The following is a 239,763-nucleotide window of genomic DNA, read 5'->3' as shown; positions in this document are numbered from 1 at the left end:
GGATCAAACTCATGCCCCTTGCAGTGAAAGCATGGTATCTTAACCACTGGCCCACTAGCAAATCCCAACATCAACTTTTTTTTTTCAAGATTTTTTTTTTTTTTAATGTGGACCATTTTTGAAGTCTTCATTGAATTTGTTTTACAACATTATTTCTGTTTTATGTTTGGTGTTTTGGCCTAGAGGCATGTGGGATCTTGGCTCCCCTATCAGGGGTTGAACCTGGCTCCTGTGCATTGGAAGGTGAAGTCTTAACCCCTGGACTACAAGGGAAGTTCCTCAACATCAGCTTTTAAAAAGTAGCAGCAGGTAGAAACAATCCAAATGCCCATTCATAGATAAACAGATAAATAAACGGGATGTATATGCACAGCGGACTCTTAGCCACGCATAAGAAGGAACAAAGCACTGCTACGTGCTCCAACAACATGAATGAACCTTAAGAACATTATGTTAAATAAGCCAGACACAAAAGACCACCTACTGTATGGTTCCGTTTATCTGAAATATCCAGAACAGGAACATCTATACAGACAGAAAGCAGATTAGGGTTTACCAGCATCTGGGGCATGACCACTCTATGGGTGTGGGGTTTTATTTGGGCGCAGTCGTATGGTCAGGCCACCCAAGATGGTGGTTCTCTTGCTCTCTGTACCTGCCCGGCCCGACCAGGGCCTGCTTCACGTTTAGCTCCGCACACACAACTCGCCTTCCTACACGCTTTCCCCAGGCCCCAGCTAGTGATTATTCTTCTCAAAGGGGCCGTGAGGAGCCTCCTGTTCCGCTACTGCTTTCCCTGGTAGCTAAGGAGCCCACCTGACGCCAGTTTTCCCCGGAACTGGTGACCTCGCCCTGTCCCCGGAAACAAAGCCTGCCGCCATGCTTTGCCCTCCTCCACGCTCTGCACACGGTGGGTGTTGCTCCAGGACCTTACTTCAGACAGGTAATCTCCCCCATCCACTAAACTTTTCATGTCTCTGTGGCTGACTCCGGGCCCTTTCGTCCTGTTTTAAAACTGGGCAAGTGCAGGGTTTTTGTTTGTTTGAAGTGCAGTTCTTACAGGTCTTATGGGCCTGCGGGGTGTAGGGCCTTGTAGAACCTTTTAGGCCTGTGGGGTGCAGCCCAACGATGAGGAAAAATTTTAGGAACTAGATAAGTGGCGGTGATGGCACAACATGGTGAATGTTCGAAATGCCACGTTAAAGCGACCTCTTGAATTTGAATTTTGTGCCAGTTTTTAAAAAGCAGCATCAAAACAGAACTTTTTAAATGAAAAGCTGGCTGCTGCTCGTCTCTGCTCTGTCCGGTCTGGGGAGGATGAGGCGTGCCGTTGCCAAAATCTTGGCTCCCTGTCCACCAACATCAAATAAAAATACAGAGGCAGAGTTTGGAGGAAATAGAAAGATGGCTTTAGTCAGTCCTCTGCTGGGCGAGGGGAGAACACCGCATAACAGCGCCTCAAGGACTGTGCCCCCTCCCTAGGAGAGCCGAGAGACTTCATGTAGCCTGGGTCTCAGGCTTAGAGTAAATGATAAGGCTCCAAGTAATGAGGGTCTTGCATTTTTCTTCTTCCCACGTTACTTCAAAATAGTAACAGCTGGCATCAGGCAGCTTTGTCCATTTGTCTCTGTGTTATTAGCCTGCAACCTTCTTTCTGAAATGCAAACAATTCTAAGGGGTGATTTGCTACAAGAGAATGTAGGGTGTAATTTACATAATATCAGGGGGTGATAGGTTTCCTTTGTGAAGGACAATTCTAGTTACAGACACTGTAGATTAGTAACAGTTAAACTAGGAGTGATTAACTCTGATTAACTCCTGTCTCTTCTCTAGCCTGTTCACTGTTCCTTTTACTTTCCTTGTTCTCAAGAGAGGGAAAACTTCTTTTCTATTTTTGCTGCATCAGTGCCAGTGCCACCATGACATTGCCTGTTAGAGCCATACTTGTCCATCCTTATGAAGCCTGTTGGTGAATGGTTGTGTCCCCGCCTCAAAAAACTCTCTACTGCCATCTGCTGGAAATTGTAGTAGTAAACATACAAGTTTGTATAATATACATACTCCTCAAGTGGTGCTCTTGTGCAATGCACAACCTGCACAGCTGTACATGGCGGGATAGGTGACTTGGCTCTGTTTTTCAGTGTACTCTATCCAGATTTGAATGGGCCCTTGAGCACCTCAAGGCTGACCTCCCCTCTGTTCCACACTAATGCCCAATAAGTCTAGCCTAGGCTAGCCTCTTCCAGGGAGATGTCATGGAGATGAGATCCACATAGTCCCTAGTTCATTCATCAGTATATTGAAATCTGCCTTTCAGACCCACCTCCGGAAATGAAACCTTCCCCAGGGCACTTTTGGTCATCACAGAAACAGGAGTAGAGGATGGGCTAGAAGGTCTTGTGGACTTAAAAGTATTCACAACCTCAAAGTTGAGAGTTCTGTTTTATTCGGTGGGAATTTTGAGGACTTCAAGCCAAGGAGACAGCATCTCCAGTAACCCTGAGAGAACTGCTCCAAGGAGGTGAGGGGAAGAGGCAGGTTATATGGATGTTTTGTAACAAAGGGCAGGTAATCAGAACATCAAAAGAAAAAAAAACACACACAGATATTCCAAGTTAAGGAATTTAGTACTTTTCTGTGTATGGAAAGATGCAAAACTCGGGGCTCACTGAAGTCATTCCTTTGATATGTGCATGCTAAGTCACTTCAGTCTCCTATTTCTACTTCTCTAGTTGCTCAATCATGTCTGACTCTTTGTAACCTCATGGACTGTAGCCCGCCAAGCTCTTCTGTCCATGGGATTCTCCAGGCAAGAATACTGGAGTGGGTTGCCACGCCCTTCTGCAGGGGATCTTCCTGACCCAGGGACTGAACCTGTGTCTCCTGTATCACCTGCATTGCAGCCAGGTTCTTTACTGCTGAGCCACTGGGGAAGCCCTTCCTTTGATAGGCACCTCACCTATCTGGGGCCAGCATCCTGCCTTGTCACAACATCTTGAGTTTCCTCAGGGCTCACTGTAGGGAGTGGCTGCAGTCTTTTAGATCTCAGGTATTCTTTTCCTTCCCAAGTTCCCTCAGGCTTACCTGCTAATGTTGGGGTTGCAGTCACTGACAGGACACATTCCATTTCTCAGACTCCGCCAAGCTCCTAGCCACAGGCATCTTGGCTGTTTTTTCTCTGTTGTAACGGTGGGGACAAGGAGCTGAACATGCCTAAAACACTGGGGTGTGTCCCGTCTCTGACTTGCCAGGATTTGCCAGGGAGGGGAACGGGCTGTGGGATCCTGTGGGAAGGAGGTTCAGCCAAGAGGGCTCTGTGCTGGGCACACCTTACCCCTCACTTTGATGCCAGAAATTCAGCCTCTATGAAGCCAGTGCCAAATCTGATTTCAGAGACAGAGTTTTGGGTGAAGTAGAAAAGAATAGCTTTATTGCTTTGCCAGGCAAAGGGGGCCACAGCAGGTCTGTGCCCTGAAAAACTGTGTCCAACCTGGGAGGATTTGGTGGGGAGTTTTATTGCAGTGGTTCAAGGGCTGGGTTGCTGATAAGGACCAGGGTCTCAGGTGACCAATCTCCTGATGGGCTTTTCTGGTTCCCTTGATCTGGCCTCAGGTGACTTCTTGATGAGCTTCTCCAGGCCATCAAACTGAGATTCTCTGGAATAAAGAATGCTCGCATCCATCTTCCATTTGTTGGGGGTTTCAGTTCTGTAAAGATTTAGCTCAATAATGTTATGTATATCCCTAGACCTAGGGCTTCCCAAGTGGCTCAGTGGTAAAGAACCCACCTGCTAATGCAAGAGATGCAGGTCTGACCCCTGAGTTGGGAAGATCCCCTGGAGGAGGGGATGGCAACCAGCTCCAGTATTCTTGCCTGGAGAATCCCATGAACAGAAGAGCCTGGTGGACTACAGTTCATGGGGTCACAAAGAGTTGGATATGACTGAGTGAGCGCGCGTGCGCGCACACACACACACACACACACACACACACACACACACACACCCCTTGACCTACAAACAAGAAACAGGGGACACAGAAAGACCTCTTTGCCCAGGAGTCTCACAAGGTCCATCCGTCCTGCTGGGTCCTAACAGCAGCTCTTGTCTGGGGCTTTCCCACAACTCACCCCCACTGGCTGCAGGGGATTTGCTGGGGTGGGAGGTGGGTTTTTTGTGGACATCAGCAATGCATCTTAAGCCCCTCACTGCCCCAAAGTTCTAGTGGTGTCCACCACAACTATGAGATGAGGGGCTGTCTTCCCTGGTGGGTGTTTCTTCAAGACTACGGCTGTCCTAGAGAAATAGACTGCAAACCACACGTGTGGAGTGGTCTCATAGCCACATTTTAAAAAGTTAAAGGAAAACAGGCCACATTCCTTTTAATAGCATATTTTTTTTTATCCTGACACACTCAATGAAATCAATCAATGCTCAGTCACTCAATCATGTCCAACTTTTTGCGACCCCCATGGACAGTAAGCCCACCAGGCTCCTCTGTCCTTGGAATTTTCCAGGCAAGAATACTGCAGTGTGTTGCCATTTCCTTCTCCGGGGGATCTCAAACATTATCATTTCAACATGCAATCAATATGAAAATTATTAATGAGATATTTTACATTCTTTTTTTTTTTTTTCCAATATACAAAGTCTTCAAAACCTGGTGTGTAATTTGCCCTTCTAGGGCATCTCAGTCGGGACCAGTCATGTTCAAGTGCCCTGCAGCAGCCATAAGCAGCCAGTGGCTCCTGTGTGGACAGCATGTTGCCAGAATTTCCATAAACCAGGAGTGGGGCAGTGGCACCTTGGTGGGAAGTGGGGAGAGCAGCAGGGAGATGGGACTTGAGCCAGCACTTACACACCCAGAAGTGGTTTTTACTGAGGTGGTATGAATTGAGAGGCGGTTACAGAACACAAGTCTGTGTGCCCAATGTGCAGTGAGGACAAACTAGCAGAGAAATGTTTACTGCAGGGCCAAGCAATGCAGTAAATGGGTGGCTTGCACTCAGAAACCCTACATTCCCTGATGGTTTTGAGGTCGGGTGGGAGGAGAAATTTTTATAGACAAAATGTGAGATGAGAGCTATAGGGTATGTGACTTTCTTTGACAGCTGAGGTTACCATCCTCCACCTGGGTGGGGACCCTAGTTTCTGCAGAAGAACTCAAAGGTATTGTTACATACATTTCTTGAGGAGGAACCAGGACCCTGCCCCAAGGCTGGACTATTGTTTCTTGATGGCTCCTCCCTTGTTTCTGCGTCCCCTCCCTTCCCCGATTAGCAACTGTTTGGATCTGCCCTCGAACTCAGGTTAGGTCAAGGGAGCTGAATGAAGCCTATTTCCTACACACAAGGAAGGAGTGGGGAGGACCCCACAGGGTCCGACTCAATTCCAAGGCCCCTCAGGAAAGGCGCAGGTTGGACCCCCTGTGGGAATCCTCCTACAGAACTGCTGTCCAGAGCTGCCAGGTTCGTGGGTGTGATCTTAAGTCCCCCTGGAAAGCAAGCATCTATTTCAATTGATTTTTTAAAAAAGAAACATATATTCATTTATAAGAAAAAAACATATAGATGATAACTTCCAGGAAGGGGGACCCCATTCCAGGGCCTGAGAGTGGGGTCTTGTCTAACTCTCAGAAATGAATTGTCCGAGGAGACACACATGCTGACAAAGCAAGAAACTTTACTGGGAAGAGGTGCCCATGGAGAGAGCAGCAGGGAAAGAGAGCCCAGGAGAACTGCCCTGCCTTGTGGCTTGTAATCTCGAGGTTTATGGTAATGGGGTCAGTTCGGGTTGTCTTCGGCCAGTCATTGTGACTCAGGGTCCTTCCTGGTGGTGCACGCAGCCAAGGTGGATTCCAGCGAGGATTCTGGGAGATTAGTAGGACATAGGACTGGTGTCTCCTCTCCCCTTTTGACCTTTCCTGAATTCTTCCAGATGGTGGTAGCTTGTTAGTTCCGCATTCCTTACCAGGACCTCCTGTTGTAAAATAACTCATACAAGTGGTGACTATCCTGTCTGGCCAGGGCGGGCAGTTTTGGTCAGCGGTTCCCTTAACATAACCATGCATTTTTCTGGCATGAATGAATGAATGAGTGAAAAACAAATCTGAAGACCAGAAAGCACCTGGGCCAATCAACTGAGGGGCAGTGGGCATCAGACATACATCTGACATCAGGGGCTGGGCAGCGAGACTGGAATCTCCACGTTAGACGAGAGCATGTGTATGTGGGCAGCCAGGCTGCAGGTGCATTCAGAGTCTGTCCCTTCTTAGCTGTGGATCCCATGACAGACCCAGGTCCTTCCTCCCACTGCCCATCAGTCCACCCAGAAGAGCACTTTATCTTTGCTTCCCATGGCCTTGCATTCATTCAATCACCCATTCATTCCTTGAGCAAAAATATATATACACTGGACCCTGGAAGCACTGCCCAGTGAAATAAGCCAAAGTCCATGTGCTGCAGAGTCCAGCCGTTGTGAGTGTCCAGTGCAGGGGAATCTAGGGAGGCAGAAAGTTGACTGATGGCTGCTTAGGACTAAGGGGTAGGGGGTAGGGAGGACGGAGATGGGGGACAGGAACGTGAGAGCTGAAGGGAAGAGGTTTCTTTAAAAAAAAACAAAAATTATTATTTATTTATTTGGCTGTACGAGGTCTTAGTGTGGCATGTGGGATCGCGTTCCCTGATCAGGGATTGAACCCGGGCCCCCTGCATTGGAGAAGTGGGGTCTGAGCCACCGGACCACCAGGGAAGTCTTGAGAGGTTTGTTTTTTTTTTTTTTTTTTTGGTGACGAACATGTTCTAAAATTGACTCTGGTTAAGTCTGCGCAGCTGTGTAAATATGCTAAAAACCATGGAATTGTACAAATTACTTGGATGGATTGTATTGTATGTGAATTCTATCTCAATAGCCTACTTAAAAATATATATATATAGAGAGAGAGAGAGTACCTACTGTGTGTCAGGTAAACTAGGGACTCAGGAGTGGATAAAAGTGAACACAGTCCTCCACCACATACAGTCTGATGGAGGAGGCAGCCACTAGACAAATCATCCCACACATCTTTTTCACAAGGGCAGTGTATAGAGCTAAACGGATGTGCAGGCTGGAGGGAGCACTTCCCAGGACCAGGCAGCACAGAGCTGACCCGGAGGAGCTGGAAATGACCAGCCTTGCGGGGAGACAGGGAGGTGGGAACAGCCTTCCAGACAAAGGGAAGGGCGAGGGCCGAGGCCCCAAGGCCCCGAGGCTGCGCCTGGCACTTGGAAGGAATGGCCGAGGAGGAGGAAGTATGGGGCCAGGAGAGACAGGCCAGGCCCCTGAGGTCTTTGTCCTCCTGCGTGGGAAGCGCTGGGGGCTGCGGCTGGGCAGTGGGGGGAAGGGAGGTACGTGATCCTTTCGGAGGACGGAATCCCTGGGTTTTATTGTGCAACGAACGAACCGAGTGCGACAGATGCGGTGGAGGCGCAAGGGGCAGGCATCTCACCTCCCGCATCGTATTAAGATGTGCTTTCTCCCAGGGAGGGGGGGCTTCCTGTTCGTGAAACAGGAAGTAAGGTCTGTTTAGCTAGCAGCCGGCTGGGAGCAGACTGAGGACAGAGGGACCCGAGGCAGCCGGGATCGGGCAGGCAGCCGGAGTGAGGCCTGGCCGGCCCGGTTCACACCCGCGTGCCTCTGGTGGCCAGGATGCGCGAGGGCAGGGCGGCCGCTCCGACGCCCCTGGGCTCCCGGCTGCTGCAAAACCAGGCGCTGGGGGCGGGAGGCAGCGTTCCTGGACTCCAGGCCCCTGACGTCAGTGTTGCCATGGAGACCCCTGCTTCCATCAGCACGTGTTGCAGCTGCGGGAGACCCCCGGGCAGGGAAGGCTCAGCAGGGTGGAAGAAAGTAGAAAAGAGCAGCCTCGGACCCCGCAGGCCTGCGGCCTGCCCCTGAGCAGGGTCCCTGAGAGGGCAGGGGTGCCAGTACTGGAGGGGACCCTCCAGCTCTCCATCTGGCCGGCAGCCAGGCCCCCCGACATGCTCCTTTCCTGCAGTCCCTCTACTGACCACCCTCCTCCCCCCAACTCCCAGCTCCATTGCTGTGTTTCAGACGCCTCTTCATTCAACCATTTCCCGAGCCCTCCGTGTGTCAGATGCTCCGTGAGCTCCTCTGATCCCAGCCAGGGACGCTGGCCTGCAGCTCACTGGCAGAGCGCACCTATGAAATGGTGTTTCCTTTGTCTCTAAACCTTGTTCTCTGAAATCTTTCTTTGCAGTTTCTACACCTTCAGTGGCAAAATGCCCAGGCTAGCTAAGAACTTCAGCCTCCCATTCAACTTCGGTTCATTTCACACTTCTTCTGGTTTCTGATTCCTGCCTCCTCCCCGGGGTGGGGTGAAGGTGAAGAGGGACCATTGTCCCTGTCTGGTCATTGCTGTTTCTCTGAGTGGCCTCGGGGCTGTCGAGTGGAAAAAAAAACACCACCTAAAAGCTGAGAATTATGTTTGATTTGAGGACATTACTGAGAACTAGTGTCCACGCAGGCAGCCTCTCAGATTGCTCTGAGGGACTGTTCCAGAGAAATGAGGGAGGAGCCAGGACTTAGAGGAGTTTTTGCTGGGAAAAGTAGAAGACTGCAGAAGGTTATTGCTAACCACAAAAGCAAACATCTCAAGTTAATGATTTTAGTGTCTTTCTATGTATGGGAAAGTGCGAGTGTCTAGGCTCATTGGAATAATTTCTTTGATAGTCATCTTAGTTGTCTTAGGGCCTCCCAGATGGCATTAGTAGTAAAGTGCCCACCTGCCAATGCAGGAGACGTGAGAGACGTGGGTTCGCTCCCTGGCTTGGGAAGATCCGCTGGAGGAGGGCGTGGCAACCCACTCCAGTGTTCTTGCCTGGAGACTCCCCATGGACAGAGGAGCCTGGCGGACTACAGTCCATAGGGTCGCAAAGAGTCAAACACCACTGAATCAACTTCGCAGGCCAGTATCCTGTGTTTTCCCATCTTGAATCCCCTCAGGATGTACCATTGGTTGGCTGCAATGGCTCATGGCCTGATGACTGGTAACATCCCCTATTTCTCAGAATGGCAGGCACATTCTTTGTTTACTGAAATGGCAGGTACCCTGTTTCTGTCACCGGGGTAGCCCAGATATGTGCTTTTGGGGGACCTGTGTGGCTGTGGGCAGAGGTGAGGGTTCCCATGGCGTGCTCCCCTGCGGCCCATCTCCCACCTTCCACTCCCTCCTGGGGCTGGGGGCAGAGGTCTCCTCACCCTGGGGCCAAGCCTTTGGGGTGGAATGACACTGGGAAAGTGCCTCGGGCCCTCCTGGCTTCCTGGTGCCCGTGGGACTCCCAGATGCTCACACGTCCCTGACCTGTTGTGGTCACCTCCTACATCCTGGCACCTCTCGCCAGCTCTCTTCTCCTGTGGGGAGGGAGGGGGTGGTTCTCAGCAGGAGGAAATGAGGCTGGCTGGCTCAGCTGGGCAGGACCCTCCCCACGAGGTGGCCAGCTGTCTCTGGGAGCCAGTGTATGTTCCTGGGCGGTGCAGGCTTGTCCGGCAGGACCAGGTACTAGCCACGTTTGATATGAGAGTCATGTTTCTCGGTAAGTCCTCTGGCCTGTCTCAGGCCTTAACACAGAGGACATGTTTAGAAATCATTTATTCATTCACTTGACGTGAGTCTCCTATGTGCCAGGCCCTGTGTTCTAGGATGGTGGATGGATGGGTGGGTGTGTACGTGAATAAATGAATGAATAGGTAGGTAGATTAACGGATAGACAGATGGAAAAATGAATGGACAGGTGGGGGAGTAGTGGATGGGTTGGTAAATGGAAGCTGTGCACGGGATAAGGGGTTGGTTCAGTGACTCCTGAATGGATGTGTTTACTATCTGTTGTGCAATGAATTACCCCAAAGTTTATTGGCTTAAAACAGACACTGTCTTACCACTTTTGTGGGATTGGAATTCAGAAATAACTGGGTAGTTCTGACTCAGGATCGCTCCTGTGGTTGCAACCAGAGTGTCAGATGGGACTTGACTGGGACTGCAGCATCCGCTCATTTATTTTCTTTTGTCTTTTTTTGGCCCTGCTGGGTCTTCGTTGCGGAGCGTAGGTTTCTCTTGTTGTGGTGAACAAGTTCTGGAGCACCCAGGCTCAGGACTTGTGGTACATGGACTCTCTAGCTGCAGCACAGGGCTTAGTTCCCCCACGGCATGTGAGATCTTAGTTCCCTGACTGGGTATCAAACCCGCTTGCCCTGCATTGGTAGGTGGATTCTCAACCTCTGGACCGCCAGGGAAGTCCCAGTTTCCGCTTCTGTGATGATTCCCTCTTGGGGGTGTTGGTGGATGGCCTATTTCTCCATCACCATCACTCCTCTTATTTATTTTTTCTCTTTGTTAGAAGCAAGTCACTAAGTCCTTCACACTCAGGGGAAGGGGAATTAGGCTCCATCCTTTGAAGGAGGGGCATCAGAGAATTTGGGGACAGATTTTAAAACCATCACAACAGATAGAGGGATTGGCATGCCCACTCTTCTTCCTGGATGCTGGAGTCTTCGAATAATCTTAGACCAAGGACACCCCCCCGCATCATGACTATATGTTAAATTCATCTAGGACACTTAGAACATATCAGTGTCCAGGGCTCAACCCCCAGAGCATCTTATTCGTCTGATGAGACCTGTGGATGTTTGTGTTTTGTTTTGTAACCTTATGCTGGGAAAGATTGAGCGCAGGAGGAAAATGGGATGACAGAGGAAGAGATGGTTGGATGGCATCATTGACTCGATGGACATGAGTTTGAGCAAACTCCAGGAGATAGTGAAGGACAGGAAAGCATGGTGTGCTGCAGTCCATGGGGTCTCAAAGAGTTGGACACGACTGAGTGAGTGAACAACAACAACAAACTTTAATCATGAAACCCAGCATTTATTTTCCCACTACATGTGTTTTTTTAATTGTGGTAGGGTTTTTAATTGTGGTAAAATATACACAACACAAAATTTACCATATAAACCATTTTTAAATTTAATTTTTATTTTATATTATAGTTGATTTACAATGCTGTGTTAGTTTCCAGTGTACAGCAAAGTGATTCAGTTACACATACACATATACTAGCTCTCTTTCGGATTCTTTTCCCATATATGTTATTACTGAGGATTGAGTAGGGTTCCTTGTGCTATGCAGTAGGTCCTTGTTGATTATCTATTTTATATATAGTAGAGTGTGTATGTTAATCCCCAACTCCTAATTTTTACCTCCCCTGACCTTTCCCCTTTGGTAGCCATAAGTTTGTTTTCAAAGTCTATGAGTCTGTTTCTGTCTTGTAATGAGTTCATTTGTATCATTTTTTTTAGGTTTCACATATAAGTGATATCATATGATATTTGTCTTTCTCTGTTCTACTTCATGGCTTCCTCTGTGGCTCAGCGGTATAAAGAATCTGCCTGCAATGCCCGAGACACAAGTTTGATCCCTGGGTCAGGAAGATCCCCTGGAGAAGGGCATGGCAACCCACTCCAGTATTCTTGCCTGGAGAATCCCATGGACAGAGGAGCCTGGTGGGCTACAGTCCACGGGGTCGTGGAATGCGAAGTCAAGTAGGCCTTAAGAAGCATCACTACGAACAAAGCTAGTGGAGGTGATGGAATTCCAGTTGAGCTATTTCAAATCCTAAAAGATGAGGCTGTGAAAGTGCTGCACTCAATATGCCAGCAAATTTGGAAAACTCAGCAGTGGCCACAGGACTGAAAAAGGTCAGTTTTCATTCCAATCCCAAAGAAAGTGAAAGTGAAGTCGCTCAGTCGTGCCCGACTCTTTGCGACCCTATGGACGGTAGCCTACCAGGCTCCGCCGACCATGGGATTTTCCAGGCAAGAATACTGGAGTGGGCTGCCATTTCCTTCTCCAGGGGATCTTCCCAACCCAGGGATTGAACCTGGGTCTCCTGCATTGCAGACAGACGCTTTACCGTCTGAGCCACCAGGGAAGCCCTAATCCAAGGCAATGCCAAAGAATGCTCAAATTACCGCACAATTGCACTCATCTCACATGCTAGTAAAGTAATGCTCAAAATTCTCCAAGCCAGGCTTCAGCAATACATGGACCGTGAACTTCCAGATGTTCAAGCTAGTTTTAGGAAAGGCAGAGGAACCAGACATCAAATTGCCAACATTCGCTGGATCATCAAAAAAGCAAGAGAGTTCCAAAAGAATATCTATTTCTGCTTTATTGACTATGCCAAAGCCCTTGACTGTGTGGATCACAATAAACTGTGGGAAATTCTGAAAGAGGTGGAAATACCAGACAACCTGACCTGCCTCTTGAGAAATCTGTATGCAGGTCGGGAAGCAACAGTTAGAACTAGACATGGAACCACAGACTGGTTCCAAATCGGGAAAGGAGTACATCAAGGCTGTATATTGTCACCCTGCTTATTTAACTTATATGCAGAGTACATCATGAGAAACGCTGGGCTGGATGAAGCACAGCTGGAATCAGGATTGCCAGGAGAATCCTCTGCCGCCTTCTTCTCCTTTTGCCTTCAATCTTTCCCAGTGTCAGTCTTTTCCAATGACTCGGCACACACACACACACACACACACACACACACACACGCACACACACACACACACACACGCACACATATACACACACACGCACGCACACGCACACGCACACATATACACACACAGTGGTGGAGGATAACCACCACCACTCCCTCTGACACACACCCCACATACTCTTTATCCATTCCTCTGCTGATGGACATTTAGGTTGCTTCCATGTCTTGACTGTTGTAAACAGTGCTGCAGTAAACATTGCGGGGTGCATTTTAACCAGTCCCTGATAATCTCTGTTCTACTTTCTGTCTCTGTGAATTTGACTGCTCTAGGAACCTTATATAAATGGGTTCATACAGTATCTGTCCTTTTGTGTCCGGCTATTAATTCAGGAAGCACAGTGTGTTCTAGCTCCAAGCAGGTTCAGTTCAGTTCAGTCGCTCAGTCATGTCCGACTCTTTGTGACCCCCTGAACCACAGCACGCCAGGCCTCCCTGTCGATCACCAACTCCCAGAGTCCACCCAAACCCATGTTCATCGAGTCGATGATGCCATCCAGCCATCTCATCCTCTGTCATCCCCTTCTCCTCCTACCCTCAATCTTTCCCAGCATCAGGGTCTTTTCCAATGAGTCAGCTCTTTGCATCAGGTGGCCAAAGTATTGGAGTTTCAGCTTCAACATCAGTCCTTCCAATGAACTTCCAATGAGCAGGACTGATCTCCCTTCGGATGGACTGGTTGAATCTCCTTGCAGTCAAACAGACTCTCAAGAGTCTTCCCCAACACCACAGTTCAAAAGCATCAATTCTTCGGTGCTCAGCTTTCTTCACAGTCCAACTCTCACATCCATACATGACCACTGGAAAAACCATAGCCTTGACTAGATGGACCTTTGTTGGCAAAGTAGTGTCTCTGCTTTTTAATATGCTGTCTAGGTTGGTCATAACTTTCCTTCCAAGGAGTAAGCATCTTTTAATTTCATGGCTGCAATCACCATCTGCAGTGATTTTGGAGCCCCCCAAAATAAAGTCAGCCACTGTTTCCACTGTTTCCCCATCTATTTCGCATGAAGTGATGGGACTGGATGCCATGATCTTAGTTTTATGAATGTTGAGCTTTAAGCCAACTTTTTCACTCTCCTCTTTCACTTTCATCAAGAGGCTCCTTAGTTCTTCTTCAGTTTCTGCCATAAGGGTGGTGTCATCTGCATATCTGAGGTTATTGATATTTCTCCCGGCAATCTTGATTCCAGTTTGTGTTTATTCCAGCCCAGCGTTTCTCATGATGTACTCTGCATAGAAGTTAAATAAACAGGGTGACAATATACAGCCTTGACATACTCCTTTTCCTATTTGGAACCAGTCTGTTGTTCCATGTCCAGTTCTAACTGTTGCTTCCTGACCTGCATACAGGTTTCTCAAGAGGCAGGTCAGGTGGTCTGGTATTTCCATCTCTTTCAGAATTTTCCACAGTTTATTGTGATCAGGTCAGATTTCACTCTTCATATGGAATAGTTATATCTGCTGTATATGCCACATTTTGTTTATTCCTTCCTCTGTCAATGGACATCTGGGTCGTTTCCGTATTGGTATTGATATGTTTTGAAAGCTCCGACGTGATTCTGATGTGAAAGCAGGCATGAAAACCGAGGCCTTCATTCTCAATCCTGGCTGCACGTTAGAATTACCTGGGAGCTGTAAAACACAGACAGACAAACTCCCACAAACCCAGTGCTGGGCCCGTGCAGACAGACCTGCCCCAGCGGAGTCCAGGTGAACACCCAGTTCCCTCCGGTAATAGAAGGCGTAGATGTGTGGAATCATTTCCAAGTCTCTGTTGCCCCCTGGTGGCACAACTGACAGCATTCCTGGGAGTCTCGCTCTCTAGGACAGGTTTGCCCACTCACTGGGAGCCCACAGTGCCAGCCCTGCCTGGGGGTCTGGGGACCCTGCAGCGCTCGACCTTTCCCCCGACCCCCACTGCACTTCCTGGCTGGCCTTGTGTGGCTCCATGTCTAGAAGGACAGAGGAGGCTGTTAGAGAGGAGAGGACACGGACAGGCAGAAAACTCCACTTTGTGCGACCTTGAACAAGCCATTTAAACTGTGCCTCGGTTTCCCAGGCTTTCAGGTGAGGATAACCACCACCACTCCCTCTGATGAGTCCCTGAGATCACCGGAGGGTATGTGTGTCCGCCTCCGGATGGACCCAGGGCCCGTGTGTCCACCTCGGGCATTTGGGGCAGGGTTGTTCCCTGTACTGGAGCTGTCCTGGGCATGGTAGGGTGTTGAGCAGCTGCTGGGCTCCCGCCCACTAGCTGCCAATAGAAGCCCTCCATTGTGATCCTCAAAAATGTCTCCAAATGTGGACAGATGTCCCCCTAGTACAAGGTTGCCAGATAAAATACAGATTTCCCAGTTAAATTCGCATCGCAGATAAAAAGCTCATAACTTTTTAGTGGAATCATTTTGCAAAGACTGCATTTTTATTCATTAAGTCAGGAAACTCTACCTGGGGACAGAATCACCCATTCGAGAGCCCCTGTCCTGGCGAGCTGTTGATAACTGTTTAGGAGGCTCAGATGCCAGATGGGGAGATTGCATCTGGGTGGAACTGGGTTGAGAACACCCTGGGTACCATCTGGGGGCGTACCCAGCAACGGTCCGCCCAGGACTAGGGGCCACCGTTGGGGCAGAAACTGGGTTCAGGGTTGGGCCTTCTCGGTGATGCACTGAGGGCCGGGCTGGGGGGCCCACCCTGCTCTCCCACACTTGGGGCTGTTGGGGACAGGGCAGCTTGTGGCCGACCACAGATCAGAGCAGCACACCCCCCAGCTCTTCCCCAGGGGGAGCCCAGGCCCTCAGTGACAGAGGTTCAGGACCAGCTTACTCACTTGCAAGAGGAAGAATCCGGGCCAGAGAGAGGCAATGACTGGCCCCAAGTCACACAGCCAGCTCGTGGCAGTGCAAAGCTAGGGTCTAGGCCTTCAGGCTAGGACTCTTGCCCCTGGGTGGAGCCTGGGAGTGTCCTCAGTTTCTGGTAAGTTCTCTAGGAGCTCCTGGCATTTTCAGACACAGCGAGAAGCACCCAACACAGGCTTCATGCCCCCTGCAGTCCTCAGCTGCCCCCTCATTCTACTCCAGGGGAGCCCTGGGCCTCCTTCTGGGGCTGTCCCTGTGATGACCAGCTCTTGTTTCTATCTGATGGGGAGAAGTGACTTGGGGAAGTGGAGACGCACATGGGTTCAGAGCCAGATGGTCTGGGGCTGGAGACTGGCTCTGTCTCTCCCTGACTGTGATGAGGCACCCAGGGCCTCAGTTTCTTCATCTATAATATGGGAGTGATAAAAATGGTACCCACTTTGTATGGCTGTTTTAAGGATTCAATGGCTTAACAATTATGAGTGCTTAAGACAGTATGTGACAGGTAGGAAGGTTTACTATTTATCTAACTTTCATCCCTTCTTGTAATATCAAGCCTAGGTCCCTCAGGGAGCTGGTTCAGTGGGGCTGTCAGTCACAACCCTCCTCTAAGGGGTATATGACTCAGGCAAGACCAATCGCTGTACCTTATTGCCCCAGGAAGTCACTGGGTTAGTGAGTGAGACCAGCCTGATGAAGGTCTAGTTCAGTCCCTGGATCCAGCCTAACCTGAAACCCGTGTCCCCCCTGGGATTCCCAACATGTAAGACCATAATGCTCTTATTTTGTTTAAACAAGTTTGAATAGAGTTCTGATCCATATCCCTTCTTTGCTCCGTAGGATGTGAAGGGTTTCCCCAGGACAATCCCCTTCTCCCATGGACTAGGGTCCTCAGCCTTGGTTTTGATCCAGCCCCACACTTGATCACTACTGCTCACTCAGAGAGGCAGATATTTTGTGTCTGAGCTGTGATCAGGCCTCACAACAAAAGGACTTGTGTAGAGTACCTACTGTGCCCCAGATATTGTGCTGGGGCCTTCGTTGTATTTACAGCTGAGGCAGCTGTGACTCAGAGAGGTGCAGTGACTTGCCCATGGCCACACAATAAGGAAAAAGAATCCCTTCCATTTGAACCCAGGCAGTCTGGCTCCAAAGCAGGGGTACTTCTCACAGCACCCAGCGGCTTACTATTGGGGCATTTTTTTCCCATTAAAAAATGTATAATATAAAAATCACCATCTAAGAGAGGGGACTTTGAAAGGCAGATATAGTCAAAAGATGATGTAGAGAATTCACTACTCCCAGTGGAGAATGGAGGCCTGTGCTCATTCATTCATGCAACACGTGTTACAGGGCCCTTACTAGGTATCTGGTGGGGTCCAAGGCAGGGCTCAGCATTCACGATGAGGCCATGAGAGGCCTCAGGTGAAGAGTTTAAGGTGACGCTCCTTCTCAGGGTTGACCCTGTACCTGCACAGCCCCCCGCCCCCCCCCAAGGTGACCCCACCCCAAATCCTGCGCCAGCACCCTAGCTTGGTCACTCTAGCCCCAGCCCAGGTTCGATATCAGACTTTGCACTTCTGCTGCAGGGGCCATGGGTGTTCGATACCTGGTCAGGGAACTAAAGTCCCACAAGCACCCCACCCCACCCCACCCCACCCCCCAAAAAAGATCAAGGAGAGTTTAGATAACCTGGTAGACACCCAGTCCAGCCAGGAAAGGCACTTCTGACACACTGTCCCTGAGGAATGACTGTCAGCAAGGTTTCCGGGGCGGCCACTTGGCACAACATGGTCGAGTCCCTGGGGGGTCTGCAGGGGAGACTGAGGGCAGGTGCACCCCTGTATGCGAGCACGCCAGGTTACCGCCTGGGACAGCATCCTCAAGGGCAGGGACACCGCCACTGTCGGGCCCCTCTCCAGGGTGCTGCTGTTCAAACTGCGGCTCCCAAGCTGGCCGGCCCCTCTTCAGAGGCCTGGGGCCCAGCTCCGAGACCCCCTCTAAGCTTCCACGTTGTCATCATCACCTGCTTCCTGTGTTTCTCCAGCCCCAGGGGTGGCGGCCGCCCTGGGTCACCATTCGCCCACGATACCTCATTGTCCCCGTGTTGCCTTTTGCGTTTGCAACCCCTGGCCGGCAGTCCCATCACACCGTCTGTCATCAAAGAACCAGGGTGCTTTCTGTGTCCTGGAGGGAGTCTCGGTGACACGGGAGAAAAGGGCATCAGCCTGGCAAGGAGCTGCAGGCAGTATAGGCAGAGGCGCCCGCGGGGCTGGAAGCTGTGAGGCTGGAGGGAGCTGGGCATGTTCCAAAGCCGAGGGCGCTGGAGGAGTGATGGGGTGACAGGACAAGGTGAGGTGGACGGCTCAGCCCTTGTGGGCCGTGGAACGGAGCCTCGATGAGATCCCAAGGGCACCGGGGAGCCACGGAAGTGTCAAGTGACTGAGTGATGTGATCTGATTTATCTCCCAAAGGATTGCCTTGGAACAGTGAGCTTCCCTTATTAGAGGAGCCTACCTCACTGGAGGGGGCAGGAGTGGGTGTGGGTCCATTCGAGGATGAGGTCACTCTGATGGTGAGGAGCAGTCTGCCTCTGGGAACCCCAGGCTTGTGTTCCTGTACCCCCCATCTTGGGCCCTCGCTCCTAACTGCCAACATCCCTGGGGATATGCTGGCGGCCCGGATGTCCCCAGGGCTTACCTGCTTTGGGCAAAACCTTGCGAGTCCATCAGTGGTTCTTTCCATGAGATGTCATAACAAGGAAGAGAACAGTTACTCCCCAGGCTTCTTCTAGGCCCACACCTGTGTCCTTCAAATAATTAAAAAAATTTTTTTTAATTTATTTGTGCATTTATTTTTGGCTGCACTGGGTCTTCATTGCTGGGTGTGGACTTCTCTGGTTGTGGCAAGTGGGGTCTACTCTCTAGTTGCATGGGCTTCTCTTCATTGTAGTGACTTCTCTGTTAGCAGTGCACAGGCTTTAGGCATGAGGGCTCAGCAGTTATGACGCATGGGCTTAGCTTCCCTGTAGCATGTTGGATCTTCCTGGACCAGGAATTGAACCCATGTCCCCTGCATTGGCAGGCAGAGTCTTAACCACTGTACCATCAGGGAAGCTCTTCAAATAGTATTTTTAAGAGTATAAAATAAAGTCCAAGGAGTCTTGAAGATGCCAGTTCTATTGAATACAGTTAAGATAGAAAGCATCCAAATTTGTGATATAATAATTCCTGTGCTTGTTAAATTCTCCAAGCCAGGTTTTAGCAATACATGAACTGTGAACTTCCAGATGTTCAAGCTGGTTTTAGAAAAGGAGAGGAACCAGAGATCAAATTGCCAACATTCGCTGGATGATCGAAAAAGCAAGAGAGTTCCAGAAAAACATCTATTTATGCCTTATTGACTATGCCAAAGCCTTTGACCATGTTTCCACAATAAACTGTGGAAACTCTGAAAGAGATGGGAATACCAGACCACCTGACCTGTCTCTTGAGAAACCTGTATGCAGGTCAGGATGCAACAGTTAGAACTGGACATGGAACCACAGACTGGTTCCACATAGGAAAAGGAGTACGTCAAGGCTGTATAGTGTCACCCTGTTTATTTAACTTACATGCAGAGTTCATCATGAGAAACACTGGGCTGGAAGAAACACAAGCTGGAATCAAGATTGCCGGGAGAAATATCAATAACCTCAGATATGCAGATGACACCACCCTTATGGCAGAAAGTGAAGAACTAAAGAACCTCTTGATGAAAGTGAAAGAGGAGAGTGAAAAAGTTGGCTTAAAGCTCAACATTCAGGAAACTAACATCATGGCATCTGGTCCCATCACTTCATGGCAAATAGATGGGGAAACAGTGGAAACAGTGGGTGACTTTATTTTGGGGGCTCCAAAATCACTGCAGATGGTGACTGAAGCCATGAAATTAAGAGATGCTTACTCCTTGGAAGGAAAGTTATGACCAGCTTAGACAGCGTATTAAAAGGCAGAGACATTACTTTGCCAACAAAGGTCCATCTAGTCAAGGCTATGGTTTTTCCAGTAGTCATGTATGGATGTGAGAGTTGGACTGTGAAGAAAGCTGAGAGCAGAAGAATTGATGCTTTTGAACTGTGGTGTTGGGGAAGACTCTTGAGAGTCTGTTGGACTGCAAGGAGATCCAACCAGTCCATCCTATAGGAGATCAGTCCTGAGTGTTCATTGGAAGGACTGATGTTGAAGCTGAAACTCCAATACTTTGGCCACCTGATGCAAAGAGCTGACTCATCTGAAAAGACCCTGATGCTGGGAAGGATTGGGGGCAGAAGGAGAAGGGGACAACAGAGGATGAGATGGCTGGATGGCATCACTGACTCGATGGGCATGGGTTTGGGTAAACTCCAGGAGTTGGTGATGGACAGGGAGGCCTGGCGTTCTGTGGTTCATGGGGTCGCAAAGAGTTGGACACTACTGAGCGACTGAACTGAACTGTGCTTGTTAGTAACATATTTAATATCCAGCTCTAGCAAGCAGTCTAATGATGTTAGACTTTCCAAGAAGTGATGAGCATCAATGATATTTTCAGCTGTCGGCAACTATAACGTGATGTGAAGACATCTGCAGTTTTTGAGAGTGAGGAAGTCACAGGCCTTGCTGATACTCCTGTGTCCTTTGCCTACAGTCGTCATGGAAGGAAATGTGAAATTTCAGTTAAAGGTCAGTGTACATGAAGGTGTCATTTTTTCCCCACATCTGTATTAGTCAGCCCTGGCTGCCATAATAAGATACCATAGACTGAGTGGCTTCAGTCAATATTAATAACCTCAGATATGCAGATGACACCACCCTTATGTCAGAAAGCAAAGAGGAACCAAAGAGCCTCTGGATGAAAGTGAAAGAGGAGAGTGAAAAAGCTGGCTTAAAACTCAGCATTCAAAAAACAAAGATCGTGGCATCGGGTCCCATCACTTCAAGGCAAATACACGGGGAGACAATGGAAACAGTGACAGACTATTTTCTTGGGCTCCAAAATCACTGCAGATGGTGACTGCAGCCATGAAATTAAAAGACATTTGCTTCTTGGAAGAAAATCTATGACCAACAACCTAGACAGCATATTAAAAAGCAGAGACATTACTTTGCCAACAAAGTTCCGTCTAGTCAAAGCTATGGTTTTTCCAGTGGTCATGTATGGATGTGAGAGTTGGAGTGTAAAGAAAGCTGAGCACCGAAGAATTGATGCTTTTGAAGTGTGGTGTTGGAGAAGACTCTTGAGAGTCCCTTGGACTGCAAGGAGATCCAACCAGTCCATCCTAAAGGAGATCAGTCCTAAATATTCATTGGAAGGACTGATACTGAAGCTGAAACTCCAATACTTTGGCCACCTGATGCGAAGAGCTGACTCATCTGAAAAGACCCTGATGCTGGGAAAGACTGAAGGCAGGAGGAGAAGGGGACCGCAGAGGACGAGATGGTTGAATGGCATCACTGACTTGATGGATATGAGTCTGAGCAAGCTCTGGGAGTTGGTGATGGACAGGGTAGCCTGGCGTGCTCCACTCCATGGGGTTACAAAGAGTCAGACATGACTGAGTGACTGAACTAACTGAACTGAGTGGCTTCAATGCCAGATACTTATTTCTCACAGAGCTGGAGGCTAGAAGCCTGAGATCAAGATGATGGCCAATTTAGTTCCTGGTGAGAACCCACTTCCTGGCTGTCAAACAGCTGCTGTATCACTATGTGCCAACATGGCACTAATCCCATGATAGAGGGTCCCACCCTCTTGACCTTTAACTCTAATCATCTCCCAAAGCCCCCCCCCCCCCCCTTAAAGTATCATCATGTGGAGAATATCAGGGGCACACAGACTTTCATCAGAAATAGCATCCAAATTCTTGGACCCCTTTAACCACAGTCCTCAAAATAAACTGTTCTAGTGGAAAGGGCCATGTATGTTTATTTGAAATACTTTCTTGAGCTGCTTATGGTGGACCCCTGAAGTTATGTTCAAGTGGCAGGGACCACTAAACTGCCTGCTCGGGGATGGTGTCCTGTTGACTGGAAGACCCTTCCCTTTGCTGAGCAACCAAATGCACCTGGCTCTGGAGTTAGGACTGCCTGGGTGTAAACCTCATTGTCTCCCTACTGGTCTCAGTCTACTCATCAGTTCGATGGGGTAATAGACCCTCTGGTGAGTGTTTTTGTTTGTTTGCTTGTTGGTTGTGCCAGCTGTGTGTTGAGATCATCATTGCAGCATATGGTGTCTTTTAGATGTGGCATGTGGAATCTAATCCCCTGACAGGGGATTGAACCTCGGCCCTCTGCATTGGGAGCACAAAATTTTAGCCACTGGACCACCAGGGAGATAGTGTTTCTGGGGTGATTAACTGGCTCATCTGTGTGAAGTGTCACCCAGTGTGCATCCTAGCAGACAGGCACGGTCTAACCCAACATCCACCTTCCTGTCTTTACGGTCAGTCTCCCGCCTGCCTTGAGGGAACAAGTTCGCACACACTCCAGGTCCGTGGGTTGATGGCACTGACTGTCCCTGACCTGACGATCACAGGTGTGATCATCCAATCCCACCTAAGCTAGTCCCTGTGTTCTATCTTCATTCAGAAGGGGGCTCAGGCAGGGGCACTTCGTCCATGTTGGGAGCTGATGAGAACTTGGGCTCAGGGCTTTCACTTGAGCGGAGCGCTCCTTCCTTGCAGAAGGGAAGCTGGGAGAAGGGAAACTTGGAACTCCCGAGGCTACTGTAGGAGACAACCTGCCTGAGAGCCAAGTCCGCATCAAGGGAAATGACTGAGTGAGATGGAGAGAGACTGTGTGTTATGACATCGTCTGACCTCCTGGGTCCAGCTGTGACCACAGGCCTGGGCTCTTGGTTACATGAGCTGCTCACCTCCCTTCTTGTTCAAGCCAGTTTAGTTGACTTTTGTCTCACATGCAAGCAGAAGATTCCAGTTGCACAGCAGTAGTCTACGCAAGTGCTGCAGTCAACCTTCGAACAACACGGGTTTGACTTTGGTTGTATTCCTGGATGCAGAACCTGGGATTGTTGGGTGGGGTGCGATGACTGTAAGGTTATAGGTGGATTTTTGACTTTGAGGGAGTCAGCACCATAACCCTCGCATTGTTCAATGGTCACCTGTAGTAGTGATGGGGTTGATGAGGCAGGTGTGGAAAAGGAGCTGCGAAAGACCTGAATTGCTCTGAATGATGATGGGAAAAGGAATTTTAAATTTTGAGAGAAACGTGGAGAGCTGGAAAGAGAAGGAAGGGGAGATACAAAAAAGTGCTGCTTTTTCTAGAACAAAAAGGTCTAATCTTAACCCCAACATTATTGTGGATTTTAAAAAGAATGTTGTGCAGTGGAACTTCCATCCTCCCATAAACATTTGGTGAAGAATATATGAATCGTTAAATGCTTGTTGTAAATGAATGCCGAGAAGGGGCTGTGTTCAGTTACACCTGGTGTCATAGTTCCCTGTCTTCTGTTGTGACCCCACGCCAGGGTGCCCAGCTGCAGAGATTGAATCTTGGCTGGTCTAAGCCAAAATGACATTCCTCGTCCTTTTCCCACTGATTGGACATGTGCTGTTAGTTACATGAGCTGATCACCTCCCTGGTGCTGACCTACGAGAAGTAGGTAGGGTTTCCAGAAGCCTTCCATGATGACCTGTGGCCGCATAGATCTTTGTTTTCTGAGTTCCAGTATTCTCTTAGTGTTGCCACCAAATATCTCTGCCTCTGACTATTCTCTGTCTCTCCCAGCTTGAATTTTCTTGAATTCCACCTACACCCCCTGAAGTGTGCTTGTGCGCGCGCGTGCACACATGCGCGCACACACACACACACACACACACACACACACACACACACACCCTTCCAAAACAATGACTGTAACTTTTAGGAACTGTATTCAAAATATTCAACATCCAGGAAGACTCGAGTACTGAACAATGAATGGCCACTGGCCACAGACAGCTGGCCATCTGGTAAATGCCAGCTGCATATCAACCCCAAGGACAGTATGGGCTGGGTCCTGGGGATGCAGTGATAAATCATGTACATTTATTGCTCTCAAGTCGGGCAGTCTGGTAGCTTCTTTAAGAAAATGTAGGTAAATCTAGAATATAAGCATCTAGTATTTTTTCCCTGTAAACCTGAGGCTTTGATCTTGGCTGCAGCTTACGTGAGGAGCTTTCTCCAAACGGATTCAGCTTTGTCCAGACTGATTCAGCGGATCTCGGTTGGCATGGGCATGTGGGTTTTAACAAAGAGGAGGTTGAGAACTCTACTTTCAGCTATTGATTCAGAAGCAGACTTCAGTCGCCAGACTTTATTCTTGAACTTCCTGCCTGTAATACAACTATTTGACTATCTGAAGGAACCAGATAACTTTTAAAAGGTGCTTCCTTTTTTTCTTTTTTCTTTACTGCTTAGAAGGTGCGGGCGTCTCAAGGAGGAAGAAACAGTGTGCGCTTCTGAGGAAATATGATGCCATAGGAACCAAAGGACTGAACCTCAGGGCCTTTAGAAGACTCAGCAGTGAAGTGAATACCATGATCCTCCTAAATGGACCTCTGCTGACCCTGAAGTCCGTCAGAGGTAGTCGCAACCGATAGATTCCCAGGGTGGTGTGGTCACAGAGCCAGTCTGCTGGAAGTGGAAACTGATTTCAGGCCTGCTCAGTGCCTCCGGTTTATAACGATAGTATCTATTCCCACCCCAAGTCTTTGTGCCACGTGGGCTTACCACCAGGACTCTTTCCAGCTTCTTCAACCCCAGCACCGTTTGAGACCACAACTCCCAGAGAACACCTAGGCCGGAAGCGGAAGCGCGCCAACGGATGGCTGCACTGTATTCTGGGAAGTGTAGTCCACACAGGTCGAAAGAACCCTGAGAGTGATGCGTTCTGGGGAAGGTAGTTTTCAGGTAGCTTGAGAAGGGGAAGGTGAAAACCAAGACGACGTCATCTGAGCAGAAAGCTTCGGCCAGAGATCGGCAGTTTTTGGATTTGGAGTTACTTTGTAGGATTTTTTTTTTTTTTTTTTTTGGTATCTGTCCACCTCTCCCAACATCCAAGGAGGCTATTCTCACTTCTGTGATGGCAAACTGGTCTGGATTGGTTATTCCTAGCTCAAACTGTAGTCTTAATAGATGCAGGTTCTCTTTCTGGGTCAGGAAGATTCCCCTGGTGGAGGGCATGGCAGCCCACTCCAGTATTCTTGCCTGGAGAACCCCATGGACAGAGGGGCCTGGCAGGCCACAGTTCATAGGGTCACAAAGAGTCAGACACAGCTGGGCGACTGAGCACACAAACTGTAGTGACCAGGCTGCTTGACCTCCTGAGCCTGTTTGCATATCTGTAAACTGAGCGTGTTAAGAAGGCACACTTCGCAGGCATACATCAGGTGTTGCTTAACAAACCCCTCTTTTTGAATCGTAGCAGGTTACTTAACAAACAGTTGTGTTTTGTAACAAAGATCAAGAATTCTGCTCCAGGAGAATTCTTTGGGCTTTGTCTTTGGAAGATGGGATTTTCTTTGGATTCTAGCCCAAACTCACAGGGGAAAATGTAAGGAAATCTTGTCAGACAGTGGCTCAGCAAGGCTGCGTGGCCCTACTATCCAGGACACAGGGAGGTGAAAGTTTGAAAGTATGACAAGCTTCAGGGGCAAGCATCCTCACCGTGTTAGTGGAAGCATTAATAAATATACCCTCTGTAAAGGACCATTTAGCAAGAGCGTTCAAGATTACAAATGCATATATATATATAAGCACAATGATTCCTCTTCTAGGTGTATATCCTATAGACCTACTCGATACTCAGAAACTTTCAAAATGACAGTTTTAAAAATGTTCATTGTGTCACTTTGTATAAAACAAATTATTGGAAATCATCTAGATATCTTTGGATAGAGGACTAGCTATACAATTTGTATGCACTGGGTACTCTGTTGTCATAAAAAATAATGAGGTGTAATGTCAGCTGTGTACTATTTCTGCAAAAAAAAAAAAATATCTTGAAGGATTTGGGTACTATCCCCCAAATTGAGGGATAGTTTGCAAAACTGGCCTGAATACTTGAAAATGTCAATGTTCTGAAAGACTGGAGAAGCTGGGACTGTTCTAGATTTAGAGATGTGACCATAAATGCAATGAGAAATCCTTCATTGGAACCTGAGTATTTTAAAAGGTTTTTTAAATTAGATACCTGGGGCAGTTTGATTATAGGCAGTATAGTACATGATAACATTGTACTGATTCTGAGTTTCCTGAATGTGATCACCATAATGTGGTTATGGAGGAGAATATCTTTCTTCTAAGAGATACCTGATGAAATATTTGGGATTGAAATACTAACTCTTGGATAGCTTAGGAAAAAAAAGAAAGATAAAACAAACATGGCATGTATTAATAATTGTTGCTGTTGTTCAGTCATTAAGTCGTGTCCAACTCTGCAGCCCCAGAAACTGCAGCACGCCAGGCTTCTCTGTCTTTCACTATCTCCTGGAGTTTGCTGAAACTCATGTCCATTGAATCAGAGATACCATCCAACCATCTTGTCCTCTGTCACTCCCTTCTCTTGCCCTCAATCTTTCCCAGCATCAGGATCTTTTCCAGTGAGTCGGATCTTTGCATCAGGTGGTCAAAGTACTGGAGCTTCAGCTTCAGCATCAGTCCTTCCAGTTAATATTCAGGGTTGATTTCCTTTAGGATTGACTGGTTTGATCTTGCTGTCCCAGGGACTCTCTCAAGAAGTTAAAAATATGGTTGTTTATTTTCCTATTCTTGCAACTTTTTTTTTATAGCATTAAAATATTTCAAAGTAGAAAGTAGGGAGGAAAAAGAAAGAGGAAGCGCCATATGCACTGATAGGGGAAAAGCTTCAACAAATGTTGGTGAACTTTTTAAAAAGCAAGGTGCAGAGTAATAGATGTAGAATGCTGCAGTTTTGTGAAAGAGCACAAAAACTGACCCCAGAGGAAAACAGAAGAAAGAGGTGGCAAAGGCTGCCTCTGGGAAGGGGGAGTGGGGGGTGAGGGGGCAGGAGCGGGGAAAAGGATGTGTCTCACATTTAGCCTTCTAGACCTTTTGAATTTTGTATTGCATGTATAATCTATTCAGATTAAAAAAAAAAAAAACAACCTAACAACTTCAGAGAAGATTGTTTCTGGGAAAGCACTTGTGGTCAGAAAACCCCAGACTGGGCTCCCCGATTCCCCAGCTGTAGACCTGACAGCAAACCCAAAACAGAAGGAAGGAAAACCAGTTACTTTCACATCCTTTCCCACATCTGATCCTCATCACAAGTGAGCCAGGCAGGTTTTATTGGGCCCATTTTACAGACTAGGAAAACTGAGGCTCGGAGAGTCTTAGCAACTGGTGCAAAGTCAGCTGGTAGGCCACTGCCAGAGCTGGGATTGAAACTTTTCTAGTGACCCAGCCTGGCTCCTTCCTCCCTCAGGGTACATGTCTGATCCCTGAGGGCTGGGGGTGGCAGGAGAGGGCCCAGAGTGTAGCCTGCATGTCAGCCCAGCTGCCTTCCCATTGCTGCTTTTACACGGGGCTCTCCAGGCAGGAAACAGACGTTGATGCTGGGCGTCCAAAGCATTTACATGTTCATGCATTACTGGTTTGGGGGTTTATTTGGGGGACCTGAGGTAACTCAGCCAAAGAACCTCAAACCTGAGCCCATCTGGGCTGGTTTTTACTATCTCTGTAATCTGAAATCTTAAAGTGGTCTTTTTATTAAAAAAATTGAAGTATTAGATGGATATTGTTACCAATTCAACAGTAAAGTATTTGGAGGACAACTTGTTGTGTCTGTCAAAATTTAAAATGTACACACACACACACACATATATGTTATATATTATATGGTATGTATTATATATATGTCATATATGTGTGTTATATATATAATATATGTTTTGCCACATGAGCCAGCGTTTACAATGGCTATTGGTTTTTTCTATGATTGTGCTCACTCAGATATTCAAATATACATGTGCAAAGATGCATTGCTTATAAAAGAAAGACCCAAAACTGTAAATAGCCCATCAGTAGGCAATTGCTAAACACAGTGGGTCTCCATCCGCACAAGGGATGACAAGTGACATGATGATTCAACACAAAACTAAATAAAATAACGCATCATGAAGTTGGCTGCGTTTGCTGGCCCAGAAAGATGTCTTCAATATAGTGAGTTAAAAAATGACCTCATATTGGGGAAAAAAAAAAGCTAGCTAAAAGCATATATACACAAATCTGTATGTGACTGAATAAACATAAAAAACAACTTATAAGATTAGATAGCAAATTATTTGACTGGCATGTAAAAATGGCATTTCATTTTCATTTCTTTGATTAGTGAGGTTGACCTCACTAATCTTTATTTCTTTTCTGAGTTGGCCAATTGTGTTTCCTCTTGTGTGAATTGCTGAAATGTTACTGTCCCTTGCTGTTCGGTCACATACAAATAGTGTGAAATTCTTCCCCATGTCTTATAAGAGTTTCTATTTAGATGTCCAGTGCTTCCTTCATGAGGGTATTTTGGAAAAGAGGTTTCTGAACTTGAAGTAGAGGGCACTCTCTGTCTTAATGTGATGAATTAGCCTGTGAAATGAAGGGCTCTGGAAAAATAAGGAAGCTTTCTGCCCAAAGCATTGCTCCTCTTTCTTCCTTTTAATTTTAGGGAGTTCTTGGTGCGTTGTTTGACAGTGGGGGTGGTTGGACTGTTTGAAAGAGGGAGGCATGAGGGGAACTAGAGATCGATGACCAAGGTCAAGACGAGGGTGGGGTGAGTAAAGCGTTCTCGGGTCCACCCTGAGAGTGAGCGTTTCAGGGGGAGAATTTCAGGACACAAAGTGTGAGGAGGTTCTCACTCTCGGGGGCCCGTCCTGGGTACTTCACGAACAATCTATCTCCAGCTGTCACACTCAGGGCTGTGGTGGTGCTGACCATTTCCACTCAACTAGATTCACCGTGCGGGTGGGGCAGACACAACTAATTCTGCCTGCAGGTCAAGGCTACAGAGTTTGGGCTCAGCTCCCGAGACGGGGTCCCAGACCCCTCGTGCTCTGCCGTTCGGCGCGTTGGGTGGTACGAGCATGTTGTCTGGAGGTGTGCAGGGTTAGACTGTGCTTCAGAGGGGATTCAGAGTAGGTCTCTGGGGAGATGGAGACCATCTATTTTTGTCCCTCAGATTTTTCTGATTCTCTCTCCCTTCATGGTAGCTGCCTGGCTACCTCTCTCTGGACCCACCCTGTACACAGTCTCTGCCTGCTGCCAGCCCTCGGCCCTGCCTCCCAGAGAGGAGAGATGACCTGCGGGCCTCAGAGATTCCCCTGACGTGGCAGTGGCTAACACAGGACTTCTCTGGTGGCTCAGCGGTTAAGACTCCATGCCTGGGTTTGATCCCTGGTCAGGGAACTAGATTCCACGTGCCACAACTAAAGATCCCGCGTGCTGCTATGAAGACCTGGTGCAGCCAAAAAACCCCAAACAAGAGCTGACACTGGTCAAACCTTCACTGCCTACCACGCATGGCATTTAGCACTTGGTATTTCAAGCCTCACTGAATTCTCACCACAAGCTGGGGGTCTTGTTGTTTCTAGGTTGCTGATGAGGAAACAGCCTGTCTGACCACAGAGCTAACAGGGGCAAGCAGGATTTGAACCCAGAACCCCACGATGCCCATCCTCCCTTCTTGTGGCTGTGAGCCTGCTGGGTGCTGGACACTGGCCTGGGGACTCCCATGGTCCTCTGTCCCTGGACCTGGGGGCTCCCCAGGGTCAGAGGGTTCTAGAGTGTCTTCAGGACATCAGAGTGGGGTTAAAGCAGGTTTCCTCTTGGCCAGCCGGAGGTTCCAAGAAGCGCTGGGACAGCTTGTCCCCTTTTCTTCTGAGGGGAGGGAGTGGGGTGGGGTGGGACACGTCCTCTTTTAGGGCTCTCTCTCCCTCCTCTCTCGCTGCTTCTGACCACTTCCTCTTTGCCCTGGGGCGGAGGCAGCTGTGACCGCACTCATGGCAGCTGTCCAGAGAGTGGCCTCGGAGGCTCTCCTGGAAGGGCCCTCCCGCTGGCTGGGGGTCTCCTCTGCCTTCACTTCCGGGGTCCCGCCTTGAGCCCCAGAGCAGTGGAGGGTGGGTGGACTTCCTGGGCTTCCCAAGCGCTCCCTCACAGACCAAAAATACTGACCCAGTGTTGCCCACCTTCCCTTCAGGCTCTGCCTGGGCTGAAGCCACTCCAAGCAGCTTCCGCGGAGGATGTGGTCCAAGTCCAGGACCCCTGCCTGGCGGCCAGACATCCCCGCCGCCTGAGGGATACCCACAGAGGTGAAGATGCAGCACCAGGCTCTCCGGCAGCGAATGCCGCCCTCCTCAAGGCAGAGGAGATGCAGCCTGGGAAGACAGTGGGCGCCCAGAGACACAGGCCTGGCTTGGCCATTTGTTAGCTGGGGACCTGGGGCAGGCTGCTTTTCTTCGTGGAGTCTCAGTTTCTGCATCTGTGCAATGGACATAAATAACACCTCCAAGGGTTGTAGTAGGAAATAAATGAGGCACTACATGTACAGTGCTAAGTACAGAGCCTGGTACACAGCAGGCTCTTAATAATGGTGTCAGCTATTAACAGGCAGAGAAAGGTCGACCTCCTCGACTGTAGCCCACCAGCCTCCTATGTCCATGGAAATTTCCAGGCAAGAATACCTGAGTGGGTTGCCATTTCCTACTCCAGGGGATTTTCCTGACCCGGGGGATCTTCCTGACCCAGGGGTCGAACCCAGGTCTCCTGCACTGCAGGCAGATTCTTTACCATCTGAGCCACCGGGGAAGCCCCATTATTAGGGAGAGCCTGCAGCTGGCCTGATCCTCTCAAAATGTCCCCCACCCCACTAGGCACAGCCACGGGCCCTGTTCGTGGCCTCCACCCTGTCTCCACTCCCACTGTCCAGCTGCCCTGGCTTCCTTCCCAGAGCAGGTACGGCCTCAAGCTCAGGTCTGCAAAGAGCACACCTTTCTCTGGTTGGCAGCATCTCAGCCCCATCTAGCCAGTTTGGAAAAAGATTAATGTCAGTTATTGTTGGGGTGCCTAGCCCAGTATTGTGCCACAGCCTTGGGTCTGTCTTAATTCTCTTTTTTTTTAAGTTTGTTTATTTATGACTGCGCTGGGTCTTTGTTGTTGCGTGTGGGCTTTCTCTAGTTGTGGCGAGTAGGAGCTGCTCTCCATTGCAGCGTGTGGGCTTCTCACTGCGGAGGCTTCTCTTGTTGCAGAGCATGGGCTCTAGAGCTCGAACTCAGAAGTTGTGATGCCTGGGCTTAGTTGCTCCATGGTATGTGGGCTGTTCCCGGACCAGGAACCAGCCTGTGTCCTCTGCATTAGCAGTCAGATTCTTAACCCCTGGACCACCAGGGAAGACCTGTGTTAATTCTTGTGGTCAGGTTTACATAACATAAAGTCCTCATCTTAACCATTGTTAAGTACAGATCTGTGGCATTGCGTGTGTTCACATGGCTCTATGGTCATCATTAGTGCCCGTCTCTGGGACTTTTTATTTTTTTTTAATCTTCCCTGGTTTAGACTCCATCCGCATGAAGCGCTAACCCCCCAGTCCCCTCTCCCAGCTCCTGGCTCCCACCCTTCTATGCTCTGTCTCTACGAATCTAACTGCTCTACGTGCCTCATATAGGTGGAATCACACAGTATTTTGTCTTTTGCAACTGGCTTATTTCAGTTGTCATAATGTCCTCAAGGTTCATCCATGGTGTGGCAGGTATCAGAATTTCTCTCCTTTTTGTGGTTGGATAACATGTCTAAAGTATATTTTTAAAAAGATTTGTTTGTTTTGTTTTTGGCTGTGCTCGGGTCTTGGTCGTTACGTGCAGGCTTGCTCTATCTGTGGTGAGCAGGGGCTCCTCTTCATTGCGGTTGTCAAGCACGTGGGCTTTAGTAGTTGCAGTGTGTGGGCTCAGTAGTTGTGGTACACAGGCTTAGTTACTCTGCCTCATGTGGGGTCCTCCCAGGCCAGAGATAGAACCCATGTCCCTTGCATTGCAAGGCGGATTCTTAACCACTGGACCCCCAGGGGAGCCCTGGATGATATTCCTGTTATGTCTAGACCACGTTTTGGTTATCCCCTCATTCATCAGCGGCCACTTGGGTTGCTTCTGCATCTTGCTAATTGTGAATAATACTGCTAATGCTGCTGTGCAAATATCTGTTCTCAATCCCTTTTTGATATTTTTGAGTATATACCTAGAAGTGAAATGACCGGGACATATGGTATTGATTTTTTCTCTCTTTTGAGGAGTTGCCCAAAGTCTTGAGGTTTTCATTCAGACCCAGTCACTGGGGAGGCCCCCCTGGCTGTCCTGAGGACAGAGGTTGGACTCAGGAGGAGTCTGATGAGGTGGATGCCAGCCCTGACTCGGCCACTGACCAGGGCTGTGACCGTGGGCAGGTCCCTTGGGCTCTGGGCACTTCAGTTTTCTCCGCTGTAACGTGGGATGTGCGGCACTGCCTCGTGGGCTGTGATGGTGGCTAGAGGATTTCCTTGAAACGGTGCGTGGCACCCAGGAAGTGCTAGTAACTGTTCGCTCTGGTTACTGGTGCATCTGTGTGCTTGCTGAGATCCAGTCCTGCAGGCTCACTGCTTCCGCAGCGCCGCACCAGCCTGGCTCCTCCGTGTCGCGTCCCTGGGTGCTAGCCCTGTCTTTCCCCAGGACTCAGGTTTCTTTCCCCCCATTTCCAGGTTCCTGGGAATCTCTCTTCATCTGAAGGGAGTCCCTGTCTCCTTGGCCGTGGCTTAAGCCTTTGAAGACAAAAGCCAGAAAGCAGTGCCTTGGACCACATGTGGGAGAGCCTGAGCCAGGACCGGAGGGGACACGGAGGGGACACTGCGCTGACCGGCGCAGGCCCTGGCGCAGCTGAGGAGGAGCCCTCTTCTCTTCCCTTTAACCTGGACCGTATCCTCCATGCCTGGGTCCAGTCGGAGCCCTGAGTCTGGGAGGGGATGAGGGAGCTGGGAGGATGAATGAAGGCAGGCCACAGCCAGGATGACAGGGTTGGGAAGAGGCGCTCGGGACATGAAAGGAGCTCTGGTTTGGGGCTTCATCCTGAGGAGGTTAGCTGCAGGGCGCAGGTGGTGGGCAGCAGCTGTGCAGGGAGAGGAGGTGGTCAGGGCCGGGACAGTCCCACCTGTGCTGGAGGCTAAGCTGGCGTGAGGACGCTGCCTGGCCTGCACTGGGTCCCCCTCACGGCCCCCCTGACCAGGGGGATTCCAGGAAGAAGGAATGGCCAGACCTGGCAGGCCGAGGACTTTGGTCCTTGGAGACCTTGCCTGGGAGTTGACTCGGAAGCCAGGTCCTGGGGACCCACCTGTAGGTTTGCCGCATTCACCTGTAATAGAAGGGAACAGAAAGGCCTCTGGAATACCCCTCTTGCCCCTTCCCCCCATTACCTTCCTCCAGCATCCTTTCTCCTTTCCGTTTGTCTTTGCCTTTCACCTCCTCCCAGGTGGTCGGTACTTTGGAAATTCCCAAAGCAGTGCACTCCACAGTTTATCTGCATCAAGGACCAGTCATCAAGTTTAAGAAGTCAGCACTCAGGACCTGCTTTGGTGAGTGACTTTTTGCACGGCCCTCTGGCAGAACTCACTAATGGGGACCCCGCTCCCTCCCCACACTTCTCCCTAGCTTTGTCAAAACCAGGCCCGTCTTAAATGTTTGCAGAAATCCCCAAAGGGGCACTAATACCTGCTCTGGGGTAGTAAATAGAAGTGCTAAAGTAAGTAGAAGTAAATCTGCCATGAAGATTAAGCAGAATAACATGTAGAAACTTCCTGGTTACTGCACTGTAGTTTTTTTTTTAATTAGTTATTAAAAAAATAATTATGTGAAAAAGGGGGATTTTTTTTTTAATAAATTTATTTATTTTAGTTGGGGGCTAATTACTTTACAATATTGTAATAGTTTTTGCCATACATTGACATGAATCAGCCATGAGTTTACATGTGATTTTTTTAAAAAAATATTTATTGAACACCTACTCTATCACAGGTATACTGCAGCATGTGCACTCTGCCCTGAGACTCGAGCCAACTTTCCAGCCTGGCTCAGCAGTGGTGACGCCTGTCAAGGTCATTACCCCAGCAACAGCACAAAGGGAGGACTTGGAGGAGGAAGAAAGAGTCAGCTGTGCGTCCTCAGGCAGAGTGCCTGGCCTCTCTGAGCCCCTGTTTCCTGATCTGTAAAAGCAAGGCTGGAAAAGCCCTCTCCAGCTTCTCATGGGTTGGGGGTCAGTCTTGGCAAAAGCTGGAAGGTACTGTCCCACCAAGCAGGGAGGTGGGCATCCAGGGGAGACCAGCCTCGCCTGAGCCTGTCACTGGAGCCCCTGCTCTCAAGCTTCTGAAGCCATGCCTGCAAGCTCAGAGCACACCCCTCAAGGACACTAAGATGGGGCTCTCCTCCGGAGCTCCAGCCTGTCTGGAAAAGAATGTTCCTCCGAGTCCATGGAAAGACAGTCATTCCCCTGGTGCCCTGGGCGAGGGCATGGTGATGCCCCCAGTCATCCCAATGCTATCCTGACTCCTGAGTGGTCCATGGAGTCTGTTTCCATGGAGACCAAGGAAGGAGACAGCAATTCTGGGAGGAAAGGTGAGCTTTTTGTTTAAGGTTTTAGAGGTTGAGGAGGGTGGTGCTCAGCTGAGTGGTGGAGCCGCCGTTGTTCCATCAGGGTGAAGTGTCGGGTGGCCAAGCCCAGGACAGTCGGGGAGGCCGGGTGGATGGCAGCTTTGTCCTTGGAGGGTCTGGCAGAAAACTCTTTACCGCCTGTCCTGCCTTTCAGACAGAGCTTGGTGGGGTGGTTGTGATGTGCTGTGTTCTTGTCATCTGTATTATTACTGCCAGTGTTCAGCATGCTATGTGTAAGTCATCAACCTTAGTGATTATAAGATTATCGCCTTTAATGCTCACAACAAAATTATGAGGCTGTTGCTATTGCCATCCCCATTTTACCCATGATGAAACTGAGGCACAGAGGGGCTTTGTATTGAGCCCAAGTTTACACAGCGGGGGAGCAGAGCCTAGAGTCCAGCCCAGGTCATCTGAAGCCGGAGCTGCTGACCATGCATACACTGTCACGGGCCAGAGTGGGGAGAAGCAGAGAGCTGAGGCAGGGAAAGAAGAAGGTGAGTCCTAGCGCCCAGGTCCCACCCGAAGCTCTTGTTAATATTGGTGTTGAAGAGTCACCGGCTTCATGAAGGGGAGTCATGGCTCTCATCGATGAGGCACTGGGAGCGCAGGGAGGCTCAGTGAGTCGCCCAAGCAAGGGAGCTGCGATCTGAACCAGATGTGTGGCTTGTTCAGTGACCCCCCTGCCCCCTATCCCGCCACTTTGTCTTGCTTCGTTGGTCATCTGTACCAAGTCTGATCCTTCTTGGAAACCCTGGACCTGCAGCAGACACATCAGGAATCTCCACATGTTTTCTGAGATCACGTACAAGATCCCAGGCACTTCCACTCGCTGCTTCTTTGGGCGAGGAAGAGGAAGGGTGGTAGGAAGTATAGTGACCTCGTATCTTTGGTGCCTGGATGTTTCCCTGAGCCTGAACTCTGCTGAAATGGAGAGTTTTGAAATGAGAATCATGTTGGAGTATTGCGTCTTTACTTGTGAGTGAGTCAAAGAAAAAGGAAATCTCTAGGAGGGACCTGAATTGAAAATTCTGTCCACTCACCCATCCGTCCTTCCTTCCAGTTTCCAACTATCCATCACTCGTCCACCCACTCACCCATCCACTCACTCACCCATCCTTCCATCTATCCTCCCACCCACCCACCTATCCTTTCTTCCATCTATACATCCATTCACCCACCCATCCACCCACTCAGTCACCCACTCACCCATCCTTCTATCCATCCATCCATCCATCCACCCACCCTCCATCCATCCTTCCTTCCATCCATACATTCATCCAACCATTCACCCATCCTTCCATCCATACATCCATGTACCCACCCATCCACCCATCCTTCCTTCAGTCCTCCTCCCGTCCATCTACCCACTCACCCATCCACCCATCCTTCCGTCGGTCCTCCTCCCGTCCATCCACCCACTCACCCATCCATCCTTTCTTCCATCCACACATCCACCCACCCCTCCACCCACTCATCCATCCTTCCATCTGTCCCCCACCCATCATCCATCTATCTACCCCTTTACAAATCTTTATTAGTAATCCATTCTTCTTGACTCCAAAACTTTGTGGTGTAAACAACAACAGTAATTTATTGTCTCGTGGTTTCCGAGAGTCAGGAATTCAGGAGCGGCTGTCTAGTTGGTGCTTGCTGTTGCTGAGAAGCCTCAGTCCCTCTCCACAGGAACCTCTCCAGGGGCTCCTTGAGTGTCTTTACAATGTAGTGGCTGGGCCTGAGAGAGTGGCCCAAGGGAGCAAACCAAAAGCCACCATCCCTTCATAACCTAGCCTCACACATCACACACTGTCCCTTCCACGGGATTCTGCTAAGGCAGAGTCAGCCCTAGTTCAGTGTTGGGGGAGGCATCATAAGGTCCAGAAGATGGAGATCAGGAGAAGCCATCCTGGAGGTTGGCCTCCACCACCCCATCCATCCATTCATCCATCCTTTTGTCAGCCATCCATCAGTTCATTCAGTAAACATTTTCTGGACTCCAGTTTTGTGCCAGACCCTGGAAGCCACACACACACACACACACACACACACACACACACACACACAAAATCTGAAAACAAACAAACAAAAGACATTGTTTGACATTTTCCTCCAGGTTTTTTTTTTTACATTTTTAATCAGTTTTATTGAGATGTAATTCACATACCATACCATTCACCCATTTGAAGTGTATATTCAGTGGCTTTTAGTGTATTCATGGGGTTGTAAAACCATCACCACAATCAATTTTGGAACGTTTTTAATCACCCCAAACAGAAACCCCACACCCATTGCAGTCACTCCTCATTTCCCCTTTCCCCAACCACCTTCAATCACAAATTCACCTTCTGTGTCTGTAGATTTGCTTATTCTAGCCATTTCATGTAAATAGAATCACGTACTAGGTGGTCTTTTATGACTGATTTTCACTTCACATGATATTTTCAAGGTTCTTTCATGTTGTAGTATGTATCAGTGCTTAATTTCTTTTTATTGCTGAAAATATTCCATCGTGTGGATATTCCACAATTTGTTTACCCATTCATTCGTTGATGGACATCTGAGTCGTTTCTACCTTTCGTCTATTATGAATAATGCTGATATTGATGTCATGTACAAGTTTTTGTGTGAACATACATTTTCAGTTCTCTTGGGTATCCACCTGGGCGTGGAATTGCTGAGTCATATAGTAACTCTATTTTTAACCTTTTGAGGAACTGCCAGACTGTTTTCCAAAGCAGCTACCCAATTTTACATTCCCACCAGCTGTGTATGAGGGTTCTAATTGTTCCCTCATCCTTGCCAACACTTGTTATTGTCTTTTTTACATCTGCGGTCCTAGTGGGTGTGAAGTGGTATCTCATGTGATTTTACTTTAATTTCCCAAACGGCTAATGATGAAGAGCATCTTTTCATGGTCTTATCAGCCATTTGTATATCTCACTGGGTGAAGTGTGTATTTGAATTTTTTTTGCTTGTTTTTAAATTGGGTTCAGTTCAGTCCAGTCGCTCAGTCACATCTGACTCTTCTCGACCCTATGGACCGCAGCACACCAGGCCTCCATGTCCATCACCAACTCCCGGAGTTTACTCAAACTCATCTCCATCGAGTCAGTGTTGCGATCCAACCATCACATCCTCTGTCGTCCCCTTCTCCTCCTGCCTTCAATCTTTTCCAGCATCAGGGTCTTTTCAAATGAGTCAGCTCTTCGCATCAGGTGGCCAAAGTATTGGAGTTTCAGCTTCAACATCAGTCCTTCCAATGAACACTCAGGACTGATCTCCTTTAGGATGGACTGGTTGGATCTTCTTGCAGTCCAAGGGACTCTCAAGAGTCTTCTCCAACACCACAGTTCAAAAACATCAATTCTTCGCCACTCAGCTTTCTTTATTGTCCAACTCTCACATTCATACATGACTTGGAAAAATCATAGCCTTTACTAGGCGGACCTTTGTTGGCAAAGTAATGTGTCTGCTTTTTAATATGCTGTCTAGGTTGGTCATAAGTTTCCTTCCAAGGAGTAAGTGATGGCTGCAATCACCATCTGCAGTGATTTTGGAGCCCCCCCCAAATAAAGTCAGCCACTATTTCCACTGTTTCCCCATCTATCTGCAACGAAGTGATGGGACCAGATGCCATGATCTTAGTTTTCTGAATGTTGAGCTTGAAGCCAACTTTTTCACTCTCCTCTTTCACTTTCATCAAGAGGTTCTTTAGTTCTTCTTCACTTTCTGCCATAAGGGTGGTGTCATCTTCATACCTGAGGTTATTGATGTTTCTCCTGGCAATCTTGATTCCAGCTTGTGCTTCCTCCAGCCCAGCATTTCTCATGATGTACTCTGCATATAAATTAAATAAGCAGGGTGACAATATACAGCCTTGATGTACTCCTTTCCCGATTTGGAACCAGTCTGTGGTTCCATGTCCAGTTCTAACTGTTGCTTCCTGACCTGCATACAGATTTCTCAAGAGGCAGGTCAGGTGGTCTGGTATTTCCATCTCTTTCAGAATTTTCCACAGTTTATTGTGATCCACACAGTCAAAGGCTTTGGCATAGTCAATAAAGCAGAAGTAGATGTTTTTCTGGAACTCTCTTGCTTTTTTGATGATCCACTGGATGTTGGCAATTTGATGTCTGGTTCCTCTGTCTTTTCTAAAACCAGCTTGAACATCTGGAAGTTCACGGTCCACGTATTGCTGAAGCCTGGCTTGGAGAATTTTGAGCATTACTTTACTAGCATGTGAGATGAGTGCAATTGTGCGGTAGTTTGAGCATTCTTTGGCATTGCCTTTCTTTGGGATTGGAATGAAAACTGACCTTTTCCAGTCCTGTGGCCACTGCTGAGTTTTCTAAATTTGCAGGCATGTTGAGTGCAGCACTTTCACAGCCTCATTTTTTAGGATTTGAAATAGCTCAACTGGAATTCCATCACCTCCACTAGCTTTGTTCGTAGTAATGCTTTCTAAGGCCCACTTGACTTCACATTCCAGGATGTCTGGCTCTAGGTGAGTGATCACACCTTTGTGATTATCTGGGTCGTGAAGATCTTTTTTGTACGGTTCTTCTGTGTATTCTTGCCACTTCTTCTTAATATCTCCTGCTTCTATTAGGCCCATATCATTTCTGTCCTTTATCGAGCCAATCTTTGCATGAAATGTTCCCTTGGTATCTCTAATTTTCTTGAAGACATCTCTAGTCTTTCCTATTTTATTATTTTCCTCTATTTCTTTGTACTGATCACTGAGGAAGGCTTTCTTATCTCTCCTGGCTATTCTTTGGAACTCTGCATTCAAATGGGTATCTCTTTCCTTTTCTCCTTTGCTTTTCACTTCTCTTCTTTTCACAGCTATCGTAAGGCCTCCTCAGACAGCTATTTTGCTTTTTTGCATTTCTTTTACTTGGGGATGGTCTTAATCCCTGTCTGCTGTACAAAGTCATGAACCTCTATCCATAGTTCATCAGGCACTCTGTCTATCAGATCTAGTCCCTTAAATCTATTTGTCACTTCCACTGTATAATGGTAAGGGATTTGATTTAGGTCATACCTGAATGGTCTAGTGGTTTTCCCTACTTTCTTCAATTGAAGTCTGAATTTGGCAATAAGGAGTCATGATCTGAGCCACAGTTAGCTCCCAGTATTGTTTTTGCTGACTGTATAGAGCTTCTCCATCTTTGGCTGCAAAGAATATATCAGTCTGATTTCAGTGTTGGCCATCTGATGATGTCCATGTGTTGAGTCTTCTCTTGTGTTGTTGGAAGAGGGTGTTTACTGTGACCAGTGCGTTCTTTTGGCAAAACTATTAGCCTTTGCCCTGCTTCATTCTGTACTCTAAGGCCAAATTTGCCTGTTACTCCAGGTGTTTCTTGACTTCCTACTTTTGCATTCCAGTCCTCTATAATGAAAAGGACATCTTTTTTTAGGTGTTAGTTCCAAAGGGTCTTGTAGGCCTTCATAGAACCGTTCAACTTCAGCTTCTTCAGCATTACTGGTTGGGACATAGACTTAGATTACTGTGATATTGAATGGTTTGCCTTGGAAATGAACAGAGATCATTCTGTTGCTTTTGAGATTACATTGGGTTATTGGTCTTATTATTATTGATTTGTATATTCTAGATACAAGATATAGATATATGATTTTCAGAGATCTTCCATTCTGTGGACTTCAGTTCTTTTTCATTATATCTTGTTTTCTGATTATTGAAGTATACATTCTCATGCTAAAATATTCAAAAGATGGAGAAATGTATAAAGAGGTGAAGAAATAACCACCCCAAGACCACCATGATTAGTATTTAATGATGCTTCCTTTTTTCTTTATCCTTTTAATCAATTCAATTATGTGTTTATTTTCTGAGAAGTAATATTTGCACAAGTAAAAATTGCACAAGTGAATTCTAAAGGTTTAAAATAAGTCTCCTGCCCTGAGCCCCAGCTACCCAAACTCCTTCTAGGAACATTCACTATTACCATGTTCTCGGTGATTTTTTTGGAGCTAGTTTATACATATAGACATATACATGTCAATTTACCCTTAAACTGCATAGCATATCATGTTTACACCCAGCACTTGTCCAGTCTTTTATCTCCTTTCCAGCTCTACATAGTTTTCCTTATATAGTTAGGAGTCATCCTGATGATACAGTGTATCCATTAGTTATAGGAGGTGGAGGACAAACCCATTCCAGTGTTACCAACACCAAGGTGTTTATGGAAGGATAATAGGTGACTTGCAGACTCTCTGGAAGGGCAGAGATCCAGGTCTGGAATCTACATGACAGGAAGCAAAGCAAAACCAGGTACGGGCTGCCCCTGCCAGGGTCAGGCACAGACTGCACAGCTGATGCCCCTGGGCTCAGAGGCTCTAGCCTCTGGACCTGCTGCTGTTGAGCGCTGGGTGTCTCCACTGCTGCCTTTGTCAGGCACATGCCCTCTGACACCTGCTTCTCCCATCACCAGCTTCTGAACGCAAGCCTGGTGTTCAGAAGCCCTGCCTTGCTTCCACGGTCGTGGACAATTCTGCTCTGTCCCAGACTTCCAAGCCCCATTCAGCGAAGCAGACCCCTTGTACCAGTTATACGTTGCTGCGTAACAAAGTCCCTCTGGCTTGGAATCACAATGCTCATTGATCATCTGTCACGGTCACTGTGGGTCAGGGATTTGGGAGACGGAGGGCACTTCTGGCTAGGGTGGGGAGTCTCTCGTGCAACAGCAAGCGGGTGCTGATTTATTTGGGGACCATCTCAAAGGCTGCTTCACTCTCATATCTGGGGAGACTGAGGCTGCGAGAGTGGGGCTGGGGCATCTCGGTGCAGTCTCTGCAGACTCTCCAGCAAGGTGAGTTCAGGGGCGCTGGTCTTCTTAAGTCAGCTTGGGACTCCTAAGGTGTGTGTCCTGGGCTGGGCAGAAGCTTTGCACACTGTCTCTTCTGTGCCCTTCTATTGGGGTGCAGTTACAAAGATTGGCCAGGTTTAAAGGAAGGGGAGCTGGACGCCACCTCTCAGAGGGGAAAAATCAGTGTCACCTTGTGTAAGAGCAGGTGGGATGGAAAACACAGTTGCCCACAGGTGGCTTCTGGGTAGCCTCCATCCCACAGGAAGGCAGTGTAGCCACCAGGGCTTACCCTGCAGTGGGGTCTCACCCTCAACCCCTGTGGTTGTCCTCTCAGCCATGAGCTGAGCTGTCTGATCATTCCAGCTCCCTGAGAAGCTGGTGGCAAGCCCTGTTCTCTCCATCCAGCTTGTGACCTCGTGTGCTAGGTTGAGTAGGGTCCATCCCAAATTCACATCCACCGGGAACCTCAGAAGGTCACCGCATTCGGAAACAGGGTCTTTGCCAGTGTAATCAAGTTCAGATGAGATCATATTGGGTTGGGGTGAGCCCTAAATCGGATGGCTGGTGTCCTTACAGAAAGGAGAGAAGAGGGACCTCCCTGGTGATCCAGCCGTTAAGACTCCGCGCTCCCAGTGCAGGATGCCCATGTTCAAAACCTGGTCAGAACTAGATCCCATATGCCGCCACTAAAGATCCTTCATGCTGCAACTAAGGCCCGGCGCAGCAAAAATAAATAAATATTTAAAAAAATGAGAGAGGACACAGAGGAAAGATAGTGTACTGACCCAGACTCACAGGGAGAAGCCACGTGACAACAGAGGCTCAGGCTGCAGTGATGCGTCCAGCTGCCAAGGACACCAAGGGCTGTTGGCAGCTGCCTGGACTGGGAGAGGCTCAGCCCAGATCCACCCCCAGTGCCTCCAGGAGGAACCACCTGCGGACACCTTAATTCCAGGCTCCTGGCTCCTGAAGGATTAGAGAATGTATCTCTGTTGTTTTAAGCTCCCCGGTTAGAGGTTTGTTATGGCAGACCCAGGAGATCTATGCACTTGACAGTGACATTTTGGTCCCTGACAAATTGAGGGTCTGGCCGGCTGGTTGGCGGCTTAATTCTGACCTGATGCAAAGGCTCAGAACGCCCAGGAATGAGGCCTGGGGACACTGTGCTGTGTGGCCGAAGGAGGTCACAGTCCAGGAGACACAAGGCGGTGCCCGCTCTGTGGACGGATGGGACTCGGGTGACACATGAGTCATTGGTCCCTGGTGTGTGTTTGCTTGCTCCGGTCTCTTATGTTCTAACTGTGAAAATCCAGACTGGCCTTCCCAGGTGCGTCCTGTGTCTCCCACTTCTGGAGCTGCCCGGCTTCTGTCAACACAGGTGCTGTTTACAGTGGCAGCGGCTGTGACCTTCAGGGCCGGGAGGACGACTGCCCCGGTGGAGTCCGGCTGTGCTTGCACGCTCACACTTGGGGCCTCGTTATTCTCCAGAGTACCGAGGAACAGAGACCCACCCCAGGGCTTGAAGGAGGGCTCCCACGTCCTGCACTCCCGGTGTGACCCTTGGAAGTGATGGGGCATCTTCCTCTTGGAGCCGCTCCTCCTTTGCAGGTTGGCTCAGACGTCACCTCCCCTGAGAGGCCTCTGTGTGCCTCATCTGAATACCGCCCTCACCTCCCCCATTTTATTTGTCTGCTCTCACCCCAAGGTCATCTGCAGTGACCCTTGTTACTGTATTTCAGTGTTTTTATTTATTTCTTTATATTTTTTGCCTGCCCCCTGGGGCATGTGGGAATCTTAGTTCCACGACCAGGACTTGAACCTGCGCCCCTGCGTTGAAAGTGGCCCTCATGCCTCTTCCAGAATCTCCTATCAATGGGACCCTGGCTCCATGGGGGACTGATTGACTACAAACAGCACAGTGGAATATGCAAGGTTGGGGGAAGTGGGGTCGTTTTATTGTCGATTGTGGTGGATTTACAGGACTTAATGAAGTTGCCGAAACTCATAGAACTGTTACCTAAAAGGATGAGTTTTACTGAGTGTAAATCGTATTTTACTCAAAAAAAAAAAAAAAAAGATGTTTACAAGTGATAAGGCCAAGGGTGAGGGAGAAAGAATAATTATGCAGGTTTGGGGAAGAAATGGAAAGAGAGGATCCAGAAGTCTTCCTGGAGGTGGTGGTCCTTGCACTGAGACTAGGGAAAGGACGAGTGTTTGATGGACTTGAACCGGGAGGAGAGGAGAGAGGGTGGGATTTCAGACATACAGCAGGAGTGACACACTCAGTTCTGCAGAAGTTGAAGGCTGGGTGTGCCCGAAGGGGAAGGCAGGCCTGGCTCCACTCCTGCAGGGCCGGCTCAGTCTCGCTCAGGCATCTGGAGTGACCTGGGTGGTTTCTGGTTTGGAAAACTCACTGTGGAGCAGGAGGGTGGGATGAGGGAGCCGGGCTAAAGGCAGGAGTGCTGGTCCAGATGTTCTTTGCCTACCATTGTGCGTCCTTGACTGAGGCATTTTGTCATTTTGTTGCTCCCAGGCATTAACCAAGCACGTGCCACTTCACCAGTAGAACGCAAGAGACACAGGGCAGTTCAACCCATTCTTGTCTCCCCAGCTTCTGTTAACAGTGCCTGGTAAGTGGCAAGTGCTTGGCTAATATCTGTTGAGTGACAGAGTGGTCTTTCACTTAGCAGAGTGTATTGGAGATTCATCCTTGGTCTCGTGTCTAGCAGTGTTTTCTTCTGTTTGATCCATGGGTACTATTTCCATGTATGAATGTTTGTTTATCCCTTCACTAGCTGAAAGACATTAGTGCTGTTTCTGGTTATCATTGATTATAGAGTGTTAGTCGCTCGGTCGTGTCTGGCTCTTTGTGACCCCATGGACTGTAGCCCACCAGGTTCCTCTGTCCATGGGATTCTCCAGGCAAGAATACTGGAGTGGCTTGCCATTTCCTTCTCCATAGAATCTTCCCAACTCAAGGATCGAACCTGGGTCTCCTGCATTATAAGGCAGATTTTTTACCGTCTGACTCACCAGGGAAGCCCAAGCTGCTATAAACATTAGGGTACAGATCTTTGCATGATTGCATGTTTTCATTTCTCTTGGGTAAATACCTAGATGTGGGATTGCTGTGTCATATAGTAAGTGTGTATTTAACTTGTTAGAAAAAACTGCCTAGCTGTCTTCGAAAGGGGCTGCACCGTTTTGCACTCCCACCATTGGCTCCACGATGTGTTTCTTCCTTGTTTCAGCAGAAGGCACTGACGTACACACTAGAGGGTACAGAAGAATCATGGGCCGGGGTGCCCACGGGCTGGGGAGATCCGCAGGTCCTACCCTCAAGATTCTGAGTCCATAGGCCCAGCACCCCTGGATGTGTCTTAGACCTCCCTGAGAGCCCCCAGGAGAAGCAGGAGTCCTCCGTGGGGGTGGAAATAACCCCAGATCTGATGCAGGCACTCGGCCTCAGTGTCCAGCTCTGTCGCTAACTTCCGGGTCACCTCTGTGAACCATCTAACGCCTCCGAGCCTCAGTTTCCTCATTGGTAAAATAGATGTGAAAATCATTGAGCTTCCTAGTTTGCTGTGAGGACTTAATGCATTCACTGCATGAAGGGTCCTGGTTCTAGGTAGCTATTCAATAAATGTTACCGATTTTGGTCAACTGCAAAGATTTTAAATGCTTCCTTCTCCCTTTAGCTAACAGCCTTATATTTTAATGTTTTTATTGATGTGTAACATAATGAAGAAAGCGCACTGAAGACAAATTTACAGTTCAGTGAATTTTCACACACAGAACTCATCTGAGACGCCAGCGCCCCATCAAAATGGGACGTGACCACATCCCTGGGGCTCCCCTCAGCTCACGCTCATCAACCGCCTTCCAGACTGACCTCTCCTAGACCTGTGACTATAACAGCCTTGATTGTGAAACACTTTTGTTTTTCTAGTATAGCTAAGATGTGCTCAGTGAAGCTTATGTTGAAAACACGGAAGGCAGAAGCATAGAGACAGCCTGTTAACATACTGAACAGCCTTTTAAAATGCTGATTTTTTATTGAGATCTAACATAAGGATGCACAGGTTGTAAGTGTAAGGCCCAATACATTTTCAATGGGTGAGCACCTCACGTTAAACACCAGACTGAAACTGAGAACAACACGGCAAGAACCACTGTTCAAGGGTATTGATCAGCTTTGCCCAAACAGCCTTGTTTATCTTATTTATAGTTTTTGAAAATTTATTTTATTCAAGTATAGTTGATTTACAATGTCACATTAATTTCTGCTGCACAGCAAATTCACTTAGTTATACCTATATACATACATAAATATATATACATATACATACATACACACACACACACATTCTTTTTCACATTCTTTACCATTTGGCCTATTGCAGGGTGTTGAATATAGTTCCCTATGCCATACAGTAGGACCTTGTTGTTTATCCATCCTATAGATAATAGTTGGCATCTCCTATCTCCAACTCTCACTCCATCCCTACCCCCCGCTCCTCCTTGGCAACCACAAGTCTGTTCTCTGTGTCCATGAGTCTGTTTCTTAAATAAGTTTATTTGTGTCATGTTTTATTTTTTATTATTTTTGATATTTATTGTATGTATTTGACTGTTGTGGGCCTTATTGCAGCATGCAGTCTCTTTTAGTTTTGGCATGTGGGATCTAGTTCCCTGGCCAGGGATTGAACCTGAGCCCTCTGCATTGGGAGTGTGGAGTCTTAGCCACTGGACCACCGAGGAAGTCCCCTGTTTGTACCATATTTTCGATTCCACAATGTAAGTGATATCATATGATATTTGTCTTTGTCTGTCTGACTTAACTTCACTTAGTATGATAACCTCTAGGTCCAACCATGTTGCTGCAAGTGGTATAATTTGATGTTTTTTTATGATTGAGTGGTATTCCATTTTGTATGTATATGTACCACATTTTCTTTATCCATTCTTCTGTTGATGGACAAGTTGTCTCCATGTCTTGGATATTGTGAACATAGGGGTGCATGGATCTTTTTGGATTAGTTTTGTCTGGATATGTGCCCAGGCGTGGGATTGCTGGATCATATGATAATTCTATTTTTAGTTTTTTGAGGAACCTCCATACTGTTTTCCACAGTGGCTGCACCAACTTACATTCCCACCAACAGTGTAGGAGCATTCCCTTTTCTCCATGCCCTCTCCAGCATTTGTTATTTGTTGACTTTTAAATAATGGCCATTCTGACTGGTGTGAGGTGGTACCTCATTGTAGTTTTGATTTGCCTTTCTCTGATAATGAGGTGTTGAGTGTATTTTCTTGTGCCTGTTGGCCATCTGTGTGTCTTCTTTGGAGAAATGTCTATTTAGGTCTCTTCTGCCTATTTTTTGAGAAGCCCAAATTAAAACTACAGTAACAGAGGCTTTTCCAAGCAGCCCTTGATTTGAATAGCAGACTCCTACAACTCAATAGCAAAAACAAGCAAACAAAATCCAAATAACCAGCTTTAAAAACGGGCAAAACATGACAGCAATAATAAATCCATGAGAAAATTTTGAAGGTGATGGGTATTTATTGCCTTGAATGCTCTGACAGTTTCATGGGTGTATGCAGAAGTCCAAATTCATCAGATTGTGTACTTTGATTGTGTGCAGGGTTTTTTGTGTTTTTTTTGTATACTAATTATACCTCAGTAAAGCGGGGAAAAAATGGGGTGTGGAGGTCTGACCACTCCCATGCAGAAGCTTCTACGTCAGGCCTCCTGACCCTGACCAGGTCTGGAAGCCAGTTCTGGGTGGTACTTCCTCTCAGAGTCCTGCCACCCAGCATCTGAGACGCAGCTTGTCCCCAGGGGACATGCACTTCTCTGAACAATATCGGGAAAGGAAGCCAAACTCAAAGCCTCTCAGGGGTTTTCTGGCTGTTTTTGGCTGTGGGGGTGAAGGGAGGAGGCTGGCAAGGCCCTGGGGCAGGGCAGTGGGCCTTGGCCAGGCCGCTGTAGTGAGTGCCGGGGGGAGGACGGCCTGTTCAGAAGACCTACTCTCTAATAATGACTATTACGTGAGCAACTGCTACTTTATTGAAGGCTGTATTGTGCTAAGCTGTGTTAGCCATTTATTCTTTAAACAGCCTTCTAAGGTAGGTTTTTTTTTTTCAATAGCTTTATTAAGACATAATTCACATCACATACAGTTCACCCATCTAAAGCCTACAGTTCAGTGGCCTTTAGTATCTTCACAGAGCTGTTCAGCCATTATCACAATCAATTTTAGAATATTTTCATCCCTCCACAGAGAAACCCTGTACCCCTTCCAAGACCCCCCACCCCCCCCAACCTGCCATCCCAGGCAACTACTAATCTACTTTCCATCCCTACAGGTTGCCTGTTCTCAGTATCCCAAAAGTAGATTGAGTGATGGGAAAATTGGAGGTTCAGAGAGGGTAACTGACCAGCTTAAGGTCACATAGCTAAGGAAGTGGCCTTGGAATCTGAACCCAGATCTCCCTGTCCTCCAAATCCACACTTTCTCACTGCAGCACGGGCCTTTTTCTTCTTCCTGCCAATAACAATACTGAAAATAGTCAACCCTGATGGCTGAACTGTTTTGCCTGTTTTATCGCTCCGTTGTCTCATTTAATCCTTATAATCACCCCTGGGAGGTAGGTACAGTTATTATACCCATTTTTGCAGAGAGGGAAACTGAGGCACAGGGTGGGGGGGTGCTAATGGTCCAATACACCATGGCTGCTAGCAAATAGAAGAGGGTTATGAGGAAAAATACGATTATCCTTAAGGACTGGTGAGGGACACAGAATAGAAAGCCCAGACAATGCTGATTAAAACACAATTTTCTTTCAGATTATTCCCTCCCTCCCCCTTCTTCTTTCTTTTTATATGAAAAGGAAAAGAAAGTTCCCTCCACCCTTTGAGGTCACTTCCTGTCCCATTTGTGAATCTATGTGGAGTGGTTACATGTGCAATTCTCCCTGCCTGCATTCCTCCTAGTAATGCTGGGGATGGGCCATGGGCCTGCGCGCCCACAGGCTCCGGCACCAGACAGACTCAGGTTCAAATTCTGCTTCCACCTGCCCCCCCGCCCCCACTCAATGCCCTTGAGCCCTAGAATAGCTAACTTCTGATGGGGACTTTCCACCACATGTATATCTGAATATACAGGGTGGCTTCTCCCCCCACCCATTATGTCTTGGAGAAGAAATGTCATTTTGTATTCCAGCCCTCCCAGAACCAGGGCTACTACCTCAGTGACTTTATTTTGAACAGACAAGTTGCAGAAAAAGAGGCGATGTGAAGCCCCAAACACTCCCATTCATCGCACTGGATTCCTTCAGCGGTTCACCTGAAAAAGTGAAAACTGTGGCAAGGAGGAAAAGCAATTAAAAATATGAAAAAAATCAAACTGCCATCTCAAACACAACAGACATTTTAACTCCCAAAATGCTGTAGCTCACAAGCTACAGTAAGCGAAAGCAGGTGCTCCGTGTTCTTCTTTCTTGCTTGATTCCCGGGGACCAGGGAGATCTCCAATCAGTATCAGCACCTGTCTGGACCGAGAAGAGGAGCCAGGGCTTCCCACAGTGGTTTCCAAAGCCAATTGCCTTTAGTTTCATCTGATCAGCAAGAAATTTAACATGGTCCACTATACACATGGACTTTGTAATAATAAATTCTACACATATGCGATCGTACCACTATATCATGTACATTAGATAACGTGTACCAAAATAGAAACGATAAAAGGATTGATGGAAATATAAATTGAAGTTCTTAAAAAGAAAAATAAAAAGGCAAAGAAATTTAACCCAGATTTATCATTCCTGGGAGATGGCCCCATGGTTTCAAGGATTTTTTTAAAAAGCAGTGCAATAAGTGATCTATAGGAAAATAGCAAGTGTACACCCCCGGGCTAGGAGCAGTGAAAAATGAGTCCAGATTGCCTAAAGTCAGCACATGAGCCCTGTGGCTTTAGACATCATGTTTTCAGCCAGAGCAACATTCATAGATTTAAAAAAATGCTGTAAGTCAAGTGGCTCAGGAGTAGAACTGACATGTCCTGACAGCTCTATCGGTGATAGAAATGCTGGCTCTAGTCACAACGTACACGTTCAAGATGCATATGAAAGGTCTGAATAAAATGTCTTCATGAAACAGGAAAGAGGAAAAGAGCAATATTTCTCAAAGAATATGTTACATCATACAATATGCGACTTGAAATAGGCTTGGTGTAGCTCAATGAATCAACTAAATCCCATCACTAGGCACTTGACGGTGTCATCTATATGCTTAGAAGTTTATAGAGTGAGCCATAAAATAATCTCTCATTGGGAAAACGAGAGCTCAATTCTCTTGGTATTCCATGTTCCCCAGAACAAACTTTTGGGACTTTGATCCTGTCTGACAGATGAGGAAGCTGAGCTTAGGGTATTTATGCGGTTTGCCCCACGTAGTAAGAGGCGGTCAGACACCTGCGCAGACTCAGTGACGATCTCACAGTAGGACCATGAACGGCCAATTCACGGGGATTATAAGAGAGCATGTTAAATGCATGTAAAACACACGTGTGCAGTAAGTGCTCCATAAATGCTGGTCCCTCTGGAAGTTCTCGCTCCACTTTGCAAGGGACCTGGGGCAGGTCGATCCCCTCCCGCTGCCTCAGTTTCTTCATCCGCCCGCGGAGGCGCGGTCCCGAGGCTGGCCCGCCCCCGGGGAGGAAGCACGCGGCGCCTGGGGTGCCCTGAGCATCGGGCTGCGCTGGGCCCGCCTCGGGGCCGCGGGTGGGGCGGGCCGGGGCGCAGGGGGCGGCCCCGGAGGAGTCACGTGGCGCGCGGCAGCGGCCGAAGGAGAAGTAGCAGCGCCCGCGTCGGAGGGCGTGCGCGGCAGGGAGTGCCCGGAGCCCGGACAGCGGGCGGCTGCGCGCGGGACCCCGGAGCCGGGACCCGCGGCGGGGGCGCGGCCAGGTGAGTGGCCGGGTCGGCCGGGGGCGCCCGGGGGCGCCTGGGGGACGTGCGCCCGGGGCACGCGCGCCCGGGAAGCCGCGTCCAGGGCGGGGGTCCTGTGCGGGGCTCAGCTGGCGCGGGCTGGGGTGGGGCGCGCTGTCCGGCCCCCCGCTCGCTGTGCCCAGCGTCCGGGCGGGGACGGCCACTTCCTCACCCCGGACGGGCGCCACTCCGTCGGTTGATGCCCCGGGGCAGCCCGGCTTTGAATGGGAACCGGAGGAAGCGGCGCGGCTTGCGGTCGGGGGTTCGCGCGAGCGCCGGCGGTCTAGGCTCCGGTGGCCCTGGGGGTCCCGCGGGGGGTCGGGCGTGTTTCCTGGCCACCTCCGTGCCCAGGGCTTGTGGACTCCAGGCGCAGGCCGGCCCCTGGCACTTTCCCGCACTACACAGGTGGTTGAGGGTGGGTGGGTGGTGAGCGATACCAAGGAAGGCGCAGCTCCTCTCCCTGCGAGATTGGAGAGTTTTCTGGGGATCCAGGGTTCCCTGTCCCACCCCACAGTGGTGTGCATAATTACGTTTGTGAAACTGTGCGTTTTCCTAGTTATGCTGTGGGATCGCGGAGAGGTCCTTACCCCCACAGCGGAAGAATTCGAGGGAAAGACGAGTCCGGTATGGACCCGGGGGGTTGGCGGCTAGATTCCAGAGGGAGCCAGGGATGGCTCTTCTAGCACCCTGATCTTGAACTAGAGTAAGAAAGTGTGGGGTGGCTGGGTGGGGGTGACGCGCACGGGAAACAGGTGGCCTTGACAGTCAGCGTAATTCGAATTTCAGTTCCAGCTGTGTAACCTTGGGCACTTCGAAGACTCTCTGAGCCCCCGTTTCTTCCCCTGGATACTTGGGCCACCCAGGCCTACATCCCAGGGCTGTGTGCAGAGTTGGGGCTTATCTGCCACTTCTTGACCCTCTGGTTCAGGGCCCTGCTTGGGGGTGCGGGCCAGCATCCGCAGCTACAGCCTTGCAGGCAGTCTTGAGTCCCTGGCCGTCCCAGGCAGTTCTCCTTATTACAGAGACGAATGCCACGTGTGTACCACGGCAGGGTTCCCTGATGCTAAAATTGCCTAATGATACCTGCCCCCCTTCCCCCCTAGCTTGTGAAACTCCTCTGGAGGAGGCAAAGCCAGGAACCCCATAAACAGCCCTTGGGCTGAGTGGGTTTCAAAACTTTTGAAACCATGTCTTCATTTAGAAAACTCTAAAAACTCAAAGCAGAAAAGCTCATCCATTATGTTAGCACTTAGATCAGTCATAAACCGATGGTCGGACCCTTGACCTTCTCCCATTCTCCAAAAATAACCATTCCTCCTAGATTTATAAGCAGACAGCCTTTTTTTTTAAAAAAAATTAACTTATTTATTTTAATTGGAGGCTAATTACTTTACAATATTGTAGTGGTTTTTGCCATACATTGACAGAATCAGCCATGAGTATACATCTGTTCCCCATCCTGAACCCCCCTCCCTCCCCATCCCATCCCGCAGGGTCATCCCAGTGTACTAGCCCTGAGCACCCTGTCTCATGCATCGAACTTGGACTGGTGTTCTATTTCACATATGGCTACAGACAGCCTTTTTAAACATGTAATAATATTTATTAGTTTGCAACTCTTTTTTTGATCTGCCTCACAAATCTTTCCAGATCACAGTGCTTGTAAATCTTCCTCCTTCTTTTCAGAAGCTACTGAATATTCTTTAATGTGGGCTTCCCTGGTGGCTCAGTGGTAAAGAATCTGCCTGCCAATTCAGGAGACATGAGTTTGATCCCTGAATCAGGAGGATCCTCAGGAGAAGGAAATGGCAACCCACTCTAGTATTACTGTCTGGGAAATCCCGTGGACAGAGGAGCCTGGAGGGCTATAGCCTGTGCGGTTGTAAAAGAGTCAGATGCGACCGAGCAGCTAAACAACAATTCTTTAACGTGTGTGTCCGTCATGTAAGGGATCCCCCCCCACCCCCCGCCAACCCATTCATGAGCAGTTGAATTATTCCCTGTTCTTTCCTCTTACAAATATTTTTGTGCATTTTTCTGCACAACGCTGGATCAAAGCAGATGCATGTTTTATGTTTTAATAGATCCTCACAGGTTGCCCTAAAAAAAAATGTGGCACTAATGCACACCCGTACCTGCCATGGGTCCTGCCGAGTTCCTCCAGTGAAAATATGAATCACCCTATTTCTGCAGGTGGGTGTGACATGCAGCAATAGCACCCCTCCTGCCCTCAGAGGGGCTGTCCCCTCTCAGGGATGCGACTGTGCCGGAGTCCAGGAGAATTGTCCTGTGAGATTTTGTATGAAATCCTGCTCTGCTCTGATGAGTGCAGGGAGCTTTGAAGAGAAGAAAACGCTCCTGTTTCCTGGTTCTGGGTCCTTGCATTGTTATTATTTTTTTTAAATCTTCATTGGAATATAGTTGACTTAAAATGTTGTGTTAGTTTCTGCTGTAGAGCAAAATGTATCAATTATACATATACATATGTGCTGTGTGTGCTCAGTCACTTCCATCATCTCCAACTCTTTGCTACCCCATGGACTGTAGCCCACCAGGCTCCTCTGTCCATGGGATTTTACAGGCAAGAACACTGGAGTGTGTTGCCATGCCCTTCTCCAGGGGATCTTCCCGACCCAGGGATTGAAGCCATGTCTCCTGCATTGCAGGCTGATTCTTTACAGTTGAGCCGCTGAGGAAGCCCATATATTTACATATATTCACTCCTTTTTAGCTTCTCTCCCATATCACTTCAGTTCAGTTCAGTCGCTCAGTCGTGTCCGACTCTTTGCGACCCCATGGACTGCAGCACGCCAGGCCTCCCTGTCCATCACCAATTCCCGGAGATTACTCAGACTCATGTCCCAATATTGAGTTGGTGATGCCATCCATATAGGTCTCTCCCATATAGGTCATTACAAAGTATTGAGTAGAATTCCCTGAGGTATACAGCAGGTCCTAATTAGTTACCTCCTCTATGTATAGTAGTGTGTATATATCAACACCAATCTCTCAATCTATGCCCCCCTTTCACCCAGGAACCGTAAGTTTGTTTTCTACATCTGTGACGCTTACTTGTTTTGTAGATGACTTCATTTGTACCTTATTCCACATATAAACGATGTCATATGATAATTTGTCTTTCCCAGAAGTTTATTTCAAAGAGAAGAACATGAAGAGTAGGATCTTATTAAATCTCAGCCTCATTTGTATTTAACACCATAAGTCATTTTATAAAATTACCCAGGGAGGATGAGAAACAGGAACAAGAAAGGGATTTCAAGCCTATTTCATTTTTTTTTTTTGAAAGCAGAAGCAAAATAGAAATTGCCTGTGATGGCTAGTGCCCTCCTCCGGGGTCAAGGCCTTGGAGACCTTGTCTTAGCTGCTGAAGCGTTGAACCCTGAAAGCCTGAGTTGGGAGCTGGTGGATTTTAGTGGTTGACTCCAGGGATCTTGTGGCCATGAGGATGCCTTCCCAGTTCTTAGAGAAGGACATGAGAGACTTGATGTTTATGGTTGAGCCAGTCCACTGGGCTTCTGAATGAGGAGTGACCAGAATCCTGGGAAGGTTAGTCCAGGGCCCTCCCAGAGTCAGAAAGAACTAAGGGCCCTGGGTGCTTCCAGGTTGGCTGGTTTAAGTGGCGGTGTTGTGAGGGGGGGGCGGTGTTTCCTATTTGCGCCCTGCTGCATGTGGGCCTTGAGGCCTGGGAGTGGGAAACTCGGGAGGTGCATCCTGCTTCTGACTCTTTGCAGCTGTGTGACCTTGGACGAGTCCTTTGACCCCTCTGCATGGTTAGTTACTATCTGACAAGATTGTGAATTCCAGAAGGGGGTTGCCGAAGGAGCAGGGGCATGGGATTCAGACCAGGGTTCCCATCCTGGTGTTGCCACATGTCTCTGTGACCTTGATCATGTGATTTCACCTCCTAGGTCTTGAGTTGGCAGCTCCAGTATATCTCACTGAAATCAATGAACCTGATACGGCAGGTGCAGGCACCCGAGAGGGCCAATAAACAGCAGATTTTCCAGGGTGGAGGTTGGCCTCACGCCTCTTGCTCGTCCCCTGACCTGGAATAGGGGCTGGTGAGACAGGAGGCTCGGATCAGGCAGGGTTCCTGCACACCCTTGGCCCCTGGGCCTTTGCTTCAGCCAGTTCCTTGGACTAGAGCACCGTCCCCTCCCGCTTCATCTCTTTTAAAGATTGAATTCAGATGCCGTCTTCCCCTAGAAGCTTCCTGTGAGCACTGTTAAGTTTCCAGCCTCCCCTTAGACTAAGTTGGGGACCCCTTCCTGCTGCTCCCTCGAGACCCCCATGTCTCTGCTTCTGCAGAATCATGGAGCTGACTGTTTCCTAATGGGTGGAGAGCAGGTGTAATTCATGACTTTATTGCTAGGCTGTCAGCATATCTGGGAGGTGCCCCTGGCTGTGGGTGTGAGGTGGAGGGAAAAGGGGGCAAAGGACAGGGCCCAGGCCTCACCCCTCATTTGCGTGCGAGTCCACCATTCGTGCCTATCATAGAGCTGACCCTTGGTTAATGCTTTGATCAGCTGGCTGATTAATATAATCGGAGGCACTGCTAGATGCTATTTTTGTTGTTGTTCAGTCACTAAGTCGTGTCCAACTCTCTGTGACCCCATGGACTGCAGCACGCCAGGCTACCCTGTCCTTCACCATCTCCTGGAGTTTGCTCAAACTCACGTCCATTGAGTTGGTGATGCTGTCCAACGTTCTCATCCTCTGTCATCCCCTTCTCCTCCTGTCCTCAATCTTTCCCAGCATCAGGGTCTTTTCCAGTGACTTGGCTCTTTGCATTAGGTGATCGAAGTATTGGGAGCTTCAGCATCTGTCCTTCCAGTGAATATTCAGGGTTGATTTCCTTTAGGATTGACTGGGGGCTGTACAAACATTGTGGGGTCTAGTCCATCCAGAGCCCCTGGAGGGTGGTGTTATTCCCATTATACAGCTGGAACAGCTGAGGCCCTGATTTTGAGCAGCTTGGCACAGAGGCTGTGGGGAGGCCCAGGCAGCTCTGGCTGAACACCCGGCTTCTCTGCAAAGTAAGAACTGTGGGAGCCTAAAGGAATTTGGAGGTGGGGACGAGATAAGAAAGATAAAGGGATAGAGATGCAGGTATAGAGAATGGCTTGTGGACACAGGGGCAGGAAGGGCAGAGTGGGAGAGAGTGACACTGACATGTACACACCCTACCATGTGTAAAATAAATAGCAGTTGTAGAGCACGGGGAGCGGAGCTCTGTGCTCTGTGATGACCTCGAGGGGTGGGAGGGAAGTCCTAAAGGGAACGGATATACAGGATACGTACATGTGTGTGTGCTGTCGTGTCTCACTCTGTGCGACCCCATGGACTGCAGCCTGCCAGGCTCCTCTCTCCATGGGATTTCCCAGGCAAGAGTACCAGAGTGGGTTGCCACTTCCTTCTCCAGTGTGTGTTACACATATAGCGGATTCACTTGGTTGTACAGCAGAAGCTTACACACGTTGTAAAGCAATTATACTCCTATATATATATATACATATATATATATATACACATATATGTATATATATATATATAAAGACTAAATGGGAAAGGGGGAGAAAAAGATACAGGAAACAGTGGATGGTAACAGGAGCTAAACCTGAACATCACTGACTGAATCTTTGTTTTAAGGGCTGAGATACACTATCTGGTTTAATCCGCAGAAGAACCTTCAACCTTCCTTGAAGGAGGATCCTTCATCTGTTTTCTTCCCCTTTACAGGGGTGGAATTCAGCCCTGGGGATGTAGTGACTTGGGGTAGGGGCTGCGATCAAGTCCCCTCGGGGTGAGGGGCACTGGATCTTCGGAAGTTTGGGAGGCAGGATGTTGGTGGGGGGCAGGGTTGTGCAGGGCGTAGGTCCAGGAGCGACCTGAAGTCACTCTTACTCTTTTTGTTGGTGTGTTTTTATTTGGGGCTGTGCCGGCTCTTCATTGCTTTGCCCAGGCTTTCTCTAGTTGTGGCCAGTGGGCGCCACTCTTCATTACATTGCTTCTGGGCTTCTCACTGCGGTGGCTTCTCTTGTTGCAGAGCATGGGCTCTAGGCACGCGGGCTTCAGAAGTTGTGGTAGAACTACTGGGCCCCCGCTGCAGAGCCCGGGCTCAGCTGCTCTGCGGCGTGTGGAGTCGTCCCGGACCAGGGATCGAACCTGTGTCCCCTCCATTGGCAAGTGGAGTCTTATCCACTTCACCACCAGGGAAGTCCCACTCTTGTTATTTTTTATTTTAAATTGGAGGATCATTGCTTTATAATATTGCATTGGTTTCTGCCGTACATCAACATGAATCAGCCATAGGTGTGCCTATGTCCCCTTCCACTCTTCTTCTTAAAGCATCCTTTTGGTTCCTGGTCTGAGAGTTCACTCCAGGGTCTGGGGTGGGAGCAGGTGACCAGAGTGACTCACGTGAATAAGATCCCTGGAGGGAGCAGGGAAGCAGGGAGACCCATTGCTTTCTGGGTTTGCTGGTGGGCTCGATGCGAGTGTGAGAGGAGCCAGACAAGGGAGGCTCTGAGATCTGGGGCCCAGGCATCTCTCTGGGAAGGTCTGACTGTTCAGGAGGATGGGGGGTGACCAGGGACACCCCCAGAAGCTGAGCCGCACACCAGGCGCTTTGCTGGTGGCTTCCTGACTGTCCTGGTCAGAGTGGGGCTCCCAGGGGTCACGCGGCCTGCCCAGGGCCACGCGGTCAGTGGGAGCCTTCACGCGGGGCTGCCCGGCCCTGCTGTTTTCTGCCCTTTCTGGTCCGCTTCCACGTGGAGGTCTCCACGGACCCACTTAGGAGGTTTTTTTCTCCTATTCCCAGCTTTACTCAGGAAGTAAAGGGGAGGTTAGAAGTCTCTGGGCGGGGTGTCGGGGGTGGGGACAGGAGCCAGCCTGGGCTCCTTTGGCTATTCAAATATTCTACAGCATAAAAGTGCATGGGGAGGGAGAGGTGGCGGGCAGGCTGGGGTGATTTGGTTATTCAAAGCCGGGATAACGGTTGGGTCACTGAGGTCAAGGGCTCCACCCACATCTTGCTTCCATTTAAACGTCTGAGCGGCTGGTGAGCCCCCCTGCCACCAGCACCTTCTCCCCAAGCTCATCCTGATGGGCACGAGACAGGATTTTGGCTTGTGAAGCTCCCTCCTGTTAAGCGAAGCCCGCTCAGTTAACTGAAACCAGTTCCCCCTTGCTTCCGCCCTCCAGCCTCCTCGTTCACCCCCTTCCTCCTCGCCTCCCCCTGGGGAGCAGACGACCATGAGCACCATGGCCAATGTGGACGCCCTCCCGGAGTATGAGAAGAGTCAGATCAAGCGGACCCTGGAGCTGGGCACCGTCATGACCGTGTTCAGCTTCCGCAAGTCCACCCCGGAGCGGAGGACCGTCCAGGTGATCATGGAGACGCGGCAGGTGGCCTGGAGCAAGACGGCCGACAAGATCGAGGGCTTCCGTGAGTACCTCTCACTTCCCCGCCCTGGGCAGCGGGCCCGGCAGCTGTCGTTAGTTCGTTCAACACCTTCTTCTGAACAGGAAAAGTGGCATCGCTTTGTTTGGGTCTGTGACGGGGTTTGCAGCAGGTTGGGGAGGTTGGCCAGGAAAGCCCCGGTGAAGGAGTGGAGGCATGCGTGGGCAAGCTTGGAAATGACCTCCAGACAGCTCGCCTGGGCTGCTGGGGGCTGAGCGCCCCATCTCATAGTCGGGGACCGTTTGATCTGTGTTGATGGTCAAGCTGTCTGCCCTCTTGAGGGCTCACTGGCCAGAGCGTGTGGAAAGTCATCACTTGGTAGCCAGATGTTGTGTTTTAGTGCAGACAGCAGAGCGAGAGGCCTGTGCTTTACTCCGTGTGGACAGAGCACATCGCTGAGTGTGTGTAGCCCTCTAGAGAAGCTCTGCTCCTAGTGGAGGCGGCTGCTTTTTTCCTTCCCCCTTACATTGGGCAGTGGGTTCAGATCCTCAAGTTTCTAAGGCCCCCTTTTCACTCAGAGTCCAGAGACTTAAGCAATGTACAGTTGCAGAGACTTGCTTTAATGAGTTTTTATTGACTCCTTTTTAATTGAGAAATCAGAGCGTACACTTGGGGGAAAATCAGACAATTCATAAATAAATGTCTCTCTGCCCCAGTCCCACCCCAGGCTCCAGAGGCCAGCTCCTGCCCAGGTTCTGTGGTCTTTCAGAAGTATTCTGTGCTTGTGTGATCTGTCTGTTGTTTTTTTACACAAATGAGTACCTACTGCATATACTTCTGCACTTCGATTTCTTTTTTAAATTTACTAGTTTTCTTTTAAAAAATTTTATTTACTTCTTTATTTTTGGCTGTGCTGGGTCTTCGTTGCTGCATGGACCTTTCTCTAGCTGTGGCGAGCTGGGGCCACTCTCTCGCTGCGGTGTGCGGGCTTCCCTTAGCAGTAGCTTCTCTCACTGCAGAGCACAGGCTTTGGGGGTCGCGGGCTCCAGTAGTTTTGACTCCCGGGCTCTAGAGCAGAGGCTGTATAGTTATGGTGCACGGGCTGAGTTGCTCTGAGGCACATGGGATCTTCCTGGATCAGAGATTAAATCTGTGTTCCCTGCACCGGCAGGCAGATTCTTTACCGCTGAGCCACCAGGGAAGCTCCCTAATAGTTAACCTTTGAGGTGGTTTCTTATCAGCATATTGATCTGCCTTTTTCTTTCATCGACACATAGCATTCTGGCTACAGTGTAATAGTTTAACCCCTAGAGATGGATGCTTTGGGTTTTTCTAGTCTTTTGCTATTAGCTGTAGCGACTGTACATGGATTCTTCTTTTTTTTTGCTAACAGATTCATGGAGATACAATTCACATACCTTATAATTCATCCATTCACAGTTTGGTATATTCCCATATATGTGCCGCCACCACAGTTTTAGAACATTTCATTACCCCTAAAAGAAACCCTGGTCCTCCTCCACCTCTCCTGCCCTAAGCAACCTTTCATCTCCTTTCCATTTCCCTGTTCTGGACACTTCCTATAAAAGAAATCACATAGTATGTGGCCTTCTGCGACTGGCTTCTTTCACTTAACAATGTTTCCCACATTTTCACGATCCATCTGTGTTGTGTGTGTTTCAGGACTTCATTCCTTTATGTGGCCAGGTAATATTCCTTTTTACAGACATTCCACAGTTTGTTGACCCATTTATTTGTTGATGGAAATTTGGGTTGTTTGCTGCCTTTGGCTGGTATGAGTCCTGCCACTGTGAGCTTTCGTGAATGATTTTTTGTGTGGCTGTGTGTTTTCATTTCTCCTGGGTGTATGCCCAGGGATAGGGCTGCTCCTCATCCAATGCAGTAACTTTGTTTGATCATTTTAGGAACCCCCCAGACTGTTTCCCAAGTGGCCGCACTATTTTACATTTCTACCAGCTGTGTGTGGGGGTCACCTTTGCATTATTCTTCCATGCACGCATGTTGGGTTTATCTGAAGAACAGCTTCCTCCATGTGTAATTTCTGAGTTAGAGGGCACGGGGTATTTTTAACTTTAAAGGACGGTTGGATAATATCCCGCAGAAGTTCCTGAGGTGTTGGGGGCCCCTCCAGTTCCCCACATCCACACCCACGCTGCCATGGGGTTCTGAACCTGGCAGTTCACAGGTGGACTCTGATAGCTCAACACGGCTCTTCGTTTGGATTCTTTTATCAGTAGCTTTCCAAAAGATTTCTCCTGATTCTGGAGCCGAGCCGGCCTCCAACGGCCCTGAGCCAGAGGGCCTGCTTTGAAAGTTCCTGTGTCTGGAGGCCACTGGCCTTCCTCCCGATTTTGTTTACATTGGCCTCACGACCTCCCGGGTGGCCCAGAAACCTGTGGCAGCTGGGGCAGGGGTGGGGGCCTGCAAACGCACGTGCCCCGCCGCACAGAGAGTAGATGGCCGGGCCCCTGTTGGCCGGCTGGCTGAGCTCCAGAAACACCTGGTGGAGGGCATTGGCAGGCGCGGCCTCTGGGGCTTTCTCCCGACGGTTCTGACGGTGTGAGACAGGAGTTTGCCTCCTGAAATCCACCCCCTACGGTTCTCCCCAGTCACTCTCTAAGAGCAGTTCCTCCTCCTTGGGGTGGCTGAGGATGACTGTCATTCACCAGGTTGGTTGGGATTCAGTATTTTAATGAGCTCCCCAGGTGATCCTGGTAACTAGCCAGGTTTGGTAGGTACTGCTCTAGCGACTCCCTCCTCTGACCGCTCCCCTCCCCCCGTCCTCCCACCCCCCTGTCCTCCCACCCACCCTGTCCTCCCAACCCCCATCCTCCTCCTTGTCCTCCCACACCTCTGTCCTCCCACCCCCCGTCCTCCTCCCCATTCTCCCACCCCTCCGTCCTCCCACCCCTCCGTCCTCCCACCCTCCCGTCCTCCCACCCCTCTGTCCTCCCACCCCCCTGTCCTCCTCCCCGTCCTCCCACCCTCCCGTCCTCCCACCCCCCGTCCTCCCACCCCCCGTCCTCCCACCCATCTGTCCTCCCACCCTCCCGTCCTCCCACCCCTCCGTCCTCCCACCCCCCATCCTCCCACCCCCCGTCCTCCCACCCCCCTGTCGTCCTCCCCGTCCTCCCACCCCCCCGTCCTACCACCCCACCGTCCTACCACCCCACCGTCCTCCTCCCTGTCCTCCCACCCCTCTGTCCTCCCACCCCCCTGTCGTCCTCCCTGCCCTCCCACCCTCCGTCCTCCCACCCCCCTGTCGTCCTCCCTGTCCTCCCATCCCCCCGTCCTCCTCCCCGTCCTCCCATCCCTCTGTCCTCCCACCCCCTTGTCGTCCTTCCTGCCCTCCCACCCCCCGTCCTCCTCCCCGTCCTCCCACCCCTCTGTCCTCCCACCCCCTGTCGTCCTCCCTGCCCTCCCACCCTCCGTCCTCCCACCCCCCTGTCGTCCTCCCTGCCCTCCCACCCTCCGTCCTCCCACCCCCTGTCGTCCTCCCTGTCCTCCCACCCCCCCGTCCTACCACCCCCCCGTCCTCCTCCCCGTCCTCCCACCCCTCTGTCCTCCCACCCCCCCGTCTTCCTCCCCATCCTCCCACCCCTCTGTCCTCCCACCCCCCTGTCGTCCTCCCTGCCCTCCCACCCCCTGTCCTCCTCCCGTCCTCCCACCCACCCTGTCCTCCCACCCCCCGTCTTCCCATCTCCGTCCTCCTCCCCGTCCTCCCACCCCTCCGTCCTCCCACCCACCCCATCCTCCCACCCCCATCCTCCTCCCCGTCCTCCCACCCCTCCATCCTCCCACCCCCCGTCCTCCCACCCCTCTGTCCTCCCACCCCCCTGTCGTCCTCCCTGCCCTCCCACCCAACTGTCCTCCTCCCGTCCTCCCATTCACCCTGTCCTCCCACCCCCCGTTCTCCCACCCCCTGTCTTCCCACTCCCCGTCTTCCCATCCCCCTGTCCTCCTCCCCGTCCTCCCACCCCTCCATCTTCCCACCCCCATCCTCCTCCCCGTCCTCCCACCCCCTCGTCCTCCTCTCCATCCTCCCACCCTCCCCTCCTTCCAGCCTTCCTTCTTTCCTTCCACTGGTAGCTTCCCTCCCTCCTTCCATCTATCCATATTTGAATGCCTGCTCTGCCGGGCACTATTCTAGATACTGGAGATACAGCAGTAATTGAATTAGACTCCAGTCCTCACAGAGGCTCCATTGTTGGATTAAGTACAAGCAGCGTGGAGCCTGACTCCAGCAGGGTTTGATGAGCTTGGCCACGTGAGCGTAGGCACGTTATATGCCCTTGTTGAGATCCGGTTCTCCTGTCTGTGGAACGGGAACAGTATTGGTGTCCACACACACAGTGTCACAGCTGCAGATGAATAGATGAGCCGCTGGATTAGAAGGCTGAGCACGGTGTGCAGCCCTGGACCGGTGCAAACTGCTGCTTTTGCTTTTGCCACTGTTGTGGGTGATGAGTGGCGGCCAGCTGGTCTGGGGCAGCAGAGTCTTGCTTAGGTGTTTGGACTTTCTCTGGAGAGCAGTAGGGCTCCACCAAAGGCTTTTCAGACGAGGAGTGGTGTGAACACCTTTGTGTTTTTGAACCTGCGCTAGGGAGCCTATGTGAGATGGCTGTGTTGTGTTTGTAAAATGACACAGAAGATGATTTGGGGGTAAAGTGCTTTAAAAAGGTGTTCCCCTGACTGCTTAGAAAGAACAGGCCTTTGAGCCCTGGATGGGTCCACTCAGCACCTCATTTCTGGCCTCTTGATATAGAGGTGGTGTCCTGGGGGGGTTCTGGGGTCATTGGCAGGTGGCCTCTAGCCTCTGGACAGGTGTCACAGCCTCCTGTGTAGGCCTGTATGAAGGTAGACGCCCCTGGATCTCACTGTGCAAAGCAGTGAGTGGTTCTCAGCCAGGGCGATCCCATCCCACCCTTGCAGGGGCATCTGGCAATGCCTGGAGATACTTTTAGTCCTGGTTATTTGGAGGGGGTTGCTTCTGGCATCTAGCAGGTTGAGGTCAGGGGTACTGCTAAACATCTTACAATGCACAGGGCAGCCCCCACCCCAAATAATTATCCAGTATAAAATTAGAAGATATCAGTGGTGCCAAGGTTAGAAACCCTGGCCTAGGGACTTCCCTGGTGGTCTGGTGGCTAAGACTCTGCACTTCAATGCAGGGTTGTTTGTTGTTGTTGTTGTTTAGTTGCTAAGCTGTGTCCAACTCCACTGCAAACCTATGGACTGTAGCCTACCAGGCTCTTCTGTCCATGGGATTTTCCAGGCAAGAATATGGGGTGGGTTGCCATTTCCTTCTCCAGGGGATCTCCCCGACCCAGGGATCAAACCCACATCTCCTGAGTCTCCTGCATTGGCAGGCAGATTCTTTACCACTAAGGCACCTGGGAAGCACAATTCCTGGTCAGGGAACTCTATCCCGAATGCCGCAACTAAGACCTGGCACAGCCATATAAAATAAAACAAAATATTAAAAAGGAAGAAGAAAAAGTGTATTTCTTCCTTAAACAAAATTAAGAAACCTTGGTCTGAAGTCATGTGTTTGCTTTGCTTAGAACCGTAAAATGTCACTGGATATGTTAGGATTCCCCCTTGGACCGTGTCATGATGGAGCTGGCCCTTGTGTAGTGCCATGGCCATATTTGCCATCATACCGGGCCCCCAGTTTTGCTGAGAGAGGAGGAAGGATGGAGTCCCTGTCATGGAGGGAACAGGCGAGATCGCACAGATAGAGGAGCCTGGCGGGCTTTAGTCCATGGGGTGGCAAAAGAGTCAGACACGACTTAGTGACTGAACGACAGCCGGGTGGTTCTCTCTGTGGCCTGGACTAAGGTGGTACTCGGCTGGCATGTCCGGAAGTTTCCAGAATCTTTCCTCCTGTGTCTGGTGATGATGGCCAGTATCCCGGGCTCAGCTGAAAATGTTGGCTGAGCACCTACCACGTGGCGGTCCCAGGATCATCCGGCTTCTTATGCGGTGCCTGGTGTCCCCCCGGGATGTGTGTTCCAAGAGTCACAGGGCTTCTTGTGACCTAGCCCGAGAAGGTCACCTGTTCAGGTCTGCGGGGCCAGCTCAGGTGCAAAGAATGGGGAATCTCCTCTTGGAGAAGGTGAGACCGTCCCAGGTGGGGAGAAAGTTGACAGCAGCCACCTCGGTGCCAAACAACCATGAGGGCACCTGGACCCTGTGTCCAGACTCATAGTTCAGATACCTGCACCACCACTCCTAGGAGCTGTGTGATCCCAGGCAGGTTTGCTTGGCCTTTCTGTGCCTCAGTTTCTCTGTTGGTCAAATGAGATGACAATAGTTTCTGTCAACGAGATAAGGGTGAGAAGCAAGTGGATTTTATTTGAGTAATTTTTTGTCTGTATTTGCGTATTTTATATGTATATAAAAGGTGCATATTTTAATCAGTAGGAGTCCCAAGGCCTGGCTTCTGACAAAGAAGATGAACTTCAGCTGGACACTCACGGCTTGGGCATCATTCTCCTGTTGACTTTTGGAGGCCGCTAGGCCAGATGGTGCACTGGACTCCCTCCTGTGTGGGTCTCCCAAGAGGCTCTGGGTGTGGGGCAGGAGCTTGTGCTGGGAAGTCCTGCCTCTCTGGTTTTTCTTTCCCTCCAGGTGCTGGTGGAACAGAATCCGACTAGAAGGGAGTCTGCCAGAGCACCTTTCTGAGTTGACCGTTGGGGTCTGCTTGCACCTTGTCCATTTGGGAAGGTGGCCCAGGACGTATCTTGGGAGCCAAAGTGGTCCACCTGCCCGTGGGGTGGGGATGGGGCTGGTTGCGCGATGAACCCCCCGTGAGGGCGTAGACCACGTCCATCTCACTGAATGGGCTTTTGTTCTCAGGTTTTCACTTCTGCTTCTGCACATTTTCTCCATCTGCTTATTTTTGGCAAGTGGTGGCTGTCTGCGAACGAGGGGTGCTCCCAAACAGGAGCTGTTCTGTTTCCCTAGTATTAGGCTCTTGGCTTGCCTGCCTAATAATAATAAGTGAATGATAATGATGGTGATGATGTTGGTGATGAGAGCAGCCCTTGAGTGCTCTCCGTGTCCTAGTCTCTGTGTGAATACATCATGCGTCAGTGCTCTTTAAATCCTCATAGTGACCCTGTGAGCAGGAATCATACCCACTTTATTTATGAGGAAACTGAGTCCTGGGGAGACTCGGTGACATGCCCAAGGCCACACAGCCAGGAAGGGGCAGCACCTCAATTTGCTTTTGTTCTGCCTGCCTTGTGGAGTCTCACGTCTCCTGTTCTGGGTTGCCTTCTCCTCCCGTGTGATCTCAGAGATGTCTGAGTTCTGTATGGGATAGCGGGGCACCCTGCTGGGGACCCAAGACAGATGGCCTTGCTCAGCCTTTGTTACAACAAGAGGGAAGGCACTGATTCCTTCTTCTCACAGAGGATACACCCTGCCTGGTGCTGAGATGCCAAGGCCAGGAGACTTGAGAGGTGCCTGGTTAGCTGGAAGCCAGACGTGCCTGCTGGAGCCCCCACAGTGGGGACAAGGTGGGACACAACCAGGGGTGCTGAAATGGGCTCCTACTCTATCTTGGCTTCTTCTGAGATCCATCTTTGAGCTACTTATCCTTAAAAAAAAATGAGTATTTTACAAAGTTCTTATTTTAACAATGTGTTTTTGAAACAGTGGAGCAGGAGATGTTTTTTCACCGGCATCTTCTATCTATGAAATCCATTGTCTGAAAGTGGTTCCCAAGCTGCATTAGTCAAGTGTCCCATCAGAAATAAGATTCAGCCAGTGCTCCCAGTGTATTACAAAATAGTGATTATAGTTCCCTGTGCTATGTCGTAGGTCCTTGTTGGTGTAGCATAGTATTAATCTCAACCTCTTAATTTATCCTTACCCCCTTTTTCCTCTTTGATAGCCATAGCTTGTCTTCTTTGTCAGTGATTCTGCTTTATAAATACATTGATTTGTATCATTTTTTTGATTCCATACATAAGGTATATCATATGATATTTGCCTTTCTCTGTCTCACTTCACTGAGTATGATAATCTCTAGGTCCATCCATGTTGCTGCAAATGCCATTCAGTTAAGTTCAGTTGCTCAGTTGTGTCCCAACTCTTTGGGACCCCATGAACTGTAGCATGCCAGGCTTCCCTGTCCATCACCAACTCCTGGAGCTTGCCCAAACTCATGTCCATTGAGTCGGTGATGCCATCCAACCATCTCATTCTCTGTCATCCCCTTCTCCTCCTGCCTTCAATCTTTCTCAGCATCAGGGTCTTTTCAGATGAGTCAGTTCCTCGCATCAGGTGGCCAAAGTATTGAAATTTCAGCTTCAGCATCAGTCCTTCCAATGAATATTCAGGATTGATTTCCTTTAGGATTGACTGGTTTGATCTCCTTGCAGTCCAAGGGACTCTCAAGAGTCTTCTTCAACACCACAGTTCAAAAGCATCAATTCTTCAGCACTCAGCTTTCTTTATAGTCCACCTCTCACATCCATACATGACTACTGGAAAAACCATAGCTTTGACTAGATGGACCTTTGTTGGCAGAGTAATGTCTCTGCTTTTTAATATACTATCTAGGTTGGTCATAGCTTTTCTTCCAAGGAGCAAGCGTCTTTTAATTTCATGGCTGCAGTCACCATCTGCAGTGATTTTGGAGCCCAAGAAAATAATGTCTCTCACTGTTTCCGTTGTTTCAGCATCTATTTGCAAATGGCATTATTCCATTCTTTTTTAAAGGCTGAGTAGTATCCCAGTGCTTGTGAGTGTGTGTCTGTGTGTGAGTGTGTGTGAGAGTGAGTGAGTGAGTGAGTGAGTGGAGGGATATTAAAAGATTAAATGAGATAATTAAAGAATTAAAGTAACCCATGTAATCTACTGTCAGTCTCACGGGCACAGAGGAGACAGGTGCTCAGGTAGTCACTGCTCTCATCAGCATCAGACATAAAGGGAAATGGCATCGTGGAAAGGATGAGATGACTGTGAGAACGTCAGTTTACATAATGAAATCACTGTTTCCTCCCTGCATCCACGTGGGTCGTCCTGCTCCCCTTCCCCGGTCCAAATTCTCCACGTGGAGCCTGCTGGTGTGAGAAATAGAACTGGTGTTTTTATCTCTGACACTGATACAGACCTGCCTGTCTGCCATTCAGTTGAGAAGATGGTTTCTGTGGCCACTCAAGGATTGTCTTCTGTCCCGGGTGACAGTCACTTGACGTCCTTAGAATTCGTCCCTTTGTTGTTGTTTTTTAAAATGTATTTGGCCATGCTGCGTGGCATATGGGATCTTAGTTCCTTGACCAGAAATTGAACCTGTGCCCCTTGCATTGGCAGCTCAGAGTCTTAACCACTGGACCACCAGGGAAGTCCCTGGTCCCTTCTTTGACTTAGCAAATACTCAGAGGATTGGTGTGTGTCGGATATGAGCCTTGTCACTGGGGACGCCTGGTGAGTGGGACGGTGGGGACCCCAGAGGAGCTTATGGTGTCACAGGAAAGACAGAAAAGGCCAGACTAAGCATTCGGGACTGTGTTGGATGCCAGGGAAGAAAGAAGCAGAGCCTGTGACGAAGAGTAACCAGCGAAGAGCGCAGTGTTAGGAGGGCAGTTCTCAGGGAAGCGTGTGCGTGGAGGCGACGTTTGAGCTGAGACTTGAAAGGTGATAAGGGAGCCATGGGAAGCTCTGGCCAGGGGCGGGGGGCATTCCTGGCCGAGGGCACAGCAATGTCTAATACCCGTATTAGTCTGGGTAGATGAATGGCAGTGACAGATGTCTTCTTCTTTGAAGTTTTTGTTTTAATTTATTTTTAATTGCAAGATAATTGCTGTACAATATTGTATTGCTAACTGCTAAGTCACCTCAGTCGTGTCTGACTCTGTGCGACCCCATAGACGGCAGCCCAGCAGGCTCCGCCTTTCCTGGGATTCTCCAGGCAAGAACACTGGAGTGGGTTGCCATTTCCTTCTCCAATGCATGAAAGGGAAAAGTGAAAGTGAAGTCGCTCAGTCGTGTCCGACTCTTCGCGACCCCATGGACTGCAGCCTTCCAGGCTCCTCCGTCCATGGGATTTTCCAGGCAAGAGTACTGGAGTACTGGAGTGGGGTGCCATTGCCTTTTGCTGCCATATACCAACGTGAATCAGCCACAGGTACACGTATGTCCCCTCCCTTGTGAACCTCCCTCCCATCCCACCCCTCTCGGTTGTCACAGAACCCTGGTTTTAGCTCCCTGAGTCATACAGCAAATTCCCACTGTCTGTCTGTTTCACGTATGGTAGCGTATATGTGTCCCTGCTACTTTCTCCATTCGTCCCACCCTCTCCTTCCCCTCTGCATCCACAAGTCGGTTCGCTATGTCTGTGTCTCCATTGCTGTCCTGCAAATAGGTTCATCAGTACCATCTCCCTAGATTCCGTTTCTATGTGTTGATATATGATATTTGTCTTTCTCTTTCTGACTTGCTTCACTTTGTATAATAGGCTCTAGGTTTGTTCACCTCATTGGAACCGACTCAAATGCATTTGTTTTTCTAGCTGAGTAATATTCCACTGTGTATATGTACACAATTTCTTTATCCTCTCATCTGTTGATGGGCATCTAGGTTGCTTCCATGTCCTAGCTATTGTAAATAGCGCTGCAGCGAACTTTGGGGTACACTTGTCTCTTTCAGTTATGGTTTCCTCAGGTCATGTGCCCAGTAGTGGAATTGCTGGGTCGTATGATAGCTTTATTCCTGGCTTTTTAAAGTAGTCTCCATATTGTTATCCATAGTGGCTGTACCAACTTGCATTCCCACCAACAGTGCAAGAGCGTTCCATTTTCTCCACACCCTCTCTGACATTATTATTTGTAGACTTTTTGATGATGGCCATTCTGACTAGTGTGAAGTGGTACCTCATTGTAGTTTTGATTTGCATTTCTCTAATAATGAGCAGTGGTGAGCATCTTTTCATGTGTTTCTTAGCCATCTGTATGTCTTTGGGGAGATGTCTGCTTAGGTCTCCTGCCCACTTTTTGATTGGGTTGTTTGTTTTTCTGGTATTGAGTTGCATGAGCTGCTTGTGTAGACAAATGCCTTCCTGATATAAATGTTTCACTCAAGTCGTGGTCTAGTGGGATTGGAGGGGGGGCGCTCTGCTGTCTTGTGACACCACCATCCCCTAAGGCGTCTGAGGCCACTGCAGGACCCTCTGTGCAGCCAGCATGTGGGGTAAGAGGAAGAGTGGAGGATAGCTTAGGAGGTTCTAGGGAGTCAGGCCTGGAACCAGTGTGCCTCTTGCCTCCCGCCTTCCATTGACCAGAACTCGGCGCGGGACTGGCTGCAAAGGAGGCTGGGAGATGTGGTCCAGTTGTGTGCCAGGCAGAATGGCACGTGTGCTTGGTGGGCGTTCCCCAGGCTCTTCGCAGCCCCTCATTTTGGAGGATGCAGGAGTGGCTGTAGCCCCACAGATGGCTCGAGAATAGAATGGTTGTAGGAATTTAGGGACTCCTGCAGGAATTCAGGGGGAGTGCAGAGCCTTTGCACTGGGCCTCCTGGGAGTGGGAGGTGGTGGCGTTGAGGTCTCTCCCATCCCGTCTGTGATAGAAACCGCTGTAGTGATGGCGTCTACCCATACAGATGGGCCTCGTTAGCCCCCTCAGGTCTCCCTGGAGCCATGGTTGGACCGTGCCCAGCAAAGCTCTCCACCTTGACTCTGTTACCCCTTCAGCAAAGGCTTAGGTTTCCCAGCCTCCCAGTGATGGATGCCTGAGAGAGGCCTCCGATGGCTGGGTCTTCTGAGCCAGTGCACGAGACTTGGCTGCTTCTGAGAACAGTGTCCTCTCTGGTCAGCTTTGATGTGGAGGCTGGGTTAGGTGGGTCTCCTGCTGGAGAACACGGTCTAGCTTCTTCAGGGCTTCTGGGTGGAGGTGGATCCCTGTTATGGGTGGACTGTGTCTCCCTTCCAAATTAATGTGGTGAAGCCCTAACCCCCAGGCCTTCTGAATACAGCCTTATTTGGAAATCTGGTTACTGCAGAGGTCATACTGGCACAGAGTGGGCTGCTGATCCCATACGACTGGTGTCCTTGTATGAAGAGGACGGGACTTCCCTGCTGGTCCAGTGGTTGAGGATCTGCCTGCCAGCCCAGGGGAAACGGGTCTGATCCCTGGTCCAGGAAAAGCAGCACGCTGCAGGGCTACTGAGCCCGTGCACCGCAATGGCTGAGCCTGCACTCTGGAGCCCATGAGCCGTAACTCCTGAGGCTCTGGAGCCTGTGCTTCTCATCAAGAGAAGCCACCGCAACGAGAAGCCCACACATTGCATCAAAGAGTAGCCCCCACTCCCCAAGACTAGAGAAAGACTATGTGTAGCAATGAAGACCCAGCACAGGCATAAGTAAGTAAATAAGAGGATGTGCACACAGTATTAAAAAAAGAAATTAAGATCATGGCATCCAGTCCCATCACTTGATGGCAAATAGAAGGGGAAACAATGGAAACTGTGAGAGACTTTATTTTCTTAGGCTCTAAAATCACTGCGGATGATGACTGCAGCCATGAAATTAAAAGACACTTGCTCCTTGGAAGAAAAGCTATGACAAACCTAGACAGCGTATTAAAAAGCAGAGAGATATCACTTTGCCAACAAAGGTCCGTACAGTCAAAGCTATGGTTTTTCCAGTAGCCATGTATGAATGTGAGAGTGATTTGCTGGATTGATCTCCTTGCAGCAAGGGACTCTCGAGTCTTCTCCAGCACCACAGTTTAAAAGCATCGATTCTTTGGCGCTCAGCCTTCTTTATGGTCCAGCTCTCACATTCATTGGAGAAGGAAATGGCAACCCACTCCAGTATTCTTGCCTGGAAAATCCCATGGACGGAGGAGCCTGGTAGGCTACAGTGCATGGGGTCGCAAAGAGTCGGGATTCTCTTTCCCTCTGGGTTTTTGGGGATCTCAGTGTCCCCACCAGAAGTCTCTCTGGCTGTTGAAAAGGAGAGGACAGGAGGCGAGGGCAGCTGGGCTGTGGACACATCTGCTCTGAGAAGCCCGAGGCCGCCCCAGGAGCTGCTGAGGGCAGGGCCAAGCCCTGGGAAGGCAGGTGCCTCCGGATCTCTTCTGCGTGTCTGACTAGGGGAGGGAGCTGTTAGAAGGCATCCTCTGCTGAATCCTTCAGGGAAGACTCTCCTGCCGCCACACTGCCAGCTAGCTTAGCTGTAAGTGAACATTTTCTCATGTCGGGCTGGCGAACTAACATGTCTTTTTTCATCTTGGGAGAGATCTAAGCTCTGTGCACTTTGAAGTTGAAGCCAGAAATCTTGGTATCGACTCTCCCTGCCCGCCGGCAATGCCTGACCCCAGAGCCAGGCCCTCAGTGACTGTCACCCCAGGCGGTGAGCTCCCAGAGGCAGAGACCCATCGGTTCTGCTCACCAGGAGGAGTCCCAGCTCCTGGCCCACATCTGACCTGTCGTTGGTGCTTCCCAGCAAGCGGTCAGCCCGTGAGCCAGGGAAAGGACCTGGCTACCGCCCTCTCAGCCTCTGTACCCTCCTCTCTCCCCAGAAACAGCAGTGTCTGCGATTAAGGTAAGGCAGCTCTGTGACTTCTTTTTCTTGCTCGTATATTTCTTTTTGTTTTTAATTTTTAATTGGAGAATAATTGCTTTACAGTATTACGTTGGTTTCTGCCAGAAATCAACATGAATCAGCCGTAGGTATACATATGTCCCTTTTGAACCTCCCTCCCACCCCTCTCGCGTGTCACAGAGCACTTGATTTGAGCTCCCTGCATCATACAGCATATTCCCACTGGCTGCCTGTTTTGCATGTGGTAATTTATGTGTTTTCATGCTACTCTCTCAATCCGTCCCACCCTCTCCTTCCCGCACTGTATCCACAAGTCTGTTCTTTTCTGTCTGCGTCTCCATTGTGCTATGTGCTGTCACTCAGTTGTGTCCAACTCTTGGTGACCACATGGACCATAGCCTGCCAGGCTCCTCTGTCCATGCGATTCTCCAGGCAAGAACACTGGAGTGGGCTGCCATGCCCTCTTCCAGGGGATCTCCACTGTGTCTCCATTCCTGCCCTGCAAATAGTCTCATCTGTACCATCTTTCTAGATTCCAATTACATGTATTAATATATGATATTTGTTTTTCTCTTTCTGACTCCCTTCACTCTGTATAACGGGCTCTAGGTTCATCCACCTCATTAGGACTGATTCAAATGTGTTCTTTTTTATGGCTGAGTAATATTCCATTGTATATGTGTACCACAGCTTCTTTATCCATTCATCTATTGATGGACATATGTTGCTTCCATGTTCTAGGTATTGTAAATAGTGCTGCAGTGAACACTGGGGTACATGTGTCTCTTTCAGTTTGGTTTTCTCTGGGTGTGTGCCCAGTAGTGGGATTGTTGGATCATATGGTAGTTCTATTTCTAGTTTTTTAAGGAAATCTCTATAGAATCTCTAACAGAATCTTACTGTTCTTTAAAGTGGCTGTATCAATTTACATTCCCACCAACAGTGCAAGAGGGTTCCTTTTCTCTCCATCCTCTCCAGCATTTATTGTTTGTAGACTTTTTGATGATGGCCTTTCTGACTGGTGTGAGGTGATACCTCATTGTAGTTTTGATTTGCGTTTCTCTAATAGTGAGCGATGTTGAGCATCTTTTCATGTGTGTCTTAGCCATCTGTATGTCTTCTTTGGGGAAATGTCTGTTTAGATCTTCTGCCCACTTTTTGATTGGGCTGTTTGTTTTCCTGATATTAAGCTATATGAGCTGCTTATGTATTCTGGAGATCAATCCTTTGTCAGCTATTTCATTTGCAATTGTTTTCTCCCATTCTGAGGGCTGTCTTTTAATATTCATTGTTTCCTTTGCTGTGCAAAAGCTTTTAAGTTTAATGAAGTCCCCTTTATTTATTTTTGTTTTTATTTCCATTACTCTAGGAGGTGGATCACAGAGGATCTTGCTGTGATGTATGTCAAAGAGGGTACTGCCTATGTTTTCCTCTAATGACTCCTGCTTTAACCACACATGATGGTTCTGGCCTAGGCCTGTGCTGGCCTCAGTTTTCTCTTCTGTGAGGTGGGTAGCGGCCCAGCTGCCTTGCAGGATGGTAGTGAGGATTACATTTGTAAGTGCATCTGACATGCATGGTGTATACCTGACATAGCTCATCTGTGCTGCATTTGTGTCTGATTGGGGGCACTAGGGGGGGCTGTGGTGTGGCCCACCCTGTAGAGGCTGGTCCCTTTTGGTGCATGTGGGTAGGGTCTCTATGAGGTTAAGGTCCTCGGTGTGAGCCCGAGTGTCAGCAGGCAGCCCCCCTCCTTGCCTTTGTCCTTCTGCAACCTGGGGAGGCCTGGCCTTGGAGGAAGAGTGTCTGCAGGGCAGCGGTGACGTTGTTTTGTAAACAGGTTCAGGCAGGGGGCCCTCTTCCATGCTCCCTACACAGTGGGACGAAGCGGGAAGATGCCTTCGTCTTGCATGGTGTGCTGGCGGCCATGGTGGAAGTGAATATTGGGGGGCGAATTGTCTGTGTGTGAAGGATCCTTTCCTGAGAAAGAAAAATCTGGCAACTTGCTGATCCATAGAGTGGAAACTAGCGAAGTCAGCACAACAGGGCCAAGAGCATGTGGCAGGGGGACAGGCCAGCCCCAGTACTGGGAGGCCCGCTGGTGTCTTCCTGCTTCAGCTTCTCTGGTTGGATTTTACCAGCCGGGTATCACCTGCCCATCACGCCTGGCCAGAGTCTGCTGGTGGTTAGCAGGGACCTGGCTGGGGAAGGACCAGTGTCCCTGGGGAGGCCTGAGCTGGGGTGGCTGATGGTAAAAGCTACTCTGGTTTCCTGTTGAAGAGAGCCCTGAGCCAGGCTTTTCTGTCTGACCTGGTTTTATTTCCTCTAATTAAGCGGGTCTCCTTGAAGCAGTAACATGTGTCCATCAGTAGAAAGATTTTAAACTCTACAGTGAGTTACCCACCTACCCCCAGAGTGATGTGTGTTCACACTTGGTATAACCCTTCAAGATTTTTTTCTTGGAAGACATAGATACATTTTTACAAAACGTGACCCTCTCATGGAGAAGGCAATGGTAACTCACTCCAGTACTCTTGCCTGGAAAATCCTGTGGATGGAGGAGCCTGGTAGGCTGCAGTCCATGGGATCGTGAAGAGTTGGACACGACTGAACAACTTCACTTTCACTTTTCCCTTTCATGCATTGGAGAAGGAAATGGCAACCCACTCCCGTACTCTTGCCTGGAAAATCCCAGGGACAGCAGAGCCTGGTGGGCTGCCATCTATGGGGTTGCAGAGAGTCGGACACGACTTAAGTGACTTAGCAGCAGCAGCAGCAACCCTCTCATGATATTCTTTAGTTACATGCCTTTTTATTTTGTGCTGTACTGTGACCACCTTCTTTTTTTGAGTTACTTAGAATGTTGTGATTGGCATAGAGACGCCTTTGTACTTAAGAGCATGTCCTCTAGGGTCTGACTGCCAGGGTTCAGATCTTGGCTCTGCCACTTAGAGTTTTGTGACCATGGACAAGTTTTTTAGCCTCTCATTTTTCCATCTATGGAATGGGGCCATAGTAATGCCTCCCTCACCACTTTCTCAGGGGGGTTAGGAGAACTAGCTAAGTAGTGCTCTTGGGATAGGACCTCACAGATAGCCCAGATCACTCAGTAACATGGCACCCCACTCCAGTACTCTTGCCTGGAAAATCCCATGGATGGAGGAGCCTGGTAGGCTACAGTCCATGGGGTCGCTAAGAGTCGGACACGACTGAGCGACTTCACTTTCACTTTTCCCTTTCATGCACTGGAGAAGGAAATGGCAACCCACTCCAGTATTCTTGCCTGGAGAATCCTAGGGACGGCAGAGCCTGGTGAGCTGCCGTCCATGGGGTCGCACAGAGTCGGACATGACTGAAGCGACTTAGCAAGCAAGACTATAATGTTATTATTTCTATGTACTTTGTGGTCAGCAGAATACTCCCCACCTCCAGATATTCTAAGCCTTAGAACCTGTGACTCTGTTATCCTGTGTGGCCAAAGGTTCTTTGCAGGTGTGATAAAGTTGAGGATCTTGAGATGAGATTATTCTGGATTGTCTGGGGGGCCTGATGTCATCCCACGGGTCCTTATGAGTGAAAGAGAGGGAGGAGGGTCAGAGTCAGAGGAGATGGGATGACGGAAGCCGAGGTCAGAGTGATGACACCGGTGCTTTCAAGGTGGAAGGAGTCCATGAGCCAAGGGATGCAGGTGGCCCCCAGAAACTGGAAAAGGTGGGGAGGCGAATTCTCCCCTGCAGCCCCTAGAAGGAAGGGAGCCTTGCTGACACCTTGATTTTAGTCCAGTGAGACCCAGTTTTGACTTCTGACCTCCAGAACTCAGACAATAAATGGCAGCACTGAGTTTGTGGTAAATCATCCCAGCAGCAATAGGAAATGAATGTACCCTCCTCACCAAGTTAGACACATCATAGTATTTGGTTTGGGTCTTTTTCTTTTGTTTTTAAGAAATAAGGTTTTACATTTAAGTCCTCATGTATACCCCTCCTTCCCTAGAGAAACCAGTAGCATGCTTTGATAATTGTCATTCCTGTGCATATATTTTACCCTTATTTAAAACGTTTTAGCCTGCAATTGATGCAGTGTATTGTATGTGAGGCATCCACATTGTATCAGTAGCTTTATCTGAATTGCTCTGAGCTGTTTCACTCAGTGAGCACATCTTGATACATTCACCAGTCCTTTTGTTTATGGATATTTAGCTTGTTTCCAATTGCAAAAATCTTTCCATTCCAAGTATATGCCTTTCATCTTGTTTCATTTATTTTTTGTCACTGTTGGTTTATGGGATCTTAGTTTCCCAATCAGGGATCAAACCTGTGCCCCCTTCAGTGGAAGCTCGGAGTCTTAACCACCGGACCACCAGGGAATCCCCCATTTTGTGTTAAATAGCTGTGGTTTTCTACCTGATTTCTTAATGTTTTTTAATTTTTTAAATCAACCTTCTATTTTTGGACATCTTGCAGTTTATTATTTTGCCACGTCAAACAGTAATCCCAGGAACATTTTCATACCTAACTGTTAAGCATATCCCTGGTAATTTCCCTAAGATAAATTTTTAAAAGAATTTCTGGGAGGAAGGACAGGCTGTGTCATATAGTCTCTGGGCACAGAGTTCTGTTGTCCCCAGGAGAGCCGCACTGACTTGTATGTCCACCCACCACCCTTGCCGGGCTGTGGACATCGTGGGCTTTCATGTCTTCTGTGAAATTCACAGGAAGATGAAGTGTTACCCTGAGTGTCGGTTACCCATCCTTCTGCTCCTTGTTTGCATTTGTTCTGTCCCAGGACGTGACACCAGCAGCTTGATTCCCTGTTGGCTGAAGGCTCTGGGTCTCATGATGACGTCGATAGGACCACTTCGGATGGTGGTAGAAAACTTAGGAGCCTGTCCTGGGGGCCAGAGCTGCTGACGGGCCCTCATGATAGCCCCGTGAAGTTGGTAAGAGAGAATGTGGCATTGAGGGAAGCTGAGGAACTTTCCAAAGTTGACAGCAGGAATTTAGTTCCAGTTACTCTCTCTGCTCAGCTCACTCACTTTACCAGCAGGGTGGGCTCTATTCTGGGACGCGAGCTGAATGTCATTTTCCTGTCTCGAGAGTAAGGCTTTGGATGACCTCCCCTTTGGAAGTTGGTTCCAAAAATGTATGGCTGTGCAGAGTTGCTGACCAGAGTTGAGTCTGGAATGAAAAGATTGGACCCTAGTTCCTTGGAGTGGAGTGTGTCTTGTTGGTCTCTGTAATTCTAGCTTGTGCCACCAGTTCCATCAGGCAGCGCTTGATAAATATGTGCCCTTGACTGAGTATTTCCCACTATGAGCTACCACTTAAAAAGTTTTTATTTGTTTTGTTATTTGACTGTGCCAGGATCTTCAGCCTTTAGTTTAGGCATGGGGGGATCTTAATTGTGGCATGCGCGCTTCTTCGCTGCAGCATGTGGAATCTAGTTCCCCGACCAGGGATCGAACCCGAGCCCCTTGCATTTGGAATGTGCAGTCTGAGCCACTGGACCATCAGGGAAGTCCTTTTTTTTTTTTTCTTGGAGTAACTACTTTCTCTTCTATAGCGGCCTAGTTTGGGCATTTTATTTAAATAGAACTACAGTGTTCTTGCCTGGGAAATTCCATAGCCTGGTGGGCTACAGTCCATGGGGTTGAAAAAGAGAAGGACACAACTTAGCAACTAAAAAACAACAACAAAAATGAGGTGTTACCTTTTTGCACCTTTCATTCTGCACCTTGCGTTACTTTCATTTAATGTAATGCTGTCAAGATTCATCCACGTTGTGCCACGCGTTGGTACCCACTCCTTTTTATGGCTGAATGACACTCCCCTGTAAGGGTAGACTGTATTTTGTTCATTGCTTCGTGGACATTGGAGTTTTTCCACTTTTTGGCTATCATGGATAGTGCTCCTGTGAATATTTGTGTACAAGTTTTTGTGTGAATGTATTTTCATTCTCTTGGATGTACCCCTAAGAGTGGATTTGCCAGGTCACACTTAGCTGTTTAGTTGTTTGAGGAGTTGCCAGGCTGTTTTCTAAAGTGGCTGTACCGTTTTACATTCCTGCCAGCAGTGTATGAGGGTTCCAGTTTCTCTGCAACTTCACCACCACTTGTTACTGTCTTGTCTTCCTTTTTTTTTTCTTTAATATGTATTTATTTGGGCTTCCCTGGTGGCTCAGATGGTAAAGGATCTGCCTGCAGTGTGGGATACCCAGGTTCAATCCCTGAGTCGGGAAGATCCCCTGTAGAAGGAATGGCAACCCGCTCCAGTATTCTTGCCTGGAGAACTCTGTGGACAGAGGGGCCTGGCAGGCTACAGTCATGGGGTCGCAGAGTCAGACGAGATTGAGGGACTAACAGTTCCATGTATTTGGCTGCACTGGGTCTTTGTTGCAGCATGCCGGATCACTTAGTTGTGGCATGTGGGATCTAGTTCCCTTACCAGAGATTGAACCTGGGCCCCCTGCATTGTGAGTTCTTAGCCCCTGGACCACCAGGAAAGTCCCTGTTGTCTGTCTTCTTGATGTTAGCCTTCTGTTCTTGGTGGGGGTAAAGTCGTGTCTCCTTGTGGTTCTGATTTGCATTTCTCTGATGGCCCGTTGTTCTATTTTAAATGGAGCTGATTGTACAGTGTACTTGTGAGCTGATGCAGTGCTTTCCCATCAAATGCTTGCTTTCCACAGCAGCATCCAATCTTACGTTCACTTGCCTGGAGTCTGGCATTGCTATCTGGGTGCTTATTACTACAGGGCAAATGGACAAAGAAGCTCTGAAAAGGCTAGCGTGGGGCACGTGTGGATGTACACTGGTCATCAAGGGTTCTATTCCTGCCTCCAGTCTAGAGCCATACATTTTAACCATTACTTCTGCTTTTGGGGGACAAAGGACCAGTTTTTCATGGGGTAGCTCATCTTAGTTTTCTTAGTAAGTGTTCAAAGTCAGCACAGATTTACTCTCACTTCAAGATTTAATGCCTTGGCCCCAGGGTACATAGTGGAGAAGAGATACATAGTGAATCTCCTCACAGAACCCTGGAGGTGCCTCCTCCCTTCTGAACTGTCCGCTCAAGCCCCTCTGCCTGCCATGTGACTGCCAGCTACCCCTAAGGGGTATGCAGATGACACCAACCTTGTGGAAAAAAGCGAAAAGGGACTAAAGAGCCTCTTGGTGAGGGTGCAAGAGGAGAGTGAAAAAACTGGCCTAAAACTCAGTGTTCAGAAAACGAAGATCTTGGCATCCAGTCCCATCACTTCATGGCAAATAGATGGGGAAACAATGGAAATGGTGACAGACTTTATTTCCTTGGGTCCCAAAATCACTGCGGATGATGACTGCAGCCATGAAATTAAAGGACGCTTGCTCCTTGGAAGAAAAGCTATGACAAATCTAGATAGAGTGTTGAAAAGCAGAGGTGTTACTTTGCTGACAGAGGTCCGTCTAGTCAAGGCTATGGTCTTGCCATTGATCATGTATGGTTGGGAGAGCTGGACCGTAAAGAAGGCAGAGTGTGGAAGAATTGATGCCTTTGAAATGTGGTGTTGGAGAAGACTCTTGACAGTCCCTTGGACTGCAGGGAGATCAAACCAGTTGATCTTAAGTGAAATCAACCCTGAATACTTATTGGAAGGACTGACGCTGAAGGTGAAACTCCAGTATTTTGGCCACCTGAGGTGAAGAGCTGACTCATTAGAAAAGACCCTGATGCTGGGAAAGATTGAGGGCGGGAGAAGAAGGGGACGACAGAGGATGAGATGGTTGGATGGCATCACCAAATCAGTGGACATGAACTTGGACAAACTTTGGGAGACGGCGAAGGACAGGGAAGCCTGGCGTGCTGCGGTCCATGGGGTCACAAAGGATTGGACATGACTGAGTGACTGAACAGCAACAACAAATCAATAGTGTATAGGGCTTCCTAGGCGGTGCTGATGGTAAAGAACTTGCCTGCCAGCACAGGAGACTTAAGAGACATAGGTTCAATCCCTGGGTTGGGAAGATCCCGTGGAGGAGGACATGGCAACCCACTTCAGTATTCTTGCCTGGAGAATCCCCATGGACAGAGGAGCCTGATGGTGTCACAAAGACTCGGACATGACTGAAGCAACTTAGCACATGCACACATCAGTAGTGTATATACGTCGATCCCAATCTCCCAATCCACTTCCCTCCCAAAACACCCCAAGGTTTTGTGTTGTTCACTTGAGGAAAATGTTGTGACCAGAGGCTCGCAGGAACCTAACCTTGTGTTCCCCCCTGGGGTGATGGTTCAGTATTTGCCAATTTGGTGGTGTTTACAGTGACTTTACAGAATGTAACTGGAAGATGAGACTTGCCCCTATATGTCAACACAGGAGTAAGACTGGTTCTGCTTTTGTCTTGGGCTCCCCACCTGTCGTGAACTCTAGAAGAGGGTCACTAGAGGCCAGAGGATGGGTGGGAGTGTGTTCTGGCCTCTTTCCTGGGCTTGAGAGCGTGTCTTCTGCCACGAAAGCCACCTACTGGGAGTCTCAACGTGAAACTCAGCCCCTATCCTGCTTTCTAGAACCTTCTGCCTGCTCTTCCCACAGCCCCAGGAGGTCTGAGGTCTCTCAGTTATGAGAGGGAAGAAGGTCTCCTTCTTTAGAATTAGCCTCTTCTACTGGAAGGTTGTGAAAGCTTTTTGGTCTCGAGGACACACCTGGGCTGTGGCTCTTGAAGGCTGGTCAGGGAGAGAGGCCACCAGCCAGCTGGTCACCTCTTTTATTCATCATTGCTGAATTCAGTCCTCCCATCATTCATTCATTTAATAACTGCTTACTGATCATCAGGCTTCCCCGATGGCTCAGCAGGTTAAGAATATGCCTGCAATGCAGGAGACACAGGAGATGCGGGTTCGATCCCTAGGTGGGGAAGATCCCCTGGAGAAGCGCATGGCAGCCCACTCCAGTATTCTCGCCTGGAGAATCCCATGGACAGAGGAGCCTGGGGGCCACAGTCCATCGGGTCACAAAGAGTCGGACACAACTGAGTGACTAAGCCCATTGCAGCATGTACTGATCATCTACCAAAGGCGGGGAAACTGCCTTCTGATTGAAATAGACATGGTCTTTAATTTCACAGACATTATTGTTTTGGAGGATGGGCAAACGTTGGTGGAACATACACATGAACGCATCTGTAATGAAAACGGAGATAAGTTCTGATACTTTCTTGGAGGGACTGCGGGAGGTTTTGTATCTGGTCGGAGCCCAGGAGACAGCAGCCGAACCGAGCCCACTGTGGCCCGTCTGGTCCCAGTGGCTGTGCTCTGTGGCTCCAGGCCAAGTCTGCCCTGTGTCCCAGAGGGCTGTGAGAGCACATGCAGGGGCGCCACTGCGTTGGTTGATGGACGGTGGGAGGTCGCGTGATATCACATGTAAGAGCAGTACTGAAGTACTCAAGCCTGGGCTTGGGTCCCGGCTCTGCAGCTGTCTGTGAGACTTCTCGCCTCAGGGTCTGCATCTGTGAAATGGGCGCAGCAGTGGTGCCTGCCTTGTGGGTTGGTGTGCAGACCAGAGGTCGCCTCCTGGAGCCTTTCACTCGGTGTTAATTGAGTGCTTCTGTTGGTTGTGTCATCAGTAGGGCATGGCTCTGCTTACCCAGGTCCAGGACTCACAGGGGGGATGGCCTTTCCTGGTGTCAGTCTCCTGGGAAGGTGACATGGCTTCTGCCCCCCTTCTCCCCACCCCACCAGCCTGGAGACCAGTTTTGGAATCGGCTTCATTTCTCTATTGCTGTGTAACAAGCCTTACCCAACACTGGGCCTGAATTCTGTGGGTCAGGAATTTGGGCAGGGCTCAGCTGGGTGTGGTTCTACTCCTGGGGGTTGACTGGAATGCTCCACCGGGATGTAGTCAGCTGGTGGCTGGCCTGGAAGCTCCCAGGGGGCTCTCTCCACACTCCTCCCTGCAGTCCGTCTGTCTGTCTGCCTCTCTCCTTCCACGTGGCTAGCTTGGGCTTCCTGACAGCATGGAGGTCTTCCAGTAGTTGAGCTTCTTACACTGGACTGGCTCCTGTGGACAGGGGCAAGGAGGAGAGGGAAATGGGGGTCACCTTCAGGGTTAGGGTCGAAGGTTGGCCCAGTGTCACTTCTGCTGCATTCTCCTGGTCAAAGCAAGTCACAGGGTCCTCCCAGAGTCAAGGGGAAGGAAGTAGACCCTACCCCCTCACGGGCTGTAAATTTGTGGCCATCTTTAACCCCCAGAGAGAACAACCATGGTAGCCAGGGAGTGAGTCTGCCTTTCTGGGCCTTGACCCTGGATGCACCTGGGTGTCCTGGGGGCATCTCTGATAAGGTGATATTTAGAGGGTCTCCTCCCCAGGGAGAGAGGGTGGGAGGTGGAGGATGGGATGTCTCTTTGCTGTTTATTTTCTGTCCACTGTTTATGTCGCTGCTCTCCTGGGTGGGTCTATAGTCTTAGGCGTTTAGGTGAGAAAGGGGGCATGGGTATAGTTTTAGGTCAGTGTGTTCGAGAGTGGAGGACCTGCCTGGGGAGGTCAGCGAGGTGGGATATAGCGGGGGTCGGACTGAAGGACGCCCAGTGGGAGATGAAGCGCAGGGAGGCTGGAGAGCAGAGACCCCGACTCCTGTCAGGGCCCCATGCTGCCTTGCTGTGTGACCATGGGCCGTAGATTTACCCTCTCTGGACTCAGGTTCTTTGTATTCCGTGGGGATCATCATGCCCCCCCCCCCAGGGTTGGGGTGAGATCACGTGAGCTCATACGTGCCGGGTGTGCAGCCCAGGGTTTGGCCCAGAGTAAGTGCTCTGTGAGCGCTCGTCCTGAGGATCCTGCCAGCACGTAGTTACCTTTTGTTACCGGGACTGCTTGTTTCAGAAGTTATGCCAGCCTAACAAATGGCCTTCCAGGGGATTTGCTGCTGAGGTTAACTTTTAAGTTTCATTTTTCCCCCCGATTACCAAAGGAGTGGTGAGGACTGGCGATGGCCAGTCATGCCAGGAGTGAGTGAAGGGAGGCTTTCTGATGGGAGAGGGGAGGGGCCCTTCGGCTGGAGGGTCTCGGCCCTCCCTTGCTGGGGGGGCGCCCAAGTTAGCCTGCAAGCCTCCCAGCCCTCCTCAAGGGGTCTTGGCCTGAGCAGGTGGGGGCCCCCAGGATAGCGAGCTGCTCGTGCTTGGCTGGGCCCTGGGCATCCCAGGATCAGAAGATGCAGCCCCAGGGTGACCTGTCCCTCTGGGAGGAAGCCTGGGGACTGTGAGGCCACCCCCCAGGGCTGCCTGATTTGTTTCTTTAGAATTGCCACAGTCGGGGGCTACTTTGCCTTCTGCTAACCGCTGCATGGGGTCTGCCCACTCAGCCTGTTGCTCGGGGATTCTCCTGGCTCTTCCAAAGGTGGAGGGTGCTCCGGAGCCACCTGGAACATAGGGCCTCTTCCAGCAGCTCCGGGTCTGAGACCCTGAGGATCCCGTCTCCTTGGGGGGATCCCGCCTCCTTGAGGGGACCCCTGTCTCCCAAGTTGCTGGGCAAAACCCAGTTTGGGGCTATGAAAGGGCCACCTGACAGGTCTGAGAAGGGAACCTTGTCTTCATTAGAGATGACTACTCACTCCCAAGACGACGGGGTTCCAGAACGGAGAGCCGAGAGTTGTGGACACATTGTAACCATGTGTAGGGCAGGGCTCAGATGCCAGGGGCTGTGTGCTGGTTCTCTCAGCTGGGCTGTGGGTCTCCTCGGAGTCAGGTTCTTTGCTTCTGTATCCGTTGCTCAACTACCCGCTTAGAGCCTGGGAGGTGACAGGCACTCGATGTACTGGATCCTGGGTAAATGGGTAAATAATAGTGACAAGGTCCTTTTCACGACTCCTGTAGGCTGGTGGGAAGAGATGGGTAGTGAAATGAAGACCAAGACCCGTCCTTACTAATGAAGGCAGCTCAAGGGGTGTGAGACCACCCATGGTGGGGGTGGTCAATGAAGAACCCTCTCTGAGGACATTGAGGTCTCAGCCAACCCACATGTAAAATGGGAGTATTAGCGTCCATGTCCTTGGCAGCTGTAAAGATAGAATGAATTACGGCCTAAACCCCCTAAGTAAGCACAAAAGGCTTTTATAGGTATCATTATTTTTATTTTATTATTATGCTAGAGAGGAGTCTTACTCTTTCTCCTGGGAAGCCTGAGAGAGGGAGAGAGAGAGTGTGTGTGTGTCTCTGTGTGTGTGTGTGTGTGAGATGCCCAAAGACCAGGAATGTGTTCTGGCCTGTTTGTGAAACTCGGGCATGAGCCATGTCACAGAATGGTACGTGGTGTGTGCCCTCAGCGTATTTGACAAAGAAGTGGGCGGTGTTGATCAAAAGACAGACGGTGGTGTGGCTTTTCAGTTATCATTGCCGGGAGTGGTTCAGAACCAGGACCCTGGAACCACACGGTCTGTCCAGATCATGGCATGCTCTCCCTTTAGCTGTGTGACCTGGGGCATGTTGCTTCACCTCTCTGGGCTTTTCCCTCATCTGTAAAGCGAGGATAATCAGAACTGCCTTGCCGATCGTGATGAATTTTTAGTGAGTTAATTCACACGAAGCGTTCTGTTGAATTGCTGGCATCTAGAGAGGGCTGAAGAAATGTAAGCTGTTAGTAGCTGTAGGGGATTAAGATCCTGAGCTTGAATCAGAGGAGCTGAGTTCAGATGTCACCCTGGGTGACTTTGGGTAAGTCACGTCACCTCTTGACACCCTAGCTTCCCCTCTATGTGTAGTGGGGGAAAACATTACCCACCTTGTCAGAATGTTGCGCTGATTAAATGAGTTAATGTACGAGTGATTAGAAGACTGCCTGGCACGTAGTAACTACTGCATGATCCGTGGTTTTTGTTGATAGTGGTCACAATGGTTTCAGTTAGCTATGGGTCTGTAACAAACTGCCCCAAAGCTCAGTGGCTTAAACCTGCGACGATTTGCTGTTTTGCTGGTTCCGAGGCCGTTCCTCTGCTGGTTGTTGGGGCCTCACTCACGGGGCTGGCAGGTGGTGCTGGCTCTTGGCCTCTGCTCTCCATGTGGCCTCTCATCCTCCAGCAGGTCCAGCCCGGATCCTCACGTGGCGGTCTCAGAGAAGTGTTTTGAGAGGCAGAAGCGGCAAGGTTTCTTGAGGTCCCGACCCTGGACCTTGCACAGTGTCACTTCCGTCTCATCCTGTGGGTCAGAGCAGGTCACGAGGCCCAGGTTCGCGGAGAGCGATACCCTCCTCGGCGGGAGGAGCTGTTCAGTGTTCCACGGTGCCCTCTCCGGCCACGATCACCACCCCGAGGGGCACTGTCTACTCCCTTGTCCGGGTGCTTCACCAGTTGCATGTTGCATGACCACAGCTTCAGTTGACACAGTTGGTCACTCCCTCCTCAAGGCACTTTATCCATTTGTGTGTTGCGTGACCACAGCTTCAGTTAATACAGTTGGTCACGGTGAAGTTCTCAAGCTGCACCTGCTCTTCTAGAGCACTCTAGATGTGAATGCACCATTTCAGAGGGTAGGGGGTACTTCTGTCAGAAGTACTCAAGAAGCGCATCATGGGACAGCCCAGGCTCGGGCCAGGGTGGGCCCAGTCGTGACAAGCTCCCTGCTCTTGTGGAGCATTGAGTCTAGTGTCCCTTACTCTTCAGGGCAGGGAAGGAAAGAGATTCAGTGAGCCTTTGGGGTTGAGAGCGAGCCTGAAAGGAGAAGTCAGGCTCTGGGAGGGAGGGGCAAGACGCGGAGTGCTGGGGGTCATCCCCCCACTGCCCCTTCCCGCCACGTGACCGGGCCCAGTCACTTCCTCTCCGCGGGCCCAAGTCCTCGATCTGTCAAGTGACGATTGCCGTCTTTGGTCAGGCAGTGGTGAGGATTCAGCGAGCTGGTGTCTGAAGCTCTTAAGAGTTGTTCTGACCACTTCCACCTGCAGTGCCTCGGTTTCCTCATTGGTGAGGGCCCTTCTGACTCAGAGGACCTGAGTTGAGTTGAGTCCTCACCTCCTGCCTCCCCGTGTGGTCTCCCGTTTCTCCGTGGGTCCAGCTCATCATTGTCCTTTCTCATCGCACCGTGGCCTTCTGCTGGGGAGCTTTGTCAACATTGTTGACAATCACTCCTTATTTCTGTGCTCTCTCCGTTTGTGTTAGCCCTTGGTGGGGGGTGTGTGTTTGTTCTGTTTGTTGCTGCAGCATGCTCCACAATGACTAACACATACCGGCTACACCATAGACATCGTCTGAGTGGGTGAATGCCATCCTTTTCCCTGCCCAGCCTGGGGATACCCTTCAGCTGCAGTGAAATGAAGCTCTGGAGGCCCAAGCTTCAGGAACCATCTGTCCAGCAAGGGCACTGTATCTGCAGGCCTCTGTGGTCTGGATGAGAGCCAGGCCAGAGCCATCTATCCAGACCCAGCCTCCGTCAGCCTGGTTGGCACTCACAGGCAGGAGGAAGTGGCTTCCGTGAGGGTGCCCCTTGTCATGAGTTTCCATGGAAACCGAGGGCTGCCTACCTCGTCAACTTGGCATGAGGGAGGAGTATGGAGTTGGTGTTTAGCTGAAGCATGAATGGGGGAAGTTTGCTTCCTTTTCTATAAACTAGTGGGGACTCATAGAATTTTTTTTGGTGGGGGAATCTTTGAATCAAAGGTGAAAACAGGGACTTGCCTGGTGGTGGTCCAGTGGCTAAGACTTCGAGCTCCCAATGCAGGGGGCCCAGGTTGGATCCCTGGTTGGGGTGCTAGATCCCACATGCTGCAGTTAAGAGTTCATATGCTGCAACTAAAGATCCTGCATGCTGCAAGTAAGACCCAGCACAGCCAAATTAAAAAAAAAAAAAAAGTAAAAACAAATACAGCTTTTTAGTGGGAATTTAGGGTATACCCAGTACCATCATTTTGTTTTATTTTTCTATCCCTTTCATAAGCAGGAATAACTCCTCTGATTTCCAGATGAGGAAGCTGAGGCTCAGGTCCAGTGACTTGGTCAAGGCCACACAGCCAGGGGATGGCAGAGGTGGGATCCAGTTCCTGGTCGGCCTGCCCTTGGGGCTTAGCGGGGGATGGCAGGGCTTCTGTGTGGAGCACAAAGACCTTGCTGGGTTCATGGCCGCTTCTGGGGACGCATGGAAGATAATCTGTGTCCCTTTTAGAGCAGATGGTTGGGCAGAATTGTCAGGAGGGTCTCACATGAGTCCCCTTGTACAGCCAGGCTCACAGAAGTTAAGGATCAGGCCCAAGACGTCCAGGAAGCTCCAGACTGAACCCAGGACACCTTCTGACTCCTCTCCACGCTTCCTTGGGGAAGGCGGTCATCCAAGTCATCTCAGGAAGGCTGGATGACCTCCCACTTGAGTTTAAAAAATTACACTGAGTGTAGATTTATTTTCCATTGCAAGTGAAATTTTCATTGTAGAACCTTTGGCAGATACAGAAAAACACAGATAAAAGAAAAATATCTCCCATTGCCTACGATCTAGGCATCCGCTCAGGAACCAAGCTAGTATTGGGTTGCTTTCCTGTGAAGATATGATGTTTCATCTCTAAGGGTTATGATCTCCTGGGAGATAGTTGTGCCTGGTATTTAAAAAATGAACTTTATTGAGGGGTAATTTACATGCAATGCAGTACTCCCATTTTAAGTATATGGTTTGGTGCACTTTGACACATGTGTACACGTGTAATCACCACCCCCGATCACCCCAGAGAGCTCCCTCTTGTTCCTTTGCTGTCAGTACCCCCACCCCGCCCCACTCCTGCGCCAGGGAGCTCCTCATCTGCCTTCTTTCCATCCTTAGCTTGTTTCGTGTGTGAGAATTTCACATAAATGGAATCCTACAGTATGTGCTCTTTGGTGGTCAGCTTCTTTCACTCAGCATGATGTTCTTGAGGTTCACGCATGTCATCGCAGGTCCTAGTAGCCTGTTCTTTTCTACTGATGAATGGTGTTCCACCCACCCTTCTGATGGATGACCTTGGGCACCTCAGTTTCCCCTTCTGTAAAATGGGGGGAAATAGGTTCACTCTGCTGGATTGCTATGAGGATTTAATGATTCCTGTGGGTGATGAGAAGACTGCCTGGCCCATGGCAAGTGCTAAATGACAGGGGTTGTTCCTGAGAGTAATAATGGTTTCAGTTACCTGTTGCTTGTAACAGACTACCCCGAAAACTGAATGGTAGACATTGGGGGCGTTTTCAGTCTGAGGCTCTTTTGAATAATACGAACGATTGAATAAAATCGGCGTGCATCTTGGCGACAGGCTAACAGGCAGATGCTGCCGCTTTGAACTCAGGCGGGTTTTGTTTGGAGGTGGGTCCTGGGGTCTCTGATCTGCTCAGCACTGGCCCTGCTTCTCGCCCTGCGTCCTACCTTGAGCCTGGCTCTGGCCTTGCTGAGCTGACCCACCAGCTTGCCTCATTTGGGCCTCAGGAAGTGGCCTCTGTAGAAAAAAAAAAAAGTGTATAAGCAGCGGGTGGTGGTGAGCTTTAGGCCAAGAAAGCAGATCACTGGAGCGCAAAGCCCCAAAATAGATCTTTCTCTGTTCAGTCTCCAAGCCAGTGGAGGCAGTGGTGAATGCTTTGCATAATTTCCTACCCGAAAGGAAAGGTTTTTACTGTGAACAACTTTTTGGGACCGAAAGGGGGAGAAAAAAATCTCAAGAAGATCCAAGTGTTTTTCTGTGTAGCCCAGAGTAAGAGGCCTGAATTGGAATCCCAGATGTACCATTCGTAGGCTGTGGGTTCTTGGGCAAGTTCCTTAACCTCTCTGAGCCTCACTTTTCCTCTGTGCTCACTGGCAGCGAGGAGACCAGACTCTCAAGTGTGTATGCAGAGCACCTTGCCCTGTGTTTGACACGTGGTGGGCTGCTGCAAATAGGAAGTATCTTTTTTTTTCTTTTTGATAAATCAAAAAGAAAAAAAAAGTGTCCCAGCACTTGTGCCTCGGTGTCTGTAAATGTGGTAGGCATGAGGGGAAGGGGTAGGCTTTGGCTTTCCTAGGAAAGTACTTGCAAGGGTGCCTTTGAAGTAATACCCTCCTCCTCCGTAGGTTGCTGATAGGGAGAGTTGAAAGGCAGGGCTTGAACAGTGGCCTAGATGTCCTAGAACTTGTGGATGTGTTCCTTTCTGTGGTGGCAGCGACTGTGCTGGTGGGGTTGAGTTGAGGATCTTGCCATGGGAAAGTCATTCTAGATGATCTGTCTATGGGGCGGCAGAGGGTGGTGGTGGTCCAGTGTCATCACAAGGGTCCTTCTAAGTGAGAGGTCAGAGTTCATAGAGATGTGAGAGGAACAGAGGTTGCAGAGATGTCCTGGAGGAAGGGGCCACGAGCCAAGGAGTACAGACGGCCAGGCCCCTGGATGCTGAGAACAGTGTGGATAGATGGATTCTCCCCAAAGGCCCCAGAAGAGACCAGCCCTGCCCATACCTGGATAGCCCACCTTAGCCCAGTGAGACTGCTCGTGACCTCGAGGCAGAAAGAGAGTCAGTGTGTGTCGCTGCAAGCTACCCCATCTGCGGTCATTTGTTACAGCAGCCGTAGGAGACCTACACAGCCCGCCAGGTTCATGCTGTGATGGTTCCGTAGGAAGGTGGCCTCCGAGATGATGGCCCCTGCGCCCATGTGTAAGAGTCTCCCTTTCTGACTCGGATGGACTGCTTTGGTCGGGCCTGTGGGACTTGAGATGCTCTGGCCTCTCCAGGGCCTGGCCTCGGCGCCTCGGCCTCTGTGGTCAGGCGGCCGCGAGCCCCCCCGAGCTGGGGGAGCTGCTGCAGACGGGCTTCCTCTCTCCAGCAGGAAGAGAAACGAGCCGAGCGGCGTCAGGGGCCAAGCTTCCTGTGTGCTGCCTCCGCCCGCCGGCGCGCCGGGGTCCAGGTGGGGTGGGAGGGCACCCTGCTGTCCGGTGTCCTCTGACGCGAGTGCCTTTCCCTGCCCGGCGTGGGTCTGTGTGTAGTCTTTTAAATGATTGTTTTACTGTGATGGGGCACCACCCGGCCCCTGGAGGTGTGAGTGTCAAGCACCAGCCTCCGTGGAGGCGCAGGAGTGGGGCTGCAGAGCTGGCTGCGGCTCTCTGTGGGGACCCTGTTCGGGTCCGTCTTGGGCGGTCTTGGCACTTTTCCTGATGTCCTGCTTCTGTGAGGTGCTGGGCCATGGTGGACACTCCAATTTAATAATCATTGTTCTAATGAAGGTGCAGCCCCAAGGCTGAGAAATGAGGCGTGTGCCATGGATGGGTCATCTCACTGGTTGTGAGATGGTCATCTTGTGACCTTTACCCTTTTGGTCCTTTCTAGGATACCCCTGCTCCCGCCACTGAGTGGGCAGAATAGTGGTCCCCAGTGATGTGTAGTTTCTGATCCCCGGAGCCTGTGGATATGTGACTAATGTGGCAAAAGGGACTTTGCAGGTGTGATTAAGTTAAAGCACTTGAGATGGGAGATGATGCTGTTCGATCCCCGTGGGCCCGTGTCATCACCAGGATCTGTAAAAGGTGGAAAAGGGAGGTAGCAGGTTCAGAGTCAGAGAGAGGCTGAGAGATTCTGGCCTTGAAGATGGAGGAAAGGTCCACAGCCAAGGGATGAGGTGGCCCTGGAAGATGAAAAAGGTGAGCATTCTGCTCAGAGCTTCCAGGAGGGGCAGCCCTGGCGACACCTGCTTTGGAATTCTGGTCTATAGAAGTGTGAGATAATACATCTGCATTGTTTTAAGCCTCTAAGTTTGCAGTCATTTGTTAGAGCAGTAACAAGAAGTGAATACACTCCCAAATACGCATCTCCTTTCAAGATCTTTCAGACTGGTCCACTTGGTAGAGATTTATCAACCATGTTTGAGACTCTGCTGGGCATCAAGGTGACCAGGTTGAATACAGCAGGATCCTGTCTCTCAGGGGTTCACAGTCTGCAGGGGAAACGGGCAAGAGGTGATGACGCCTGTGTGCAGGGTGCCCTGGAATTGTCAGGGAAGACATGGAACCACACCTGGCGGGGGGGCGTGGGAGGGATCTGGTGAGAGGCATTGGGAGAATCCCTGAACTCGGAGTAGGAATTCTAGAGACGTCCGTCATTTCTTGGCTATCCCTACTTGGACATCTAGTAAGTCTTTTAAGCTGAAACTGTTCAAGATAGAATTTGTCACCAAAAAAACAAAAAACAAAGAAACGTAAGGCTGCCTTCTTTTATTTATTTCTTTTTGGCTACTCTGGGTCTTTGTTTCTGTGCACGGGCTTTCTCCAGTTGTGGCGAGTGGGGGCTACTTTTTGTCATGGTGGGTGAACTTTTTGCAGTGACTTTGGTTGCTGCAGAGCATCGGCTCTAGGCACGCGGGCTTCAGTGGTTGCAGCGCGTGGGCTCCGTAATGGTGACTCTCAGGCTCTGGAGCACGGGCTCAGCAGCTGTGGCATCCGGGCTTAGCTGCTCCGTGGCACGTGGGATCTTCCTGGACCAGGGATCAAACCACGTCCCCAGCACTGGCAGGTGGATTCCTACCCCAAGGCAGAGTCCTGAGGTCTCCTTCTTTAAAGCCTACTCCTTGTTCCCCCACCTTGGTGAGAGGCTCACCACGCCCACCCAGCGGCCCACACCAGGCAACGGGAGTCCCCCTGACTCTGCTTGCTCCTTTGCTTCTGACACCAAACCCGCTCCCGAGGGCTGTGGGTTTGTCCCCATCTGGAGATCCTTTCCCCTCCCACCAGGTGCACAGCACTGGGATCCAGGGTCACAGATGGAGGAAATGGAGAAAACCCCCCTGTATGACTGGCCTCCCTCATCAGGTAGCAGGAGGCCCTAAGGGTCATGGCCAGAAGGGTGGACCGCAAAGACGGACTTCCCAGGTTGAGACCCCAGCTCTGCGCTTGGTGTGCTCGTAGTCATTGCTCTGTCGTGTCTGACTGTTTGCGACCCCGTGGAGTGTAGCCCTCCAAGCTTCTCTGTCCATGGGATTCTCCAGGCAAGAATACTGGGACGGGTTGCCATTTCCTCCTCCAGGGGATCTTCCCGACCTAGGGATCAAACCCACATCTCCTGTGGATTCTTCACCACTGTGCCACCCGGGAAGCCCAGCAGTGTGCTCTTGAGGTCAAATCACTTCATTTCGAGTGCCCCAGTCTCCTCGCTGATAGAATGGTAATAAAAATAGTACCGATGTCATAAGGATGTCTTGGAATTAAATATGTTAAAATACAGAAAGCACTTAGAATGACACCCTCCATAAATGGTGGTGGTGGTGGTTGACGGAGAAGCACTGAAAATCCTCACAGCAGTAGCCACTTTCTAACTGTGTCCTCTGAGGGGTCTTACGACCTCTGTCCTTGGCACCTTTATCAATCCTCATTGTGCCTTTAGGGGAAACTGAGTCTCACAGAGTAGTATGACCTTCCTGAAGCCACTGAGCTGGTAAAACTCTGCTGTGATTTCTTCCAGTATGTCTCAGTGCGGCCTGGGGCCATTTTCAGCACCTCTTGGGTGTTTTTGAAGGTTTCTTCCGGTACCCACTTGGAAGTCTGGATCCTAGTACCGGAGAAGAACAAAACCAGGCTCCTGATTCCTGTGGATCCGTTAACTGACACCAGGGAACCTGGCCCTGAACTCCTCTCTAGATGCCACCACCTCAGTCCCCGAAGACGGCAGTCCCCAACCTTTTGTTAATGTATTATTTTGGTGGGGGAGGGGCTGCTCTGGGTCTTCATTGCTGTGCAGGTTTTCTCTAGTTGCAGAGAGCGGGGGCTACTCTCTCGTTGCAGCGCACGTGCTTCTCATTGCAGTGCACGTGCTTCTCATTGCAGTGGGGACGCTGCCCTAAGGAATTGCCTGGTCATCTACAGACTCTCTGTCACCATGTTCGTGAGGTCTCTGGATGCATTTCCCCGGGACCTTGTGCTGAAATCAGACTCACCGGATGTTTTCCGGGACCTCATAGATGAGATGTGTGGGAAGGATCCTGGTGAATTCACATCTACTGCAGTTAGAAAGGGTCTGTGTTGTTTGAGAACTCTGGCTACTTCTGTACAGTGTCAGTTAAGTTCTCAGACCCCGAAATAGAACTTTGCATTTATTCTTTTAAAATTCCACCTCCTGCATTCCAGATGGGGGAACCAGAAACTCATCTGCTTGTAGGTGGCTGGGCAGGTGACCTACAGAAGAGAATTGGACCGGGTCTAGGGGATGAGTGACAGCACACCTGGGCTGCAGAGATGTGAGGGCAGGTGGGAACCGGGGTGCGAGGTGGGCAGATCATGCCCAGTGTTGCAGGCTCAGGGTTGACAGACCTGTGGCTGAAGACGCTGGTCGTTACTGCGAAATCAGCTCAGTTTTAAAAAGTGCTGACTCATTTAAACAAATAAATAAGCAACATGCTCTTGACCTACCTAAACACGTCTGCAGCCAGATGCAGTCCCCGGCCAATGAGTATAAACTCTGTGTCTGACTCTTTGCGACCCCATGGACTGCGGCACGCCAGGCTTCCCTGTCCATCACCAACTCCCGGAGCTTGCTCAGACTCATGTCCATCGAGTCGGTGATGCCATCCAACCATCTCATCCCCTTCTCCTCCCGCCTTCAATCTTTCCCAGCATCAGGGTCTTTTCCAGTGAGTCGACTCTTCGCATGAGGTGGCCAAAGTATTGGAGTTTCAGCTTCAGCATCAATCCTTCCAATGAATATTCAGGACTGATTTCGTTTAGGATTGACTGGTTTGACCTCCTTGCAGTCCAAGGGACTCTTAAGAGTCTTTTCCAGCACCACAGTTCAAAAGCATCAATTCTTCGGTGGCCAGCTTTCTTTATAGTTTAACTCTCACATCTATGCATGACTACTGGAAAAATCATGGCTTTGACTAAACGGACCTTTGTTGGCAAAGTAATGTCTCTGCTTTTTAATATTCTGTCTAGGTTGGTCATAGCTTTTCTTCCAAGGAGCAAGTGTCTTTTAATTTCATGGCTGCAGTCACCATATGCAGTGATTTGGAGCCCAAGAGAATAAAGGCTGTCACTTTCCATTGTTTCCACATCTATTTTCCATGAAGTGATGGGACCGGATGCCATGATCTTGGTTTTTTGAATGTTGAGTTTTAAGACAGCTTTTTCGCAGTTTTTACTGTTGCGTGGCAGATGGTGCCTCCTTCTTTATTTTACCCACAGTTTTGATCAGTGTGTTCTTGGGGTCCACAGAGGAGCCTGGGAAGACATGCTGGTGTGACCTTAAGCAAGTTATAGATCTCCGAGACTCGCCTGGCCTGTAAACACCAGCCTTCCAAAGCTGCTGTGACATCTCAACTTGCATGTTTTTCAGAGCATGAAAGGTGTGTTACATAGAAGGTTTTAATAAAGGTGGATTTCTTTCCCATCCATTTAAATTCCTTTTCTTTTCCAAGTTTTGGATTAAAATGTTTAAAGCAAGGAGCCCACAGCGGCCCAGAGCCCTTTCGGTTCATCACTAGAGACTTCTTTTCAGGGAGACGTCGCAAGTCACGGCAAGATCCTCTGTGTGGGCTTCATGTGGTGTGTGTTGCTATTGTTCAGATGTGGCTCTGGGTCTGGAGATGCAGCTGGCAGTGTGGTCTAAAGGGAAGCGTGATCGCTGCAAGAGAATGGATTCTGAATCCTGGCAGGTGCCAAGGTCCTGTGGCCAGGTTTTTAATATGGATTGAATGTGTTTAAATAAAAAGGCAAGGAGGGCAGGGTGTTGATGAGGATCAGAGTGGCTGGAAGTGAGGTCAGTGAGCTATGGGCTTGTGGCCATCATAGAGACTCTTCTGCTTCGACTATGTAAGCTTTTTAAAAATTTTTTTATTTTTGGCTACGCTGGGTCTTTTTTGCTGAGAGTGGGCTTTCTCTGGTTGCAGTGAGTGGGAGCTACTCTTCATCATGGTGCACAGACTTATCCTTGCAGTGGCTTCTCTTGTTGAGGAGTGCAGGCTCGGTAGTTGTGCCAAACAGGCTTAGCTGGAATGGGTGGCATGTGGAATCTTCCTGGACCAGGTATCGAACCTGTACCCCTTGCATTGGCAGACAGATTCTTATCCACTGTACTGCCAGGGAAGTCCTGTAAGCTTTTTTTATTTTTTAAATTTGAAATTATTGTTGTTGTTTAGTTTCTCAGTCATGTCCGACTCTTTGCGGCCCCACAGACTGTAGCCCACCAGGCTTCTCTGTCCATGGGATTTTCCAGGCAAGAATAGTGGAATGGGTTGCCATTTCCTTTTCCAATTTGAAATAACACAAATTAATCATTCAGTATAATGAATGATTACAAGATGAACTACCATGTCACCATCAGTCAAACTGAGACCAAGAACATTGCGCTTCCCAGAAGTTTCCTGTGTATTGTCCCAATCTCCCCTCCTCCCTTGCCAACTAGCTCTTCACTTTTCTGTATAGTTTGACCGTCTGTGTACACAGTGGGGTTTTCAATTTATTTTTTTTTTCTTTTGTCACTGAATAATAGCTCAGGAAATATCTCCAATTCATTTGACACAGGCAGTCTAATATGCCCTTTTTACTGGTTGCATAATAACCCACGATGTGGCAGAGGCACAGGTAAATCACCTATTCCTCCACCTTTACTATGTTGTCAGGTTTTTGTTTTTTCCACTAGCCACTGTAAATGTTGAGATAAAGGGGCCGTATTAGTACAAAAGCCTTACCTGCTTACGGTGCCAAGCTCAAACAATGCAAGTGAGGAAAAAAATGTTCTGTCCTTCTCCCACATCTTGGAGGTAACCAGTATTAACTATTTAATGTAATTTTTTATGTCTTTTCTATGTGTGTATGTGTCCATATACACACGTGCATAAGTTTTTAATATTATTTATTTGGCTGTCTCAGGTCCTAGTTGCTGCATGCGGGATCTTTCATAGTGGTGTGTGGACTCTCTAGTTGTGGTGAGCAGCTCCGGAATGCATGGGCTCAGCAGTTGCAGCACACAGGCTTATTGTTCCATGGGATGTGGGATCTTAATTCCCCAGCCAGGGATTAAACCCACGTCCCCTGTATTTCAAGGCGGATTCTCAACCCCTGGACCACCAGGGCGGTCCCTGTACATAGGTTTATGTACAGTTTTCTAAGCAGAAGTAGGACCACATGATGCCTGTTGTTCTGCAGCTTGCCATTTCCCTTAACCGTGCTCCGGGCGGCTTTCGCGTCAGTACACGTGGGTCTGTTTCATTCTTTTTTCAGAGCTGCCTGGTATTCCAGACAGTGGCTGCACTGTTGTTTCTTTAACTCACGTACCCGACTGGTGGACAGGAGGGCACCATCTAGAATAGAAACCCCCTGTACCAGCATCTTCATGCACCTGGGCTATTCTTTTTGCAGGGTGGGTTCTTGCAGGTGGAATTCCTGGGCGTGCACATTGAACATTTTCATAGATTGTGTCATATTTTCTCACCAGCTGTAGCCTGGTTTTAGAGGGAATTCTCTGCTATGAACATGGAATCTCTTAACGGTGTCTAGACTCAGAAATAGATTGTTACAGAATCTGGGTTTTAGTGATGCTGAGGCACGTGCCTTAGCTCTGCCCTTTTTTTCTGCTTCTGTGCTTCTCATTCATTCATGAGCTTTGGTTTAATTATTTTACTAAATACATGTTTGAGTTTTTAAAACAAATATTTGTTTATTTATTTGACTGCATTGGGTCTTAGTTGTGGCATGCAGCATCTCTAGTTGTAGTATGTGGGATCTCGTTCCCTAACTAGGGATCGAATCCTGGCCCCCCGTGTTGGGAGCTTGGAGATTCTTTGTTATTAAATCCAGAGATTCTTTTTTTTATTAAATGTTAAAGGCCTATAAATCCCTCTGTCAGTTCTCCCAGAAATAACCATTTCGTGATGGTGTGTACCCTTTTATGTCTTAAACTTTCTATACCCTGGGGTAACTGGAATCACAGGCACCAGTGACAATTGACTTGTGTCTTTTAAATAAGTCATTACCATTTGTATAAATTTTCACACTTTTGCAACCTTTTCCCTGCTCAGCATTTCTTGAAACTAAGCTTTTGGAATGACTTTTTTGAGGGTATGTTTTTAATTCATGTATGGCTGTGCTGGGTCTTCGTTGCTGCTTGTGGGCTCTCTGTAGTTGCAGCGAGCTGGGGGTCGGGGGGCTCTCTGCTTGCAGCACTCGGTCTCCTCACTGCAATGGCTTCTCTTGTTGCGGAGCTCAGGCTCCGTAGTTGGGCGCACGGGCTCAGTTGCCCTGCAGAATGTTTGATCTTCCTGGAATGGGGACCAAACCCATGTGCCTTGCATTGGCAGGCGGACCCCTAACCACTGGACCACCAGGGAAGTCCTGGAATATTTTTTGATTTACAGAGGAGTTGCAAAGATACACAGAGTTCCCATGTGCCTTTCTCCCAGGCTCCCATCTTCTGTTGTGTGATGAATTTGCCCAAACCAAGAAATTAACATCGGTGAATGACTATTAACTAAATTTCAGACTTCATTTGGATCTTACCAGTTTTTCCACAAATGTTCTTATTCTGTTCCAGGATCCATCTGGAGCGGCCCATTGCATTGAGTTGTTTTGATTTATCCACATTGCTATGTATAGGTCTGTTTTTTAATTGATGGAGAGGGATCCGTTGATGATGAGAGCCTGTTTGCTCGCATTTCCAGTGTTGATTGTCTTTCCCTTCTGCAGTTGTGAGAGCTGCACTACCCTCAGCACAGGTGGGGTTTCTTGCGAGTGGATGGATGCAGGGAGGTGGATTCACCAGGTGGGAGGGAGCATTTGTTTCTCGTGTGATCGCTGATTGCCAGGTCACTCTCCAGGGTCCTTGTTCTGCGTCTTGGCAGAGTTCCCTCTTTGGTGCCAGGCAGTGAATGCTGTGGATGCAGAAATCAGGCAGACAGCTTTTTAGTAGATGTCCATAAATCATGGCAAGACCACCCAGTGTGGGTCGCAGCTGGCCCCAGAGGACCCTAGAGGGAGCTGGATGGACAGTGGAGAGGGCTGAGAAAGGTGTTGGGATGGGGCTCCAGGCAAGTGCGAAGACCATGCAGGTGTGTGCTCCGGGCAGGTGGGCTGACTGACTGTACCGAGGCAGGGCTGGTGTGATCGGGCTGTCCAGGTGGGGGAGGTGAGGTGAGCGGGCACTGGGGCCCCGGGGCTCTGGGGCACAGGCTGTGTGTCCATAGCGCCCTCCTGCTCCTCACGTCAAGAGCTTGGTGGAGTGCAGGACAAAACGCACCCAGCTCGCCCTTGATTCCTTTGTACTTGCTGTTTGCTCTTTTTTTTTTTTTAATTTAAACTTTTATTTTATATTGTAGTATAGCCAATTTACAATGTTGTGATAGTTTCAGCTGAACAGCAAAGGGAACTCAGCCGTACATATACGTGTATCCATTTTCCCCCAAACTCCCCTCCCAGGCTGCCACGTAGCATTGAGCAGAGTTCCCTGTGCTACACAGTGGGACCCTGTTGGTTTCCCATTTTAAATATAGCAGTGTGTACATGTCCATCCCCAAAACTCCCTAACTATCCCGTCTCCCCATCCTTCCCCCTGCTGTTTGATCTAGACGTCCTCATGGATCTGCCCTCGCTTCCTGTGGGCTATAGCTTAGAGGGCATCTCCTTCGAGCTTCTCCGCTGCCTATCACCCACCAGGCCTCACTCTATGCTTGTGTGCTCAGTCATGTCCGAGTCTGTGCGACCCCATGGACTGTGCCCACCAGGGTCCTCTGTCCATGGGATTCTCCAAGCAAGAAGACTGGGTGGAGCAGGTTGCTGTGCCCTCCTCCAGGGGATCTTCCCGACCCAGGGATCGAACCCACATCTCTTGCGTGTTCTGCATTGGCAGGCGGATTCTTTACCACCGTGCCACCTGGGAAGCCCTGGGCCTCACTATACTTTGGTTTAATTCTTGTAGCCCTTCTCACTAGCAGGCATAATGTTGTTGTCGTTCAGTCGTTCCAGTCATGTCCGACTCTTTGAAACCCCACAGACTACAGCACGCCAGGCTTCCCTGTCCTCCACTATCTCCTGGAGTTTGGTCGGACTCATGTCCATTGATCTCTTGATGCCCTCCTGGATGGCAGATATAATACATGTGGATTTATCTGTCAGCCTGCTTAGAATGTCCTTCCTTGAGGGCAGGGATTTGGTCTGTTTGGATCTCCAGCCCCCACCCTGTGCTGGGCTCTGGACCCTTGGCACCTCTGCCGACAGGATGAGTGGCTGGGTGTTCCCCTCGCTGGGGTGACCTGAGATGACAGCAGCGAGCATTTAGCACTGGGTCAGACTCAGCTCTGTGTTGTGAGCTGTCTTCTCCTTCGATCCCCGCATCCCCTCCGTGAGCCCAACCTGACTTATGGTGTCTCTTTTCTGCAGGGGGAGTGGGAGCTGGCAGGGGTGTGGGTGGCATGACTATGGGGCAGGGACTTCGCCATTCGCTGACCCGAGCTCCGGCTGGGAGCCCAGGCTGACTCCCTGGCAGATGCTGCAAAGAGGAGGCAGGCTGTGGGTTTCCGCTCGGGGCTGTGAAGTCAGACAAGCGCTCATAGCCCCAGGCTGGATGCAGGATCCTTGTGGCGGGAGGACATGGGTGGACCTGCCTGGACTGGAGTGCTGGGGGGACCCTCTTGCCCCCATCCTGCCCTCTCCGAAAGGGAAGGAAGACTCTCACCTTCTAGCTCGTTGTAACAGGAACTGCCACCTCCCCCCCCCCCCCAGCCTTGGTTTGCAAAACTCTGAGCCTGGTGGGGAAATGAAGGGCTGGCTCGCTAACCACAGTGAAAACTCATTTGCAAAGGCAAAGCAGGGGCCGCAGGCCCCTTCTCTGCCCTGGCAGAAGAGACCCACATCTGTAGGCAGCTGTCTTGCTGGGGCGGGTCATGTCCCACCATGGGGTTTGGGAGCCTCGAGATAGTTAATGGACTTCGGGCTTTCTTGTCTTTCAGCCTCAGTCTTCTGCTATGTTAAATGGGAGTAATCATGATAATATGGTAGTGGTCAGATGGATGCTCAGAGGAGATGCACGCAGCGCCTGAGGGCTGTTCCTCCTGGGGGGCTCTTAGCATCATTCCTGGGGTGCTGACAGTGGGCACCCCTCTCCCGGCCTGTGCTCCACGCGGTAGCTGCTTTTTTAGGAATAATCCTCAGGTGGAGCAACCAGGGGGTAAAGGAATATTTCCTGACACATGCTTTCCTTTTCCTGTTTGAGCAGACCTGGCCAGTTTAGTCAAACTTCCATGGGGCAGTCTGACATCAATTCGACGGAGGGCGTTGTGAGGGTCAGACCCTGTGCCTACAAAGCTGAACAAGGAGGCTGAGCTGAGCCTCGCACCTTGGGACCGGCAGGGGAGCACGTGGGTGCCCAGTGAGCACCCCCACACCCCCGTGCCTGGAGGTCCGGCGTCCCCGCCAGTAACTCTCTGGAGGCTCCCAGGGGACCCTTGTCTCCCGGGCCCGGGGCCTGGGTCAAGGCCGTAGCAGTAAAGCAGAGCAGCGAGTCATTACCGAAAGTGTGGTGAGAACCGGGAAAGGGGAAGTTGAGAAGAGGAAGGGAAGGCCTCCTGGAGGAGGGGGCGTCTACTCGGGGCCCAGCCAGATGAACGCCGTTTCCTCCTCCCTGGCCACGTTCACCCGCCCCGGGTCCCCGGGGCCCCGGGTCCCCGGGGCCCCGGGTCGGCTCCAGGAAGAGCCAAGCCTTCCCTTGCAGGCTGCCCACGTCCCTCGGGGCCCTTCCTCTTGACCATGGCTCCATCAGTCGGGTCCCTAGGCACCTGAGCCCTTTTTCTCGCCAACATGGCCCAGGCCCTGCTGGAGGCTGGGAAAGTGTTCTGCTGGTGACCCCTGGACTGTCCTGATCAACAATGGGTTGAAAAGGGGTCTCTCCCATCTCTTCCGGGGACTGAGCTTGGCATCGGGAGCCCTGAATGCTTCTGGCATCTCTCTCCAAAGCCTGCCAAGACTTGACTTCAAAGAGCCCTCTTGAGTCAGTATCTGTCCTGTTCACCCCAAAGGTTTTCCTAGAGACCATCTTGGGGGAGAGGAGAGAGGCAGGGTTCCCTGGGCGCCGGGCTCTCTCTGTATGACACTGCCATGTCACCGCCCTGCTGCCTTTGGCGTCATGGTCCGGCTGGCCAGGTGGCCATGAGGGGATGACCTCACCTTCCCGAGTTGAATCTGGAAGATGGGGGTTTGTTCCCAAGGTTGGTGGAGGATTAAGGAGCTGGTGAGCTCAGCTCTGGCACCTAATAAATATTTCGTAAGAAGAGTCCGCTCTGTTCTCTGTCGAGCTCAGGTGTTTCGACCTTGGGCTTCACCTTGGCAGGGCTCCCCTTCTGCTGGTGGAATTGGGGAGCCTGCCTGGGTGGTGCTGGAGCTGGACTGGCAGGACTTGGACCTGGGTCACCCAACCTGTCAGAGTCTGCTTCCTCCTCTGCAAAACAGGGCTGCTGATAACTATGGCCACTAACCCCTTAGGGCTGCAGGAGGCACCTCTGAGGTGACGGATACTGAGTCTTATTCTTGGCTGGTGTTTGGTGGACGGTGACCTGTCAGAGTTGCTGCTGCCTGTGTGTAGGGGTTTCGGAGCTGGGATCCAAGCAAGGGTGTTCCTGAGACGAGGACCCCAAGGGACACAACTGGGCCAGGGGAGATCTGAGCAGGCAGGAGGTCTTCCCAGGAGAGGAGCTCGCTTTCCCTGAGGACTGGTTAAGAGCGCCTGCTGGGAGCCAGACTGCCAGGGTTCAAGTCCTGGCTGCACCAGGGCGGTGGTGACCTCGTTTGCTGCTGTGTGGTCACTCAGTCATGTCTGACCCTGTGGACTATAGCCCACCAGGGTCCTCCATCCATGGGATTCTCCAGGCAAGAATACTGGAGTGGGTTGCCATGCCCTCCTCCGGGGGATCTTCCTGACCTAGGGATCGAACATGCATCTCCTGCTTGTCACGTGGGTTCTTTACCACTGGGCCACCTGGGAAGCCTGGTGGTGGCCTTAGAAAGTCATGAATCTCTGTCTTAGTTTCCCCATCTTTGGAACACAGATGATGATCTCAGCTCACACGCGCGTGTCAGAATCTCTGGTGTGTTTCATAGAAACTTGGTGTTTCTATGAATGTGGCTTTCCTGTCCTTTTGTGCCTGTTGGATTCCCACTGAAGCCAAGAGGTCCCTGGTAGAAAGATGAGGGCCAGCATTTTCCATCAGAGGAGTCAACATCAATCCACCTCGAGAATTTTCTCTACACAAAGTGGTCAAATTTGAGACAGTTGTGTATCCTCAGAACCTTTCTTTTCCTGTTTTAAAAAAAATGATAAGAAAAAAACCGTCTGACACAAAGAATGACATGTGTTTATGTGTAGTGCTGCCTGCCTGATCCCATGGACAGAGGAGCCTGACGGGCCACAGTCCACGGGGTCGCAACGGGTCAGACACGATGGAGCAACTGAGCAGGCATGCATGCTGCTTGGACTGAGGTCGGCGAGGGGGTGATGGGATGAGAGGCTGTTGTCACAGGGGAGTTCACACAGTCCTTTCGCAGGTGCTGAGTGCTCGGGCTCCTCCCGGGCGTTCATTGAAATTGTGTTCTTGGCAGCCCTCCTCGGCCTTTGCAGAATGAGCGGGCCCCCAAGCTGGGCCCTGTCACGGGCTCCCTGCAGGCCACTTCCTCTGGGTTTGTGACTGGTTATCAGGCAGCCCCATGTGCGTCTATTTGTGGTCCGGCTAGAAATAGTATGGATCCTGGTGGAGGGAGGAGCAGTCCGCAGGGAGGGGTAAGGGATGCTGTCCCCAGCACCCCCGCCCGGAGACTGACTCAGGCCCCGGGGACGTGAGCCGGTGCTGGGAACACCGTTCCCTCCAAAGTTCTTTTCTGGTCCTTCTGATCACATCAAGGAGAACATCTATGTGGTAGTAGCACGGTTGGTTTGTTTCTTTCTTAATACTCTGTATGTTTAACTGAAAATTTTACTGAGGTCTTCGAAGAATCATCTGTATGTGGACTGTACTCAGTTACCCCAGTACTAATAACATCTTGCAAAGCTGTAATGTGACATCACAGCCAGGATGCTGGCCCTGATCAGTCCACGGCCTGTCTTACTCAGATGTCCTCAGTTTCCCTTTTATTTTTAATATTTATTTATTTGGCTGCACTGGGTCTTAGTTGTGGCATGTGGGATCTAGTTCTTGGACCAGGGATCAAACCTGGGCCCCCTGCATCGGAAGCATGGAGTCTTAGCCATGGGACCACCAGAGAAGTCCCCCAGCTTTCCTTATACTCTGTATGCATTTATGTGTTAATTCTGTACAGTTTTATCCCGTGGATAGATTTCTGCATCCTCCACCACAGTCAAGATATCAAAGTTCATTACCATCAGCATCCCTCTTAATAACCACACCCACCTCCATTTCTAAAATTTTGACACATCTCATTTTGAAAGGCATAAGTTTTCTTCAATAAGGTATAACTGAGCTGTGGGAAACAATGCAAGTGAGGTGAGCATGAGCTCAAATTTGCATGCGTCCAGCTCTGGGGCCACTGTCCCCTCGAGGCAACCACTGCTTTGCTCCTGTGTCCTTCTGTAAGTCTGACTACAGTGAACTTGGCCTCATGCCCTCTCATAACTGCTCTGTCCTCTTATAACTCAGAAGCACCCAAGGGCTTGCTTTGGCATCAACTGTTTGTAGGCAGAATTTTAATAATATTGTCCCATTTCTACTGACTGCGTTATTTTGCAATTCCTGTGATATATAAGGGCTTCCCAGGTGGCTCAGTGGTAAAGAATCCGCCTACCAATACAGGAGACTTGGATTTAATCCCTGGGTTGGGAAGATCCCATGGAGGAGGAAATGGCAGCCCACTCCAGTATTCTTGATTGGGAAATCCCATGGACAGAGGAGCCTGGTGGTCCATGGGGTTGCGAAAGCGTTGGACGTGACTTTGCGACTAAACAGCACCACCATGATATACAATGGATGGGACTGGTTTTCTTTTTACCTAAGACATAGACTCATTCTTAGAACACTCAGATGAAAAGGCAAGTTGATTTAAAGATAAATATTAGACAAACAGTACCAGCACCCTGCCATATGGCAGACTTTGCTGAGGTGATAATCAGATGACATTTGAGAAATAGTGTCAGAAACACATACGGTTCCAAAAAACTCCAGACCACAAATTGGTCAGTCCAATGTGGGGAAAGATCTGTAGATAGTCTTGGTACAATCAAGGCCTTCTGTGCAATTTTGATTCACAGTACTGGAGTTATTTAAGATTCATTTTGATGTGGACCACTTTTAAAGTCCTCATTGAGTTTACTACAGTATTGCTTCTGTTGTTTGATGTGGCTTTTTTGGCCATGTGGGATCTTGGCTCCCTGGCAATGCACTCCCTGCATTGGAAGGCAGAATTTTAACCATTAGACCACCAGGGAAGCCCCAGTACTGGGTTTAAAGCAAAGAAAATTAAAATTTTATTAGGCCACGCATTCATAAGGGAGTGAGTCCTTCCTTTTAATGCCTTAATGATTTTTGTCATATCTGCATGCCATCTGTTTTCTATACGTAATACATATTTTAAAATCAACTTTTTAAAACTTAAATTTGTATAAAATGAACTTTGAGCTCACAGTTTAGAGGCTGCTAGATGTGTTTCAATATGAATTGGAAAAATACACATCATAATTAAGACATAAAAAGAATGTAGATACTGTTAAAGTCATCTCCCACAGCAGACATGTGGGATCATTCTCATTTCGTTTTCAGCAGGAGGGAGGAAACATCAAATTTAAGTGACACTAAAACAATGAATACTTAAAGAACTGTATTTGATGCTTAGTGTTTGATGTTTTGGCTGGCCAGTTCATAAGGCTTCTCTTTCTGTCATCTTCTCCTGAGTTCGAACACGATTAAGAACTGAGACCCCGGTCACTCATAACGGGCTATGAGATTTGCTCTGTGTTTGAGCTGCCTTGAGAGTCTGGTTTAGCACAGCTCTCTGACCCCTGACCTGCTCACCCTGGGCACTGTTGGATGCCCACCCCGAGCCACAGGGAGTGGGGCCAGGTGTGTCGTTCCTGGGGGGAGGTTGGACCAGAGCTGGATAAGCAGTCTGAGCTGGGTAAGCTGGGTTCCTTCTCCCAGATGCTCCTGTCGGAGAGCGTTCCCTCCTCTCTGGGGGAGAGGGAGCCCCCGAGGGCAAGAGAAGGCTGGTCAGTTTCTCCAGGATAACTTCAAACTCTTAAACACCCCTAAATCGGCCCTTCAAACATTCCTGCACAGATGCAGAGCCTTCCAGGAACAGCTCAATGCTTGAGTGTTGTTTTTCTGGAAAAGTCTCGCATGGAAGCAGGAAGCGGAGGTCCTCAGCTGGGTGTCAGCACAGTCTCATCCATCGCTTGTTGCTTTCTTCAGCAAAGAAGATGAGAGCAGCCCCCATCACTCCCCATCTCTAGCCTTTGATTTTTTGAATATTTATTTATTTGGCTGCGGTGGGTCTTAGTTGCGGCGTGCGGACCCTAGTTTCCCGACCAGGGATTGAACCTGGGCCCCCCGACATTGGAGTGCAGAGTCTTACCACTGGACTGTACCAGGGAAGATCCTAAAATAATTTTTAATATCAAAAACTCATCTTTTTGACATTTTACCAACTTCTTTCAGGCATATCTACCTATGGGATGGATATTATTTCCCCATTGCACCTATGAGAAGGTAGAGGCCAAGTCAGAATAAACGAACTCGTCCCCAGGTGCATAGCTGGTGACAATAGAGTGGAACTTGAAGCCACGTCTCCTCAATTTTTGTAGCGTTGGACTCTTCCCGCGCCCCCACGTGCACCTCCTGTAACTGTGTGTTCCGTGGTGCATCTCTGTTATTTATCAAAGTAACCCCATACCCTTTGGCTTTTTAAAGCAGGGTCCTTCACTGAGACAGAGCAACACTGAGACAAAGCGAAACCACTAGCGGTGGCGAAGGTGTTGTTGAGAGATGCCATGAAAGACCGTTCATCCCAACAGCTCAGCTAACCCCGACTCTGAGACCTCCCGGGGGCCACCACAGTTTTTACTGACTGCCATTTCATCTCGTTTGCAGAGCAGCTCAGGGAAGGCGCTGCTGTTACCACTGTGCATGCAGCTGAAGGGAGAAGGGAGGTGACTCGCTCAAGCTCCCAGGTGTCGCTGGGGAGCAGAGATGGGCTTGGAACCGGGGTCTCTGCAGTCCAGGCTCCTCCCAGGGCTTCCTCCCCACCCCCAGGATAACTTCAGCCTTCAGAACTCAGCCAGGATGCACACAGCCTCTAGTAGCCTTCCTTCCTCTTGCTGGGCCGAAGCCCCTGTGTAGACTTGATCTTGCTCCTTTGTGGTGTTTAGCTCGGCGGGAGGTTTATGCGCTCGTGTGCCAATCTGTTCACGGTCTGTCCCTCCTTTGAGCCTCAGAGCTTCCGAGGACGGGGACCGTGCCTGTCGGCTTCTTTCCTGGCACTCAGCGGGCTGCTCGCTCCCCACCCGGTTGGTTGAATGACTGAAAGATGGAAAGGGGGACGGTGGGCATGTGCAGGGACGTGCCCAAGCCTGGTCTGTCTCTTTTCCCCTTGGTTACACCTGGGGCTTCCTTGAAGGTGTTTTGTTAAGCTTGCTGGTGGGTGATGCCACCTGAGGCCGGGTGAGGAGATGGGGAGAAGGCCAGGCGAGGGCAAGAGGAGGTTCCAGGCGTGGGGGGTCAGCCTGAGAGCAGCCCAGAGTCAAGAGTGAGAGGAGGAAGGAAGCAGGAGTCGCAGAACAGGGTCACAGGGACAACAGACACGGGGCACAAAAACCCCAGGTGCACGCCTGCAGGGGATGGGTGGGTAGTGGTGGCCGGAGTTGGGGAAGACCCGGGGTGATGTCGGGAAGGGGGCTGTGCAGAGATCTCGCCTCTGTGGCTGTGTCATCTCGCTTCTTCAAGCAGGAAGCGTGGCTGCAGAGCCCAACCGCGTGAGCACCCCCGGCCCCCAGAGCCCACTTGGTAGTCGAGTCTGTCCTCTTCCTGAGCCCTTGGCCAAAACTCCCGCCCAGGCAGGTCAAGGTCCCCTGGCCACCGTTTGCCCATCACCCTTCCCGTGAGTCACCCCTCCTGTCAGCAAATTGGTGGGGACCTCTCTTTTTTAACCTCTTCTCACACTTTTACACACACACGCGCGCACACGTACAAATAAAAGCACCTCTCCTTAGCCGAGCCTAGCGCACCCCTGAAGATGCAATGGAGAGTGTCTTTCTTGGGATAGTGTGTCATGTCCTATTACATGAATACAAGCGGTGGTGCATCACCTACAGCTTGAAAAAAACCCAACCCATTTCCGCAGTTTTGCTTAACACCCTTAAGCACCTAAAAACCAGCCCGTCAAATATTTCTGCAAGAATATCGAACATTGACAACAACAAACACCTAATGATTTGAGGCTTTGATGAACTTATTACTCGTGTATATGATGCTGTACAGTATTGGTTCTGAATTTTGAGTTTTTGTTTCTCTCATGTAACTACTTTGTAATTTAATAGAAACAACAATAAAATCACCTGTTAAAAATACTAAAGAGAGTATCTAAATTGGACTCAGGTTGGTAGTTGGCTTGCCAGAAGTAAACACTGAGATGGACTAGGGTGGCAGGACACTAGGTTTGCTGCATGACGATTTTTACCACCAATAACACTGGACGTGTTCCTCTCCAAGGCAGACTGATACGCAGTGATATTTTCACAGTGCTTATACATTTCCTATAGCAGGTGTGTGTGGTCCAGGTGGAGCATTTCAGGTGAAAAATTGTAAGTTGTTGTTGTTGTTCAGTCTCTAAGTCATTTTCGACTCTTTGCGACCCCATGGACTGCAGCATGCCAGGCTTTCCTGTCCTTCACCATCTGGAGTTTGCTCAAAGTCATGTCCATTGAGTCGGTGATGCCATCCATCCATCTCATTGTCTGTCATCCCCTTCTTCTCTTACCCTCAGTCTTTCCCAGCATCTGGGTCTTAGAGTAGATACTCATACGTGAGCATTTGGATAGTAATAGGCACCTGTATACAGTATGTGCATGCACATGTGTGTACATACGTATGGATCCGCACACAAGTCTCCCACACCTGGGAGACCCTTGGGAACATGTGGATTTGTATCCCCAGCACTGGGGTTTTATTCCCAGTGGCAGGTCGGTCAGAAAGGTGCTTTGGGGTTAACCTGGCTGAGTGCAGCCAGTGTTACCCACCTTGCTGTCTCGTACCCCTGAGTCTGTTGGACCACTCTTCAATAAGGAAGGTGCCCGTGTGATGTAAGGTCAAGTGCTGGGCATGTCAACAAAATTGCCCAAGGGGCTCCTGTAACCTCTTCAGTCAGTTCAGTTCAGTCTCTCAGTCGTGTCTGATTCTTTGCAACCCCATGAACCTCAGCACCCCAGGCCTCTCTGTCCATCACCAACTCCTGGAGTCCACCCAAACCCATGCCCATCGAGTCAGTGATGCCATCTAACCATCTCATCCTATGTCATCCCCTTTTCCTTCTGCCTTCAATCTTTACTAGCATCAGGGTCTTTTCCAATGAGTCAGTTCTTCACATCAGGTGGCCAAAGTATTGGAGTTTCAGCTTCAGCATCAGTCCTTCCAATGAATATTCAGGACTGAATTCCTTTAGGATGGACTGGTTGGATCTCCTTGAAGTCCAAGGGACTCTCAAGAGTCTTCTCCAACACCACAGTTCAAAAGCATCAATTCTTCGGTGCTCAGTTTTCTTTATAGTCCAACTCTCATATCCGTACATGATTACTGGAAAAACCATAGACTTGACGAGATGGACCTTTGTTGGCATAGTAATGTCTCTGCTTTTTAATATGCTATCTAGGTTGGTCATAACTTTTCGTCTTTTAATTTCATGGCTTCAGTCACCATCTGCAGTGATTTTGGAGCCCCCCAAAATAAAGTCAGCCACTGTTTCCACTGTTTCCCCATCTATTTGCCATGAAGTGGTAGGACCAGATGCCATGATTTTAGTTTTCTGAGTGTTGAGCTTTAAGCCAACTTTTTCACTCTCCTCTTTCACTTTCATCAAGAGGCTCTTTAGTTCTTTGCTTTCTGCCATAGGGTGGTGTCATCTGCATATCTGAGGTTATTGATATTTCTCCTGGCAATCTTGATTCCAGCTTGTGCTTCCTCCAGCCCAGCGTTTCTCATGATGTACTCTGCGTATAAATTAAATAAGCAGGGTGACAATATACAGCCCTGATATACTCCTTTCCCTATTTGGAACCAGTCTGTTGTGCCACGTCCAGTTCTAACTGTTGCTTCCTGACCTGCATACAGATTTCTTAGGAGGCAGGTCAGGTGGTCTGGTATTCCCATCTCTAGAAGAATCAGACTCTGCAGATTACCAAATAGAAAGCCGCTCCCACTCGTCAGAGATTTCCTTCCTAGGGCTCCTGGTATTCAAGGGGTGGCCAGACAGTGGGTACCCCTGTGTCTCTGGAGGTGGCCCCTGCTCACCCAGAATGCTCGGAAGTGGTGGTGACTGTTTTGAAGGACTTGGTGGTGGTTAGCGGAGGCCCAGCCACGAGCCCACGCAAACAGATGACTGTCCACCTACGTATGAGCCACTGCTGCCCCGGGTTGGTGCCTGGTCAGCCTCGTGGTGTGAAGGGGGCATGTCATCATTACACTTGCGGCCCTGAGGGTGTAAATGATAGGGGACCAGTTTCCGCTCCTACCAGAAACCCAAGATAACTGAAAACAGGTGTTCAAACAGAAAGCTGCATGCGAATGTTCAGAGCTGTAGTATTTACAACAACCCAAAGGTGGAAACAACGCAACTGTCCATCAGTGGATAAATGGTTAGATCAGATTCATATGATGCAATGTTATTCATTCATAAAAACGACACGTGCTGCAATACGGAGGGACCACAGAGATGTCCTGCCAAGGGAATGGAAAAGCCAGACCCAGAAAGAAGACCGTGTATCCTATGATTCCATTTATATGAAACTTCCAGAACGGGCAATTGTTTGTAGACTGAAAGTGGATGAGTGGTTTCCAGGGATTGGTGGGAGTGAGTGGGAATGTGGCGACTGAAGGGTATGGGCTTCTTTTCATGGAGACGAAGACATTCTAACCTTGATTCCGGGGGCTGCACGAGTCTGTGAATATACTAGACGCCATTGAATTGTTTGCTCTAAGTGGATGGCATGTGAACTATATTCTTTTAAAAAGTTGGTTTGTTTTTGTTGGTGCCGGGTCTTCCTTGTGTGTGTGGGCTTTCTCTAGTTGGGCTCTCTCCCTTGGGGTGCGTGGGCGTCTCCCTGTGCTGCTTCTCTGGTTGCGCACAGGCTCTAGGTGTGCGGTTTTCAGTAGCTGCAGCACACGGGCTCAGTAGTTGTGGCCCTCGGTCCTAGTTGCCCTGCGGCATGGGGAACCTTCCCAGACCAGGGATCGAACTCCTGTGCCCTCTGTTGGCAGGATTCTTAACTGCTCTACCACCGGGGAAGTCCTGAGCTATATCCTAATAAAGCTGTTATTTTAAAAGAGATTGAGTGAGAGAGTGCACTGATTTCTATAGTTCCAGGATACCTTCAGGGCTGCAGAATGTATAGAAGTAGTAACATCTCGTCCTGTCTCCACGCAGCAGCTCCACTTGGGGAGCCCAGAGATGCTGTTCTTGTCAATAATTGGGGCCTGTCCACATCCCCCACTGTTCTGCCTGAGCTAAAGACACTGCAACTTTGATGCAGTCTGATCCCCGAGTCCCGCGAGGGTGGCATAGAAACTACGGGGCTTCCCAGGTGGCTCAGTGGTAAAGAATCCTGCCAGTGCAGGGGACTTAGAAGAGTCAGGATCAATCCCTGGGTCAGAAAGATCCCGTGGAGAAGGAAATGGCAGCTCGCTCCAGTATTCTTGCCTGGAGAATTCGATGGACAGAGGAGCCTGGCGGGCTCCAGTCTGTGCGGTTGTGAGGAATCGGACACGCTTTAGCAGCTGAGCACACACAGCACAGAAACTACCAGATTGATAAACTGATACAGCAGAGGGTGCTGCGGGCTGACCCTTATGCTAGAGTGGTCACTGCTGCACGTTGAAGGCACTTTGCTGTGAACGCTGCGGCCCTCTGCCCAAGGCCTGGGGGGTTAAGGCCTCCAGAAGCAGGCCTCGACCAATAGCAGGTAGAAGTCTGGGGATAAATACCCCAGCTCCCTCCCTCCTCCATGGGGCAGCCTCTGAGGGGCTCCTAGTCCCTGTGGGATCAGCTCCCAGTGCCCCTGGGGTACCAGCTTGATAACACAGCAACTGTCTTGCTTCCCCGTGCCTCTGCTGGTGTTTCCTGGCATCTGCTCCCAGGTGAACTGCATGTGCTCAAATCATGGTCTCAGAATCTGCTTCTGGGGGAAGCCAAGCCAAGCCACCTGGGAGACCTCATTTATTGTGCGGTAGTCTGAGTCTCTGCTCCAAGCCAGGTTCTGACACAGGCGGCTGTGAGGCTCCAGTTGTGCACAGGACGGACACGACCCTTTTCCTGCTGGGGCTTGGAGGGGAGAGCGGATGGGCAGTAAACAGATGAACCTGTGATTGCAGATGATGCTGGTGAGGGAACCAACTGATGACATGTGAAAAGCACTGGCAGTGTGCCTGGCGTTATAGTGTGTGCTCTGTGAGAGCTGTACTTGATTGTTATTGCCTGGATTTGTATTCTTGTGGTTGAAGTCAGTCTGTCTGTAAGACCATTGGGGGTCAGGATTGTGTACATTCAGGGGATTGTCTGGCTGACAAAGTGTGATGAATCAATACTCCACGTTCCTGGATAGAAAGACTTGATGTGTCAGTTCTCTGCAACCAGGTGTAGTCAACACTGTCTCCATCAATATCCTAGCAGGTTCTTCTGTAGATATTGACAATCTGATCCTAAAGTTCATATAGAGAGGCAAGACACTCAGGACAGCCAATGCAGTGTTGAAGGACAAAGTCAGAGGGGGTTGCAGCCCCACTCTGAGACTTACAGTAAAGTCATAGTTATCAAGACAATTAGGGAAATAATAGATCCATGGAACAGAAGAGAGAGACCAGAAATAGACCCACACAAATAGTCAGCTGACCTTTGATAATGGAAGGGAGGCTCCAGTGGAGAAAGCATGGTCTTACCAGAAGTATGATGAATAGGCCAGGACTTATCTGGGCAAAGAAAGAGGGAAGCGATCAGGATGACGTCATGGAGGTGTCCAGTCCTGCCGATGAGGGTGGACACCTGCGGCCCTCTCCTGAGACAGGGCTGGCCTCCAAAGGGTGCTCGCTATTGAAGTGAGGAGCGGTGGTGGTTATGTCATCGCTGTAGCTGTTGTATTTCATTCTGTTCCCATTTCCTGTTTTCTCTTCTTTTAAGAAAGTGTTTATTCGTCTGGGTCTTAGTTGCGGCACTGGGCTCTGTGTTGCAGCCCCGTGAACTCAGTAGTTGTGGTGCACGAACCCCGGAGGGCATGGGCTTAGTTGCTCTGTGATATGTGGGATCTTCGTTCCCGGGCCAGGGATCGAACCAGTGCCCTCTGCGTTGGAAGGCAGATTCTTAACTGCTGGCCCACCAGGGAAGCCCGTCTTCCTCTCTGTGCCCTGCATGGTTGTCTCTCCCCCTTGTCTGGGTAGCTTGCCTTCTCTTTGTGTCTGCTTGTCCCCGACCCTGGTTTACCCTGTTTGTGTGTGTTCATATCTGTGCGTGTCTGTCTCCCTCGGTCTCCCACTCTGTCCCATCTCGAGGCCTGTCCCATCGTCCCCCTCACTCTCCCCTTCCTCTTTCTTAAAAAAATATTTATTTGGCCACACCACATGGCATGTGGGATCTTAGTTCCCTGATCGGGGATCGAACCAGTGCTCTCTGCATTGGAAGGCAGATTTTTAACCACTGGACTGCCAAGGAAGTCCCTGTCCCCTTCCCCTTTTAACAGTCATATGTTTATTATAATTTTGCTGTAAGGAAAAAAGCTCACAGTAGGCCAATTCAGAAATTCCCTCTTAGCAATATTTTATGGGAACAGAGAATGGTTAGATAATCATTGTTAGACTAACTAGGGGGTAAAAAAAAAGAGTATTTACTTAAAGTTGCTAGACTCTTGACTGGCTGGATGGGTGAGTAACTGATTTCTGAGAACAGACCTTAATACCTTAGATGTTCCCAGATAACTGCTAAAGCAGGTAGATCAGCACTGCTGATCTGACCTCTCAGCAGGTGGTGAGTCTGCGCGCACACAAAGGCTCTCTGTGTTTTGCTGTTGGCTTTTGAGGAATGAGGATAAGAAGAAAAGATAAGATTCCCCAGTTTCAGGGTTGGATGACCAGTGGGGTTAGACCTCCCTACCCCTCAAGGTTTAGAGACCCCCCAGTAATAGGACCATTCATAATTGCTAAGTGTCTCAAAAACTTGTTTTTGGCTTGAAACAATTGTAGACGCAAATAATACGAAGTTTCTGTGTGCCATTCATCTGATTTCCCCCCATGATAACATTTTTCATAACCATAGTTATCAAACCCAGGAAATTGATGCTGGTAAAATGTTATTAAGCTACAGACCATAATTTTTTTTTAATTTATTTTTTGTTGAAGTATAATTGAGTTACACTGTTATGTCAGTTACTGCTGTACAGCAGAGTGACTCATTTATACATATATATACATTCTTTTTCATTATGACTTGTCACAGGATACTGAATATAGTTCCCTGCACTCTACAGTAGGACCTTGTAGTTTATTCATTCTGTATATATCAGTTTGCATCTGCTAATCCCAAGCTCCCAATGCAACTCTCTCTCACACCACCCTCCTTTGGCAACCCAGTCTGTTCTATTTTGCCCCTGATTCTGTTTGTTTCATAGATAGGTTCCTTTGTGGCATATGTTAGATTTCACGTATATGTGATGTGTGTGTGCTCCGTCGCTCAGTCGTGTCTGACTCTCTGCAGCCCTCCTGGACTGTAGTCTGCCAGGCTTCTCTGTTGATGGGATTTCCCAGGCAAGAATCCTGGAGTGGGCTGCCATTTCCTCCTCCACGGTCTTCCCAGCCCAGGGATCAAACTATGCAATGTCTCCTGCATAGTTGGTGGATTCTTGGCCACTGAGTTACCAAGAAAGCCCACATGAGGGATACCATGTAGTATTTATCTTTCTCTTTATGATCTACTCCACTTACTATGGTAATCTCTAGTTACATCCGTGTTGCTGCAAATGGTATAATTTCGTTCTATTTTATGGCTGAGTGGTCAGGCCATAATGAGTTTTCATCATTTTTTTATGTGGACTCAATTTTGGTTTGTTTTTGTTTCAGTGTATAGTTTTAAGGAATTTTATCACATGTATAGACTTGTGGAACCACCACCATACACAGAGTGAAGAACAAATTTATTTAAAGTTTATTTAGTTTTTTCACTTTACTTCATGACTCTTGTCCCCAAACTGTTTTCAGCCTGGCTAGATCCATGGTAAGACTTTAGTTCATTCCACCCCCTTCCTTCCCTAACTTCAGAATCTCCCCTCTTCTGCACCCTGTGTGCGGTGGTGGCTACATGAGTCTATACATGTGATAAAATTCCTTAAACCTATACACCAAAACAAAAGAAACCAAAGTTGAGTCCATATAAAAAAATGATGAAAATTTGTGATGGCCTGACAACTCAGCCATAAAAAAAAGAATGAAATTATACCATTTCAGGTAGTGCTAGTGGTAGAGAATCTGCCTACCAGTGAAGGAGATGCAAGAGATTCAGTTTTGATCCCTGGGTTGGGATGATCCCCTGGAGGAGGAAATGACAACCCACTTTAGTATTCTTGCATGGAGAATCCCATGGACAGAGGAGCCTGGTGGGCTACAGTCCATGGGGTCGTAAAGAGTCGAATACTTCTGAGCACACACATACCTCATTCTGCTGTTACATGTGAACAGCTGTGAACCTTTCCTGCTACTTCAACTCTGACTCTAAGATGCCCTGGTTCACTTGGGTCTGTTTGCTTCCTGGACTCCAGGTCAAAGCTGAGGTCTCCTTCCTACCCTCTCATTTCCAGGAATCCCTCTCTTTGCTGTTTCTCTGTTCAGTGCAATAATGGAGGTACATGTCCCAGGATTCTTATGGTTGCATGTGACAGAAATTTCCCAGTAACCAAAGCAGAAACGAGAATTGATTAGGTCACATAGATGGTGTGTTCCAATGCAGAAGAGGCTTCAAGCCCAGATGGACCCAGGAGCTCAGTAGTGCATCAGGGCTGAGTCATTTTGCTTTCTGCGTGCCCAGCAGCATGGACCCTGCTACTCCTCAACCCATGTTTCGTCAGCCTGCAGCAGCAGCAGCAGGAGAAATGTGATGAATGGCTTTGGCCAAGGAAGTCCCAGGAGGATGCTGATGGGCCCAGCTTAGGCCATGTGCTCCTCCCTAAATCCTGACCAAGAGGTGGGATGCCTTGGTCATTTCTGGGACCCTGGGCCCCTCCTTTGGCCTGTTGTGGTGGGAGTGGGGTGGACTATCTTCATCTCAGGCGTGTGAGGTGGGTCCATCCCAGGAAAAAGTACTTTTCTGACAGAAGAAAAGGAGGAAGTGGTGGATGGACTTGTCTCTTTGTGACACTCCTTAGTTCACTGGACATCCTGAGATAGGAGGAGGGTCCGGCTTGCAACAAATGGCCATCCTGTGAGGGGAGGGGCTGACCTTTGAGTCAGGGGCCGTCCTGACCTTTGCCCAGAAGGAAGTCAGAGTCCTGTGGCCGAGGTTCTAGGGAGGATGAATTTCCTCTTTTTCTGTCATCTAGGGCTTCCCTGGTGACTCAGATGGTAAAGAATCCGCCTGCAGTGTGGGAGACCTGGGTTCAATCTCTGGGTTAGGAAGATCTCCTGGAGAAGGGAAGGGCAACCCACTCCAGTGTTCTTGCCTGGAGAATCCCATGGACAGAGGAGCCTGGCAGGCTACACTACAGTCCATAGGGTCGCGAAGAGTCAGACACGACAGCCACTCTCAGCATTGCTGTTCAACAGCTCTCCCAGCATTGAGTGCCTGAGAACCACGCGCATTTCATTGTTTGCACATAAAGCTGTGGACGGGGCAGAGCCTCGGGGCTGGTCGAGCTTGTCTTCACCCTGGGCAGTGAAGAGCTGGGCGGGGTGTCTCTGGGGTGCAGGCACGTGGCTGCAGCCTCAGATGGAGTGACGTCCGGCTTCTGACCGGCTGCTGTTCCTTTTCCTTCAGTGGACATCATGGAGATAAAGGAGATCCGGCCAGGGAAGAACTCCAAGGATTTCGAGCGCGCGAAAGCGGTCCGCCAGAAGGAAGAGTGCTGCTTCACCATCCTGTACGGCACCCAGTTCGTCCTCAGCACGCTCAGCCTGGCAGGTGGGTGCACGCCGTGCACGCTTCCCCTCCCTGGGCCTGAGTTTCCTTCTGAGAGAGTTCTCCAGTGGGGTGCTCACCACACCCCCCCTGCTAATGCGTGTTTGTTGCATCATGGTTTCAAATCCTGCCCCTGCCTCTTTCTAGCTGTGTGGCTTTGAGTAAGTGACTCTGCCTCTCTGAGCTGCAGTTTGCTCAGTTGTAAAACAAGCCCCAGTTCATCCTCATGCTGACCTCACGAGGATGTTGAAAGGATTATGTTAAGGACCTGTTTGGCTCATGCTGTACTGAGAGCCAAAGGCAGGTTACATTTTTTTGTCCAGCCGAGTGTGGGCTGCAGCATTTATTCAGCTTAACTGATCTGAAGGAATGATCCTGAAATCTTCTATCTCATACATGTATACATGCGCACACACAGTATACACACATAGACGCAATCTGGAGGTGTGACATCTGGTCCTCCTTGTGAATCCACCAGAAAGTCAAAGAGGCCTTTGAGTGGCCGGAAGAAGAACTGAAAAAGCTCAGGCACTTGGTTCAGGGGCAGAAGCTTATAGCTACCTTAAGGTCTAGCCCCAGAATTTCTTGACTTAGAACTTGATGTAAAATCATGATGGACAAGAGAGAAAATAAGTAGCATTAAAAGTAGACCAAGGGTCTTCCCTGGTGGTCCAGTGGCTAAGACTCTGCGCTCCCAATACAGGGGGCCTGGGTTCGATCCCTGGTCAGGGAACTAGATCCCACATGCCACAACTAAAGATCCCGTGTGCCACAACTAAGACCCAGTGAAGTCAAATAAATAAATATTAAAAAAAAAAAAAGTAGACCAAAGTGGGGGGAAACTGTGGCATCTCAGTAGCGTTAGGGACATTTAATTTCAGGTCCGATGACTCTCATTGGTTTAATTTCTGATTCATGCTTTCAACAGGCATCTTTTGAGCATATGCTCTGTTCCGGGTTGTGCTAGATGTCAGTGGGGCTGTAATGAGACGTAAGGCCCAGTTACCACCTTTAAGGAGCTCACGGTCTACTTGGGGAGACAAACGTGTGGATAGGAACTTAGAGTACTCTCTGATAAGAGCCATAGTGCAAACGTAAAACAGTGTGCTGGAGGAATACACGGTGCCTAATTCCCTGGAAGGTTTTGCAGGGGGGGTGACTTTTTTAAAATTGGGTTGTGAGGCATCAATAGGAGTTGTGAGGAAAGAGGGAGGATGGTCCAGGGAGAGAGCATTACGTGTGCCAGGCTTGGAAGACGGAAATAGTAAGCCGGATGTGGGAAGTGATGGGTGAATGTCTGATGGGGGGCGTGTGGCAGGAGGCAGGGATGGGACAGGAGAGAGGGGCCCATCAGAGGCTCCATCTGAACTTTCAGAGCTTTGTCCACTTAGCCCAGCTGCAGGCTGAGGCCTGCTTGCTGTTCTTGGTATGGAGGCCGTGAAAGCCCAAGCAAGATATGGAGCCCAGGATGCTAGCTTGATGGCTGGATCCCGGCTTCTTCCCTTCACCCTTCCTAGCCATACCTTTCTCTTCATCCACCTGGGAAAAATGAGAGCAGAGACCTCGGCATGCTCTGCCCAGGCTAACAAGGCCCTTGGTGGTGTGAAAAGATGTTTAATAGCAGGACCGGGTGTTTGCATTGCCAGCTCCATTTTATGATGAGGAAATGAGGCACAGAGAGGTTAAGTAACCAGCTGGACATCACACAGCCCTGAAGCTCTACAGTGGGACTTGGGGATGATGCCAAGCTCTTACCCACCGCTTGTTGCTGCTTCCCTTATAGGCATCAGCCTCGCCTACTTTGTGGCCCTCTCTCTGGGCTTGATGGGAAACAAGGGAGATGCTGAGGGCTCTCAGGACCGTGGTACAAGTTGTCCTGAGTTCTGCCTCTTGTTTGTTAGTATCAGACTAAAGCTAAAGCTCTACCAGCTTGTCACTACTGCCGTAGGAAGCTCACTGTGGGCAAAAACCAGGTCCCAGGAACCAACACAGGTTCCTCCCATCCCCGTGGTCCGTGTGGGGTGGGAGTCTCCAAGCAGAGACCTTCCCAGGGAGTAACACAGCTTTTCTGTCCCCTCCCCTCTCCAGCCGACTCGAAGGAAGATGCAGCTAAGTGGCTGTCTGGTCTGAAGATCTTACACCAGGAAGTGATGAGTGCGTCCACCCCCACCATCATCGAGAGGTAATGGCTTTGCCTATTTCTCTCTGTATTTGCTCACTTGGGCGTCTGTTCTGCTCCCTCTAGCCAGTATGGCGAAAGAAAGGAAAAGGAGGTATTTCATCTTGGAGGCTCCTGGAGTGCCCTGTATGCAGTAGGTGTCCAGTAGTGGCTGTGGACCCTCCAACATCTCCCAGAAGAGCCTGTCTCATTGCTGGGCCTTGTTCTGCCAGGGTGAGAGGTGCACTGAGATTGAGACAGAAACTCGTCTTGGTGTTGGGTCTGAGGGGACACCCAAGGCTTATTTCTCAGAGGATGTAAGAAGAGATTAAGCTGACTGATCGAAGGGCCTCTGGCTCAAGGTCTGAGATTTTCCTCCTGGCTTGACAAGAACCTTCTCAGGACTGTCCATCAGTGTCATGGGTGTTGGGTGGGACTCGTGTATGAATTGCTGTCCATCCAGTGAACTGGAGCCCTCTGATCTCGACCGTTTCTCTTACCAGCTTTTTGGGAGGTTAACCGAGAGCATCAGAGGGAACTGTCAGTTTAAAGAATCCAGCCTCTGTGAGTCCACGGGGCTGCTTGGCTCGGCAGGGTGACATTTCACCCACACGGAGAAGCTGCTGCTTCCCAGGTCACCGGTGTTAGAAAGTAGGAATACCTTCCTTTTCATTTCCAGGCTCCGTGTCCCATCCTACAGAACTTACTCGGACTTGTGAGTCTAGCTTTCTGATTTTCTAACTCTCTCTCTGTCTCATCTCTCTTCCCAGCTGGCTGAGAAAGCAGATTTATTCTGTGGATCAAACCAGAAGAAACAGGTAAGATTCGCGCGCATTTTTGTGGTTTCCTCCTGATCATTTTGGATCATCTCATTCTTTCTTGAAATATCCCAAGGGGGTTGGAGTGAGTTCTGTGCTGTGGAAAGGTCCTCGTGAAGTCAGATTTGACACAGTGCTCGGTGGTATGGGTCGTGGTGATAAAAAATCTCCACCCATGTGGGGTCTCATTGCAGTGGAAAATGCCACTCCATCTGTGGGGAGGACTTCTCTGCTATGTGAAGCACTTGGACCATGTCACTGAGGCCTTTGCATTTCAGCATCTTCTGTGTCCTGGGGAGAAACAGGATCCCCATGGTGCCCACCTGTCCTTTGTGGTGGAGGTTGACCATCAGGAAGTAAACCCAGTTTGGGGGCGATGCTTGTAAGAGCTGGGTGAACACGAGACAGGCGATGTGACAGCCTGTAAGTCAGTGTCCCTGACTGGTTCACTAAATAGCACGTCTTGGAGCGGTTCCCTCTTGGCACAGACAAGGCTCTGTGCCACACATTTTTGGAACAAATGTGATTTGTCCTTGGATAGATGTGGTGTAATTGCCATATTGATGGGAAACCAGTTCCTTCTTGATGAACATCAGGTTGTTTCTTTATTATAAAGCTATGAAAACCGTTAGGTCTCCCTTTTAAAAAATGTTATTATTATTATTTGTTTATTTGGCGGGGCTGGGTCTTAGTTGAGGCCTGAAGGATCTTCCATCTTCATTGCACAGGCGGGATCTTCAGTTGTGGCATGCAAGCTCTTAGTTGCAGCATGTGGGATCTAGTTCCCTTAGCAGGGATCGAACCTGGGCCCCCTTCATTGGGACTGTGGAGTCTTAGCCACTGGACCACCAGAGAAGTCCCTGGGTCTCCTTTTTGTAAATGTGATGAACAAGATATGAACAGGATAAATTTCTAGAAGAGGAATTCCAGAAGCCAGGAGTCATCAGGCCTGACAGTTTGAGAGAGGTGATAGCAGCTTATATTTCTACTAGCGGTTCAGAGGAGTCTTCTTTACCATGTGTCACCAGACTTTGACCTTCATTAACCTGATGGGTGAAAAGCAGCGGTGGATTTTTGGCTTAAATTTGCATTTCTTTATTTATGGGAGAGGTTGAACATCCTCTCATCAGTTTTTTTTTTTAGGTTATGATACAGTTCCTGTTAATAATATAATGATAAAAAACACCATTTATGGAGTACCTCGCATGGCAGGTGCTGTCCTCAGCACTTGACAATCACTGTATCATTTTAGCCTCACATCAGGCTTCTTTCAGCATTATTAAACATCTTTCCTTCCTTCCATTCTCCATTAAGAGACGTCAGCTTCATACATGAGGCAACAAGTAACCTCTGCTATGCTCCCCTCATGTATTGCATAGCACGTGGGAGCTAATTCCCCACCAGTGATTGAACCCACGCCCCCAACATTGAAAGGGCAGAGTTTTAACCACTGGACCACCAAAGAAGTCCCTATCCAGCTTGTTCCTGAAAGTCTTTCCATCTTTAAGGCATTTTGGTGTCAGGGTGTCACCCATCACTTGTCAATTTCAAGTGGTCTCTTGTACACATGCCCCGAGGGGTGATTTGCAAATGGTGTAACCCGGAAGCGGTGGAGAGTTAACTGATGCTGTTAGGTCAGCCAGCATCTCCCTGTGTCTTTCCATCTGCTTTTCCCTCCCTCCCTCCTCCTCCTCCTCTCGCCAGCATCCTCTGTAGTTCCGCACCCTGGGCTTGGGCCTGGTGTTTCAGAGGCAGATCAAACGAGGTCCCTGCACCCGGGGCCTTTGTACACACTGGGCTTGTTCAGCCTCAGGGCGGAGCCTCCCATGACCATTTCCCTTCTCGGTGGCTGCCCAGTGATTCACAGCTGAGGTTGGCACAGAGTGGACGGAGGGAGCCCGCCAGGGCCCTGTCTCCATGAGGTGGGGTACGGCATCATCGGTCTGGTTCCAGAGTCTGCTTTCCGTCTTGTGTTGTCAAGAAACAAGCCTGGCTTTCTCTGCTTGGATTGATTCTTGCAAGTCCTTCATTGAGAAGTCCTTTTCAGAACCTTTGGCAGGGAGCGAGTCTGTCTCTGGCCTCGATGCCTTGTTCCCTGTTCCCCATCCCTGCCCCCTGACATCCCTCCCTCCCTCCCTCCCTGTGGGCTGAGCCCTGCTGTTCTGTCAACATGTGGAAAATCCCACCTTTCACGTGGCTCTGTGAGGCCCTGAGGGAGCTTTTCTAAAGGAGCTTTGACCAAGGTGCCCATGAAAGAGCTCTTGAATCGTGCCAGTTTCCCCTCCTTTCCTGCCGCCCACGTTAATCGCGTTTCCTGGAGGGAAACAAAGGCGCAGCAGCGGAGTAAAGCGTCCTCTGGGCGGGGAGGGCTGCAGTGCCTGTTCCCAGGTTTTCCTTGGCCCGAATGTGTGTTTCACTTTTCAACCTTTCGAGGGGCCAAACGGCAGCAGCTGGCATTTGTCGAGAAGCAGCTTTGTGGCAGCCGCTGTTCTGAGCGCTGTCTGGACTTAGTAAGTTGCGGAGAGGTTATGGAACGGATACTGGCAGACTGAGCAGCTAGGCATCCCCTGGGCCATTTTATGAGGATGCTGAGGCCACGAGAGGTTGTCCTTTGAACAGAGCAACCCAGCCAGTCAGCCGTGGTACCAGTCACTAAGCTGGTAAAAAGGCAGAAATCTATTCCCACTGTGACTTCCTGTGACTGAAAATGACTCATTCATTGTGATGAACTATAGTAACATAAAACTTACCATTTTCAGGGTACATTTCTGTGTGTTCATGTTGCCATGCTGCCATCAACGTCTGTCTCCAGAGCTCTTCTCATCTTGCAAAACTGAAACTCTCTACCCATTAAACCATAACCCCATTTCCCCCCTTGCAGCCACTGGTAACCTCTATTCTTTCTTCTGTCTCTGTGAATTTGCCTCCTACGGGTACCGCCTATGAGTGGAACGATGCTGTGTTTGACTGGCTCATTTCTCTTAGTGTGATGTCTTCGTGGATCAGGTATGTTACTATAGCAGGTGTCAGAACTTCCTTCTGAATGATAAGGCTGAATGATATTCCATGATATGCACATAACATGCTCTTCATTGCTGTGTGCAGAATCTTTTTATTTTTTTTTTAGTTGCAGCATGTGATCTCTTAGTTGCAGCATGTGGGATCTAGTTCCCCAACCAGGGATCCAATCCAGGCCCCCGGCATTGCGAGTGTGGAGTCTTTGCCCCTGGACCGCTGGAGAAGTCCCGACCTTGACAGTACGGAGGAGTAGGTCTTGGGCATTCTGTAGCATGCCCCTCCATTTGTGTCGATCTGGCATTTTCGTCATGGTTAGACTGGAGTTAAGGGTAACCTGAGGTTGTGTTGAGGCGAACATCATGGAGGTGAATGTCTTTTTCTTCACCTCAGTCAAGGGGTGCCTGCTCTCACGTGGTCTGGCAAGAGTGATGGAAATCTTGACTGGCCCAAGTAGTGTCTTCCAGATCTCTCCTTTGTAATAACCATGCCCCCCCACCCCCCCCAACTCATCCCCACTCTATTTTCTGGGAATCAGTCACTAAGTCCAGCCCATGTGAAATGAGGGCAAACTGTTTTTTCACCTCCCCTTAAATCGTAAACATGTTTACATTTTCTTGTAACTCTTTTGGGACGGGTATCAATGCCTACATTATAATTCAATCAATGGAATTTGATATCTAGCTTGAAAAGTTGCCTTTTGTTTGTCATTTGGTTTGTGTCTCGTGTTTCAAAGTGGATGTATGAAGTGGTAGGAAGTGCCCCTCACGAGAAGCACTTCTGGGGTCACTGCAGGATTCTCGGCCTGAGTGCCAGGCTCCGTGGTCCCGTCTGCTTTCTTAGAATTTCGTCCTCGTTGTTGCTGTTCACGTTGAGGGGGCTCCTTGAGGTCAGGGATCTGGCTGGTTGGTCAGATGAAACGAAAGGCCCTCCCTTTTCATTCCTACGTGTAACATCAGACAACTAGATCGTTCCCCCTTTGGAAGCTTTCCTTATGACATCTCCAGGCCTGGGGAGATTGGGTCAAAGGCAGGAATGTTTTAACATTCATCCTGGCCAGATTTCCAGAAACCCCCTCTTTTTGAATCTGTGGAGTTTAGTTGCCTCTTATCTGGGAATTAGGTTTCTAAGGTCAGTGCATTAGGTGAAAACTTCTCCTGTCAAAATACCCCTTGAGAAAGCCCCTGGACCTTCTGGGACTGGAATTGCATTCCTCAGGGTGGGGCTCATGGGCGGGTCCTGTGGAGGGGCCAGCAGCCCTCAGGGTTGTGGACGTTTCTTTCCCACCTTGCCCTTGCCCCTTGGCCTGTAACACTGACTTTGCATAAGCCGAGTCTGCACTTCCTGTTCTTGCTCAGCCAGGCCTTCGGGATGCGGAAGGGGCAGGCTCACAGGTGTGTAGTCCGGTTCTCTCTTCAACAGGAAGGCAAATAGGTTCCCCGTGGTCAGCAGTCCTGGCTCCAGCACTACGGACAGGCTGGAGGGGGCTGTGCCTGCCCTACAGAAACTCTGCTTCTCTCTGTCTGGGTGGGGATCACAGATTTTCATTTCCAGCAGATTCCCAGCTGACACTGATACTGCTGGTCCCAGGGACCCTACTTAGGGTCTAGCGCTGCTAGACCCTAAGCTTCTAGAGCTGCACTGTCAACATGTCACTATTTAAATCTAAGTTAATTACAATTAAATAAAATTTAAAAATTCAGTTCCTTGGTCGCCCTGGTTGCCTTGGACAGCTCCGATCTAGAACATTTGCAACACGGTAGAACATTCTGTTGGGCAGCACTAAGGTTTGAATCTCAGCTCTTCACATTTACTGGTTGGATGAGTTTGGGTAAATTGCTCAATTTCCCTGGGCCTTAGTTTCCTAATTTGTAAAAGAGATCATAATTCCTACCTCCTGGGATTCGTGTGAGGATTCAGTGGGTTAGTATGTGAGAAGTGCTTGGCCAGTGCCTGGCTTGCGGTCGGTGGTGGATGTGGCTGTGGTTAGTCACTCAGTCGTGTCCCACTCTTGCGACCCCATGGACTGTTGCCCGCCAGGCTCCTCTGTCCATGGGATTTTCCAGGCAAGAATACTGGAGTGGGTTGCCATTTCCTTCTCCAGGGATCTTCCTGATCCAGGGATCCAGATCCAGTCTCCTGCATGGCAGGCAGATTCTTTACCATCTGAGCCACCGTTGTTACAATAAGCCAGGGATGGTGGGCTTGTTGGTAATCAGCCTCAGGGTGGCAGGGAAGTTTTCTGGGACCATCAACCCCCGGGGTGCAGTGTGGTGGGATTTAGACCACGCCAGCCTGAGGAGGGGAAGGGCCCTGATTATTTATTGCCTCTAAGGCAAGGAATAGTTTTTTTGCTATCTCTCCCCAAAGGAATTGCCCCAGTTCCCAGCCCACTTCACAGGCCAAGCCTGCAGGGAACAACATGAGATGTGGGTTTGTGTGCAGGAAGCTTATGGGGAATGTGCAGGGGACCTGCACCCGTGGAAGTGAAGGCTGGGGGAATTGTTGGGCTCGGATGCCGTCACATCCGCGGTCTTAGCTGGCCCCTGGCGGAGCTCCAGGATGACCTTGCAGAACTGCCCCGAATTAAGCCCAGAGAGCAGGGCGTGACCATGGCCGAAGCCCTCCCTTTCTTTGAAGACAAGTCCTGGACAGGGAGAGGGGTGAAGTTGGGAGCTGCTAGCTTCCTGCCCTCCGGTGGCTGGGAATCCGAGTGCCAGTCCTGGCTGGGGGTCAGGTGGGGCCTGACCACATGCCCAGGGCGGGGAGGGAGGGAGAGGTCCCTGCACGGGAGCCCGGAGGAGCTCTTCGGCCCCCGCCTTTACCTGGAGGCTCACCTGCTCTGCTCTGAGGTGGGCTCATTGGAGCAGGCAGGCTCGGAGGCCCCAATGCTCAGATCCGCACACCCCTGGAGGCTGTGTTTGCTCCCCTGGCTCCCCAGCAGCTGCCCTGCCTCCCAGCTCCGTAGTCTCTCTGTTCCTGGTTGTGGGAGGGTTTCTTGGCCCTGTTTCTGCCTGGAAGTTCTGGGTTCCATAGGGGACTCTGTCCTCTCCCCTGGTCCTGGATGAGCCCCCGGGGCCACTGTCTTGGGCAGACCTTCACCCTGCCTCGTTTTGCAGCACCAGCCACCCCCGCCAACTCCTCTCCCTTCACCCTACACCAGCAGGCTCTTCGTGGACACCCCAGGACAGAGTCGGAAAGGGGTCTCAGCCAGTCTGCTTGCTTCTCTGCCCGGCCAGCCCCACCTGGCCCACTGGGGACTTTGTGTTGCTCCCACTATCTCTTGGGGGAAGCCCTGGGTGCCAGCCCCGGGAGCAGGGGGCATAGGAGGGCACTGGGCACATGATGGTCTCTGGTGTTAGGGAGGCTGTTAGACAAGAGGCACGGATGCTGGGAGTGGGGCCACGAGGTGGCCAGGAGGCCGCTTGGCCGTCTCCTGGGGCGGCTGCTGGCTGGGACGTGCTGCTTCCTTCTGGGTGAGTAGACGGTGTGGGGGAAGCGGGGCCGCTGTCTGCCCACAGCCTGGGCAGACTTCCTTCTTGGCCGTGCACAACCCCTGTCTGGTCTGATGTCTCTGAGAACGCGGCACAGTTTTCTTTGGCCACAGCCAGAGGCTCGCCAGGACCACCCTTGCTCGCTCTGCTGGGCACTCGGCTCTGCAGCCACAAGGGCCTGGAATGCGTGCCCTCGACCACCTCCTCCCCCGTCTCTGTTCATGCCATTCCCTGAGAGACAGTTAGATGCAGCGCTTACAGGCAGACCCAGAGGCCAGCTCCTCTGCAGTCTTATCTCCCACATGCCAGCACCGAACCTCTCTGAGCCCCAGTTTCTTCACCTGGAATGCAGAGTGATAACGGTTGTTCTTGTTCAGTCTCTTAAGTCGTGTCTGACTCTTTGCGACCCCACAGGCGGCAGCACATCAGGCTTCCTGGTCCTTCACTATCTTCCAGAGTTTGCTCAAGCTCATGTCCATCGAGTCGGTGATGCCATCCAACCATCTCATCCTCTGTTTCCCCTTCTCTTCCTGATCTCAGTCTCTCCCAGCATCAGGGTCTTTTCCAATGAGTCGGCTCTTCGCATCAGGTGGCCGAAGTATTGGAGCTTCAGCTTCTGTCCTTCCAGTGAATATTCAGTGTTGATTTCCTTTAGAATGGACTTGTGATAACGGTGATGATGATATCCGCCTTCTAAGGTCTTTAGAGCGGCTCTGATCTTGAGTGTCCTGGCCTCCACCCTCATTGCCTGTTCTGAACCCCTGAGGGTCGAGTGTAGTGAGGGGCAAGGTGACATCATTGCTTGGAGGTACCAGGGGCAGCCTGACACATAGTAGGTGTTCAGAAAAGGTTGGCTCTTTCTCTTCCTCATCTCTGGCCTTCAGTGACTTCCTTTTGGTTTGAACCCTGGTGACATTTCCTATCTACCAAGGTCACCTGCAATGTTTCTGCCCACTCTGTGCATCTCCTCCATGACCTGCGTCCATGGCTAATCCCCTGACGGTGGAGCCCATCCTTGCACACGGGTGTCACCCCTACCTTAACCTCGGGCTCTCTGTCCCCAGTCAGCGGTCACTCAGAGCTGGTGGCAGGTCTTCTCATTGAGGTGGGAGCTGGTGGGAGTAGCCAGATCTTCCACTGTTGAAACCCCTTGAGGCTGACGGAGCTGGGGTTCCCCTCTTTTGCAGCATCAGCCTCCGGGAGTTGAAGACCATCTTGCCCCTGGTCAACTTCAAAGTGAGCAGTGCCAAGTTCCTCAAAGACAAGTTCCTGGTAAGTTTCGTGGCTCAGCCTGGTGATTTTGTGAACCTGGGGTCATGCGTGCTTCTCCCACGAAGCCACCGCACGCCTTCAAGTGCTGTTGCACAGTGTGCTCAGGAAAGCCCTCCGCCTCCAGACTCATGCGTCTTAGTCCGGACCGAGGGATCATGTGAAGCTCTTAGGCCCGCGTTCTCCATCCTGACAGAGGGTGTCATCCAGGAAGACCGTGTTTACCGAGCTGCTTGGCTCGGGATGTTTCCATCAGTCTAACTTTCCCTTTCCCTCACCAACCCACAGCCTGTTTTTCTTTTAATAATATGAACACATGTGTTTCATTTGGAAAATATTATGAATGATTCCTTGTGTAGGTTGCCAGGGAGGTGGCATTTTGTATGCAAGCCCTGATAGTGGAGCTGTCGGAGTTGGCTCTTCTCTGCCCTTCCCCTCCTCCCACCTCTCCCTCCACCCACCTGTCCTTCCTTCCATCCCTCCTTCCGCCATCATTTCATTTCTGTTCCTGTGTAGTTAAGCTGTTGGCAGATCTGGGGCAGGTTGTTCCATGAGTGAGGGGATAGCACAGGTCGGGTGGGGTGCTTCTGAAGGGTGTAAAGATGGAGATGACCCGTGGGCATCCTTTCTGGCCTTCACAGAGGTCCTGACTCTTGTCAAGGACCCCAGCAGGACTCCACCCCAAGAGTCCCAGTTGGAGGCTCTCGGGGCCATGTCACAGGATTCCTCAGCTAAAAAAAGCTCATTCATTTTGGACCCATGAGTTCCCAGAAGAGTTAACCCATTTTATGGCATATCTGGCCATCTTTTGGCCCACCCCCATCATTCCAACTGGTCCAAGAAGGCAAAACCAGAGAAGGGTGGGGACTGAGAGAAGAGAGATGGGAGAAGCATTTACCACTGACCACCCCGTAATTGGAATTTTGTCCCTTATCATGCCTTTACCAAGCAGGTGCTATGTGAATGTTACCTGGTTTGATTTCAGGGAAGTCCTAGGGGGGCGGTGGCGGTTCTCCTGTTTTACAGAGGAAGAAACTGAGGGTCCGAGGGGGCTAAGTGAGTTGGACAAAGTAAAGCGAAAGTCACTCAGTCATGTCCAACTCTTTGTGACCCCATGGACTATACAGCCCATGGAATTCTCGAGGCCAGAATACTGGTGTGGGTAGCCTTTCCCTTCTCCAGGGGATCTTCCCAACCCAGGGATCGAACCCAGGTCTCCCACATTACTGGTGGATTCTTTACCAGCTGAGCCACAGTGGAAGCCCAAGAATACAGGAGTAGGTAGCCTATTCCTTCTCCAGCAGATCTTCCCGACCCAGGAATTGAACCAGGGTCTCCTGCATTGCAGGCAGATTCTTTACAAACTGAACTACCAGGGAAGCCGTGAAGCAGTTCAGGGAACAAGCCTTGACTGGAGTTGAGCTCTATTAACTCTAAAGGCTCGGTTCTTTTTCTTACAGTACAGTGAAAGTCACTTAGTCATGTCCAACTCTCTGCGACCCCATGGACTGTAGCCCGCCAGGCTCCTCTGTCCATGGAATTCTCCAGGCAAGAATGCTGGAGTGGGTTGCTGTTCCCTTCTCCAGGGGATCTTCCCGACCCAGGGATCAAACCTGGGTCTCCTGCATTGCAGACAGATTCTTTACCATCTGAGCCACTTGGGAAGCTGTGCTTTTAAAAATGACCTGTGTGTACATACCCTACAAGTATGTCTAGATTTGAAAGTGTCTCCTGCCCCAAAAGGAGGGGTTCTGCATTATGCCTGTTGGGATTCTGGCTGAGACCCTTCCCTTCTGGGGAGCTGAAGGATCTTACCTGGGGTCCCTGGTGGGTATGTTCTCCAAGCAGAGAGGTTGGGTTCAGAGGAATGCAAGCCTGCTTTCAGCCAGTGTTGTAGCAGAGCTGGCTACTTCTGTGAGCAGGGAGGAGGCATTCTTGTGGTGGACACCAAAAATTGTGTGGTCACTTTTTTTTTTATATTTACAGGAAATAGGCGCACACAAAGATGAACTCAGCTTTGAACAGTTCCATCTCTTCTATAAAAAACTTATGTTTGAACAGCAAAAATCGGTAAGATGATTCTTTTTTTCCCCATTCATTTTTTGAAGGTTTTGATGGTCTTGTTTGACCTTATTTTTTAAAATTGAAGTATAGTTGATGTATAATGTTATATGAATTACAGGTGTACACTTTAAAGGTTATACTCCATTTATAGTTATTATGGAAATACGGCTGTATTTCCTATTTTGTACCACATATCCTTGTAGCCTATTTGGTACATAATATTACAGTGTGTACCTCTTAATCCCCTACCCCTGTCTTGCCTCTCCTCCCGTCCCTTCCTAATGGTAACCACTAATTTGTTCTGTGAATCTGTTTTTTTTTTTTCTTTTATGTTATATTTGCTAGTCTGTTATATTTTTTAGATTCCACGTGTAAGTGATATCATACAGTGTTTGTCTTTCTCTGACTTATTTTACTTAGCATGATACTCTCTAAGTTCATCCATGTTGGATATGGCAGTATTTCAGTATTTCATAGAAATAATGCAGTGTTTCATTCTTTTTATGGCTGAGTAGTATTCCATTGTGTGTGTGTGTGAGTGTGTGAGTATCACATCTTTATCCATTCATCAGTTGATGGACATTTAGGTTGCTTCTGTATCTTGACAGTTATTAATAATGCTGCCGTGAACACTGGGTTCATGTATCTCTTTGAATTGGTGCGATTGCTCCTTTTGGATATATACACCCAGGAGTGGATATGCTGGGTCATATGATAACTCTGTGTTTAGTTTTTTTGAGAAACCTCCATGCTGTTTTCCACAGTGGCTGCATCGGTTTACATTCCCACCAATAGTACCTGAGGGTTTCCTTTTCTCCACATCCTTGGCAGTATTTGTTATTCGTATTCTCTTTAACGGTGACCATTCTGACAACTTTGAGGTGATACCTCATTGTGCTTTTGATTGACATTTCCCTGAAGCTTAGCGATGTTGAGCATCTTTTCTTGTGCCTGTCGGCCATCTGCACGGGTAAGACGATCACTAAGCTAACGATCAAACAGTGCTTCTGTTTCCCCTGGGTTTCAAAGTCTGGCCCGTTCCTAAGAGACCCATGAGAAGCGTTCTTTCTCCCTTCTAATCCAGGAAATATACACTGGGAATGACAGTGACGTCCTGTTTACATCTGTTTGATGGGCGAAGGTCTTGAATGGGATAGAGTTGAGGGGACAGGGTGGGGAAATGACCGTCTCCTATCTTCTTGGTGGGAATGTGAGTGCCTGTCGGTCTGATTGGAATTTAGTCTGACACTATTAAAGTAAAAAGGTTCAGCTAACTCTACTGTGTCAGCTTGTTCTGGAAGGAAATTTACCAAAGAATTAGTAGTTAACTGCCTCTGGGTTGAGGGATTAAGTGTGTGTGTGTGTTGTTCTTTTTACAGTTCTGTTCCTAGAATGAGAATGTCTTTTGATTACGATAATATGCTATTTTAAAATTAAGATGTGCATGCATTTTGACCTGCAGTGGCATTTGGGGGAAATGAAATATTTTAGAGAAATGAAAGCCCTGAGACCTAGGAATGTATTACCAGGCTGTTTATTGCAGCATTACTTATGCTGGCCAAATACCTGAGAGCCATCTGAATGCCTCTCAGGAAAGTAATAGTCGGGTAAGTTACAGTCCAGCCATACTACGGGACACTGCAGCTGACTAAGAAGCCTGAGTTCATTGGGTTTCTGTCCTTCTAGAGGGCTGTTGATGGTATTTTGTGAGGAAAACCAGCAGCAGAAATGAGGAGCCAGGTCTGACTTTTTGGTAACAGTAATCCTCCTGTATACGTTTGCAAGTGTTTTTATGGACAAGGAGAAGAGTACACACACCTCACATTTAATATTGATTTTCTGCATGTCCTGGAGGGATTTGGGAAAATACGCCAGCGAGATAATTAAACTTTTCTTTGCATCCCTCAGTTTTCTTCAGCTTGTTCCAAGTAGCATGCTACTTTTGCAGTGAAAAAAAAAAGAAGTCCCATTAAGCGTAAGGCATAAAAGGGAGGTGTTGGGTGCCGTGCATGGAGCACTGTACCTGGTGGTGGCTGCTGCTGTTGCTGTCGGGACAGGGCTCTGCAGGTGGCCGAGGTGGGTCCGGAGCAGGGCATGGGTAGGACTCTGTGTGATCTTGGGCCAGCCACTGACCCCTCCAGGCCTCAGGCTTCCCATCCATGCAGTGGGGGTGACAAGTCTCACCTCACCGGGCTCTGGGGAAGACTGAATGAGGGTTTGGAGGTCAGAAGTGCAGACGTTTTAAAGCAATGAGCCTGAGAGACAGTTATCAGTCACCTTCCAGCAGACTGGCCGTAGGGCCACACCTCTTGATAGTGACCACTGACTGTGGGGCTTCGGACATATCTGAGGCAGAGAAACGGGAGAAGCATTTCTTGTCTGCCTAGATTGTGGAAAAATACATGATTGTGTAGAGTAAAAGACTGAGTTGCAGTGTGTTCACTTTTTCACCCATGTAATAATTAGTGCTTGGTTTGCCAAGTAGAGTAGAAAAAATAGTAGACTTTGGGAGTTGGAAGAGTTAAATTCCAGACCCCAGGTGGTTTGGGGGGAAGCCATCTTGCTCCGTCATTCAACCTCCTCTAGAAAATGAAAGTATTAAGTCAGGTCATTGGTTATACAACTTTTTAAACTATCCAACCCCCTCTTCTTTTTTATATGAAACCTTAATTAAGACAATTCTGCTGCCTAAAAGCTGGTCAGAACACTTTTTAGATTTAAATCTACAGCTCTTATTTATAATCAGTTCTTGAGAGCAATGAAAACGTTGTGATAATAGTATATAAACTAAATCCAGAATAATGACTATTGCTGTCTTAGACGGTTGACCAGGACTGAGAAAAAGTTGATTCACTCAAGATAAGCAGTTGCAAAAAAAACAGTACTTATCATTTGCCGTGACATTTCAAGCTGCTGTCTCATCAGATGGAGGGCAGGCAGGCGATGCTTGGGAATACATTTTGCATAAAAGCTGTCGAACCTGCCAGTACAGTTTACCCACTGATAGTCTCCACCATGATCAAATTCCACCTAAGAGAATTTTTCATTGTGATTTTTTTTAAACCAAATATATGTTTGGGAGGGAGAAGGAAGAGAGAGAAATTTAAGTCAAATTTCTGCATAATCCATGAGTCTTAGATGGCCAGTTTTTTGGGGGAAATGTCTGTACCTATCAGAGGTTACCCCTGGTGGTCAGAATGCCACATTCAGCCGGCATTTGGTTGGTGCTTAGCCTAGTGATTTAAATGATTTTTCCCATCCCAATACTAACCAGGCCCAACCCTGCTTAGCCTCTGAGATCAGATGCGATCAGGCGTGTTCAGGGTGGTATGGCCATAGACTAAGTGTTTTTTAAATGAATTGTCTGTGTTTAAAACTTGGAAGATTTCTCATTAAGATCCAGATTTTTTGCTTCTCTTGGGAAAAAAATATCACGTTCTGGTTGTATTTGGCAACCTCTGAGTGGAGGGAAGAATGCTTTCTGGTTTGTCCCAGCCCTCCCAACACCCCCATACAGCTTTCTTTACTAATTTACGTCACCTCCCTGGCCCTAAGACTTTTTGGGTCAACAGGCACTTCTCTCTTTCATTGGAGGGTAGAACTGTCCTGTCTGGCCACTGCTTGTTTTAATTCAGTGACTTGGAATTTGATTAACAAATCCCCAGGCTCTATAGATACTTACCGGTCCACTTGAGAAGCCCCACTGTTCTTGTGTATGTAAATGCCTCTCACCCATCTATCATGGCTTCCCTTGTGGCTCAGCTGGTAAAGAATCTGCCTGCAATGTGGGAGACCTGGGTTTGATCCCTGGGTTGGGAAGATTCCCCTGGAGAAGGGAAAGGCTACCCACTCCAGTAATCTGGCTTGGAGAATCCCATGGACTAATTTCACTTTCACTTTCCAACTGTCAGCATACCATTTACTTCCCGAGTGCCTCGCTGGAAGCTCAGGGCAGAGAAAAGAGTTACCTTGGTGCTCTTAGGGGTTCAGCTGGTTTTCTTGGGCTCCTTGGGGTGATAGAGCTATTCGTGATGGTTGGTGATCCCCAGACTTAAGTCCAGGGAATGGAGTCCTGCTTATCAGTAGCTGTAGGTTTCCAACTTGAAGTTGCCAGTTCCTCCTCCTGTCTAACTACCTGCTTACATTGCTGCACTCAAGCCTCAAAGCTTCCAAAAGTTTGGCAGCAGAAGGAGGATAAGAACTTAAAATTTCACGTGTGTCCACCCTCGGGAGAGGGGTATATCTCTGACTAAGTTGTAATAATGGTGTTACGAATAAAAGATCACAACTAACAGTTACTAAGTGTAAACTCTATGTCGGGCACTGTGCTATATGTCTTACATGCATTTAATTCTCCTCAAGACCTTGTAGGATAGGAACTCTTATTATCCTCATTTTATAGACTGAAGATGCTGACACTCAGAGAGGTCACTTGCGGGAGGTCAGGTGGCTACTGCAGAGCTAGAGCTTCAGTTCTCCTTTGCTCAGCTTCACTGCCCACCCACTGATACTTTTTATTTTTTATTATTTTAAAAATACTTATTGTTTAATTAGCTCTGCTGGGTCTTAGCTGCAACCTGCAGGATCTAGTTCCCTGACCAGGGATCGAACCTGGGGCCCCTGCAGTGGAGTCTTAGCCACTGGACCACAGTGGTCCCCGTTAGTGTGTGTGTGTGTGTGTGTGTGTGTGTGTGTGTGTGTGTATGTTAGTTGTTCAGTCGTGTCCAACTCTTTGTGACCCCATGGTCTGTAGCCTGCCAGGCTCCTCTGTCCATGGAATTCTCCAGGCAAGAACACTGGAGTGGGTAGCGATTCCATCCTCCAGGGGATCTTCCTGATCCAACCCAGAGATGGAATTCGGGTTATTGCAGGCAGATTCTTTGCCATTTGAGCCACTGGGGAAGCCCCTCCCATTGATACTTTTTAATTTTTTAAACTTTTATATTAAGGGAAATTTCAAACATAGACAGGCAGAGATAGTAGTGTAACAAACCCCTTTGCTTTCAGTCTGCATCTGCCTTTGCTTTCAGTCTGGTCCCTGCTCTGTACCCCAAGGGGCTGGTTCCTACAAACATGTTCTGCCTCTATGCACAGGCTTCTGGGGGTTCAGAAAGTGGGGTGACATGAGACTGCAGGCAGAGGGACGGGGAAGCTGGGGTGTATCTCCCAGTCTTTCTTGGCTCTGGAGTCACCTCTGAAGTAGAGGCACCCCCCTCCTTCATCCTGGCTCCCCGTGTGGCTGAAACGGAGTGGAGCTTTTTCTCTGCTTCATTGCATGGTGAGGTAGGGGCTGGCTTTAAGTAAGGACCACGTGGAGTGGAAAAACTTGGAGGGGAGCCACAGGTGGCCTTTCTCCAGATGTGGGGAATCCAGTCTCGGGGTTTGGGTTTGAAAGGAGCTGGCCTTACGCCCCAATTGACCCAGCGATGTAAGGGCTGAATGAGTCCAGATAGCAAACACCATGCCCTGCCTAAAATCCTCCCTCCTTTAAAAAAAAATAAATAGCCATGCTATAAGTCAGGGATTCCGCGGCTTCTGGGATCTAACCCTGATGATCTGAGGTGGAGCTGGTACACCAGTAACAGAAGTAGAGCGCACAATGAGTGTGATGTGCTTGAATCATCCCGAAACCGTCCGCTCCCTGGTACCGAAAAGGTTGGGAACCGCTGCTGTGAATGACAGGTACATGAAAGGAAGTCCTTCTAAGTCTTTCTAAAAGAGTGACTCCTAACCTTTTTTGGTGACCTACTTCTTTGAGATGCTGATTAAAGCTACAGACCATCTTTCCAGGAAAAGGAAAAAAAAAAAAAGTACATGCACAGACTTCTGCAGACCTCCTGAGGCTTCCCAGGGGCCAGTGGCTACCTTTTCTAGAACATTGATTTTCCACATGTCATCCTGGAGCACAGGGTGTTTGGCAAGAGGAGGCATCGAGGGCACGAGTCGTTTTAGTTTTAGATTGTTAGCATTTATAACCTGCCAGGAGCTGCATTTCCATCTATGTCCTGAATGAGTCCAATGTTGATACAATCACAGTCTCCTTAGAGACTGTTCCAGTCATCCTGCCTAAGTGGAAATGGATGCGGTTTGGGTGTGCACGTGTGTATGTGGTATGTGGGTGTTTGTGCATCCATGCACATGTGTGTGTAAGATGCCTGGCCAGGGAGCTGGTGTGGTGGCAGCTGGGAACGGGGGTGTCCCCGGTCCTCCTTGGTGGAGGAGCTCACCGCCCTTCATCAACAGCTGGAGTACGAGCAGGCCATGAAGCCTTGGACTAGAGCTTCCGATATTTTTTCTTTTTCTTGAATTCAAGGGTGAGAAATGAGCCCATTGAAATATTAAGGATTTGAAATGTAGCTGTGAGGGTGCAGAAAGGGGTGTGTATTTTCTGCTGGGCGTGCCAGTCAGGGCAACTGTTTAGAGAGCACTTTGGTGAATCTGTGAAAGGCAATATGCACACCCTGTGTCCAGGTGCTTTCCCACCCAGGAATCCACCCCACGGAAATGCTGGCACAGGTGGGCGAAGATATATATGTGGGAACATTCTGTGTAATACTGGATGTATTAGCAGAAAATTGAAGGACAGACATGGAATACAGTGTGGCTTTTCAAAGTAGTGAGGCAGGGCGATTTGAAGTTGCTCAATAATAGCTAAAGCGTGAAACAACAGCAAAAAAGTTGGAAGACATAACATAAGATGGTAAGATATAATTTGATAAGATATGATTAATTGAATATCCATAAAATGAACTCAAGATGGAAGCTGCCAAATTATTATGAGTGATTGCATCTCAGGAATCAGGTTGTGAAAGAGGTGAGGAAAACTTCCACCTTTTGTGTCAAGATGTAAATATTTGAATATTTACAAGTCACATAAACTACCATGGTAATTTTTTAACAAAAACTCTTTATTTTCATTGTCTTGACTTGTCTAATTTTCTTATTTTGTGTGTGTGTTCTATTTTCTATTTCAGATCCTTGACGAATTCAAAAAGGATTCTTCCGTGTTCCTCTTGGGGTGAGGCACCCCTGCTGGGTTGTAGTTCTGGGTGGCTGTGCCAGGCAGTGGTGCCCTTGTGGGTCCTCCCAGCCCGGCCACCTGACCTCCAGGAGGTCACCTCTCTGGCAGGCACTGGTCTCCACTCAAACGGGGTCCCCTTGTTGAGGAACTGACTGTCCTGACACTCAGTTCAGTTCAGTTGCTCAGTCGCGTCCGACTCTTTGCGACCCCGTGGACTGCAGCACGCGAGACTTCCCTGTCTATCACCAACTCCCGGAGCTTGCTCAAATTCATGTCCATCGAGTCAGTGATGCCCTCCAAGGCCATGAATAAACATGTACAGCAAGAGGACTTGTGGAGTGTTGGGAGGATGGCCCAGAAGTTTCTGTAGAGAAGCCTGCTTGCTTCAGGACGTCCTGGTTAAGCAGGTTGAACCAAATTAAAATGAGTCAAAGCACATAAAGTGCTTTATGTGGTGCATGGCAAGGCTCATAAACAGTGGTGATGATACGATGGCTAAAACTTAAGTGCTGCAGGACTTGTCAGGCCCTTTACTGAACTTACTGATTCCCCAAGTGGGAGATCTGTAGTGTGCTGTGTCTTCCAAGCCTGTCTACTTGGGAGAAAGGTTAACTGTGGCATTAACAGCACCTAGTATGTGATTTGTGGCCTGCTGACCTGAGCCTGCTTTTAGGAACCAGCCCTTATTGATGAAGATGCCCTGGCAACTGTTCCTCTGTTGAGTTCTAAACCAGAAACGTGAAAACTCCAAAGTGTTCATTCATCTAAATGAATCTGATTTGTTTGCAGTGCTTTACTGAAAAGATTAGTGTTGGACCATGAGGCTATTAAGAAAGAAGGTTAGGAATACACTCAGAGACAGTAGACTTTTGGACCCTGAGTGTTTAGTAAAGGGAGAAAACTTAAAGCATGCATTATCTTCGTATTAAAAAAAAAACCCTCCCACCCCCACTGCAGATGCTCAGGGAAAAGTATGCGTTTCCCTGGAGAGCCCTGTTTTACAGGACGTGCCTTGTGTAGGTAGCCCTTGTGGTTGCTTATGCTGGTCCAGCGAGGTTCTTGGTCCAGTCGGGCACCCTCTTCAGGAGGCCAGCAGTCAGGCTGAAGGATTCCCTGTCTCAGGCGGAAGACTTTCCCAGCAGAGGCCCTCCACTCACTCCCTGGCCCTGGTCTCGCATATTCCAGCGGGTTCTCCCCGCCCAGAGTCGGGGCTTCATCCAGGCCCCTCTCCTGCCTCAGAGCAGGCTCTGGGGTCACTTCTCCGGCATCGCCACCCCCTAAATGCGCTCCATGGCCAGCCCCGCCCTGGCCTCTGCTGTCCTGCCCACCCTCCCTGCCCCTCCGGGACCAGTTGGGAGCAGCTGGGTGTGGATTCTAGGGCCTGATTCTTCTCCCAGGTTCTGGTGTCAGGGCCCCTCTTTGCTTTCTCTTGGGTCAAGGGTGTCATTGGGTCACCTTTGTCTTCCTGTCGGCCAGCCCACACCTGACCCCGTGGGGCGGCGGTGGGGGGCTCGGCTGGGCGCCCGGGTGTCTGCTGGCTGGGAATGCCTCCTGACTGCCGGCCGCCCCCCTCTAAACACCATCTCTTTCCCCGAGGGCAGCAACACTGACCGGCCGGATGCCTCTGCTGTCCACCTGCACGACTTCCAGCGGTTTCTCTTGCATGAACAGCAGGTGAGGGGATAGCAGGACGAGGCGCTGGGTGGGCGGGGTGCCCTGTGCCTGCAGTTTGTCACCTTGTCGGCACCTGCCGTCAGGAAACAGGAATTGTCTTCCTGCCCGGTGGCGCCTGGGGGCTGAGGCTCTGGAATGAGGCTGGCCTCGCAGCAGGCCCTTCCCCGGGCGCAGGTGGAGGAGGGGGCGATGGGGACACTGCGGGGCGGGCGGGGCCCTCACCTGCTGGCCTCTGCTCCCACCTCCGGCTCATCTTGGGGGGGGCCCTTCCCCGGGAAGCCATCCCTGGCTCAGGGAGGATGGGACTCAGGTGGACGAGCCTGCGGGTCCTCCGAGGGATAAGGCAGCATGCTGTCCTTAAACAGGTGACCTGTGGGCGTCTCTCAGGGTGTTTGCGTGTGGGCCCCGAGCTGGTGGCTGAGTCGGAGTTCATGTCGGGCAGTGATTTTTTATGGGGCCATCCGGGCAGGGGCTGCAGACTCAGGTCGGGGCTACTGGCATCTAGTTGGGGGAGCCCAGGGCTGTTGGGAGGTGACCACACCTCACCTCTGCCCCGCTCCCGCAGCAAGGAATTCCCCAGTCCCGCATGTCAGGAGTGCCTCAGCGGAGAAGCCAAGTTAGAGTGAGAGAGACCTGCCTTCCTGTCACGAGCTATGTGACCTGGGGCAGGTGGTTCAACCTGTCTGTGCCCCGCTTTCCTCCTCTTTAAATGGGGATGAGAGCCCTGCCTCTCAGAATTGTGGGGTTCGGAGAAGATGGTGTTGATCTTTGTATGTGTGGGTGTGTGTGTACATATATAGTCACATTGTCTGTTCAGAAATTTTATTTCTATCACTGGAGCGGTGCTTTTATTCTCTTCAGTTGTTTTTAAAGATTTGAAAAGCCTTTATTGAATTTTTACAATACTGCGACTGTTTTGGATTTTGTGTTTTTGGCCCTGAGGCATGTGGGATCTTAACTCCCTGACCAGGGACCGAACCCTCACCCTGTGTGTTGGAAGGCAAACTCTTAACCACTGGACTGCCAGGGACGGCCCTTGTTTGATTGGTTTTTTTTTAAATAAACTTTTTAAGGGCAGCTTTAGATTCATAATGATATTCAGTTCATTTACTTTAAAAAATACTTTGTATTGTACAGCATCTCAAACATACACAAAAGTAGACAGGCTGGTATCATAAACTACTGTGGACCCATCACTCAGATTACAGAATTATGAATGCTTTGCCACTTTCATTTCTTCCCTCCTCCATCCCCACACCCACGTGTCTCCCTTCCCTTCCCTCCTTCTTCATTTCTTTGCTGGCAAATTCTAACAGAAACCCCAGACTCTGTATCATTCCATCTGTAAATACTTCAGTATGTCTCTCTCGTGAAATGGACTTTTTATTTTTAACAAAAGAGGACAATAACAGTCCTATTAACACCTTTTGCAACCAACACTAACTTCTTAGTGTCAGCACCCATCCTGTGTTCAGATGTCATTGATTGTAGGGAGACACACACTTGGACAAGGCTGGCTGCAGAAAGGTCCAGGCAGAGCGGGTAGCTGCGGTGGTTCATGGTGAATGGTGATCAGGATGCTGAGGTGTCATGCTTTCCCCTCGTGGGTGCATGGGAGTGACCAAGAGAAGTCTTACCTGCCTGGGACTATGACCGAGGGCAGGTGAAGTGAGGGGGATAGATGAAGTCTCTTGGACCCAATTGCATGTAAGGTGCTGAGCTGCCCAGAGATGGAAGCAGAGAGAGGCACCCATGCTGTCTGCTTTTTCTCCATGCTCTTCCTTGCACCGAATGACTCAGTTTTGTAGGAAGGTGTTGAAGTTAAATGGTTAAACTCATTGTGTATCCTGGATCCACCGCCTCGTGCAGGGTGATGATATTCCTGGGAGAGTCACATACTTTCCGCACACTGGCCCGGTCACTGGGGTACCCTCAGAAGTCAGGGTCATGGACTGGCAGCAAAGTGCAGGGAGTTAGGATCCCACATCCAGGAGCTAGGACGCAGGCAGCCTGCGTGCATCCGTGTGAGTGTGTGGTGGGAACAAGGGGTGAGGCCAGGGGTGGGGCGCTGGGCCGTCAGTCTCGTGGACCCTGAATGTCTCAGCTCCTGGCGCTCTGTGGGACTCTGAGCCACGGCTCAGGGCCTGGAGGCTCATATGTGAAATAATCACTGCCCTACTTGGTGTGCGAGTTAACGCAAGTTTTTCAGAAAACACTTTGGGCAAAATGCAGTTAATATGAAAACTTTGAAAACAGCCTTCTGTACTTTAATAATTGCTCTCCTAGGAACTTATCCTAAAGAAACGACAGCAGCATTTTTTTTTTGGAGGTAAGGTGTACTTAATACAATCAGAAATATTTCAAGTACAATTTACGTGAAACATAACTTGGAAAATATAAGTGCTCTGATGCATATATTTTAAAAAGCTTTATGTAAACCTCATGTCAGGAAATGCCCATTAGTTATTGAAGATGGAGGGCAAAGAGATTATATACAAAAGTATTTTGAGGGACTATCTTATGCTTCATTGAAACAAAGGTTCAGGTTGTTTGAAGTAATTAGGTAAGAACAGATATGAAATCTACAGAAAAAGAAAGCAATCAGAATGATATCCACCAGATAAGATGTTGAATATTCCTTCACTCTGAATTCTTTACCAGCTAAAATCATCTTCTAGATCACTCCAGTTTCCGCAGTGAGACTTGTTTACATTCAGTATCAAAACTAACAATGACATTTATTATTTGGTTTCACTCTCCTTTTGGCATCTTTAAGTTTCTTCTGACAGTCTGTACGGAAGTTGTTTGTTCTGATTTCCCAAGAATTCCTGCTAATATCACTTCCCACTCCTCTCCAGAATAAATCTGAACCATGAAGTCTCTCATCATTCTTAGAGAAAAAGAAACATCTAGGAGTCTCTTTCTCAGGGGATGATACTTCTTCAGGGCTGTGCTTTTGTCATGTTTCTTCAGTAACATCTTCCTCTTCTGAACTGCTGTCTCCCTGCCAGGTGATCTTCCCAGGTTTTACTGCTTCAACTCTATAGGTCTCTTCCTTTTCATCTTTGGCGTCAGACTCAAAAAAGGAAAATGTGAACCCACCGGTTTGTTCATCCCAAATCATCAGACCTGTGGTGTCCTGGACTACCTCAGCTTTCTGTCCATCAGAGTCCTCATTCCAAGCTGTGTCATCTTCCTTTTCACTGGCATCTTTTACAGTCTGAAATACTTGTTTTAAATCCGTAGCAATGTTATAATACATTTCCTTAGACACCCCAGGTAGTTTCTCAGCTTCTTCCCGTTTCTTCTTTTGTTTTGCTTTACTTTCCTTGGGTTTATCATCTTGTTTTCTTTCATAAGTGGCGTGGTCATGCCTCGTTGGATCATAATGAATGATGTCCTTAAATTTCTTTGCAGCTACTGATCCTTTGCTTGTAGAATTGCTTAAGCTGATCTCCAAACGCTCTGCACAACATTCAGGGCTTTCAGCTTTTCTGCAGCAAGTTCTTCCTCCTCAGCAGTTTTCTTTTCATTTATTTCTTCCTGTTCCTCTTCACTATCATTTTCTAGAAATCGGGAGTCAAAGTGAGACTGCAAATTCATGAGCTTCTGTCCAGCTCTGCCCTCAAACTGAGGTATAATTCTGAACCTGTTATTGTCATCTTCGGAACAAGATTCCTCATCGTCGCTGCTGTCAAAGAACTTCCCAGAGGCTCTACCCATGGACTCTTTTACCAGTTCCTCTCCTGGATGGCTTTGCTCCTGAGTGGATGTGTCCTGTTTCACTTTCACTATTGGAACCAAAGATGATGTGCATTGGCTTGTCCTCTGGATGACCGTCCAAATTTGCCAGAGCGTTGTGAACCAACTTCTTTTGGACTTCTTTTGCTTTCTGCCTTGCCTCTAAGGCTGCCAAACGTTTCTGATTATCTTCAGCATGCTTATCCTTAACTAACATCTGATGAACTATTAACAGAAAGTGGGAAGTTAGTTTTGCTTCCCTGGGAGTCTCTCCTTGAGAAAACCTCTGGTGATTTCTCAGGGGCCTTGGAGCTGCACAGATCAGGCCTCCTTTCAGAGCCTTCTCCTGACTTTCTAGTCCTGTGGCAACAGTCTTCATCAAGGCCTCTGCTGCGAGTCTTAGCATCAAGACTTAAAGATTTCTTATCTTTTAGTGGCAACAGACTAGAAATAGGATTTCTGTTTCTCTTTTCTGAACTGTTAGGGGACACCTGCTTTGTGACCCTGGCTCTCAAAAGAAGACTGCCTCTTTTGAGGCTGAATTTGGTTTGAGTCATTTGCCTCCTTTGCATGTTGGAAAGGAGTCTGTTCACTTGATGGGCCATTAGCACACAGGGACCATTTTTCCATGGACGTGTTCCTAGCTTCCTCAAGTTTCAAGGAAATTTTATCTTAATTAATATTGTTAGAGGCAACACTCTCTTGCAGTCACCTGGAGTCCGTTGGCTCTTGGAGGCCCTGTCACACTTGGCAGCGGTTTCCTGGCCATTGCTCTCAGTCTTGTCTTTTGGAGCCTCCTGGTTACTGCCAGCCAACTGTTCCAAGTCAGCCCAAGTCAGATCCACACGGAGACAGTTTTCCATCAAGGTGTTAAACTCCTTATCTCCTTCAGACTCAGTTGATTCTGATATGGAAGCAGCATCTTCACTGCTACTGGACTCAATCAGAGATTTGCAGCTAAGAGGCTTAACTCTGTGACTGAGGGCTATCTCTACTTTTTCTTTTTTTGTACTTTAATACAGTCATCAGAAAGATCATACTTTTTTTCTGTTTTTTTTCGAATAAGTTTTCTTGTTCATAGACTTTTCTATCTGTGAAAAATCTACACTGTTTTTGATCTTACCAGAACTTTTTTTCATTGCAATGATTTCATCTGTATCTCCTGAATCAGAGTCACAACCATTTTTCATAACATTATTTTCACTGTTGAGGCAAGAGACATTGTTTTTGAGGCCTAAACCTGTTGAAGTATGAAATTTGTGAAAATCAGATTTAAAATCATCCCTTACAACTTCGAAGGGATCATTTTCAAATTCATTTGAGGACCATATAGTTTTCTCTAAGTTTTCCTCTCTTGCAATCATTAGTCTTAATTTATCTTTAGAATCAATATCATCATTAGATATGCTATTTCTGATTTTGGTAGTTTCTAAACCAGAAGCCTGAAAAAATACATTTTAAAATTTCTGACGATCATTGTCAGTTATATAGGGTGATTTAGGAGTAATGGAATTATGCGGTATTTTTTGTGCAACCTGTTGTATTAAATGCGGACTCTCTGTTACGCTACTAGGCTTTGATCTGACGGTTAGAGATGCAGGGGAACCCTCATTTTTGTGCACTTTTGTTATCTTCTTGGCATGGCTGTGAAAGGCAGAGAATTCTCGCCATTTCTTACTCATAGGATCATTCCCTCCTTCCAGTTCCCTAGTGAGGTTGGATATAGGGACAGCATTTGTGAAATCCCCCCCTATCTTCTTTAAGTTGTGGCAGTATTTTGAGGGATCATACTTTATGATTTTACGTTTCTGTTCATTCTTTACATGAAGGACAGGGAAGACTTCAGATTTGCTCACAACGCAGTTTTTGTGCCCTGGTACTTCTGCTTCTGGCGCAGTTTTCATATGGAAATCCACCATCTTCATCTTTTCTAACAAGCTGGTGTGATGGCGGCATTTTAATAGAACTGAGAATTTCAGAGAACTCGTCTGAGTTTCCGTCTGAGGGCTGGTCAAGTGGGCTGTAGTCCAGCCCTGGGAGGGACAGGTGACCTGAACTGACCTGAACCTGATGTGTCTGGGTTGGTCTAGGATTCAGTGTTGGGTCAGTTTATTTAATGACCTGAAGCCTCAGCTTTCTTATTTATTTAACCGGAGAGTAGTGTTATATGTATCTCCTGGGCTTGTGTGAGTTCAAAATGAGCCCCACATGACAAAGTCAAGGGCAGAGCCTGGCATGCCGGCCCTGCCCAGTGCGGACCACCTCACCGCAGTTAATTCTCTCATCATTGCCATTATTGCAGTTGCCCAGCACAATACCCCACACCACAGAGACACATTTTTTTTTTTTCTTCTTTTTAGGCCACGTGGCATGTGGGATCTTAGTACCCTGACTGGGGATCAAACCCGCCCCCTGCATTGGAATGGTAGAGTTTTAACCACTGGACCACCAGGGAAGTCCCACCAAGTAGAAACATTTACTAACCCCCTAGGATATTCATATTTTAAACTCCTTTAGGCAGAAGATTTCTTATTCACAGACATTTCAGTTCCAGGTTATGTCGGCTCAGTACCCATGATTTTTTATGCTAAAGCTCTACAGGAGAAGGAAGCAGGGAGCTTCTGGCCTTTGCAGGACATCTAGGCCTGTCAAGGTGTTTGCATTAAGTATCCTACGATTTGAGTTTCCTGTTCTGGTATTCAAAGGTTGTAACACCCCTGCACGCAAATGAACCAGCTGCTCCTCTGGCTCCTGGCTGTTGGGTGTCCTTCATCCAAGTCGATTTGCAAGAATCAACAGTGAGGCTTATTGTTGACTTGCACCTGCCTCATTTGTGTCTGCCCATATACTTTACCTTCTTTCAAACTTCCTGTTCTGACTTTCCCAACCAACCACACGTAGCTGGTAGCACATCTAGGTTTATTTTTCTTACAGATAGAGGTTTTAGAATGTTAGGAATCCAGAAAACATGAGCCAAAATTGAATATCTGGGTCATGTTTTATCCTTTTGTCTAGGAACATTTGGGGATTTAGGGTTTGAAGAGAAAACAGTGAAGTTCTTTTCCGTTATATATTCTTTATTCTAAAGGGCTTCTGAATTTCTGAGACTGTGCAGAAGCTGTTTTTGAACTGGTCATGTATCTTTCAGACCTTATTAGTATCTGAGTAGTAATACTTTCCTGATCTTGACTGATTCTGTGTTGATTTTCCAAAGTTTAGTTATTTGGAAGCCTAGCTCTCCAAATTACTAGCTGTGTGAAGTTGGGGTCGTGTGATGTTCTGAGCTTCTGTGTCCTTATCTCTAAAATGACAGTGACAGTATATGACCTGCAAAGTTGTCTGGACAGAATGAGATGTCACAGGAGGATGACAATCGACCGTTCGTGTTGCTGTGATTTGAGCACCTTCTGTGTACCAGGTGCTGTTTTAAGCACAGAACTTTTATTTCATCCAGTCCTTCACAGCCTCTGTACTTAGGTATCACTATTCCCAGGTAAGAGACCAGGAGCTCAGAGAGGGTCTTAAACTTGCCCACCATCAGCCAGGGGAGTAACCCTAGTTGTCTGACATAACTGTGGTCCCCTCCTCTTTATGCTAGCAAATGTGAAGAACTAGCTTAGAGCAGGAGTCTGCAGACTATAGCCACAGACTGCATCTGGCCCACAGCTTGTTTTTTATAAATAAAGTTTTGTTTATAAACACAACCATGGCCATTTGTGTGCCTTTTGTCTGTGGTTCTTTCTGCACTATTATGGAAGAATTGAGTGGTTGTGGCCAAAAGCCTAAAATGTTTACTCTCTGGTCCTTTAGGGAAAATGTGTGCTGTGCATAGGGTGACACCTTGATGGTATGTGTGTCCAGAATACATCCGTGTTTCAGTCTTTGACTAAAACTGGATCCTGGGAGGTAAAGAATTTTGCAAAGTCCTCTTTCTGATGATTTCACATTCTTTTTATCATTCTAAGGAGCTTTGGGCTCAGGATCTGAACAAAGTCCGTGAGCGGATGACGAAGTTTATTGACGACACCATGAGGGAAACTTCTGAACCCTTCTTGTTTGTGGATGAGGTGAGTGAGCTCCCTGTCCTGTGGGCATGGCTTTTGGATTCACATCGCTGTCCTCCGAAGTGTATTTTCTAGGTCTCTTCCCTTGGAGGGCTTTGCTGCAGATGTCCCAAGACTGACTCTCTCAGTCAAGAGCTGTTTTTTTACCCAGTCCTAAACCATCACACCTGGAGTAACAAGCAAATTTGGCCTTGGAGTACAGAATGAAGCAGGGCAAAGGCTAATAGAGTTTGCCAAGAGAACACACTGGTCATAGCAAACACCCTCTTCCAACAACACAAGAGAAGATTCTACACATGGACATCACCAAATGGTCAACACCAAAATCAGATTGATTATATTCTTTGCAGCCAAAGATGGAGAAGCTCTATACAGTCAGCAAAAACAAGACTGGGAGCTGACTGTGGCTCAGATCATGAACTCTTTATGGCCAAATACAGACTTAAATTGAAGAAAGTAGGGAAAACCACTAGACCATTCAGGTATGACCTAAATCAAATCCCTTATGATTATACAGTGGAAGTAAGAAATAGACTTAAGGGACTAGATCTGATAGACAGAATGCCTGATGAACTATGGATGGAGGTTCGTGACATTGTACAGGAGACAGGGATCAAGACCATCCCCAAGAAAAAGAAATGCAAAAAAGCAAAATGGCTGTCTGAGGAGACCTTACAAATAGCTGTGAAAAGAAGAGAAGTGAAAAGCAAAGGAGAAAAGGAAAGATATTCCCATTTGAATGCAGAGTTCCAAAGAATAGCCAGGAGAGATAAGAAAGCCTTCCTCAGTGATCAGTGCAAAGAAATAGAGGAAAACAACAGAATGGGAAAGACTAAAGATCTCTTCAAGAAAATTAGAGATACCAAGGGAACATTTCATGCAAAGATGGGCTCGATAAAGGACAGAAATGGTATGGACCTAACAGAAGAAGAAGATATTGAGAAGAGGTGGCAAGAATACACAGAAGAACTGTACAAAAAAGATCTTCACGACCCAGATAAACACGATGGTGTGATCACTCACCTAGAGCCAGACATCTGGGAATGTGAAGTCAAGTGGGCCTTAGAAAGCATCACTACGAATAAAGCTAGTGGAGGTGATGGAATTCCAGTTGAGCTATTTCAAATCCTGAAAGATGATGATGTGAAAGTGCTGCACTCAATATGCCTGCAAATTTGGAAAACTCAGCAGTGGCCACAGGACTGGAAAAGGTCAGTTTTCATCCCAATCCCAAAGAAAGGCAATGCCAAAGAATGCTCAAACTACTGCACAATTGCACTCATCTCACACGCTAGTAAAGTAATGCTCAAAATTCTCCAAGCCAGGCTTCAGCTATATGTGAACCGTGAACTTCCAGATGTTCAAGCTGGTTTTAGAAAAGGCAGAGGAACCTTTTCTAGACAGATATCAAATTGCCAACATCTGCTAGATCATTGAAAAAGCAAGAGAGTTCCAGAAAAACATCTACTTCTGCTTTATCAACTATGCCAAAGCCTTTGACTGTGTGGATCACAATAAACTGTGAAAAGTTCTGAAAGAAATGGGAATACCAGACCACCTGAGCTGCTTCTTGAGAAACCTGTATGCAGGTCAAGAAGCAACAGTTAGAACTGGACATGGAACAGCAGACTGGTTCCAAATAGGAAAAGGAGTACGTCAAGGCTGTATATTGTCACCCTGCTTATTTAACTTATATGCAGAGTACATCATGAGAAACGCTGGGCTGGAAGAAACACAAGCTGGAATCAAGATTGCCGGGAGAAATATCAATAACCTGAGATATGCAGATGACATCACCCTTATGGCAGAAAGTGAAGAAGAACTAAAGAGCCTCTTGATGAAAGTGAAAGAGGAGAGTGAAAAAGTTGGCTTAAAGCTCAACGTTCAGAAAACTAAGATCATGGCATCTGGTCCCATCACTTCCTGGGAAATAGATGGGGAAACAGTGGAAACAGTGTCAGACTTTATTTTTTTGGGTTCCAAAATCACTGCAGATGGTGGTTGCAGCCATGAAATTAAAAGACACTTACTTCTTGGAAGGAAAGTTATGACCAAACTAGATAGCATATTAAAAAGCAGAGACATTACTTTGCCCACAAAGGTCCATCTAGTCAAGGCTATGGTTTTTCCAGTGGTCATGTATGAATGTGCGAGTTGGACTGTGAAGAAAGCTGAGCACCTAAGAATTGATGCTTTTGAACTGTGGTGTTGGAGAAGACTCTTGGACTGCGAGGAGGTCCAACCAGTCCATTCTAAAGGAGATCAGCTCTGGGTGTTCATTGTAAGGACTGATGTTGAAGCTGAAACTCCAATACTTTGGCCACCTCATGTGAAGAGTTGACTCATTGGAAAAGACCCTGATGCTGGGAAGGATTGGGGGCATGAGGAGAAGGGGACGACAGAGGATGAGATGGTTGAATGGCATCACCGACTCGATGGACATGAGTTTGGGTAAACTCCGGGAGTTGGTGATGGACAGGGAGGCCTGGCGTGCTGCGATTCATGGGGTCGCAAAGAGTCGGACACGACTGAGCGACTGAACTGAACTGAAACCATCACAGCCTTTATTTTTCTCCTCCTGCTCTATTTGAGCGACTGAGCTCCTCTATTTGATTACGTAGGTGAAATCTTTTCGTTTGCCACTAGAGGGCGTTGCTGCCAGTGAGCCTTAAACCGTTACAAGCGCAGCACTAGAATTCCATGGTTTGTGTGGCTCTTGCAAGATGTGGAAAGGAGTGCACTTGGCTCTGCGTGAGGCAGCAGGGGCTGAGGGGAGGAAGGGAGCGCTCTTCGTCCCATGTAAGGCTGTTCCCAGGAAGCAGAGTGTCACTCAGTCTTCTGATTCCTTTTGTAAGGGGTCAGGAACTGGTATATGAAATTTCCTGCCTTCTAGATATCACACTGGTAGTGTCCTGCTTCTCACATTGGATGGTGCGTTCACAAATGTTCATGGTATTATTGTCCCTAAACATTTGTATACGGGCAGCATGTACTCTTGTAGCCTCAAATACTTGAGGAAACATATTGAAAAGGAAATTAACTGTATAGGTCAGCGAAGCGTGTGTTCATACAGCCTGTTGCAATCCGAGTTTTCTCCTTTGGAAACTTGGGTAACTGAGGCCAGGGGACTGTGTGTTGAATATTCATGTACCGTCTCCCCGAGCTGACACAGGCCCGTAAGAACCAGTCACCACCTGTGCCTCGTGTGGTGATCCCTCCTTGTGTTTGTGACTCTCCTAGTTCCTCACATACCTGTTTTCCCGGGAGAACAGCATCTGGGACGAGAAGTATGACATGGTGGACATGCAGGACATGAACAACCCCTTGTCTCATTACTGGATCTCCTCATCTCACAACACGTGAGTCTCCCTGCCAGCCTGTGGCCTGTTGGGCAGGAGAAGGGTGGTACAGAGGGCACTACAGTGCGCTGCTCCGGAAGAGCATGTGGGCAGTGGGCAGAGTGCAGGCCCTCACTGCTCAGACTGGGATATGTGGAAGCTTCTGGAGGGGTGGGGAGATGCATCTGTCTTTCCTAGTTGGTATTACCATAGTAATCCCTTTTCTGTGGCCCTAAGAAGCATGTCGACAAAGCCCGTTTGCACAGTTTGGGCATCTCATTCGTAGTTGTTGTTTTTGTTGAGTCTCTAAGTCATGTCCGACTCGTTGTGAGCCCATGGACTGCAGCATGTTAGGCTCCCCTGTCCTTCACTATCTCCCTGACTTTGCTTAAACTCATGTCCATTGCGTCAGTGATGCCATCCAACCATCTCATCCTCTGTCGTCCCCTTCTCCTTCTGCCTTCAATCTTTCCCAGCATCAGGGTCTTTTCCAATGAGTCAGCTCTTCGCATCAGGTGGCCAAAGTATTGGAGCTTCAGCTTCAGCATTAGTCGTTCCAGTGAATATTCACGGTTGATTTCCTTTAGGATGGACTGGTTTGTTCTCCTTGCTGTCCAACAGACTCTCAAGAGTCTTCTCCAACACCACAGTTCGAAAGCATCAATTCTTTGGTGCTCAACCTTCTTTATGGTCCAACTCTCAGGAAAGCAGTTGAATTAGTCACTGAACTGACATTTACTGAGAGTTCACCTTGCATCACGCCCTGGGCTTGCATTTCCACCGCAGGGGGCACGGCTTCAGTCCCTGGTTGGAGAACTAAGATCCTGCATGCTGCGCAGCGGGACCAAAAAATAGAAAAAAAATGGGTCAGGGGAAGGGTCAGCCCTTGTCCTCATGTATTTGCAGGGGGAAAGGGCCTCCTTTGAGTCTTAGTGATGAGCAGGAGTTGGTGAGAGAACAAGTGGTGAGGCGAGGAGGAGGAGGGTTTCAGACACAGGAACAGCTCATGCAAATGTCCGGGGGCAGGAGGAACTGACAGGAGTCTAGTAAGACTAGAGCATAGACCCTGGGAGGGTGAGTGGCGGGAGACGAGGCCAGCAGGGTCAGCTTGAGTGGCATCTTTGAGGCTGCAGTGAGGGCAGTGGGAGCCCCCACTGATGGCTTTTAGGCTGGAGAACAACACACTCAAATGTGTATCTTTGGAAGCTTGCCCTGATTGAAAAAAAGAGCAGAAGGGAGAAATGGATGTGCCACCCAAGCTCTGGTCCTCGGTCTGCTTTATAAGATGAGAGGGTGGAGGCCTTCGGTCCTGGGCTGTTGACTGGTACTTTCCCGAGTTTTGGTCTAGGCAGGAGGTGGAGAGCAGGCCCTTAGGTCTGTCTCCAGGCATTTTGGAAGACACCTTCCTATTCAGGGGCAAAGGGATTTCCTGGTTCTCGTCCCCACTACGTCCTTTGGTTTGAGTACGTGTCTTAGAATGGCGGATTCTGCCAAACCCAGAAGACAGCTGAGCAATGCAAACTCTTAAAGAGGGGAATGAGGGTGGTAAGGAGGAGAGTGGTAAAAATAGATCTTTTTGCATTAGTTTTGGTAGACATAGTTCACGGGGTAGCAAGTTCCATTTATTCTGTGCTGGGCCTGGGGCTCTGTCAGAATGATGGCCCACCTTTGCCTTGTGTAGCCTGGGGGTCAGCCGTCGGGTGTCCTCGGTTTATCACTGCCCGTCAGTCTCACTCCTGACTCCTCCCTTCCACCACATTTTCCTCGAGAGAACACACGTTCTCCGCCCCACCCTTGGGTTTCCAGCATGGGTACCCTTCACCTCTCACGACCACAGCCTGAGTCTGAGGCTCGTGACTGTGTCGGCCACACGATTGCCTGTGTCTGGCCCAGATCCTAACTGGGGGCTGGGGTGGCTCTTTCTAGACAGAAAGAACTCAGGGCATTGGGGGCTCAGGCTGAGAAGTTCCCCAGGGGTGCCCCGAGGTGCAGGCCTGCCCCCACACGGCCCTCTCTCCCACAGGTACCTCACGGGGGACCAGCTGCGAAGCGAGTCGTCCCCGGAGGCCTATGTCCGCTGCCTGCGGATGGGCTGCCGCTGCATCGAGCGTGAGTACCCGCCCGCCGGATGCTTCACGTGGGGGCCCGATGGTTGGGGTGCGTGGGGCAGCCTGGGGACGGAGCCAGGCGCCCTCAGCATCTGGGGTGAACGAGGTGGCCCCCACCAGCCGGGGGACTTTCCGCCGAAGACAGGGTCCTCCACAACAAGGAGGGACATTGGGCCTGGCCAGGTCGGAGCCACAGCACCTTGGGCAGTGGTCTTCTTGTCTGGAAAGCATCCAGATACAGCGGAGGGGCTGGGAGGCCAGTCACAAAGATGGCCTTCCGGTCCTGCCATCCCTCGGGGCTGTAGTTAGAGGCAGGAGGGCGCCCTGCGCGGTTCAGCAAGGGTACCTGACCGCCTGTGCCCAGGTGCCCGCAGCTGCCCCACACAGGCGACTCCAGGCCCCTAGATGTGGCTGGGAGCGGGTGCTTCCTCCTGACCCCCCGGCCTGACTCAGCACCAGAGGCTCATGGCTGTGCCAGGCTGAGTAAAGGCACAAAGCACCGATGTAGGCTCCAGTTTTATCAGAAACATTCATCACGGTATCAAACCTTAATGGCAGTTCCTCCTACAGAATGTTGCCTAATTTATGCCTTTTTCCCTCTTAGGGAAAAAGCAAATGTGAAAAAAATTTGGTTTGAAACTGTCAGCTCCTGTCTCCTCTGGGGGTTAAAAATATAGAGGCTGTTCGCCTTCTGCGTAACCTAGTTCTGTCTGAACCTTTCACCGTGAATCTCGAAAAATAAATCTCCGACTGCTCTGTGATGTTTCCTCTAGCAGAGAAGGCAAGCAGGGTTTAGACAAGTCAAATCAGAAGATAAGACGCACCATAAATCTCTGTTAAAAAAATTTGAACTGGTGTCTTTTGGACGGATGTGTGGCATTACAAAGGGACCTTTAGTTAGACCACCCAATCTTCCTGTAATGACGCAGGTGACGCGTGTCCTCAGGCTGGTGGCCCCCGGTCTGGCCGGGTCTGGCCCGGTGTCCGGGTGATGGAGCTGGCGCTGGGGCGGGGGCGGGGGCGGGGGCCGGGGCACGACCATAAGCCGGGCAGCGCAGCCGCCGTCAGTGCACTGGGCGTGGAGAGGGACGGGCGGGAGCTCAGGGCGCCCAGTTCTGCCCGCAGTGGACTGCTGGGACGGGCCCGACGGCAAGCCCATCATCTACCACGGCTGGACGCGGACCACCAAGATCAAGTTCGACGATGTCGTGCAGGCCATCAAAGACCACGCCTTTGTCACCTCCAGGTCAGTGGCTGATTTCCTGGTGGTTCACCTTCAAGGGGAAGCCGCTCGGGTTGGGTGGACAGACACACAGACATACTCCCTACTCCCCTGCACACCTCACATAGACACATACACACACACACACACACACACACTCCCCACCTTCCAGTCACGCCCCACATAGACACACACATATACACATACTCCCCACCCCCCAGACACCACACATAGATACACAGACATACTCCCCACCCCCTGACACATCGCACATAAGACACGCACACACACACTCCTCACCTCCCAGTCACGCCCCTCCCCCACATTCCCCACCTCCCATTCACATCCCACATAGACACACACATATACACATAGTCCCCACCCGCCTACACACCCCACACAGACACACACACACACTCCCCACCACCCCAGACATACCCCACTGCATACATACACACACACACACACACACACACACACTCATACTCCCCACTACACTAGACACACACACACAGACACAGACACACACTGACACCCTTTTCCCCCAACACACACACACACACACACACACTGACACCCCTTTCCCCCAGCACACACACACACACATATGCAGACACACACTGACACCCCTTTCCCCCAGCACACACACACAGACACACACACACACACAGACACAGACACACACTGACACCCCTTTCCCCCAGCACACAAACACGCATCTAACCCGCTGGGCTCCATCTTGGCCAAAGTCACTGCCGACAAGCCTCGGCTGAGTGTCCGCACCCCTCCAGGAGTGCAGGTCACCTCCTGGTTGCAGAGCCCGAAGGAGGCTGGGGAGTCCCGTGTGGGTGGCTGGTGCCCGCCTCGCTGACCCCTGCCGCCCGCCCGCCCACAGCTTCCCCGTGATCCTGTCCATCGAGGAGCACTGCTGTGTGGAGCAGCAGCGCCACATGGCCAGAGTGTTCAAGGAGGTGTTTGGAGACCTGCTGCTGACCAAACCCAAGGAGGCCAGTGCCGACCAGCTGCCGTCACCCAGCCAGCTGCGCGGGAAGATCATCATCAAGGTAGCGGCTCGGGGCGTCACGCGCGCAGGGAGCTGGGGTCCTGGGCTCACCGTTCTCCTCGCTAACGCTGCACCAGACCTGGGCAAGGTCACTTAACCTCCCAGTGCCTCCGTGTCCTTGCTGTCTGGGGGCTCAAGGTAGAACCCACACTGTCAGTGTGCCGGGAGTATAAATGCAAAAGAGTGTGTACAGAGTGTGTGGAACTACCCAGTCCCACAGCAGGGCCCCGGACGTATTCACGCACTGTCTCTCACTCGGTTTTTGGCAGCTCTTCACCACGTTCCTCTCTATCAGGCCCTTGTGATGTGCTGAGCCTGTTCCAGTGAGACCCAGGCTCCGTTCTTGCCCTCGGGAGCTCCCAGGGTAGCTCGGGAGGTGGACTGGAGGTGGACAGTTGCCCCAAAGGACTGTGTGCACCGGGGGTGATGGGGGTGGCAAGCTGGGTGCTGTGAGAGGGGGATGAGTGACAGCCATGAGCACCACGGAGAAGGTGACATTTGGGTCAAGAGACCAGATGCACTATGGCTTAAAGCACGTCAGTTCAAGCCTTGTGTGCAGGAGAGTGGACTCTGGTCCATGAGGTTGTCCAGGGACCCTCTCTGCTTGTTCTGTGCTCTCCCAGGGAAGAGGTTTTCAGGTGAGGTCCTGCAGCGCCCCCAAGAGTCCACAGGTAGAATTCGGGGGGAGAGGACAGTGGCATGTGAACTTGGGGCAAAAATGTTGCCTCTTTGTTAACACGTAAGCAAAACTTAACATCTCCTCCCATCATGAATACTGGCAACGAGCCACGTGGGGCTTTGTCATCAGCAGAAATCATGGATATTTTCACATCACATTTGCAGTTGTTGCAAATATCTCAAACTAATGTGTGCTCATCACAACTTTGAAATTATGATGGTTATTAGATCTGCCTCTAGATCCTATATGAGGTGTTAATAAAGAGGCATGTCTATTAGTATGTTACAAAGATTTTTATTTACTGTCTTAATAGTTGCATTTCAGTATCATTGGTTTCTCTTATAATTTTATGCATTATGAATGTTGTTCTGAGGAAAGGATCTGTACTCTTCCCCAGACTTCAGAGGTGGGGTCCATGGCACAGACATGGCCAAGGCTGCCTTAGGGCACCGTCCTTGTGTGGTCAATGCTGGGTTGCAGGCACATGGAGATCCTGGTCACAGAAAGGGGAACACGAGGGGTCCAGGGCGAGGGATGCCTGGTAGGCAGGCGGGACGTCAGTGCGACAGGCCTGGCCTCTCCTGTCCTAGCCTGAGAACTTAGTCACATGACCACCCCGCCTGCAGGGGCGCTGATACTAGCAGGGCAGCATCGGTGGAAGAAGCAACGTGGATTTCGGTGACAGCCAGCAGGTCCGTGGGAAGGACGGACAGGGGTTTACCAGGCAGAGAAGGGGGAAGGCCCTTCAGGTTTGGGGAAGAACATCTTGAAGGTGGGTGGTGCGAACACGTGGGGTGTTCCCTAGATTGTCACTGGACCACGAAAACGCACTGGGGACATTCCCTACGTGTCGGGAGGTCACGGTCTGGTGGGGAGACCAACCTCTAAGCGGAGGAGCACCGGGCAGAGAGGGGGCTTTGGCTGAGGCCCATCTGGAGGGGAGCACCCTGGTGTGCCCTCGGGTCAGAGCAGCAGCGCATTCGGAGGAATTGGCTGAGGTTTTGGGGTAGATTTCCCTGAGACGTCCAGGGAAGCTTCTAGCATTCCAGTAGGACGAGAGGCAGAAGGGGCTTGGCTGGGGAGGGTCCACGGCTTCTCAGGTTTGGTCGGTGATTCTTCAGGGGGCCTCGTTGCCGCTCCGTGACTTCCCTCTGTGTCCATTAGGACGGCTCTCGGCATGTCCCCAGGGGCTTCTCGGCTCTCATTTCACGGTGTGAGGTAGCACACACCCCTTTAGGAGCAGCCATGGACTCACCTGTGCTCACCGCTCTCCATTTCAGGGAAAGGGGGCGGAAATAGCGTCTGTGACACAGTGAGTGAGTGCCGCACACTGGGCTGGGTTCACACTCATAAATGGTGTGCAGTCTCATGAGAGCCCCGCAGGACGGGTCATCCGGGTCCCCAGCCCCCTTGACAGGGGAGGACACTGAGGTGCAGAGGTTGACTCAGCGGAGGTTGCACAGTTCCTGCCAAAGATGTTGCTCAGGGCTGCTCAAACGGAGCATTTATGTCGTGCCGCGCCATGTATCCTGCTTGCCCGCTGCCTTACGGGACCCGGCGGGGGCTCTGTCACCCCCATTTTACCGGGGAACTTACTGAGACAGATTGTCGTGCAGCCAAGGCCACCCAGTGAGGAAGGCGATGGGCCCTGAATTTACGCCCAGGTCTGACTCCCCATCCAGAGTCCCCTCCCCCAGGTCACCGCTTCCCAAGGCTTGTGCGCGTGATGAGGGTGGTCAGCGCTCGCCCGGGTGGATGGCTTCGTAATCGCCCTCTTAGTCTTGCCGATGGACATGAAGGTTTCAGGGAAGCATGGCCACCTGCCCTGGGTCACACAGCGGATAAAGCAGCAGCCGGGCTGTTTGTACCCAGGGCTTCTCAGCCTGCCTCCTCACTGTGCTCTCCCCTGCCCTGCGCAGCCTGTGCCCACGGACGCGCCGGGGCCCTGCCTTTCCCTCTGTGTGCCGGAGAATGTGGGCGCGTCGTTGATTCACTGAGTATTTGTTGAGCAATCACTGTATGCTGAGCTAGCTCAGGAGATTCAACAGGGAACAAAACAAAGTCCCTGCCCTCATGGGGCTTATATTCTAGCAGGGAAGACAGAAGACAGTTAGATATGTAGCTACACATAGGGCTAAAGAGTATGAAGATGAATTATATCCAGGGGCTTGAGAGTGAGTGACGGGGCGGGAAAGGTGCGGGTGGGCAATTTCATGTCACACAGATAAGGGACGCTCCTCTGGGGAGGTGACGCCGAGTGCGGAGCTGAAGGTGGTGAGAGAGGAGCCAGGCAGAGAGAAGCCGCAGCGCAAAGGCCCTGAGGCAGAACGGTGCGAGCGGCTGCTGGGCTGACGGGGAGGAAGGTGTGCCGGCTCCGCGAGCCTAACTGGGTCTCAGGGAGACGGGCTGTGTGTTCTCCCCTCAGCATAAGAAGCTGGGCCCCCGAGGTGACGTGGACGTCAACATGGAGGACAAGAAGGACGAGCACAAGCAGCAGGGCGAGCTGTACATGTGGGACCCCATCGACCAGGTGCGGCTTCTCGCGCCCCTGCTCAGCGCGCCGCCTCCTGCCGCGAGTGCCCAGGGGATTCCCGTCTCACTCTCAGCTCGTTCTAAGTGAATTCGTCATTTTTAGGAAACTTTGTTTTTCTTTGGCCTTATTAATGTTTTATTTTGAAATAATTTTATATTCAGTGTAACACACTGTAGATTCTCACGCAGAAACGTAGACACACACACACACACAAGCAGAAAGAGTTCTCAGACATCCTTCACCCAGTTTCCCCAAATAATAACATCCTCTGTAACCAGGGTGCAGGTTCGTAACCAGGAAGTGGAACACTGGCTACATTACTGTGGACTCATTTATGGGCCTTATTCCAGTTTGTCCACTGATGTCCTTTTTGTGGTCCAAGGGATGCAATAACGCAATTAGTTGTCCTAACTCTTTAGTATCCTGCAACTTGAGACAGTTCCACTGGGAACATTTATTATTATTATTATTGGCTGTGCCACACTGCTTGCAAGATCTCAGTTCCCCCACCAGGGGTTGAATGCAGGTCCCCTGTGTGGAAGCACAGAGTCCTAACCACTGGACTGCCTAGGAATTCCCAAAGAAACATTGTTTTTTGATAAGAATGAGGCATTTTGAATGTTAATGCCCCTTCTCATATCCCTTTACCTAACATGGCAATCCATTTGAGTAGGTATTGATCAAATGATTGATTGAAGTATATAATAGATATACAGTGTTGTATTAGTTTCAGGTGCATAGCAAAGTGATTATTATAGATTTTATATATATAGGTAATATTTGTTTTTCTGCATTTGAGTATTTTTTACATGTCTATTCTTATAGCCTAGGAGTAAACCTTAAAAATGGTTAAATAAAGAATTAAGTCATATTTAAATGTTGAAGGGTCTCTAGACAGACTGGCTGAGAAATTTTGAAAGTTTTAAAAGGTAGATGAAATAGAAAAAGACAGTCATGAAGACACATACATAGAGAAAACAATCCCATCATTCATAAAAGGCTTCAAATTAAGTGAATATGATACTGCGTTGTGTCTACTTTTAGACATACTGAATAAAGAAGTCCTCAAAATGGTAAAAGAACCCCAGAATAATAGGTGTTATAAAGGAAACATCTCACAGGGTCTTGAGTTCAGTGAAACCACCACAAATGGCTACAAAAGTGGGAAAGGCAAGTCCCCAGGGGTGAAGCCGGGCAGGAGCCTTGGGCCTCAGAGTTGATGGAGCAGAGATTTGGGGGGAGACCTAATGCCGATCTTACTTTGTAGAAATGGACTCGGCACTACTGTGCCGTTGCTGATGCCAAGCTGTCCTTCAGCGATGACATTGAACAGACTGTGGAAGAGGAGCTGCCCCTGGTAGGTGGAGACCTTCTATACTGCTCCTCTCATCTGGTGGCCAACAGGCCTGGACATGCTCAGCCCATCCATGGAACTGCCTCTTTGGGTACCAAGGCTTGCCTGGCTCTTCTCTGATTGGTTGGCTGGCCCATGTGCTTAGCCAATGAGGCTTAAGAGTCTTTCCTGCTCTCTGAAAGGCTTGACTGGCCTTATTGGAGAGGATGAGGACAAGTGGATGCTCTGTTCAGCCCCACCCGCTAACTTAGTTCCTGGCTTTCCTGCCCTCTGCCCCTGGGCTGCTGACCATCCTTGGTGCTATTCCTTGAGTGCAGCCCCCAGGGTATTGTAGCTTTCAGACTTCCTGTACAATAGAGTTGAGGCTGTACTGGGCCGTGACTCAGGAGGCCACCACAAATGGGTGCTGTCAGGAGTGGGTGGCTGGCGGGGGGAGGGCAGTGGAGGCTAGCTTCCCAGACCTCTTGGGGTGAAGGCAAGCTGAGGCCATCCTTGGTCTGTTATCCAGTCCCCTGAAGCAGCGTGCGCAGATGGACCGGTCTGGTGATGCTGGTCCTGGTTTTCAGAAGCCTCTCCTCTCTTTGTGGCCCAGGATATACCCCCCACGGAGCTGCATTTTGGGGAGAAGTGGTTCCACAAGAAGGTGGAGAAGAGGACAAGTGCCGAGAAGCTGCTGCAGGAATACTGCGCCGAGACGGGGGGCAAGGACGGGACCTTCTTGGTGCGGGAAAGCGAGACCTTCCCCAACGACTACACCCTGTCCTTCTGGTAAGACCCCTCTGTCTGGGCCACGCCCACCTTCTCCCCGTAGCTGGTGGGATCAAGGGGCCACGTGGCAAGTGGTGCCAGCTCAGGCTGGATTTGGGTGGAGCTGGGCTGGAAACTGAGGCTTCCCTGGTGACTCAGTGGTAAAGAATCCGCCTGCAATGTAGGAACCATAGGAGATGCAGGTTTGATCCCTGGGTCGGGACGATCCCCTGGAAAAAGGAATGGCTACCCACTCCAGTACTCTTGTCTGGGAAATTCCATGGACAGAGGAGCCTGGCAGGCTGCAGTCCACAGGGTCACAAAGAGTTGGACACGACTGAAGTAACTTAGCATGCATGCATGGGCTAGAAACCCAGACTTCATTTAGTGAGTTTTGGGGGGCAAGACTTGGGTTGAGTGAGACCCCCAAAACATAGTCATCAACATTAGTGATATTTAAGCACAATATTAAGTATTGTAAAGTAACCTTACAGAACTATGGTGAGGCTACAGTGAGCTCATCTACATTAATTCATTAAAAGATACTTATTTGGGGGGTACTTGCTCAGTGCTAGGCACAGTGACTTAGCAGTGAGCAGGCAGACATGGTCCCGGTCCTCTTGGAAATTAGAGTCTGAGAATTGAGATGGACAGTGAAAAAGGAATCACACAAATAATACATAATTCTAGTTATGACAAGTGCAGTGAAAAAATGCAGGATGTTATGAAGGTCAGTGAGAGCGGGATCTGGTGTGATGTTGGGAGAAAAATCAGGAAAGACTTCCTGAAAGAAGTGGTATTTAAATTGAGACCTGAAGGATGAACGTTCTAATATTAACAACATACAAATAATAGTGAGAGCTAACACCTGTAAGATGCTTACCATGTACCAGGGAGCATTCCAAGCATATTCTGTGTGTGTGTGTGTGTGTGTGATCTTGTTTCATCCTCAGGATATCTCTGTGAGGCGGATACTGCCATTATCCTTGTTGGACCACTAGGATTGTAATAGGGAGGCTCAGAGGGGACAAGTCACTTGTTCAAGGTCACTTAGCTCATCAGTGGCAGAGTCAGGATTGGAACCCAGGCTCTCTGGCTCCAGAGGAGCAGTTATGTAGGTAAAGGGGACAGCAGGAAGAGGAAGTAGGTGGAATGTTCTGGAATCCAGGCTCAAAGAGTAGCTTGTGTGGAAGCTCTGGTGGGTTCAAAGAGCAGAGGGAGGCCTGTGCGGCCACACACAGTGTCCACCCCGGGGGCTGCGGCTGCAGCTCTGGCCCAGCCTGCGTCCTCTGCTGCCCTGGGTACAGGAGGAGCCCGCCAGTCTGGCTTTGATGTGGTCCCTCTCCCCGCAGGCGGTCGGGCCGCGTGCAGCACTGCCGGATCCGCTCCACCATGGAGGGCGGGACCATGAAGTACTATCTGACTGACAACCTCATGTTCACCAGCATCTACGCCCTCATCCAGCACTACCGCGAGACACACCTGCGCTGCGCCGAGTTTGAGCTCCGGCTGACCGACCCCGTGCCCAACCCCAACCCGCATGAGTCCAAGCCGTACGTGTGCCCGGAAAGGCCAGCCTTGTGGGGGGACTGGGGCCCACGTTTCCATGAGGCTCCTCGCCTGGGCCCCCCCAGGGTCTCTTTAAGGCCCCCTGGGCGGCCGCTGTCCAGATACCTGCTGCCTGTTCCTCCTTCCTCTCCCTATGCCCCTCCCATCCTTTCTTCTGCTTTGTCTTCAGAGTCCCAAGGTCTTGGGCTTTGATTTTTCAGAGACTAATTCTGACCCAGTGTTACCATTCTACTTGTCAGAGCTCATTCCTGTTGGTCTGAAAGCAAAAAAAAAAAAATTGTAAAGAGAATATCAGTTAGGCCTTGCAAAGGGTTAACTAGTTCTGAAAAGAAAAAAGTAATTTTTAGGCAGAAACCTGCTCAAGGGCACCTTTCTGAGGAAGCCATTTAGCTGTGACAACTTTGATTTTTACTTTTCTTGTCTCTATTCAAGTGGATGGCCTTAAAATTTGCTATTTTGCATCTTTAAAATTAACCCCTAACCCCTCTAAAACCCCATTCTGTGTGTTTTCTGCCTCTGATTTTCTGAGACATTGCAGTGACTGTGTCACACGCTGATAAGCTTGAGTCAGTGGTTGGGGAGGGGGTTAAAGATTTAAGTTGATTTATTCTCTCGTGCTCCAAGCAGACTCCCTACACAAATGCTTCACCTGAGCTGTGTTTGGGTGATTGTTTTCAAAGTCCCTACACAAATGCTTCACCTGAGCTGTGTTTGGGTGATTGTTTTCAAAGTCGCCGTCTCTAGAAGGGATTTCGGATGAGGAGGCCTGCTGTGTAATTTCCGTGGTGGGCTCCAGGGTCATATTTCAGGCCTCCCGGGGACCCACCACGTCCTCCTCCGCTGCCAGTCTCAGCGGCCTCTCCCCTGGCCATTTCCCTGGGCCTGTGCTGCAGGTGGTACTACGATGGGCTGAGCCGCGGAGAAGCAGAGGACATGCTGATGAGGGTTCCCCGGGACGGGGCCTTCCTGATCCGGAAGCGTGAAGGTACCGACTCCTACGCCATCACCTTCAGGTAAGTATCTGGGCTGCAGCCCACTTCTCACTCTGCAGAGGTGCCTGGGAAGGACAGGTGGGAGAACAAAGAGGGAACTGCAGGTGGTCACTGAGCTCAGTGTCCTCTGTCCAGAGTGTCAGCTATGATGGAGACAGTAATAGTAATAATGATAGCAAAAGCAGACTGTGCTAATGTGTGCTTTCAGCATGCCAGGCGCTGGTCTGTATTCCCGAGAGAAATGTGGTTTACATTAATTCATTTAATCTTCCCACAACTCTTATCGGGTGAGCGTGACCCATACCCCTACTTTTCGGAGGAGGAAACTGAGGCACACGGCAATTTTATTTCAGACCTGCTGAAAATATGCAGCCTGTTAGTGGTGGAGCTGGAATTAGAAACCCAGCAGCGCTGGCAACCCAGATGGGTGGTGATGCAGCTCTGGTCTCCTTCCATTCGCTGTTGCCACTGACTGCCAGTGGGAAGGCCGTGTGGACCAGCCGTCTCTAGGGCCGTGGTTCTCTGTGTTAATTCTACCCCAAGACACCTGCGTCCTCCAGTTTCCACCAAAAGCATATGAGGGAGGGTCAGACTCCGTTCATCAAACTGTCCCTCCATCTCTGCATTTGCAGGGTTTTCCTGCATGTTCTTGGTGATGGTAGTAGAATGCTGGGTACCAAAGATTGAGTTCCCAGGTGATGTTCTGGACACTGGGCTGCTTTTAAGGCCTCACCTATTTATTTTTAAATTAATTAATATTTTTTCAAATACTTAAAAAAAATTTTTTTTTCATTTGTTTAGCTTTGCAAAGTCTTAGTTGCAGTATGTGGAATCTAGTTCCATGACCAGGGATTGAACTCAGAGTATCTGTGCTGGGAGTGCAGAGTCTTAGCCACTGAACCACCAGGGAAGTCCCTTTAGATACTCTTTTGACCTCACCGCATGGCATGTGGGATCTTGGTTGCCTGACCAGGGATCAAACCTGTGCCCTCGCGTTGAAAGTATGGAGCTTAGCCATTGGGGCACCAGGGAAGTCCCATCATGTCTGTCTGTCTGGTGCCCTAGGATGGGTGACCAGGCTGTTTGCGGTCACCCGGCTGTGGGACGTCAGCCCTGTGTGGTCTCCCCGCAGGGCCAGGGGCAAGGTGAAGCACTGTCGCATCAACCGAGACGGCCGGCACTTCGTGCTGGGCACCTCCGCCTACTTTGAGAGCCTCGTGGAGCTGGTCAGCTACTACGAGAAGCACGCGCTCTACCGGAAGATGAAACTGCGCTACCCCGTGACCCCCGAGCTCCTGGAGCGCTACAACATGGTGGGTGGCTGACCCGCCCGGGACTCGGCGGGATGTCCCATCTGAGGTTACGATTCACCTGTTAGTTCATTCAGCAAACCTTTATCGAGCACATACGCGCATCCCACACGGCTCTGGGTCCAAAACTGCAGAGTGGATGCAGACTCTGCCCCTGTGCTCTTTACAGTCCAGAGTGGGGGGGGGGGAGACAGACAATAAATGAAATGAAGAACTATCAGAGCACATGTCAGCTGGTAGGATGGTAAGTGCTACAGAGAACAACATGCTGAGACAGGTAGATAAGTGGGTAGATGATGGGGAAGGGGCTGCAGTTCTCAGGGGTGCTTGGGAGGGGCTTGCTGACTAGGAGACATGGGCAGACACTATGGGAGGTGGAGGAGACAGCTACAGCTGTGAGGAGGAAGAAAGAACAGTCAGTGCAAATATCCTGAGGTGAGAGCAGGCATGGAGGCAAAGAGGAGAAGCTGGTATGGCTAGACCTAAGTGATCCAGGGTTGGGACAGAACTAAATAAGGACGGAACTGCATGGAGTGGGGACACACATAGGGGCTTTTATTCTGAGCCGTTGGAGAGTTCTTTTTTTGGCCATGCCATGCAGCACGCAGGATCTTAGTTCCCTGACCAGGGATCGAACCTGCAGCCCCTGCAGTGGAAGTGGTATCTGGACCACCAGGGAAGTTCCCATTGGGGGTTTCTGAGCAGAGAAGAGAGCCAGTCTGATTACCATGTCCCAGTTCCTATCAGATAGATTCAGTACTTCATTGAAAAGAGATTGACTGCACCAGCCATGTGTCAGGAACCGTGTGTCTAGATGCTGGGAGAGCTGGTGGAACACCGTCAGCCCTTGGGACATTCAGGCTCTAGAAAGGGGAGCGGGTGACACACAGTCACGTAAATATGATGCCCCCGGCCAGGGTGAGTTACAGTGAAGACGAGAACAGGATGGGCGCTGTGGGCTGGGCACTACACTCGACTGGGGCCAGAGAGGAGGGAGCAGACCTCCTGTAGAGGGTGAGAAGGCAGCCAGGGCCGGAGGGCTGGGGAGCTGTGAAGGAGGCAGGTTCCAGGTTGGGGGCAGATGGGCACAGGACCACAATGTGGGGTGGGGCTGCAGCCCAGTGAGGGGCCAGGGAAGGGCAGAAGGGGTCTCCAGTGTGTGCTGGTGAAGGTCTACCGCCCGCTCTGTGGAGAGAAGCCCTGCTTTGTGGCATTTGCCAATTTCTGTGCTGTGAGTGCTCCCGCGGTGGCCAGTTTCAAGCTGCCGACATTGAACGTGGGTCAGGAAGAGTGGTGAGCTTGCTCCAGGACACCAGCACATTTCAGGGCTTGTGTTCTGACGAAGGAGGATGGCACCTGGCATGAGGTAGGCCCGCGTTGGGGCCTCTCTGATCCTGGGGTTAGATTTCCAAGTTTTGGGGAACTTCTTAATAGCTTCTTACTGGCTCTACCCACAAGGTGAGTAAACTGAGGTTTCAGGTCTTCTGCTAGAGGGCAGGAAACCTTGAGGATGCCTAGAATCCTTGTTCTAAGTTAGGGCTGTCCCGGGAGCTTGAATGACTCTGTTTATTTTTCTCTCTTCTTTTTCAGGAAAGAGATATAAACTCCCTCTATGATGTCAGCAGGATGTATGTGGATCCCAGTGAAATCAATCCTTCAATGGTATAGTGCAAACTTCTGATTCACACTATTACCTAGTCACTAGACTGATATGGGTCTTCCCAGGTGGCTCAGTGGTAAAGAAATCGCCTGCCAATGCAGGAGATGCGGATTCAATCCCTGGGTTGGGAAGATCCCTTGGAGAAGGAAGTGGCAACCCACTCCAGTATTCTTGCCTGGACAATACCATAGACAGAGGAGCCTGTCGGGCTACAGTTCATGGGGTCGCATAAGAGCTGGACACGACTTGGCGATTAAACACCAACAAACAGATTGACATAGGGTCTACCCCCCAGTTAAAACAGGGTGAGGGAACGTTTTGGAAAACTCAGCCAAAATAATTTTGGAGGGAAGAAGAAATGATAGACAGTGTGACATCTAGTTTCAGGGAAGAGGTTAATAGAATTCCATCCACATGTGACTGAGCCTTGCTAAAATTCTAAAGTTTGATGAACCACCTTTGGGCCCAACAGCTTCTAAGTAAAAGTCTTTCAAATGTTCCTTGCTCACTGACTGAGCCTGTGGTGTTTATAAATTCCATTTGGCTCAGCCACCCCTCTGCCGTGTGCACGCTATCTCGTATTCCCACCCTGGCTGCTGAGTCATTTCATGCAGGTAGGGTTGGATTTTACTGTAAGCCTGAAGCTCCCGGTTTCATCTTAAATTTAGCTGGAGCCTGGAGAGAAGCAATGCTGGCAAGTTTTCCGTTTGGCAGGGCCGTCTTGTCCGTGATTAGTGTACAGTTCTCACTTTGGAAGGGACATCCTGCTCGTGGGCTCTTTAGAAATCTGGAGATTTTCTTTTAAACTTATAATCCTTGGCCAATGCAAATCCCTTTCAGCAAGCAGTGAAGTCTTGAAAAATTGTGGGTGCATGGAACCGGGTGTGAAGTGCATTAGGGGGCTTAGCCAAGTAGAAAAAAAAAAAGCATTTATTAGAACTGACAGATGCTTTGGTTATGAGAATGACATGGCTTCATGTCAGGCAGATGTTGGGGGATGGTGGAGATCATGGTAACTGAGGACACACCCCATCTCGAGAGCAGCCACCCCCGTCAGCAGCTGCCATTTCAGAGACCAGGTGGGGTCTTCTGATTTCTCAAGACAAGCCAGTAATCTGGATGTTTGATGTGAAATCTCCCCATTATTAAACCCTGGTGACTACACCAAGGTATGTGGAGGCTCTGTTTGCAGGTTGAGGAGTCAAGTTCAGAAGCTCTGGTTGGAGTTCCCATGGCAAAGCTAACAGAACCCACACTGTAAGCATCACAGACTATGGTGCTGCAGTCCATGGGGACTCCTCGCATTAATGGAGTCTTTCTCTGCTCAGCCACTTGCCAGATGGTTGACTTTGGCCAAGGATGCTTCACCTCTCTGGACCTCTTATTTCCTCGTCTGTAAAATGATACCAATGCTACTACCTGCCTGTACAGTATCGAGGAGATACTGTAGATAAAAGGCCTAAAACAGGGCTTTGACTGTAGTAAGCAATTAAGAAATGCTCGCTGTTGTCATTTTTATCCTTGTGTGTATTATCTCACTTAATAGTCTCAATGACCCTGTGAAGTATGCAGTGTTTTAATTCCCATTTCACAGATGGGGAAACAGGCTGAGAAAGCCTCAAGATTATATAGCTCTTGTACGTAAGGGGCAAACCAAGAATTTGAACCACATGTCTGACTCCAGAGCCCCGTGCTTTGAGGAGCAGTTTTATGGATTCTTTGTGAAAGCCCCCATTCCCATTTCCTTGTGTCAGGGGAGGGAAGCTGCTGATCTAAGCAGGTTGGCAGTTTCGGAGGTTTTCTTATTAAGTGTTTGCTTGCTGTGTGGGTGTTCATTTTGCCATGGATTTGTGCTTGCCCAGCAGCAAATCACGGAGGAGGAATTCTGCCCTCGGTTCTGTCTTGTTTCTGCCGGTGCAGAGGCCGCACTTGGTGATTTCATGGAGGAGCACCTTGGGCACTTGCAGAATGCCAGCATCCCAGGGCATGTCAGGGCATCACCAGTAAAAATGCTGGGGAGGCTTGGGAGCTGCTAGAAACGGTGTTGAGCTTGAACTGCTGAGTGGGTTGGTGAACATGGGTAGTGAGGACTTCAGAGGTGATGGGCGTGGTCTTGCCTGAAAGGCATGTCCTTCCTTTGTTGAGGAAATACTGGCTCACTCTGACGTGCCCTTTGTTGTTGCTCAGTTGCTCAGTCATGTCCGACACTTTGTGACCCCATGGACTGCATCACCCCAGGCTTCCCTGTCCTTCACCATCTCCCGGTGAAGGAGATGCTCAAACTCATGTCCATTGAGTCAGTGATGCCATCCAGCCATCTCATCCTCTGTCGTCCCCTTCTCCTCCCACCTTCAATCTTTCCCAGCATCAGGGTCTTTTCCAATAGAGTCTGCTCTTCGCATCAGGTGGCCGAAGTATTGGAGCCTCAGCTTCAGCATAGTCCTTCCAGTGAATATTCAGAGTTGATTTCCTTTAGGATGGACTGGTTTGATGTCCTTGCTGTCTGAGGGCCTCTCAAGAGTCTTCTCCATCACCACAGTTTGAAAGCATCCATTCTTTGGTGCTCTGCCTTCTTTGTGGTCCAACTCTGACATCTGTACATGACTACTGGAAAAACCTAGGCTCTGCTTTAGGCCAGTTCCCCTTGTGGCTTCCTGGCAATGCAAGCCCTTCGCCACCAGATGGCACCATAACCCTGGACTAAAGCCGCCCTCTTTTGAGAAGAACCAAATGTGCCAGAAAGTGCAGCCGCCTCCCTCTTCCATTGCCTGGCCTGACCTTTACCTTCTTGTTTTCCCTGAAAGCCTCAGAGAACCGTGAAAGCTCTGTATGACTATAGAGCCAAGCAGAGCGACGAGCTGAGCTTTTGCCGAGGTGCCCTCATCCACAACGTCTCCAAGGAGCCTGGGGGCTGGTAAGGCTGATGGGAGCTGGGCCCCTCGACCTGTCCCTTTCTAGCGGTGAGACTCAAGTGCTGGCTGAACCCTGACCCCTCTATCTCCTGTTCTGGCCTGGCTTTGACCCGCCATACTTCTCTGGGAAGGTGACCAGTACATGCACTGTTTGCAAAAGTGGGTAAACAACAATAGCTATTATGATAATGTCATTTATTAATATATCATATCATACTACATGTTATTTTAATTATAATAGCAGCTGCCACTTATTGAGGTCTTACTGTGTGGCAAACACTATGCTAATTGCTTTCATACATTATCTAAGCAAATTCTTGTTACAGCCCTGCAGGGTTATGACTGTGATTATCTCTGCTTTATGTGGGCTAGTGGTAAAGAACCTGCCTCCAACGCAGGAGACATAAGAGAGGTGGCGGGTTCGATCCCTGGATCGGGAAGATCCCGTGGAGGAAGGCATGGCAACCCACTCCAGTATTCATGCCTGGAGAATCCCATGGGCAGTGAATAGATGCAGTGAATGAGGCTTTCCAAAGTTTAGCTGCTGAACACCACAGGCTCTTCCCATTATGCAAGCCTGTGCATTTTAAATTCAAACTCTTGTGCTATCGCATAGTCCTGTGCCTTGTGCAGTGGCCCCATCATTGATTAAAGAGGTGCATTTTCAGGCCAAAGGCACCTGGGTATGTGACAGCTGAGTTATCTCTTCCCCTTTGTTTTCACTCAGGGAGAATTCTCTGCCCACCCTGCCCACCCGTAGGTTGCCTCAGCAGGTGGTTGCCTCAGCAGGTGGTTTCACGGGCCGGTTCCTATCTTAGAGCAGTAAGGATTGTTCATAACCACGAGCCCTTGCAGAGACTCAGGCACCTCACAAAACTGGTGCTTCTTCCTCTTGGAAGGTAGCCGGACCTGACTTAGTGATCTGAAGAGCGGCTCGAATGGAGCACTGTCGAGCACCATCTTAAGGATTTCACTTGAAATCATTCATGTGATCCGCACAGTGACCCTGTAAGGTTGCTTCTCTTCTTCCCCGCATTTTACAGATGAGGACAGTGAGGCACAGAGAAGCAGTAACTTCTCCAGGGTCACACAGCTGCCTGAGATTTGAAGCTAGGCCTTCTGACTCAAGAGGCCACAGTCTTTACTCACTCATGTGCTAGATCCAGAGGTTTACCAAGTTTTTTTTTTGTTTGTTTGTTTTAAATTTGGAGAACACCCTCTTTCTAAACCCATTGCTTACCTGGATCCGCAGAGGATTTTGTCTCAAGATGGGTTAAGAGACTGGAGTAAGTGCTGTTAGCGAGGGACTGAGGGTAAACCGTAGGCCCTTCTGAGGTCCCCTCATTGCTTATTCTCTCCCTGGTGTCAATATTGCCACCTAGTGGGATGCCTGCCTCGGACCATATTTTTTTTTGCATCCTTCCAGATTAGAGGACCAAATCATTTTTGTTTAAACCAGGATGCATTTGAGAGTGAAGGGAATGCATAGTTAATAATTACACCTGGACCGCGGGTGTAAACTACCCAGTTCTGGGCACCTGGTCCATACAGTTGCCCATACAGCCAAACTTTGCTGGAGATGGGTCTGGAGAAATGAAGGTTGAAAAGAGTATGTGAAATGGGCTCACAGCTGGCAATTCTGTTTCCACCAGGCTGTGGGACACTCAGTCCTCTCTGCTTATTCAGGTCAGCAAACATTTGTTAACACATTATCGATCAGAGGATTTTTGCAGAAACTAATGCCTGTGGAGTTAATATGTTTCCAGTCAGTAATGTGTTAAGCGCCCCTGAGTGTAGATTTGATTGACTGAGGAAGGTCGCATGTAGAAGGGAAACTGATGGGTAACTGTAAGTTAATGTAAGGTGTGGACTGCTTTGACAGCCATGGGGAAAGATGCTAGGGAGCACAGAGGAAGAGCTCTCGGCCTGGTGACAGTCAGGGAAGGCTCCCGGGAAGAGGAAGACCCCGGCTGAGTCTTACATTGTTAGGTGGCTATAGAGGGCATGGACTATGGGATAGAAAGTAGAGCACATGGCAGGGCCATGTGGGGAGTGGGCCACAGACGGTCTGGAATGAATATCAGGTTCAAGTCAGAGAGAGGCAGGAGTTGAGGTCCCTGGGTTAGAGCATTATGATGGCCAAGCTACACAGTCTCGGCTTGATTTTCTTTTTTTTAATGGTCTGAAGCCATGATCTGCACAGAAGTTGCACACAGTGTTAAGGTTTAAAAAGGAACCACCTCGGCTTGATTTTGAAGGCCTCAGTGTGGTGGGTCAGAGGTGCATTCTGGAAGGAACCCCCTGGCTGCAGAAAGTGGGCTTGGAGGAGGATCTAGTCCAGGCATCAGACTTGGGGGCATCTTGGAGGTGCGGCCAGTTTGCTTGAGTTAAGACACGTACAAAGTTGCTAATGTCTCATGTTATTAGTGTTACTACCAAGGTGGGAAGGTCGGGGGTGGGGGCACAGTTTTAGGTGAATAACAAGAACTAACACCATGGAGTGCTTTATATGTAAACGCAAGACTACGTTAACTCCTCTGGTCCCAGTCAGGTCCTCAGAGGGGGACACAGGGACCACCCCACACCCAGACGGAGGGTCTGAGGCTCGGGGCACCGGTGCAGTTGGTGGTGGAGCTGGGACTCGAGTCCAGGCCATCTGACAGCAGACTCTTCCTTACCCCCACCCCTGTCTCTAAATTCACAGCCCTCCCTGAAGGGGTTGGGCCTCCGCTAGATCCAAGCTTTTGTCTTGTACAGTATCTGATGTCCACTTAAAGCACTGAAACTGTGGACTCGGTGGCTCTGACCAAACACTGGGATCACGGTCAGGGGAGGGTGAGCCCCAGCAGTCACTGCTGGTGGAAACAGCAGAGGACCCCGCGGGGGGCTCCGCGGGCACAGCTGATGACCCCTCCCCTGATCTCCTGGTCACTGGCCGCCTTCTCCCCACCCCCAGCAGCAGGGAGCTAGCCAGCAGTAATGAGGGTTAATACTGCTCCGCCGAGGCTCCCTGACAATGCCTTCTGTGTTTCCGTAGGTGGAAAGGAGACTATGGAACCAGAATCCAGCAGTACTTCCCATCCAATTATGTTGAGGACATTTCACCAGCTGAAGGGGAGGAGGCGGATAAGCAGGTGAGTCTCCATGGTTCGTTGCAGGGAGGGACCCGCCGATCCTGTTCTGAGGGCTCCACCGAGCCAGCCCCGTGGACACACTTTTGCATGCGTTGCCCTGAGCTCCAGACCAGGGACAGCGGAGTGATGGCGAAATTAGGACTGTCCCCAAGTTGTGCGTGAAAGTCACTGTGACCAGACAGTCAGGTTTAAATCAGGTTGTGCTGGGCCGGAAGGCTTTGCGTATGCAGGAGGATTCCCTCCAGAGTGAAAATGGCCAGACGGGGAATTTGTCCTTTGCTTAAACCGGCTTGCAGATGAAACCCATTTAGCTCAGCCAGCCAGACGTTCAGAACGTGCTCGGTGTGAGTAAGCATGCCGGCCCACATAGGGGGTGAGGGGAGGCTCTCCTGGTGATATTGCAAACCTGGTTTCTACTCCTCACTGCCTCTTGCTCAGAAAGCTTGAAGAGCAGGTACTTTCAAGGTGACAGCAGTGCACTGAGGCTGAAATCTTAGACTTTCTTCTAAGAGAGTTGGGGCAGTCTAGGAAGGCTGCATGGAGGAAAGGGCCTTTGAGCATTAAAAGTCAAGTTAGAGTTCAACAGTGAGAGACCAGCAGGAGGAAATTCCAGGTGGGAGGTACAGCCTGAGCCAAGGTGTGGTGGCGCTCGGCCTGAGGCAGAGACGTGACCCTCCCAGCTGTGTCTGTCCCATGTTGCCCTTTACCCACAGTCAGCATTAGCCCGGTGGAGGGTGGGGATGAGTCCATGTTACAGGCAGATACACAGTTCAACCAACTTTCCAGAGACCAAGATACTCCCATCTCCTCTGGCCTCTGGGATGGTTCAAATGTGCAGTAGAAGAAAGAGCTGGCAGGTGGAGCAGAAAGCCTGGAGGCCAGACTGCAGAGCTTAGGTGTTGGTTCCGTAGGACACAGGGAGCCACAGAAGGTTTCTGAGCTGGGCTGGAAAAGGAGGCCAGTCCCATTTCATAATAACATCACAAGAAAGGGTCTAGGGTGTTTTTTTGAAACCAGATCTGCGGAAACACTTTGAAACCTGCTCTAGACTGCACAAGGCACGTTTTTACAGGTTGAGAAATGAAGTGCTGAACCTGCCGGCACCTACTCGCCACTGGGTCCCCGTCAGCAACAGGCTTCATTATTTAGCTCTCTCCCCATGGACGTAGCCTGTAATGAAAATGCATTTTAAACAGTTCCACAGGCAGTGTCTCTGCTAAACGGTGTGCTTTGGAAACTGGTTATCTTTTTATTATTCCCGTTAAGATGAATGTGAGTTATGTCTTGTTTCTTCACAGATTATTGAAGACAATCCCTTAGGGTCCCTTTGCAGAGGAATCCTGAACCTCAACATCTATAATGTTGGTATGTGCACATGTGGTCTCAGCCTGGATTCCCACCCAAGTACTCCCCGCCCCCCCCGCCCCCACCTCCCCTTTGGACCGCCCCAGGCAGGGGTGGGTCTTTCTAGCCTCAGCTTGGGTACTGAAGCTGAGTACTGGGCCAGGCTGGTCGATGACTTCATCTTAGGTCTCAAAGATTGCTACGCCATTAACGTCTGTACAGTGTGAAAACAGTCTGGTGCGTACATAACAAGTGCTGGACGGGTGTGGGCTGCTGTTACTCCCAACACCATCATCCTTATTTCAGGGGCCTGCCTGGGTTCCCCGGGCTTTTCTCGGAGGAGATGAGACATCCGTGCAGTGGAGTGTGGAGTTGGGGGTGTCTGGTTCTCAGCCCAGCTCCGCCTCTCAGGCCCTGCGAGACCCTGTGCCTGTCATGACCGCCCCCCCACCCCCCAAGGCTGCAGCTTCCTTCAGCTCAGCTGGGTGTCAGGAAGCCTGGCCTCCCCCTCAGAATCTGGGGCAGGAGGGAGCCCACAGCCTTAAGGGGCTCGTGGTGGCAGGGGTGTGATCTGCACGGGGCTTCCTGGGCCTTTTAAGATGGAAGGGCTGGAGGCAGTGAGGAGAGGCTTTCTGGGCAAGAAGCCGGAGCAGCTTGCTTCTCTGGGGCTGCCCAGGTTTCCAGAGCCGGCTTCCATGTCCTCTGCCCCTCCCACCCCGACCCCTACCCCACAGCAGCCCTTCAGTCCATTAGCCTCAGCAAGTGGGAGAAGGACTCTTATTCCAGTTAACAGATGAAAAAACCAAGCCCCGTAGTGACCACAGGAGCTGCCCGAGGTTCCTCTGCGAGTTATGGGACGAGCTGGATCCAGGGCTTCCCTGGTGGCTCAGATGGTCATCTGCCTGCTGTGCAGGAGACCCGGGTTCGATCCCTGGGTTGGGAAGATCCCCTGGAGAAGGAAACAGCAGCCCACTCCAGCATTCTTGCCTGGAGAATTCCATGGACGGAGGAGCCTGGCGGGCTACAGTCCACGAGGTCACAAAGAGCTGGACAGGACTGAGCAGCTCCACTGGATCCAGGGCATTCGGAGCTCTATCCTCTCTTCCATTGCCCTTTGTATCACCCTACACTGCATTTTCAGAGCACAGGCCTGTGGCTCAGGGTGGTGAACGGGGAGGGGAGTCAGGCCTGAGTTGAGCCTCAGCTTTGGCCGCTGCCAGCTCTGTGACCTTCCATGGGCTACTCTGCCTCAACAAGTCTCTTGTTTTCTCTCCTGTGAAACGGGCAGAACAGGAGTAGCACCCCAAAAAGCTGTGATGAGGATTAAATAAGATACAGCGGGATGTGATCTGCTTAGAGCACTGCCTGGCAGATGAGCCCAGATATCTTAGCTGATGGGATTATTTGGCAGATAATTTTTCCTCTTGTAGCCATCATTTTCTCTTTCTAGAACATACTTTCTCTGCAGAGAGAACCGATTCCATGCCTAGCTTCTCGGGGCTGCCGGCCATGCGTGTCCTGTGCCCATCACTCCAGTCTCTGTCTCCATCTTTGATAACCAGCTGACTCCACAGTGTCTTGGGCTCCCTTTTCCTCTCCTTCCTGTGATGAGGATACTGGTTCTCAGGTTTAGGGTCCACCCTAAGGAAGGCAGGGATGATCTCCTGAGATCCTTCCATATGTCTGCCCAGACCCCATTTCCAGATAAGGTCACATTCACATTTAAGACATGCATTGAGACCCAGACCACGCCGACATCCACACTGATGGTTGGCTTGGGGTTGTAAGAGAAGTGGCCTGGGAACTAGAAGTCTGGTCATCTTGGCCTTCTGTCAGGCTGATCAGGACTTTTGTTATCCTTTTCCCAAAGTGAAAGCCCCACACGGGAAGAACCAGAAGCCTTTCGTCTTTATCTTGGAGCCCAAGAAGCAGGGCGACCCTCCGGTAGAGTTTGCCACGGACAGTGTGGAGGAGCTGTTTGAGTGGTTCCAGAGCATCCGGGAGATCACCTGGAAGATGGACACCAAGGTAAGCCTGGGTACCTGGGCTCCGCTGGGCCTGGTGTCCTCCAGCTTCTGGTCCTCTGCTGAGGGGAGAGGGTGTGTCCAGGCCACAGGAGGAGTGGGCCCTGCAGCCACAGAGAATTTGAGGGGAGTGGCAGGGAGGGGAGCTCAGACAATAGGAGCATTGCGGAGAGGAAGGGGGTGTTGGATCTTCCTGGGGGGGCTGTGTCTCACGTGAAACCTTTGAAGGTTCAGTGTGTGGGCGGTGACCCTTGATGTTTGAGGCCTGTCTGGCCTGGTGTATCTTAACAAAAAAGCTTTGCCGTTCTCACTTTAAATGTTATCTTGCTTCTAAATACTATCCCAAGCAGCCTGGATCCTTCCTGTGCATTCACTGAGCTTATCTCCCTGGACTGGAAAGGGCCCTGGGCATAGTGGAATTCACAAGACCCAGCCCCTTCCTTCCAGAATCTTGTGGGGGAACTTCCACTCCAGATGGGGATGAGATTTTGAGGATTTATCCTGAAAGGTCTTTGTATTTTTCAGTTTTTTATTTTTGCCTGCCATGGCATGTAGGATCTTAGTTCCCGGGCCAGGGGTTGAACCCACACTGCCCACATTGGAGGCACAGAGTCTCAACCACGGAGAAGGGTGAGGTTCTAGGTAAGAACGGGAGGTTTAGAATTAGGCCGACTGGAATGTGCCTCCTGGCATGGCTGGACCCTGGGCAGGTAACCACACTTCTCTGGGCCTCGGTCTCCTTGTCAGTAAAACGGGGAGCCAGATACCTAAGTCAGAGGATGCAGTGAGGACGAACTGAGACGGTGCGTGGACACTCCTGGGCCCGGTGCCTGACACACAGCAGGGCCTGAGGTCATGGTGGTATTTCATCATCACACTGTCATCGTGCCTGGAGGACCGGGGGAAGTGTTGCCGTCTCTTGGATGATGGAGCACGGTGCTGTCTGCTCTTTCTTGTGGCCACAGAGCCGGGAAGAAGTTTCAGGGTTCCCCATGTGCCCAGCTGCTTCTCAGGCAGGTCCTGACCCAAAGGACTGACTCCAGAACGTCCTCAGGATCTTCTGGACCCCTCTGACCTCTGCTGACAGTCGATGAGTCTCCCTCCACCAGTGTACTTGGGCTGATCTTTTCCCCCCCTACTGGGGGCGACTTCGCAGTTGGCCAGTCTCTGGTCACCAGAGGCCCCGGGACTCATCTTTTCAACACCCCGGAGTAAAGTCCTCTTCTTTATAAGACTGTGCCGAGGGCTGTTCAGATGGGCACCTTCCCTGGCATGCCTACCATCTTCCTCCCATCCCAGATCCTCGTCAAGAGGTCTTACGTATGGGTCCTTATTCTTTGCAAGGGTTGTCACATCATCATGTCAGTCACTTGGGATGAACCACGAGCCTGTGGCCAGCAAGGCTGCTCCCACCTTTCCGGGGCCGTCTCATCCCTGCTCTTGCGCCTCCAGTGCAGTACCTCTCCGAGGCACAGGGGTGGGGCGCCACTGTCCTGGGGTTCATCTGAAAGATGATTTCCCCCGTCTTCTTCCAGGTGTGTTTTTCATTGTCGGCTGAGTGGTTGTCATCGTGATCTGGATGGCGCCGTTTGCCAGCCGGTGGTCCTCCTGAGCATGTTCTAGTATGTGGCATTCTGGGCCCCTCTAGCTGAGGATAGAGAAACAGGCTAGTGAGAAAGTGCTTAGCCACCGGTCCCTGTAGGCTTATTCTCAGGCACTCAAGCCTGCTCCGAGTGTGCGGCTGGGAGGGGAGAGGGTATGGCTGTGACACCCTCTGGCCTGGTGCTTCCTGCCTACTCAGTCGCTTCAGTCGTGTCTGACTCTTCGCGATCCCATGGACTGTAGCCCGCCAGGCTCCTCTGTCCACAGGGATTCTCCAGGCCTAAGAATTCTGGAGTGGGTTGCCACGCCTTCCACCAGAGGATCTTCCCGAGTAGGGCTCAAACCTGTGTCTCTTAGGCCTCCTGAATTGGCAGGCAGGTTCTTTACCACTAGCACCACCTGGGAAGCCCCAGGCTCTCTCCATTTCTTCCTTCTGGAGGAAAATGTGACTTCGCTGGAAGGTTATCCCCCTCATTCCCCACCACAGGAAGGTTTCTGAAACTAAGCAAGGCTGCTGTTCTCTCCCTTTGACCTACATTCCTTTTTAATTAGCATTTACATCTGCTAAGTCTTCTCATGGTGATTTCCTTGGTGGCTCAGTCAGTAAAGAGTCTGCCTGTGATACGGGAGACCCGGGTTCGATCCCTGGGTCGGGAAGAGCCCCTGGAGAAGGAAACGGCATCCCACTCCAGTATTCTTGCCCGAAGTCCATGGACAGAGGAGCCTTCTCATATTGATTATGAATGTTCAAAAAACAAAAACAAAATCAAGAGGCAGCAGAAGTGACCAAGGCTCTGTGCTGGGCACAACCAGCTGTAGGAGCTGCTGGTGTGGGAACAAGGAAGGTGGATCCATCCTGCCACTGGGAAACCAACATGAACTGTGCCCTCAGCTTACTCCTGGGAGCTCCCCACTGAGGCCGTGAGAACCTGCCCAGGGCCCTGTAACTTACATCATCTCTGGCTTCTTCTGGTCGATAGCAAAAGACCAGTCACGAAGGTCTGTCTAGTTAGTTTCCAAAGCCTCGACAATGAAGTGTGCTGTGATGCCAAACTCTGGGACAGCCTCTGGGCAAGAACCTACGGGTCTGGAGAGGAACTGTTGCACAGTTTTGAAGTAGCAGCCGGTGTTTCATCTTGAACTGATACTGCTTTCTGCTGAGGTTGAGAGAAAAAGTGATGCTCTATAATCTTTCATTGCTTTGTGTTCTGAGGCCAGAGGTCCGCCCTGTGATACAGGTGTGGCTTGCCTCACCCCACCCTGACTTTAAAGCGGTTGTTCCATCATTAGAAGTGAGCTGTGTCATTGCCAGGGTTTCCTCTCCCCAAACAGCCTATGGTGAAGATTGTGTACCAAGAAGACAATGCCAAGTTGACATAGGGATTAGGGGAGCACATCCGAGGTTTGAGCTTAGCCAAGGGTTCAGTCTCCCTGAAGCATTGGGTGCTGACTGACTGACATCTTTTCTGCTCCATGCCCGCCCCTCCCACGCCAGCCCTTTGAACTTTACTGCTGCAGCTTGTTCTGTGCCTCGGGGATTCAGGGCGTGTGGGAGGGGCTGGTGAAAGCTGGGTGTGCTTAGATGGACTCGGGCAAATTTCACGTTCCGATCTGCCCTGGTGAGGTGGTTGCTGCCCGAGCTCAGGTGACAGGCTTGTTTGCTGGTCACTGCTAGGGTTCACTGGGGCCTCAGGACTTTTGTCAGACTATGACTTTTGTCCTAGGTGAAGGCATTCTTACAGAAGAGTACAGCTGTCCTCTTCAGCTTATTTAAAAAGTGGACACTCTTGTGCTTGGCCTGGAAAGGCGTCTCTGGGCCAATTCGTGCAGCACCCTTGTTTCTCATATGCCCAGCGAGGGGAGAGGCCTCCTTCTTGAATTCGCACGATAGCTGCAGCACGGAGGGACTGATGTTAGCCCCATCATACAGATGAGGAAACTGAGGCAGAGAGGCTCGATGGCTGGCCCACTTGGCAAAGCCAGTAACTCGGGCCAGCTTTCAGACCCGCCTGAGTCCAATCCCCGCTAGGTAACCGCTGGGACACTCCTGTTACCTGAGGACTCACCACCTGTGGGGGGTCCTGCTCCCCAGGGACCTGTCTCGGGGTGGTGGTGGGGGGACACGGGTCTGGACACTTGTGCTGAAAGGCACCAGTGTAGGACAGTCGGATGAGGGACGGTGCGAGGCCAGGTGAGGCCGTGGGCATTCCGGAAGGTGTGGGGGACGCAGTGTCTCTTTCCTAGTCCTGGATGGAGGTCTCCAGGAGAAGGAGTGAGGCGGGGGGTCCAGAGGAAAAGGGACCCGCGGACCTGCCGAGGAGGGAGGAGGGCGAGGGGCCAGGACAGGTGGTGCTATGGTTCAGGGGGACCCGGCGTGTGAACCTGGTGGTGCTGCAGAGAGGTCTCCTCTGGCACCTGGTGGCCGAGGGTGCAGAAGCGACGGAGCCAGGGTGGTGACACGGGGGAGGCTGCTGCTCAGGCCTCTGGTCCCGGCCCGGGCCTGCTACGGGGCCTGGGGTCAGCCGCTCACCCTGTCTGTGTGCTGTGGGTTCTTTGAAGAACGGAGATATATTCTTCCTCTCGGGGATGGGTGGGCTTAGGTAGTATCCGTCAAACAATCAGTACGCGATGCCTGGAGCCAGGCAGCCCCCCAGATGCTGAATGTTGCCACCTGTACGTGATAATCCTCCCAGGGGGTCTGTCCCCACTGTGGCCCCTGGGAGGATGAGTCCGACGTTAGCAGGGGTTGAGAGGGAGGCCTGGTTTGGAGTGGAGCGAGTGGCCTGTCCGCCACGTGGGGATAGACTTGACTGTGGGGTCCTCCAGGGGTGAATGGCTCCCAAGTCCATGGCATGTGGTCTGGTCCCCGGAGGGCCCTTTGCACAGAGCTGTGCATGGTTCAGGGGAGTGAACCATGGTTCAGCGGGTGAGCCACAAAGCTGCCATGGTCTACAGAGATCCTGCACTGGGAGAACTAGAATTTTGGATGAGCTGTAAGAGTGGTTTTAGGGGCCGGATAGGGCGGCGGGCGAGAGCAAGAGGGTTAACAGGAGAGATAAAGAAGAGCCCTCGTCCCTGGTATTCTCGAGAGCCGTGGTTGGAGACTGAGCTCCATGCTGGTCCTGGGTTGACACAGCGTGGTGGAGAATTTCCGCAGGCAGAGGAAGCGGGGAGAGGAGTGGGGGTCGGGGAAGGGAAAACTCTCCACCACTGTGATTTGTGCATGCGCGGGGTCCAAGAGGAAAGAGGGGGATACTCAGAGGAGGAGGATGCCCGCCAGGTGAGCTGGAAGGACAGGGTTTCCCAGCTGCCAGCTTGAGAGCTGAAACTAAAGACGGTTGGCTCCACACAGGAGAACAACATGAAGTACTGGGAGAAGAACCAGTCCATCGCCATCGAGCTCTCAGACCTGGTCGTCTACTGCAAGCCAACCAGCAAGACCAAGGACAACCTCGGTACCGTCTGCCCGTCACCCCGCCCCCAGCCTTGGGGAACACGCGGCTCCTTTCTGAGCCTGGCGCTGCGCACAGCATAGCGACGGTGGTTCCTGCCCATCCTCCGTGCGCAAAGTGGGAACTTCCCCGTCACAGTGTCCTCGGGGCCAGGATGCTGGTGAAGTAGGCCCTCCTGGTATCTTTAGAAGGAAAAACCTCTTAAAGGGTTCATTGTTTTTTTTTTCTGCCGATGTATGTTTATTCTCTCGTAGTCGTGGACAGAAATCCAAAGTCAGTATCACTGAGCTGAAATCAAGGTGTCAGCAGGGCCCCCGCTCCCTCCAGAGGAAGATCTGGTCCTGGCCTCCGGCAGCTTCTGGTGGCCACTGGCATTCCTTGGCTTGTGGCCACTTCCCTCCGGTCCCCACCTTTGTGGTCACGTTGCCTTCTCTTCTCTGTACTCCCATTTCCCTCAACCTATCAAGTATAAAGACTGTGTGGTTTCACTTAGGGCCAGGTAATCTACCCACTTCAAGCCCTCCATCTGCCAAGTCCGTTTGAAAGAACATAGTCACAGGTTCCAGAGGTCAGGACCTGAGTATCTTTGGAGGTCTGCTGCAGGAGAATTCAAAAGTGGATCTTCAACCACATTCTCCAAAGCAGCAGGTTCTTTGCTCTAATAATGGTCTTATTCATATTTTCTTCCCCCTTTCAAGCAACTCCTGTAGTTGCTTGTAATTCCAGGGCAGACCAGAGAATCTGTAATTCCAAGGCAGAGAGAGAGGCAGTCCTAAATCCTGGAGTTTGTGGTCTTCCAGAGGCTGGTCCCTGGGCACCTCTTGATGTCCAGGGCAACAGGCTGGAGCTCTTAACTGGAGTCGGCCAGGCCCGGCGTGTTTAGGAGCTGTCCCACCTAAAGCAGAGCTTTATCCAAACAGTTCAAGAATTGTTGGCGTTTCCCTCTATGCCACTTCCCATTCATTGTCCCTCCACAGGCACCCCGTTTCCTCTCTCTCTCTCCCCTTCCTGCGGGCAGGCGGTTCTCCCTCCATCAGGATGCTGGGTTCACTCATCTCATGTCTGCGACACCTTTGCTGAGGAAGCCAGGACCCCTGTCTGCATCTTCCACTCCTCAGATCTCCTCCCTGCTGATCCCTTCCTGCACCACACCTTTCTATAACTGTTTCCTGTATCGCTTTGGTGGTTTCCTGCACCAGGCTGCTAGTAGTTTTAAAGAAAAAAAGCAGATTACATTAATGCTAGACTAAGAGGCAGTGGGAACCCTGGGCTGCCTTTTCATCTCTGACACTTCCCCAGAGGGCAAGAGCCCACTGCAGAACCAGTTACGTTGGGATCGTCACAACCACTTGAACGTCTTCTCCGAGAGAGGTTCCTGGTTGCGACTGACAACCTGCACATCCTGCCAGTGGCGTTAAGAAAAGCTCACAAGACACAGGATAAACGTTGACTCCCTCTCTTTGTGCAGAAAACCCCGACTTCCGAGAAATCCGCTCCTTTGTGGAGACGAAGGCTGACAGTATCGTCAGACAGAAGCCCAGCGATCTCCTGAAATACAATCAGAAGGGCCTGACCCGTGTTTACCCCAAAGGACAACGGGTGGACTCCTCCAACTACGACCCCTTCCGCCTCTGGCTGTGCGGCTCCCAGATGGTGGCACTCAATTTCCAGACTCCAGGTAAAGGAGGCCGATTGTGGCCAGTAAATCTGTGACGGGGCATCATTCCAGGCACATTCTTCTGGGGCCACCAGTGCGATGTGGTGGCCGGAGCACGTAGTTTTTCTTAGGAGCCGTCAGAGTTCAGCCAGCATGCTAGTGTGAGGTCCCATCTCTTGAATGAAGCGGTGAAGGGGACCACTGGGCGCGCCAGATGTTGGCGTTTGGCAGGCTTCTCGATGGTAAGTGACAGACGTGGAGTCAGTCTGGTTTCAGGGAGAAAAGTGAGTGCGTTTGCTCACGTAATTTAAGTCTAGGAGTGGAGCTTCAGGCACAGCGGGATCCAGGTGTCCAGTGGCTATGTCCTGGCCCCCCTCCTCTTTGAGCCTGTCCTTCTCTGGCGGCTTTATGCTCGGGCTCTCTTCTGGAGATAATCGTCTGCTGGAAAAAGCCAACATGCCCAACTTCTTCACGCAAAGGGTAGCATTAATTACAGTGCACGGTGCAGAGGCACTGTGGTGGTTCTTTCAGCCTCTCTGGAGGACCTGTTCATCAGTACTGTCTCCTTTGTATTGTTTTTGTGCCTGCGTCAGAGTCCACTGAGTGGAACCATCATGTCCTCAACTGGCGCCCTGCTGAGGCGGGCCGAGGTGACTTCCCTTCATTGCTGTTGCGGACAGCACTGCCCCCCCATAACCTTGTGTGAGCCTCCCTTCACACGTGGGAGCACCTGTGGTGCAGGGTGGATCCAACAGCTTTGACCAACTGGCCCCGAGCGAAACCACTGCACGCCTGTATCCAGGAGTGTCCAGACCGCCCTCCATGGAGACTGTGGGCGGGAATGCAAACGGGTGAAACTCTCTCTGGCTTAACTTCACCAACTTAGTTTTAGCAAACGCCTCAGTCTTTGATAGTGAAAACTGGTGTCACATTGTAGTCAGAGCTTCCCTTATTGGTAACTTCTCTGAGTAACAGAGAAGTTAACCAGTTTTTCATATCCTTAAGAAACATAGGCATTTTCTTTTCTGCAGATTATATTTGTGCTTCTTATTTTTCTAAGGGGGTGTAGGTATTCAAAGCAAACAGTTATCAGATTTCTTAATAGGTTAAAGTTACCTGTCAGTGGAGTGAAACAGATTTTTCTAAAGCATGTCAGATTCTATGGAAATTTTGTCCTGTGTAAAAATGTTTAGCTTTGAGTACGTTCTGGACTTTGTATCATACTTGGAAAGTTGTCCCCAGTGGGAGTTTTTTTTTTTTTAATCCAATTTTCTTCCAATAACATGAGTTTTTAATGAATTTTTAAACCCATAGTTTTAAGTCAGATACCCATTTTAACAGTCACCTCATATTATTTTTATCTTTTATTGGGGTATAGTTGCTTTGCAATGTTGTGTTAGTTTCAGCTGTACAGTGAAGTGAACCAGCTATCTGTGTACATACATCCCTCCCTCTTGGACCTCCCATCCCATCCCTCTTGGTCACCACAGCAGAGCTCCCTGAGCTACGCAGCAGGTTCCCGCTAGCTATCTGTTTTATAGATGGCAGTGAACGTACATCAGTCCTAGTCTCCCACTGTGTCCACATGTCCATTCTCTACATCTGTGTCTCTATTCCTGGCCTAGGGTCATCAGTGCCATTTTTCTAGATTCCACATATATGCATCAATATTTGATACCTGTTTTTCTCTGTCAGACTTACTTCACTCTGGATGATAGACCCTGGGTCCATCCCCCTCTCTACAAATGACCCAATTTCATTCCTGTTTTATGGCTGAGTAGTATTCCGTTGTATACATGTGTCACATTTTCCTTATCCACTCATCTGTCCGTGTGCCTCAGATTACTTCTGGAAGAAGGTGTAAGTCCCCCCCTACCCATCCCCTTGGGCCCCCTTTCTTGCCCCGCTCTCTGCAGCAGCGCTCTCTCCGCAGATAAGTACATGCAGATGAACCACGCCCTGTTCTCCCTCAATGGGCGGACAGGCTACGTCCTGCAGCCCGAGAGCATGAGGGCGGAGAAGTATGACCCCATGCCGCCCGAGTCCCAGAGGAAGATCCTGATGACCCTGACGGTCAAGGTAAGGCCCCGCCCTCTGCCCGGTCTCCTTGTGCAAACCGTCAACGCCCAGACGCAGTTGAGGATCTTCACTGTGGTGCACACCAGGGTCGTTGCAGGGGCAGAGAGGTCCATCGTGGTCACCTCCCCTTGTTGTTGGTGGGGCGAGTTACAGATCCATCTCTTGCTGGGATCAGCAGGATCAGCCATCTGGTCAGAGAGAGAGAGAGAGAGAAATAAAACAGGTGCAACACAGCTCTCTGCTCTTTACGGAGGAGAGGGCTTATCCCTGCAATGGCCACTTTGAGGGGTGGAAGCTTTTAAAAACTGACCCAACTTTTAGACGTTGCGTTGTCTCTTTGTTAAGAGTTCCTGTTTTCTCCTGTTTGGAAACTATGCAAGGTAGGGAAATGAATTGCATTTCTCGTAAGATTAAGGGGGCTTCCCTGGTGGCTCTGACGGTAAAGAATCTGCCTGTAATTCGGGAGACCCAGGTTCAATCCCTGGGTTAGGAAGAAACCCACTCCAGTGTTCTTGCCTGGAGAATCCCATGGACAGAAGAGGCTGGCGGGCTGTAGTCCATGGGGTCTCAGAGAGCCGGACGCGACGTAAGTGATTAACACACACACACAAGATTAAGGAAGAGACACTGAGGCATATGTGACCAAAGGTCTTAAAAAAAGGCCCATTACAAAAAGAACTGCACATTCTCCCCATCCTTTCCCTGGAGGAGCTGGGAAACAGAGTGAGTGAACTCTGTCTCTGTAGGTGCCCCCTGGGCGTTTGTGATTCTGTGTGCAAGGAGGTCTACCTGTTGAGTCTGGTTTGGGGCTCCGATCCTGGCTCATCCTTGCCAGCTCTAGGACTCCACCCTGACTCCCCTCACCCATTTCCTTGTCCACAACAGGGAAGCAGTGGGGGTGTCCCCTACCGGAGGGTGTAGCACCTCACCAGTGATGAGGAAACGAGAACCCACCCATGTAGAACTTTCCAGCCCTGCCCAGGGTGGAGTGAGGGGGGTGGATTCTAACACTTGGCTCTTGGGGTCCTAGGTTCTGGGGGCCCGTCATCTCCCCAAACCCGGACGAAGCATCGCGTGTCCCTTTGTGGAGGTGGAGATATGCGGAGCGGAGTATGACAACAACAAGTTCAAGACGACAGTTGTGAGTAAGTTGCCTGGGTCCCTTCCTCACTGAGACTTCAGGCGAGCTGAGTCACACGTTGGAGATGCTGGTCAGCGGGGCTTCACTGATGCGCTGGTGGCCAGGTCTCTCCCATCGTCCCCCTGCCCTCTGTGGGCAGCTCGGAGGGGCAGCGGAGGGCCGCGGGACTCGAGAGCTGGGCCCCCTGCGGTGTTCCTCAGCCTGTCACTCACGTCAGGAGGCCTGGGTGTGGCCGCGGCTCCCTGTGCCCGTCACTCCGGGGTGTCCCCTCTGTATCAGCCTCTACCTAAGTCCAAGGCTCAGAGAGGATGCGGCTGATCCGCCCCCAAGGCTGCAGCCAAACTTGGGTGATCTGACCCCACAGCGGGCAGGGAGGCCCAGAGAAATGGCTTGTTCTGCTATTTGAAGCCTGGGAAAAACTGAACTGGGGGCCTTTCTAGGCTTGGGATCACTGCTAAGCTGCTAAGTCACTTCAGTCGTGTCTGACCCTGTGTGACCCCATAGACGGCAGCCCACAAGGCTCCAGTGACCATGGTATTTTCCAGGCAAGAGTACTGGAGTGGGATCACTGGTCCCTGGTAAAAGGTAGCTGGATAAACAGCTCACAGACTGGCCGGTGAAGCTGGCCTTGTGGAGGGTGAAGGTTGCCTCTTTACCCTGCTCCCTGAGGCTGGCTCTCCTCAGTGACTCCAGAACCCACCGCCTGTTCAGAGCCTGGCCCGCCTCCCCCATCAGATGAGGGATGTGGCCCCCACCTCATCTTTTCTTTCTGACAAACCTGTTGTCGGCTCTGTGGTCCACCTCCCATCCCCCCCACGTCCCAGGGAGTTGAGATGGGAGAGCTCGAAGAAGAGGTGGTCCTATCCCCTCTGCTTACTGAGGGCCAGGTCTGCGATGCCACTGGAAAAAAAAAAGGATTAGATCTTGGCCTAGATGTGTATTTACATGGCTGCTAAGGAGATCCAAAGCTGATGGGTGTAGAGATGGTGAACTGAGAGGGGGCAGGACAAATGGGGCCCCTGAAAGAGCCTGGATCTTCTTCCAGATGACAATGGCCTCAGCCCTGTTTGGACCCCAACACAGGAGAAGGTGACGTTTGAGATTTATGACCCCAACCTTGCGTTTCTGCGCTTTGTGGTTTATGAGGAAGATATGTTCAGTGATCCCAACTTTCTGGCCCATGCCACGTACCCCATTAAAGGAATCAAGTCAGGTAAGGCCTGTTTTAATTATAGTGTTCAGTTTTTCTTGGCATTGATTTTTGGTTTGCGTTGCCGGCTTTTGAAAAGAATGAAGCCTTTGTCTTGGTTTGTATTCAGTCGTGGGTAGGCTGAGCAGTGGATCCTCGTGGGGGTCCCGTGAGTGGGACAGAGACAGGGGAGGGAGGCAGGATGGGGTGCTGGGCGGCTCCGGGGGGCTCCTGCATCCAACATTGGATTACTAGCTGACGGTCCACTTGGCACTGTAATTGGATTTCGTTTTGGAAGCTTAGACTCTGTTGGCCTCTCCTCAGGCAGGCTCAGGGGCTGGTTAGGTGCTTGCAGGGGAGGACGAGGTCCAGGGCCACAGTCTTAGGTCCCTTCTCCCCACCTCATCCTGGGCAAGTCATCTGGGCTGTCAGAGCATCACCTTCCTCTTCTCTGAGGTTGACTGATTCACTTCTGATTGTCTCCCATGCTGAGCAAAACAAAACCTCCTGTGTGCCTGGAGAAGGGCCCTATATTTCTGAGAAAAACAGCCACAGATCCTTCTGGATTCTTTATGAGGTCACTGGTCCCTGTTTTTCAAGGATCATTTTTTTTAAGAGAAAAAGACCACTTTCCTTTTAGTAATTTGTATACACAGATAGTCTTTTCTCTTGATGTTGCTTGAAAACCTTGGGTCTTATTTGTTTTTTTAATAATTCTTTCTCAACTTGGAAACACATCAGATACTCTCTAAATTTCTACACCTTTCTTTGCGTCTGCTTTTGATCATTTCTACAAGTAGGTGAGTGTGTGTGGGGTGGGGGGAGATCCAGGTTCCTGGGCCTATCCCAGGGTGTTCTCATTCAGCCCCTCTGGGGTGGGGCCCAGGAACCTGCATGTGTAGCCAGCTCCTCAGCTGGCATTTGGAGAAAACTGAGTGAGACCTCAGCTGCCCCGTTTTGAGGAAACACATTCCCACTTGAGAGATACTTGCCTGATTAGAAATACCATACCGTTTTCCTAATTTGTTAAGAGCAATGTACACTCGTTTGTAAGTCTGAGAGGCCTGATGTTTGCCAGTCCTCTGGGTTAACTTGCCCCCACTTTCCAGCAAATGACGTTAAACTCAGCTGTTTAGCTGCAGGACTTCTTTACTCTGCAATTCACCTCCTATACGTCAGCCAAGTAAGTCAGGCTTACAACAGAGTTCTTTTTTTTTTTCCCCATAAACAATAATGTACGTATTTGTAACAAATAATGTGGCAACAATGTTTGTAAATCAAAAATTATAAGAGTATTAGGGTAAATAGACAAGAACATTGTAAGGGGCATTCCCTGGTGGTCCAGTGGTGAGGATTCCATGCTTCCACTGCAGAGGGGCACAGGTTTGATCCCTGTTCAGGGAACTAAGATCACACACGCAGTGCAGAGCTGCCAAACAAACAAATGCTAAGTCCACATTGTAGGGGATTCCAGTTCCGGTTCAGCCGCTTGATCATGTCCGACTCTTTGCGACCCCAGGGACTGCAGCACGCCAGGCCTCCCTGTCCGTCACCAACTCCCAGAGTTTACTCAAACTCATGTCCATTGAGTCAGTGATGCCATCCAACCATCTCATCTCTGTCATCCCCTTCTCCTCCTGCCTTCAATCTTTCTCAGCATCAGGATCTTTTCAAATGAGTCACTTCTTCGCATCAGGTGGCGATGGATTTGTAGCTGTGCCCTCCCCTTCCGGACACAGCAACCCCTAGACGCATCCCGCACGGAGCAGGGGCTCTGCCGTGTCCCCCTCCAGACAGGGTCCTCACGGAGCCCCCAGCCCCTCCCAGTGCTCAGAGGCCGGCTGATGAGCAGCTGCCTTAACTGTATGGACTCCTCTAGAAAACGCTGTGACTGAGCTTAGGGGGATTTAGAACACAAAGAACATCTCAAGGATGATACAGAATGTGACCAGCTGTGAGACGCTCACAGGAAGACCTTCTCTCCCCCTCCTGCCTGGGACATCCATATTCATGGAGGGCATGCCACAGAATTACAATACCTTTGTGCATAAGGCTTTGAGGGCCTTCTGAACTTGAAAATAAACCCTGCCTGTTGTTACCAGGGATGCACTTAAGCCTTTAAGCCAGCTGGAGCTCAGGAAAGAGGGAAAACAGCATTTATTGTGCTCGGTGCCTCAAAACTCTCTTTTAATCCTCGCAGCAGTCCTGTGGAAGGAGTTTTATCATCTCCACTTTTTAAATATAAGCACTCTGGGGCTGAGAGATGTTAATTAACTAGCTCAGGGGTCACGCACCTGTCCGGCCAGAGCCTGGGATTCAGACCCAGGAATGTCTTGACTTCAAACCCCATGTTCTTCTTACTCTGCTGGCCACCCTCGGGGCCGCCGTGACTCCCGACCAGCCAAATACTGATGCTGCTTCCAGCGGGGTCTCCGTTCCCCTTTCCTCTCGGGTCTTGCTGTGTCAATCAGAAGAAAAGTAGCATCAGTTTCTAGTGAAACCGCCCAGCACCTTTCAGCCTCGTCCACATGAGGGGCTGGTGGTAACGATGCGACTTGGGCAGTGGCAGGGCGTCTGCGGACCTGGAGACGTCCCTCCGAGGGAGGGGACGGAGCTCACTGCCCCCAGTGGGGAGGCCCGCACCGGGCACTGGGCTGGCCCCCTCTGCTCTGGGTGCGTCGGCAGCCTCCCTGAGCACCAGAGGGCACTCGGCACTGCAGTACGTTCTGGCAGTTGATCAACACCTACACCGGCAGCTTCCGCCGAGACCAGCTCCGTAGAGGTGCAGGACCTCGGCCCCGTCCCAGGCCTCTGGAGTCAGCATCTGCATTTTAACAAGACCCAGAGGTGATTCACATCTTAGCATAATTCCCAACACATATAAGGGGAAAACAGAAAATTTCTCCACAGCAGAATTCAAGGAGAGCAGGGTCCCCCGGAATCCTTCAAGGAGAAGAGTGTGACCTAAGAGTTTTGTGTTGTGCCCACTCAAGTGTAAAATCAAAGGATGGATATGTTCAAACAGGCAGTCTGGGGATTATTGTCCCCGTGAGCTCGTACTGAAGATCACAAAAGACAGTTTTAGCAGCCAGAATATCTAATGGAAAAAAGTCAGTTCAGTTCAGTAAGGAGGTGGTGAGCATTGGACATTGAAAAAAAATCATTGTGTTTTAAGTTTTATGTCACAAAAAGGACACTGAACAAATACAGAGTTCTTGTTCATCAGATTCATGCTGACAGAAGAAGTGTAGAGATGTCTCCATCTTTCTTTGAAGCAAGAAGTAAATATCACCTGATAGATTGCTGCTGCTAAGTCGCTTCAGTCGTGTCCGACTCTGTGCGACCCCATAGACGGCAGCCCACCAGGCTCCCCCATCTCTGGGATTCTCCAGGCAAGAACACTGGAGTGGGTTGCCAGTGCCTTCTCCGACCCGATAGATTAGTGGGTGGATAAGCATAAGTAAAAGGTTAATGTAAGATTTAGGTCATGGGTGTTCAAGCGTTCCTTATTGTATTGACTTTTGCTAAATATCAGGAAAACTAAGCCTCCCTTTGTGGGAGAATTATGGTTACAAAATGGAATGCAAATATTACTATGTCAATGTAGAAATAATAATACAGTTTGCCCAATTAGGGAAGGGAAAGGGAGAGATGCTATCAAGTTATGTAAGCATGCCAGTGTCCTCATCATAAGCTGCACAGAGGAAGAGATTCAATAGATATTATTTAAAGGTGATAAGTCAACTAACAGACTAAAAGATTCTCTAAGAGATAGAAGGATAATCATCAAACAAGCCAAAACCTGACTGGCGGAAGGCACTTTGTGCGTCGCTTGTCCCAGAAAATCAGTAGATACGAGGCGGATATAAAGCTCTCAAGGTACAAATCTCTACTTACTAATAAGCCACAGGGATGTACTGTATAACAGCATAAGGAATGTGGTAATACTGTACTTAACTTCAGGACAGATGGTTACTGGACTTATTGTGATAATCATTTCATAGTACATGCAGATGTCAAATCACTATGCAGTACGCTTGAAACTAATATTATGTTGTATGTCAACTGTGTTTCCATTTAAGAAAAAGCTTTCAAGTCAAACTAGGGCTACATAGTGAATCCCTAAGATACAGTGTTTAGTGGAACCTGTAAGATTCAGAATGGCTGGTTAGGGTACTATTCTCTGTGATTTTAAGGGAAACACACATTGCATAGATGATTTTGGAAAGCCGTTAACAATGGTTCCTTCTGTAATAAGAGGTACAAGTGGGTGGGAGTGAGACGTTAATTTCTGCTGTCTATTCAGTTCTACTACTCCATCAAAACAAGCCAAACAACCAGCCTTTAAGATGTGTTGCCTTAAACGTTACTCACTGGGGAGGGGTGGGGGGAATGCAGCCCCATCTTAACTCTCTCCCTCTATAAAAAGAAACATTTAAATGAGTGGCAGACGCAGGTCCTGACTACAAATAGGGAATGGCTTTTAGGGGAGGATGATCAACAGGGCAAACTGCCAAGGGACGGGAAGATTTCTTCCCACTGGAAATCTTTAAAAACACTCGCTCATCCCAAACTTTGTACAGGGCTTAGTGAAGAAGATGGACGTGGCGATTCATTACTCCTTTGCATCTTTTGGGCTCAGGAATATTTAAGGGACGGAAACCACAGCTGTAGAGGGTCTGAATTCAGTGTGCAGTGTTCTGTGGGCTTTAATTCTTCTGAGTCATCTGTATTTCTAGAGGGCAGGCATTTTTAACTTCATTTCTCTGGCTGGACCTGGCAGTCAGGGCTGTGTTCTGCAGCCCCACTCCCCAACCATCAGGCAGGGGATGGGGGGGACCTCTGGCTTCCAGAAAGGAAGTCAGCCCCCCAGCATGGGGCCCTGACCTCTCTGCTCCGTGTGCTGGACACATGATCCCTGGATACTCCAAGAAAAGCAGAGATCTGACATGAACTGGTTCGTTTTTTCGACCTGCAGGATTTAGATCTGTTCCTCTGAAGAACGGCTACAGTGAAGACATTGAGCTGGCGTCCCTCCTGGTTTTCTGTGAGATGCGGCCAGTCCTGGTGAGTGGGGGCTCAGTGAGCCATGTCTGTGGTGGTGGGGAGGTGGAGACGACCACTGAGTGTGGCTGAAGGACTTGGAACACATTTGAGAATTATCTAGCCAAGAGCGCTACAGCATAAAAGGAGGATTCCTTTTAGCTGCAGATTTCCTCCGAGGTCCTCAGGTTTTCTTTCCAGTAGCCTGTCTTCTTGCAGGATGCTGGATGGGTTTGTGAATAGGTTGTGTCGTTGGAAAGGAGAAAGCTCTTTGGAAGTTCCGTGCTTTTATTTCAGCCAGAGTTGGGCAAGACAATGCTCTTTTGGGTAAACTTGCCCTTCTGGCGTGCTTTCCTCCACCTGGTACTCTGGTACTTCCTTCCAGAGTTCTGCAAGCGTCCCATAGATTCTCGTCATGGCTTGTCCTGTGGAAGGAAATTCACAGACGGCAACTTCCCATAGGGAGTGGCACTGCCCTTGTGGTTCTTTCTGCTCTTGGTGGAGCCTGCCTTCTTGGTTCTTTTGGTTTGTCGAGGCCTTGAAGATACATAGTCTCTACGCTGATGAACCAGTTTGGGTTGGCTTGGTGGAAAGGGCTTGTCCTATCTGAACTATGAAAGAGGATGAGATGAGGCTGGTTGGACAAAAGGCTAAGAAAGGAACACCAAGCAGTGGGTAGTTCAGGTTTTGGGTTTGATGGTGTGTGTTGTCATTCTGGGGGCTTCCCCGGTGGCTCAGCAGTAAAGAACCTGCCTGAAGTGCAGGAGATGGAGGTTCGATCCTTGGGTCAGGAAGATCCCCTGGAGGAGGGCATGACACCCCACTCCAGTAATCTTGCCTGGAGAATCTCATGGCAAGAGGATCCTGGTGGGCTACAGTCCATGGGGTCACAAAGAGTTGGACATGCCTGAGCGACTGAGCACATACACATATGCATGGTGATTCTGGAGCCTCAGAATTTTCCTGACGGCCACTCCTATAAAATGAAACCCACAGGGGCCACGTGTGGCCACTACAGTCTCATAGGATCCTTCCATTCCCTTCCCACAAAACTCAGCATGGGCCAGATGAGTCTGGTCACCCCAGTTCTCCTGGGATAACCTAGTCAGTGCTGCATACCTCGTTTTATCACACTTTTTTTTTTTTTAAACAAATTGCAGGGTTGTGACAAGTCTGTTGGCACCATTTTTCCAACAGCATTTGCTCTCTCTGTGTCTGGGTCACATTTTGATAATTCTCTTATTTCACATTTTTCCTTTACTGTTATATTTGTTACAGTGATCAGTGATCTTGGCTGTTAACTATTGAAACTATGCTTTGTTCAGATGATGGTTAGCATTTTTTTTTTTTTTTAGCAGTGTAGTCTTTTCAATTAAGGTAAGTACATTTTTTTTTAAAGACATAATTAATAGGCTGTGTAGTATGGTGGAAAGGTGACTCTTCTATGTACTGGGAAACCAGAAAATTTGTGTGACTCACTTTATTGTGGTGGTCTGGAACCCCACCTGCAGTGTCTCCCAGGCGTGCCTGTGGAGCTGAGCACGTCCAGTGGGGAGGGAGACGGCAGGGACGGGGTGCCTGTGAACAGCCACAGCCGTCGCCCACATGGCAAAACCTCAGAGAGGATGCCAGGCTTTCTGCATACCTGTTTGCCTTCCGTTCAGTTTTTACAACCTTGAGAGTTTTCCACTTCAAAGCGTTTTAGAAGTATCAAGACGGAAGAGGATGAAAAGGACAAAGCACAGGAGGCAGGGGCCAGAGAACCTCAGTGACAGTTTGTTGGTATAAAATAAACTCATGATGATGAAATTGTCTGAAAAGGATAAAGGGATGGATAATGGAAGGTTTTCCATTTTGAAACAAATTTTAAGTGTTAGTGTTTTAGACTCTGTCAAAGTAAATCTAATGTTTATATGAAAATTATAGTTTTCACTTGAGCCTTAAACTCTGGATCAAAAAAAAAAATCACCTTTCATGATTCTAAGTGATGGAAATGCTTGGACAGGAAAGTTTTCAAGTCCTTCCTTTCCTGGTGGTCCTTGTTGAGCATTCATGTGCACCCTGCTCTGCAAAGCTGTCATAAACAATCTGGAAGCACTGTAAAGAATTTAAATGATTAGGCATTGCTGGCAGCAGATAAAATTAGTATATTTAAAAGAAAATGTGTGTATTCAGGTTTGACCCTTGATGAGGGAAGCTTCTGTTGGGGAGGTCCCTAAGAGGGGAGCCGGGGGGCGAAGGGGCGTTGCATGGGGTTCCCAGGGCAAAAGCTGTCTGAGAAGGCGCAGGTTTCATCGCTGCTGTGGGTTGCCGAGCTTTTAATTCCATGTGTCACCTGGGTGTGAGGCACTGACAGGCACCACGGGGTGTCTCTCCCCACACTGTGACGAGGGGTGTGTTTGGGAGACCTGGGCATTCTGGGTGCCCAAGGTCAAACTGAGTTTTATTTATCACTGTAACGCCAGGGGGCACTGGCAGAAAGCTTTGTCTGAGCAAATGATTGACCCAGCAGAGCTGAGATGGAGTTTACTCATGAAACATTGGCTGAGGTAAAGAGTTTAAAGCCCCAGAAAACTTGTCAGTAAGCACATTGAGCCCTTTCTGAAGAAGCCATTTAAATGTCACAATCACTTATCAATGTTTACTCTGTTAGCTGGATGCATGGTTTACAAAAAGTATTTCCAACACCATTTTATTACCTCTGATATTTAATTTGACAAGTAGGAAAAGGAAGGGGAGGTTGGAAAAGCCACAAACCACCCGCACATCACTACTGTTGGCATTCTGGTGTCTTTCCTTTGCCTGGTCATTTTTTTGCACATGATATTTTCATAGTTGGATTCATATAATATGTATGAATATGTGCCCTTCTTCCACTTCACAAATGATGCTGAGCAATTTTCCATGTTACTATGATTGTCAAAGCCATTAAATCCCTATTTCATCGGGTAGAAGTCCTTCATTCACTTAGCCTTTCTCCCACTGCTGGACAGGTACATTGTTTTGTACTTTTCTTTTTTACTTTATAAATAATGAACATCTTCATATATCATTGATTAAAAATTATCTCCTGAGGCTAGCTCTTTGTAATGGAATAACAGCTCAAAGGCGGGGGGCGGGGGCGGGGAAAAGACCATATATTTTTGGATCCATGTCGACTTGTTCTCTAGAATAGTTTCTTTTCAGTTGTATGATCTCCAATCCTGCTGTTTGAAAAGGGCCTCTCTCACTCAAGTGAGCTAAATGTGTGAGATTTGGAAGCACAGGCCCGAGACAGTACGGAACCTTAAATAGTCACCCTAATCCTCACTGATGGGCAAGCTGGCCGTAGCTGGAGGGTGTGTTTGAGAAAACTGGCTGCCCGCAGGACCTTTCAGGATGGATCCCTGGGTGGACTGGGCTGGGTGGAGCAAAGGTACAGGGGTGGGGTGGCGTGCTTGGAAAGACCAGGATCTGTGCTTCCCGCTGAGGCTCAGCCGGAGCAGACGTGTGGATTCACACGTCCCCCTTGGAGAAACTAACGGGGTGCACACTCCTGGAGGATGAGCAGGGGGTGCTACACTCTGGGACACATCAAGGCAATAGAGACAGATCTGTAGACATGCGAGATTTCAGACACAGTGTGCGTCCCATTCGAGAGAGAGCTTGATTTCATGATAGTCTAGAACCGAAAATAAGCAAATGTATCAGCAACACCCAGGAATTAAAATACAGGCATCTAAAAAATTTTAGCATTTATGCCTGTGAGGTCAGTAGGCAGAGAAAGCATCCTGCCAGGGACAGTTAATTCCAATATTGTGACATACAAAGGAAATGTTGAGAAACCGAAAGCAACCATTATAAGAATTGAAAAGCAAAGGAGAAAAAAAAAGAAACTTGACCAAGAGAGTAAAAAATTATACAAAAAGATGAAAGAAATTAAAGAAAAATATAATAATTAAAATGGAATGGATATAACATATTTGATTAGGTGAATGGCCTGGATTCTATTAGAGAAGAAGCAAAGAAATGGAGTGGTGTGATGTTCAAAAGAAGTCCAAAAAAAAGGTTATCTCCCCCGCCCTCAAAAAACCCAAACAAACAGGAATGAAGAGTTACTGGGAAAAACTGTGAAGAAAAAGTTAATGCCAAAGTAGAATTTAAGGGAGAAAGTACTAAAGAGCATTAAGAGGGACAATATATAAGGACAGAATGTTTACAAAAAGGATGCAAAAGTCATAGATGTTTAATTAGCAACCATCATTACTGTGTTAAACATAGAAAACAAAAGCTCATAAAATAAAAGTTTACCTGACTGAAAACATCTTTCAGAATTTGGATGTCTAGTATATATAAAAAAATCACCAAGGACAGATGATCAAACTAATGACTAACAAGTTAGATTTAAGAGATACACACTTAGGTCATACACGTGGATAATGTACATTGTTTTCTTGTTTCTCAAACTTGATTGAGTTCTTGGTCACAAAACCTGAATAAATTATAACCTGATGAAGTTGGAAAGATAATAAGATGGAAATAAGAGGGTCAAAATATTCCCTATTTGAAAATAAGGAATTCTGAGATGAAGTAAATTAAGTAGATTACCCAAAAGTAGTAAAACATTTTATGCCATAAGTATATTTAGGAAAGTCCTTGCCTTGAAACTGCATAGAGACTGAATATTTATTTAAAATAAAAAAGGAGTAAAGATAAGTCAACGGAATGAAAAAATGCTGATTCATTGAAAAGATCAACTAAATAAACCCTTTGCCTGCTTAATAAAAAGGAACAAAGTAAGGGCAAAAACATACAACAGTAAATACTGAAAAGGAGACTGAGCCCCAAGAGTAAGATAAATAAATTTGAAAACCTAGGGCAAATGGGTGAGTGCCTTGAAGAATGGGCTAAAATTGTGTCAAGAAGCAGTAGAAACCTTGGCTACAAAGTCCTGTAGAAAACACCTGAAGGTGATAGAGCACCTGCCACGCGGTAGATGGTGTCAGAGCGGTGTTCAGTCTGGGTTTAAACAATTGCAATTTTAATCTGCTGAAGTCAACAGAAAACCAGAAATGCTGCCGTTAGCTTGTCTTGAAGTTGTATAACTTTCATATCAAAACTGGAAATAGTATGCCTCCTTCTCCATAGTATGCCTTCTCCACCCATAGATCGATGTCAGTTATGAATACAGACTAAAATTCTAAAAAAATTACTAAGTAGTTTCCAGCTATTTACTGGAAGTACAATATATTACAGGTAAATAATGCAAGGATGATAATGCAGGGATGGTTTATCACTAGCATAGATAGCAACAGAGTGAGCAAAATAATACCTTTAGATATAACAAATGTAACTAATTAAAAGAAACAATATTAAGCGTGGTAAAGAGATAAAATTTTCTGCTCACAAATTATGGCTATATAAAAAAGGACCCCAATTTTAAGGAGACTTGTTTATTTGTTGTGTATTTATTAAGTCACTGTATTCTAGAAATAACAGTTGGAAAAATGGGATGGGAGGTAGGGACAGATGGGAAATGTAATTCATGATACTGACAAAAACTGTAACATGGTAGAAGGAATTTAAATAAAAGAATAGGGCCTATAGTGGAAAAGTATGAAATCTTACTGGAAGACATAAACCAACCTGAATAAGCAGAAATATATACCAACCCTTCCAAAATTAATGTTTGTTTGATGGAAATCAGCGGTATCAGTATAAATTCAAAATACACACACACAGGTATAGAGAAATGAACACGTTTGCATTAGTGACTATGTGTGTGTGCATATATACCCAAGCTCTGTCTACTGAGAGTGCCTAGAACAGCTGACACCCCAGTAGCAACAAGCACATCCCAGCACCCGCATCTTCCTTTCTCAATGTCGTCCTCTAGGAAAAGAAATCAGAGCTCTGTAGACAAATGGTTAGTCTGAAAGCTGGGACAGATAAAATATGAGCCTGGATTATACTGAAATTTCAGTGAGTTAAGAAGAGATCAAGAAAGGATGGTGACACATCAAAATCTCTCAAAGGCCAAAGCTGGAACAATTTGAGCAGCAAAATAATGATACTGGATTATAACCCATGGACATGTGAGTGTTTAATAATGAGAGACATACAGCTAAAAATAAAAGCAAGCACCCAACCAAAAAATTAGCAGAAGATCTAAATAGACATTTCTCCAGGAAAGACATATAGATGACCAAGACACATGAAAAGATGCTCAACGTCACTAATTAGAGAAATGCAAATCAAAACCACAAAGAGGCACATCACACTGGTCAGAATGGCCAGCATCAGAAACTCTACAAATAGTAAATGCTGGAGAGGATGTGAAGGAAAGGAAACCCTCCTATATTGTTGGCGGGAGTTTAAACTGGTGCAGCAACTATAAAGAACAGTGTGGAGCTTCCTCAGTTCAGTTCAGTTCAGTTGCTCAGTCGTGTCCGACTCTTTGTGACCCCATGAATCGCAGCATGCCAGGCCTCCCTGTCCATCACCAACTCCCGGAGTCCACCCAAACCCATGTCCATCGAGTCAGTGATGCCATCCAGCCATCTCATCCTCTGTTGTCCCCTTCTCCTCCTGCCCCCAATCCTTCCCAGCATTAGGGTCTTTTCCAATGAGTCAACTTTTCACATGAGATGGCCAAAATATTGGAGTTTCAGCTTCAACATCAGTCCTTCCAATGAACACCCAGGACTGATCTCCTTTAGGATGGACTGGTTGGATCTTCTTGCAGTCCAAGGGACTCTCAAGATTCTTCTCCAACACCACAGTTCAAAAGCATCAATTCTTTGGCGCTCAGCTTTCTTCACCGTCCAACTCGCACATCCATACATGACCACTGGAAAAACCATAACCTTGACTAGATGGACCTTTGTTGGTAAAGTAATGTCTCTGCTTTTAAATATGCTACCTAGGTTGGTCATAACCTTCCTTCCAAGGAGTAAGCGTCTTTTAATTTCATGGCTGCAATCACCATTTGCAGTGATTTTGGAGCCCCCCCAAAATAAAATCTGACACTGTTTCCACTGTTTCCCCATCTATTTGCCATGAAGTGATGGGACCAGATGCCATGATCTTAGTTTTTTGAATGTTGAGCTTTAAGCCAACTTTTTCACTCTCCTCTTTCACTTTCATCAAGTGGCTCTTTAGTTCTTCTTCGCTTTCTGCCATAAGGGTAGTGTCCTCTGCATATCTGAGGTTATTGATATTTCTCCTGGCAATCTTGATTCCAGCTTGTGTTTCTTCCAGCTCAAGAACTGTAAAAATAGTTACCATATGATCCTGCAGTCCCACTCCTAGCCATGTATCCAGACAAAAGTCTAATTCAAAAAGATGCATTCACCTTTATGATCATAGAGCAGCACTATTTACAACAGTTAAGACATGGAAGCAAATGAAATGTCCATGGACAGATGGATAAAGAGGTAGTGTATATATACACACATACATACATACATACAGCAGAATATTCAGTTCATTTCAGTCGCTCAGTCGTATCTGACTCTTTCTGACCCATGGATGGCAGCACGCCAGGCTTCCCTGTCCATCACCAACTCCTGGTGCTTGCTCAAACTCATGTCCATTGAGTCGGTGATGCTCTCCAACCATCTCATCCTCTGTCATCCCCTTCTCCTCCTGCCTTTAATCTTTCCCAGCATCAGGGTCTTTTCCAATGAGTCAGTTCTTTGCATAAGGTGGCCAAAGTATTGGAGTTTCAGCTTCATCATCAGTCCTTCCAATGACTCAGCCATAAAAAATAAATGAAATAATGCCATTTGTAGCAACATGGATAGACCTGGAGATTAGCATACTAAGTGAAGTCAATCAGAAAGAGACAAATACCACATGATATCACTTATATGTGAAATCTAAAATATGGCACAAGTGATCCTAAGAAACAGAAAAAGAACAGACTTGTGGTTGGCAAGGTGCAAAGGAGGGATAGACTGGGAGTCTGGGGGAGTAGATGCAAATTATTACACACAGGATGGATAAACAACAAGGTCCTACTGTACAGCACAGGGAACTAAATTCAATATCCTGGGATAAACCATACTGGAAAAGAATGCGAAAAAAAATGTATATATAACCGAGTCTCTTGCTATACAGAAGAAATGAACATTGTAAATCAACTATACTTCCATTAAAAATAAAAAAATAAACACTGAGAAAAAATTCATGCAAGATGAGGGAAATAGAAAATCACCATGGGACCACAACTGTCCAGAACTATCAACGGATGCAAAAGTTCAACTTTGAGAGGAACGGGTTATTTACGTCAAGTGCCTTGTCCTAAGAAATTTATTTGGAAAGAAAAACAGGCTCACAGTGGATGAACCCAGCAGACACCATCTCAACCAAAAATGATCAGTGTCACCACCGGTAATGTGTGACATCACAGACCTCCTGAGAAGCCACCTCACTTATGCAGCATTTGGGCCAAAGCTGCAGAACCTCAAACAAATCACAAGAAAAACCCAGACAAACCTTTGGAATGCAGGATGTTCTACAAAGCGAGTGACTGGCAGTCTTCAAAAGGGTCGAGGTCATAAACTGTAGAAGGTGGATGGGGCGCTGAGGAAAAGTCAGAGGTGGGAGGACTGGGAGCCACGGCAACGCATGTGCTGTGGGGTCCTGGACTGGATCTTGGACCAGGAAAAGGACAAGGGTGGAAGAGCCGGTGAAAACACAGAAACTCTGTACTTAGTTAACAGTATGCTCCAGTGCTAATTTCTTAGTTTTGACCATTGTACTGTGGTTGTGCAGGATGGTAACCCTAGGGACCCTGTGTGGCCCAGGGTACGGTACTTACTCTTACTGCAACTCCTCTGTACGTTTATAGTGTCAACATAAAAAATTAAAAGGTAAAAGCATTGGTGGTGGGGGGGAACAAACAGAAAAAATAGAGATAGAGAATTCCATGAAGGTTTTGTCAAAGTCAGATAAAACTTGTTACCACAAGTGTGCTACAAGATTTCAAGCATTTTAAACTCTAAATTACACACACACACACACACAATATATCTAAAACAATGGGTAAAAGAAGATGGAAGGGTTCAAAGTGGGAATAATAATAAAATTGCAATGAAAACATAAATTGATATAACCTAAATGGATTTATCTCCATGGGGGAAGATAAGAGAATGTGTGCAGAAAATAGCTAAATCATTCTCTCCGAAGATAATCCCTAAAACCTGGAGAACCAAGAACTTGCAGTGTAAGCGTGTTGTTTTTGTTTTTGTTAGAACTGTGGAGTTAATGACCAAAAATCCACTGCTGACCTTGGGGAGCAGGGATCAAGGGGCAGGGGGTGGTGACCAGGAGTCAGCTGGGTTTTCTTTCTTTTTGGTAATAATCCTAGCAGCACTTATTAGCTCTTTAAACTCTGTGTATATATAACTAATAAAAACTGAAAATGCAGAATGTAAGTGTGAGTAGATGACACATTGATAGGGAACATATGACTTATTTGAGGACACCGGCTGTGAAGGTTACGAGGGGGGTGGGTCAGGAGCTGGGGGGGTGAAGGGAAAGCTTCTGAGGATGTGCTTGTGCTGTAGTGGAGAAGGGATGCAGGACATAGAAAGGGTGTCTGCCTTAAGAGAAGGAGAAAAGAATTTTGTAGTGAAATACAGTAGGATTGTATTGTTTAATGAGCTTCTATGATGTACGTGTTAACTTTTTCTTTAGGACTTTCTCACTGGTATTCACTGACGTTTTGGGTCAGGTTTTGTTGTGCTGGCTTCATAAAAATTACTTGGAAGCCTTCTTTCTCAGGGCGATGGCACATTCTGAATAGAACTGGAGGCAACTGCTACCTACCTACAACACACGCTAAGACAGAGAAGCTTTCTGGGCCTGGTAGATGGCAGATGCTGGTGTACAGACGAGGGAGGAAAGGAGCTTGCCACTCCAGGTGAGCCAGCATGTGAACATTTTTGCACTCAAGGAAAATGATGCTAATACGTCCAGCAAGCCCAGAAGCTAGAGAACTGACTCCAGTGACTCTGAAAATAACTGAAAATAAATACTTTTTAAAAATAGAACCCAGTGAATACATACATTTTAAAAACTTAATAAAAAACAAGTAGGAATGAAATGACCAGTTAAGAAATCCCTGGAACCTATTGTATATACAGCACACGGAACTCTGCTCAATGTTCTGTGGCAGCCTGGATGGGAGGGTGGGTATGGGGGAGAACGGATGCGTATATTAATATATGTATGGCTGAGTCCCTTCGCTGTTCACCTGAAACGACCAGAACATTGTTAATCAGCTATACCCCAGTACAAAATAAAAAGGTTAAAGTCTGGGGAAAAAAAGAAATTCCTGGAACATACAAGCTGAAAAATCCTGGGGGCGGGGGGGGAAATCTTTAAAGCTTAGTAAGTGGGAAATTCCGGAATGGGTATGGTTAAGGGAAAGAATAAATGTAAAGATTGTGTTTGGGGAATTTGCTTTAATACAGCAAGACAAGAAAAATATATGAAAGGGGAAAAAAATAGGGTGAAATGAGAAGCTCCAACATAAAATACTTGAAATATTCAGGGTGGAGAATTTTCTTGCACTGAAGAGAAAAACATCCTCCAATATAAACACAGCAGTATAGAGACCCACATATAGGTATTTTTCTACTGAAGTGGCAGAATGTCAGGACAGAGAGAGAATTACAAAAGTAGAAAAGACAGATTACCTGCAAAGCACTGACACACAACAGCAGTGCCTCCACGTGCAGCAGCAGCAGCCTGAAGACTGGGCTGACGCCTTCCCAAGGCCTGGACACAGCTGTAGGTCTAGGCATTCTACATCCTAGTAGCCACCATTCAAGAGAGAGGGGACGATGAAGGTGTTTTCAGATGAACAAAGACTTGATTTACTACTAATAAACTTTGCTAAAAGAATGACCACAGTAAGGAAGAAGAAATGCAACGCAAACACAGTGGTGACAAAGATATATATATGGCAAAATAGAAATAACTGTCGACTTAAAATATAAAAACTTAAGTTTTTTGGAAACAACTCAGACTGCAAAGAAAGCCAGGAAATAACTGTCACAAAATTCTAAGAGGTAACGAAGGAGTCCTGATTGGGAGGGGTTTACAGAGTGGATGACGCTCTACTTTCTGACTTGCTGGTGGCTCCACAGCTGTTTGCTTTATAGTTATTCACTAAACTGTAATAGGGAGTTTTGGAAGATTGTGTATGTATATGCATATGTATGAAGAGCATTCTTAAACGGCATCCAGACTTTGCTCCATGATCAGACGTTGGGAATCTAAATATATTTGATAAATATTCCGATTGCCAATCAATATTACTCATTTCTGGTAGAAGTTGTTAAACAGTTTGTTATAAGCAATGTTAAATTTTTTGTTTAACTTGTAATTGTCCATATAATTGTAAATACATATCAACCTAATAGGATAGAAATATTTTTGTTTGCCAAAAGAAATGTTCCCTCCAGCCTCTCAGTATGTTCACTGGATCATTAGACACAATTTTTAGGTTGTGGGAAATACATAGTGTGGAGTATCTAATGTAAATATATCATTTTATGACAGAATTCATCATGGTGGAAATATCACTGGACTGCTTTTATGTTTTTCAGATATATTTATATACAAAACTTAGAGAAATCTTCACATTTGGTAAAACAGCATAGGTTAGAAAAGTTTTCATTTGCCAGTGGCATTTGACTTTTAATGAAAATAGTGAATTATTGTTTTAAAGTACTTATTTATAGTTGTATAGACAATATGTAAGTTTTTATGGGTGATGTTAGTGATAGTATATCAGACCTGAGTTCATTAAATAGTTGGCTGATCAAAGGAATGTTTTTATATTATGTGTATATAATAGCATTATTATATGTTTTTAGGCATATGAGCTATAATTTATGCATGTTTTATAAAATATTAACTATGCAGAAAGTGAAAATTTTGCCTAATTTTCAGACTATCTGAGTAAATAATTGGGCAGTTAAGGGATTTTTTTAGATGGTGGTTAATAAAATAGAATATGTAGTCATTTGCTCTAAACATTTAGCCCACGATTTGCAGGGCTAATCTATGTATTTACATACATATCTGTGTATACATATAAACACATATGAATACATGCACATATATGTGTATGAAACTAGTGATACTAAAAGTCATAGAACGGAAATATTTTGGGGGCCAGTTATCATTTGGCTTTAGTCTTAGGTTCTTTGGGTTGTTTGAGGGCAGATGATGTAGGAAACTTTAGTTTATGAACTTTATTTATTGCTGGAGAATATTGTGAGGCTGCTAGATATGTGGTAGACAAATGTTAGTTTCATAAAAAGACATCTACATAGGATTTGCCTGGTAGGCATGTATTTTGTGTAACTTCCCTGGTGGCTCAGACAGTAAAGCGTCTGCCTACAATGTGGGAGACCCGGGTTCAATCCCTGGGTCGGGAAGATCTCCTGGAGAAGGAAATGGCAACCCACTCTAATATTCTTGCCTGGAAAATCCCATGGACAGAGAAGCCTGGTGGCCTACAGTCCATGGGGTCGCAAAGAGTTGGACACGACTGAGCGACTTCACTTTCACTTTCAAACTGTATGTATGTTTTATTTACTTTCCTGGATGTTTGTTATATCACACATATATGAACTACTAAGGACTAAATTATGTAACATCTATAAATCCTTTGGGATTCAGAAACAGAGATGAAGGCCTCCAATTATATAAGGCTTAGCAGAAAAGATGAATTTTTGACAAACAGATCACAAACAGTCATTACATATATGAAGTCAAAAGAGATTGTTTTCTATCAGGTGGAGAGAAGGTGAAAGGGGACCATTTGTAGCTGTGTTAAGACTTCAACATGGCTCTTGCTTTGTTTTGCTTCAGTATTAACAGGAAGGAAAATTGGTCTCTTTGAGGAAGAGTAAACATTTAAACCAAGTCATCACTGATTCTCCTCAGTGCCTCTCTCAGTAATGTTGGATCAGAGAGTAAGGACTGTCCATTTATCTTCACCCCTTGTGCAAAGCCAGAATAACTTTCACCCTCGCTTTTGCCACTCCAAAGTTAGAGTTCTGCCTGTTTTCTTGGGGGGATGCCCACGGCAATCTGTTAGGTCGTTAACCTGGGAAAAATATTTCAGGCCAATGTATGGTCAGAGTCCACTTGTTGTAGAAATAAGTGTGAGCAGAAGCCCATTTGTGTATATCCACGCACACTTTGGAGGCACTGGAGTCTCTCACTTGGTCCACTGCAGTGGTGGTAACAGCACTAGACTGACCTCCTCAGTAGCCATCCCTTAGAGATCTGTTAAAAACATCATTTTTTGCTTTGAATAAAACAGACCCTGGCCTTTCTGGGAAGATCCCAGCAGACAGTCGGGTCTGCCCCGTGCTCCCTGAGTCTCCCCTCCAGGCGGCACGTCCCACATCTGGCTTAATGAGCCTGCCCCCCATGGCTGTCGTCCCCTCTCTTCTCCAGGAGAGTGAAGAGGAGCTGTATTCCTCCTGCCGCCAACTGCGGAGGCGGCAAGAAGAACTGAACAACCAGCTCTTTCTGTATGACACCCACCAGAACCTGCGCAGCGCCAACCGCGACGCCCTGGTCAGAGAATTCAACGTCAATGAGAACCAGCTGCAGCTGTACCAAGAGAAGTGCAACCGCAGGTGGGTCACACCCTGCAGCCACTATGAGGTCAGGCCTGGGCCAGGGCGGAGGGCGAGCCTCCCCCTTCAGAGAGCCTGAGCCCTGACCCCTCTTCTCTTGGCTCCATCAATTACTTATACTAAGAGCTCAAGCATCTGCACCTTCCCTGAGCTGAACTGTCCTCCTGAGCACGCCCAGGTAAAAGTGAAAATAAGCAATGACCACTACCGTTTAAGGAGCCCTTCTCGCCCTCCCAACCCTGGGCTTGTCCAGGGTCCTAAATTAAAGCAGAATCCCCCCACTTCCAACAAGGGGTGCTCTGAGTTGTGCTGCAGACATGTAAGGAGAGCGAGCCAGGTATGCCAGAGTCCTGCTCCACCAAAACTATCTCCAAGAAAATGTCGGTAGTGACCTCCCCTGCCTTCTCCATGTTATTCTCATTTCATCTTGACAACACTGGGCACAGTAGCAGTGACCCCAAGACGATGACCAGTGAGGAGATGGATTTGTAGAGGTTTCCTGCCTGGGGTCCACTTCCCCAACTCTGCCATGTATCCCTGAGTCCTAGACTAACGGATGACAGTGAAATCTGTCTTATTTCAGGTTAAGAGAGAAGAGAGTCAGCAACAGCAAGTTTTACTCATAGAAGCTGGGGTCCATGTATAAGCGTGTCGTGTTTGTGTGTGAGTTTGCATGGAGGAGCGTGTGCTCTGTTCATACCCTGGGAACATGCTCACGTGTGAGGTTGTCACTCCTCCAGCCTGTCACTGAGATGACATACCTGAAGATGACCCAATCGGCATGAGTCAGGGTAACCTTTTCATCTTGGACACTTTCTTAACTTCCAGTCTCTAAAGAGGATCCCAAAATGTGCTCATGAGGCCTCTAGTATTCCAAATCTCCCTGAATAAATGCAGTGAAACTCAATCAGTCACCTTCTGTGCACAAGCTGTAGAGTGAGCAGGATTCCTTCTCTGGCCTCTAAAGACCCAAGTAACTGACTTCTACAGAAGATGAGCCGGGTCTGTAAGGAACTAACTCATCAGATTCTGAAAGGATCTGAACTAAAAGGCAAACAATCTCACACTGAAGGCCTAGGACTTCACCAGGCCTGGAGAGGAGCCCCGGTCCTGCCCCAGCTCAGAGCACTTGAACTCTCTCCGGCGGCTGGGCCCACCTGCAGCCACATATGAGGGGTGGGGTAGCCATTCATTAGGAGAGGGACTTGCTGGGTGAGTGGGGTCAAGGGTGGCAATCTGGGGCCTCTCTGACTTACAAGCCTATCAGAGAGCAGAGCCCCGTGAAGGCTTGGCCAGCTTCTTACTCCCCCTGGCCTGTCCACTCCCTGGTCTGCACAGCCACGGGGTGGCGGGCTCACTCACTGCTCACACGGGGTGAGACAGGGTGGGCTCCCTGGATGACCTAGTTTCCTGGAGCAGTGAGCTAAGCTTTAGGGAATGACAGAAAATCTCAGGTGCAGCCACTCCCAAGGGACAGACCCACCGAGGATGAGATGATTCTTGTCTACATCCTGGGATGCTATTTACTGATTTGTACAGTGTGATGCATTAGTAAGGCTCTTTCAAGGCGAGGATAGTAGTGGGCTAGGGGCGGGGGTGGTCAGCAGAGGCACAACACAGAATGAATTGAGAACTGACTTAGGAGAAAAGAGGTTTACCTATGGCGAAAAAGTTATTGTGCTGGGGAGGAACCAACTAGCAGTCAGCCTGGTGGCTTTACTTGGATGAACTGGGTCCTAGAAACCCACTCCCCTTATTATCCTGAGCTTAGCGTGCCTGTATTATCTGAAGAGTCCATTAAAGCCAGCCATACTCTGTGTGATCAGAAGACCCCCTCCCTCCATTCCACACAAATTTATTGAAAACTTCCATACAACAAGCAGTAAAGTCAGGGGAGACCATGTCTTTAAAATGTTAAGGAAAAAATAACCATTATCCTGGTTTCATGGAACCTCTCCATGTGCTTCTAAAAGAAATGCATTTCTCTCCCATGAAGCCAGGAGGACACCTGATAGTAGACTGACCAAGGTGGGGCTCTTAATTAACTTAGTTATTCCCGAGTCGAAGTTGCTAGTTTATTTGGCATTAGCAACTGAGAGATGAATATTCCTGGTGGTAAAAACGTTCAAAGCAACTTTCAAGAAAGCTTGGATGAAAAAGGCACTGAGCTGAGCACTGCAGTGCAGACATAGTGGGCAGTGTCCCATTAGCTGTTGGCTAGGCAGCCAGTGGAGCCTAAGCTCAAGCTGCTTTTGGCTCCATCATTTTCTCTACAAGCTCAGGTGTTGATGGCGTTACCTGTTTGCAGCCTAGAGTGTGTAAAGGACACAACACTTTCCCACTTCACTCCATTTAAAAGCTCAAAAGCTAAGATCTGGATCCCTTTTCTGCTTAAAATACATCTATCTGCTACTTTGTCAAAGGAATGATAAAGTAGCAGCGTAGAAGACAGAGGCTCAGCATCTGTTCAGCTGCTGTGTCGCAGAATCCATACCCAGCCACATCCTCTCAGAGCAGAGCAGCTGAGGGAGGGTGCTGACATTCTCAGCGGTGCTGAGAAGAACCCTTGCCCCGAAAAACTGGCTCCTCCTCCCAGGTGCTACAGTGATGTTGATTCATCATCACCGAGTATTTGCCTTGGTACCACCATTCTCCCCATAATAGGGTAACACATGAATCTGGTCATATTGGTGTTTAGCAGTCTCTCCATGAGGATTCAGAGAGAGAGAAAGAGGGGCACAGATGACATCGCTGCTCTTCCCTGAGTCTGTCTGGATGCCACATAACCTGAGTATAAACACCTAGCTGAGACTGTGCTTTCACAGCCACGTAAAGAGCACAGCCCGTTCAGGTCAAGCAGAACAGTGACAGGAACACTGAAAGATGGCAGCAACGCTGATGGAGTCAGGCCATGATTGCTTATGTGTAAAACTGTCTTTATTCTGCTGAATAAGGGGAATGGTGAACATTAGTTATTATGTGGAAAACTAAATGGAGGAGGCTGGTTAGATCATTTGAGTTTGGGAAATTTAGGTTGGAGCAAGTTAATTTCTCTGCTGTAAACTTGGCTATTCTAACATGCACACTGAAGAGGGGTTCAGTTCAGTTCAGTTCAGTCGCTCAGTCGTGTCCGACTCTTTGCGACCCCATGAATTGCAGCACGCCAGAATGTCACATTTCCTAAGTTTGATCTCAGAACCCTTTTGCCAAGAAACATCTTATAGGACTAGTTACATAGGAACACATTTGAGGACCTGCTTCTCTAATAGACAGTGACATGATCTAATAATTTATATGCTTTATGATGTAGTTAAATCAGATCTGAACTTAAGCCAAGGCCAGTGGTTTTTAAACTGGGCTAGCCTTACCCCTAGCAGTCTACCAGAGCTTTCTAAGGAGTCACAGACTCATTTTTTCAGGGCATCAATTTTCAGATCCTCAACTTCCTATTGCACTCTATCCAAAGATTCATCAGCGTGAGAAAATGCCCTTTTCTCCCCTTACAGAGGGAAGTAGGTCTTCTCCCCACATTCAGTCTTACTATAGAGCAGGACTCAAGATACAATTTCAAAGCAGAGTGTTTGGAAAGGGAAAGCCTCTTAACAGGATTCGGATCCTCCTCCAGTGCTGGTGGTTTCCAGTTCCTTGCTTTCAACAATACTGAAGGAATGCCCAGATTTCTGAGTATTTTAGCATGTAATCCCGAAGGAGATGGCTTTACCCTGCTATCACTAACTCCTTTTGTTCTCATTTGTCCGTGTGAAAAAGGATCATTAGCATTTCCATTCGTAAAACTGAAAATGGAGAACAGAATTGATACTGTACCATTGCCATTCTACTAAAGATAATAGTAATCTACACAGAGATTAAAGAATCGGAGTAGAAGCCTTCTTTGACTCATTACATTGCCAGTGGAATTTTACTGTTTAGTTCTTTATTAAATGTGTACTCTGTTTATTAAACAAGCTGAGTTAAGAAATTTAAAACATGTGGAGCCTTTTTAAATGATTGTGTAGGTAGGATGATGTGTAATTTTGTTATAGATATGCAACTAAACAATATATAAGCCAAGAATAATTAGGCTACAATTTTGTGAGGTAGAATAACAATATAAATTCAATGAGTAAAAAAAAATGTGGCACTTCCTACCATTAAAAATTCCCTTGTTTGTATAATTTCTTACAAAGGATGGTAGTGTCTATCACCAATTGTATTTACCACCTTTGGCTAAATTTAAAGGGAAATGGAAATATTTTTTCCAAAGATGCAGTATCTACCGTGTACTGCACGCATCTTTGCAACTATTCAGGATGAAATTATTAGACATCAATGTAGAAATGTGTAAGGTCCAGGACCCACGAGTTTTCCAAAGTCACTTATGAGGTCTCTGAGCATAAAATTTTAAGAAGACTGATCCAGGGCCACTAAGGGTGAGTTTTATTTGGACTTAAGAAGGATGGTTAAAGGAGGCTCTAGTTCTTTTAATTTCTAGAAGTGTAGCTGAACTTTCCATGTAGGTGATATCCAGCTTTTTGGAGTCAACCCTAAAAGCTATATTCTTACCAACAGGAAGCTGATCATTAGATTAAGAAATATGCAGAATTACAAAACTTGTGTTTGAAAACTACTTAGTGATTTTGTGTCAGATGTTTCATTCTCAAAATGTTTTCTTCCTGAAGAACCAGTTCCATGGTGATCCTGTCTCAGAAATGTCCATAGTTATTTCTCAATAGGCTTTAAAAAGCTGCACTTGTAAACGTGTGTTTATTATTAAAGCTTAATTTATTTTTTATATAAATAGTGTGTGCTTGTGTGTACATAGAGAATCATGTGACTGTATCACACAAATGTTGGCTGTTAATGTGAGAATTAAACAGCTGTTACCACATTTAAAAAAAATAAAACTTTGTCTCATTCAATAGATTACTAGCAGGTCTGTCTGGAATCATTTTTTGTTGTTTGTTGTTAAAAATTATTCACACTTTTTGTTCTTCTATAAACTAGGATATAGGTCTGCCAGTGATGACACAGTTACCATTTTTAAAAAAAATAATGTTTTTCTATCCTTTCCTTTTTTCCCTTGGTTACTAGTCTTTCTTACTTTAAGCAAAACCTCACTCCATGTAGAAACCCAGGTTTCTAAAATTAATACGTGACCACTCTGCAGTTTGTTGGTCTTTGGAAGAATGTTTTGTGCTAGTCATGCAGTGATGTTAGTAAAAACACCTGTATTTCTCAACTAAGCAATAGGGCATGCCAGAACTAGCAATCATGTATTTTCTTGTCATCAAGTCCTGTGCACACAGGAAGCCACACTGTGCATCCTAGAATTGGCCCACCCCCAATCCTCATCCTCTGATGACTGGACTAGTCATCCTGCCCCAAAAACTTGAGTGCCGTCTATGACAAACCCCTGCAGTAGAAGAGACAAGGAGAGTAGTAAAAAACAAAGAATGTATTAAAACTGCTGAAAGATCACTTTTTAAAAATGGATAAAGTCATAACTCGCATAAAGATACACCTGGCTGAAATTTTATTTAATCCCTTCATTAACCATGGAATGAATAAAATGTCATAACTGGTTCAAAGGAGAATTCAAAGACGAACACACGGTTAGGCTACCCGGTGGTCCTGATTATCTGATTCTACACCTTTCATTGTGAGAAGTTCAGATGATTCTTAGCCCTAGAAACCCAGATTGTGTCCAGAGAAGACTGAATGGTCACTGGCTCTGAGTATTGACCAGTTTTCCTAGTTTTTTTTTTAATCTGTTGAGCAAATTTATTTTAGCACCACCAACAGGCATGAAATCTGACCCTGACCTTATACCGCACACAAATATCAACCAATTAGATTACAGATCAAGAGGTAAAAGATCAAACAGTATCACAACCTTACAGCAGGGAAAAGTTGTTTCAGCAAAACACCAAAGGCTTCACCTGGCAAGGAAGGCAGCTGAACTAGACTCTGCTAGAGTTCATGACTGCTGTTCATCAAAAGATACAGTGAGGATAATAAAAAGGCAAGCCACAGGGTGGAAGAAGAATTTCCAATAAACTTATCTGACAAAGAATCTCACTGAAAATGTGACTCCACCCCTCCAAGTCACTAAGATAATCCTTTAGGGTGAAAGGTGTATTCCATGAATAACCACCTCACAAGAGTACATCCAAATGGCTGATAGGCAAATGAAAAGATGCTTACTCATTATTTGTAAGAGAAAATGCAAATTAAGACCACAAGAAGATACCACTAACACACTTACTGGAGTGCCAAAAATTGAAAAGTCTTTACTATCAGTTCTTATCAAGAATGTAGAACAACTGGTAATTGTGTAATTTGGTAGCAAATTATTCAGTGTAAAGATGTTTGACTCTCTACTGATGTTTAGCACGTGCATAGCCCATAAGCAAGCATTCTACTCCTGCATACAGTTGGCCCTCTGTAATCTGTGAGTTCCAAATTCGTGGATTCAACCAACCTGAGATTGTGTACTATGTCCACACTGGCTGAATCAGCAGGTGCCGAATCTATGAGTGCGGAGGGCAGGCTATGAGACTTAAGCATCCTGAGAGTTTTGTATCCACAGCAGATCCTGAAGACAATCCCCTATGGATACTGCGAGACAATAGTATACCTGCTAGAAGTGCATTCCTGTGTCTCCTAAGGACACGTACAAGACAGTCTGTAGTATTGTTTCACACTAAGCAAAACCAGAAGAGTCCTGTTGTCCCTCTACTGCACGTGTGAACTCTGTGTCTTTACACAATGGAGCACATACAGCAACTACAAATGACTGAGCTGTAAGCAACATGGATGGATCTCACAAGTATAATTTGAATGAAGGGAGCTAAAAACACAAACAGCAAAGAAAAAAAAGGAAAACCACAAATTTCTAGGAGGATATACAGGAAAATGTAGGATATTTGAGAGATGGATGAGTATAAAAAGGTGACGCAGAATGGAGCTCAGCACATATATACAACATGGATACATTCAAGCACTGCAGTGTGAGAAAAGTGACATGCAGAAAAATGCACTCAGTGATACCATTTATACACATTTTAAAAACTACAAACAAAATAATATATGTTGCATGGAACAGACATACAGATAAGTGGAAGTATAAAACTGGACTGAAAGGGACATCTAAAAGTCAAGGTAAAGACTGAGTCAGTGGGGAAGGCAGTGTTAACTCTGTTGTGTGTTTCCTTTCTTTTTTGAACACTGGAAGTGTTGGTCTGCCTGGTACAAACGTAAAAGCAGGCCTGCTTACAAAGAACTTATATATCGATCCTTCTCAGACTCTTCCTAAAGACCGAAGAGGAAGGAACACTCCCAAAGACATTCTATGAAGCCACTATCACCCTGATACCAAAACCAAAGACTCCACCAAAAGAGAAAACTACAGGCTAGTGATTTTGTTGACTACAGACCCAACAACTCTCAACCAAGTAGTAGCAAACTGAATCCATAGAAAGGATCATAAGCCATGGCAGCCAATTTAGCCGACTGTACTCTTCCCCATGGGGCCCAGTGTGGATGGCTGCACACGGCAGCCTCCTCAGTAGGGTATGCAGCCTGATGGCCTGCTCCAGTTGCCCTAAGGGGCCTTGGACACAGCCCTTTCCAGTGGACATGCATGACTGGCATGCTGTCCCCAATCTAGACTCCAGACAGGTGTGCACAGTGCCTTTGGAAAGCCCCAGGGCACACTGGCCAGGGTCCACATTGCCCAATTCATCATGTCCATCTGCACCAAGCTACAGAACAAGGTACCTGTGATTGAGGCCCTCCACGGGGAGCCAAGTTCAAGTTCCCTGGTCTCCAGAAGAGCCATACCTCCAAGAACTGGGGATTTACTAAGTTTAATGTGGATGAATTTGAAAACATGGTGGCAGAAAAGCAGCTCATCCCAAATGGCTGTGAGGTCACATACATCCCTTATCATGGCCCTCTAAACAAATGTGGGCCCTGCACCCATGAGATCCTTGGCCCTGTCCCCTCCTTACTCAGGCCCACCTATATCAATCCTACTTTCCTGTCAAAAAAAAGTCATACACTATGACCAACTTGGATGCATCCCAGGGTCACAAAGATGGTTCAACATATGTAAACCAATGTGATAAACTACATCAACAAAAGAAAAGAGAAAAGCCCATGATTCTCTCCATAGATGCAGAAAAAGTATTTGATAAAACTCATCCATTCACAATAAAACCCTTACAACAGTTGGCATAGAGGGAACATATCTCGACACAAGAAGAGCTATTTATGACAAAACCATGTGCAATAGACTCAAGCTTGAAAAGCTGAAAGCCTTCTGGCTAAAATCTGGACCAAGACATGGATGCCCACTCTCACCACTTCTCGTCAACACACTACTGGAAGTCCTATCCACAGTAATCAGAGAAAAAAAAGAAGTAAAAGTTACTCAAATTGGTAGGAAAAGAGTAAAATCGTCATAATATGCAGACAACATTATACTATAGATAGAAAACACTGAAGATTCCATACAAAAAAATACTAGAACCGATGAATGAATTCAACTGATGAATGAATTTGGAATATAAGAATAACATACAGAAATTAGTTGCATTTCTTTATACTAAAAATGAAATGTCATAAAGGGAAGGTAAACAAACAATCCTTTTTAAAATCGCATCAAAACAAAAACACAAACTTAGGAGTGAATCTCACCAAGGAGGTGAAAGACAAATATGCTGAGAAGCACAAAACATTAATGAAGGATGTTAAAGGGTTCCCAAAATAGAAAGATCCCATGCTCTTGGATTGTGACAATTAATATTTTTAAAATGACAATACTACCCAAGGCAATCTATAGATTTAATGCTATCCCTGTCAAATTACCCATGACTTTTTTCACAGAACTAGAACAAATAATCCTTGTATTTTTATGGACCATAACAGACCCAGAATTGCCAAAGTAATCCTAAGGAAGAACAACAAAGTGGGAGGGATAACCCTACCAGACTTCAGACAATACTACAAATCTACAGTAATCAGAACAGCGCGATACTGACACAAAAACAGACAAATGAATCAATGGAACAGAACAGAAAGCTCAGGAAAAGCCACACACCTACAGTCAATTAATCTTCCACAAAGGAGACAAAATTCAAAATGAGAAAAAGTCAGTTTAGGAAGTGGTGCTGGGAAAGTTGGACAGCTGCATGTAAATCAGTGAAGTTGGAACACAACCTTTCACATGGCACAAAAATCAACTCCAAATGGCTTAAAGACTTAGAAACCTGATAGGACACCATCAAACTCCTAGAAGAGATCACAGGCAAAACATTATCTGATATAAATCATGCCAGTGTTTTCTTAAGTCAGTCTCCCAAGGCAATAGAAATAAAAATAAACAAATGGGACCTCATCAAATTTACAAGCTTTTTCACAGCAAAAGAAAATACAAACAAAATGAAAAGACAATCTATGGAACAGGAGAAAATATTTGAAAATGATGCGACCCACAAGGGCTTAATCTCCATAATACACCAGCTCACACAACTCAACAACACAAAAATAAACAACTCAGTAGAAAAATAGGCAGAAGACTTAAACAGACATTTCTCCAAAGAAGCTATATAGGTGGCCAATAGGCACACAAAAAGATGCCCAACATCACTGGTTATTTAGAGAAATGCAAATCAAAGTGACTATGAGGCAACACCTCACAGCAGTCAGTAAGGCCATTGTTTAACATTCCACAAAAAAATGCTGGAGAGGGTGTAGAGAAAAGGGAAACCTCTTACAATGTTGGTGGGAATGTAAACTGGTGCTGCTATTATGGAAAACAGTATGGAAGTTTCTCAAAAAACTATAATAGAGTTGCCATTTGATCCAGCAATCCTACTCCTGGGCATATACCCAGACAAAACTATAAACTGAAGAGATACATGTGGCCCTGTGTTCACAGCAGAACTATTTACAATAGCCAAGCCTTGGAAATGTGAATACCAGACCACCTTACCTGCCTCCTGAGAAACCTGTATGCAGGACAAGAATCAACAGTTAGAACCGGACATGAAACAATGGACTGGTTAAAAATTGTGAAAGGAGTACATCAAGGCTGTATATTGTCACCTTGCTTATTTAACTTATATTCAGAGTACATCATGGGAAATGCTGAGCTGGATGAATCACAAGTTGGAATCAAGACTGCTAGGAGAAATATCAATAATCTGAGATATGCAGAAGACATCACCCTAATGGCAAAAAGCAAGGAGGAACTAAAGAGCCTCTCGATGAAGGTGAAAGAAGAGCATGAAAAAGCTAGCTTAAAACTCAGCATTCAAAAAACTAAGATCATGGCATCCGGTTCCATCACTTCATGGAAAATAGAAGGAGAAAAAGTGGAAATAGTGACAGACTTTATTTTCTTGGGCTCCAAAATCACTATGGACAGCAAGTGCAGCCATGAAATTAAAAGACACTTGATCCTTGGAAGAAAAGTTATGACAAGACAAAGATAAAATATTAAAAGCAACAAGGGAAAAATGACCAATGACATACAAGGGAAGTCTCATCAGGTTATCAGGTGATTTCTTAACAGAAACTCTATGAACCAGAAGGGAATGGCACCATATATTTAAAGTGATGAACGAAAAGCACCTACAACCAAGAGTACTTTACCCAGCAAGACTCTCATTCAGATTTGATGGAGAAATCAAAAGTTTTTCAGACAAGCAAAAGTTAAGAGAATTCAGCACCACCAAACCAGCTTTACAACAAATGCTAAGGGAACTTCTCTAGGCAAGAAACACAAGAGAAGGAAAAGTCCTACAGAAAATAAACCCAAAACAACTAAGTAAATGGTAATAGGATCATGAAAGTGAAAGTAAAAGTCGCTCAGTCGTGTCCACCTCTTTGCAACCCCATGGACTATACAGTCCATGGAGTTCTCTAGGCCAGAATACTGGAATGGGTAGCCTTTCCCTTTTCCAGGGGATCTTCCCTACTCAGGGATCAAACCCAGGTCTCCTGCATTGCAGGCAGATTCTTTACCAACTGGGTTATGAGGGAAGCCCTAATAGGATCATATGTATCGATAATTACCTTAAATGTAAATGGGCTAAATGCACCAACCAAAAGACATTGACTGGATGGGCAGATGAAAACATGTGCATATATGCACTTTCACTTATCATATTACTCTGCTTGATACCACCAAAAAATTGTATGTAATTATTTTATATTGTTAGGTTAATTATGTTTCCATTATGCTTGCAATTTTAATTATCTTTTATTTTTTGTCTGGCTATCAATTGTGAAAACTGATAAACATCTTTTACCATTGTGATCATGTAACTATTACTCACTTAATACCGTTGTATCATGATTGTCAACAAAAAAATAATAGGATTATCACCAAAACTAACATTTAATTGAAAATCCTGTCATCACTTTAAAATCCAGATCATATCAGAATTACCTTGGAATTTTTTGAAAAATAGCAAATCCTTTTTTTTCTCCAAAGCTCCAGATATGTTTCTAATGAGCAGCCATGTTTAAAAACAACTGGACTATATGATGACCTTTTACTTTTATCTAGTTATTTTCACTTTTTCTATTTCATATTCAGTGCTCCCATTTCATTTAGTTTATGTTTTCCAATTTCTCCATCTCTTTTTTTTATGTTCTTTCTCAAGTCTTTATCAAGAATAGAAGAAAAGCTTTTGTATACATATACATATATATATATATATAGTATGTATAATATATATATATTTTAGAAAACTTATGAATTTTTGCCTACTAAAAATTTTATGAGATTTTGATTCCACTTGTTTGACTTAGTATGAATAGAATGCTAGATTTCTAACTAAAAAAACAGATAAGCAACAAAAGTTTACTGTATAGCACCAGGAACTATAGTCAATATTTTGTAATAACCTATGGGAAATAATCTGAAAATAGTGTATGTATATATGGATAAATGATTCACCTTGCTGTGTGCCTGAAACACTGTAAGTCAACTATCCTTCAATAAAATATATGTATTAAGGAAAAAAAGAACAATATTGCATAGACACCTGGAATGTTAGGTCCATGAATCAAGATAAACTGGAAGTGGTCAAGCAGGAGATGGCAAGAGTGAAAATCGACATGTTAGGAATCAGTGAACTAAAATGGACTGGAATGGGCAAATTTAATTCAGACAACCATCATATCTATTACTGTGGGCAAGAACCCCTGAGAAGAAATAGTCAGCAAAAGAGTCCAAAATGCAGTACTTGAGTGCAATCTCAAAAGTGACAGAATGATATTGGTTCGTTTCCAAGGCAAGCCATTCAACATCACAGTAATCCAAGTCTATGCCCCAACCAGTAATGTTGAAGGTGAAGTTCTATGAGAACCTACCAGATATTCTAGAACTAACACCAAAAATGTCCTTTTCATTATAGCGGATTGGAATGCAAAAAGTAGGAAGTCAAGAGATACCTGCAGTAACAGGCAAGTTTGGCCTTGGACTAAAAAATGAAGCAGGGCAAAGGTTAACGGAGTTTTACCAAGAGAATGCACTGGCCATAGCAAACACCCTCTTCCCACAACACAAGAGATGACTTTACACATGGACATCACCAGATGGTCATACCAAAATCAGATTGATTATTAGTCTTTGCAGCTCAAGATGGAGAAGCTCTATCAGTTCAGTTCAGTTCAGCCCAGTCGCTCAGTCATGTTTGACTCTTTGTGACCCGATGGACTGTAGCACGCCAGGCCTCCCTGTCCATCACCAACTCCTGGAGTTTACTCAAACTCATGTCCATTGAGTTGGTGATGCCATCCAACCATCTCATCCTCTGTTGTCCCCTTCTCCTTTCACTTTCAATCTTTCCCAGCATCACGGTCTTTTCAGATGAGTGAGTCAGTTCTTTGCATCAGGTGGCCAAAGTACTGGAGTTTCAGCTTCAACATCAGTCCTTCCAATGAATATTCAGGACTGATTTCCTTTAGGATGGACTGGTTTGATCTCCCTGCAGTCCAAGGGGCTCTCAAGAGTCTTTCCCAACACCACAATTAAAAAGCATCAATTCTTTGGTGCTCAGCTTTCTTTATAGTCCAACCTGCACGCGCTGGAGCAGCAAGCAGTGGCTGCGTGGCGCTGGAGAGGCCATGAGGAGATACCCCACGTCCAAGGTCAGAGGAACCCCAGTAAGACGGTAGGTGCTGGAACAGCTGTGAGGAGATACCCCACGTCCAAGAACAAAGGAGAAGCCCCAGCAAGACACCAGGAAGGGCGAATTCGCGTTTAGAATTAAACCCCACTTCTTCCAGAGATGATCAGAGGGCTCAAACAAACCTTGTGCACAGGACCCAGGGACTCCACAGAGACTGAGACAGAACTGTGCTTGGGTGTCTCCTGAGGAGGTGTGGGTCGGCAGTGGACTGCTGTGGGGCAGGGGCTCTGGGTGCAGCAGTCTTGGGTATGGATAAGTCCTCTTGGAGGAGGTTGCCATTAACCCACCATAGAGCCGCCAGAACTTACACAGGACTGGGAAATAGACTCTTGGAGGGCACAACAGAACCTTGTGCACCAGGACCCAGGAGAAACGAGCAGTGACCCCACAAGAGACTGTCCCGGACTTGCCTGTGGGTGTCTGGGAGTCTCCGGTGAAGGCATGGGTCTGCAGTGGCCTGCTGCAGGGTTGGGGGCACTGTGTAGCAGTGCATGCATGGGATCTTTTGAAGGAGGTCACCATTATCTTCATTACCTCCACCATAGTTTCAGTTCAGTTCAGTCATTCAGTCGTGTCCGACTCTTTGCGACCCCATGAATCTCAGCACACCAGGCCTCCCTGTCCATCACCAACTCCCGGAGTTTACCCAAACCCATGCCCATCGAGTCGATGATGCCATCCAGCCATCTCATCCTCTGTTGTCCCCTTCTCCTCCTGCCCCCAATCCTTCCCAGCATTAGGGTCTTTTCCAATGTGTCAACTCTTTGCATGAGGTGGCCAAAGTATTGGAGTTTCAGCTTCAACATCAGTCCTTCCAATGAACACCCAGGACTGATCTCCTTTAGGATGGACTGGTTGGATCTTCTTGCAGTCCAAGGGACTCTCAAGATTCTTCTCCAATACCACAGTTCAAAAGCATCAATTCTGCGGCACTCAGCTTTCTTCACCGTCCAACTCTCACATCCATACATGACCACTGGAAAAACCATAGCCTTGACTAGACGGACCTTTGTTGGCAAAGTAATGTCTCTGCTTTTAAATATGCTATCTAGGTTGGTCATAACTTTCCTTCCAAGGAGTAAGCGTCTTTTAATTTCATGGCTGCAATCACCATCTGCAGTGATTTTGGAGCCCCCCCAAAATAAAATCTGACACTGTTTCCACTGTTTCCCCATCTATTTCCCATGAAGTGATGGGACCAGATGCCATGATCTTAGTTTTCTGAATGTTAAGTTTTAAGCCAACTTTTTCTCTCTCTTCTTTCACTTTCATCAAGAGGTATGCCAGAGTGCTGCTCCACAAAGAACATTCTCCAAGAAAATGCCAGTAGCAACTTCTCCAGGACACAGCATGGAGACTCCTCACCCATGTTCTTCCCATGTCATCTTGACCACACCGGCACAGAAACAATGACCGCAGCACAACAACCAGCAATGAAACAGAATCACAGAAGTTATGCGTCCTGTCAGGGACCTACATCCCCAGCTCTGCCCTGTACACCCAGCCCTGAATATCCCACAAACATGTGGACAGAAATGTGAGAGTTCAGCACATGACCCGAATCCTGGGCTAATGGATGGTGGTGAAATCTGTCTTATTTCAGGTTAAGAGAGAAGAGAGTCAGCAACAGCAAGTTTTACTCATAGAAGCTCGGGTCCATGTGTAAGTGTGTCATGTTTGTGTGTGAGTTTGCATGGAGGAGCGTGTGCTCTGTTCAGACCCTGGGAACATGCTCACGTGTGAGGTCGTCACTCCTCTAGCCTGTCACTGAGATGACATACCTGAAGATGACCCAATCGGCATGAGTCGGGGTAACCTTTTCATTTTGGACACTTTCTTAACTTCCAGTCTCTAAGTACAGTTCAGTCGCTCAGTAAACACTCAGGACTGATCTCCTTTAAGATGGACTAGTTGGATCTTCTTGCAGTCCAACACCACAGTTCAAAAGCATCAATTCTTTGGCGCTCAGCTTTCTTCACTGTCCAACTCTCACATCCATACATGACCACTGGAAAAACCATAGCCTTGACTAGACGGACCTTTGTTGGCAGAGAAGTGTCTCTGCTTTTCAATATGCTATCTAGGTTGGTCATAAGCTTCCTTCCAAGGAGTAAGTGTCTTTTAATTTCATGGCTGCAATCACCATCAGCAGTGATTTTGGAGCCCCCCAAAATAAAGTCTGACACTGTTTCCACTGTTTCCCCATCTATTTCTCATGAAGTGATGGGACCAGATGCCATAATCTTAGTTTTCTGAATGTTGAGCTTTAAGCCAACTTTTTCACTCTCCTCTTTCACTTTCATCAAGAGGCTCTTTAGTTTGGATCCTGAAATGTGCTTAAGAGGCCTCTCGCGTTCCAGACTTCCCTGAATAAATGCAGTGAAACTCGATCAGTGACCTTCTGTGCACAAGCTGTAGAGTGAGCAGGATTCCTTCTCTGGCCTCTAAAGACCCAAGTAACTGACTTCTACAGAAGATGAGCCGGGTCTGTAAGGAACTAACTCATCAGATTCTGAAAGGATCTGAACTAAAAGGCAAACGATCTCACGCTGAAGGCCTCGGACTTCACCAGGCCCAGAGAGGAGCCCTGGTCCTGCCCCAGCTCAGAGCACGTGAACTCGCTCCGGCGGCTGGACCCACCTGCAGCCACACACGAGGGGCGGGGTAGCTGTTCATTAGGACAGGGACTTGCTGGGTGAGTGGGGTCAAGGGTGGCAATCTGGGGGCTCTCTGACTTACAAGCCTGTCAGAGAGCAGAGCCCTGTGAAGGCTTGGCCGGCTTCTTACTCCCCCTGGCCTGTCCACTCCCTGGTCTGCACAGCCACAGGGAGGCTCTGGGTCTGCAGCTTCCACAGCCACGGGCTACACGGGGTGAGACAGGGTGGACTCCCTGGATGACCAGGTTTCCAGGAGCAGTGAGCTAAGCTTTAGGGAATGACAGGAAATCTCAGGTGTAGACCCACCGAGGACAAGGTAATACTCGTCTACATCCTGGGATGCTATTTACTGATTTGTACAGTGTGATGCTTTAGTAAGGCTTTTTCAAGGTGAAGAAGGTGGGGGGTGGGCATGGGCAGTAGAGGTACAACACAGAATGAATTGAGAACTGATTTATGAGAAAAGAGGTTTAACTATGAGAAAATAAATGTGCTGGGGAGGAACCAACTAGCAGTCAGCCTGGTGACTTTACTTGGATGGAACTGGGTCCTAGAAACCCACTGCCCATATGATCCTGGGCTTAGCGTGCCTGTGTCAGCAGAAGAGTCCATTAAAGCCAGCCACACTCTGTGTGATCAAAAGACCCTTCCCTTCATTCCACACAAGTTTATCAAGTACTTGCACACACCAAGCACTAAAGTCGGGGGAACTATGCCTTTATAATATTAAGGGGAATAAAGCTGTCATCCTGGTCTCATGGAACCTCTCCATGTACTTCTAAAAAAAATGCATTTTATCTCCCATGAAGCCAGGAGTACGCGTAACATTAATAGCAGCCTGACCAAGATGGGGATGTTATTACTTAGTTATTTCTTGAGTTGAAGTTGCTATTTTACTTGACAGTCTTGAGTTGAAGTTGCTATTTTACTTGACAGTTTTACTGAGGGATGAATATTCCTGAAGGTAAAAACATTCAAAATACCTTTCAAGAAAGGTTAGATGAAAAAGGCACTGAATTTAGCACTGCAGGGAGGGAATTTTGACACGGTAGCTGACAAAATTCCATACAGTCAAAGCTCTGGTCTTTCCAGGAGTCATGGATGGATGTTTGAGAGTTGGATCATAAGGAAGGAAGAGTGCTGAAGAATTCATGTTTTTGAACCATGCTGCTGGAGAAGGCTCTTAAGAGTCCCTTGGACAGCAAGGAGAACAAACCAATCAATCCTAAAGGAAATCAACCCTGCATATTCATTGGAAGGACTGATGCTGAAGCTCTGACACTTGGCCACCTGATATGAAGAGCCAACTCATTGGAAAAGACCCTGATGCTGGGAAAGACTGAAGGCAGTAGAAGAGGGTGACAGAGGATGAGATAATTGGATGGCATCACCGATTCAGTGGACATGAACTGGGGCAAACTCCGGGAGATAGTGAAGGACAGGGAAGCCTGGTGTGCTGCAGTCCATGGGGTCATAGAGTCAAGACAGGACTTGGCAACTGAACAACAACAGTCAGTGCCTCACTACCTGTTGGCCAGGAAGCCAATGGAGCCTAATTATTGCACCCCTACCCATAAGTCCCTTTTGGCTCCATCATTGCCTCTGCAAGCTTAGGTGTTGATGTCATTACCTGTTTTCAGCTAGGGGTAGAACAAAGACCTAAGCCTTCCTACCTCACCTCATTCTAAAGTAAGGTTCAGACCAAGATCCTCTTTCTGCCTGAAATGCATTTTCAGTTACTGTATCAAAAAAATTTAAGAATTTGCTGCACAGAAGGCAGAAGCTCAGCATCTTTCCAGCTGCTATGTTGTAGAATCCACACCCAGCCACCCCCTTGCAGGACAGAGCAGGCAATGAAGGGACTATACTCCAAATGGTGTTAGGAAACACCCTCAGCCCTAAAGCTGGCTGCTTCTCCTAGGTGCTGCAGTGACTTCAACATGTCACTACAGAGTATCTGTTTTGACACCATAGTCTCACCATAATTACCTAAGGTTCTAGGTGGTGGTGGGATACTCTCCATGAGGACACACAGAGAGAAAGAGAGGGGCACAGATGACATCGCTGCTCTTCCCTGAGTCTGTCTGGATGCCACATAACCTGAGTATAAACACCTAGCTGAGACTGTGCTTTCACAGCCACGTAAAGAGCGCAGCCCATTCAGGTCAAGCAGAAGAGTGACAGGAACACTGAAAGACGGCAGTGACGCTGATGGAGTCAGGCCATGATTGCTTATGTGTAAAACTGTCTTTATTCTGCTGAATAAGGGGAATGGTGAACATTAGTTATTATGTGGAAAACTAAATGGAGTAGGCTGGTTAGATATGAGTATGGGAAATTTAGGTCATAGAATATGAATTTCTCTGCTGTAAAACCTGGCTATTCTAATGCGCACGGTGAAGAGGAGGGTGGAATATCACATTTCCCAAGGTTGATCTCAGAACCCTTTTGCCACAGGACTAGTTACTGTGGAATACATTAGAGGACCTGCTGCTCTATTCAGAAAGTAACATAATCTGAAAGTTTATATGCTTTATTATATAGGTAAAATCTACACTTATCCTACCAAGGTCGGTGGTCTTTAAATTGGGCCAGCCTTACCCCTAAGCAGTCTACCAGAGCTTTCCAAGGAGTCACAGACTCAAATAATTTCAGGGGATCAATTTTCAAATCCTCACCTTCCTATTACACTCTTTCCAAAGATTGATCAGCCTGGGAAAATGCCCTTTTCTCCCCTTACAGAAGGAAAGAGGTCTTTTCTCCACATTCAGTCTTACAGTAGAGCAGGACTCAAGATACTATTCCAAAATACAATGTTTGGAAAGTGAAAGCCTCTTAATAAGACACAAATCCTCCTGCAGTGATGGTGGTTCCCAATTCTTTGCTTTCAACAAGATTGAAGGAACACTCAAGATTTCTGACTATTTATTTTAGCATGTAGTTCTGAAGGAGATGGCTTTACCCTAAGTACTTCTGTTCCCATCTATCGTGTGAACAAGAATCTTCAACATTTTCCTATGTCAAATTAAAAAGGGAGAATAGAACTGATACTGTACCATGGCCATTCTAATGAAGATAATGGTAACTTACACAGAGATGGGATAATTGAAGGTAGAAGCCTTCTTCAACTCATTAAGTGATATACTGCCAATGAAATTTTACTGTATTTAGTGGCTTATTAAACTGTGAACTCTGTTTATTAAACAAGCACAGTTCAGAAGAAATTTAAAATATGTGGATCCTTGTAAGCTTTCATCAAGAGGCTCTTTAGTTCTTCTCCACTTTCTGCCATAAGGGTAGTGTCATCTGCATATCTGAGGTTATTGATATTTCTCCCAGCAATCTTGATTCCAGCTTGTGTTTCTTCCAGCCCAGCGTTTCTTGTGATGTACTCTGCATATAAGTTAAATAAGCAGGGTGACAATATACAGCCTTGACGTACTCCTTTTCTTATTTGGATGAAAGTGAACGAGAAGAGTGAAAAAGTTGGCTTAAAGCTCAACGTTCAGAAAACTAAGATCATGGCATCTGGTCCCATCACTTCATGGGAAATAGATGGGGAAACAGTGGAAACAGTGTCAGACTTTATTTTTTGGGGCTCCAAAATCACTGCTGATGGTGTTTGCAGCCATGAAATTAGAAGACGCTTACTCCTTGGAAGGAAGGTTATGGCCAACCTAGATAGCATATTTAAAAGCAGAGACATTACTTTGCCAACAAAGGTCCATCTAGTCAAGGCTATGGTTTTTCCAGTGGTCATGTATGGATGTGAGAGTTGGATGGTGAAGAAAGCTGAGCGCCGAAGAATTGATGCTTTTGAACTGTGGTATTGGAGAAGACTCTTGAGAGTCCCTTGGACTGCAAGGAGATCCAACCAGTCCATCCTAAAGGAGATCAGTCCTGGGTGTTCATTGGAAGGACTGATGTTGAAGCTGAAATTCCAATACTTTGGCCACCTCATGCGAAGAGTTGACTCATTGGAAAAGACCCTAATGCTGGGAAGGATTGGGGGCAGGAGGAGAAGGGGACAACAGAGGATGAGATGGTTGGATGGAATCACCGACTCGATGGACAGGGGTTTGGGTAAACTCCGGGAGTTGGTGATGGACAGGGAGGCCTGGCATGCTGCGATTCATGGGGTCGCAAAGAGTCGGACATGACTGAGCAACTGAACTGGACTGTAAGCTTAGGATGCTATGTAATTTTGTCACAGATACACAACTGAACAATATAAAAGACAAATAATTCAGCTGAAATTTTGAGGGGGGGAGTAGAATACAAATTCAATGTGTAAAAAAGAAAAAATGCGGCATTCTCTCCCATTAAAAACTGCCTTTTTTTAAAAAAAAATAGTTTATTTTCTATTTTTTAACTTTACAATATTGTATTTGTTTTGCCATACATTGACATGAATCCACCATGGGTGTACATGTTTTCCCCTTCCAGAACCCCCCTTCCACCTCCGTCCCCATCCCATCCCTCCAGGTCATCCCGGTGCACCAGCCCTGAGCACCCTGTATCATGCATTGAACCTGGACTGGTGATTCATTTCACATATGATAATTTACATGCTTCAATGCCATTCTCCCATATCATCCCACCCTTGCCCTCTCCCACAGAGTCCAAATACTGTTCTATTTATCTGTGTCTCTTTTGATGTCTCGCATACAGGGTTATCTTTACCGATTGACTAAATATCATATATATGTGTTAGTATACTGTATTGGTATTTTTCTTTCTGGCTTACTTCACTCTGTATAATAGGCTCCAGTTTCATCCACCTCATTAGAACTGATTCGAATGTATTATTTTTAATGGCTGAGTAATATTCCATTGTGTATATGTACCACAGCTTCCTTATCCATTCATCTGCTGATGGGCATCTAGGCTGCTTCCATGTCCTGGCTATTATAAACAGTGCTGCGATGAACATTGGGGTACACATGTCTCTTTCAATTCTGGTTTCCTCAGTGTATATGCCCAGCAGTGAGATTGCTGAGTCATATGAAAACTGCCTTTTTTGGTGTCATTTTTTGAAAGGATGATAAGAGTTTGCCACCTGCTATATTTAGATCCTCTTGGCTAAATTTAAAAGGAAATGTCCATTTTATCCAAACATACTGTATCTACCACAGGCCAGCACTTAGATACTCTACAACTATTGAAGATGAAAAATTTTAGGTGTCGATTTAGGATCAAATAATCAATTAAATAATCACACAGGTTTTCAGAATTCACTTATGAGGTCTCTGAGCATAAAATTTTAAGTTGGCTGACCAAGGGCCACTAAGAATGAGTTATGTTTGGAAATAAGAAGGATGGTGAAAAAGGGCTCTAGATCTTTTAATTCCCAGAAGGAATGTAGCTGAACTTTCAACTTAGGTGACATCCAGCTTTTTGAAGACAACCCTAAAAGCTGTATTCTTGCCAAAACAAAGTTAAATCATTAGATCTAGGAAACGTGCAGAATTACAAAACTGGCATTTGAAAACGACTCAGTGATTTGTCTCAAGTCTTTCAGTCACAAAATATTTCCTTCCTGAAGAGTCAGATTCCACAGTGACCTGGTTTCAGAAATGTCATATTTCTTGTGTTTCCATAGTTTACAAAGTTACATTAGTAAATGCATATTTCATTATTAAAGCTTAATTTGTTTTTTATATGAATAGTGGATGCTTGTGTATACACAATCATGAGAATGTGTCACACAAATGCTGGCTCCTATTAATGTGAAAATTAAACAACTGTTACCACGTTCTTTAAAAATAAAAATGTGGTCTCATTGGATATATCAGTCTTCAGTGAAGACTCAGTTGATTATTAGCTGTGAGTACTGACCCGTTTTGCCAGCTATTGTAAAATTTATTCAGCAAATTTATTTTACAGCAACAAAGGACAAGAACTCTGACCTCCACCTTACACCACACACAAAAATCAAGTGTCCAGTTAGATTACACATCAAAATATAAAACGTAAAACAAAAGATAAAATGGTACCAATTCTAGAAGGCATTCACAACCTCAGGGTAGGGAAAAGTTGTTTCCACAGAACACCAAAAGCACTACCTGGCAAGGAAGACAGCAAAACTAGACTCTGCTAGAGCTCACAACTGCTGTTCGTCAAAAGATACAATGAGGAGAATAAAAAGGCAAGACAGGGTGGAAGAAGATACTTGCAACGCTCTATATGACAAAGATAGATCCATACCCATACCCACCAGAAACACTCGGAGGGCTCAAACAAACCTTGTGTGCACCAGAACCCAGAGACCCTACAGAGACTGAGCCAGAACTGTGTCTGAGTGTCTCCTGCAGACGTACGGGTCAGCAGTGGTCTGTCACAGGGGCAGGGGCTCTGGGTGCAGCAGACCTGGGTATGGCATAAGCTCTCTTGGAGGAGGTCAACATTAACCTCACTATAGAGCTGCCAGAACTTACACAAGACTGGGGAAACAGACCCTGGGGGGGCACAAACAAAACCTTGTGCACACCAGGACCCAGGAGAAAGGAGCAGTGACCCCACAAGAGATTGACCCAGATTTGCCTGTGAATGTCTAGAAGTCTCCAGGGGAGGTGTGGGTCAGCAGTGGCCTGCTGCAGGGTTGGGGGCACTGAGTGTGGCAGTGCCTGCATGGGACCTTTTGAAGGAGTCACCATTATCTTCATTACCTCCACCACAGTTTGGCCTCAGGTCAAACAACAGGGAGGGAACACAGCCCTGCTCATCATCAGAAAATTGGATTAAAGATTTACTGAGCACGGCCCCGCCCATCAGATCAAGACCCAGTTTCCCCCTCAGTCAGTCTCTCCCATCAGGAAGCTTCCATAAGTCTCTTATCCTTCTCCATCAGAGGGCAGACAGACTGAAAACAACAATCACAGAAAACTAACCAAATTGATCACATGGACCACAGCTTTGTCTAACTCAATGAAACTATGAGCCATGCCATGTAGGGCCACCCAAGACAGATGGGTCATGGTGGAGAGTTCTGACAACATATGGTCCACTGGAGAAGGGAATGGCAAACCACTTCAGTATTCTTGCCTTGAGAACCCCATGAACAGGATGAAAAGGCAAAAAGATATGACACTGAAAGATGAACTCCCAGGTCATTAGGTGCCCAATATGCTACTGGAGAAGAGTGGAGAAATAACTCTATAAGGAATGAAGGGCCAAAGCAAAAACAACACCCAGTTGTGGATGTGATTGGTGATGGAAGTAAAGTCCATTGCTATGAAGAGCAACTGTGGCTCAGATCATGAACTCCTTATTGCCAAATTCAGACTTAAATTGAAGAAAGTAGGGAAAACCATTAGACCATTCAGGTATGACCTAAATCAAATCCCTTATGATTATACAGTAGAAGTGACAAATACATTCAAGGGATTAGATCTGATAGACAGAGCGCCTGAAGACCTATGGACGGAGGTTCGTGAAATTGTACAGAAGGCAGTGATGAAGACCATCCCCAAGGAAAAAAAATGCAAAAAGGCAAAATGGTTGTCTGAGGAGTCCTTACAGATAGCTGAGAAAAGAAGAGAAGAGAAAGGCAAAGGAGAAAAGGAAAGATACACCCATTTGAATGCAGAGTTCCAAAGAACAGCAAGAAGAGATAAGAAATCACAGTGATCAATGCAAAGGACTTTCTTCCCAAAGAAAGGCAATGCCAGAGAATGTTCAAACTACTGCACTATTGTGCTCATCGCATATGCTAGCAAAGCAATGCTCAAAATTCTCCACGTCAGGTTTCAACAGTACATGAACTGTGAACTTCCAGATGTTCAAGCTGGATTTAGAAAAGGCAGAGGAATCAGAGATCAAATTGCCAACATCTGCTGGGTCATCAAAAAAGCAAGAGAGTTCCAGAAAAGCATCTACTTCTGCTTTATTGATTATGCCAAAGCCTTTGACTGTGTGCATCACAACAAACTGTGGAAAATTCTGAAAGAGATGGGAATACTAGACCACCTGACCTGACTCCTGAAAAATCTGTATGCAGGTAAAGAAGTAACAGTTAGAACTGGACATGGAACAACAGACTGGTTCCAAATCGAGAAAGAAGTACATCAAGGTTATATATTGTCACCCTGCTTATTTAACTTATATGCAGAGTACATCATGAGAAATACTGGGCTGGATGAAGCACAAGCTGGAATCAAGATTTCCAGGAGAAATATCAATAACCTCAGATACGCAGATAACACTATCCTTATGGCAGAAAGCGAAGAGGAACTAAAGAGCCTCTTGATGAAAGTGAAAGAGGAAAGTGAAAAAGTTGGCTTAAAACTCAACATTCAGAAAACTAAGATCATGGTATCTGGTCCCATCACTTCATGGCCAATAGATAGGGAAAGAATGGAAACAGTGAGAGAGTTTATTTTCTTGGGCTCCAAGATCACTGCAGATGATGACTGCAGCCATGAAATTAAAACATGCTTACTCCTTGGAAGAAAAGCTATGACAAACCTAGACAGCATATGAAAAAGCAGAGACATTACTTTGCCAACAAAGGTCCATTTAGTCAAAGCTATGGTTTTTCCAGTAGTCATGTATGGATGTGAGAGTTGTAGTATAAAGAAAGCTGAGCATCAAAGAATTGATGCTTTTGAACTGTGGTGTTGGAGATGACTCTTGAGAGTCCCCTGGACAGCAAGGAGATCCAACCAGTCAATCCAAAAGAAATCAGTCCTGAATATTCATTGGAAAGACTGATGCTGAAGCTGAAACTCCAATACTTTGGCCACCTGATGTGAAGAACTGACTCACTGGAAAAGACCCTGATGCTGGGAAAGATTGAAGGTGGGAGGAGAAGGGGATGATAGAGGATGAGATGGTTGGATGGCATCACTGACTTGATGGACATGAGTTTGAGCAAACTCCGGGAGTTGGTGATGGACAGGGAAGCCTGGCGTTCTGCAGTCCATGGGGTCGCACAGAGTCAGAGACGACTGAGTGGCTGAACTGAACTGAACTGATCTGACAAAGAACCTCAGTGAAAATGTGACTCCACCCCTCCAAGTCACTAAGATAATCCATTAGTGGAAAAGATGTATTCCATGAATAAGCACCTCCCAAGAGTATATCCAAATGACGGATAAGCAAATGAAAAGATGCTTACTCAAAATTTGTAAGAGAAAATGCAAATTAAAACAATATATCACTAACACACTTACTAGAATGGCAAAAATTAAAAAGCTTAACAACACTAACAGTTTTTAGCAAGACTATAGAGCACTTGGCACTATGGTGGTTGTGTAAATTGGTACCAAACTATCAATGCATTGTAAAGATGCCTCATTCTGTCTTCTAAAGTTAACCATTTGCAGTTCCACCCATAAACACAGTTGACCCTCCGTATCTGCGAGTTTGATATCCATGGATTCAACCAACCTCAGATCATATACTACGTTTGCAGTCCACAGCTGGTTGAATCCACAGATGTCAAATCCGTGGATACAGAGGGCTGGCTATGGGACTTAAACATCCTCAGATTTTTGTATCCACAGCAGTTCCTGGAAGTAATCCCCATAGATACCGAAGGACAACTGTATACCTACTAGAAATGCATACCTGTGTCTCCTAAGGACATGTACAAGACTGTCTACAGACAGTACCACAGCACTGTTATCCACAATAGGCAAAACCAGAAAAGAGTTCTGCTGTCCGTCTACTGCACAATTGTTAAACTGTGTGTCTTTATACAATGGAACACATACAGCAACTACAAATGACTGAGCTACAAAATAAAATAACATAGGTGAATCTCACGATACTATGAGTGAAAGGAGCTACATACACACAAATATAGCAAAGGAAAACATGCAATACCACAGATTAAGAGAAAGGTATACAGGGAACTGTAGGGTGTTTGTAAGATGGAACAGTGTAAGGTGGTGAAATGAAATGGAGAACAGCATACATACACAACATGGATACACTCAAACAATAATGTTTGAGAAAAGCTGAAATGCAGAAAAATGCACAGCCAGTGATATCATTTATACACATTTTTAAAACTACATGCAAAACAGTGCTATATACTCCTTCTAATAGACACATAGCTAGATGGGTAAAGTATAAAAATAGACTAAAGGAACATCTAAAAGTTCAAAGATCAAGTCAGTGGGGAAGGCAGTGACTGAGACAGGGAAAGGTAGGTTTAGCTCTGTGGCTGTTTTATCCTTTTTAAATGTTGGCAGTGTTGCTCTGCTTGGTACAAATATAAAAGCAGGACTGTTTACAAAGAATTTACACTGATTCATCTCAAACTCATCCTAAAGACTGAAGAGGAAGGAATACTCCAAAAGACTTTCTACAAAGCCACCATCACCCTGGTACCAAGAGCACAACAGACACTATCAAAAAAAAAATTACAGGCCAATATTTCTGATGAATATAGACCTCCAAATTCTCAACCAAATATTAAGAAACCAAATCTAACAACACACACAAAAGGTCATACACTGTAACCAGGTTAGATTCATCCCAGGGTCACAAAGATGTTTCAACATATGCAAATCAACCAACGTGATACACCACATGACAGAACAAAGGACAACACCCACATAATTACCTCAACATATGCAGAGAGTATTTGACAAAATTCAACATCCATTTATGATAAAAAAAAAACAACTCTTACCAAGATGGGTATAGAGGAAACACATCTCAACATAATAAAAGATATTTATGACAAACTCACAGCCAATAAAATACTCAATGCTGAAAGCTTCCTGCTAAAATCTGGAACAAGTAAGGATGCCCACTCTCATCACTTCTCTTCAACACACTATTGTAAGTCCTACCTACAGCAATCAGACAAGAGAAAGTATTCAAACTGGTAGGGAAGAGGTAAAATTGTCATTATATGCAGATGACATGATACTATTAATATATATATAGAAAACCACTAGGACTGATAAACAAATTCAGCAAGGTAGCAGGATATAAGATTAACATTCAGAAACCAGTTGCATTTCTTTAGTCTCCCAAGGCAATAAAAATAAAAAACTAAAATCAATAATGGGAGCTAATCAAACTACAGGCTTTTTCACAGGAAAGGAAACCATGAAAAAAACAAAAAGACAACCTATATAATGGGAGAAAATATTTGCAAATGAGGTGACAGACAAGAACTTAATTTCCAAAATATACAAACAGCTCATAACACTCAACAACACAAAAACAAACAACCAACAACCCAACTGAAAAATGAAGACCTTAGTAGATATTTCTCCAAAAAAGATGTACAGATATCCAGTGGGCACATGAAAAGATGCTCAACATCACTAATTATTAGAAAGATGCAAATCAAAACTACAATGAGGTATCACCTCAAACTGGTCAGAAGGGCCATCATTAAAAATCTACAAATAACAAAATGCTGGAGATGGTGTAGAGAAAAGGCGCCTACACTGTTGGATACAAATTGGTACAGGCACTATGGAGAACAGTATGGAGGTTCCTTATAAAATTAAAACTAGAGCTACCATATGATCCAGCAATCCCATTCATATATCCAGAGAAAACCATAATTTGCAAAGATACACACACTCCAATGTTCACTGCAGCACTATTTATAATAGTCAGGATATGTAAGCAACATAAATGTCCATCAAAAGATGAACGGATAAAGAAGATGTGGTACATATATACAGTGAAATATTACTCAACCATTGTGCTTAGCCGCTCAGTCATGTCTGACTCTTGGTGACCCCATGGACTGTATCCTGCCAGGATTCTCTGTCTATGGGGATTCTCTAGGCAAGAATACTGGAGTGGGTTGCCATGCCCTCCTCATTCAGCCATTACAAAGAATGAAATAATGCCATTTGCAGCAATGTGGATGGACTTAAAGAGATTGTCATACTGAGCGAAATAAGTCAGACAAAGACAAATATCATGATATTGCTTACATGTGGAATCTGAAAAGAAGTGTACAAGTGAACTCATCTACAAAACAGAAACAGAGTTACAGATGTAGAAAAGAAACTCCAGGGAGTAAGGGAGGTAGAGGGATAAACTAAAAGACTGGGACTGACATAGACACACTACTATATATAAAATGGACAACTATTTTATAGTTAAGTATTAAATACCTACCGTATACCACAGGGAACTTGGCCTGTATGGGAAAATAATCTAAAAAAGAATGGATATTATTTATGCAACAGACTCACTTTACTGGACATCTGAAACTAACAACATTATAAATCAACTATACTCCAATAAAAAAAAAACTACAAGTAAATGCTAGAGAGAGTACAGAGAAAAGGAAACCCTCCTACACTGTTGGTGGAAATGTAAGTTGCTGCAGCCACTACTGAAAACAATGGGGAGGTTCCTCAGAAAACTAAAAATAGAATTACCATATGATTCAATCCTGGGATTGAGTACTCCTGGGAATATGCCCAGAAAAAAAATATAATTCAAACAGATACATGCACCCTTATGTTCATAGCAGTGCTATCCACAATAACTAAGACATGGAAACAACCTAAATGTTCACTGATAGATGAATGGATAAAGAATATGTAGTGTTCTTTGGGTTATTACAATGGGATATTACTCAGCCATAAAAAAGAACAAAATAATGTTATTTGCAGGCACATGGATGCAACTAGAGATTATCATACTAAAGGAATTCATAAAGACAGAGACATATCACTTATATGTGGAGTCTAAAATATATTAATAGAACAGATGAATCTATCTGCAAAACAGAAACAGACTCACAGATATAAAGAACAGACTTGTGGTTGCTGAGAGGGAGGAGGGATGAGGAGGGAAGGACTAGGAGTTTGGGATTTGCATATGTAAATTATTCTATATAGGATGGATAAACAACAAGGTCTTAGGGAGGAGGGATGAGGAGGGAAGGACTAGGAGTTTGGGATTTGCATATGTAAATTATTCTATATAAGATGGATAAACAACAAGGTCTTACTGTATAGCACAGGAAACTATATTTGATATCCTGTATAAACCAAATGGAAAAGAATGTATAAAAAAAAGTCTATATGTTACTTTTCTGTACAGCAAAGACTGGCACAACACTATAAATCAGCTACACTTCCATTAAAAAATTTAAAAAAACCCTACAGAATAGGAGAAAATACTTGCAAATGATGCAATCAACAAGGGCTTGATTTTCAAATTATATAAACAGCTCATACAACTCAACAACACAAAAACAACTTTATTGAAAAAGGGGAAGAAGACCTAAATGGACATTTCTCCAAAGAAGACACACAGATGGCCAAAATACATGAAAAGATGTTCAACATGTGAAAAGATGTTCAACAACACTAATTATCAGAGTAATGCAAATCAAAACTATAATGGAGCATCACCTCACACCAGTCAAGATGTCCATTATGAACAAGTGTACAAACAATAAATGCCTGAGAGAGCATGGAGAAAAGGGAACCCTCCTACACTGTTGGTGGAAATGTAAGTTGGTGCAGCCACTATTGAAAACAGTATGGAGGTTCCTCAAAAATCTAAAAATACAGTTGCTGTTTGATATAGAAATCCCATTCTTGTGCATATATCCAGACAAAGCTATACTTCAACAAGTTACATGCACCTCTATGTTCAGAGCTGCACTATTTACAACAGCCATGACATGGAAACGACCAAAATGTCCATCAACAGATAAATGGATAAAGAAGATGTGATTATGTATATACAATGAAATACTACTCAGCCATCAAACAGAATGAAATGATGCCATTTGAAGTAACAGGGATGGACCCAGAGATTATCATACTAAGTAAGTCAGACAAAGACAAATACCACACGATATCACTCATATGTGGAATCTAAAATACAATGCAAATCAACATATCTAGGAAACAAATCAGACTCACAGATAAAAAGAACAAATACGAGGTTGCCAAGGGAGAGGTGGGGTAGGGAAAGAAGGAATGGTAGCTTGGGATTAGCAGAGGCAATCTATTATATATAGAATGGATAAACAACAATGTCTTACTGTATAGCATAGGGAACTACACTCAATATCCTATGACAAACCATAATGGAAAAGAGTATATATATGTGTATATATATTACTGAGTCACGTTGCTGTACAGAAGACATTAACACAATATTATAAATCAACTATACTTAAATTAAAAAAAAAAGAATTGGCACCTAAACAGTACACTAAATAAATTGCTTAAAAAAAAAAAAAAAAGCAGGGTTTCTCTACCAAAAGCAGATACGGGCATGTTCAATCTTTCTGGTCCATAGCAGGCCACCTAAACTGAACAATATATAACCATGGAAAATAAAGATGGGAGAAGGAAAGGTTGGGGTTGGAGTGGGGGTGGGAATCAGAGTGAATGAGAGAGCCAGAGGGAGACTGAGACGAAAAGAAACAGTTATTATTAGCAGTTAATAATTCTGGGTAGTGAGAAGATGCCATTATATTACTTTTTCATGTTTCCTATTTTTAAATTTAACTTAAAAAAATAAAAGAAAGGAAAGAAGATAAAAGCTATATAAAAAGATGTGCCTGGCAAATATGAATAAAAATTAGGCTGGCACAGCATTGTTAAATCAGACAAATTACAACGCAAGGTAGGTACCACTAAGGGCAACATTTTAATTGCTAACAAGAACATTGCCCCAAAGTGTTACAGACACACCCGTTTGTGCTTTTCATGGCATAGCTCTGAAGAACATACAGCAGACTGGGAAAGACTAATTACAGTGAGGGACAGGCTCCTCTCTCAGAAATCTTTTATTAAAGGAAGTGAAATAAGCTCAGAGACTCTGAATAGTATAAGTCACAAGTTTGGTCAAGTGCACACATATGCTCCTACAAACACACTCAACTTTGTACACAGAGGATACTTGCTTCGCCCAAGTATAGCATATTCACAAATGTTTGACTGGACACCAAGCCATAGTGGGTGGTGGGTCAGGGAAGGAAGAACTATTGTAATTGCTTCAATACAAGTCCAAATTCACTGTTTCACAAAGTCACAAAGTAAAGATATTCCCCCAAAGTCCTTACACATGAAAACTTCACAATCTATTTCTGAAATATTTTTATGTTAACAGGAAAGGACAAAACTTCTGCTCAAAAAAATCAAACCTTTAAGTGCATTCATTCCAAAAGAAGAAAAAGTGAAAATAAATGAGTTAAACTTTTAACTTAGAAGCTAGGGCAAAAACTTCAAAAGTAAAAAATGAAATTAATATAGAAGAAATACAGAATGCAGAGAACTTAAATAAAATTGATAAAGCAGTTCTTTAAAAAGGACTAATGAAATATATAAAGGGAAAAAGAAAAGAAAGCACTTTATCAGTACTAGAAGAAAAAAAGAGTATCCATAAGTAGAGATTAAAAAAGAAAAGACTACACTCAAATCTATTAATATAAACATCTGGGAACCTAGACAAACTAAGCAATATTATATTACAATAAAAATTATTACATGTCCAAGAATCTAGAAGTTAGACCACTCTAGTTATAATCGAAGAAATAGCGGCCAAAGATTTGCAAACCCTCCAGGTGTCATCAACTCCATATAATTTTTATGGACAACTTCTACCAGGAGCCTGGTCCCTGACATCACCATCCCAAACCTGCTGACTCTCTGTTACATGAGAAAAACAAACCCCTGTAACTTTAAGCTGCTCTGAGTTCATTTTTAACAAATGAGCAGCTGAATGCATGTCTGATACAGCAGTACCTATTAAAGTTCCAATTCCACTTTTAGGCATCCACTGTAGAGACCCACTTGCCACTGTATCCAAGGAGATGTGTACAAGAGAACTCATGGCCACGCTGTTTGATAAAGTGGCAAATTAGAAACAATCTGACCAAGGATCCATAAGGAAATGGCTAAATCAACCGGGGAGGGTTTACAGTGTGGAACATGAAGCAGCTGTTAAAGAGAGTTAGGTGCAACTACCTTACGGGGGTCATAAATAAGACATGTTCCATAATATCATCATCTCACAGTGTCACACATCTAGTGGTCCCATATTACCATGGCGAGATCAAGGCTGAGAGCTACCACGCTCACACTCTGAGTCTTCTCCCTTGAAGCCATGTTGCTGCTCAGCGTGTGTGCCCAGGGTGGGAAGCAGAAAGGCACCCCAGGAGTGAGACCGCCCAGCTCACAGACTCCACCCTCAGGGGTGGGGGAGTCGCACTGGCGACCTTGGGAGATGAGCAGGGAGGTGGGAGGGCAGATGGAGTGCGCCAGAGAGTTAGGGAAGTTCTGGTGTGCACACAGAACCCCTGGGGAGCCCCGGGGAGGCAGCGCCACCTGTTCCCATAGGGCTGGCCCGGGCTTTCTTTCGCAAACTTGACACAGCGATGGGATCACTAGACTTAACTACCATAACAGTGAGAATGGCAATGCACTGTCTGAGGCGATTACTGACTCGACTTACTAACACAGTGATGGTCAATTATAATGAGAATTACCTACACTCAGGCAGCACAGATGGCTTTTAACATTCTGTGAAAATGAAGAGTAAAACACTTAAAGTGCATTTTACAAATACGTTTGGACTCAGGTTGCTATGTTTACTGAAATATCAAGTTCCATTTGAGTTAATTGAAATGCTTTTCTTTTTGCTTGAATACTGTAGTATTCTGCGAAAATTTATTTTACAGCAATGACAAGGTTGATATTGGAATTCTTTCAAGTGTATCATTATGCTGCATAATTTGTACCAATATTGGGCTGAGATATTTATTTTTCTATATGCACAATGGCTACTGGCATAGGAATTTATTCAATGTATTATGGCTTGTTACATGGCTTTACCAATTTTTGTTTGCTTTATTTTGAATGCACAGTAGAGGAATTCCTTCAAATATATTTTACATTGTGACTTTTCTTTTTTTAGTTACCAGCATTCAGTGAAATAGAGTGCCAGTGTCCACTTTTACACCATCCAATGTCGAATTACCTTCTCTTCCACCAGTAAATTACCTTCTCTTCCACCAGTAAATGTGTTTTGCTGCCCATTACATAAAATGATGGCCAATAACATGTACTCATAAAATTATTTCAGTGTTGGTAGAATATTGCTGTGTACTCAGAATTTAGGATGTTCTACTAGATTCTACTATACACATTCAAAATGATATTTTCCCCTCAAAACCAGTTCACAACTTACAACACAGATATTATGGGAAAATATGTCATCCTTTCTATTATAACTTAAGCATCTTACATAGAGTGACTATACAATTCAATATACAAAATGGGACACATATGACAGTGAAAAAAAACAGAACAATTAAAAGATAAGACGGGATGACAAGCATAAAATCAGAACTGTCCTAGACAAACTGGAACATATAGTCACCATTTCATACACCAGCATGCCTCCTCCATCAGCAAATAAGGAATATACTAATACCAGTAGATCACCACGATGCACAATTTAGTGAGAAACAACTAGCAGAACAAATGTGGAGTAGAAGGCAATAGTATGGAGAGAGAAAAGAACCCTACAGGCCAATTTTCTATACAACACCTACATATACAGAATTGGGGATACACTGGTAAAAGTGTTCTTTGGCTTGATCTGCAGAGTTTTAATTTCTAAGAAAAATCCATGTGTGGATTATTTAGATAGCTACCTTTAAAACTAAAAAGAAGTATTTTGCACACAGAATAAAGAATGACCTTTTCACCTTTAAAACTAAGACACACTAATAGGGACTGGATAGGATAGTTTTTTGTTGTTGTTAATAAAACTACTTATTCCTTCTTGATGAATTCTTCTCCGCTGAGCGATAAAGAACCGAAGCTTCATTAAATTCTGTGACCAGATAAATAGTTTCTCTCTGGAGATCATGGGTTTGTCTCCCAACTGAAGAGTGGCTGTGTTCGAATACCATCTGAAAGGAGAGCCATTAGAATACTCTGGGTTTGAGCCCCAATCTGAGCTGTGTGTCTTCAACACCACTGTGAGCATTTAAACATGTCAAAATTTAAAGCAGAGAGGAATAGATTATCATTTTTTCTCTAGCATGGTGCCACCTACTTTGCAACTTTAAAAAAATTCCCTCTTTCAGTTTAGAACACAAAACATCAGTGAACTGAGGTACTTAAAACAATAGTTACCAAATGAGCACCGATTTTGTAGCAGTGAATTAATGAAATAGTTTCACTACTACCATCCTCACCTATCAGACAGTTCTCACAGAAGCTCCAGTCTGACATTGCTAATCATTTATGAGCATTCTATTCGAATGACTCAAAACTCAACTGTCGTGTCTCATATCTACTCCTGTATACCACCAGCTCCCTCTCCAAACTCTTCTGCCTCTCCCAGAAGTTCAGTTCAGTTCAGTTCAGTAACTCAGTCATGTCCAACTCTTTGTGACCCCATGAACTGCAGCGCGCCAGGCCTCCCTGTCCATCACCAACTCCCGGAGTCCACCTAAACCAATATCCATCGTGTCAGTGATGCCATCCAACCATCTCATCCTCTGTTGTCCCCTTCTCCCACCCTCAATCTTTCCCAGCATCAGGGTTTTTTCAAATGAGTCAGTTCTTCGCATCAGGTGGCCAAAGTATTGGAGTTTCAGCTTCAACATCAGTCCCTCCAATGAACACCCAGAGTGATCTCCTTTAGGATGGACTGGTTGGATCTCCTTGCAGTCCAAGGGACTCTCAAGAGTCTTCTCCAACACCACAGTTCAAAAGCATCAATTCTTCGGTGCTCAGCTTTCTTTATATTCCAACTCTCACATCTGTACATAACTACGGGAAAAACCATAGCCTTGACTAGATGGATGTTTGTTGGCAAAGTAATGTCTCTACTTTTTAATATGCTGTCTATGTTGGTCATAACTTTCCTTCCAAGGAGCAAGCGTCTTTTAATTTCATGGCTGCAATCACCATCTGCAGTGATTTTGGAGCCTAAAAAAATAAAGTCTGACACTGGTTCCACTGTTTCCCCATCTATTTACCATGAAGTGATGGGACTGGATACCATGATCTTAGTTTTCTGAATGTTAAGTTTTAAGCCAACTTTTTCTCTCTCTTCTTTCACTTTCATCAAGAGGCTCTTTAGGTCTTCTCACTTTCTGCCATAAGGGTGGTGTCATCTGCATATCTGAGGTTATTGATATTTCTCCCAGCAATCTTGATTCCAGCTTGTGCTTCTTCCAGCCCAGTGTTTCTCATGATGTACTCTACATATAAGTTAAACAAGCAGGGTGACAATATACAGCCTTGACGTACTCCTTTTCCTATTTGGAACCAGTCTGTTGTTTCATGTCCAATTCTAACTGTTGCTTCCTGACCTGCAGACAGGTTTCTCAAGAGGCAGGTCAGGTGGTCTGGGATTCCCATCTCTTTCAGAATCTTCCACAGTTTATTGTGATCCACACAACCAAAGGCTTTGGCATAGTCAATAAAGCAGAAATAGATGTTCTTTTGGAACTCTCTTGCTTTTTCAATGATCCATCAGATGTTGGCAATTTGATCTCTGGTTCCTCTGCCTTTTCTAAAACCAGATTGAACATCTGGAGGTTCATGGTTCACGTGAAGCCTGGCTTGGAGAATTTTGAGCATTACTTCACTAGCGTGTGAGATGAGTACAATTGTGCGGTAGTTTGAGCATTCTTTGGCATTGCCTTTCTTTGGGATTGGAATGAAAACTGACCTTTTCCAGTCCTGTGGCCACTGCTGAGTTTTCCAAATTTGCTGGCATATTGAGTGCAGCACTTTCACAGCATCATCTTTTAGGTTCTGAAATAGCTTAACTGGAATTCCATCACCTCCACTAGCTTTGTTCGTAGTGACGCTTCCTAAGGCCCACCTGACTTCACATTCCAGGATGTCCGGCACTAGGTGAGTGTGAGTGATCACACCTTCGTGATTATCTGGGTCGTGAAGATCTTTTTTGTACAGTTCTTCTGTGTATTCTTGCCACCTCTTCTTAATATCTTCTGCTTCTGTTAGGTCCATACCATTTCTGTCCTTTATTGAGCCCATCTTTGCATGAAATGTTCCCTTGGTATCTCTAATTTTCTTGAAGAGATCTCTAGTCTTTCCCATTCTATTGTTTTCCTCTATTTCTTTGCACTGATCGCTGAGGAAGGCTTTCTTATCTCTCCTTGATACTCTTTGGAACTCTGCATTCAAATCGGTATATCTTTCCTTTTCTCCTTTGCCTTTCGCCTCTTTTCTTTTCACAGCTCCGAGAAGGACCACTATTAATTAAGGATCTATGTACATAGAGCTTTACAGGTTACAAAAGGGCCTCCATGACATTTCATCCACTGAAGGATCCCTGTGAGATGGGCGTGCTAAGTCGCTTCAGTCATGTCCGACCCTTTATAACCCTATGGACCATAGTCCGCCAGGCTCCTCTGTCCATGGGATTCTCCAGGAAAGAGTAACTGAAGTGGGTTGCCATGCCGTCCTCCAGGGGCTCTTCCCAACAGAGGGATCAAAAGTGTGTCTCTTAATGTCTCCTGCACTGGCAGGCAGGTTCTTTACCACCTAGCACCACCTAGGAAGCACGGTGAGATGAGCAGGGAATGCTTTATCTCCATCTTACAAGTGAGGGACGGATTTGCTGGAAGTCACATTGCAAACTAGAGATGGAGTCTGCCTTAGGAAGTGCAAACACGTGTGCGAGTCCCTTGTGCACTGAAGGGGGCCAAAATCACCTGTCACCAAAGAACTCTTTTCCACTTGGGCCAAAGGTCTACAGTCATCCCAGTGCTTGGAGAAACTTCTGTCCTGAGGGGCTTTGGAAAAAGTTCACCTTTCTGTGGGAGAATTCAAGTATCTCTGTTGCAGAGATATTCAAGTTCTATGTTGCAGCAGAGGAAATTGTCACATCCTGGGACCTGCAGGAATCCTTAGGACAGACTCTCAAGAGAGGGTTCTTGACTTTGTGCAGGAAAGAATTCAAGAGTGAGCCTCAGTAAAGGGAAAGCAAGTTTCCTTAGATACACGTTCCATCCGCAGAAGGTAGACGTCTCAAAGTGAGACTAGGCTGGGGCATGAGTATTGTAGGTTTTTATGCATTAAGTAATTTCATAGGCTAAGGAGTGGGAGGCATATTCATGCTATTTCAGGGAAGGGTGGGGATTTCCCAGCTATTGGGCCACTGCCAACTTTTTGGCCTTTTATGGTTGGCCTTGGAACTGTCATGGTGTAAAGGGGAGTGGATTTTAGTATTACAGTGAAAATATAATCAGCTCAGATATGCAGATAACACCACCCTTATGGAAGAAAGTGAAGAGGAACTAAAGAGCCTCTTGACAAAGGCGAAAAGAGAGTGAAAAAGCTGGCTTAAAACTCAACATTCAAAAAACTAAGATCATGGCACCCGGTCCCATCACTTCATGGCAAATAGATGGGGAAACAATGGAAACAGTGACAGACTTTATTTTCTTGGGCTCCAAAATCACTGGAGATGGTGACTGCTGCCATGAAATGAAACGATGCTTGCTCCTTGGAAGAAAAGCTATGACCAACTTAGATAGCATATTAAAAAGCAGAGACATTACTTTGCCAACAAAAGTCCATCTACTCAAAGC

General features: G+C 48.0%; 1 protein-coding gene, 3 long non-coding RNA genes, 2 other non-coding genes and 1 pseudogene across 10 annotated transcripts; 2 read left to right on the top strand and 5 right to left on the bottom strand.

Moving 5' to 3' along the window:
* Nucleotides 1-11,907: 11,907 nt before the first annotated feature.
* TRNAC-GCA (transfer RNA cysteine (anticodon GCA)) lies at nucleotides 11,908-11,979 on the bottom strand. The gene has a single exon. It is a non-coding gene; the product is annotated as a tRNA-Cys (tRNA).
* Nucleotides 11,980-23,789: 11,810 nt separating this feature from the next.
* Nucleotides 23,790-24,300, bottom strand: LOC145514969 (uncharacterized). The gene is made up of 2 exons (XR_014060600.1): nucleotides 24,221-24,300; nucleotides 23,790-24,124 (listed from the first exon to the last, which is right to left on the bottom strand). It is a non-coding gene; the product is annotated as an uncharacterized LOC145514969 (long non-coding RNA).
* A 25,546-nt stretch (nucleotides 24,301-49,846) lies between these two features.
* Nucleotides 49,847-203,261, top strand: PLCG2 (phospholipase C gamma 2). Of its 4 annotated transcripts, none has more exons than XR_014060596.1 (33): nucleotides 49,847-49,961; nucleotides 57,207-57,450; nucleotides 115,092-115,235; nucleotides 117,321-117,414; nucleotides 118,161-118,208; nucleotides 125,905-125,989; nucleotides 127,973-128,056; nucleotides 135,025-135,068; nucleotides 136,673-136,745; nucleotides 144,452-144,553; nucleotides 147,791-147,909; nucleotides 149,912-149,997; nucleotides 151,122-151,242; nucleotides 152,114-152,282; nucleotides 155,386-155,490; nucleotides 156,761-156,850; nucleotides 157,440-157,615; nucleotides 158,947-159,147; nucleotides 160,057-160,176; nucleotides 161,288-161,468; nucleotides 163,056-163,127; nucleotides 165,930-166,039; nucleotides 169,075-169,171; nucleotides 170,470-170,536; nucleotides 172,386-172,543; nucleotides 177,494-177,596; nucleotides 179,062-179,271; nucleotides 181,184-181,329; nucleotides 182,360-182,470; nucleotides 183,516-183,683; nucleotides 188,638-188,726; nucleotides 202,170-202,354; nucleotides 202,938-203,261. XR_014060596.1 is itself a non-coding variant. In XM_081514169.1 (33 exons), the coding sequence occupies exons 2-33, from the start codon at nucleotides 57,258-57,260 to the stop codon at nucleotides 202,978-202,980; spliced, it is 3,798 nt and encodes a 1,265-aa protein (XP_081370295.1). In that variant the 5' UTR covers nucleotides 49,847-49,961; nucleotides 57,207-57,257; the 3' UTR covers nucleotides 202,981-203,261. The 4 variants fall into 4 exon arrangements, 3 of the variants coding, with proteins under 3 accessions (XP_081370295.1, XP_081370296.1, XP_081370297.1); XM_081514169.1 differs by having other exon boundaries at nucleotides 182,360-182,474; XM_081514170.1 differs by lacking the exon at nucleotides 49,847-49,961 and adding an exon at nucleotides 56,813-56,836 and having other exon boundaries at nucleotides 57,249-57,450; nucleotides 182,360-182,474.
* Nucleotides 80,046-91,973, bottom strand: LOC145514967 (uncharacterized). Its single transcript, XR_014060598.1, has 4 exons — nucleotides 91,835-91,973; nucleotides 87,317-87,386; nucleotides 82,564-82,773; nucleotides 80,046-81,013 (listed from the first exon to the last, which is right to left on the bottom strand). It is a non-coding gene; the product is annotated as an uncharacterized LOC145514967 (long non-coding RNA).
* Nucleotides 138,684-144,184, bottom strand: LOC145514966 (nucleolar protein 8 pseudogene; annotated as a pseudogene). The gene has a single exon (XR_014060597.1). The product of XR_014060597.1 is annotated as a nucleolar protein 8 pseudogene (transcript).
* Nucleotides 180,605-183,359, bottom strand: LOC145514968 (uncharacterized). The gene is made up of 2 exons (XR_014060599.1): nucleotides 183,249-183,359; nucleotides 180,605-181,517 (listed from the first exon to the last, which is right to left on the bottom strand). It is a non-coding gene; the product is annotated as an uncharacterized LOC145514968 (long non-coding RNA).
* A 6,586-nt stretch (nucleotides 203,262-209,847) lies between the features above and the next one.
* Nucleotides 209,848-209,979, top strand: LOC145515967 (small nucleolar RNA SNORA70). The gene has a single exon (XR_014061161.1). It is a non-coding gene; the product is annotated as a small nucleolar RNA SNORA70 (small nucleolar RNA).
* The last annotated feature ends 29,784 nt before the right edge of the window (nucleotides 209,980-239,763 follow it).

This window comes from Giraffa tippelskirchi, chromosome 7, assembly GCF_054371585.1.
Source record: "Giraffa tippelskirchi isolate mGirTip1 chromosome 7, T2T-mGirTip1v1.2.pri, whole genome shotgun sequence".
In the NCBI taxonomy this organism is placed as follows: domain Eukaryota; kingdom Metazoa; phylum Chordata; class Mammalia; order Artiodactyla; family Giraffidae; genus Giraffa; species Giraffa tippelskirchi.
Note: the sequence above shows the minus strand (reverse complement) of the source record. Positions and strands in the feature narration are given on the sequence as shown.

What these genes read in the sequence shown, in the direction of transcription:
- PLCG2 (XM_081514169.1), top strand. Translation starts at nt 57,258, where the DNA reads ATGAGCACCATGGCCAATGTGGACGCCCTCCCGGAGTATGAGAAGAGT. An exon ending in CGACAAGATCGAGGGCTTCC is followed by an intron (nt 57,451 to 115,091) that starts GTGAGTACCTCT and finishes CTTTTCCTTCAG; the next exon opens with TGGACATCATGGAGATAAAG. An exon ending in GGGAGGAGGCGGATAAGCAG is followed by an intron (nt 169,172 to 170,469) that starts GTGAGTCTCCAT and finishes GTTTCTTCACAG; the next exon opens with ATTATTGAAGACAATCCCTT.